Here is a 245,514-nt window from a genome sequence, read left to right as displayed (position 1 = left end):
GGGGATTTTGTCTCACTCTGTGGTTAGGGTAGTACACTGTATCTTGTTAAAAGAGTGACTCCGGCTTTAATTGTTCAGAGTAATTTGGGTCAAAATGGTTTTACTTGAAATTGGTGGTGAGTAAGCCTGTTTCAGGGAATGGTTTTTTAGAGTTGGGGATTAGGAAGTTTTACAATGGGACTTTATACTATTTTGGTGGACATGTTTTCAGGACAAAACTCTCGCTTCAATACCACTTAACATCCAAGTTGCCAGTCATTTAGAATTAGCTTATTGGGGCTTTATTGGAAAACTCACACAATTAAAATTAATAGGATGACAGACACCCAGAGCTGGCAAGGTGCAGTGCTAAATTACTATTGCCAATTGGATCGGAAAACTTCACACTTGAAACTATAACAGGGTTTTTAAATAAATGATTTACTACAGTACTGTCGACAGTCGCCACATTCTAGGCATTCTGTTTTGACTCTAACAAGTGAATCTATATCACTTTACATCTGAAAAGCACAATGATATCAGTCCTTTAAGACTAGAGATTGCCTCAAAATATACATCTACTACCTGTCTTCAATTGAAAGCATAGTACCTTCAGAGATGATGTGCCCTACACTCTTCGAAAAAATGTTGCTATTTAGAACCCAAAAGGGTTCCATAGGAGAACACTTTTTGATTCCAGGTAGAACCCTTTTGATTTCAGGTAGAACCCTTTTGGGTTCCATGTAGAACTCTTGGTTCTACACGTAACCCAAAAGGATTCTACCTGGAACCAAAAAGGGCTCTACCTGGAACCAAAAAGAGTTATCCTATGGGGACAGCCGAATAACCCTTTTGGAACCCTTTTTTTCTAAGTGTAGCATGGTCCCAGATCTGTTTGTGCTGTCTTTTCAACTCCTATAGGCTATATGGTCATTGTTTGGAGTCAGGCCAAACAATTACCATATATGAGTTGGCAAGACGGCACAAACAGATCTGGGACCAGGCTAGCTGTACCCCCCTTTTAGGTGCTACCGTGCTAAGCCTTAATGGAGTTCAATTTCAGCTGCCAAGGACCCCATTCTGCATGCCATAAGTCAGTATTGAAGTTCCATGGTACAGGACTAGTTTTATATAAGTCTATGGTATAGCTTTGCCATGCCTATATAAAGCACTCATTGGTTCTTGATATGTTCCATGGTTTTATTAAACCCCAACCACCCATGTATTAATTATTTATGATGGATTGCCTTGAACACAAAGTAATTACTTCCATGTGTGGGAGATCAGCTATAGTCAAAGATTCTGTCATTAATTAGGACATTTGTGAAGAGGACAAGACAAACTATGAATGTAACTAGTTGGTTTCCTAGACAGACAGACATACAGATGCACACACACACACACACACACAATCCAAACTTACACACAATATTTTTCTCAGCTAATCGCCAGCAATGAAATCCCATACTATCTATTCCGCGATAGTTTCCCATTCGTTGCCATGTGGACATATCTGTGCCTTGTTGTCATGCATGTGATATTGAATCCTCCCTCACTCTTTCCACTGGATGTGTGTGCCTGTGGCGTCTGTTTTCTTAGAATGGCCACACCACAGTACAGTCTGGTGACATACATACAGCACAGCATGCAAGCAGAACATCACGAACTGTCATTTTCTAACCGCAGACGTGACCAAACTGTATAAAAAAGTCTATAGGAATCTCCGAGTCAAGTCTATAGGACCTTTTCAAAAGTGCACTTGAAAATGACTTCACATGAACAGACAAAATAATGTTTTTTAAGTGATCAACTGTTTCCCAATCACCGCCCATTTTGCAGCCTACAGATGAGCTGGAGCATGGGGTGAGAAATCAACATAAAAGGAGGGAGCTGCTTTCTGTATGAACCCAAGTGCAGGGACTCAATGTCCTCAAGCCAAGAGAAGAGAGATACCTACCTGCCACTACCACTTCCGCCAAGTCTTGAGCTGCTGATGAGTGCTGAGGATGGATTAAGGTGTCATACAGACTGTCTGTGTGAACTGAACCTCCAAAACTCCTCTGCCTTCCTTCCTGCCTGTGTACCTCACCTCTCCCTGCTCCTGGAATAACAGCTACCAGGCCTGTCATCTTTTAAAGAGCTCTGTGTTCGCACACAGTGGAAGTATCTCAGACAAATTAAATGGTAACTGATACCTTTCTTGTGTGACTGAGTGAGTGTCAGTATTTGGTCATGTTAACTTGGGGTTTATTTTTTTGGGGCTTAGTCTAATTAAATGTGTAGAAATGCAAAAGCTATACCCCACAGCGGAATTGCTTTTGTTTCCCCACTCAAAAGAAAGAATGATAAAAGTGAATGTGTTTTATTTTCACAATGGGATTCCCTTTCTTCAAAGAGCGACTTCCCTCTTTGGCTCACTTTTACCCCACTGGCTTGATGCCTTGCAATGAATGACATCATTGTTACTGTCAGTGTGTGAGTGTCGGGTTGGTTTGAAGACACGCTGTGGTCTGACTGCAGGTAATCCACTCCCTGAGAATGTTAAGTGTACCTTCTCAGGCCTCTCGCTCGATGACAACATGCCATTTCACTGTGCTAAATGCTAAGCCATGGCTCCACACTCGGCTTTGAACCCATTGTTCAAGCCTAAGAGGAGACTAGAGGATAATACTCACAGACACATATAAGCTAAGATGATGATGAATCATATCTCGTAAAAAGGAGACACCTGTAGCTACACAAAGCATACACATGCATATGCTATAACCCAATCATTGTTCACGAGACTGTATCAGAGACGATAGTTGGGTACAGTTAATAATAATAATAATAATAATATGCCATTTAGCAGACGCTTTTATCCAAAGCGACTTACAGTCATGCGTGCATACATTTTTGTGTATGGGTGGTCCCGGGGATCGAACCCACTACCTTGGCGTTACAAGCGCCGTGCTCTACCAGTTGAGCTACAGAGGACCACCCAGTTACAGCTACACTGAGATTCTCAGATAGATAAAAACTGAACCTTTCATAGTTGCTATGATGATGAACACGTTGGACATACCCCTAGTCCCCTGGAGGCTGCTGGGACATAGAGTTGTGAGGCTGGGTGATAGAATACCTCTGAGGTGTGGGATGATGATGATGGTGTATACTACAAACAGACTCAGGTTACAGGGAGAGACAGGCCAGGGACAAGCCAGTCTGAGACTGTGATTGATCCTGAAAGCAGAGAGGCCTGTGGGAGAAGTGTAATTGAACCTGGAACAGATGTTAAACACCCCTGGAAGAATGTGGTTACGGAGAGGGCAGAGCCGGCAGACCCACACGACCCTTATTAACCGGCATCATGGACAACGGTTGAGCCACACAGCCCGAGCCAGTTACAGATAAGAGGATATATTTGACAGTGGATGTGAGAAACTGAGAAATGACGGACTGTAATCAAGTCAGACAGAATTTACACGAGCCTGAAAATCTGGAGTCCTTTCCTGGAAAGAGGCAAAATGAAAAAGGCTTGTTTGATCCTATGACAAGAAACATTCCAGTTGAGAGTTGTCGCAGGTTGAGAGGAATCATACAATTTTCACACTATCGTGCCGACCCGAACCAAGCTTTGCTGGCTCCGATATCAATATCAACTAGCCACTATGGTGGACACACAACCAGGCAAGCTAGGTACAGAAAAGCTCAGATAAGTTTGATTCGGTTTGGCTCAGTAATGTGAAAAGCCCTTTAGTCTGTTCCTCTTAAAAATATAGAGATTCAAGTGGAAATGGAGGGTGACAAGGAGATGCCTCAGGCCTGAAGTATGATACTCTGATCACTTCCAAAAAACACGGGTGTAATATACTGTCTCATAAAGCCAGTGGATGAAAAGACAGTCTCCTCTCCACTGTTATAACAGGAGAACTTGCAGCAGGTCCACAACGCAAGAGTCAAACCTCCCTAAACTCTCTCTCTCAATAAGTCACGTCTCAAACATCACTCATCTGTCACACTGTAGTGGAGACTCATTTCATCTATGAAATGTTTGAGATTATAAAAGGCATGCCAATATAAATTAACAGGCTGTAAATGTTTAATGTGACTATTTCTTCAGGCTAATTTGGCTTTGAAGAGGATTGGGCCTGTAAGAGAAAATCCCCTGCATTCTTTTCCTATTCCCAGTAGAGTAGACAGAGTACAAAAGGCCATGGGCAATGTTCCTCACAAACAAGAGAAAAAGACACATGCCCAAAGATCTTGAAGACGAACATTGTAATTATGATCACAGTGATGTGCTGTGACGGAGGCTGATATCTAGGGTTGTGGGTTTGATTCCCACGGGGGGCCAGTATGAAAATGTATGCACTCACTAACTGTAAATCGCTCTGGATAAGAGCGTCTGCTAAATGACTAAAATGTAAATGTCTAGAGCAGAACACAACAATAGGTCAGGATAAGGTTAAGATCAGCACCTGTGTCTGAAATCTACTGGACCAGAATTCAAGACTTCAAGTTTTGCATCGATCATATATTTCCCATTGTGAAATCAATACACGTTTTAGTGTAATAGACTACATTGTAATTCTGTAGGAGGACAGAATATGTATTCATCTTTAGAACAATCTCATGAATCTTTGAGTGAGCACTGCCCTCTGCTGGTTTCAGAACTACAACAATGTAGTTGATCAGTGTAGCCATACATTTACTGCATGGAATAGGCCTGCCTAATGATTCCGGTGTAATTCCATACATTTCTTCCAGCACTCTGCTCTGATTAAAAGCAAATTACAGAAATGTACAATAAAATACCGATTTTATTAGTGTCTGCTAATGATCTGTCAAAGTCTGCCAACTTTAAAAGTCATGCTGATAACATCATCTATTGCAGCATGTAGTTCATCGTGCACCTGCACAGCGGATACACCCTTGGGGGTCCCAGTGAGAATCAGATCCCCCTCTTCTAGGGTGATGATCTCACTGATGTAGCTGATGAGAAAGGGAATGGAGAATATCATCTGAGAGGTGCAGCCATTCTGGCGCATCTGGTCGTTCACTTTGAGCCAGATCTTCACGTTCCCCGGGTCGGGAATCCGCTCTTTGGGGATGAATTCACTGACTGGACAAGAGGTGTTGAACGCTTTGGCCAGAGTCCACGGAAGACCTTTAGACTTGCAGTCATCCTGGACGTCCCGAGCTGTCATGTCCAAGCACAGGGCGTAGCCTGCGACGTGTTCCATCGCGGAGGATTGGGGAATAGCGGTGCCCCCTTTCCCGATGACCACCCCCAACTCGATTTCATGGTGTAAATTGTTGGAGTATTTGGGAATGAGGATTGGTGAGCCCTCTGTCAGATATGCAGATGGCGTCTTTAGGAACAACACGGGCTCTGTTGGGACGGCGTTCTTCAGCTCCTTTGCATGGTCGGGGTAGTTCCTCCCGACACAGATTATTTTCTTTCCCCACTCCCAAAACCGAGATACATTTCGTGAAGTCATTGTAAAGATATCTTGTCAAGTCTACAGCTGCTCCGAAGCAGTTCTTACCATCAAAACGACCTTTGCCCGCGGCTGCTTCCTCGAACCAAAACGTACGGTATCCCAGAGTGGACAAAAAAGGTGACGTGTTGCATAATTAGTCATTCAGAAATATGAGATATTTCGATACGAAGGAAATGCATTATGTAAATATTACAATGAAGCTAAATCAGTGCATATATATTACAAACTGAATACAAATATGACGTCGTAAGGTTCCGTGGGTTCGCGTTCTCCAGCCTATCAGCTGATATTGACGTGCTACTCCCCCGCATTCGATTGGTGTATCTGTAGAGGTCAACGTTAAAAGAAGGCGGAACTCTTTAAACCAAACTTGTCTGGTTCCTGTACATGCGATTGCGATTTTAGCAAACAGCTACAGTGTTGCTATGTTGTTCAGGTCACTGGTAGCGAGTGCCTGCACTCTTGGCGTTCTTGGAGCCGCTGCAACGTATAAAATTGGTATGTTTCGCTCACATCCCGATCTTCCAGCTTCTTTCCACAGCTACAAAACAACCATGCAAGTTTATTAACGAACTGTCACTGATGACACTCTAATGTAATGTTAGCTAGCTTTCCTATTTGTAATTTGCACAGCATAGTCAAATGCTAGCTAGCTACTGTCAAAGCAGTCACAGATCTTTGAAGCAGCTGTCCCGAGCTAGCTATCTTGTGTTGATTAGCGCTTAGCAAGCCCCTGATGCTGTTACATCATCCATCCCCTTTTCTGGCATTGCCTCTATTAAAATTCTCTCACACACAGACTGAACTGAAGGCTTAGTTACTGATATGTATACAATGTTAATATGTATACAATGGCAGCATCGAAATATTTGCAAACCATTTGATTCCAGTTATTTATTATTCTGATCTTACTCCATAGTACTTTGGCTTTGTGCTTTCTTGTTTACTTTCATGTGAATGACGGCTTGAATAAATTGACAACAACATTCTCTCTCTGACATGGTTACAATGGCGAAACTTGACTTGGCTGTTGTCCAAGAACTACGTAGCCCCCAGTGTACATTGTAAGCACATGTTTACCCTGTATGAACTGTTTAAATATTTTCCCACGAAAATGGATTGGTGAATATTATGTCAACTATTTATATTTTACGATGACAAATTGGTTAGTGAGTTCTATCATGTCTAATGTGCTACTTTGTAAATATTGTGTAGCCCCTGTGCACGTCCAAGCAGCCCTTCTACACAAGGAAGCTCCCGATTTCCCGATAAGGAAGTCTTTACTGGTGGAGCAGAGCGACATGAAGATAGAACTGCTGCCAGCCCTCACTGACAACTATATGTACCTTCTCATTGATGAGGAGTCAAAGGAAGCTGCCATCATAGACCCAGTTGAACCAGTGAAGGTATGAAATTAAATATAGCCTGCTGTGTGTTAGTTAACATTAAAGTAATGTTTGAATGAATTTAGTTTTGATGGATCAACAATAGGAAATTATGTATATAAAATGTATAATTTGATTGTCTCTTCAGGTTGTAGAAGCTATCAGAAAGCACGGCGTGAGACTTACGACCGTTCTGACCACCCATCACCATTGGTAAATCAAGTTGTCACTCATTGTTTTGAATATCACTAAGTGCAAATGACTCAACGAAATTACTGTTGTGAGCAGTCCAATAACACTGAGATTAGATATACCGGCATTATAGGATTTCTATGTACCATGTGTTGTCTCTCTCTCCTCAGGGACCATGCGGGAGGCAATGAGAAGATGGTGAGGCTGGTGCCTGGTCTCACTGTGTACGGAGGAGATGACCGGGTGGATGCCCTCACTAAGAAAGTAAAACACTCCAACACATTCAAAGTAAGGCCTTATACCTGAGTAACTACCAGCAGAATAACCTATGTAATAACCATAACAGGCCTAAAACAGAACACCTGTCTATTTCATTGCCAGGTTGGCTCACTTACCGTCAAGTGTTTGTTTACGCCATGCCACACCACTGGCCACATCTGCTACCTTGTGACCAAAGACAACAGCACTGAGCCTCCAGCTGTCTTCACAGGTAAGCTGCCTGTATCTTTCCAATTTGCAGTGGTGGAAAAAATACCCATTTACATTTTAGTCATTTAGCAGACGCTCTTATCCAGAGCGACTTAGTTAGTGAGTGCATACATTATATATATTTTTCATACTGGCCCCCCGTGGGAATCGAACCCACAACCCTGGCATTGCAAATGCCATGCTCTACCAACTGAGCTACATCCCTGCCGGCCATTCCCTCCCCTACCCTGGACGACGCTGGGCCAATTGTGCGCCGCCCCATGGGTCTCCCGGTCGCGGCTGGCTACGACAGAGCCTGGATTCGAACCAGGATCTCTAGTGGCACAGCCTTAGACCACTGCGCCACTCAGGAGATTTGTCATACTTGAGTAAAAGTAAAGATACCTTAATAGAAAATGACCCAGTAAAATCCTACTTGTGTAAAAGTATTTGGTTTTAAATATACTTAAGTATTAAAAGTAAATGTAATTGATCAAATATACTTAAGTATCAAAAGTAAAAGTATAAATAATTTCAAATTCCTTATATTAAGCAAACCAGACAACACCGTTTTCTTAAATTTACGGATAGCCAGGGGCACGCTCCAACACTCAGACATCATTTACAAACGAAGCATGTGTTTAGTGAGTCTGCCAGATCAGAGGCAGTAGGGATGACCAGGGATGTTCTCTTGATAAGTGTGTAAATTAGACAATTTTCCTGTCCTGCTAACCATTTAAAATGTAACTAATACTTCTCGGTGCCAGGGAAAATGTATGGAGTAAAAAGTACATGCTTTTCTTTAGGAATGTAGTGAATTAGAAGTTGTCAAAAATATATAAATAGTAAAGTACAGACACCTAAAAAAAGTAGTACTTTCAAGTATTTTTACTTAAGTACTTTACACAACTGCCAATTTAGTAATCAAAACAAGCACAAAGGCTTCATAATTCATAAAGGTCATGGTAACTGACTGATATTCTCATAGAACAAAACATATACAGTGGGGGGAAAAAGTATTTAGTCAGCCACCAATTGTGCAAGTTCTCCCACTTAAAAAGATGAGAGAGGCCTGTAATTTTCATCATAGGTACACGTCAACTATGACAGACAAATTGAGAAAAAAAAATCCAGAAAATCACATTGTAGGATTTTTTATGAATTTATTTGCAAATTATGGTGGAAAATAAGTATTTGGTCACCTACAAACAAGCAAGCTTTCTGGCTCTCACAGACCTGTAACTTATTCTTTAAGAGGCTCCTCTGTCCTCCACTCGTTACCTGTATTAATGGCACCTGTTTGAACTTGTACAGTAGTTATCTATGTATTATTAAATCAGCAGATTTTCATGGATGACATTTGACCCTTGTTATCATCCTGTTTAGGGGACACGCTGTTTGTGGCTGGGTGTGGGAAGTTTTTTGAGGGTACAGCTGAACAGATGTACAGGGCATTGATAGACGTGCTGGGACGCCTGCCACCTGAAACAGTAAATATACCGCTATCACTTTGTGTTAAAAATGACCAACTTCAATATATGATAACTTTCTTTACATGTAATGACCGCTAATGGATTAACATTATTCAGTGTCTGTCTTATAGTTTAGAAAAGGTCCGTTATTATTATTACATTAAATGTGACCAAGCACGTGTGCTGATAAACTCTGTAGTGTTCAATATTAACACTAGAGTTTGTCAGCACACGTGCTTGGTCACGCAGCAGATGGGAACAATGGTGTGTTTGTGTTCCAGCGTGTTTACTGTGGTCATGAGTACACCGTCAACAATCTGAAGTTCGCTCGACATGTGGAGCCTGACAACGAGGTCATCAAGAAAAAACTAGCATGGGCAAAGGTATATCATCATACATTCTGTCTATTTCATTAAAGGCCCAGTGCAGTCAAACATTTTCCTGTGTTTCTATATATATTTTCACACTAGTAGGTTGGAATAATACTGTGAAATTGTAAAAATTATAATGCCCTTAGTGTAAGAGCTGTTTGAAAAGACTGTCTGAATTTTTTTGGGTAGGATGGAGTTTTGTCCTTCCATGGTGAAATCACCATGCGGTAAATTAGTTAGACCAATAAGAAAGAGTTCCAAACCTCTCTCCAATAACAGCAAATGTTCAGTTTTCCCCTCCCCACTCAGACCACTCCCAGACAGTCCTAGCTAAATTCTTGTCAGTCCTAGAAATTGCCCTTTTGTTTAGAAGCTATTTTTGTTTCTTTTTGACCATTTTTGTCAATTAAAATCACAGTAAGGTACTTAATTGTTACCAAGAAATTATATTGAAATTGAGATGCAAACGGCTGCATTGGACCTTTTTAATGTGTGTGAACGTTAACAATTTAAGATTAGCCATGGCAATCTTTTAATGGAATCAAGAAAGTTGATTATCTGCTTTTTATTAAATCTGTAGGAGAAGGTCAGTAATGGAGAACCCACCATCCCCTCCACTGTGGCTGAAGAATTCAAATTCAACCCCTTTATGAGAGTCAAGTAAGGACAACACAAATGAGTCAGCCATTTTTAAAAAGCATTCGCTCATGTGGACACAAGCAGCACTGATCTGTAATATGAGCATCAGACAATCCACAAGTGCCCTCTTGAGCTTTGTGTCATAGAGGAATGCAGGGAAGAAGAGGATTTTAGCATGGAAATGAAAGCGTCAATGCTCACTCGGTGTGTGGTGAAATCATTTTAAAGTCACATCTTCTTTCCTTTCTATTCCAGAGAGAAGTCGGTGCAAGAGCATGCTGGGCAGAATGACCCCGTTGAAACCATGAGGAGTCTCCGTAAGGAGAAAGATGGCTTCCGGGTCCCCAAGGAGTGACGGCAGAATGGAGTCTAGTGAAATCCGTTCCACTACATGTGTACCAGTGCACTGCGAGCTGTTACTAACAACTATGGCAAAATGTTTCGTACCTCTTTCATTCACTACATAAAATACTGTATTTAACTTCAACATTCTGTACATTAGCTTGTAGACCTAATGCAAGCATTAAGCAAAACTAAATTGTAGTCTCGTCGCGAGGAAGACTGGAGATTGAGTATAACTGGACTTGATACAGAATAAAATTAGATCTGTATTGCAAAAGATTGATTTAAGAATCTTGACTTGAATTAAGTTTTAATTGAGCTTTTAATCAGGGTTGATTAATGAAAAATGTACAGTTTGATGTAGAGTGAATACAGTATTGATATTCTGTAATGTGAAAAATATTTTCATAAACCCCAACCTACCAATTGCCATCTGCGGAAGAAAAACATAAATTAATATAAAAAGCAGGGAGAAGCTTGAAGAAGGGAATGTATGTCTTAATGTGCAATGTTTGTACATTTATTTACTTTTTTTTCTGTGTAAAGCTTTCTTATCAAGTGTTTTATTACTTTTAATATGGTATATTTTCAAGACAATATTTCAGGTTTGTGTATACTCCCTTTAGAGAAGCCAGGGCTACTTCAGTGTGAGACTGCTCTAATTTAGTGATTGTTGGACATATAAAAATTCAACACTAACATCTCATACTATAGAAAACAAGACAATTTTTGCTCTTTGTTAATCAAAAGCTCCATATACACGCATCAGGCTTTTTGAGTGCAGATGTCAACTTTGATGCATAGGTTTTATTAAAAGCTCCATTGTCTCTTCCACTGAAAAAGCAATAAAGCACATGTATTCTGTTATTGGCCTGACAATTCATTTCATAACCCTAATGACTGTTACCCGCTTGCAGATTTCTTGGGTTAAAACAGTGATGTTTGCTTGACATTCTGCATTAATTTTAAATTCACCACCCAATATAACAAAAGCTTCTAAACATTGTTTAATATATAAGCAATATATTTTTGACATATTGCTAATATTACTTAGTCCATTTTAATCAATGGTTTAACCTAGCTGCTTATGTGCCTCTTGTTCTCACCATGCCATACAAAGGAAGAAAACACAAATGTAAATATTTTAAGTATGCGCTTATTTTCTACCTCTGAAACAGTTATTTTGTATGTCAAGTAAAACATGTCAGTATGTATATCACTGATTGCTGGTATTTGGTGAATAACATGTACTTGAAAGTCACACTAATGTAGCATTTTAATATGCAAAATATGGTTCATCATATAGATTATTTTCATAAATAAGGCAGAGATTATATACATTTAAACTAGGTAAAATATTTCTTTAGAATTCCATCAGACAACATTTCAAGAGTACAACAAATACTTTTCAGTGCATACAACTGTAATAACAGAATTTGCTGCTGTATTCATAATTAGTGCAAACTTGACAACAGTAGTAAAGTCATAATTCTCCAACCACATTAAGGTCTGGTATGAATTAGCTTGTGCGTATAGAATCTATAGCCTGAATGTATACAGCCTTTATGTTGGTATAAATGAATGAATGATAGGCCGCCACAGTAATTAAACACTTGGCGATAATGCTCTATTTGACCTGACTGAGACAGTCCTTTAAGCACAGACAGAGAGGGATACATAGAAAGGAATGAATGGATAGACAGAGAAATCAAGAGATGAGGAGTCCTTAAAAGCAGAGAGAGAGACAGAGGTGGAGAGGGAAGACAGAGAGACGAGAGAGAAAGCGTGAAGGAAAGTGGTAAATTCAGTCGTTTGGACGGTTCTGCAGTCATCCAGTACAGATAGAACATAAACATTGATCCAAGATCAAGTTTTGTGATTTCACTCAATGGTTCAAATAATCCTAGAATAGGGATGCATCTCAATAGACTAAATAGATTTCCTCTCATGTCCTTTCCTTTATTTCTACCAGTGGAGGCTGGTGGGAGGAGCTATAGGAGGACGGGCTCATTGTAATGGCTGGAATGGAATAATTTTACATTTACATTTTACATTTTAGTCATTTAGCAGACACTCTTATCCAGAGCGACTTACAGGAGCAATTAGGGTTAAGTGCCTTGCTCAAGGGCACATCGACAGATTTTTCACCTAGTCGGCTCGTGGATTAGAACCAGCGACCTTTCGGTTACTGGCACAACGCTCTTAACCACTAAGCTACCTAATAATAAGCCGCCCCATAATGGAACGGTATCCAACGCATCAAAGATATGGAACCCACCTTTGACTCGGTTCCCTTTATTCCATTCCAGCCATTACAATGAGCCCTCCTATAGCTCCTCCCACCAAGCTCCACTGATTTCTACTGATATTAAAGAACTAGAAGTGACAGAAAATACCTGACAAGAATCCGCCATGCTGCTTTCACCTAACGTGTGTTAAGCTCAAAGGAGATGAAACAGAGGAGGCCACTATTGAGATGTACCCTGACAGTCTTACATTCACTTACAGAAGCCAGAAACCCCTCAACATCCTTTCACCCTCTTCTTCACCATTTCACAAGGAGTCCGTTGGTGGCCTTCTCCACTGCATGGTACTGTGTGTGCAGCAGCTCCCTGGCTCTCTCCTCTCCTACACTCTGTAGCCAGGACTGGTACAGCTCTGCCACGCGCTGGTCCTCCTCGGGCACTAGAGGACGCTCCTCCCTGTACAGATCCTCCACCTGCTGTAGTAACTCCTTGTTGTTCTGCTCTGGTAAGGGCTTCACCTGGCCTCCCCCATTCAGACAACCTGTATACACACACAGTGAGGAAACAACACACAACCAGGTTTTACAAATTCAGTTAGACTTGAACTAAAAAAATGCCTTTACAAAGAGGAACCTTTCCTCAGGGGAATTCATGCAGTGTGCTTTCTAATACTAGATTGCCTGTGGTAGCTTCTGTGCAGGTGTAGAATAAAGATTTCAACCATAGGAGTAAATAAATAAATGGACATGACATTATAATTCAATTCCACCCTCATGCATGCTTTTTTTCTTCATTCAATTGTATATAGTATCTTGTGTTTATATTAAACTAAAATGTAAACCAACAAACAAAGCCTCCCGTTTCCTCACCTGACGGACAGGCCATGACCTCTACAAAGTGGTAGGGTGACTTGCCCCTCTTGAGTTTCTGCACCAGGTTCTGGATGTTGCGGAAACCGTAGGTTGCGGCGAAACGCAGCACGACCACACCGTCCCTCTCCAGGGTCACCTCCTGGAAGTCCTTGTTCCTATAGGGGACAGGTTCATCAGGGTTGTGTTCAGTAGGCACCAAACGAAATAAATCAGACTGAAACAAGGACTTCTTGGACTTGTCCAATAACAAACGACTGTTTCTTCAACTTGCTCTAATTTCAAGGTTATTCTTCTCAACAAATCTATACTTCCCATGGCTGATAGGATGCAGAGGCAGACTTCCCTGCACATCTCATCGAAATGAAGAGAGACTGAGTATTTTGCCTGCACTATTTCACAGTTGACACAACTAAGTGAATGCTAACCAATTAGCTGAGGTGAGCTCCTAACAGGGCTTTAATACTGCAGGACTCGACTGACTTACTTGAGTGTTTTGTAAGTGAGCTCCTTCACCTCCTCTCCAAACAGCTGTCTGGCAGCGTGTGTGAACACGTGATGGAGGTATCCTCCTGAACCGCTCCCTGCATGACCCAGCAACTCATCACCACACACACTGCTGAACCTGCAGGGACACAAGTGCGCACACACACATCAGCAAGTGTGGAGTTCTCCTGACGCACGCGGCGCACGCACAAACACACACACACACCTTCTGGAGTTCTCCTGACATACAAGTATGTAGTCATTTACATGTAAAAGTCCCCTGTAGCTCAGTTGGTAGAGCATGGCGCTTGCAACGCCAGGGTTGTGGGTTCGTTTCCCATGGGGGGCCAGTATGAAAATGTATGCATTCACTAACTGTAAGTCGCTCTGGATAAGAGCATCTGCTAAATGACTAAAATGTAAAAGATGATGACGTTCAAACCCTTACATTGTATCCAATGGGGCTGGCTCCACGTCGCTGAGCAACACTTTCTCTTCCTCTAGCATCTTCAGAACTTCTCCTGTCATGAAATAAACAGAAACAGGCATCATAAAATGTACATTTAAAAATATGATTCAAAACAGAAAAACACACACACTTTGAATATTATCTGCCATAGTGGTTTAGTGTCCTCCCTACCTGAAGTGATGACACAGTCCACCTCTCTGGTCTCAGCCTCCTCCAGGTAGAAGTCAGGCCTGGAGGCCTCCAGTTTCTTATCATAGCAGGGCATCACAGTCACATGGTAGATCTGCTGAGGGCTCAGGCCCTGCAACAACAACACACCTGTCAGTCATATCCTTTAGAAGATCTCATCCTACTATACAGACATGATAGAATCATCATCGAAAATGAACACACATTCTTAATATCATCTATTAAACGTTACTCTACATATCTGCTCTCTATCACCTGACTCCATTTACTCTATTCCATAACTAACATCTAGATATTTAACCCTGCAGTCTGCATCCCTGATCCATTCTGAGTGTCAGACTCCTGCATCATCGGCTGGCGGGTGTAATTTTTTAAATATTTTTTTGCAGGTTGTCTTTCAGTTCAAAACAATTATATTGCGGGTCTGAAACTTTTTAAATCAAGATTTTAAAAAATTAATTAATTTACAAACTCAGGAGCTTGTTGTTTTGCATTGTTATGTGAATTCCATTCTGTGAGCCGTGAGGCAGTGAAAGTGTGGAGCAGGGAACTGTCCATTATTTGTGTGGTGCTGAAACATTTTAATTTGTCCACATGCAGAGCTTATGTTCCCTTCCCCCACGTGAGAATACATTGCCAAGTTTACTTTCCCTGGCTAGCCTATCTCATGCAAAAATGGCTAATGTAACAGGACAAAGAAAATAAAAGTTATGATCAGGGAATACACAATCATGGAAACAGGTGCTGCGCGGGTGAAATCCCCACTTTGGAAGGATTTTGGAGTCATTATGGACAAGGACAACAACCCGTTAGATGGATGCACTGCCTGCAAAAAGTGCAAGCAGGTATTTGTTTATGATAATTCAGTTAATTATTAGTGAATGATTATGTTAATTCAGGCTTTTGTACATTTAGACCCTATGCAGGCCATATGTTTAAACCAGTGGCGCTGGTAAAAGTGTAGCCTACTAAATAAATTATTCTGGGAGAGACATGCTCCGGTATTTTAGCGACTAGTAAGTATTTTTTTAAACCTGAGGCTTTGGGCTGGATGTCTCAATGTGTAGTTCATACATGCATAATCTATGAGCAGAATTACTGTCTTACCTCAATTAGCCACGAAATCCCTAGTTTGAAAGCGACTATTTTCTGGAAGCTGTGCTGCGGCATTTTCCCTAACTTTCCCCCACATGGGCCAGCCCCCTAGCAAATAGAGTTCCAGCCAATGAGATTCAGCCCATCGCCATTTGAGTGACAACTAGCAAGAATCACACACAGCAGTGCGAGAGAGAAAGCAATGACGTGGAGCACATATCTGCAAATATGTGATGTAGTACACCATTTTCGGGGACCACTTTTAGCTCGTGGACGCTACTTTCAGAACTACAGGCTAAAAAGTATACAAATGTACCGGAGAATTCCTTTAAGTTTCAATTAAACTATTTGATTATCTAAACAATACTGAATGTAAAGGTCTTGTTTTGTTATGTCGGCTATAGGCTTTCATTAGGTAAGAAGGCTAATTAGAAGGCTCCTTTTTACAAAGCGATTTGAGTTGTCAATGTGCCGCATAGCATTGTGAAGAAAACATATAAATAGTTCTTAATTCATGTTGAATAGACATGCAGACAAATTCATTCATGTAGGGAAGGGGAATATTAGCCTACTACTCAGGAGTCATAAACACTAAATAAATCAATGTTATTTGGCGGATAATGTATCAGCTCTCGGAACAATTTTATACGGATGGGTCGGGTTGCACAGAAAAATATGTCCTGATGTCTGGTATCGGGTGGAGATCAGAATTGATGTGGTTGGCGCGGGACGGGTGCGCCTCCAAAAAACAGACCCATGCAGGACACCATGGGTGTCAATGAGCCCCTACCAACCTGCTGGCCAGCGAAGAAGCCCTTCACCAGAGAGCCCATCATCTGCTGTGGGGAGCGGGTGGAGCTGACGTAGGGCAGGATGAACTCTCCATGGGTTTTCTCTGCATAGCAGATCCAACCTGAACACAACACAAGCCTGTATTATTACTGGACCTGGAAGAGACCAGGGCCTGTATTTATAAAGTGTCTCAGAGTAGGAGATTATCTATTCTCTTATTCCCTCTTCTGGCCGTGACCCCACTCTCCGAGGGTGTCTCAGGGGGAGTTGGGATATGCAAAAAAACACATTTCCAATTAATACACACTTGTACATGTGTGAAATAGGACAAATATAAGCACCCATCCACTTCTAATCTGAGGAACTTTGTGAAATTGGGCCCTGGTTTCTGAAGTTCTATTGAAAGGATTCTGGCCTAGAGATAATCAGGGACTAGTGAAGGGGTTGAGGTACAGCTGGTTACCTGGGCAGGCAGAGGCCAGCATGGGCAGGGCCTGCTTGTCCTGTCCCTTCCGATGGAACCGCTCCACAAACTCCCTCTGACTCTCCAACAGGCTGAAGGTCCGGCTGAAGCTGGTGTCAAACACGTGGTGAACCCCTGAAACACAACAGTCACATCAGTCAGTATATTTTATCCAAATATAATGTAGATCACTAATGTGTCAGATAAACTGATGTCCTATATTACACAAATGTTTATCTTTTAACCTTCCCACTCACCCAGACCCTTGAAGAAGGCGGTGAGCCTCCTGCCCGCCTCACTGCTGCTCAGGCCGTAGCGTGCTGCCAGGGAGGCTCTGGACTGTGGGGACACAGACACCACCACCACCTTCTGCTCTGGTACACCCACCTGCTGGGGAGAGGAAGGGAGACTAGTTACACACAGGGAAGAAATTATTGGCACAGATACAGACACCATCATCATCAGTGAACACTCCGGGTTGAGTATGACTGGTGGGTCCTGTTTGTGGATCTTCAGATGGCTGACAACACTCACACACACACCTTACTCTACCTTGTTGTTGCGTAGCACCCTGTAGATCTCTTCATGACTCTGCTGTGTGATAAGGACACTCTCAGCTGAGGTGATGCAGCCACTGCAGGCCAGGCAGTCATTCAGAGTGATCTTAGCTTTCTCCAGCTTCTGCTTTCCACCATCCTGGAGACACAAAGAACAAGATGGAGTAATATTGTACTGTAGGTAAACAGAGAGAAAGAAAATGTGTCTCAATAAGTAGCATCCTCTCCTCAAATTAATTTGATAAAGTAAAACAAATCCCATAAGGCAGCCATATTGCTTTCACCAATCCAAGTGCAGGTGAAGGAGAGATGAGAAGAGGAAGCAACATGGGAGTTTTGAGATTCACCCTCAGTGAAGCAGGCTCATGACAGTTGACATGTTAGTTAATGTGATATCATCCGCACCTGGTTAACCTGGAAATAGCTCCCATCATCTTCTATTTGAATTTTAGCCACAGATCTGCCTTGCTTCTTCTCCACCTTGACTGGTTTCACACATTCCTGGGAAAGGAAAGGAGAGCGAGTAGCAATCCGTTTAAGGGGGAAAGTACAATCACAAACAATACTAGCTAGCTTAGTCACATTCAGGTGCTTACAGTACAAGGACCAATGAAATTAAAGTGAAATGAACTAATGGTGTGTCTGACGACAGACAACTGTCACAGATAAAATTGGACATCTTTGGCTAAGTTCTTCAACCTAGGAAGTTAACTAGTTAGCTAGTCAAATTAGTCACGTGTCATTTCGATGACCTAGCTACTTAGCGAGAGAGCAAACCAAATACTAGTAGCGGAGGCTGGAAGGAAACAACGTATTTGACTCCATTCTATGATCCCATTCCAGACATTACAATAAGCCCGTCCCCCTATAGCTCCTCCCACCAGCCTGCGCTACTAGTTAGTTAGATTAAAACACGAAAACATGCGCTTTCAATTCAAAACCACCATTGCTTCAACCAATTTACACAGCAATGCCAATAAAGCAACATACGCCTTTGGAAGTTGGACAGATAATACTCTATTTGACAGCTAGACAGTACTTAAGAGGTTAGCAAACGTTAGCTAACTAGCTAGCTGGCTACCGTTAACTAGCTACTGCGAGTGGGGACCAGTCGGTCGTTACCATTAAAATAACCACATTAGACCTAAGCCAAAATGATGTAAACCGTGTTTAATAAGCTGATTTTTTTTATGGTTAAGTGTTATTTACCTGGGAGGGAGTGATAAAATCATCTAGATCTGTCAACTGCAAAACACCGCTAAATTGGGACGCCATGTTTAGTGCTGCAGTAAAGCAGTTTGTGTTTACTTTGAGTGTCGTAAACATACTTCGTTAGAGAATGTGCTTCTCTCATAATACCAACCAGTTTTGATGCTTGGTATTTTTAAACAGTACCCACGTTTGCCGAAGCGATTAAATAAAAATAAATAATGTGCGTATAAACCCCTTTTATTTCAGCTCTTAGTATTCACATACCTGAATCAAATCATATACATCTATGAATCAATGCACTCTTTTAATTGGTATTGTACACTGTCAGCATTGAGGTAGGCTATGATAAAGGAAACCCAAGGTGACCAAAACTTGATATAGGATACCATAACCTACACATCCAGGGAACTGTCAGTGCTCCTCATTAAATAAAAAATCCAGTATTAACAATAAAATAACAATAATCAAGTTAAAACCTTTTAATACATTTCAATCAAGAATAATCAACTAATATGTGCAAAATACACAATCTTCAATTTGTAATGACTGCACATTTAATTTGTAATGACTGCACATTTAATTTGTAATGACTGCACATTTGTAATGAGCAACCAGTGTTCAACAATGTTGTACAATGAGCCAGTGTTTTAACCTGAGACTGTGCAGCAGCACATCAATAGAACTTAAAGAGCTACATCCTGTAAGCTGTTGTAGTGTATTAAGATTATGACTTTCTTAATGGGTTTAAGTGGAACCTTTGAGGATGTTTATTTTAGTATCAAGAGGGAATGTTTTAGTGTAACGCCACATACAACAGACAGGAAGTGTGTGTTGTAGACAGGGGATTGGACAGTAGAGGGAGCCACCCCTATCTTGGGAAGATTATATATACTGGGTAAAAAGCGAAGAAGAGGTTAGAGCGGCCATTGCAATTCGGGGGATGCCGTTCTCCGGGTGATCTTGACACCTGTAACTCATGCTGAAAGCTTGTGATATGAATAAAACGTATGATCAAGGTTCAGTATGAGCGGACTCCTTTGTTTATCAGCAATAATTGCCAGCATTTACTCGATACTACACTGTAAAGGCACGTTAACGTCGCAGTATAATATAGACTGCATGAATCTTACAGTGCAATTTGGACATAACAGGATCAGTGTTCCTTTCTGTAGTGTTCATATTCAAGCATACACTTGTAATAAACATCTCTTTGCTCATAACCCATAGACCATCCGAGGCACTCATGCTAACATTCCAAGCAGTATAAAACATATTATGCCATGGTTACTGGCAAAACCCTTAGTTGCATCATTATGTGGCAACAGGGAGGAGCTAAAAAATACATATAGAAGGAAACTTGTAAAGATAATGCTATACAGACAGTGTTTTAACAGAATGTTGTTCTCATCAGAGCTCCCCACCACAAACAAACAAGAAAACAAAGAAACAGCTTCAGTGCAGATTCTGCTACCATATGCAAAGAGCATGATTTGCTATGCAAATATGAGCCATGTGACACGTCACTATTCAGTGCAATCAAACAGTTAATGCCTTGTAAAGCCAGATAGCCAAATTGTGGACCCTAGTTACAGGCTACAACTAGCACCAGTATAACTATGACCCAGAGTATTTCCTGGTCAAGTCACATGGTCAGGAAAAACTCCTTTAGACATACCAGCAACAGGTACTGTGTGCTAAGTTCCAACCCAACAGCATCAGGTCTGGAGATTGTACAAGACAAGTCCCTATAAGGTCTTCAGTGACTTTGGCTGTCCGTTCAGTTTTAGGATTCGCTCGGCATCCCGGGCATTCTCTCTCAGTAGATCCATGTTGGCGTTGACATTCTCCTCCATCCACTCCTCCACTGTGTCTGGGAAGTAGATGCCCTCCATCTCCATACGGAAGTTCTCCATGTATGTCTCCCACTTATCCAACAGTCTGGAAGAGGAGACAAAGGTTTAACTATTGAAGAAGCAGCACTTTTTTATTTGATTGTCCTCCAAGTGGCTGAATATCTCTCATACCATCTCTCATATGGTTTCCTTTTATTTTCCTATTGATAGCTTGGCTCTTTTTTTTCTGGTGGACCAGTGGTTGGTGTGCTTTATCCCTGGTCCAGATGTTACTACCTGTGTCTTTAGGGCAGCCATGGCCCAAATGTGTTTCTAGGCTGGTCCTTGTAGGTCGTACAGGCTATACTATTAGTAACCTTAGGACCACTATGCGAATATATTGTATTTTTGTGTGTGTGTGAGAGTGATTGGGTTGAGTGTGAATGTGAACAATAGTTACTTAAACACTTGAAGTACTCCCCTGCCACGAACTTGACATTCTCCAGGAACAAGTTCAAAGCAGCTCAGTTTGGCCTGAAGTAGTTTATATTTCTGAGAACATAGTTGTTTCTATCTAGGTAATATAGTGGACTGTGGACATATCTTGCACTTGGAGTATTTGATAAATGTAGTATTCGTAGTCCTAGCTTTTAGAGTTTGGAAAGAACATGTTCCTAACAGCACCAGAACTCTGAAGTGAAGCGTGTTAGTTTTTTCCCCTCTTGTGATCATATTTGCTGTTATTTTTGTATTATTTTGTTATTACTACAGCAGCACTACTGCATAATTTGTCTGAAAGAAGTGGGCCGTTCAATGTGGAGCAATCGAGTGCTACAGAATGTATGACTGCTAATCGTGCTTATAGTCATCTGTGTCTTGCATTTCCAGGCAATGTTTTATTGCCCCGTGTAGCTCAGTTGGTTGAGCATGGCGTTTGCAATGCCAGTGTTGTGGGTTCGATTCCCACGGGGGGCCAGTATGAAAAATGTAGGCACTCACTAACTGTAAGTCGCTCTGGATAAGAGCGTCTGCTAAATGACTAAAATGTAAATGTTGATGTAAATATCTCCAGATAATGTCTAATCTCTGTGGCGTTAATATCTCTCATACATCCAGATAATGTCTCATCTCTGTGGCGTTAATATCTCTCATACATCCAGATAATGTCTCATCTATGTGGCGTTAATATCTCTCATACATCCAGATAATGTCTCATCTCTGTGGCGTTAATATCTCTCATACATCCAGATAATGTCTCATCTCTGTGGCGTTAATCTCTCATACATCCAGATAATGTCTCATCTCTGTGGTGAAGAGAAAGGTGATGGCTAACCATCAAGAATTTAAAAAAGCATTACTTACTTCTTCAGCTGATCTTGAAAGAATTCTATGATTCTTGGATTTGCAAAATTGTATTTTCTGTGGTAGCGACTGAAACCCCCTTTGATGTGGCTGTATGAGATAAACATCAGATGAATAGACAATACATTGCCATCAGAAAAATATATTGTATTTTCTTTGCTTCTGAATGACTTATCTCATTGCTTATGTGGTCTTCTTCGCACTCTTGAATCACAAATAAAAACAAAAGCGATGGATGCTTACTAGTGTTTCATGAGGGCTTCCACCTCCTTCTGCAGGTTTGTGTGAATGTAAAGCACCATGTGGTAGATCTGAGAGCCTGAGAAGGCTCCACTCCCCTCACTAAAGAGGCAGAGGAAAAGGAGAGAAAGGTCAAGCACTTTACTAAACAACATATGTTTTGTTAAGTTCACAAAGCAAGGCATTTCAAGTAAACTATATGTGACATGGTACAGTTCAGGTTGACTGAAGAAAGGTCATCACATTTGATTAAATCGTACTGTTCAAAAACATTGAAATTGAGACTACTACACTCTTGCGCGTACAAAGCTCTCCCTCGCCCTCCATTTGGCAAATCTGACCATAATTCTATCCTCCTGCTTACAAGCAAAAACTAAAGCAGGAAGCACCAGTGACTCGGTCAATAAAAAAGTGGTCAGATGAAGCAGCTGCTAAGCTACAGGACTGTTTTGCTAGCACATACTGGAATATGTTCTGGGATTCTTCCGATGGCATTGAGGAGTACACCACATCAGTCACTGGCTTCATCAATAAGTGCATCGATGACGTCGTCCCAACAGTGACTGTACGTACATACCCCAACCAGAAGCGATGGATTACAGGCAACATCCGCACTGAGCTAAAGGGTAGAGCTAACGCTTTCAAAGAGTGTGACACGAGCCTACCAGACGAGCTAAATTACTTCTATGCTCGCTTCGAGGCAAGTAACACTGAAACATGCACGAGAGCATCAGCTGTTCCGGACGACTGTGTGATCATGCTCTCCGTAGCCGATGTGAGTAAGACCTTTAAACAGGTCAACATTCACAAGGCCGCAGGGCCAGACGGATTACCAGGACGTGTACTCCGAGCATGCGCTGACCAACTGGCAAGTGTCTTCACTGACATTTTCAACCTCTCCCTGTCTGAGTCTGTAATACCAACATGTTTCAAGCAGCCCACCATAGTCCCTGTGTCCAAGAACTCTAAGGTAACCTGCCTAAATGACTACCGACCCGTAGCACTCACGTCTGTAGCCATGAAGTGCTTTGAAAGGCTGGTCATGGCTCCCATCAACACCATTATCTCAGAAACCCTAGACCCACTCCAATTTGCATACCGCCCCAACAGATCCACAGATGATGCAATCTCTATAGTGCTCCACACTGCCCTTTCACACCTGGACAAAAGGAACACCTATGTGAGAATGCTATTCATTGACTACAGCTCAGCGTTCAACACCATAGTGCCCTCAAAGCTCATCACTAAACTAAGGACCCTTGGACTAAACACCTCCCTCTGCAACTGGATCCTGGACTTCCTGATGGGCCGCCCCCAGGTGGTAAGGGTAGGTAACAACACATCCGCCACGCTGAACCTCAACACGGGGGTCCCTCAGGGGTGCGTGCTCAGTCCCCTCCTGTACTCCCTGTTCACTCATGACTGCATGGCCAGGCAGGACTCCAACACCATCATTAAGTTTGCCAATGACACAACAGTGGTAGGCCTGATCAACAACAACGACGAGATAGCCTATAGGGAGGAGGTCAGAGACCTGGCCGTGTGGTGCCAGGACAACAAGACAAAGGAGATGATTGTGGACTACAGGAAAAATAAGAGGACCGAGCACGCCCCCATTCTTATTGACGGGGCTGTAGTGGAGCAGGTTGAGAGCTTCAAGTTCCTTGGTGTCCACATCACCAACAAACTAACATGGTCGAAGCACACCAAGACAGTCGTGAAGAGGGCACGACAAAACCTACTCCCCCTAAGGAGACTGAAATGATTTGGCATGGGTCCTCAGATACTCAAAAGGTTCTACAGCTGCACCATCGAGAGCATCCTGACTGGTTGCATCACTGCCTGGTATGGCAACTGCTCGGCCTCCGACCGCAAGGCACTACAGAGGGTAGTGCGTACAGCCCAGTACATCACTGGAGCCAAGCTTCCTGCCATCCAGGACCTCTATACCAGGCGGTGTCAGATGAAGGCCCTAAAAATTGTCAAAGACTCCAGATACCCTAGTCATAGACTGTTCTCTCTGCTACCGCACAGCAAGCGGTACCGGAGCGCCAAGTCTAGGTCCAAGAGGCTTCTAAACAGCTTCTACCCCCAAGCCGTAAGACTCCTGACCATCTAATCAAATGGCTACCCAGACTATTTGCACCCCCCCCCCCGTTTATTATCTATGCATAGTCACTTTAATAACTCTACCTACATGTACATATTACCTCGACTAACCAGTGCCCCCCGTACATTTACTCGGTACCGTACCCCCTGTATACAGCCCCGCTATTGTTATTTTTACTGCTGCTCTTTAATTATTTGTTACCTTTATTTCGTATTATTTTATATTGTATTTTTTTGTGATTTTTGGGGGTTTTCTTTCTTAAAACTGCATTGTTGGTTAAGGGCTTGTAAGTAAGCATTTCACTGTAAGGTCTACACCTGTTGTATTCGGCGCATGTGACAAATAACATTTGATTTGATTTAATTTACTACTAACCAGATATCTTTCTCCACCTTGATGTTGCAGCCCAGTATGTGGTGAGCCTCCATCTTTGCCTTTTCGTCAAATGCACCTGTCCAGCAGACGCATGCATAATGTTAGTTACAAGACCGGTATACTGTAATACTTTATTTGTGGACTATTTTGCCAAAATCTTTGCCATATATTCAATAATCCCCACTTTGTGTGCCCACCCACCCTATATTTCTGTTATTTCCTGTGGCGAAGGTGCGCTGTAGGCACGTAAATGTGCACTGACTCCCACCTATTTCGAGCACATTCATTTCTTAATTGTGTGAATTGTTTGCCAGTGTTTACCACAGGTGGCTGGTAGCACCTTAATTGGGTAGGATAGGCTCATTGTAATGGCTGGAACGGAATTAATGTAATGGTATCAAACACATCAAACACATGGTTTCCATATGTTTAATACCATTCCATTCACTCCATTCCATCCATTATTATGAGCTGTCCTCCCCTCACCAGCCTCCTGTGGTGTTTACCAATGCCCCCGCTAAATATGTAATCATCAGTGAAGTTACTGTTAATCCCCACCATTCGCACATTTAGAATGTCTGGTTACGGTAATTTACAGTATTAATACATTCATTCCGTTCTCATTAGCGTAGTGGACACGTTCTTTGGAGAGCTCACAAACTGCGCAAAACACACTGAGTAAGAAGCTTTGGTTTATTTAATTATATTCACCAGTTTTCTGTCGCTTGCTTTATTGTCTTTTGTTTGGAGCACAAGTCTGGTTTCTCAGCCTTGTAAATGTTGAATGCACCCACGCTCACATAGTGCCAGGATGGGTGTGGATTATGGTATTTAAAGGGAAAAAAATACACTCAACAACTATCTTTTGGTATGTTTTTCATTAGTCTACTGTTGATACAATCCCAAAGTTTTTTTTGTCAGCAGTGAAGTTTTCAAGATATAAGATTTTCAAAGAGCAAAGTGTCACTTGCCGTTGCTATAGATATTCACAGACTCGGAGCCGCCATGAGAAATGCGCATGCAGAGCGAGCTCCGCGCAAGGAGCGAGTGACAGACAGAGAGGAGCAGCTAATAGATTTACTAACAGAGGAAGTTATTTCTGATTTTGGGCTTCGGGCAGGACCGGGCCTTAAATTTGGCAGAAGCAATCAGGCCTGGTTAGGGTAGGGCCTTAACGTCACAGGCATGGGTAGGGCTTGGGCTTAAAATTCATGCCCGTGTGTCACGCCCTGGCTCTGGGGACTCTTAAATGTTGAGCCAGGGTGTGGACTTGTTATGTTTAGTTTTCTATGGGTTTTGTTCTAGATCGTTTATTTCTATGTTGGCCAGGGTGGTTCCCAATCAGAGACAGCTGTAGCTCGTTGTCTCTGATTGGGGACCATACTTAGGCAGCCTGTTTTCACCAGTTTATTGTGGGATCTTGTTCCGTTTAGGTTTTGTGTATAACCTAGGACTTCACGTATCGTTTGGTTTATTGTTTTGGTTCGTGTGTGTACTAATAAAGAATGTACGCTTATCACGCTGCGCCTTGGTCCGCATCTGTCGACGATCGTGACAGAAGATCCCACCATAAGAGGACCAAGCAGCGTGCCCAGGAGGAGAAGATGGCGATGTCCCAGGTGGGCGAATGGTGGTCTTGGGAGGAGATCTTCGCGGGCAAAGGGCCATGGGCAAAGGTAAATGCCCAGGCAGGAGAGGAGAAACGGCGCCAACCGTGCCGACGACGGACACGCGAGAGGCAACCCCAAGTTATTTTTTTTGGGGGGGGCACACGGCGTGGACGACGGGGCTGCTGGAGGCAGCTACAGGGCGAATCGGCGGACTAGGAGAGGAGGCCACCAGGTTTGGGGGGCTGGAAGGGTGGTTGGCGGAGCCTAGAGGTAGAGCAGAGCCAACTCCCCATACTCAGGCTAGGCAGCGTGAGACTGGGCAGGTTCCGTGTTATGCGGAGCCACGTACTGTGCCGCGAGTGTTCCGGCACAGTCCTGTACGTCCTGTGCTAGCACCACGCACGTGTCGTGCTAAGGTGGGCATGCAGCCAGGACGGAGTGTGCCGGCTCAACGCTCGTGGCCTCCAGTACCCCTCCTCGGTGCCGGATATCCTGCGCCAGTGCCACGTGCTGTAGTGCCAGTACGAGTGCACAGCCCTGTACGTCCTGTGCTGATACCTCACACAGAGTGTGTGGAAATAGGCATTCAGCCAGGACGGGTTGTGTCAGCTCTCCGCTCCAGACCTCCAGTCCGTCTCCACAGTCCAGCCCGGCCTGTTCCTGTTCCTCGCACCAAGCCTGTGGTGCGCGTCGCCAGCCCGGTCCGGCCGGTTCCTGCTCCCCGCACCAAGCCTGTGGTGCGCGTCGCCAGCCCGGTCCGGCCCGTTCCTGCTCCCCGCACCAAGCCAGTGGTGCGCGTCGCCAGCCCGGTCCGGCCCGTTCCTGCTCCCCGCACCAAGCCAGTGGTGCGCGTCGTCAGCCCGGTCCGGCCCATTCCTGCTCCCCGCACCAAGCCAGTGGTGCGCGTCGCCAGCCCGGTCCGGCCCGTTCCTGCTCCCCGCACCAAGCCAGTGGTGCGCGTCATCAGTCCGGCACGGTCCGTGCCTGTTCCACCGGTGCCTGGTCCGGCACCGGTCAGCTGCTCCACACCGGAGCCAGAGCAATCCGCTCCACCGGTGTCCAGTCCAGCTCCGGCCAGCGGGGCCAGACCAGACCAGGGGCGCTACGGGGGGGTAGAGAGAGCGTGGTGGTCACGCCCGGAGCCGGATCCGCCTCCGAGGCGGAATGCCCACCCGGCCCCTCCCCTGTTGTGTTTGGTTGGCGCGGTCGCAGTCCGCGCCTTTGGGGGGGGGGGGGGGGGGGTACTGTCATGCCCTGGCTCTGGGGACTCTTAAATGTTGAGCCAGGGTGTGGACTTGTTATGTTTAGTTTTCTATGGGTTTTGTTCTAGATCGTTTATTTCTATGTTGGCCAGGGTGGTTCCCAATCAGAGACAGCTGTAGCTCGTTGTCTCTGATTGGGGACCATACTTAGGCAGCCTGTTTTCACCAGTTTATTGTGGGATCTTGTTCCGTTTAGGTTTTGTGTATAACCTAGGACTTCATGTATCGTTTGGTTTATTGTTTTGGTTCGTGTGTGTACTAATAAAGAATGTACGCTTATCACGCTGCGCCTTGGTCCGCATCTGTTGACGATCGTGACACCGTGCAGGTCTCTACCACCTGTGCCTTTATGCTTAGGGCAGGTTTTTCCTGTTAGGAGGTTTTTTCTTTTTGAATACTGACATTTAGAAGTCTGACGTTTGTAAATATATCAACTTGTGCTGTGTAAATAAAAATAAAAAACACTCATTTGCACCTCTACCTGCCTGCCTCCTGCTGAATCTTTGTCCTTACGACTGCGAGAAGGTCCCTATTTTACATTTCCCCTGGCACTTACCATGCTTTAAGCTTTGTAGACACATAGCCAGGGAGGGAATGCCAACTGGGAGGAGTTCACACAACACCGTATGGTGCTCAAACCTGAAGGGTAAAATATTTCAAACACTGAGGTGCACCGTTTCATAACACAGACACACAGTAAAAGACAGGATCCTACAGTTGGTTTAGTTACCAAGTTTAATGGGCCAATGGAATGAGTTATGCCTTATACAGTATATCTTCTGCATGCTCTGGTTTAGTACACACACTTTGAACATTCCCAAGACGTTATCAGAGTCAATTGTGGTTGATTAGTGTCAGGGTTGCAAAATTCTGGTAATTTCCCCCAAATTGCCAGGTTTTCCAGAAATCCCTTTTCTGGAATCAGAAAGGAATAAGCATGGAAAAAAAACTCGGAATCCTCCAACCAGGATTTCTGGAAAACCTTGGAATTTTGGAAAAGTTACTGAATTGTTGCAACCCTAATCAATGTCTTACCTTTGCCATCCAGTTAGCAGGATGCCATGGAGGGTTATGGAGGGGTATTTGGTCATAGAGTTCATGACCTTTATCCAGGACAGATGGTTCTGTAGGTGATAGTCAAGAGGGGTCCATCGCTGGTCAATACCTGTGCCCCCTTTGAATGCACTGGCGAACCATACACCCTTGAAACCGGCCTCATGGTATCTAGATATCAATGTTCCTGTTCAAAATAGAAAACATTAAAATGGGGTATTGGTAAACACAATATTTTCCCTCTCTTATTCAAAAGGTGTAAACACTTTTACAATGGTCTAGACTCTAACGTGTCATCAGTAATCCCAATTACCCCACCAAAGACATTATTTAAAAAAGTATACTTGGTCATAACATACTTTATATGGGCAAATCAAATTCATAAAATAAAAAGGAAAGTTTTACATCTTCCTATGTCTGAGGGTGGTTTTAACCTTCCAGACTTGGAATTGTATCAACTCGCTACCCAGGGCTTTTACTTGTGACATATAGTTAAATACACTAAAGAGGAACAATGAGTACATATTGAAGATGCGCATGCTCATCCTTTACGTGTCTATTTTCAAAGGATAAAGCTAAGAACATTAACAACTTCATAGCTAAGAACACTAACAATATGGAAGAAAATGAAACGTATTCTACAAGAACCAATATCACTCCCTTAAAACACAACCCTATGGAACAATCCTTGGACAGCTTTTCAGAATTGACTGATAAATTGGTCCACATGGAAAACTAAAGGCATAGAAACCGTAAATGACTTGGTAACAGGAAATACATGTATTTCCATGACAGAATAAAACATTAATTTTGGACTGACTAATGTAGATATTTTCAAATACATGCAATTTAAAAGTAACATATCACGAAATTTCGATTTGAATCTTATTTGAGTCATAAAAGGATGTTCATAGGATAGGTAAAATATACAAAACCTTGCAGAGAGCATATCCAACTGACAATCTCTTAGAAAAATATATAAACTATTGGAACCAAGACTTAAAAGGAACTGATGTTGGCACAAGATGGAGGGGAGGTTGGAACATAACTAATGAAATTACAGTTAACAAAAATGTATGCTTAGTCCAGTTTAAACTAATGTATAGAATTTATTAAACTGTACAAGAGACAAAATTCACAAATTCTACAGCACAACGGCAGAGTCATGTCTTAAGTGTAAAATGAACAATGACTCAATAATCCGTGCTTTCTGGGAATGCTATAAAGTCCAAAAATTGTGGGCGGAGCTAGAAAGTTGGCTGTCAGAAGTATTATAATGTAAATGTACTTTTAATCCATCTGTCTGCATATTTCAAGACGTATGGCATATGGGGGTGTAGTGAGATACCCAATGGGCTGGACGATTCACTTCTCATCACTCATCTTGAAAATACGTATACTAAAAACTTGAAATCAATCAATCCGCCATCATTAACACAATGGAAAAATCTAATGATTTATTATTTAAATATTTAAATAGCATGGGTGACCGAGAAAAACTAATTGGTACAATTTAAGGCCATGTGTCAAAAAACAATGCAGGCACTAGGGATGGGGGTGTGAGCATGCAGGTCTAGGCAGATTAACTGTAGTCAATGTTTGTGTGCGTCTGTAAGTTCATATGTGTATGTTTGTATCTGGGGTGGAATTTTAGAATAAAAAAAATATGATTACAAAAGAAGTAATGATGTCTTAGCTGTTTTCAAAACTGAAAACATAAACATACCTATACCATCTGTATCCATTTTCTTCAAATAGTTCCATATTGTTGGGGAAGCAAGATCATGCAGGCCTGACTCTAGAGGTATGAATAGATGAACAATCAGTTATAGAGCAACTAGTCAGACACTTAGTGGGGTTTAACAATGTCCATTGTAAAGCACATGGCATAATTCATTGTAATAAACATGGTATAAAGTAAAAAAATATATATATAAGCTGATCTACCCCCCCCCACCAAAAAAATAAATAATATATATAACATACAAGCACTTGTCCTGAAGTCCTGAAGTCAGTCAGTTATAATTACAAAAACAAACATTCATTTAATCAATACACAGTACAGTAGGAGTGCTAGGTGATCTCATCATCACACCTTTGATAGTGGCAGGGCTGATCTTCCTCAACATGTCGTCCCACAGAATCACTCTGACCCCTGACCTCCTCTCTGTGATGAAACGGGCCAATGACACTGCATGGTTCAGGAACATTTTCCCAACATCCCCCTTGTTGCTATGTAACCAGTTTTTAGAGTCCTGGCTCTCTCCCAGACCCCTCACCTGAGGAACATGGACACACACACACACACACTGTATTATGAATGGGACTATAGAAACCAGGGGGTATGAATAATGTAGGCCTATCTCATGGCCTTGTAACTATCTACTTGCACTGTATTTGCATATCTCAATATCCTGTTGAACGCAAAGTCCTACAGACAGATACGATTACATACAGTAGTAGTGTTCTAGTTCATACACATACAAACACACGGCGTACATACACACACACACACACACACACACCTCATCAGCCCCCATGTGGAACCAGCGTGCGTCAGGATGACAGTCCATGACCTGGGAGACCATGTCCTTGACCAGAGCCACAGAGCCAGGATGGTGGGGGTTCAGACTGTTAGGGTAGGCCCTCACCTCCCTCAGGTGGAAATACCTCTCATGCTTCAACACAAACTATCCAGAGGAAGAAAGAGGAGGACAGATGAAAGAGGAGATTTCTGACATAGTTTTGACACAGGCAACAGTGGTTATATTTCATTACACAATACTATTGAATGGTCTCTCTCAGAGCCATATATTTATAGATAGATATCTAGCATGGCTCTGGTCTACTTAATGTGATCATGACTGAAAACGAGCATTCCAAGGAATGTATAGTTATTCTTGCTTTTCTGGTATGGTTACAATATGACACAAGTCATCTTCTCATTTTAGGTCATGATAGCCTCAGGAGAGACCGAGAAACCAATATGAATTTACTACATACAGACCAGTGGTGCAGTGTTTCAAGTTTCAAGTTTTATTAGTGGTATGTATGGGATACACAGGGTATACACCATCCAACGAAATGCTTCCTTGCAGGTTCCTTCACAACAATGCAACAACAATAAGACATAATAAAAGATAAGAATACGAAAATAAAGTAAATGGTTCAGTAGAATAGAATAAACATTTTAGCATAAGTATAATACAGGAAAGCATAATTTATAGTCCAATATTTACACATGTTTTGGGGAAGGGGGGTTGGGGGCAAGTGTTTAAATTGTGCAGTATTTAGTATTTAGTGGAGGGTAAACACACGTAAATGCTGTTTAAGCCCCTTTTTTATTTTGCATGGGCGTTTACCCACCTTTTGCGGGAAAAATGCATTGAAAGTATAGGGAGCATTACTTTACTCACCGTGAACGGTGATCAGCGTAACCACCCATTTTTTTAACCACTATATCACTGATATAGACAGTATCCCTGACTTACCTCGAGGTGTCCAAACACTTGCACTAAAGGAATCAGCTCCAGCTTGTTGAGTTTGGCTAGTCTCTTTATCTCCTCGATATCTTCCATACTGTTTAACAGAGAACACAGAGATAGACAGCACACTGCTAATCATTGTGACACATATTTAAATAGAACACTAAATAGAACAGTAATACATGTGTCTCTATGGATTGTACATCCTAGTTCTGACATAGTTTTATCATCAGGGCCAGGAGTTTCTCCTTTGCCATGCGATCTGAAGAGGAAAACTCCAGGCCCTAGTTTTTCCCTATCAATCATAAATTGACTGAGACATCACCGTTTGGTGCTCACCTGTAGGCATACGGTGACCTGAGAATCGTCAGGTTTCCATGATAGGGAAACATGTCCTCGTACTCTATCAGAACACCATCAGCACCCAGAGAGGAGAAGAGAGGGAAGATCTGGAATGGAAACCATCACAATGATTTTGGTTCAGGTGAATGAAGCTGTATACTACATTTGTTCAATTCAATTACACTACTAGTCAAAAGTTTGGACACACCTACTCATTCAAGGGTTTTTCTTTATTTTGACTATTTTCTACATTGTAGAATAATAATGAAGACATCTTAACTATGAAATAACACATATGGAATCATGTAGTAAACAAAAAAATGTTAAACAAATCAAAGTATATTTTATATTTGAGAATCTTCAAATAGCCACCCTTTGCCTTGATGACAGTTTTGCACAATCTTGGCATTCTCTCAAACAGCTTCACCTGGAATGCTTTTCCAACCGTCTTGAAGGAGATCCCACATATGCTTTTTGGCTGCTTTTCCTTCACTCTGCAGTCCGACTCATCCCAAACCATCTCAATTGGGTTGAGGTCGGGGGATTGTGGAGGCCAGGTCATCTGATGCAGCACTCCATCACTCTCCTTCTTGGTAAAATAGCCCTTACACAGCCTGGAGGTGTGTTGGGTCATTGTGATGTTGAAAAACAAATGATAGTCCCACTAAGCTCAAACCAGATGGGATGGCGTATTGCTGTAGAAGGCTGTGGTAGCCATGCTGGTTAAGTGTGCCTTGAATTCTAAATAAATCACAGACCGTGTCACCAGCAAAGCATCCCCACACCATAACACCTCCTCCTCCATGCTTAACGGTGGGAACTACACACGCGGAGATCATCCGTTCACCACACCGCGTCTCACAAAGACACGGAGGTTGGAACCCAAAATCTCAAATTTGGACTCCAGACCAAAGGACACATTTCCACCGGTCTAATGCTCGTGTTTCTTGGCCCAAGCTGGTCTCTTCTTCTTATTGGTGTCCTTTAGTAGAGGTTTCTTTGCAGCAATTCGACCATGAAGGCCTGATTCACACAGTCCCCTCTGAACAGTTGATGTTGAGATGTGTATGTTACTTGAACTCTGTGAAGCATTTATTTGGGCTGGTTGAGAGAATGCCAAAAGTGTGCAAAGCTGTCATCAAGGCAAAGGGTGGCTATTTGAAGAATCTCAAATATAAAATATATTTTGATTTGTTTAACACTTTTTTGGTTACTACATGACTCCATATGTGTTATTTCATAGTTCTGATGTCTTCACTATTATTCCACAATGTAGAAAATAGTAAAAATAAAGAAAACCCCTGGAAGGAGTAGGTGTGTCCAAACTTTTGACTGGTACTGTATATAGCTATACTACATAAATAAGACTACCAATATGCCAGTATCTCCATTAAAATATGAATCTTAAAATCTTTTACTGCAGTGGGCTAAATCAGGGTCACACAGGGTGTTCATTGGTAACCTTAAACAAATCTACTTTGAAACAAAAGTATACACCTCACACACATGGTTATGGGCTTTAAAAAAGTAGACACCTGTACCATGTCAGATATAGAGTTAAATTAATTATATTATATTAACAACATTCCACCCATCAGGCCACTACGTCATTTGACTGCAGAAAAGGGCTACACCTTATAAAGAATACATTTACATTTTACATTTTAGTCATTTAGCAGACGCTCTTATCCAGAGTGACTTACCATAAAGGCCCTGCAAATAATACTTTTTGGGGATCCACCTCAAGGAGAGAACAACTTTTCTCACCTGCTTCATGTATTTGACTTTGGGTGCAGCACCTTTCAGATCCAGGTGTACTATTCTTGCAGGGCCTTTGCTGGTTTCCAGAGGTGCTACTATTTTCCCTATGTCCGCCCCCTCTGGATTCTGTGGTGGGGAATCCTTTTCTACTGGAGGGTCTGGAACCTCTGGTTTCTGGGCCCGGTTCAAAAAAGAGTTTATAACCTCTGACTTGTGCACAGTAACAGCCTCCTTCACCTTTGGTCCCTTTTGCCAAAATGAGCCAGCATCCATGTTGGCCAACTTCTGATTCCTTTCAGTTCTGGAACAAGACAGATTTAAACATAAACTTTTTTTTTCTTCTGAAGACTAATGAAAGTCTTAATAAAATATACTTGGCACCCAGAACGAACGGCTGTCCCAAGAGGCTATGAAAAACACAATATTATATCATATGAGTCTACAAACACCTCAATGAATGAGGATTGTGCCTATGGTAGGATGTCTCACCTGGAATCCCAAAGCAGAAGTTTGACAGCAGCAACAAGCACCAGACAAAGTACAACAGCTCTGAGGGCCTGCCTTTTTGTTGCCATGGTGCTTCAGCTGACAGAGAGGAATAGAAAATAATATTTCAAGTTCTTCAAGTTACATTTTCAAGTTCAAGTTTTTAATAATACCCACACAGCAGTCAAATACACTGAAAAACATAACAATACACAAACAATAAATCATTCAAGTTCAAAGCAAAAGTTTTCCTATAGTTTATTCAGGTTTTCACTCTTAAAATCACACTTTTTTATATTGAGAAAATACTCAAATTGGATGTTCTACGTCCACAACAACATTTTTGAGGAAGGGTGTAGTTGTCCTTTAATTCAATTGTGCACTGAGCAAAATACCATTTGGCTAGCAGTGTTTCTGTACTCTAGAATGTAGGCCTGCAGTTTACATGCGATGGCTGAGTTTGCTAAACAAATGCCATCTCACTTGATACAAATCCTCATTATATAATTCTGCCAGGTAGGTAGGCCTAATTTGAGGTCAACCTTTAATTGGGAAGGGTTTTGGGAAAGCCTTTAGAGATGTTCATTCAAACAGCGCATGATGACTTAATTGCGCATTGTATTGATTCAACCAGACTTCGGACCAAACTTTTTCAATACCTGGTTTGTATACCCATTGTTGCCTTAGTTAGCATTTACTGGTAGATATCATAAATTCAAACCAGTGCTGTAAAGTACTTAAGTAAAAATATGACGTTGTTTTTTGGGAGGGTATCTGTACTTTACTTTACTATTTATACTTTACGCTGCGCGCTCTTGCTGCCTGAAAGCCAAGGTGAAAGTAAGGCGGTCCGGTACGGTGTCCAGGCAAAATAAATTGTGGGGGTATGCCGTTCCGGTTCCGGTAAAACATGAGCCTATCACAATAAATAAAACAAAATGTCAAGGAAACTGTAGGCTATTACACAACTTTTTATCATTACCGCATGTCAGAGGCATGAAAATGGGAGCAGCCTAAGCTCCAAAATACGTTGCTGTTCGACGAGCACACTGACATTTTGCCAAGGCAGAAGTGCCAAGGCAGAGATAAGTGGCCGACAACCCGGACAGCATTGGACGCATACATTCTTGCCTAATGACAATTGCCAAATGTTATTATTGGTGTTTTGTGTAACATATGTATCTTTCCATTCACCACTGTTTGTTTGTATGCTGGAAATATGTTGCGGGTGGAAATAGGAGGTCCCGTACCGGGAAGAAATTAATTGGACTTTCACCCCTGCCTGAAAGATTGTATTCCGTTGAAACTAGGCTATGTGTGCTGCGCCCATGTGAATATATTTCACGTCCTTTGCGATTGTGTAGTATACTTTGTGCATGATTTCTCTATTGTACTAGCCTACATAATTGATACGGTGTATACCTCCACTACACTAGGCTACTTTGATACGAATCTTTGGGTATTAAAAGTGGGTAGCCTATTTGCAATTCCCACTGGGAAAAAGTGGGTATACGGCGTATACCTGCGTATAGCCACCACTACAGCGCTGCCGTTTATATTATCAATATGAATGAATTGCATGAACAGTAGACTATCCAACTTCACAGGTGTCAATGCATCAACTCAATGACGATGTAGATTAAACGTAGATAACGGTAGGCTACTGTTGACACTTACCGGGTGAGGAGCGTGTTTGTAGTTTGTTGTCCTAATATGTTTCAACACTTACAATGCCCAGAAAAAAAAGAACTTGAACTTGAACACAGAATTTGGTGGAAGGTCTACTGTACACAAAATGCACAACAACTGTAAACTAACGAACTTCCGCGTTACACTAGTGGCATCTCTTCACACACACTACAAGCCATCGAAACGCGCATTTGCTGTGAGCGCGAGCAGCGAACTGTCAAACGAACTCACCCCAAAGCCGACCCAAGGCAGTTTTTGAGACTAATCCGCTATGTGAAATGCCTGAAACACAGGCACAACAGCTATTCAAAAGATTATGTGGACAGATCAGATAAAAGTCAACTTTCTAGCCTGGATTATTTATTTATGTGAGGATGAGTGCAGCTTCTCTCTACTCTAGTATATTCTGCTGCACAGAACAGAGCACCATCTTTTCGCAGTGCTTTAAAAAAAATATGCTGGGTGGCACTCTTGGTGGGTATCCATTCGAAAATCATATGAAAATAATACGGAAATCATGAGGGGTCACATCAATGTCATGCTGTGGACACGTTTGCCCCCTTGTGGCTAATATAGAGAATGACAGGGACATAGATTGTATGGAGAAACTCACACATTACAGAGCAAACATGTCATGTGAAATATTTCCAATGCTGGAATATTTTGCTAATTAAAATTCCCCACAGTCTTGGTTACATTTATATAAATGCTGTGCATGATAATTTCAGACATCAGAGTTGGCCATGTAATAGGTGGTAAAAAGGCAATTAATACCTACATCTGAGAAGAATCTCCCGAGTGGCGCAGTGGTCTAAGGCCACTAGAGATCCTGGTTCGAATCCAGACTGTTGTAGCCGGCCGCGACCGGGAGACCCATGGGGCGGCGTGCTATTGGCCCAGCGTCGTCCAGGGTAGGGAGGGCCGGCAGGGATGTAGCTCAGTTGATAGAGCATGGCGTTTGCAACGCCATGGTTGTGGGTTCGATTCCCACAGGGGTATGAAAAAAAAAAATGTAGGCACTAACTGTAAGTCGCTCTAGATAAGAGCGTCTGCTAAATGACTAAAATGTAAGAAAATAAATCCTTCCCTTGGCTTGCCCTTTTGTTGTTATGACTACGAGGTCGTAAATCCGCCATGTTTTCCCTCTAGTAGCGTTGCGACAGAGACGGAGAACTCAAACGACATGAATGTAGAAAATAATAATACGGCAGAAACAGTGAGCGAGCAAACGGATCACGGCAACAACATCGTCACAATTCAAACAACTCTCGGAGATGAAGGTAAAAACAGTTTACGTGCAAAAACAGTCATATATTTTTATTGGCATATGTAGGCCCACTCCTATTGATTTAACTTATTTAGCTGCTAGCTAGCTTGCTAGGTAGGTGACAAAATAAGGTCGGTGCACTTTAGCTGTAGCTTACACTGTACCGGGTCAGAGCTAGCCAGCCAGCTAGATAGCTAACTAATGTAGTTCGCGCTGGTCAGATTTAGTTAGCTAGCATCCTCGGATTGTAGTGTAACTTTGCACTTATCTGATTTAACCTTGCTAACGAGCTAGGCTTGCTAGCTGTGCTAACGTTAGCTAAGTTAGCCGGCGGCTCCACTTGCTACAGTAGCTAGCTAGCTAATTTAGCTATGTCACCAAATATGTTTTATCGTGATGTCACTGTCTAATCACTTGCATGTGTCAATTAATTAGCTAGGCAGTCAGTCATAAAAATGTAACTTTAACCATTTATTTTTAAGTGTGTTCTTGATTGTACGCATTTATTTCACTTGTAGATGAAGATGTCCACAAGTGCGGACGCTGTCAGTCCGAGTTTTGTACGCTGGAGGCATTCATCCAGCACAAGCTGCACCAGAACTGCACGCGGGCACAGGAACCACAGGTGCCCGTCAATAAACCCCGGGATGACAACCAAGAGGTAGGCTAGCCCGGGCAATTGCACACTCGGTACCTACTCAGTGTAGTTTGTAGAATTCATAAACGCAAGGGGGTGATATGTCAAAACGTTTGTGTTTGGTCAGGTTTCTGCCCCAGATGGAACCTCTGCTACCTTGGCAAGAATGGATGGAAGTGGACTGTCTTCAGATGAACCAGACAAGTCCAACAACAACGGTAAGTCAATGTTCATTGACCTGTTTGCACTCTGGCACCCTCCAGTATCATCTGGCCATAACTGATAAGACATTATTGGTTCATCTCATGGTGAAGTTTATATTCCCTCAGAAACCCAATTTCCTCCTGTTTTTACTTTCATGCCCTGTTGAAATGGGTTTGTCAAAAAAGAATCCTGGAGGGGACGGAATTAACCGCCCTTATATTCTCTCAGGTGATGTAGTAGTTGAAGGTCACTCCTCTCGAAGTCACAGGAAGAGAGGTGGAACAGGGAAGGCTACTGGTCACACAGAGGGGACTGAGGACCACAGCCCTGATGGTGCAGACAAATCAGTCTACAGGGTCAACAAAGATGGACGCTACATTTGCCAAACGTGTGAGAAGACATTCAAGACGGTGAGTGGTACTGTACCTGTGCTTCATGTTGATATAGATCTGAGAATGAACCCATACAGATTGTCACTACCTTGTCTAGTCTGGAATAAAGTTTGGAAAGCACAGCTATCAGCTGTTTTGTTCTTCCCTTGTTTATGCTCTATCAAACAAACCTACAGTACCAGTCAAACGTTTGGACACACCTACTCATTCAAGGGTTTTTCTTTACTTTTACAATTTTCTACATTGTAGAATAATAGTGAAGACATCAAAACTATGAAATAACACATGGAATCATGTAGTAACCAAAAAAGTGTTAAACAAATCAAGTATATTTTAGATTCTTCAAATAGCCACCCATTGCCTTGATGACAGCTTTGCACACACTTGGCATTCTCTCAACCAGCTTTACCTGGAATGCTTTTCCAACAGTCTTGAAGTTGTCACATATGCTGAGCACTTGTTGGCTGCTTTTCCTTCACCAGGTCATCTGATGCAGCACTCCATCACTCTCCTTCTTGGTAAAATAGCCCTTACACAGCCTGGAGGTGTGTTGTGTCATTTTCCTGTTGAAAAACAAATGATAGTCCCACTAAGCCCAAACCAGATGGGATGGCGTATCGCTGCAAAATGATGTGGTAGCCATGTTGGTTAAGTGTGCCTTGAATTCTAAATAAATCACAGACGGTGTCACCAGCAAAGCACCCCCACACCATAAAACCACCTCCTCCATGCTTTACGGTGGGAACTACACATGTGGAGATAATCCGTTCACCCACACCGCATCTCACAAAGAAATGGCGGTTGGAACCAAAAATCTCAAATTTGGACTCCAGACCAAAGGACACATTTCCACCGGTCTAATGTCCATTGCTCGTGTTTCTTGGCCCAAGCTGGTCTCTTCTTATTATTAGTGTCCTTTATTAGTGGTTTCTTTGCAGCAATTCGACAATGAAGGCCTGATTCATGCAGTCTCCTCTGAACAGTTGATGTTGAGATGTGTCTGTGACTTGAACTCTGTGAAGCATTTATTTGGGCTGCAATTTCTGAGGCTGGTAACTCTAATGAATTTATCCTCTGCAGCAGAGGTAACTCTGGGTCTTCCATTCCTGTGGCGGTCCTCATGAGAGCCAGTTTCATCATAGCGCTTGATGGTTTTTGCGACTGCATGTCTTAAAGTAATGATGGACTGTCGTTTCTCTTTGCTTATTTGAGCTGTTCTTGCCATAATATGGACTTGGTCTTTTACCAAATAGGGCTATCTTCTGTATACCCCCCCTACCTTGTCACAACACAACTGATTGGCTCAAACGCATTAAGAAGGAAAGAAATTCCACAAATGAACTTTATAAAGGGTGGCTATTTGAAGAATCTCAAATATAACATATTTTGATTTGTTTAACACTTTTTTGGTTACTACATGATTCCATATGTGTTATTTCATAGTTTGGATGTCTTCACTATTATTATACAATGTAAAAATAAAGAAAAACCCTTGAATAAGTAGGTGTGTCCAAACTTTTGACTGGGAGTGTATGTCTACTTTTTTTCTAGACAAATATCCTGAGAACCCATATGATCACCCACAGTGAGAATAAGAATTTCCCCTGCGAGCTCTGTGGGAGTGCCTTCCGCACTAAAGGCTCCCTGATTCGTCACAACCGCCGTCACACAGGTACAGTGGACTGGAAGGGGGCGGGCTCAGAATGAGATGTTTGCGCTTGTGGCATACGCAGCTTCATTTCCTATCTCTATCACCAGTCTCTCTCCCCCTCTTCCCGCAGACGAGCGGCCGTACCGCTGTAACCTGTGTGGGCTCTCCTTCAGGGAGTCAGGGGCTCTGACCAGACATCTCAAGTCCATCACCCCCTGCACTGAGAAGATCCGCTTCAACCAGTACAAGGAGATCCTTGTCAGCAAGGACGGACAGCAGAAAGGTAGCAGTCTGTCAAAAGATTGAGGGATTGAGGGAAGGATCATGCATGGATGGATGGATGGATGGATGGATGGATAGATACATACACTAAATGACCAAAAGTATGTGGACACCTGCTTGTCTCATTCCAAAATCATGGGTATTAATATGGAGTTGGTCCCCCCCCCATTTGCTACTATAACAGCCTCCAATCTTCTGGGAAGGCTTTCCACTAGATGTTGGAACATTGCTGCGGGGACTTGCTTCCATTCAGCTACGAGCGATTAGGCCTGGCTCGCAGTCAGCGTTCCAATTCATCCCAAAGGTGTTCGATGGGGTTGAGGTCAGGGTTCTGTCAAGTTCTTCCACATTGATCTTGAAAAACCATTTCTGTATAGACCTCGCTTTGTGCACGGGGGTATTGTGATGCTGAAATAGGAACGGGCCTTCCCCAAACTGTTGCCACAAAGTTGGAAGCACAGAATCGTCTAGAATGTCGTTGTATGCTGTAGTGTTAAGATTTCCCTTCACTGGAACGAAGGGGCCAAGCCCAAACCATGAAAAACAGTCCCAGACCATTATTCCTCCTCCACCAAACTTTACAGTTGTCACTATGCATTCGGGCAGGTGGTGTTCTCCTGACAATCCGCCAAACCCAGATTCTTCCATCGGACTGCCAGATGGTGAAGTGCGATTTATCACTCCAGAGAACGCGTTTCCACTGCTCCAGAATCCAATGGTTGCAAGCTTTACACCACTCCAGCCGAGGCTTGGCATTGCGCATGGTGATCTTAGGCTTGTGTGCGGCTGCTCGACCATGGAAACCCATTTCATGAAGCTCTCGACTAACAGTTCTTGTGCTGATATTGCTTCCAGAGGCAGTTTGGAACTCGGTAGTGAGTGTTGCAAGCACTCGACAGTCCCGTTCTGTGTGGCCTACCACTTCGCGTCTGGGCCGTTGTTGCTCCTAGACTTTTCCACTTCACAATAACAGCACTTACAGTTGACCGGGGCAGCTCTAGCAGGGCAGACATTTGACAAACTGACTTGTTGGAAAGGTGGCATCCTATGACGTTGCCACGTTGAAAGTCACTGAGCTCTTCAGTGAGGCTATTCTACTGCCAATGTTTGTCTATGGAGATTGCTTGGCTGTGTGCTCGATTTTATACACCTGTCAACAACGGGTGTGGCTGAAATACCCGTATCCACTAATTTGAAGGGGTGTCCACATACTTTTGTGGATCGATCGGTAGGTAAGGTATTGATGGTGTCATGTTTTTATTTCAGGAGTGGAGGCAGAGGCCGCCTCATTGGCTGCTCAGCAAGAAGTGGACCAGCAGGAGGAAGAGGAAGCGCAGGTGGCGGTGGTCAGCGTGGTGGAGGCTGACAGTGGAGGACAGGAAGTCATCCACGAGGTCCACTTCCACATGGAGGTGGAGGGAGAAGGGCAGGAACAGCAGGTGTGTGGAGATCTGGATGCAGTTCAGTACTGTAAACTGTCTTCCTCGTCTCCTCTCTCACCTTTTAATTTGTACTGATCTGAAAACACAGGATAGGTGAAGGCCATTTTGTGAATGCCTACAAAATGCCTGTCCATTTCTATCACGTTAGTGCAGATGAAAGGAAATAGAGAAACGCATGCATTTCCTTTGTATCCCAAATCCCTGTTGACGTTTATTACAACCTCTTTATCCCTGTTGACGTTTATTACAACCGCTTTGGATGTCACACATTTTTCCTAGAGCCATGTTTGACCCTCTGTTCTTGTCTGGTTGCCTGTCCCCAGCTTCTATTGGAGCAGTCTCAGGCAGAGGCCCTGGTGGCCGAGGGGGACAACCTCATCTGCCAGGCCATCATAAACTCTGGCATCGCCCTGGAGGCGGTCACTGAGACTGAGGAGGTGGAGTCAGTTGAGGAGCAGGCACTGGACAGGATGCCTAAAGAGGTCCTGCAGGTCAGGGACGTGGTGGGCAGGGTGACGGAGATCCAGGTGATGGAGGAGTGTGTGGAGATGGAGATGGAGGCTGAGGAGATGGTGGTGAGTTAGTCAATGGGGGAATTGATTTAACATTTTACCAACTGTGTATTTTACTATCTAAATGTGTTTTATCCTTGTATATTTTCCACTACCATGCTGGATAAATAAGTACTAAAGAAATGTAAAAAGCTTTTAGTTAGAAATCCGTCACCACACAGATGAGTGGCGCAGTGGTCTAAGGCACTGTGCTAACTGTGCCACTAGAGATCCTGGTTCGAATCCAGGCTCTGTCGCAGCCGGCCGCGACCGGGAGACTCATGGGCGGCGCACAATTGGCCCAGCGTCGTCCAGGGTAGGGGAGGGAATGGCCGGCAGGGATGTAGCTCAGTTGATAGAGCATGGCGTTTGCAACGCCAGGGTTGTGGGTTCGATTCCCATGGGGGGCCAATATAAAAAAATAATAAAAAATATTCACTAACTGTAAGTCGCTCTGGATAAGAGCGTCTGCTAAATGACTAAAATGTAAATGTAATGTAAATGTAATGATTTTATTTTCAATTTTCAGAGACACTAAAATGTCTTTCTCTGTTTCTTCCTTCTCTAATAGTGCATGTCTTCTAATACTCTCAGCTACAGCATGTGGTTGATAAACATGATGTATAGTCAGCTACAGCATGTGGTTGATAAACATGATGTATAGTCAGCTACAGCATGTGGTTGATAAACATGATGTATAGTCAGCTACAGCATGTGGTTGATAAACATGATGTATAGTCAGCTACAGCATGTGGTTGATAAACATGATGTATAGTCAGCTACAGCATGTGGTTGATAAACATGATGTATAGTCAGCTACAGCATGTGGTTGATAAACATGATGTATAGTCAGCTACAGCATGTGGTTGATAAACATGATGTATAGTCAGCTACAGCATGTGGTTGATAAACATGATGTATAGTCAGCTACAGCATGTGGTTGATAAACATGATGTATAGTCAGCTACAGCATGTGGTTGATAAACATGATGTATAGTCAGCTACAGCATGTGGTTGATAAACATGATGTATAGTCAGCTACAGCATGTGGTTGATAAACATGATGTATAGTCAGCTACAGCATGTGGTTGATAAACATGATGTATAGTCAGCTACAGCATGTGGTTGATAAACATGATGTATAGTCAGCTACAGCATGTGGTTGATAAACATGATGTATAGTCAGCTACAGCATGTGGTTGATAAACATGATGTATAGTCAGCTACAGCATGTGGTTGATAAACATGATGTATAGTCAGCTACAGCATGTGGTTGATAAACATGATGTATAGTCAGCTACAGCATGTGGTTGATAAACATGATGTATAGTCAGCTACAGCATGTGGTTGATAAACATGATGTATAGTCAGCTACAGCATGTGGTTGATAAACATGATGTATAGTCAGCTACAGCATGTGGTTGATAAACATGATGTATAGTCAGCTACAGCATGTGGTTGATAAACATGATGTATAGTCAGCTACAGCATGTGGTTGATAAACATGATGTATAGTCAGCTACAGCATGTGGTTGATAAACATGATGTATAGTCAGCTACAGCATGTGGTTGATAAACATGATGTATGTCCCTTTCCCTGCCCTGTAGGACATGTCTGACAAGCAGGAGGATCTGCCGCCGTCTAAAATGCACAAGTGTCCTCACTGTAGTCGCTCCTTTAAGGCGCTCAACTACCTCCGCTTCCATGTCAAAGGTCACCTCGGTAAGACCACTACTGTCTCCATGTCTTTTTAATGATTTCCTTTAATGCTAGACTCAGCATAACCCATTAGTCAACACACACACCATAGGTGATCCATTGATATCAAATGATGAATTGTGGTGATAAGAGGATTCAGCCAAGGTTTCAAAATCAGATGCATTTATATCACATATTCCCTGTGTCTTACATTGTTTTCTCAAATCTCCCCAGTGCCTCTATACCTGGGTTGTGTTCATTAGTCTCCAAGGAAACCGGTCTGACGGGGAGGGACTACCTGTTGCGTTCACTAATGAACACGACCTACAGCAGCTCATTATGCATGTTCTCATTTCTGCAGGCTACAAGCCCTTCAAGTGTGTGATGTGTCTGAAGGAGTTCCTGACAGGCTACCTGTTGAAGAAGCACATGGAGGTCCACCTGAGTGAGAGGAGGTACAAGTGTGGCGAGTGCGGCAAGCTCTACAAGACCATCGGACACGTCCGTGAACACATGAGGGCCCACTCAGAGGAACGGCCGTACAACTGCAACAGCTGTGACAAGGGATACAAGACCAAGGTTTGTCCATACTCCACTTTTATTTGAACCAAGGAAGCAACGAGCAGACAAAATATTCTCTCTGAAAGTTGTTGAATTCCTGGTTTTCGTAAGTTTTATTTCGTTTCTTAAATGGCAGGAGTCTGCTAATGTTAAGTCAAGTTTCGGAGCTTCTTCGATTGAGCGGTTATTTCAGTAATTTCTCTCGCATGTCAGACGTGAATTGGTTGACTAACAGATAGATGATGATGAATTCATTAACTACCATGTAAACCTTGGTTCCTAAACTTTTCCCCTCCCCTTTTGTCCCAGAATGCCTTGCAGGTGCACCAGCGGACGCACGCCCAGGAGAAGCCGTATGTGTGCCAGTTCTGCTCGCGGGGCTTCAGGGAGAAGGGCTCTCTGGTGCGCCACATCCGCCATCACACCGGAGAGAAGCCCTTCAAGTGTCACAAGTGTGGGCGGGGCTTCGCCGAGCATGGCACGCTCAACCGCCACTTACGTGCCAAAGGTCAGGATGATTAACACCTGTCTCCTGGGTCATGTATAGCATTAAGATGATTCATAAGATCAATTTCAGATACATCGGATCCTATCAGTGATATTACTGTTGTACTCCCGACTTGTACTACTTTGAATAGGCTGACACTGGCCCTGATTTTAATTGATGAAGTAATAGATTTTCTATATTAGCTTATACATGTTATCAATTCAACAATGGACACAAGCAAACAGTCAAATAGCACTACACAGGATTACATTGATTTGTTCTTTGTGCATCCTAGGGGGCTGTTATGCGGGCCAGAAGGAGGGGTCTGGGGAGGAAGGCGTGGTGGTCTCAGAGGAGCAGGCGTCTGCAGACAGCCTGGCCACAGCAGCCATCATGTCAGATGACCCCCACGCCGTGCTGGTGGAGTTCTCCTCTGTGGTGGCTGACACCCAGGAGTACATCATTAGGGTGAGACCATTATAGATGGGCGGGGGGGGGGGGGGGGGTTATTCTCCTAATGGATGTATTACCTATTTCACACTGCCGAAAATGTGAATGTAATATATCCAGGCTTTTTGCTGAATTCACTGAATGTTTCAACTTGACCTGGCATAGCTTTAGGCACAAACACAGACAAGGTGCTGCTGTAAACAGAATTGTTAATAGCATATTGATCTGTGTTTTTCTCTCACAAATGATGCTGTCAGTATGTATGGAAGGTTCTGTAGTTCACATGTCCTGTCTCTCTCCTCTCTTGCTCTCTTCTCCCCAGGCCCAAGGAGAGGAGGAGGAGGGGCAGGGTGAGGAGTTGACTCTCATCCAAGACAACCAGAATCAGGTCAGTGCTCTGCTCTCCTGTTTCTCCTGGAGCCAAGAAATTGTGTTTTAGTGGTTTTATGTCTTGATGGCTTAGACTAGCTGGCCTACCTCCAAACATACAACAGTCCCACCTTTTCAATGTTTGCTCATTCATAGCCGTATATTTAACATGCGACCAAAGCTAGATTTCCATCCAATTGGCGACAGGTTTTTATGCAAATATTCTAAAATCTGCTTAAAGAAAATTTGCACATTTTCCCACCATTGGTGTTTCCACCAAACTGACATCAGTGTCTGTTGACGTAGTGCACACAAAATGTACTTTTTCGCTTACGTTTTCATATACTGAATAAAAATCGAAAGTTCAATGTGTTTCCATCGCATTTTCAACTCTACCGAAAACTGTTAAATAGCATGTGCCTACTCTGGTCTTGGCACGTGCGCTCTAGCCAACAGCTTGCAGATACATTGCGGGTAGGCTAGTCTACATGATGAGATTATTATGGATAATATTTGTATTTGTCAATTGGCAGTCAAGCATCGATCATCATGTCTCCAGAATAAGACCCTTGATATTTATTGAAAAGGAGCATCAAGCTCATCACCATGCACTTTCACCACCCTGTGAAGCTCATCATAACACAAAAAGATGCAGCCATGTTGAATGAAAAAAATTCTGGCAGCATTTATAAAATTGTACCGAAACTTCCTGTTTCCATCACAGCTGTCATGATACATTTTTTTATATAGTATGACTTGCATAAAAACTGTGGATGGAGACATAAATGTCCACATAGATAAATCAACTATTAGGTAGACATTAAGAAGGCATCTCAATACTCATCCCCCGCTCTCTTACCCACCTTTCAGATGGGCAACCACATCATGAAGGTGGTGCAGCAGATCGTCAACCAATCGCGTGGCGGCGTCGGCGGCCACCAAATCATTGTGCGCAACGTCTCCATGGACGAGGGCACATCCATTTCCGACTGCGGCGACACCATCACCATAGCGACGCCCGAGAACCTGACCGCGCAGGTCGCCATGACGCTGGCCTCAGCCATCAGCGACGGAACCCTTCTGGCGGGAGGCGGCGCCCTGGAGACGCCCGATGGCACGGTCACCATGGTAACGACAACGGGGGGCGAGGATATGGTCGAGGTGATGGAGCACCAGGAGGAAGAGTTTGTTATTACGTCATCGGAGGAGGTGGAGATCCAGACAGTCATCATATGAGGACTTTGTGTGTTATGAGGACAGTGTGTTATGAAGTGTCTTATGAAAACTCAGGACTTTGGGTGAGTTATGAGGATGGTGTGTCTTATGAGGACAGAATGTCTTATGAAGAGTTTCTAATGAGAACTCAGGAATTTGAATGAGAACGTTGGTCTATGTTTGAGGAGTTACGTTGTATAATGTATTTTCTGTCTGCTTTTGAATGAGGACGAAGCACTTAAGTTTTTGTGAAGACCAAGGACAGTGTGCATGAAAGATTCTGTTTGTATAAAGTTAGACATTTTATTGGACAGTATTACAGTAGATTTCTATTGGGTAAGGATTGCAATCATTTATAGGAAGGGTATTGTCTTAAGTCACTGAAGTAAGGAGGACTGAAGTGTTAGTTTTACTTGGACAGGAGTGGAGCTGCCTTCATTTTGGTACATTTTCTTAAATGTAATGTCATTGCTTGTCAACACTGAGCAACCAATCACACGGTACAACAGTAGGCTTATAGCTAGGTCACAGGAGCTCAAGTACTTACATTTGCCTTGATTGTCTCAAAATCCCTATAATTGTCACTGTTTCTGTTACACTTAGATGTTACACTAGGAGATATCAACTTTAGAAAATGCCCCCCCCCCCCCTTCCTTAACAATTATACTACCTAAAGACTCGAGTTGTTTACCTTTGACAGATGAATGATAAAATATTATGTTATGCTTGACCATAGACCATAGAAATGCTTTAGTGATTGTTTGTGGGAGTCTGATGTGGGTTGTATTCATTAGGGCACACCATATTAAAACGTTTGGCAACGGAAAAACAAAATGAGCATTTCTTATTAGACAATGTCTACTCTTTGTTGCCTAGTGAATATGACCGTGATCTGATACTGTTGGACTGTACTGCTGAGGTGTGTCTCAATACAGGCCCAGTGCTATTCTGAGGAGGTCAATTACATACCACCCTTACAGCAGGACAACTAGGCCAACTAGGAGACGGACCGACAGACTGACACCTCATACTACTGCCAAATGCTGGGATCTATTACCTGACTGGCTCAGTTTGGGTGGAATGAATAAATGCTACTTTCAGTACAACTCTGTACTTCATCTTTGAGAATTGAGTTTCTGCAGAAGACTAAAATGAATTTATTTCAGTCTTGGGGATGTGTAAAATGTGCTTGTAAGAAGGAATGGATTAATGTTTGAATGATTCCTGTGTACAGTATACCTGACTGAAAATCTGATTTTAGTAGTGATCGGATGATTCAGTTATTGATAGATTGATTAAGTCTGGTGTTTACAGTTGCCATAGGCAACCAAGCAGCTCTCAGTGGGCCCCAGATGGAGGTGTGGATTCATCAGCCTGGCAGATTCAGGACAAAGCAGCCTTGCTGCTCACCTTGCCCGTGGTGGTTGTTCCCTTCGGTCTCCTCTTACTCTCACTCTTCTCACGTTACTACTTTTTTTATTTTCTTTCACTTTTTTTTTTTTACTCTCATGCCTGCTTTCTCTCTCATTCTCCTCAGGACTGTCAGAATGAAGATGTACCTTTTCACCCCCCCCCCCCCCCCTGTTTTTTTTGCACAGCTGTCCTTACTCTGATAGATTCCTCTGAAGTATCATAGATGCAATGGGATCAGGCTACTTGACATGAATAAAACAAAACTAATAATCATTATGTCTTTGGCTTTTTCCTTCGCAAGTGTCCCAAATCCCCCATAGTCTTCTACTGTAAGGTGAACAGGGCAGATGATGTAATGCCAATGGTGTATTGATGTATCATTTTCTGCAATTCTGATACCTTAAGTATTTTGTACAAACTATTTTTGTCTGTTGAATTAGGAAATATGAGCATAATTGTGTGTCCCATGGTGGATTCGTTATCATGTCTGTGGCTAGCACAGTAAATAAAGTAATTTATTAGACACCTAATGAGGATGTTCCCATCTCTACTAAACAAAGCATTGATTCTGCCCTGTTGTATTCTACATACTGGCATGGTGCTCCAGCCATTCATAACTAAACCCTACTTGGACATTGTCCAAACAAAGGCACACCTACTCAAACATCACAATCACTTTGTTTCCCTGATTAGTTTCCTCATACTGTAGGTTATTGAACATGATCATCTCTAGAGATTTATTTGGCGGAGTTTCACATGAGCCATGATCACTGTTAGAAAAGAGCTGCCTGCATCTCCCACTGTAAACACACTGATCACGAATCCATGGTGGTCAAGTCAGCCTCGGAGGGGTAAACACTCTTACCAATAGGAAATGGTTTCCTCAGGGCTCACACTGAGGGATACTGCCCAATTCCAAACTGACACCTCACCCCTACTCTTAGGTACTTTGTGTAGATCTGAAAGGTTATATGTGTAAGCAATGTGATGGCTGGTCCACGTAGCCTATTACAGTGCAAGGTGGAGCTATCACCATATTGCTATCATTTCAGATCTACAAGAGTAGTGTAAAGGTTGATTTGATATTGAACAGATGTCGCTCACTTTCTTTCAGGTAGCCAGTTTGGAGGAGGTGCAAGCTTGACGTCAGTATCTAACAGGGAACCAGGATTGCTCTTGTGCTGATCATCAGCCAAGGTTCTTGATGTTACCATCAGGTATAACAGACATTCACCAGCCTTGCTCTTTCTCCTCGCCTCAGGAATGTAAGGATGGTATGCTACCTGGAATGTAAAGATGGTATTATACTGTAAAGATGGTATGCTACCTGGAATGTAAAGATGGTATTATACTGTAAAGATGGTATACTACCTGGAATGTAAGGATGGTATGCTACCTGGAATGTAAGGATGGTATGCTACCTGGAATGTAAGGATGGTATGCTACCTGGAATGTAAGGATGGTAAGCTACCTGGAATGTAAGGATGGTATGCTACCTGGAATGTGTTACCTTTAACCTGTTCTCTCAATGAGCCTAACCTTGAGGAGCCATTGAGGAGGGAACTGTGTGCCTACTGCCTATAGACTACAGTGCCTCAATACTGAGGTTGACACACTCTAATCAGTGACAAGTGTCCCTGGCTGGTTCTCCTCACTGTTTCTGGGTCAGTCCTCAGCCCTTAGAGAGGGCCCCATCTGAAAGAGCCAGAGCGAGAGAGGGTAGGAGGAGAGTGAGTGAGAAAGATAGAGAGGCAGAGGTATTTATAGAAAAATGGGGCTTCGCACTACCTTTTTTTGCGAAATAATCATTAGAGGACAAAGTGTCCCAGTTCTTGTATGGGTGCTCCGCAATAGCAGCTAGCTAGGGCTGTGGGCCGGCAGATCCTACCTGCGATGGGGAGCCTGACTTACAGACCGTCTCCTCTCTCTCCCAGCCTCCTCCTCCTCCTTTGCTCCATACCTCTGGTTCTTTGATCCTGGAAAGGGAGACATCAGCCTACTTGTACACTGATGTGACCTCCTGAGAGGGCTTGGGTTTTAGGTCTTGGTGGGGGTGCTGGAGCTGGGTACGGGAGCCAGAGAGAGGGTAAGGGTGTGAGTGGGCACCAGAGACGGGGACTTTGGGCCGTTGGCTGGACGTGTCCTCGCGAACCTTGACCTCTCAGTGGACACCACCAGGGTCAAGATGAGGCGCTTTCTGAGCCGCAAGGGCCGCTTCTCACTGCGCCAGAGCAAGTCTGGACCTCGCGGTGCCTCCAAAGATTTCTGTAAGTCTTTACTTTAATTCCTTTTTATTATTCCTCTTATCTGCTTCATCCCTCTCTTCTGGAGAGAGGAGGAGAGACAGAAGATAACAAAAGGACTAAAGCTGTGTGTGTATCTAGGTCGCAGGCTTCACAACTATTTCAGATTTGGAGAAGGGAGAAGAAGGCTGTGGGAAGTTAAACTCGACGGTGGGGTTGTGTGTCCTGGTACATCAGAGAAAGAAATGTTTGATTTAACCAATGTACTTTCTCACAGGTCTAAGATGTCCCAATTTATTTTGACACGTTACTTTAGACTTTGTTGTTTTATGACACAATACATGGAGGCCTACAAAGTGAAAAATAGAACGACGTGTTCTCACTTGCTGTGTTCTGAACTTTTATCCGGATAATCCGGGGCTCGTACATTTTCATAACACCATCACTTTTTTATTTTCCCTGCAAAGGCAGTGTAGAAATATGTCATGATGCCACTGTAGCCAGAGTTTCTCTTTTGAATTGTCTCAAACTGATCTAACCCTGACCATCCATTTCTTGTTCAACATACCTATACACATTGGTGCTGAACGAGAGAGAGAAAGAGAGACAGAAAGAGAAACAGAAAGAGAGAGACAGAAAGAGAGAGAGAGAGCGACAGACAGAAAGAGAGAGAGAGTGTGTGTGTGTGTGTGTGTGTGTGTGTGTGTGTGTGTGTGTGTGTGTGTGTGTGTGTGTGTGTGTGTGTGTGTGTGTGTGTGTGTGTGTGTGTGTGTGTGTGTGTGTGTGTGCGCGCGCGCGCGCGTGTGTCTTCATGCACCCCTTGCTAATGAGTGAAAGATTGCCACTTAAGTCATTGACTTGTACTGAAATTGCATAAACTGCCTGCTGTAGTCATGGAACCCATTAATCTTTTCATTAAACATTAATCCTCATAGGATTACATTATCATATGGCCTATTAAAATGAATGAGGCTGCAGCTGTAGACTCCAGTGTTAGGAGGTTAACAGTCTGGTACAGGAGAGAAAGGAGAATGAATGGGTACATCTCAATACTCTAAAGACGTTTCCTCCTGTTGTATCCAGCTTTCCTTCAACTGCCCTGATCTGAAACAACTGGACAAGAGAAAGCAAGTAATTTTGATAGGCCTGTCTCTGCCACTTTGCCTTCAGCTATCGCGTCTGTTCAGATCAGTGCAGATGCGTGAGAGGAAACAAGGATAGGAAGCCATTTTAGAGTATTGAGTTGCACCCGTTGACTGCAGTATGAGAATGAGGCCAGTGACCAGGGGAGGGCCAGCAGTTCAGAACAGAAAGATATGACAGACAGGCTAAAACAGCATCCTTCCCTCATGTTCTGTTCCTCATGATCACTGGTCTTAAAGGAACTTGAAGGAACTTGATCGGTAAAAACAATATGGTGGAAACGTATTCAGTTTGACCTGTTCTTGATGGAGAGGACAGGTGGTGCTTATATTTGATCTCTCTAAACATTGACTATATTCACTCTTCAGAATAAAATTATATTTATTTGTTATTGATGAAGTTATTTCTTATTGATTGCTATTATATAATAAAGTCAAGTTTTTTCCTATAGTTGACGTTCCCCTCTCGAACCCTCCAAGCGGGGCGTTATACTATGGAGGTATGATAGTGTCTGTTAAAAACACACTGTGTTTGACCATTGTGGATGCCCCTTAAGAGCAGAAAACCTTCTCAACCCATTTCATTTTTGTGATGCTTCAGTCTCTGGTTCTCTCGCCCATTCAGATGATGCTTTCCGTCAACAAATGGGCTGTCCTCCAATGAATAATCCAATGAATATCAGTAAGACTTTTAAACTAGTTTCAAGTCCCAGATCTGGGTTCAAATACTATTTTAAATCTTTCAAATACTTTTACAGTTTGCTTTAGCCTGCCTGGGGTTCCAGATGGGTGGGATTTGTAGTTTTGCAACTATTCCATTGGTTCAGTTGTGCCGGGCAAGCTCAATCAAGCCCAGATAAAGTATTTACAATTATTTCAAATATTATTTGAACCCGGGTCAGTCAAGTACAGCTACAGTGTAGTAGTCTCTTCACTGCCGCTTGTCTCCGCCTCAGTGAGACAAGCAACTGTGAAAAGAGACTACAATGTAGTTAAAGGTAGACTCAGCGATACAAATGTACCGTTAGCAGATCGGGATGACTTCCAAAACATCAAAGAGCGCGAAGCAAGAGGCTAATCTCCTCCGCTGTTGTTGTCACGCAGCTATCACGTTGCAGGAGAGTGACGCAAACTCTCGTGAACATGTGCAGATGCTCTGTGGTGTGCATGCTCACAAGTGCAGCCTCTTGCATGGCACTCACTCTCCAGTAGCTTTGGTTCTTCACACAGCTGCTCATATCGCTGAGTCTCCATTTAAATGGTATCATAATGTGACATTGCATGACATTGTTATTAAAATAATCTACACTCTTATGCCCCAAATACATCAAGGTACCCTGGTTTTACCTGGGCTCTGTCTTCAGTGTGTTCAGGTCATCCCAGGTTATCAGACCCTGCTTTGGATCCCTGGTCCAGAGGCAGGTCTGACCCTGGTCTTACCTGGGTCTCCACCAGTGTATTTGGGGAAACCTGGATTATTATAGTTCCTGAATCTCGCCACGCCTCCTACTGGTGTAAAACAAATAAGTACCCATAATGTTTTACCATTCTACCACAGCAGGAGGCGTGCATGTGCCTGTGTCAATAATCTGCTATATTTGGGGATAGTATTTGAGAAAAGCATGGACTCTAGACCTTGGTAATAGCAGTGTTTGTGTTAGAAGTATCCTGGTCCCAGATCTGTTTGTGCTCTTGCCAACTACATTGCTGTCATTGCTAAGTCAAACATGTTCCATAAGGAGTTGTCAAGACAGCAGAAACAGACTGGCACCCAGGCTATGTATAACAGGCTTAAGTAACCAACCCAATCCTGACTACTCTCCAGACCTGACCCTCCCGGCGACCAATCAGAACTGGCCGGAGGAGTTTGGGTTCACTCTGGGGGGCGCGGGCCCCAGCTACATCCTGTCTGTGATTGAGGGCAGCAGTGCCTACCTGGCGGGCCTGCAGCCTGGGGACCAGGTGGTGGACATCGAGGGCCAGGAGGTGTCCTCTCTCAGCACCCAGGCCTTGGTGGCCCTGGCACAGACTCTGAAGACTGTACCCCCCAGCATCGGAGTGGTGTCACGCATAGAACAGGTCTGGAACAGATGGGAGATCATTTAGGCTTCAGTGATGCAGATAGTGGACATTTGACCTCGGTTTTTCATTAGATACATTTTTTAAAGGCAGATAGGAGTTGTTTGTGACAGTGTTGTTGCATGTTACATAAGCCCCAGTGTGATCACTACTACTGATCTGGAACTGGGAGCTGGGTAACACATAAGTCTAGGGCAAAATGACATGTACTTTTAAAACAACCTCCATTACTTTCCATGCAGATACTTATCAAATAGACAGTTAATTGACTTCACATCTAATTTTAATCTGACTGTTGGTTCCCCTTCCCTAGATGGACATCAACCCAGGCCCCGACGGCCGTTTCGGCTTCACTATCGTGGGAGACTGCCCCCTCCTGGTGGATGACTGCCTGCCCAACTCCCCGGCGGGCCGCAGTGGCCTCCGGGCCGGCGACTACGTCATGGAGGTCAACGGGATCCCCGTCAAGCATCACGAAACGGCAGCGGCCATGATCAAGGTGGCGCAGGGGCGCCCACTGCGTCTGGGCGTGCTCAGTATGAGACGGAGGATCAAGCGCCTCAGCCACAGTATGAGGGAGGTGTCACTGAGCGGCGATAGCGTCAGGCAGGACCGTGCACACAAGGCCTTGGAGTTTAACAAGAAGGTGTGTGGGTGGTAGGGGTGTGTGTGTGTAGGGTGAGTGTGTGTGTGTCTGCATTTTTGTCTGTCTCTGTGTCTGTCTCCATCTCCGACTCTGTCTCTGTCTCTGTCTCTGTGTCTGTGTCTGTCTCCATCTCCGTCTCTGTCTCTGCGTCTGTCTCTGTGTCTGTGTCTGTGTCTGTCTCCATCTCCGTCTCTGTGTCTGTGTCTGTGTCTGTGTCTGTCTCCATCTCCGTCTCTGTCTCTGCGTCTGTCTCTGTGTCTGTGTCTGTGTCCTACTCCATCTCCGTCTCTGTCTCTGTCTCTGTCTCTGTCTCTGTCTCTGTCTCTGTCTCTGTGTCTGTGTCTGTCTCCATCTCCGTCTCTGTCTCTGCGTCTGTCTCTGTCTCTGTCTCTGTCTCTGTGTCTGTCTCCGTCTCCGTCTCCATCTCTGTCTCTGTCTGTGTCTCCATCTGTGGAGGTCTCCACACACACAAGCCCACAGAGGTCAACAGGAAGTTGTGTTTATCTTCTTGCAGGTGGAGGAGGTGCTTGGTGATGAGCCAGATATAAAGGAACAGCTGTTTGGTGTTCTGAAGCAGTACGCAGCCGAGAGGAATGTGGAGAACCTAGCTGAAGCCCTCCCGGACATCTTAACCAATGAAGACCATCAGCAGCTGATTGACAGCGTCAGGTACCAATCAGCTGATTATAACACGCTGTCATGCCGCCTCTTTGTGGCATTACGTCATGGTCAGATTTTTATAATGAAGAGATGTTGAATAAGGGGTCAGACAAGAGCCCAGTTTCCCAATAGCGATGGATCTTAAGCTTACGAATGTTTTAACAATGCATCGTTCTTATAACGGCCAAAGTTGTCACATGCGTTTCCCAAAACACCACATAGAGAGAACGTTCACTAAGTGTGTCATTAGAAGGAGAATGATTCCACAATACTGACAACTGATCAGCTCCTAGAGAGATATTATCACCTATGGCTGCAAATATTGAGGCGACGTAGACTATTCTAATGCTTACCCTATAAGGGACAGTTCGAAATGTACTGGGGTGGGGGCTGGACCAACTCAAGGTGTCATAAAAAAAAGCAACCCCTCCCCAACAGTTGAAAATTATATGGCAAATAGAAATCAAAACTGGATGGTGTTCAGAGATAGATGAGAGGTGTTGAGGGGAGCTGAAGGGTGGGACTAAAAATAACAAAAAAACTAGATAACTAATGTAAAATATACTGTGTAAAATGTATATAGGTTCAGAACTTTTGTGAAACATCACAGCATAGTAGAAAAATATATGGCAAATAGAAATCAAAACTGGATGGTGTTCAGAGGTAGATGAGAGGTGTTGAGGGGAGCTGAAGGGTGGGATTAAAAACAAACAAAAGATAACTAATGTAAAATATACCTTGTCCCTAAAATGTATATAGTATGTATAAGCTGGAAGTGGAAGCCTAAGTGTTGTTGTCCATTAGTTTACTCCAATTAGGTGAGGGGTGGTAGGGTTAGGGGAAAATAATAAAGGAAAATACTGTATATACATAAAAAATATATACAGTGAGGGAAAAAAGTATTTGATCCCCTGCTGATTTTGTACGTTTGCCCACTGCCAAAGAAATGATCAGTCTATAATTTTAATGGTAGGTTTATTTGAACAGTAAGAGACAGAATAACAACAAAAAAATCCAGAAAAACGCATGTCAAAAATGTTATAAATTGATTTGCATGTTAATGAGGGAAATAAGTATTTGACCCCCTCTCAATCAGAAAGATTTCTGGCTCCCAGGTGTCTTTTATACAGGTAACGAGCTGAGATTAGGAGCATGCTCTTAAAGGGACTGCTCCTAATCTCAGTTTGTTACCTGTATAAAAGACACCTGTCCACAGAAGCAATCAATCAATCAGATTCCATACTCTCCACCATGGCCAAGACCAAAGAGCTCTCCAAGGATGTCAGGGACAAGATTGTAGACCTACACAAGGCTGGAATGGGCTACAAGACCATTGCCAAGCAGCTTGGTGAGAAGGTGACAACAGTTGGTGCGATTATTCGCAAATCGAAGAAACACAAAATAACTGTAAATCTCCCTCGGCCTGGGGCTCCATGCAAGATCTCACCTCGTGGAGTTGCAATGATCATGAGAACGGTGAGGAATCAGCCCAGAACTACACGGGAGGATCTTGTCAATGATCTCAAGGCAGCTGGGACCATAGTCACCAAGAAAACAATTGGTAACACACTACGCCGTGAAGGACTGAAATCCTGCAGCGCCGCAAGGTCCCCCTTCTCAAGAAAGCACATCTACATGCCCGTCTGAAGTTTGACAATGAACATCTGAATGATTCAGAGGAGAACTGGGTGAAAGTGTTGTGGTCAGATGAGACCAAAATGGAGCTCTTTGGCATCAACTCAACTCGCCGTGTTTGGAGGAGGAGGAATGCTGCCTATGACCCCAAGAACACCATCCCCACCGTCAAACATGGAGGTGGAAACATTATGCTTTGGGGGTGTTTTTCTGCTAAGGGGACAGGACAACTTCAACGCATCAAAGGGACGATGGACGGGGCCATGTACTGTCAAATCTTGGTTGAGAACCTCCTTCCCTCAGCCAGGGCATTGAAAATGGGTCGTGGATGGGTATTCCAGCATGACAATGACCCAAAAAACACGGCCAAGGCAACAAAGTAGTGGCTCAAGAAGAAGCACATTAAGGTCCTGGAGTGGCCTAGCCAGTCTCCAGACCTTAATCCCATAGAAAATCTGTGGAGGGAGCTGAAGGTTTGAGTTGCCAAACGTCAGCCTCGAAACCTTAATGACTTGGAGAAGATCTGCAAAGAGGAGTGGGACAAAATCCCTCCTGAGATGTGTGCAAACCTGGTGGCCAACTACAAGAAACGTCTGTCCTCTATGATTGCCAACAAGGGTTTTGCCACCAAGTACTAAGTCATGTTTTGCAGAGGGGTCAAATACTTATTTCCCTCATTAAAATGCAAATCAATTTATAACATTTTTGACATGCGTTTTTCTGGATTTTTTTGTTGTTATTCTGTCTCTCACTGTTCAAATAAACCTACCATTAAAATTATAGACTGATAATTTCTTTGTCAGTGGGCAAACGTACAAAATCAGCAGGGGATCAAATACTTTTTTCCCTCACTGTATATACAGCTGCGGAAAAAATTAAGAGACCACTGCAAAATTATCAATTTCTCTGGTTTTACTATTTATATGTATGTGTTTGGGTAAAAATAACATTTTTGTTTTATTCTATAAACTACTGACAACATTTCTCCCAAATTCCAAATAAAAATGTTGTCATTTAGAGCATTTATTTGCAGAAAATGACAACTGTTCAAAATAACAAAAAATATGCAGTTGTCACGATCGTCGTAAGCAACGGACCAAGGCGCAGCGTGATATGCGTACATCTTTTAATGAGTACTTATTAACAATAACAAAACAACAAAACGATACGTGAAGTCCTAAGGTTAACAAAACACAAACCTCTCCGGAACAAGATCCCACAAATGACAAGTGCAAAACAGGCTGCCTAAGTATGGTTCCCAATCAGAGACAACAAGCCACAGCTGCCTCTGATTGGGAACCACCCCGGCCAACATAGAACACATGAACTAGAACATGAACATAGAACACTAAACATAGAAACTAACACCCTGGCTCAACATATAAGAGTCCCCAGAGCCAGGGCGTGACAGTACCCCCCCCCCCCCCCCAAAGGCGCGGACTGCAACCGCGCCAACTAAACCCAACAGGGGAGGGGCCGGGTGGGCATTCCGCCTCGGAGGCGGATCTGGCTCCGGGCGTGACCACCACTCTCTAGCTACCCCCCCGTAGCGCCCCTGGTCTGGTCCCGCTGGCTGGAGCTGGACATCGGTGGAGCGGATTGCTTAGGCTCCGGTGTGGAGCAGCTGACCGGTACCTGACCAGGCACCGGTGGAACAGGCACGGGCTGTGCCGGACTGATGACGCGCACCACTGGCTTGGTGCGGGGAGCAGGAACCGGCCGGACCGGGCTGGCAACGCGCACCACTGCCTTGGTGCGGGGAGCAGGGACGGGCCGGACCGGGCTGACGACGCGCACCACTGGCTTGGTGCGGGGAGCAGGAACGGGCCGGACCGGGCTGACGACGCGCACCACTGGCTTGGTGCGAGGAGCAGGAACAGGCCGGACCGGGCTGACGACGCGCACCACAGGCTGTTCATGTTCATTTTCAAACAACACAATAGTAATGTTTTAACTTAGGAAGAGTTCAGAAATCAATATTTGTTGGAATAACCCTGATTTTCAATGACAGCTTTCATGCGTCTTGGCATGCTCTCCACCAGTCTTTCACATTGATGTTGGGTGACTTTATGCCACTCCTGGCGCAAAAATTCAAGCAGCTCGGCTTTGTTTGATGGCTTGTGACCATCCATCTTCCTCTTGATCACATTCCAGAAGTTTTCAATGGGGTTCAGGTCTGGAGATTGGGCTGGCCATGACAGGGTCTTGATCTGGTGGTCCTCCATCCACACCTTGATTGACCTGGCTGTGTGGCATGGCACATTGTCCTGCTGGAAAAACCAATCCTCAGAGTTGGGGAACAATGTCAGAGCAAAAGGAAGCAGGTTTTCTTCCAGGACAACCTTGTATGTGGCTTGATTCATGCGTCCTTCACAAATACAAATCTGCCCGAGTCCAGCCTTGCACCTCCAGATCATCACCGATCCTCCACCAAATTTCACAGTGGGTGCGAGACACTGTGGCTTGTAGGCCTCTCCAGGTCTCCGTCTAACCATTAGATGACCAGGTGTTGGGCAAAGCTGAAAATTGGACTCATCAGAGAAGATGACCTTACTCCAGTCCTCTACGGTCCAATCCTTATGGTCTTTTGCAAACCTCAGCCTGGCTCTTCTTTGCTTCTCATTGATGAAGGGCTTTTTTCTAGCTTTGCACGACTTCAGCCCTGCCCCTAGGAGCCTGTTTTGAAAAGTCCTCGCCATGCACTTCACCCCAGCTGCCGTTTGCCATTCTTTTTGTACGTCACTTGATGTCATCCTACGGTTGTTGAGTGACATTCGAATGAGTTGGCGGTCATCCCGGTCAGTAGAGAGTCGTTTTCGCCCTCTGCCGGTCTGTAGCTTTGTTGTCCCCAATGTCTGCTGCTTGACCTTGTTCTTATGAACCGCCGTCTTTGAAATTTTAAGGATGGAAGCAACCTGACGCTCACTGTATCCCTCTGCCAGTAAAGCCAGAATTGAACCCTTCTTTTCCTCACTCAAAACTTTCCTTTTCAACTCTTTTGGCATGGTCAATAGTTATTTTTTGATTAATATGACTTTTGAGGTACTATTAGCACTGTTTTTGCCATCCAGCTGGTCCTATTGCAAGAGGATAGTGATGACCACAGCAGTGGTTTTTATACTTTTCCTCGTTAAATAAGATTTGGTTCATGTGATCACCTAATCAGTACCTAATTCAGTAGAATGAGGTGTGCCTGTGTTGGAATTCAACAGACACTGGAATGGAATGGCTGTCATACATGTAGAGATGCTGATTTAAGAAAAAGTTGCAGTGGTCTCTTAATTTTTTCCAGAGCTGTATATACACTACCGTTCAAAAGTTTGGGGTCACTTAGAAATGTCCTTGTTTTCGAAAGAAAAGCAATTTTTTGGTCCATTAACATCAAATTGATCAGAAATACAGTGTAGACATTGTTAATGTTGTAAATGGCTATTGTAGCTGGAAACGGCTGATTTTTAATGGAATATCTACATAGGCGTACAGAGGACCATTATCAGCAACCATCAGTCCTGTGTTCCAATGGCACATTGTGTTTGCTATTCCAAGTTTATCATTTAAAAAGGCTAAATGATCATTAGAAAACCCTTTTGCAATTATGTTAGCACAGCTGAAAACTGTTGTGCTGATTAAAGAAGCAATAAAACTGGCCTTCTTGAGACTAGTTGAGTATCTGGAGCATCAGCAATTGTGGGTTCGATTACAGGCTCAAAATGGCCAGAAACAAATAACTTTCTTCTGAAACTCGTCAGCCTATTCTTGTTCTGAGAAATTAACGCTATTCCATGCGAGAAATTGCCAAGAAACTGAAGATCTCGTACAACGCTGTGTACTACTCCCTTCACAGAACAGCGCAAACTGGCTCTAACCAGAATTGAAAGAGGAGTGGGAGGCCCCGGTGCACAACTGAGCAAGAGGACAAATAGGAAGCATGGGGTGAAATCTCTTCACATTACCTCAACAAATTGACAACTAGAATGCCAAAGGTCTGCAAGGCTGTAATTGCTGCAAATGGAGGATTCTTTGACGAAAGCAAAGTTTGAAGGACACAATTATTATTTCAATTGAAAATCATTATTTCTAACCTTGTCAATGACTACATTTCCTATTCATTTTTGCTATATTTCCTATTCAAACTCATTTCATGTATGTGTTCATGGAAAACAAGGACATTTCTAATTGACCCCAAACTTTTGAACGGTAGTAAATATATATTTATAAAACAATATCAATGGGGGATTGGAAATGATGCAGACAATTACATTGATAGAAGCCACAATATATATGCAATATTAAAGCTGATCCACCCCCTAAAAAAAACAAATGCATGCACACACACACAATCTCTTTGAGAGTCATATAGTTCTCTGCGTCACATCCTGTCATAGTGACTAGTGACTCTTCTCCCTGATGGGTTTTTAAAGGAGCTGCCGAGCATCACAAAGCACAAACACCTTTGAGCACAACAGATTCAAACAGACTTCCTTAACACACTCACCCACCCATAGCAAAATATACAACAAAAGACTAACAGTGACAGTATCATTGGTACACACTCATACACAGTGGTGGACAGATATTCAGAGACAGCAGCCTTTAACCCAGCTGATATAATCAGGACAGCATATTCATATTTTAGAGTGAGTGAACAGCCTTGGTGCCAGGCCTGAGTTTGATGATGCAGAGTGTGTGTGTGTGTGTGTGTTTGTTTGTGTGCATGTGTGTGATATGATTAGTGCTTTGATATTGGATATGTTTCATCGAGGTTGCTTACAGGGATGGCTCAGACGTGAAATGCTATTGTCAGAACGCTGAGTGTGGATGTGGTGCAGGGAATCAAGCGCAGGAACAAGGGTGTTCGTCAACAGACTTTAGTCATCCAAAAATGAACTCCAAACAGGTGAATAGCCAACCCAACCGGGAGGCAAGAACAAATTACGCACACACACAACAGTGCGTAAAAACAAGAAAAGGCGCACGCAGTGCGGACTCTCGACAACAAACAATACGAGAGAGAAAACCCATCAACAGTAACAGCTGACATCAATCAATCAATCAATTTTATTTTATATAGCCCTTCGTACATCAGCTAATATCTCGAAGTGCTGTACAGAAACCCAGCCTAAAACCCCAAACAGCTAGTAATGCAGGTGTAGAAGCACGTAACAATCACACATAACACCTGACCCAACACACGATAACTAAATAGGAAACAAAATCAAACACTAACAAGGGACAGGTGTACAAACAGACAAAACCAAACAAACATGAAACATCGAACGGTGGCAGCTAGTACTCCGGGGACGACGACCGCCGAAGCCTGCCCGAACAAGGAGGAGGAGCAGCCTCGGCCGAAACCGTGACAGCTATGATGTCCATATACTGAACATATGTATATAATGTTTATTTTCAATGGCCAAATCTTAGTTTCATCACATGGTGTATTATTCCTAATTGCCCCCAAGGGGGCTAATACCATTGAATTGAATGGAACCTGATTGAGTTGCATGTTTGTATTTGTATGTTTTCATACTGATGTGAGAAAATATGGAGAAGTCTGCAAAAACTGAACCCTTTGAGCAATCCAAAATTGATCTCGTCCATTTAGATCGATCGATTCAGTTCAGCTCACCTGGATGACTTACTGTGCATTGAATCAGGACAATTGATTTTACCCACAGGGGGAGCTTTGAATGTTCATTGTAATTAATCATATCAAGTGGTCTACCAATACCCTTTGTGTTTTAGTGTTCTATTACACAGCAATGAGCTTGGGGAGAGTCTAGTAGACCTTAGTGTGTTTAATCGACCAGGACCGGTAAGTGTGCTGATCTAGGATTAGTTTTGCCTTTTAGATCATATTGAATAGAATTTTTATTTTTTTATTTTATTTCACCTTTATTTAACCAGGTAAACCAGTTGAGAACAAGTTCTCATTTACAAATGCGACCTGGCCAAGATAAAGCAAAGCAGTGCGATAAAAACAACAACACAGAGTTACATATGGGGTAAAAAAACATAAACAGTATGCAGTGTGTGCAAATGTAGCAAGTTATGGAGGTAAGGCAATAAATAGGCTATAGTGCAAAATAATTACAATTAGTATTAACACTGGAATGCTAGATGTGCAAGAGATTATGTGCAAATAGAGATACTGGGGTGCAAAAGAGCAAAATAAATAACAATATGGGATGAGGTAGTTGGGTGGGCTAATTTCAGATGGGCTGTGTACAGGTGCAGTGATCGGTAAGGTGCTCTGACAACTGATGCTTAAAGTTAGTGAGGGAGATAAGAGTCTCCAGCTTCAGAGATTTTTGCAATTCGTTCCAGTCATTGGCAGCAGAGAACTGGAAGGAATGGCGGCCAAAGGAGGTGTTGGCTTTGGGAATGACCAGTGAGATATACCTGCTGGAGCGCAGACTACGGGTGGGTGCTGCTATGGTGACCAATGAGCTAAGATAAGGCGGGGATTTGCCTAGCAGTGATTTATAGATGGCCTGGAGCCAGTGGGTTTGACGACGAACATATACAATGGGGAGAACAAGTATTTGATACACTGCCGATTTTGCAGGTTTTCCTACTTACAAAGCATGTAGAGGTCTGTAATTTTTATCATTGGTACACTTCAACTGTGAGAGACGGAATCTAAAACTAAAATCCAGAAAATCACATTGTATGATTTTTAAGTAATTAATTTGCATTTTATTGCATGACATAAGTATTTGATACATCAGAAAAGCAGAACTTAATATTTCGTACAGAAACCTTTGTTTGCAATTACAGAGATCATACGTTTCCTGTAGGTCTTGACCAGGTTTGCACACACTGCAGCAGGGATTTTGGCCCACTCCTCCATACAGACCTTCTCCAGATCCTTCAGGTTTCGGGGCTGTCGCTGGGCATTACGGACTTTCAGCTCCCTCCAAAGATTTTCTATTGGGTTCAGGTCTGGAGACTGGCTAGGCCACTCCAGGACCTTTAGATGCTTCTTACGGAGCCACTCCTTAGTTACCCTGGCTGTGTGTTTCGGGTCGTTGCCATGCTGGAAGACCCAGCCACGACCCATCTTCAAGCTCTTACTGAGGGAAGGAGGTTGTTGGCCAAGATCTCGCGATACATGGCCCCATCCATCGTCCCCTCAATACGGTGCAGTCGTCCTGTCCCCTTTGCAGAAAAGCATCCCCAAAGAATGATGTTTCCACCTCCATGCTTCACGGTTGGGATGGTGTTCTTGGGGTTGTCCTCATCCTTCTTCTTCCTCCAAACACGGCGAGTGGAGTTTAGACCAAAAAGCTATATTTTTGTCTCATCAGACCACATGACCTTCTCCCATTCCTCCTCTGGATCATCCAGATGGTCATTGGCAAACTTCAGACGGGCCTGGACATGCACTGGCTTGAGCAGGGGGACCTTGCGTGCGCTGCAGGATTTTAATCCATGACGGCCTAGTGTGTTACTAATGGTTTTCTTTGAGACTGTGGTCCCAGCTCTCTTCAGGTCATTGACCAGGTCCTGCCGTGTAGTTCTGGGCTGATCCCTCACCTTCATCATGATCATTGATGCCCCATGAGGTGAGATCTTGCATGGAGCCCCAGACCGAGGGTGATTGACCGTCATCTTGAACTTCTTCCATTTTCTAATAATTGCGCCAACAGCTGTTGCCTTCTCACCAAGCTGCTTGCCTATTGTCCTGTAGCCCATCCCAGCCTTGTGCAGGTCTACAATTTTATCCCTGATGTCCTTTCACAGCTCTCTGGTCTTGGCCATTGTGGAGAGGTTGGAGTCTGTTTGATTGAGTGTGTGGACAGGTGTCTTTTATACAGGTAACGAGTTCAAAAAGGTGCAGTTAATACAGGTAATGAGTGGAAAACAGGAGGGCTTCTTAAAGAAAAACTAACAGGTCTGTGAGAGCCAGAATTCTTACTGGTTGGTAGGTGATCAAATACTTATGTCATGCAATAAAATGCAAATTAATTACTTAAAAATCCTACAATGTGATATTCTGGATTTTTGTCTCTTTTTGTCTCTTTAGATTCCGTCTCTCACAGTTGAAGTGTACCTATGATAAAAATTACAGACCTCTACATGCTTTGTAAGTAGGAAAACCTGCAAAATCGGCAGTGTATCAAATACTTGTTCTCCCCACTGTATGTAGTGAGGACCAGCCAACAAGAGCGTACAGGTCACAGTGGTGGTGTCAGGGGTGCTGAAGGTGGGTGTGGTGCAGGAATCAAGCGCAGGACGCAGAAGCTAAGTCCAAAAGACTTTAGTGAATTATTCACGTAGTACACGAGCACAATAAGCCCGGAGGCGAAATAAAGGCGCACACAGGCGTCAAACAAAAGGCGCACTAACATGTGCGAAAACCTCTCCAAACAACGGAGGGAAGTACGTCGCTCAGAACACCAAACAGAAGAGCAATCACACACAACACCATACACACACAACGAGAACTAAATAGGACACTAATGAGGACTAACTAGACACAGGTGTACAACATCAAGACAAAACCAAACAAACATGAAACATAGATCGGTGGCAGCTAGTACTCCGGGGACGACGACCGCCGAAACCTGCCCGAACAAGGAGGAGGAGCAGCCTCGGCCGAAACCGTGACAGTACCGACCCCGGCCTCGGGGACGACCAGGAGGGCACGGAGCAGGGCGCGCGGGATGGTCCCGGTGGAACTCCGACAGGAGAGATGGGTCTAGGATGTCCCTCCGCGGCACCCAGCACCGCTCCTCCGGGCCGTACCCCTCCCACTCCACGAGATACTGGAGACCCCCCATCCAGCGTCTTGAGTCCAAGATGGACCGAACGGTGTACGCCGGAGCCCCCTCGATGTCCAGTGGGGGCGGAGGAGTCTCTCCTATCTCACTTTCCTGGAGTGGACCAGCTACCACCGGCCTGAGAAGAGACACATGGAACGAGGGGTTAATATTCTTATATTCAACAGGCAGATGTAACCTATAACACACCTCGTTCAATCTTCTCAGGACTTTAAAAGGCCCCATAAACCGCCGACCCAGCTTCCGGCAGGGCAGGCGGAGGGGTAGGTTTCTGGTAGAGAGCCAGACTTGATCTCCGGGTGCATACACCGGCCCCTCACTGCGGTGGAGATCGGCGCTCGCCTTGTGACGACGGATGGCCCGCTGCAGGTGGACGTGTGCAGTGTTCCACGTCTCCTCCGAGCGCTTCATCCAATCATCCACCGCGGGGGACTCGATCTGGCTCTGCTGCCAAGGTGCCAGAACCGGCTGGTAACCTAACACACATTGGAAGGGGGTTAGGTTGGTAGAGGAGTGGCGGAGAGAGTTCTGGGCCATCTCAGCCCAGGGAATGTACCGAGCCCACTCCTCAGGCCGGTCCTGGCAATACGACCTCAGAAACCTACCCACATCCTGGTTGACTCGTTCTACCTGCCCGTTACTCTCCGGGTGGTACCCTGAGGTAAGGCTCACCGAGACCCCCAAACGCTCCATGAACGCTCTCCATACTCGGGAGGTAAACTGGGGGCCTCGATCAGACACTATATCCTCGGGTACCCTGTAATGCGAAGACGTGGGTAAATAGTGCCTCTGCGGTTTGTAGGGCAGTAGGAAGACCCGACATAGGGAGAAGACGACAGGCCTTAGAGAACCGGTCCACAACGACCAGGATGGTGGTATTCCCCTGAGAGAGGGGAAGGTCTGTCACAAAATCCACCGAGAGGTGGGACCATGGTCGTTGTGGAACGGGCAGGGGTTGTAACTTACCCCTGGGCAGGTGTCTGGGCGCCTTACACTGGGCGCACACCGAGCAGGAGGAGACATAAACCCTCACATCCCTGGCTAACGTGGGCCACCAGTATTTAGTGCTAAGACAATGCACTGTCCGGCCAATACCCGGATGTCCAGAGGAGGGTGACGTGTGAGCCCAGTAAATGAGTCGATCCCGAATCTCGAGCGGAACGTACTTCCGACCCACAGGACACTGTGGAGGCCTGGGGTCGGTACGCAACGCTCGCTCGATTTCAGCATCGACCTCCCACACCACCGGTGCCACAAGACAAGACTCCGGTAGTATGGGAGTAGGCTCAACGGACCTCTCCTCCGTGTCATACCGCCGGGACAGCGCATCTGCCTTACCATTCTGGGACCCAGGGATGTACGTGATTTTAAATACGAACCTGGCGAGAAACATACTCCATCGAGCCTGGCGAGGGTTCAGTCTCCTCGCTGCCCGGATGTACTCCAGGTTCCGATGGTCAGTCAAAATGAGGAAAGGGTGTTGAGCCCCCTCAAGCCAATGCCTCCACACCTTAAGGGCCTGAACTACAGCAAACAGCTCCCTGTCCCCGACGTCATAATTTTGCTCCGCCGGGCTGAGCTTTTTAGAGTAAAAAGCACAGGGGCGGAGTTTAGGTGGCGTGCCGGACCGTTGAGAGAGTACGGCCCCTATACCGGCCTCAGACGCGTCTACCTCGACCTGAAAGGGTAATGCGGGGTCTGGATGCGCCAGCACCGGAGCCGACGTAAACAGGTCCTTCAGTCTCCTAAAGGCCCTGTCCGCATCAGCTGACCACTGCAGGCGCACCGGACCCCCTTTCAGCAGGGACGTGATGGGAGCTGCCACCTGTCCAAAACCCCGGATAAACCTCCGGTAGTAATTCGCAAAGCCCAAGAACTGCTGCACCTCTTTGACAGTGGTTGGGATTTGCCAATTACGCACAGCTGACAAACGATCCACCTCCATTCTCACCCCTGACGCGGACAACCGATAACCCAAAAAGGAGACAGACTCCTGGAAAAACAAACATTTCTCTGCCTTGACATATAGGTCGTGCTCCAACAGCCTCCTCAATACACGACGCACCAGGGCTATATGCTCGGCTCGGGTAGACGAGTACACTAGAATGTCATCAATGTACACGACCACCCCTTGCCCCTGCATATCCCGGAAAATCTCATCTACGAAGGATTGGAAGACTGATGGAGCATTCATCAACCCATATGGCATGACGAGATACTCGAAATGACCTGACGTGGTACTAAACGCTGTTTTCCATTCGTCGCCCTCCCTAATGCGCACCAAGTTATACGCGCTCCTGAGATCCAGTTTTGTGAAAAACCGCGCTCCATGCAATGACTCCGTCATGGTCGCAATCAGAGGGAGTGGATAACTGTATTTCACAGTAATCTGATTGAGACCACGGTAATCAATGCACGGGCGCAACCCTCCATCTTTTTTCTTCACAAAAAAGAAGCTCGAGGAGGCGGGAGAAGTGGAGGGCCGTATGTATCCCTGTCTCAAAGATTCGGCTATGTAAGTTTCCATAGCTTTTCTCTCCTCTTGAGACAAAGGATACACGTGGCTCCGTGGGAGCGCTGCTCTTGCCTGGAGATCAATCGCACAATCCCCCTGTCTATGAGGAGGCAACTGCGTCGCCCTAGCTTTACTAAACACGAGAGCTAAATCCCCATATTCAGGCGGAATGTGCAGTGCGGGCACTTGGTTTGGACTTTCCACCGAAGTCGCCCCTACGGAAACACCCAGACATCGCCCCTCACACTGAGCAGACCACCCATTGAGAGCCCTCTGTTGCCACGAAATAGCAGGGTTATGGGTGCTTAACCAGGGAATTCCCAGCACCACCGGATACGCAGGAGAGTCGATCAGATACAACTGTATAGTTTCCTCATGACCCCCCTGCGCACACATCTTAAGTAGCGCTGTGACGTCCCTAATCAACCCCGACCCCAACGGGCGGCTATCTAAAGCATGAACGGGAAAAGGCTTGTCAACAGGCAGGAGAGGGATCCCTAAATCTAAACAAAACTTCCGATCAACAAAATTCCCAGCTGCGCCTGAATCTACTAGCGCCTTATGCTGGGAATGAGGTGCAACCTGTGGAAAACAAACAGGTATACAAAAGTGCGCAACAGAGAGCTCTGGGTAAGTGGGGCGTCTACTCACCTGGGAAGGCTCCCCAGTGCGTGGCCTGTTGTCTCCTCCCTCGGGGAACCCTCCCCAGCACCTGGCCGCAGTGTGCCCTCCACGACCGCACTTGGTGCATGGGACAGGCCCCCTCGGGCTCCTCCTCCTCTTTTCTCTAGCGCCAGCACCCCCGAGCTCCATAGGGCTCGGCTCGGAGGTGCCGGAGGGTGGAATGGACGGACCCCACTCGGGACGTCCACGGGTGGCCAGCAGGGTGTCCAGACGGATGGACATATCGACCAACTGGTCGAAGGTGAAATTGGTGTCCCTGCAGGCCAACTCACGTTGAACGTCCTCCCGTAGGCTACATCGAAAATGGTCGATGAGGGCCCGTTCATTCCACCCTGCGTCTGCCGCTAGAGTCCGGAACTCCAGCGCGAACGCCTGTACGCTCCTCCTCCCCTGTCTCAGGTGGAATAGACGCTCCCCCGCCGCTTTGCCCTCAGGTGGATGGTCGAACACGGCCTTGAAGCGACGGGAGAACTCGGCGTAGGAGATGGTGGTGGCGTCCATCCTCCTCCACTCGGCGTTGGCCCATTCCAACGCCTTGCCCGTGAGACAGGAGATGAGGGCGGAAACGCTCTCGTGTCCCGAGGGCGCCGGGTGTACAGTGGCCAGGTAGAGCTCCACCTGCAGGAGGAACCCCTGACACCCGGCAGCTGTTCCGTCATACGCCCTCGGGAGCGAGAGCCGAATCCCACTGGGTTCCGGACCTGGGACTGGTGGACCGGCCGATGGGGGTGGCAGGGTAGGTGGAGGTGTGGGTACCCCTCTGGACTCCCATCGGTGCAGGGTGTTGATGACGTCCTGTAGAGCGGTCCCCAGTTGTCTGATCTGGTCATCCTGGCCGCGGACATGCTCCTCCAGCGACTCAGGCGTGACTGTTGCTCCTGCTGATTCCATTCTTAATGGTGTGTGATTCTGTCAGGGGTGCTGAAGGTGGGTGTGGTGCAGGAATCAAGCGCAGGACGCAGAAGCTAAGTCCAAAAGACTTTAGTGAATTATTCACGTAGTACACGAGCACAATAAGCCCAGAGGCGAAATAAAGGCGCACACAGGCGTCAAACACCATACACACACAACGAGAACTAAATAGGACACTAATGAGGACTAACTAGACACAGGTGTACAACATCAAGACAAAACCAAACGAACATGAAACATAGATCGGTGGCAGCTAGTACTCCGGGGACGACGACCGCCGAAACCTGCCCGAACAAGGAGGAGGAGCAGCCTCGGCCGAAACCGTGACAGGTGGGTAGTGTATGGGGCTTTGGAGACAAAACGGATGGCACTGTGATAGACTACATCCAATTTGCTGAGTAGAGTGTTGGAGGCTATTTTGTAAATGACATCGCCGAAGTCAAGGATCGGTAGGATAGTCAGTTTTACGAGGGCATGTTTGGCAGCATGAGTGAAGGAGGCTTTGTTGCGAAATAGGAAGCCGATTCTAGATTTAACTTTGGATTGGAGATTCTTAATGTGAGTCTGGAAGGAGAGTTTACAGTCTAACCAGACACCTAGGTATTTGTAGTTGTCCACATACTCTAGGTCAGACCCGTCGAGAGTGGTGATTCTAGTCGGGTGAGCGGGTGCCAGCAGCGTTCGATTGAAGAGCATGCATTTAGTTTTACTAGTGTTTAAGAGCAGTTGGAGGCTACTGAAGGAGGAATTATATGGACAGCGGGGGACCTGATCCTAGATCAGAACTCCTACTCTGAGATGCTTTATAAATACAGGCCCTGGCTGAGGTATTAATCGATATAGTAGTCTTGAACAACAATAGGTCTGCATTGGAGGAACAAGAGCAATTTAATTGCATAGCAATCAATATTTCATAGAAAAACTGCTTTCCTCATAATTCTTCCTCAGAAAGGTGGGAGGAACAGAATTAGTTATGTGACGAAGCTCAATGACTTTGATCAGATGTCACCAGTGGGCTGTCTCGTGGTGAGGACTGCCTGTTTGAAATCCTCCTCGGGCTGGAGATGTCAGTTTGGTTTGCATACTCAATGGATACGTCCCAAATGGCACCCTATTCTCTATATAGTGCACTACTTTTGACCAGGCTCTGGTCTAAACTAGTGCACTATGTAGGTAATAGAGTGACATTTGTGAAGCAGCCCATTTATCCCTCAGGTACAGAGGAAAACTGTCAAAGTCCCCAGGGAATATCACGTTTCTTTCTTCTTAGCATTGATAGCGAAATAGAAAACAAACACTTTTGTGTGCGCAGGCACTTTCTGTGTGTCTGAGAGACTTATACACACACACATTTTTTTCATCACATTGTTGATTATCATAATTTTTTCAGTCTCTTTATCCAGCTCTTAGCTTCTCTGCAGGCACTTTGCTGTTGGTGTTAGGGAGATGCACACACGCAGTCACTCTCACACTCACATCTGCTGCATCTGCACACTGCAGTGACAGGCTTTGGACACACACACACATGCACGCACACGCACCCACACACATACACCCACACACATACACAGTTCCTTCCTCTGGTTTGGATTTATAAACCCTGCAAAAAGCGATGCTGCTGATGATGACCTGCTTCAGGTGAGTACTGCTGCCTGGTGATCTGAGTGATGTTAGTACTGTGATTTGGGCAGGTGTTGTGTAATAGACAGTTATGCAGGTATTGTGTACTCCATAAGATACAGCATAGGGGCGGCAGGTAGCCTAGCGGTTGTAGCATTGGGCCAGTAACCAAAAGGTCGCTGGTTCGAAAACCTGAGCCGACAAGGTGAAAAATCTGTCTATGTGCCCTTGAGCAAGGCACTTTACGCTAATTTGATCCAGGGGCGCTGTACTACTATTAGTGACCCTGTAAAACACATTTCACTGCATCTGTCTGGTGTATGTGACAATAAAACATATATTTATTTTTATAGTATGGGGAGGATTTTGGTTTATTTGACTAAGCCTTTGGCCAGTTTGATCAGTTTTGTGTTCCTCTCATCTTCCTGTAATTGATAATGCCCTAAGGCCAGCTGATATATGTGAAATGTCAAAGAGTCTGGAGTTTAGAAAATTGCTGCTATTTGTCAACAACTGTACTAATGATGGTTGGTAGACAGGACTGTTTTGTCAGAACGCAATGGTACTAATACTTAGTTGATAGCTAGGCTACCAACGGTGGAGATTCTAGTTTACGTGTTATCAATTGTCAAAATAAATGTATGTCCTGGCTTCTCAATGGGCATTGTTTGTTGCTTTCTCCTTCTCATCAATGTTGTGCAGTGACGATGAGTTTCTCTCACCATCAAGGAATATTCCTAGCTTACATTTCCCCCCTCCCCCCCTCCAAAAACAGAAGGCTCATATTATTATTACATAACCAGTGTTGACTGGAGAGAGTTTAGTCTGCTCCCTCCCTCAGTGGGAGGGGAGGTAAGAGGTAATGTAACATAATGTGACAGATGTGATAATGGGAGAAGATAATGTAATTTGGGTCTCATTTGTATCTGTCACAGCAGAATCTTACTCCAAAAGACTTGTCTCTTCTCTGCTCTCATCAGGGGTGTTTTGTAGGATTTTAAGACATTCAGGGGTTAGCCCAAAGCCAGTAGGGGAGTCCAGGGGCATCCTCCCCCAGCAAAAAAAAAAGACGTAATTTCAACAGCTAAATGCATGAATTTGGTGCACATTGAGAGATTAGAACATTGAGAGATTAGATCTTTTTCAGGTAACTTGCACCTTCCCACCTCCCACAGCAGACATGCCAGTACTCAATTGCAGTTGCTACTGTGAGTCTCTCTACTCTGGAACAAATAAATGTACAATGTATTGCCAAAAACCTCCATACCACTCAACAACTTCAAACAGTCTCTGGTCTGTCCAATGAGCCAAACTGATTAAAGAATCCCACAGTACCCACCCACCCACCTCTCTCTCTCTCTCTCTCTCTCTCTCTCTCTCTCTCTCTCTCTCTCTCTCTCTCTCTCTCTCTCTCTCTCTCTCTCTCTCTCTCTCTCTCCCTCTCTCTCTCACACACACACACACACACATTGCAGTAATTAGAATCCATAGAGTAGCTTTAAGTGATACAGTCTACTGTGTGCTCACCCCTCCTCTGCCTCTCTCCATCGCTTTCTGTGTGTTGTCAGTTGCTGTCTCTTGTCTGCCATCTTCTGTTGCTGTATCTTAGTATTTTATGTTACTGTCTACCCTCCTCTATTTTCCTTTCCTGGTTGTAAAAAGTGTAAAAGTAAACAATTCTTTTAATAGTAATTTCACTGGCTTTTCACCTAACCTGCAAATTCTTTGTAAACCAAGTTTTACGTTTCATTGTCTGTATTTCACCTGTTATAATTTGTGCAAATAAATAAAACTAATTGGAATCTACACTTGAAGTGATGCAGTCTACTGTGTGCTCAACCCACCTCTGTTCTCGCTCCATCTGCACTCTTCTGTCACTTTCTCTGTCTTGTCTGTTGCTGTCTGTGTCTTGTCTGTTGCTGTCTCGGGTTCTTGTTTGTTACTGTCTCCTTTTTCTATTCTCTTCTGTTATGGCCTGTTGTGTTCTTCTGGTATCTCTCTCCATCCTATCCTATTATTCTGTTGCTGTCTCTGTGTCTTGTCTGGTGTCTTCTCCATCATCTACTGTTCTGTTGCTGTCTCTGTGTCTTGTCTGGTGTCTTCTCCAACATCTACTGTTCTGTTGCTGTCTCTGTGTCTTGTCTAGTGTCTTCTCCTTCATCTACTGTTCTGTTGCTGTCTCTGTGTCTTGTCTGGTGTCTTCTCCATCATCTACTGTTCTGTTGCTGTCTCTGTGTCTTGTCTGGTGTCTTCTCCATCATCTACTGTTCTGTTGCTATCTCTGTGTCTTGTCTGGTGTCTTCTCCATCATCTACTGTTCTGTTGCTGTCTCTGTGTCTTGTCTGGTGTGTCTCTTTAGTTTTGCAATCCAAAACGATCAAGGGGATAGTGGGGTAGCTTAACTTGTTTTGGACCTGTGTCTGGGTCACCTAAATCATCCTCTTCCCTACCAGTTGCCCCTGGCTGCTGCTGTTCTAAGTGCTCCATTGGCCTGCTGTTCTCATCTGTCCTCCTTGGCTCATCTGCAAGGTAGCAAGGTAGAGGTGCAATATGTCAGTAGTTCATTTTAAAGTTACTGTACACTGACACAACCAGGGCAACTCAGCTGTAGAGAAAAAGTCAAGTGTCCGCAAAACAGAGCAACAAAATTCCAAACATGACAGATAAGAAGCTACATAGCCCCTAGGCTATACGAATATAAAGAGACATGAGCCAAAAAAAGTAGCTACCGAAGTGGCTACCCAGCCAAACCCATCAAATACAGTTGAAGTCGGAAGTTTTTACATACACCTTAGCCAAATACATTTAAACTCAGTTTTTCACAATTCCTGACGTTTAATCCTAGTAAAAATTCCCTGTTTTAGGTCAGTTAGGATCACCACTTTATTTTAAGAATGTGAAATGTCAGAATAATAGTAGAGAGAATTATTTATTTTAGCTTTTATTACTTTCATCACATTCCCAGTAGGTCAGAAGTTTACATACACTAAATTAGTATTTGGTAGCATTGCCTTTAAATTGTTTAACTTGGGTCAAACGTTTCAGGTAGCCTTCCACAAGCTTCCCACAATAAGTTGGGTGAATGTTGGCCCATTCCTCCTGACAGAGCTGGTGTAACTGAGTCAGGTTTGTAGGCCTTCTTGCTCTCACACGCTTTTTCAGTTCTGCCCACACACGCTTTTTCAGTTCTGCCCACACATTTTCTATAGGATTGAGGTCAGGGCTTTGTGATGGCCACTCCAATAGGCGATATGCACAGGCGAGCATGACGTATTTCCGGTTAAATCTCAGGATGGATGTAAACTTCCGGTTATCGTAGAACGCTGTACTACCGTATGCTAGCATTGAATGCTTGTCGTCAAAAACATCCGAAACGGTTAATTTTCGTTGTTGTTGTTGTTTATCTTAATGTTTATGTTAATGTTTTTACTTGTAATACTTCGTCTTGACTTATAACATGATGACGTGTAAACGTACGAAAGTGTCCTTTCAAAAACGGGATGACAGCTCTTCCAGCCATCACTGCTGTGTGCCGCAATGTACAGTGTTTGCCAGATGCAATTCTTCTGTTTAGTTTTTTTACTTTTCCCAAAGACAGTGAATTACATAAACTGTGGGTGATTAACATTCGACGAGTCAACTTTCTTACAACAAACACACGAGTCTGCAGCCGACACTTTCTAAGTGAAGATTTGATAGAGCCTCCGACTCCAGCTGGGCGCAGACGTCTGAAGAAGGGAGCTGTTCCAGTGCTGTTTCAATGGAACAATTTCAGTCTTCCAGCCCCACGGCCCGGAGTTTGGGAAAGGACCGAGGGTCCCAACACAGAAACCATGAATGATCCGTCTGTGTAATTGGACTGTCCTCCTGACCATGACTACTGCAACAGTACTGAACCTGCTGCGCTGGATATGTCCCTTGACCACAATGAAGAACTTAGTGTAGAGATAGCAATGCTCCGAAATCAAATTGAGGCGATATCTATCAGCAGCAAGTTCTGCTTGGAGCGGTTTGCTGGATCTGATGATGACATAAGGTTTTTCACAAGGTAAATTAAAATGTCCAATGTGTTTAATACATAGGCCTATGTATTTGAGCTGTCAACAATGACTAGTATTATTATCTGTTTAAATGTTGCATGTGTGTTGTTGTAAGCAACTGGAAACCTTGAATTTCCCTCGGGATGAGTAAAGTGTCTATTTAAAACTATCTAGATCTAGGCTATCTACTAGCGCATTAATTGTATTTTAAAATACTGAGAAGAGCAGTAAGCAAAAGGACTGACGTGTGCGTGGTCCAGTTTCTGACCTTAGTGCCAAATGTTCTAAGATGTTGAATAACTGTCAATAAGGATGCTAACATGCTTGCAATTTAATGTTGTGTATGGACACTTAACATATAGAAATGTAACATGTCAGCATAGGTAGGTAGTGGGTTGAGGGTTGATGGGTCTGGTAGCTCACCGCTGTAGCCCTTGTAAAGTGTAGATCTGGAATAACAATATCAGGAAAAGTAAAGGGTTCATTAGGAAATACACCAGAATCTAACAGCGATTAATAACATTATTTCGCAACACATTGTAGTCTGCCTATTTAATTGGACTCTGCATACCTAATTCCGCTTGCCGGAGTAGCATCTGGTTTAGGCTTCACTACAACCATGGCATCCACAGGTCCTGGCTTCACTCCCTATTTATTTATGAGATGGTATTAGGAGAGATGCTAGTATGCATGTGACACAACTGTCTGGTATTGAAATTATACAAACCATTGTTTGTGGTTTATGCCACTTCTGCTCTGTTTCAGTGCACGAAAGTACAGGAGGGACGACAGACATGCCACATTCAGAGTAATGGGCAGTCTGATATAGTAATGCAACCAAATGATTGCATATCCCACACCCAGCCACACAGGAACAGTAGCTTTTAACAAGCACAACTGGCTGTGAATCACGCAATGTCATCTGAAATACACAGAAGCATAATTTAATGGGTTTTGAAAGACGAGGGTCTACAGCAGCAGGAGGAGGAGCAAAACTTGTTCTTTCTACTTTTTACTGGTGTAAGCAACTTATCTACTGTCTCGTGTCACTTTTGTGCTTTCTGCATCACATTCCTACTGTCTTGCACCACTTGGCTATACTGTCTCCCACCACTTACCTATTGTCTTGTGCCATTTACCTACCTTCGAACAGTATTGGCAGAGCAGTAGGTGAGTGGTGCAACATTGTAGCCTAGTACCAATAACAACAGTAGAGTGAAGGTTTTGCTCCTAATTCCTCTTGAAAAGTAGAAACATCAAGTACAAAAGCAAGGAAGTTGGGCCATATGTTTATAAAGAAAGAAGTAAAGATGACAGGACAGTTTTGAGTAGAACATCAGCAGTTTGAGGAATAGCTGAGTGGAATATGTTACTGTCATTGCAGTCATCAAGTCAGGAAAAAGTAGTAATCTCATTATTGTTTACATTTCAAACCAAACTCCAATTTGTTTACAACAGACCCAACAACAAAGCATGGCAATTCCCACTCAGCTACCCTGGTCTGTATTAGGCTACCACTGTTCAGCTATCGTGAAAACCACTAAAGTTCTAAAGTGTTCTCTTAGCAATGGCAATCAAAGCTGTGGTAACATTAAACGAGTAAAACGTGTTGAACGGAACCTTGAACAAGTTCAACAGAACTTTGAACGTGTCACTTAATCTAGTCCTACTCTCAACTGGTGTGTTGGCTTTAGTTTCTTCATTGAGCGGTAGCAGTGGGCTCTCACAGAGATCTCATTTGTAGCCCTGTTTTTACCTGATACTTTCATAAAAGTACAAACACATGAAGTGAGAGGTATATACACATGATTAAACTTTATTTAAAGCATGATTAACCTGAAGCAGGACGGAGTCATGACTTAAAACACCAAAGCAAGGCTTCTAGCTCAGGCTAGCTAGCGTTAGCATATTACCTTCAAAGTTGCAAAGAAAAGAAGAAACTTAAAATGTGAAGCCTTTATCCAGTTTGCTACGTGGTGTCGTACTGGATGTCCGGACGACCCTCCGTATATCATTAACAGATACTTTAGGCAACTCCAGCAAACACCTTGTAAACTTCATCTCTGCCATCATAACGGTCTACTGTCACTGTCTAATGTTTTTTTCCGGTAACCGGAAATGCCCAAGCATCCCTACGCCAATGCGGAAGTGATGCGTGCATAGAGCCTATACCTTGACTTTGTTGCCCTTAAGCCATTTTGCCACAACTTTGGAAGTATGCTTGGGGTCATTGTCCATTTGGAGACCCATTTGCGACCAAGCTTTAACTTCCTGACTGGTGTCTTGAGATGTTGCTTCAATATATCCACATAATTTTCCTTCCTCATGATGCCATCTATTTTGTGAAGTGCACCAGTCCCTCCTGCAGCTAAGCACCCCCACAGCATGATGCTTGCAAGCTCCTCCCCTTTTCCTCCAAACATAACGATGGTCATTATGGGCAAACAGTTCTATTTTTGTTTCATCAGACCAGAGGACATTTCTCCAAAAAGTTCGATCTTTGTCCCCATGTGCAGTTGCAAACTGTAGTCTGGCTTTTTTATGGCGGTTTTGGAGCAGTGGCTTCTTCCTTGCTGAGCGGCCTTTCAGGTTATGTCGATATAGGACTTGTTTTACTGTGGATATAGATACTTTTGTACCTGTTTCCTCCAGCATCTTCACAAGGTCCTTTGCTGTTGTTCTGGGATTGATTTGCACTTTTCGCACCAAAGTACGTTCATCTCTAGGAGACAGAACACGTCTCCTTCCTGAGTGGTATGACGGCTGCGTGGATCCCATGGTGTTTATACTTGCGTGCTATTTTTGTACTGATGAACGTAGTACCTTAAGGCATTTGGAAATTGCTCCCAAGGATGAACCAGACTTGTGGAGGTCTACCATTTTTTTCTGAGGTCTTGGCTGATTTCTTTTGATTTTCCCATGATGACAAGCAAAGAGGCACTGAGTTAGAAAGTAGGCCTTGAAATATATCCGCAGGTACACCCCCAGTTGTCTCAAATGATGTCAATTAGCCTTTCAGAAGCTTCTAAAGCCATAACATAATTTTCTGGAATTTTCCAAGCAGTTTAGTGGTGGAGTGGTTGAAAAACGAGTTTTAATGACTCCAACCTAAGTGTATGTAAACTTCCGACTTCAACTGTACACTGGAAATAAACACTTTTCCTAATATTATTACTTATATCAACATCCTTAGCTTGCCTATTCACTAAATATACTGTTAAATAACTCTGACTGACACCCAATAGCTTGAAGATGCTGAGCGCTAATGCTAGCTTACTAGCATTAGCCAACCCTTAAACTGAGGGAGACTAGCTAGTTAGCTACCACCAACCCTGCACAAACCTATGGCTAACTCAGCTGCTGCTGCTGTAAATTGACTTTCCTGATTGGTGTAAATGGTTGCTGATGAGGTTCAGTCTCTGGGATATAGTCTAAAACCTTGCAGCTCCTGCTGTTGCCACCTGGACTAATGTAGATTGTCCTGTGCTGCTTGCTGTACTTTACTGTTTTCATCCCTCTGACCTTTGATGGGCAGAGATGGGCTAGATTTCACTAACATATGCATCTCCACTAGCCTCGTACGAACCATCCTGATCTCGCGAGCTCACATTCCATGTAGTGAAACCGAATGTGAGCTCGCGAGATCAGGTTGGTTCGTACGAGGCTACATCTCCACTGCCTCCCTACATGTGAGAACAGCAGTGTGTGTGTCACACCTCCACCACTGTCTCAGTCCCTCTCATCAATATGAACTCTCAGTTAATATGACAGTGGCAATGTTTTAATATGGGCTCATAATAATATATTATTGTCAGTGTGATGCGGTAGGACGAAGTCAGGCGCAGGACACAGAGCTAATCGAAAACGTACTTTACTCGTAGGTAACGTAAATAACATAACCTCCACGCAGGGAGGAAACAAACCCGCTCACCAGACGACAACCAAACATGAACAAACACGCTCAAAATACAGTGGGAGCCAGAGGGTTAAATAGGGAAGTAATCAATACATAATGGGAACCAGGTGTGAACAATAAAGACAAGACAAGTAGAACACAGAAACATAGATCGGTAGCAGCTAGTACTCCGGCGACGACGAACGCTGAAGCCTGCCCGAGCAAGGAGGAGGAGCAGCCTCGGCTGAATCCGTGACAGTACCCCCCCCCCCCCCCCTTGACCCGTGCGCCGACACCGGCCTCGGGGACGGCCAGGAGGACACGGCGCAGGGCGAGTCGAATGACGACAGTGGAAATCCCTCAACATGGAGGGATCGAGGATGTCCCTCCTAGGGACCCAGCACCGTTCCTCCGGACGTACCCCTCCCACTCCACGAGATACTGCAGGCCCCCCACCCGACGTCTCGAATCCAGGATGGAACGGACCGAGTACGCTGGTGCCCCCTCTGTCCAGTGGGGACTGAGGAACCTCCCGTACCTCAGACTCCTGGAGTGGACCAGCTACCACCGGCCTGAGGAGAGACACATGGAACGAGGGGTTAATACGATACTCAGGAGGAAGCTGTAACCTATAACAAATCTCGTTCAATCTCCTCAGGACTTTAAATGGCCCCACAAACTGCCGACCCAGCTTCCGGCAGGGCAGGCGAAGGGGCAGGTTTCGAGTCGAGAGCCAGACCCGGTCCCCCGGTGCATACACCGGAGCCTCACAGCGGTGGCGGTCGGCGCTCGCCTTCTGTCGCCTGATGGCCCGTTGCAGGCGTACATGGGCAGCGTTCCAGGTCTCTTCCGAGCGCCGAAACCACTCCTCCACCGCAGGTGCTTCGATCTGGCTCTGATGCCAAGGTGCCAGGACCGGCTGATAACCTAACACACACTGAAATGGAGTAAGGTTAGTGGAGGAGTGGCAGAGTGAGTTTTGGGCCATCTCTGCCCAGGGTTAAAACCCGACCACTCCCCCGGCCGGTCCTGGCAATAGGACTGCAGAAACCTACCCACATCCTGGTTCACTCTCTCCACCTGCCCATTACTCTCGGGGTGAAAACCTGAGGTCAGGCTGACCGAGATCCCCAGACGTTCCATGAACGCCCTCCAGACCCTTGAGGTGAACTGGGGACCCCGATCAGATACAATATCCTCAGGTACCCCGTAGTGCCGGAAGACGTGTGTAAATAGGGCCTCCGCAGTCTGTAGGGCTGTAGGGAGACCGGGCATAGGAATGAGACGGCAGGACTTAGAAAACCGAACCACAACGACCAGGATCGTGGGGGTTCCCTTGTGACGGTGGAAGGTCCATAACGAAGTCCACCGATAGGTGGGACCACGGCTGTTGTGGAACGGGTAGGGGTTGTAATTTCCCTCTGGGCAGGTGTCTAGGTGCCTTACACTGAGCGCACACCGAGCAGGAGGAAACATAAACCTTCACGTCCTTGGCTAAAGTGGGCCACCAGTATTTCCCACTAAGACAGTGCACTGTCCGACCGATGCCAGGATGACCAGAGGAGGGTGACGTGTGAGCCCAATAGATCAATCGATCGCGGACCTCTAACGGCACGTACATACGACCCTCTAGACACTGGGGGGGGGAGTGGGCTCTGTACGTAACGCCCGCTCGATGTCCGCGTCAACCTCCCATACCACCGGTGCCACCAGACACGACGCCGGAAGTATGGGAGTGGGCTCAATGGACCTCTCCTCTGTGTCATACAGTCGGGACAGGGCGTCTGCCTTAGCGTTCTGGGAACCTGGTCTGTAAGAAAGTGTGAACACAAAACGAGTGAAAAACATGGCCCACCATGCCTGGCGAGGTTTCAATCTCCTCGCCGCCCGGATGTACTCCAGATTGAGGTGGTCAGTCAAAATGAGAAAAGGGTGTTTAGCCCCCTCAAGCCAATGCCTCCACACTTTCAGAGCTTTAACCACAGCTAACAGCTCCCGGTCCCCCACATCATAGTTGCGCTCCGCTGGGCTGAGCTTCTTCGAAAAGAAAGCACAGGGGCAGAGTTTTGGTGGCGTACCCAAGCGCTGAGACAGTACAGCTCCTATCCCAGCCTCGGATGCGTCCACCTCTACTGTGAATGCTAAGGAGGGATCCGGATGAGCCAGCATCGGAGCCGAGGTAAACAGGTCCTTCAGGTGACCAAACGCCCTGTCCGCCTCGGCTGACCACTGCAGGAGCACCGGTCCCCCCTTCAGCAAGGAGGTAATGGGAGCCGCTACCTGACCAAAGCCCCGAATAAACCTCCGGTAGTAGTTGGCAAACCCTAAAAATCGCTGCACCTCCTTAACCGTGGTTGGAGTTGGCCAATTACGCACGGCCAAAATGCGGTCAATCTCCATCTCCACCCCTGACGCGGACAGGCGGTGCCCTAGGAAGGAGACAGACTTTTGAAAGAACAGACATTTCTCCGCCTTGACGTACAGGTCATGTTCCAACAGTCGACCAAGCAGCTTGCGCACCAGGGACACATGCTCGGCTCGTGTAGCGGAGTATATGAGAATATCATCTATATACACCACTACACCCTGTCCGTGCAGGTCCCTGAAAATCTAATCTACAAAGGATTGGAAGACTGATGGAGCGTTCATCAACCCGTACGGCATGACGAGGTACTTATAGTGCCCAGATGTGGTACTAAATGCTGTCTTCCACTCATCTCCCTCCCGGATACGCACCAGGTTGTACGCGCTCCTGAGATCAAATTTTGTGAAGAAGCGCGCCCCGTGCAATGACTCCGTCATACTAGCAATGAGCGGTAGTGGATAACTGTACTTGACAGTGATCTGATTGAGACCCCGGTAGTCAATGCACAGGCGTAAACCTCCATCCTTCTTCTTCACAAAAAATAAACTTGAGGATACAGGTGAAGTGGATGGCCGAATCTATCCCTGCCCCAGAGATTCGGAGACATATGTCTCCATAGCTGCCGTCTCTTCCTGTGACAGGGGATACACGTGACTCCGGGGAAGTGCAGCGCCTACCTGGAGATTTATCGCACAATCCCCCTGTCGATGGGGTGGTAATTGAGTCACCTTCTTTTTACAGAAGGCGAGAGCCAAATCGGCATATTCGGGGGGAATGAGCATGGTGGAGACCTGGTTTGGACTTTCCACCGTAGTTGCCCCTATGGAAACACCTACACACCTCCCCGAGCACTGACTTGACCATCCCTTGAGAGCACTCTGTTGCCATGAAATCGTGGGGTCATGAGAAGTTAACCAGGGAAGCCCCAACACCACTGGAAACCCAGGAGAATCAATCAGATAGAGACTCCTTTTCTCCTCATGACCCTCCTGCTGTGACCTCCCTAATCAGGCCTGACCCTAAAGGGCGACTATCTAAGGCATGTACAGGGAAGGGCACATCAACAGGAACAATAGGAATCCCTAAACTACGGGAAAACTGACGATCAATAAAGTTCCCAGCTGCGCCTGAATCTACGAGCGCCTTATGCTGGGAATGAGGGGAAAACTCTGGAAATACAATATCAATACACATATGCGCAACATATGCGTCGGGGGCCTACTCACTTGAGACGGTCCACCAATGCTCTGCCTACCGCCTCGACTCCTAAAATACCCTCCCCAGTACCGACCAGCAGTGTGTCCTCCGCAGCCAGAGTTGGTGCAGGAGATGGCCCTTCTTCCGGTCTCCCTAAGTGCAGCACCTCCGAGCTCCATAGGGGTAGGGTCGGAGGTGCTGGGGGATGGAATGGACGGCCCCTGATCCGGACGTCCGCAGATTGCCAACAGGTTATCCAGCCTTATTTACATGTCCTCCAGTTGGTCCAGGTTAAGGGTGGTGTCCCTGCAGGCCAGTTCCTGACGAACATCCTCCCGTAGGCTGAATCGGTAGTGGTCGATCAGGGCCCTCTCATTCCATCCTGCGCTGGCAACCAGAGTCCTGAAGTCCAGTGCGAAGTCCTGTGCGCTCCTCTTCCCCTGTCTGAGGTGGAATAGACGTTCCCCCGCCGCTCTCCCCTCCGGTGGATGATCGAATACGGCGGGTGAAATCCTCATAGCGTACTGACGCTGCGTCTATTCCTCCCCACTCGGCGTTGGCCCACTCGAGCGCTTTTCCCGACAGACAGGAGATGAGGGCGGACACGCTCTCATATCCCGAGGGAGCCGGGTGGATGGTAGCCAGGTAGAGCTCTACCTGGAGCAGAAAACCCTGGCACCCGGCAACTGTACCATCGTATGCCCTCGGGAGCGAGAGCCGAATCCCACTGGACCCAGGTGACGAAGGAGTGGACAACGGTGTGGGTGGTTGTGTAGTTGGAGGAGGTGTAGGATAACCACCTCTCTCCCATCGCTCCATAGTGTTCAACACGCGCTCCATTGCGGTGCTGAGAGTCTGGATCATGGTCGCCTGCTGTTGGACACGTTCCTCCACTGATCCGGAAGGAATGAATGTACCTGCTGACTCCATGCGTGTTTCTGTCAGGGTGTCAGTGTGATGCGGTAGGACGAAGTCAGGCGCAGGACACAGAGCTAATCGAAAACGTACTTTACTCGTAGGTAACGTAAATAACAACCTCCACGCAGGGAGGAAACAAACCCGCTCACCAGACGACAACCAAACATGAACAAACACGCACAAAATACAGTGGGAGCCAGAGGGTTAAATAGGGAAGTAATCAATACATAATGGGAACCAGGTGTGAACAATAAAGACAAGACAAGTAGAACACAGAAACATAGATCGGTAGCAGCTAGTACTCCGGCGACAACGAACGCTGAAGCCTGCCTGAGCAAGGAGGAGGAGCAGCCTCGGCTGAATCCGTGACAATTATGGTGTTTATAATGGATGGACCCAGATGATCTGTCACTGGGTGTTTTCACAGACTTTATTATCTCTCTCTCTCTCTCTTTTTCATTATCTTTCATTAACTTTCCTCATCTCTCTTTGATTATCACTGCCTTGGTGTGCACGTGCCCTGTGGATTCAGAGGTGAAGTCACTGTCCTCTCCAGCTTCTTCTAAACTTGACCAGCCAGCTTGTGCCTCTGTCCCAGCCAATCTCCCCATCTCTCCCCACAGATGTGTTCTATTTTTAAGCAGCCTACTTCCTTTAATAAATTCTCCCTTAAATTTCTGAAGCAGTCGCCAGCAGAACTTCTTAAACTGCCGAACAACCCATGGGTTAGCAAGTGCTGGAACACTTTAAAGTTCTGCAAAACATATAGTATGATATGATACAGCTTTGGATAAGAGCGTACAGTGCAGTATGTCCTGAAATGTTATGGGTAGTTATTTGACATTATGTGGGCAAATAGTCAATTGAAAGTCTGAAAATATTGGAGCATTGTTTATATGTCTTGTTAACTGGAGAGTTACAGATACTTTTTATTGCTGTATGTCCTCGCTAATAGTTTGGGTAAAGTTGGTAAATAGTGTTTAAAGAGTCCCCTGTGAGTAGGTTTTCTGGGGGAGATTTCACCGCTGTGCTGTTGGCTACTGTTGTTGCAATTGATGTGTGATTATTTGCTTCATATAACAGACCTCAACTATTTTCTATCCATCCCATTACGTAATTTGCTCATCAGTGGATCTCACAGTCTGTGCTGACCTGCCTCTGTAATTCAGAAGGGACTCTCCTCTCCTCTCTCCCTCCTCACCCGTTCCTCCCTCCATCCTCAGAGAGACGAGACGATTAATCCTTAAGTCTCTTCCATTCTCACTTTGGGTGACACCTTGGACACACATGAGCATTTTGGAATCGAGTGGTTGCCATGACCACCCCTGGGTGACCCAGTAGTCAAGGAAAAGGAAGAGGAGGAGAGGAGGAGGAAGAGGAGCGAAACAAAGAGAGGCGTATCATCTGACGCTGTCCTCCTGAGGATGTTTTGGAGGTTTTTAGAATTTTGAGAGAGAGCGCCACACTTTTTACTCTTCTCTTACTGTTTCCATCTCTCTCTCTCATTGGGCGGCTGGCTTCCTTCCCTGCAGCAAGCTCACCTTCTTTCTCTCTTCCTGTTTCTCCTGGAGAGTTATTTTCTTTATTTAAACCACGAGGACTAATTAGTCTTGTTAAGACGGAGAGACGTCTACTTACCTTCTCATACAGAGCTCTTTCACAACTTCCTGGCACCCTGAAGAGCCATGGGGAGGGATAGGAGCATCTCCCGCCACTTTCGGTATGGTGGTATGTGTGCTTTCATCTTAGTTGTGTTCTTACCTTGTTTAGCGCTGAGTTGACATTAGGTTGGAGCATTTGTTGATGTTGTTATTACTAAAGCTTGGACATGAGAGTTTTAGTGATTTCTCTTTTGTCAAAACATATTGCCTTATTGTGAAAATAGCATCAACTGAGAATTTGTGCCCTTGGCTTACAATAGTGTTTCTATTGCTTGAAGTCCATATTAAAGTTTTATATTATTCCGTAAAATAAATACAATGTTTGCAATTATTGAAACACGTGTATGTGTAATAGTTAAATCTCCCTGTACCTTATAATGTTGACCATAGATGGACCTATTTTTCACTGTGTTATGCTAAAGGTATTACAAGACATAATACGGCACCCCATTACTTTGTCCATTTATAGTTGCTGTGTCTAAGCTCTCCTCTCTCTACCCTGGTAGGCTACAGTAACAGCCTACTACACATCGGCATGTGAATCTGATTTCTCATCTCTCCTAACTGGGTCTCAGGAGATAATTGACATGGTTTTTCCTTAATAAGTTTCCCATATTCTGGTTGTCATTGATCCCTGAGCGTGGCGCGTCCTTGATCCACCCCTCCTCCATCTCTAGTTATAGATAGACACAACCTGCTTTTAATTGAGGGCATAGCGAAGCCTTCATCACAGGGGCCTACATCACTACTCAACATGGAAGAATCATTTAAGTTTCCTTTAACTTTGGTTCAGAGCAGAAAGGTCTGATGCCGTGTTGTTTCACCTATCCTAAGTTTTCAGACCCTGTGCACAAGAGGTTGGGTCTAGGTAGGACAAAGTGCTTGGGAGTGGGACCGAAAGACAAGGGAACTGGGCCTGTAGTGTGGACTGGATATAGTTTTTCTAAGTTTCTCATCCTCCATTTTGTCTTGACTGCATGGTGAGTGACCTCTCAATAGAGGCTCAATGGCCTACATAGCCTAACCCTAGCCTTTTGAAGTATATTACATGACTACCTGGAACTACAGCAGGTAGGCCTAGCACTCCAAGGCCTATTAAAATAACCTCTTTCTCTCTCTTGCTCTTTCTCCCTTTCTCTCTGCCTCTATTTCTGTCTCTATGGTAGGCTTAGTCTGTTAACTTGTTACATTCAGGTGCATGGCTCTGAAGAGTTGTGGCAGGGAGGCAAAAAGAGCTAAGTACATTTGAGTTTGGTGCTATTCATAGGTTGTGGAAATAATTAGAATAAGAATAATTATATGAGGGAAACCTGCCACTCAAACAAGAATCATTGTGCTTATTACTGTGTTATGCAACCCAGAACTAAAATCTCGCTTAATTTGGTCAGATACTGTCCACAAGATTAATGATTTCTCTGTAATGCTCAGCCTCTTTTCATATTTCAGTTCTCCTGCTGCAGTGCCAGGGCTTTCCTCTGGGTGACAGTAGAGAGTGGTCTGTACCTGTGTTGCTGGTGCAACCAGGGATGGTGACTGATGACTCCATATTGTGGATAAATATGGAAATGTACAATGGCCTCAATTTAAAAACACCAACCTGCCGATTGTTTTAAATTTATCAACTGTGGTTTCTATGAAGACCACTACAAATAGGGCCCATTTTTTGAAGAATGTTTAGCAATCCAACCCCTAATGTAGCCTACTGTATTCTCCAGGGTGGAAGGTATGGAGGAGTATGACAGGGTCAGTTTTGGTGTTGATTGTGTTACCAATAGTCTTTGATTGTATCTGTGTATCTAAATGTGTTGATACTTAAGGAGTAGTTTGGGGCACACAAACACACACACACACACACACACACACACACACACCCCTGTCCTTAACCAGCCGCACATCTCCCAGTCACAGACAGTCTGCTATTATTTCAATACATTTCCAATTATCCTAATCAGGCTGCATTCGATGTCTGCTAAATGCCTGTGGTGCTCCACTAATGCTTTGCTCTTTTGGTGACTGGAGAGTTCTCCACAAAGGATAACATTCTGCTATAGCGAACTCGTCTGCCCCCTCGCTGGATAATCACTCTGGGACACACACGGAAACTCACACACACACACAAACAACAATGTGGAGAGGTCAAGAGGAAGGTGTTGGCTGACGGCAGTATGGCAGGGTGTGCGTAGGAGGCAAGGTGGCCAGGTCAGGACTAGCTGGCTGTCTGTCTGGATGGACGGATGGCTGCTGGCTGGGAAGCATTTAATTATAGTGTCTGTTTTGTCTGTCTGACTATTATTATTCACTAGTATTATGGTGTGATACAGTAGGTGACCATTTCTCCTTCTATAATTGACCTGCTCTAATGCTTATCAGACACCGTGTCAACCCTATTGTCTCAGCAATCAAGAAAAACTGAATACAGTATATGGTATATACAAAATACTAAAAACAGGACACGCAATAGCCAAGTCAAGCTATTCTAAATACAAGGCTCTGGCAATAAGTTTGGACTGTGTGAGTAGTTTTACTGCTATTCACTCCTGTATACTTGTGTACTGTCTACCTGTGTGAGTCATTGTCTCAGTTCAGAAATAGAGGAGTGACAGAGGGGCTCAACATTTAGAAATAGAGGATTGAAAGAGGAGCTCATTATCTAGAAATAGAGGAGTGACCGAGGGGCTCAACATTTAGAAATAGAGGAGTGACAGAGGGGCTCAACATTTAGAAATAGAGGAGTGACAGAGGGGCTCAACATTTAGAAATAGAGGAGTGACCGAGGGGCTCAACATTTAGAAATAGAGGAGTGACCGAGGGGCTCAACATTTAGAAATAGAGGAGTGACAGAGGGGCTCAACATTTAGAAATAGAGGAGTGACAGAGGGGCTCAACATTTAGAAATAGAGGAGCAACAGAGGGGCTCAACATTTAGAAATAGAGGAGTGACAGAGGGGCTCAACATTTAGAAATAGAGGAGTGACCGAGGGGCTCAACATTTAGAAATAGAGGAGTGACAGAGGGGCTCAACATTTAGAAATAGAGGAGTGACAGAGGGGCTCAACATTTAGAAATAGAGGAGTGACAGAGGGGCTCAACATTTAGAAATAGAGGAGCGACAGAGGGGCTCAACATTTAGAAATAGAGGAGTGACAGAGGGGCTCAACATTTAGAAATAGAGGAGTGACAGAGGGGCTCAACATTTAGAAATAGAGGAGTGACAGAGGGGCTCAACATTTAGAAATAGAGGAGCGACAGAGGGGCTCAACATTTAGAAATAGAGGAGTGACAGAGGGGCTCAACATTTAGAAATAGAGGAGTGACAGAGGGGCTCAACATTTAGAAATAGAGGAGTGACAGAGGGGCTCGACATTTCAACATCTTATATCGATCTTTAATTAAAACAGAATGTCACCATTCAATCTCCCTCCTCCACACTAGCTTCCTCCTAAGACTCTTCTCTGATTGATTCCAGAAGTAGGATTCCAAATATCTGTGTGTGTGTGTGTGTGTGTGTGTGTGCCTGTATTCATGAACGCTTGCTCATTCGCTTGTATTATATCATTTAACTTCCTGATCCATTGCTTAAGAACATTCATATGCCTTTCATTGGTTGGTCTTTTGTGCCTTGATTAGAAATCTGTCCCTGAGGATGAATGTTCTAGCGAACACCATCACTTCCTCCCCCTGGTGTTTCATCAAACATGGTATGGCAGCTGATTATTAAAGGATAGTGTGTAGGTGATAATATGCATATCCCAAAATGTCTATTCCAGTGCCAAAAAGATAGTGTATGCTGCTCCTGTGCTTTATTCCTGCACCCACATTGGCAATGTTTCGACTCCAACAGCTTTGGTCTTATAAAACAAACTCACTATAGGTTTACAGAGGAGCGGTCCTACTACATCTTTTCTTTGCGTCTTCATTAATGTGTTCGAAGACCATCTGCTGTATCATTTACATATTATGTAAACTGTAATATAACAGCTTGGAAACAAAGACAAAATCTTTCTTCCTCTGCTTGGTTGAATCACTTTATTCTCAACAGTGGGATGTGTGCTATAGAGGGAACTTTATACAGTTGTGTTTGACAGCTGTGTAGGCATCACTCTGCTAATGTATTGTAGCTCAATTTGACAGAAACAATTCAATACTTACGCGAGAGAAAGAGACAGAGACACAGAGAGAGAGAGAGAGAGAGAGTGCAGGGATGGAGTGGGAAATAGAGATATGGAGAGGGGGAGTTTTCTTTATAGAGGTGGTATACAGAGGGATTGTGTCTGCTCTCGTTCCCGTACAGTAGCTGTGTGCTGCTGTCACTTCTTCAGGGCGTTCACACCTGGAGCTGCTAGTGAGAGAGGCTCAGGGAAGGGTCTACGCTATCCTCATCTCCACCAACAGACACACACTCAGTAGAGCTACTGTTGACCTACCTCCTCTCTTCCCCTATCTGCTGTCTCACCTCGCTCAACTCTCTCCCAGGGGATTCTATGGATAGAGAGTTGCTGATGCTGCTGATTTCACATCAGTTATTTGGATACCAAGCTGCATACAGAACTCATCTCATCTGATAGCCTAACTGTTTCTATCTCCTTTATGCTGATTGGACTAAATGTGTTTTTAAAGATCATTATATGGGATTTATAAGCTTTTCACCATCAACTGAGATGCTTTTTCTCAACCTGGATGCTATTTGTGTTATATCAACGCCTGCTGTACTGGATGGTGTTTACTAGCTTTTGGAGGATTTGGATTGAAACCCTCTGTGTCTGTCTCTTGAGTCTGTGTTCACCAGCCTGTTAAAGTCTGTTGTGTTCTCCAAGGAGCGCTTCCTGAACCACCACAGGGTGCCTGGTTGGTAGCCTGTGGTTCCCCAAATATGTGACTTTAGAGTGGACTGGACCCTAGGGAAAGGAGCCACTGACAGCTCACAGGAATCCAAATAAAAGGAAATTAAGAACTCTTTCTCTCTCTCTCTCTCTCTCTCTCTCTCTCTCTCTCTCTCTCTCTCTCTCTCTCTCTCTCTGTCACTCACACTCTCTCTCTCTCTCTCTCTCTCTGTCACTCACACTCTTTCTCTCACTCTCTCTCTCACTCACTCACACTCTCTCTCTCTCTCTCTCTCTCACTCACACTTTTTATCTCTCTCTCTCTCTCTCTCTCTGTCTCGCTCTCTCTCTCTCTCTCTCTCTGTCTCTCTCGCTCTCTCTCTCTCTCTCTCTCTCTCTCTCTCTCTCTGTCACTCACACTCTTTCTCTCACTCTCTCTCTCACTCACTCACACTCTTTCTCTCCCTCCCTCCCTCCCTCTCTCTCTCTCTCTCTCTCTCTCACTCACACTTTTTCTCTCTCTCTCTCTCTGTCTCTCTCGCTCTCTCTCTCTCTCTGTCTCTCTGTCTCTCTGTCTCTCTCTGTCTCTCTCTCTCACACACTCTTTCTCTCTCTCTCTCTGTCTCACTCACACTCTTTCTCTCTGTCCCTTTCTCTCTCACTCACACTCTTTCACTCACTCTCTCACTCACACTCTCTCTCTCACTCACACTCTCTCTCTCTCCTCTGAAACAGTGCTGGTTCTTCTAAGTCTCTAGTAGCCTCTCTGACTGTGGGTCTGACCATTGCCAGTAACAGAATAGGGTTTCATGTTTACTATTCCATCCACCATGTTTGCCAGAATCTTCATTCCTAAGAAGCACCGGGAGCGCTTCGATGACGTCGTGTCCCAGAGCCTGATCGGCCGGCTCAAGGGGAGGAGCTTCAGCGACCCCAGCCGCAACCGCCTGCGCCGAAGCCGCAGCGAGGACCACCCGGAGCGCCTGCTGGTGTCCACCCGGGCCAGCTCCGTCCCCCGAACGCATGCCGAGGAGGGCGTGATGCCCCCCATCCGTGGCCTCAGGAAGACCACCTCACTCATCGCGGGGCACGCTGGAAACGCTGCAGCCCTTCGCAGGTAAGAGTCTTTAGCCTGATTCACACTTCAGGGAATATTGTATGGTTACATAAACTATGGTGGATGCGTAACCAGGCCAGTGCAGTAACAGCTTGGCTTGGCTTGGTATTGCCCTATAGTGTGAATTAGGCTCTAATTGGCCAGTCGGTCAATGATAGTACAGAGTTTTAGTTGACCACCCTGGCCTTAGCCAATGATAGTACAAAGTCTTAGTTGACTATGCTGATAAGCCCACGCTTGCTGATGATTGATATGTTGGATCAGGTATTATAGAATGAAGTCTGTCAGTTAGTCATCTGGAAAAGTGGCATAGACAAGACTCTCTGTGTTACAGTGAGGGAAAAAAGTATTTGATCCCCTGCTGATTTTGTATGTTTGCCCACTGACAAAGAAATGATCAGTCTATAATTTTAGTGGTAGGTTTATTTGAACAGTGAGAGACAGAATAACAACAAAGAAATCCAGAAAAAAGCATGTCAAAAGTGTTAAAAATTTATTTGCATTTTATTGAGGTAAATAAGTATTTGACCCCCTCTCAATCAGAAAGATTTCTGGCTCCCAGGTGTCTTTTATACAGGTAACGAGCTGAGATTAGTAGCACACTCTTAAAGGGAGTGCTCCTAATCTCAGCTTGTTACCTGTATAAAATACACCTGTCCACAGAAGCAATCAATCAATCAGATTCCAAACTCTCCACCATGGCCAAGACCAAAGAGCTCTCCAAGGATGTCAGGGACAAGATTGTAGACCTACACAAGGCTGGAATGGGCTACAAGACTATCGCCAAGCAGCTTGGTGAGAAGGTGACAACAGTTGGTGCGATTATTCGCAAATGGAAGAAACACAAAAGAACTGTAAATCTCCCTCGGCCTGGGGCTCCATGCAAGATCTCACCTCGTGGAGTTGCAATGATCATGAGAACGGTGAGGAATCAGCCCAGAACTACACGGGAGGATCTTGTCAATGATCTCAAGGCAGCTGGGACCATAGTCACCAAGAAAACAATTGGTAACACACTACGCCGTGAAGGACTGAAATCCTGCAGCGCCCGCAATGTCCCCCTGCTCAAGAAAGCACATATACAGGCCAGTCTGAAGTTGAACATCTGAATGATTCAGAGGAGAACTGGGTGAAAGTGTTGTGGTCAGATGAGACCAAAATGGAGCTCTTTGGCATCAACTCAACTCGCTGTGTTTGGAGGAGGAGGAATGCTGCCTATGACCCCAAGAACACCATCCCCACCGTCAAACATGGAGGTGGAAACATTATGCTTTGGGGGTGTTTTTCTGCTAAGGGGACAGGACAACTTCACCGCATCAAAGGGACGATGGACGGGGCCATGTACCGTCAAATCTTGGGTGAGAACCTCCTTCCCTCAGCCAGGGCATTGAAAATGGGTCGTAGATGGCTATTCCAGCATGACAATGACCCAAAACACACAGCCAAGGCAACAAAGGAGTGGCTCAAGAAGAAGCACATTAAGGTCCTGGAGTGGCCTAGCCAGTCTCCAGACCTTAATCCCATAGAAAATCTGTGGAGGGAGCTGAATGTTCGAGTTGCCAAACATCAGCCTCGAAACCTTAATGACTTGGAGAAGATCTGCAAAGAGGAGTGGGACAAAATCCCTCCTGAGATGTGTGCAAACCTGGTGGCCAACTACAAGAAACGTCTGACCTCTGTGATTGCCAACAAGGGTTTTGCCACCAAGTACTAAGTCATGTTTTGCAGAGGGGTCAAATACTTATTTCCCTCATTAAAATGCAAATCAATTTATAACATTTTTGACATGCGTTTTTCTGGATTTTGTTGTTGTTATTCTGTCTCTCACTGTTCAAATAAACCTACCATTAAAATTATAGACTGATCATGTCTTTGTCAGTGGGCAAACGTACAAAATCAGCAGGGGATCAAATACTTTTTTCCCTCACTGTATAATGTTTTAGCCTATATACTGGTGCTGTATGTTGATTCAATGTGTTTGAAGCAATACATCATATAAATGTTATCCTCAAGGCATGTCATTTATAGCCATTAATGAAACTGCCCATCATTCTCCTCTCCAGTCCTGTCAATTACTTCATTAGCTAACATTTACAGCTAAATGTATCACATTTGACAGAGATTACTATACTAGCATGGCCTGTGTGTAGGAGTGTGTTCAAATAGACACATCACTGTCAGTCTACAGAAAACAACACACTCTATGTCTATTTGAAGCCTTGTTTTGACTGTACCTGCCCTTACAGAAAAACCACATGATTTCACATGTGAAATTTCACATGAAATCATGTAGTAAAACAGTGTTGTATTAAAACGTGTTTTTGGAACACTTTACATGTTTTCACGTGTAGTTTCATGTTATCACGTTGCTTTACGTGTTATCACATGAAAACATGTGTTTTTGGAACACTTCACGTGTTCACGTGAAATTGATGTGGTTTGTCCCATAAGGGTGCATACTGTCACGATCGTCGTAGGAATGAGTAGACCAAGGCGCAGCGTGTGAAACAAACATGACTTTAATTAGTTAAAGTATACCAAACAAAACACGACTCGTGAAGTCCACGGTAAACAAATACCGACACGGAACAAAAACCCACAAACACAAAGTGAAACACAGACAGTTAAATATGGCTCCCAATCAGAGACAACCAGCCGACAGCTGACACTCGTTGCCTCTGATTGGGAGTCACACAGGCAAACATAGAAACAGACAACCTAGAACCCCCAACATAGACATATCACACATAGAATAAACACACCCTGGCTCAACAAATAGAGTCCCAGAGCCAGGGTGTGACAGTACCCCCCCCTAAAGGCGCGGACTGCGACCGCGCCTAAATACGAGCAAAACAGGGGAGGGCTGGGTGGGCATTCCTCCTCGGCGGCGGCTCCGGCTCCGGTCTTGCCCACCACCCTCCAACAAACCCCCCATAGCGCCCCTGGTCCGGTCTGGCCCCGCTGGCTGGAGCTGGACTGGACGTAGCAGGAGCGGTAGGCTTCAGCTCCTTAGTGGAGCAGTTGAGCGGTACCTGAATTGGCACCGATGACCCAGGCACGGGTTGTGCCGGACTGACGACTCGCACCCCTGGCTTGGTGCGAGTGGCAGGAACGGGCCGGGCCGGCGACGCGCACCATAGACTTGGTGCGAGTGGCAGGAACAGGCCGGACCGGGCTGGCGACGCGCACCGTAGACTTGGTGCGTGGAGCAGGGACAGGCCGGGCCGGGCTGGCGACGCACCCCGTAGGCTTGGTGCGTGGAGCAGGGACAGGCTGGGCTGGGCTGGCGACGCACACCGTAGGCTCGGTGCGTGGAGCAGGAACAGGCCGGGCTGGGCTGGCGACGCACACCGTAGGCTTGGTGCGTGGAGCAGCAACTGGCCGGACTGGGCTGGCGACGCACACCGTAGGCTTGGTGCGTGGAGCAGGGACAGGCCGGGCTGGGCTGGCGACGCACACCGTAGGCTTGGTGCGTGGAGCAGGGACAGGCCGGGCCGGGCTGGCGACGCACACCGTAGGCTTGGTGCGTGGAGCAAGGACAGGCCGGGCTGGGCTGTCGACGCACACCGTAGGCTTGGTGCGTGGAGCAGGGACAGGCCGGACTGGGCTGGCAACGCACACCGTAGGCTTGGTGCGTGGAGCAGGGACAGGCCGGACTGGGCTATGGAGACGGATAGGAGACCTGGAGTGAAGAGCTGCCACAACCCGTCCTGGCTGAATGCCTACCTTCACACACTCTGTGTGAGGCATCAGCACAGGACGTACAGGGCTGTGTACCCGTACTGGCATAACAGCACGTGACACTGGCGCAGGATATCCGGGACCGAGGAGAGGCACTGGAGGCCACGAGCGCTGAGCCGGCACACTCCGTCCTGGCTGCATGCCCACCTTCGCACAACACGTGCGGGGTGCTCGCACAGGACGTACCGGACTATGCCGGACCACTCGTGGCACAGTGCGCAGCTCCGCATACCGCGGAACCTGCCCAGTCTCATGCTGCCATGCCTGAGTACGGGGAGTTGGCTCTGCTCTCCATCCAGGCTCCGCCAACCTGTCTTCTGGCCCCCAAAACCCGGTGGCCTCCTCTCCTAATCTCCCAATTCGCCCTGTGGCAGCCTCCTGCTGCCCAGTCGCCCATGCCGTGTGCCCCCCCCCCTAAAAAATTATTGGGGGTGCCTCTCGCCTGTCCGACCACGGCCCGGTTGACGCCGCTTCTCCACTCCTGCCTGGATCTCCCCCTTCATCGCCTTCCGGTACCGGACGGCCTCCTCCTTCGTAATCTGCCCCCAGCCGAGGAGGACATCCACCAGCGTTACCTCCTGTGTGTGTTCCTGGACACGCTGCTTGGTCCTGGTTTGGTGGGTTTTTCTGTCACGATCGTCGTAGGAGTGAGTAGACCAAGGTGCAGCGTGTGAAACAAACATGACTTTAATTAGTTAAAGTATACCAAACAAAACACGACTCGTGAAGTCCACGGTAAACAAATACCGACACGGAACAAAAACCCACAAACACAAAGTGAAACACAGACAGTTAAATATGGCTCCCAATCAGAGACAACCAGCCGACAGCTGACACTCGTTGCCTCTGATTGGGAGTCACACAGGCAAACATAGAAACAGACAACCTAGAACCCCCAACATAGACATATCACACATAGAATAAACACACCCTGGCTCAACAAATAGAGTCCCAGAGCCAGGGTGTGACACATACATGATAGAAAGTTCAAGATAGTGTCACTGTTTTAGGAATAGAAAGCACCTTTATGATGATTCCTTGCAACTTGATGCTGGCTTCCTGCTCTGACAGTACAACACTGAATATTAATGCTCTAGAGTAGACTATAAATACTCAGAGAGAAAAACAGACTAAATAATCTAAATAATACCACAGAAGTGCAAAGAGAGAATCACAAGGAATGCCCACCTTTTTCTGTGGCCCTAACTTAGCCAAACAAATAATGAAGCAACATTGTCCCTCGGGGATGGAGTGTCTATGTTTAAGTGAATGCAGGGTGGGCTGTTCAGTCTGGCTGTGGATATAAAGTAACTTGTGTACAAGACTCTGAATGTGTACCAAATGGTACCCTATTCCCTATAAAGTGCACTACTTTTGAGTATAGCCATATGGACCCTGGTCAAAAGTAGTGTAATAAATAGGGGATAGGGTGCCATTTGGGACAGTCTCTCAAAGTGTTCCTCGTATATGAATCCAATCAGTGAAGTGATATATGTATTTCAGTACAGCAGGTAGAGTAGTTGTAACCTCATTATTACAGTACTTTCCAACTGCATGTTTTTATTTGTTTACACCTGAAATGGAGAGTGTATACTGCAGACCCTCCATAGACTCTAATAGGTTTTAAATGAGACAATTCTCAGTTGGTAGAGCATGGCGCTTGCAACGCCAGGGTTGTGGGTTCATTTCCCACGGGGGGCCAGTATGAAAAATGTATGCACACACTAACTGTAAGTCGCTCTGGATAAGAGCGTCTGCTAAATGACTAAAATGTAAATGTAAATTCAACATCATTTTTAGATTACACACTAATCCCAAGGATTACCCAGAGGAGATTATATGGTAACAAGCCATATATTGAGGCAGGGTGGGGGTGCAGTTTGGGGGGCACAATGAAACATGGCTACAGCTGTCCCTTTTGAATCACTTTCACATGTTCTGTTTCCATGTAATTTCACCAGTCTGTTCCCTAAAGCAGGAGCCACCTTACCAAGGGTTAGGGTGAGTGAGCCACCTTACCAAGGGTTAGGGTTAGTGAGCCACCTTACCAAGGCCATATCCATTCATGTGTGTTGTTTCTATCTGTACTGCAGGACGGTGAGAGTCTGCAAAGGGAACCTGAGTTTTGGATTCACCCTCAGGGGCCATGCACCTGTATGGATCGACTCAGTCATCCCAGGTAGGTTGCTTACAGCAGTGTGTGTGTGTGTGTGTTTGTGCAGACAGGCATGCACACATGCGCACAGACACAGACACATGGATACACACACACAACACACCATGTGGGCAAGTGTCAAATGCACAGACTGGTGCCAATCAAGGCATATTTATTGTCAACCTGTATGTCGTGTTGCCACAGTGTTCACACCAGCTATGTGCTGAGGCTTTCTGGAGGTCCATCTGTGAGCACAGACTCTGTAGCCTATATTATCTCTCTCTCTCTCTCTCTCTCTCTCTCTCTCTCTCTCTCTCTCTCTCTCTCTCTCTCTCTCTCTCTCTCTCTCTCTCTCTCTCCAGGGAGTCCAGCAGATAAGGCGGGGCTCAAACCTGGAGACCGTATCCTGTTCCTCAATGGACTTGACATGAGGTTAGACAGCATTCGAAATGAGGCTTAGTCGATTTATATAGAAACATATGATTTACTGGTTCATTGACGTTTGTTTGTATTTACATTTACATTTTTACATTTTAGTCATTTAGCAGACGCTCTTATCCAGAGCGACTTACAGTTAGCACATACATTATTTTTATCGAACCCACAACCCTGGCGTTGCAAACGCCATGCTCTACCAACTGAGCTACATCCCCTGCCGGCCATTCCCTCCCCTACCCTGGACGACGCTGGGCCAATTGTGCGCCGCCCCATGGGTCTCCCGGTCGCGGCCGGCTACGACAGAGCCTGGATTCGAACCAGGATCTCTAGTGGCACAGCTAGCACTGCGATGCAGTGCCTTAGACCACTGCGCCACTCGAGGAGGTTGTCAAGCCAACCTCCTCTTGTTGTATTTACTTCAGGCTACTGCTTTTGTTTCTTGACCTCAGGTAGCTAACTGTAAGCTTTGTATGGATTTGGAAACCAGTGTTCATATCTCACACTCTTGTAGTGACAGAATAATACAACTTTTTTTAAATAGATGAAAGAACAAGCATTACCTGACAGCTGTGTTGTATTGAATTGGTTAATTACTTAGAGTGTGGATAAACAGCAGAGTAGTTTCCTCTGCAGTGGTAGTTTGTGGTAGGGATCAGAGCCTTAGATACTGTAGTATAGAGACTTCAATATAAGGTTTTGGTTCCGGCCTTTTCAGTTGTTTCCATTAGAATGTGCTACTTTATGGGGTATTGGGCGGCGCATAATTGGCCCTGCGTCGTCCAGGGTAGGGGAGGGAATGGCCGGCAGGTATGTAGCTCAGTTGGTAGAGCATGGCGTTTGCAACGCCAGGGTTGTGGGTTCAATTCCGACGGGGGGCCAGTATGAAAAATAAAATAATGTATGCACTCACTAACTGTAAGTCGCTCTGGATAAGAGCATCTGCTAAATGACTAAAATATAAATATATGTATGGTTCCAAAAGGGTTATTTGGCTGTCCCCATAGGAGAACCCTTTTTGGTTCTAGGTAGAACTATTTTGGGTTCAATATAGAACCTCTGTTTAAAGGATTCTACATGGAACTCAAAAGGGTTCTACCTGGGACCAAAAAGGGTTATTCAAAGGGTTCTCCTATTGGGACAGCCGAATAACCATTTTAGGTTCTAGATAGCACCTTTTTTTTCTAAGAGTGTAGTGGTGATCATGGTAGAGAGTCTGTAGTATATTGACACTATCTCTGTATCTCAATATGTGTCTGAAGGAGTTGTTCCCATGAGAAGGTCGTCTCCATGCTGCAGGGCAGCGGTGCCATGCCCACCCTGGTCGTGGAGGAAGGCCCCCCCACCTTCACGCTGGCCGAGCCCGAGCAGCCAGGAGGGCCAGGGAGGGCGTCCCCGGGTGGAGGCGTCCCCCGCTCCCCAGTGCTCAACTCCCTGCAGTGGGTGGCTGAGATCCTGCCTTCCTCTATCAGGGTCCAGGGGCGCACCTTCGGACAGCAGCTGGAGCACCTGCTCACTATCCAGGAGAGATACACCATCTGCAAAGCCCTGGAGAACTTCTTCCAGCATAGGTGAGAGGGAGGGAGGGAGGGAAGGATAGGGAGGGAGGGAGAGGGGGAGGGAGAGACAGTGAGAGAAATCAGAGAAAGCTACAAAATATGTCGAGAGAGAGTGAAAGAGAGATTGAAAGAGAGAGTGAAAGAGTGAGTGGAAGAGAGATTGAAAGAGAGTGAAAGAGAGAGTGAAAGAGAGATTGAAAGAGTGAGTGAAAGAGAGATTGCAAGCGAGTTTGAAAGAGAGAGTGAAAGAGGGAGTGAAAGAGAGAGTGGGTGTGAAAGAAGAGATAACCTACTGGTTTGAGAGACCATGGTACAGAAACAGGACCTTCAGCCCTACAATTACAGTGGCTTGCGAAAGTATTCACCCCCCTTGGCATTTTTCCTATTTTGTTGCCTTATCCTGGAATTAAAATGGATTTTTTGGGGGGTTTGTATCATTTGATATACACAACATGCCTACCACTTTGAAGATGCAAAATAAAAAAAATGTGTGAAACAAACAAGAAATAAGACAAAAAAACAGAAAACTTGAGCGTGCATAACTATTCACCCCCCCAAAATCAATGCTTTGTAGAGCCACCTTTTGCAGCAATTACAGCTGCAAGTCTCTTGGGGTATGTCTCTATAAGCTTGGCACATCTAGCCACTGGGATTTTTGCCCATTCTTCAAGGCAAAACTGCTCCAGCTCCTTCAAGTTGGAAGGGTTTCTCTGGTGTACAGCAATCTTTAAGTCATACCAAATATTCTCAATTGGATTGAGGTCTGGGCTTTGACTAGGCCATTCCAAGACATTTAAATGTTTCCCCTTAAACCACTCAAGTGTTGCTTTAGCAGTATGCTTAGGGTCATTGTTCTGCTGGAAGGTGAACCTCCGTCCCAGTCTCAAATCTCTGGAAGACTGAAACAGGTTTCCCTCAAGAATTTCCTTGTATTTATCGCCATCCATCATTCCTTCAATTCTGACCAGTTTCCCAGTCCCTGCCGATGAAAAACATCCCCACAGCATGATGCTGCCACCACCATGCTTCACTGTGGGGATGGTGTTCTCGAGGTGATGAGAGTTGTTGGGTTTGCGCCAGACATAGCGTTTTCCTTGATGGCCAAAAAGCTAAATTTTAGTCTCATCTGACCAGAGTACTTTCTATGTTTGGGGAGTCTCCCACATGCCTTTTGGCAAACACCAAACTTGTTTGCTTATTTTATTCTTCAAGCAATGGCTTTTTTCTGGCCACTCTTCCGTAAAGCCCAGCTCAAAGTTTCTGATATTTTTTCATAACCCAACCCTGATCTGTAATTCTCCACAACTTTGTCCCTGACCTGTTTGGAGAGCTCCTTGGTCTTCATGGTGCCGCTTGCTTGGTGGTGCCCCGTGCTTAGTGGTGTTGCAGACTCTGGGGCCTTTCAGAACAGGTGTATATATACTGAGATCATGAGACAGATCATGTGACACTTAGATTGCACACAGGTGGACTTTATTTAACTAATTATGTGACTTCTGAAGGTAATTGGTTGCACCAGATCTTATTTAGGGACTTCATAGCAAAGGGGGTGAATATATATGCATGCGCCACTTTTCCGTTATTTATTTTTTAGAATTCTTTAAAACAAGGTATTTGTTTCATTTCACTTGACCAATTTGGACTATTTTGTGTATGTCCATTACATGAAATCCAAATAAAATGTGATTTAAATTATAGGTTGTAATGCAACAAAATAGGAAAAACGCCAAGGGGGATGAATACTTTTGCAAGACACTGTACACTGTCTAGAATATGTTACCATCATTTTCTCTTCATGCAAGGTTCTGTAAGACCACTGTATTAGCGTGACCAATGATTAGACAGCCAGATGACCCTAACCCCGCCAAGCCCCTCCCCCCTCCTCTCTGTTTCCATGGCGACAGGAATGTTGACACTCTGATCGTGGACGTTTTCCCGGTGTTGGACACGCCAGCCAAGCAGGTGATCTGGCGTTTTGTCTACCAGCTTCTGACCTACGAAGAGCAGGAGCACTGCCAGAGCAAGATATCACGTTTCCTCGGTTACAAGACTGCAGGTGGGTTCTGGGAGGTGTGTGTGTATGTGTTTGCTTATGCAAGTATATGTGATATCTGCGTGTACATTTGTGATTTTTGGGGGTGTATGTGTAGATATGAAAGAGAACGTCAATCTGTGATTGTGTCTGTGTGTGTGTGTGTGTACACTGACATACACACACTGTGTGTATTCTAGCGCCAGCCCCCCCACCTGAGCCAGAGCCCGCCCCCGAGCCCCATCGCCGTAGCAGCTCCATGAAAGTGACAGGAACCGCCTACAGGGCCAGCATGCGTGGGCGGAGCTCTGACGACCTCGTCATCGGCACTCACCTGGGGATGGGTACTTGCGTTTGTCTTTGTCCTTCATCTTCATCACCAGTAAAAGTAGCACCATCATTACTATCAGTGGCTATATCATCGTCATCATCATCATTATTATCACCATCATCATCAGTATTGTCATAAGTAGCATGAAATAAATATTTCTGACACTAGGTGGAGCTTTTGCTTACACCTACCCAGTCAAGTGAATGGGTATCAAGAAAGACGTATTTTTTGGAATGCCTTGAAACCTAATGCAGTATGTTTCCTGTAGGGATCCGTACTGATCCAGGGGAGATGGGGATGAGGCTGGCTCCAGGGGAGAGACAGTCAGGAGACGGGACGTCCCTCCCAGAGACCCCCAACAACCTCACCAACGTGGGTACCCAAGTGAGACTGAGAGAAGTGGTCCTGTGTGGCTCGGTCGGTAGAGCATGGCGCTTGCAACGCCAAGCGTCGTGGGTTCGATTCCCGCTGAGGCCACCCATATGTAAAATTAGTGCCCCCAGCCGACTTACGACTGTAAGTCGCTTTGGATAAAAATGTCTGCTAAATGGGATATATTAGAATAAGCATGACTAAAACAGTGGTCACCAACCCTAGTCATGGAGAGCTACCATGTCTGCAGCTTTTTGCTCCAGCCCTCACTATAAAACACACTGGATTAAATTACTCAAGGACCCAGTGAGTGGCTCATTAATTCAAGCAGGTGTGTCAGTGTTAGGCTGGAACAAAAGCCTGTACACTCATTGGCTCTTGGGAACTAGGACTAGTGACCACTGATTTAGATTGTTTCCTCTTTAGGGGCTTATCTTCTGGCTTTGATCTCTTCTATCTGAGTTGTTATGAAAGGGAATTTATTCTCTCTGTCTAGCTGTCTGCAGTGTATGCTGAGCTGGAGAACGTGTACTCAGGGAAGAGGTCCAAGTCTCTGAAGGCTCGCGCTCCTCCTCCTGCAGACAGTCTGGTAGAGCTGGAAGTCCTCGAACACGCAGGCTCTCCGTCCATGCACGCTAACATAGGTAGTTACTCCAACCGGTAACGCTTTACTTGAAGTGTTGTTCATCATGACGCGTCCAGGAAATCTGGTTAAAATAACTTAATTACAAGCAGGTTGAAATCTGAATTGTAGCTTGCCTGACATAGATGTATGTCTTCTAGTTTGAGTTGAGTCCACCTCTCTCTCTGTTAGTCAGTGGAGTGTGAATATGTTCACAAGCACAGGTAGCTACTGGGTATGAAAACATCTAACCAAATAGCTATAACAGCAGAAATTAATAGACCATGTATTGTGCATTGACATGATCTACAACCCTTGGTCAACATAATAGTTGATCAATGCAATGTTAGATGTTCTTCTCTATAGGAGCAGTGATGTCAATGTTCCTCTCCACAGGTAGCCGTAAGGGCCCCCCACCACCTCCCTCCGCCTGGCAGGAGCCCCTCCCTAGCCCCCCTGCCCCGGTCCAGTTCTACCCCCCAGGTCTCACCTCCCAGACCAGTGCCGAGTCCAACCCCTACATCAGCCTGGACAGCCCCCCTCCCTCGCCCCCCGACTACCCCGCCAGCCCACCCTCCCACGCCCGTCTCAATAAGAGGCGCTACACGTTCTCTCATCCGCCGCGCTCCTCCGATACAGACCGTTTCCTGGACGCGCTGAGCGAGCAGCTGGGTCAGAGGGTTGCCATCGTCGACGACTTCCTGTCACCCGAGAACGACTACGAGGAGGTAGGGTCGTAAAGATGCACATCTGTATAGAGCATTAGATGGTTGATTATGATATGTTTGACAAAGACAGTAAGCTGCTTGTCTTGCATGACTTTAGTGATTATTGTATATATATTCAGACCCCTTGACTTATTCCACATTGTGTGTAGATGAGGAAAACATTTATTTAATCAATTTTAGAATAAGGCTGTAACGTAACCAAATGTGGAAAAAGGGAAAGGGTCTGAATACTTTCCGAATGCACTGTATATATATTAAAAACAAAAAAACTATATTTTAAGTGAGAATTAGGCATTGGTCTGAAGCCGAAAAAGAAAGGAAATTCACAAGCACAGCAATGCCTACTCCACCCATGCTCTACCAAGGTTTTCCAGCACACAGCTTTGACCTACTAAAACAATGTGTATGCAGGTTGCTTAGGATTCAAACCTTCTCAAACAGCCTAATTCATACTCTTAGAGGAGGTGCTCCCACAATAATGTGATTTGTACTGCATACAGTATTGGATTCTTCACACACCACACTAATCCCACTCCACTACCTTTCCAAGGTCCAAAAGTATTGGGAGAGTGACACATTTTTTGTTGTTTTGGCACTTTGGATTTGAAATGATACAGTGACTGTGAGTTTAAAGTGCAGACTGTCAGCTCTATTGTGAGGGTATTTTCATACATATCGAACCGTTACAGCACTTTTTGTACATAGTCCCACCATTTTAGGGGCCTAAAAATATTAGGACAAATTCACTTATATTTGTATTAAAGTAGTCAAAAGTTAAGTATTTGGTCCCATATTCATAGCACACAATGAATACATTAAGCTTGTGACTCTACAAATTTGTTGGATACATTTGCTGTTTGTTCTGGTTGTGTTTCAGATTATTTTGTGCCCAATAGAAATGAATGGTAAATAATGTATTGTGTCATTTTGAAGTTACTTTTATTGTTAATAAGAATATAATATGTTTCTAAACACTTCTACATTAATGTGGATGCTACCATGATTATGGATAGTGCTAAATGAATCATGAATAATGATGAGTGAGAAAGACGCAGAAATATCATACCCCCAAGAATGCCAAGAGTGCAAAGCTGTCATCAAGGCAAAGGGTGGCTATTTGAAGAATCTCAAATATAAAATATATTTTGATTTGTTGAACACTTTTTTGGTTACTACATGATTCCATATGTGTTATTTCATAGTTTTGATGTCTTCACTATTATTCTACAATGTAAAAAATTGTAAAAATAAAGAAAAACCCTTGAATGAGTAGGTGTGTCCAAACTTTTGACTGGTAGTGTGTGTGTGTGTGTGTGTGTGTGTATGTATGTATATATATATATATATATATATATATATATATATATATATATATATATATATATATATAACTGGACAACAAATTATGTGAGACAAAACACATACATTTTTAAAACATAATTTGAAAGGCAAATTATATTTTTGAAAGACACCTTTTGAGTGTGGAAATTTTGTATAATTTTGTATAATCACCTTCTGGTGTAAAAACCATGGAAATAGACCAACATAGATACTGTAGTACAGGGTTCTTCAATTCCGGTCCTGGAGGGCCGAAACACCTCTGTTTTTCATCCTCTCCTTCTAATCAGGGGCTAATTCAGACCTGGGACACCAGGTGAGTGCAATTAACTACCAGGTAGAAATAAAAAACAGAAGTGTTTCGGCCCTCCAGGACCGGAATTGAAGAACCCTGCTGTAGTAGGTAAAAGCTGTGTGCTGGAAAACCTTGGTAGAGCATGGGTGGAGTAGGCATTGTGGTGCTCGTGCATTTCTTTTCTTTTTTCGGCTTCAGACCAATGCCTACTTCTCACATAAAACTTAGTTTTTTGTTTTTTATATATATATAATTTGTGTATTTCTATTAGGAAATTCTACCGTAAAGCACCTCAGACTATAAATTACACTGGAGCAATGGCCCGAGCCTTAATGAATCTATGTGATTGGTGGTAATGCCAGGATGTTGTCCAGATGAGCTTCCCAGATGAGGAGGATGAGGATGACGAGGAGGTGGGGGTGGATGATGAAGATGGAGACGGGGGTTTCATAATACCCCCTGAGCTGAGCAGCCCCAGCGAGTACCAGGGCAGCAGCGGAGAGGACGCCTCCTCCCTCACCTACTCCTCCTCCTCAGAACACATCCCTCCTCCCCCCATGACTCCCCCGCCACCTCCACCCATCCAATTCAATGATCCTCCTCTACCCCCAAGCTACACCGCCACCCCTGAACAGTCTCCCAGAATACAACTACCTTTCCGCCGCCACCCTGGGCCGCCTCCACCCCCTCCTCCTCGCTCCAACCCGCCGCCCAAACGCCAGTCCATTCATAAGGTGCTTCCTACCCGGGAGGACCTTCTAGCCCACGCTGCAATACAGGAACAAAAAGCGTACCAGGAGAAACAAGCATTACAGGAGCAACAAGCTTACCAGGACCAACAAGCGTTTCAGGAACAACAAGCTTACCAGGACCAACAAGCGTACCAAGAGCGACAAGTGTACCAGGAACAACAAGCAATCCAGGAGCAACGAGCATTCCAGAAGCAACAAGCATTTCAGGAACAAAAAGCTTACCAGGAGCAACAAGCACATCAAGCGCAACAGAAGCGACAAGCTTACCAGGAACAACAAGCATTCCAGGAGCAACAAGCTTACCAGGAGCAACAAGCTTACCAGGAGCAACAAGCACATCAAGAACAACAAGCATACCAGGAGCAACAAGCGTACCAGGAGCAACAAGCGTACCAGGAGCAACAAGCGTACCAGGAGCAAAATATTTACCAGGGGCACCAGTCACTGCCTGCCCAGTCCTCGCACAAAGCACACCCCCTGCAGCAGCTTCACCAGTCCCTGCCCCCCCTCCCCTCTCCAGAGGCAGCCCACACCCATCCAGACCATCCAAACCACCCAGACCCCTCACTCTACCAGATGCACCAAGCTCAACAACAGACTCGTCGTCAGAGCCGTCGTCAGACTCACTCAGCCACATCACCTCACAACCCCCCACGTTCCCCTGTCCATCCAGATCAACAGAGTCAGTACTCGGAGGCAATCTATCAGAGTCTTCATACACAGTCACATCACTCATCTATGGAGCTCCTTCACCAAGCTCATCAGATCCAGCAGCACCACTCCTCCATGGAGCTCCTTCATCAAGCTCATCAGGTCCAGCAGCACCACTCCTCCATGGAGCTCCTTCATCAAGCTCAGGAAGTCCAGCAGCACCACTCCTCCATGGAGCTCCTTCAACAAGCTCATCGGGTCCAGCAGCACCATTCATCCATGGAGCTTCTTCACCAACCTCACCACTCATCTACAGAGCTCCTTCACCAAGCTCATCAGATCCAGCAGCACCACTCATCCACGGAGCTCCTTCACCAAGCTCATCAGATCCACCAAGATCAGCCTGCTTCACTAACAGTACACCTGGATCAGGAGAGCCACCAGTCTCTTCAGAGTCATCAGAGCCATCAGACTCACCCATCTTCCCAGGCCAGCCACCAGGGTCAGCAGACTCATCAAACTCGTCAATCTCTCAAGTCTCATCGCACTCACCAGCCATCTCCCCAGCGTCCCCACTCCATCCAGCAGACTTACCACCACACTCCCCAGATCCAGCACATCCACCACCAGGTCCCTTCCCAGCCCACTCAGCCAGAGCTCCACCAGATCCACCTCATCCATCAGCCCACCCAGCAGCGCCACCACCCCCAGCCCACCCTGTCCACCTTCCAGCCCCTTCCACCCCACCAGCCCACCCTCTCCACCTTCCAGCCTCTGCCCCAACACCAACACCAACCCCACCAAACCCACAAGGTCCACCCCTCCAACCAGGGTCGTCCTCAGTCCCAGCCCTCTCAGCGGCTACTCAGTCAATCCCAGTCTCACCACCACTCCCACCTCCAACCCCAGGCCCAACCTCAGCCCAAGCAGCATTCCCAGTCCCAGAATAACTTGGACCAGTTGGGGAAACAGGAGCCTCCTCCTCCTCCGCCCCTGCCCCCTCCCGGAACCCCGCCTCCGCTGCCTCGCCCCGGCCTTCCAAGGATGGACTCCAACCATATGAGTGTAAAGAGGCTGCGCTGGGAACAGGTGGAGAACTCTGAGGGCACCATCTGGGGACAGGTGAGTTAGTCACAAATTGGATAGGTGAGTTAGTCAGCATTGAGACAGATGAGTTGGTCAGGATTGGGTCAGGTGAGTGTTTGGACAAGTGTGTTAGTCAGGGTTGGGAAAGGTTAGTCAGCCACAGTTTGGACGGGAGTAAGTCAGGATTTGGACAGGTGAGTTAGTCAGCATTGAGATAGGTGAGTTAGTCAGGGTTGCAACAGGTGAGTTAGTCAAGGTTGGGACAGGTGTCTTAGTCAAGGTTGTGAAAGGTTAACTTTGTTAGGTGAGGTTGGATGGGGACAGGTAAATTAGTCAGGATTGGGACATGTTGGTCAGCCACAGTTTGGACGGGAGTAAGTCAGGATTTGGACAGGTGAGTTAGTCAGGGTTGCAACAGGTGAGTTAGTCAAGGTTGGGACAGGGGTTTTAGTCAAGGTTGTGAAAGGTTAACTTTGTTAGGTGAGGTTGGATGGGGACAGGTAAATTAGTCAGGATTGGGACATGTTGGTCAGCCACAGTTTGGACGGGAGTAAGTCAGGATTTGGACAGGTGAGTTAGTCAGGGTTGCAACAGGTGAGTTAGTCAAGGTTGGGACAGGGGTTTTAGTCAAGGTTGTGAAAGGTTAACTTTGTTAGGTGAGGTTGGATGGGGACAGGTAAGTTAGTCAGGATTGGGACAGGTATGTCAGCCACAGTTTGGACAGGAGTTAGTCAGGGTTGGAACAGGTAGGTTAGTCAAGGTTGGGACAGGTGTATTAGTCAGGGTTGGGACAGGTGTACTCTGCAAGAAAATACAGGTGGGTTAGTCAGGGTTAGGGGCAGGTGAGCTAGCCAAGGTTGGAACAGGTGAGTTAGTCAGGGTTGGGTCAGGTTTTAGATTTACAACCGTTACATTTATTTTTTTATTTTTTACAGCAGTCAATTTCTGAAATGACAAGCATTAGCTTGAACTTAATGAGTAGGTGGTGCATAATGTACATAATGCCTGTTTTTAATCTGTGTGTTGCAGTTGGGAGAGGATTCTGATTATGACAAACTGAATGACATGGTGAAGTATCTGGATCTAGAACTGCACTTTGGGACACAAAAGAACCCCAGTGAGTATAATGTGCCCACGTGTGTATGTGCATGTGGGTGTTTGTGTGTATGCACGCATAATGCATATGTTAGTGTGCATACAGTATGTTTGCACATACTGTACATGTGTAAGTCTCTTCTACAAAACCATTCACACACCACCACCAATGAGTCAGTTCCTGCATAGTGTGTCTAATATGAATACTTCTTCATCTTGAGCAATGTGTGTGAATCCCACCATGGTTTTGAATTGCTTTTGATCAGTGGTCCCTCTGACGAATGACAGCAGCATTACCGCCATAGGCACTTCACTGACCCATTTAAGTCCGATACTTGAAATTATGTATTTAGAAATACATTGAAAATCCTGATATGGGCATTTTCTGCTCCTTAGCAGAGTCTCTTTCTCCTTTGATCTCTGTCTTCACAGTCTTCATTTCTGCCTCTCTTCTCATGTTTCTCTGTTTCCCTCTCTCCCTCCATCAGTAGACCATGTGCACTAACATGTTCTGTGTCAGTTTCTCTTCCAGACCCAACCCCTCAGTCGGAGACCTTCAAGAAGAAAGACATAGTGGAGATTCTGTCCCATAAGAAGGCCTACAACGCATGTAAGTATGAGCGTGGAGAACACAAGGAGGGTGCTACATTGTTCCAGGCTGTGTTACACTGCACTTCAGATCTTATGTTATTGTTCTAATCTAGTCTGTGTTGACTGAAACCATGAGACTGTGTCACACTTTTACTGTGGCATCTGACCTTTGACCCTTTAATCTCTTGACCCATGACCCCCAGCCATCTTGATCGCCCACCTGAAGCTGTCCCCAGGTGAACTGCGCCAGGTGCTGATGACCATGGCCACAGAGCGGCTGGAGCCGGCCCACATCAAGCAGCTGCTGCTATACGCCCCTGACGCGGAGGAGGTCAAGCAGTATGAACAGTACAGCGAGGACCCGGCCAAGCTCAGCGAGCCTGACCAGTTTGTACTACAGGTACTGGGCCTAGACTGCAGTGGAGATGCTCAGCAGGTTTAGGGGATCGTATTGGATGTATTTGTGTTGTTTTGTTGTGGTGTACTGTGGGTGAAAGTAGTAGTAGTAGTAGTAGAAATAGTAATAGTAGTAGAAATAGGAGTAGTAGTAGTAGCAGCAGTAGTAGTAATAGTAGTAGTAGAAATAGTAGTAATAGTAGTAGTTGCAGTAGTAGTAGAAATAGTAGTAGTAGTAGTAGTAGTAGTAGTAGTAGTAGTAGTAGTAGTAGTAGTAGTAATAGTAGTAGTAGCAGCAACAGTAGTAGTAGTCGTAGCAGCAGTAGTAGTAGTAGCAGCAGCAATAGTAGTAGTTGTAGTAGTAGTAGTAGTAGTAGAAATAGTAGTAGTAATATAAGCAGCAGTAGTAGTAGTTGTTGTAGTAGTAGTAGTAGTAGTTGTTGTAGTAGTAGCAGCAGCAGCAGTAGTAGTAGTAGTAGAAATAGTAGTAGTAGTAGTAATATAAGTAGAAGTAGTAGTAGTAGTAGTAGTAGTAGTAGCAGTAGTAGTAGTAGTAGTCGTAGCAGCAGTAGTAGTAGAACTAGTAGCAGTAGAGCTAGTAGTAGTAGTAGCAGCATTAGTAGTTGTAGAAGTAGTAGTAGTAGTTGTTGTAGTAACAGCAGTAGTAGTAGTAGTAGTAGAAATAGTTGTAGAAATAGTAGTAGTAGTAGTTGTTGTTATAGTAGCAGCAGTAGTAGTAGTAGTAGTAGAAGCATCAGCACGAGTAGTAGTAGTAGTAGTAGTAGCAGTAGGAGTAGTAGTAGTAGTATAGTTTAATGGTTGCTCACAGTCATAGACTGAGACTTTGGTTATGTGTAGGTGTTGTTTCTGTTTCCTCCTTTGTAATTGTGTGTGCATGCGTGTGTGTGCGTATGCATAATGTCATAGATGCTGTCAGTACCAGAGTACAAGACTCGTCTGAGAAGCCTCCACTTCAAAAGCACCCTGCAGGAGAAGACAGAGGAGATGAGGGGGGGCTATGACTGCATCTACAACGCCTCCATGGAGCTCAAGACCAGCAAGAAACTGGCCAAGATACTGGAGGTATACAATTCTGTACTCTGACATGCAGGGGCGCAACTTTGGTTTTAGAAGTGGGGGGGACATAACTTGGTGGGGGGTCTGCTGATCCTCCCATTTTTGGGGGCATCTAAAGCTCTTTTCCTGCATTTCTACAGTCTAATATGACCCATGGCCCTTCTAGCCATCTCTATTTAGAACAACATAAAGTAAGCAAAAATGCACAGTCATCAAGCTAGGTAAGAGATCATTATTAAATATGTTAAAGTGATTGATAAGACTGAACTAGATCAAAGATAATTCAATAATACATATTTTGTTGCACCTTTAACCAATAGCCTAACAAATGAACAACTCTTACAAATAAAATACAAAGACTTTTGATTGTCTTTATTAAGACATCCTCTATATCAAATTTCAGCCAGACCGCCAGCCAGCCCGAGCCGCCTGCACGCCCAACCCCCACCAGTCTAGTTAATAACTCAACTCTCTCCCCAACACAACTTCCTTCCTATCTTTTTTTTTTATGTCTCAAGGGAAAGGTTTGGAAAACAAAAGTTGAATGAAAACACATATACACCTGCACATTAAGACACAGAAACAGTACACCCTCCATATAATTAATACCATAGGCCTAATATGACTGTAGAGCTCTTTTTACTTGCATACAATATAGCTGGGTCACCCAGTCCTGTCCCTAGGGGTCTACGGCCCTGCAGCGCCCCAACCCAGCACACTCCACTCAGCTTTAGGATCTTAGTGAAACATTAATTATTGGTTTCAGGTGTGTTAGGCCAAGGCCAAAGTGTCAACCAACAGTACGGCAGACCCCCAGGGCCAGGACTGAGCAGCCCAGCAGCTAGGGATTGCCTAAATAGGTATCTCCCCTGAAAGTGGGCATGTTTTCAATACAGACTCCTTTTGTCGTACATATAAGGCATCCAGACCTTATGAAAGTTGCACAGTATACCCTTAATCTTGTAATACATCAAATACATAAAATCTAGTGATACATAACTTAACATTTCTTCCATCCATTGTGGGAGGATAACCAACCTTCCAATTAATGGCAATGCATTTCTTAGCCCCTTTAAATGCTAGGTTACACAGTTTCTTCTGATAATAGTCTCCAGTGTCAACATTTCCAAGCAAACAAAAACAGGGAGAAGGGAGAATCTGTAGACATGCTGAGATAAAAGAACGTACTCTTTGCCAGAATTCAGCCAGCCTTCACAAGACCATAACATATGCAAATATGTCCCCTTTTGTGTTTTACACCACCAGCAGAATAGTTACATTTGTGTGCATGATATTCCGTTTCACTGGCATATAGTACGTTCTATGGATGGTCTTAAACTGCAGTCATTTATGTCTTGGATTATATGAACATAACTGGGCATTCTAACATATCTGTCTCCATTATCATCAATAGTGTCTCCCAGGTCTTCCTCACATTTTTGTTTTACTTGTTGTGTCATCGGGAAAAGCCTCTATCAACCCTTGATACAGTTTGGAAAACAACTTTAGAGGTTTGTCGGACTGCCTTAAAATAATTTAAATCTTTAATTAAATCTTAAATCTTAATTGTATTGGTGTACATTTATACATTATATTATCTATGAATAGAATCAATGGTTCAACAATTGAAATAACCATTATTCCCAGATCCCAGACTGTAGCCTACCCATCAACTCAAGGTGGAACTTTGTATCCATTCACTGATTGTTATAATATACTGCAAAATTCAACTGAGCTCTGTAGACTGGCCTTCCCTGGCTGTCTGATCCTGCAGGGACACCTGTCACCATCTCATCCTGCTAAGACATGATGTAAATGTAAATACTGACTTGTGCACCATGACAGTGAAGCCTGTAGAGCTGTGTATTTATTTTATTTTTTTAACTAGGCAAGTCAGTTAAGAACAAATTCTTATTTACAATGACGGCATACACCGGCCAAACCTGGACGATGCTGGGTCAATTGTGCGCCGCCCTATGGGACTCCCAATCACGGCCGGTTGTGATACACCCTGGAATCGAACCAGGGGGTCTGTAGTGACGCCTCAAGCACTGAGATGCAGTGCCTTAGACAACTGCGCCACTCGGGAGTATACTGTGTCTGTGTGAAAAGTAGTGAATTAGCTAGGAAAACTGACAGATCAATAATGTAACATTGCTATACTGACTAATAAAAACTCACATTTCGCTGAAAAAACTTCCGAATATTTTTTAATTTTTTTATTTAACCTTTATTTAACCAGGTAAGCCAGTTGAGAACAAGTTCTCATTTACAACTGCGACCTGGCCAAGATAAAGCAAAGCAGTGCGATAAAAACAACAACACAGAGTTACATATGGGGTAAAAAAAACATAAAGTCAAAAAATACAACAGAAAATATATATACAGTGTGTGCAAATGTAGCAAGTTATGGAGGTAAGGCAATAAATAGGCTATAGTGCAAAATAATTACAATTAGTATTAACACTGGAATGCTAGATGTGCAAGAGATTATGTGCAAATAGAGATACTGGGGTGCAAAAGAGCAAAATAAATAACAATATAGGGATGAGGTAGTTGGGTGGGCTAATTTCAGATGGGCTGTGTACAGGTGCAGTGATCGGTAAGGTGCTCTGACAACTGATGCTTAAAGTTAGTGAGGGAGATAAGAGTCTCCAGCTTCAGAGATTTTTGCAATTCGTTCCAGTCATTGGCAGCAGAGAACTGGAAGGAATGGCGGCCAAAGGAGGTGTTGGCTTTGGGAATGACCAGTGAGATATACCTGCTGGAGCGCAGACTACGGGTGGGTGCTGCTATGGTGACCAATGAGCTAAGATAAGGCGGGGATTTGCCTAGCAGTGATTTATAGATGGCCTGGAGCCAGTGGGTTTGACGACGAACATGTAGTGAGGACCAGCCAACAAGAGCGTACAGGTCACAGTGGTGGGTAGTGTATGGGGCTTTGGAGACAAAACGGATGGCACTGTGATAGACTACATCCAATTTGCTGAGTAGAGTGTTGGAGGCTATTTTGTAAATGACATCGCCGAAGTCAAGGATCGGTAGGATAGTCAGTTTTACGAGGGCATGTTTGGCAGCATGAGTGAAGGAGGCGATGTCATTTACAATATTGGTCTTCAGTCGTTTGGCCGCTGGTTTCATCGTTTGATTCAGGTCAAGTGTGATTGAGGCAAAAATAATAGCTAAAGTTAGTTAGCTAGCTAGCTAACGTTAGCTAACTTTTGACTAGCTCTGCTAACTAATGGTACAATGATACATCATCAAATTACTACTGTTGAAACGGGACAAAACAAAGGCTACAAAACATTTCCATACACACAACAGCTGTGAGATACTGCCACCTGACAGATAGCTAGGGGCTAGCTAGAGCTAAACTGGCTGTGGTAGCTACTAGCTAGCTAACTAGCTGCTAGTAGGTCATTCACTTCAGTCGAGAGGGGATGAACATTAACTAACGGAACATGTCAGTTATACTACTAGCTCAGCACTGGGAGTAAATATGTATTTTTCTGTCAAACAGCAGTTACCTTGCCTGCTAGATCAGTCAACTAAAGAGTAGGCAGTTTCTGCTCTGCTTTCTTTTACAACTCTGAGAAAAAGCGTAGCACAGACAGCAGCTGCCTCTGTTCATCTCTCCCGTGCTGGTCCTATACGCCAGCCTTTTAGAAGCTTTGCCTTCATACAGCATGTCTGGATGCTCTGTGGTGTCTGTGCGGTCCTAAATCAAGCTGGCTGAAACCGGAAAACAGCCTACCTGACCGCTCTGAGGCGTCCGCATGGTCCTAAAGCACACCGGAGCCACGTTTTGTATCACAGAGCAATTATAAATCTGGGGGGGACAAAAATGCAATTTCAGAATGTGGGGGGGGGGGGGGGGGGTCATGTCCCCAGTGAAAGTTGCGCCCCTGCTGACATGTACAATCACCAGGAAGAGCTACGCAACTTCTTCAACTTGAACCTGTCACCCGCCAGCATGATTCCACAGAAAACACTGCTACTCCTACTGCTCTTTCCTCGTCAAACCATGTGTTCTCGCATACCCCGAGAGCATCTGGTCAGCGCGGCGGTGGCACAGGAATCCTCATCTCTCCAAAGTGGACATTCTCTCTTTTTCCCCTGACCCATCTGTCTATCTCCTCATTTGAATTCCATGCTGTCACAGTCACTAGCCCATTCAAGCTTAACATCCTTGTCATTTATCGCCTTCCAGGTTCCCTTGGAGAGTTCATCAATGAGCTTGACGCCTTGATAAGTTCCTTTCCTGAGGATGGCTCACCCCTCACAGTTCTGGGTGACTTTAACCTCCCTATGTCTGCCTTTGACTCATTTCTCTCTGCCTCCTTCTTTCCACTCCTTTCCTCTTTTGACCTCACCCTCTCACCGCCCCCCCCCCCCCTACTCACAAGGCAGGCAATACGCTTGACCTCATCTTTACTAGATGCTGTTCTTCTACTAATCTCACTGCAACACCCCTCCAAGTCGCCGACCACAACTTTGTATCCTTTTCTCTCTCGCTCTCCTCCAACACTACTCACTCTGCCCCTACTCAGATGGTAATGTGCCGTCGCAACCTTCGCTCTCTCTCTCCCGCTACTCTCTCCTCTTCCATCCTATCATCTCTTCCCTCTGCTAAATCCTTCCCCCTCCGATCTCCTGATTCTGCCTCCTCAACCTTCCTCTCCTCCCTTTCTGCATCTTTTGACTCTCTATGTCCCCTATCCTCCCGGCCGGCTCGGTCCTCCCCTCCTGCTCCGTGGCTTGACGACTCATTGCGAGCTCACAGAAGAGGGCTCCGGGCAGCCGATCGGAAATGGAGGAAAACTAGACTCTCTGCGGACCTGTCATCTTTTCACTCCCTCCTCTCTACATTCTCTTCCTCTGTTTCCGCTGCTAAAGCCACTTTCTACCACTCTACATTTCAAGCCTCTGCCTCTAACCCTAGGAAGCTCTTTGCCACCTTCTCCTCCCTGCTGAATCCTCCTCCTCCTCCCCCTCCCTCCTCCCTCTCTGTGGATGACTTCGTCAACCATTTTGAAAAGAAGGTTGACGACATCCGATCCTAATTTATTAAGTAAAATGACACCGCTGGTCCTGCTCACACTGCCCTACCCTATGCTTTGACTTCTTTCTCCCCTCTCTCTCCAGATGAAATCTTGCGACTTGTGACGGCCGGCCGCCCAACAACCTGCCCGCTTGACCCTATCCCCTCCTCTCTTCTCCAGACCATTTCCGGAGACCTTCTCCCTTACCTCACCTCGCTCATCAACTCATCCTTGACCGCTAGCCATGTCCCTTCCGTCTTCAAGAGAGTGAGAGTTGCACCCCTCCTCAAAAAACCTACACTCGATCCCTCCGATGTCAACAACTACAGACCAGTATCCCTTCTTTCTTTTCTCTCCAAAACTCTTGAGCGTGCCGTCTCTAGCCAAGTCTCCTGCTATCTCTCTCAGAATGACCTTCTTGATCCAAACCAGTCAGGTTTCAAGACTGGTCATTCAACTGAGACTGCTCTTCTCTGTGTCACGGAGGCTCTCTGCACTGCAAAGCTAACTCTCTCTCCTCTGCTCTTATCCTTCTAGACCTATCCGCTGCCTTTGATACTGTGAACCATCAGATCCTCTTCTCCACCCTCTCCGAGTTGGGCATCTCCGGCGCTGCTCACTCTTGGATTGCGTTCTACCTGACAGGTCGCTCCTACCTGGTAGCGTGGCGAGAATCTGTCTCCGCACCACGTGCTCTCACCACAGGTGTCCCCCAGGGCTCAGTTCTAGGCCCTCTCCTATTCTCTCTATACACCAAGTCACTTGACTCTGTCATATCCTCACATGGTCTCTCCTATCATTGCTACGCAGACGACACACAATTAATTTTCTCCTTTCCCCCTTCTGATAACCAGGTGGCGAATCGCATCTCTGCATGTCTGGCAGACATATCAGTGTGGATGTCGGATCACCACCTCAAGCTGAACCTCGGCAAGACGGAGCTGCTCTTCCTCCCTGGGAAGGACTGCCCGCTCCATGATCTCGCCATCACGGTTGACAACTCCATAGTGTCCTCCTCCCAGTGTGCAAAGAGCCTTGGCGTGACCCTGGACAACACCCTGTCGTTCTCTGCTAACATCAAAGCGGTGACCCGATCATGCAGGTTCATGCTCTACAACATTCGCAGAGTACGACCCTACCTTACACAGAAAGCGGCACAGGTCCTAATCCAGGCACTTGTCATCTCCCGTCTGGATTACTGCAACTCGCTGTTGGCTGGGCTCCCTGCCTGTGCCATTAAACCCCTACAACTTATCCAGAACGCCGCAGCCCGTCTGGCGTTCGACCTTCCCAAGTTCTCTCATGTCACCCCGCTCCTCCGCACACTCCACTGGCTTCCAGTTGAGGCTCGCATCTACTACAAGACCATGGTGCTTGCCTACAGAGCTGTGAGGGGAACGGCACCTCCTTACCTTCAGGCTCTGATCAGACCCTACACCCAAACGAGGGCACTACATTCATCCACCTCTGGCCTGCTAGCTCCCCTACCTCTACAGAAGCACAGTTCCCGCTCAGCCCAGTCAAAGCTATTTGCTGCTCTGGCACCCCAATGGTGGAACAAGCTCCCCCACGACGCCAGGACAGCGGAGTCACTGACCACCTTCCGGAGACACTTGGAAAAAAGTGGTTGTCCCACTTGCTATCATAAGTTGAATGCACCAATTTGTAAGTCACTCTGGATAAGAGCGTCTGCTAAATGATGTAAATGTAAAATTCTGATAAGATAAAACCAATAATAATAGTCTCATTCGGTGCTAAAAATGGAGAAGGTGGAAATGCGTTTGTTTGGTTTTACCAACCTTTTAGCTTGAGCCCCAGATACACCAGGAAGGTTAAGGATAGGCAGTAGCCCAAAGATGAAACACCTAAACAGCAATGAACAGGATGCTTTCATCTTCATCCATGAGCTGATTCACACCGTTTACCTAAGTGGAAAATAAAGATAGTGTTATTGTGGGTAACGTTTAGCCTTAAAGTGGTAATGTTGCTTTTTCAATCCTAAATTAAATACAAGCTATATGCTAACTGTGTCGGATGTTTCCTTAGTTTGTGCTGGCGATGGGAAACTATCTGAACAATGGTCAGCCTAAGACCGGCAACAAGACCACCGGGTTTAAGATCAACTTCCTCACTGAGGTAAGCTCCTCAGGGGTATTGGCCTGTATTCCTATTACATTTCTTTACTTCACTGTTGTTAACCAACAGACATTGTTACTAATGGACCACTGTTTCTTGTAGCTCAGCACCACAAAAACAGTGGATGGGAAATCTACGTTTCTGCACATCCTCGTCAAGTCACTGTGTCTTCACTTTCCCAACGTCCTGGATTTTGCCAAGGACCTCACCACGGTTCCCCTGGCAGCCAAAGGTAAACTGAGTAGCAGTTTTTTCATGTGCACATTTTATTTTGTGTGTCGGGTGTAGTGTTTCATGTATGTTGTGTTACATGTAATGTTTACCTATTGCGTGTCAATGAATAGATTAAATATGTAATCCAGTTTTTCCATAAGCACTCTTCCACCTTTGTTCTTCTTCCCCCCCCCCCCTCTCTCTCTCCCTCTCCCTCTCTCTCTCTCTCTCTACTATCTCACTCACTCACTCTCTGTAGTGAACCAGAGGACCATCACATCTGATCTGAATGACCTTCACACCACTATCCAGGACATCCGATCTGCCTGCCAGAAAATGCCTGCTACAGCAGATGACCGCTTCGCTGCAGTCATGAGTGTATCTTTCACAACAAACCTGAGAGAGAGAGAGAGAGAGAGAGAGAGAGAGAGAGAGAGAGAGAGAGAGAGAGAGAGAGAGAGAGAGAGAGAGAGAGAGAGAGAGAGAGAGAGAGAGAGAGAGAGAGATAGAGATAGAGATAGAGAGAGAGAGAGAGAGAGAGAGAGAGAGAGAGAGAGAGAGAGAGAATTATTTATTACAGGCTTCTATATTCACAGGTGTTAAAGTATGCATACTGTAAAATATTATACTTCGGTTCTCTTCATTCATACTTTCAATGTACAATGTGTGTGTTTGTAGGTTAAGTACATACAGTGTCCATGTTTGGATTGAATTTGCACTTTTCTCCTGAACACACATCCCTCTAGAATTGACCTATATTACTTGAATGCTTTGAACATCACTGACTCACTGTAGATATTCATAAGGTGCCTTTGACCAAGTCTCAAAGCCCTTTACATGGGGGTCTCTCACCCATCCACCACCAATGTGGACTGTAGCTCCTACCTCTGGCTGTTGTGTCCTTGACTTCACTCTGAGCAGGGCTTCCTGGAGAACATCCACCCAGCGCTACAGTCTCTGGAGTCCCTGCAGCAGAGGGCCATGGAGGAGTGGTCCAAGACAGCCTCCTTCTTCGGAGAGGACAGCCAGGCCACCAACACAGAGGCCTTCTTTGGGATATTTGCCGAGTTCCTCGCCAAGTTTGAGGTGAACCGCCTAGAGTTTGAAAGAGTCCTCTGAAATAGACAAGTATGTAGTGCTATCAAGAAGTGCTATCAAGATGGTAGTAGTAATGGTACTGCATGTGTTTGTCTTGTCTGACAATGTTTTGTTGTTGTTTTTCAGAGAGCTCTCAGTGAGAACCAGGCCAATGAGAACCCTCCTAGGAGTCCCAGGAGCCCAAGAATGGCCTCACCCCTGGCCTGGTGAACATAGAGACAGGCAGAAGGGTGGGCAGGCAGGCAGACAGGCACACACACACACTCTATCTCTCTCTCTCACACACACAGACAGGAGCGCATGCAAAAATCCACATACATACGCACGCACGCACACACACAAACACATGCACACAAACACACTCACAGTATTTCCATTTTTGTAATTCAAGATATTTATATTGTGGGGAATGAGGTTGTCTGCAGAGTTGAGGATACAGGGCTTTAATACATGACAGTGTAGTTTGGATGTCCAGCTAGTTTAACACCTCAAACTCTGTATGTTCCATGGCTATACAGTGTTCCTCTGGAACATACAAATTCAGCTATACTGGATCAATGGTTTTGCTTTTTATATACTTGTAAATAAAAATGTTATACCATTTATCTAAATGCAAAGATTAATGAAATGGAATAGGAAAGAGACTGACAACAGTTACTAGTTGAACCCAGCTGTCTGATATACTGTATATGAATGTTTGATACAATTATAGGCTAGAAAGATTAAGTCTACAGAACATGATCAGCAATGGTAAACAGAATACTGGATGGTTTACCTGTGGGATACCATGGTTTTGAGAGACATACAGATTTAATCAATTATTGCTAAAACATGTATTTGATACTTCAGCAGTTAAAAGAGATGACTGAATGTCTGTGTCAATGTGTATGATTTGAGAATTCAATGCTTATTATACATTGTACCATTTAAATATAACTGTAATGATGTAATACAGAAGATACATATTTAAGTAGTCAATTATCAAATGCTTTATAATAGTTTCATTTTTGAAATGATTTACCTGTTCCATATTTTTGTAAGCCACCCACCACACTGAATGTATTTACAAGTTATTTATTTTGTACCATATCCAGTGGACACTCATTGCACATCTACTAAAGAAAGGGAATGTTAAGAAAATGAAAAGAAAGATGGATGTACATTTATGCTGTTAAATATCTGTGCCTCTCTGTCTCTGATTGTGTTGATACTGATATGCGGTTAACGGGCAGTGTGCAATGTGCTATTATGAACAGTAGGAGGATTTGTTCATTTTTCTGGATAGTTTCTGCATACTGCACCTTCACTTTAATCTCTATAATTCAATGAGGGTACACACAACTTTCTTGAAGCACATTACTTAAAGGAATAGTTCACCCAAATTACAAAATGACATATTGGTTTCCTTACCCTGTAAGGAGTCTATGGACAAGGTAGGACAGCAATCCGTGCTTTGGTTTAGTTTCCCTGGCACTGTTTCCACATGCTAATGTTTTAGCATTTGTGGCACAAATCCCATTCAAATCATGGGACCGATATTAGCATTTTTTATTTATCATGTCCAAATAATCCCAAAGTATCTAAAATTGATTGTGAAGCTCAACAATGTCACTTATACAGTAGATGATTTGAACATGATGCGTGAAAATGATAATATCGGTCCCATTACTAGAATGGATTTGTGCCACAAATGCTAAAATGTTAGCAGTACCAGGGAAACTAAACCAAAGCATGGATTGCCATCGTAATTTGTCCATAGACTGCTTACAGGGTAAGAACACCAATATGTCATGTTGTAATTTGGGTGAACTATCCCTTAAACATGCAGTAACTCTATTGACTTTAATGACATAGGATATTAATACTTAACTTTATCAAACCATGTTTCAACATATCATTGTCATTTGATATGGACTGATTGTGTAACATGGATGTTTTCAACCCAAACATGGAGGACATTTTACATATTCAATTAGAGCAACACTGGCCTCCAGCTTTTCAGACATTCGTTACATGAGAGAAATAGGATAATTTTTGTGCATAATTTCAAATTAATAAAATAAGGCAAATGTAAGAAGACGTACTGATAATGTTATTAATTACATGTCGATAAGTTATTGCCATCATTTGTTTTCAAACGGCATGATCTTAATTTCTGACTTTGTCATCTGGATAGCTATACATATTCAGCAATGTGTTCTGGAAGTCGTTGCTCTCGGATAAGTCTATGTTTTGTATTGTAACAGCCAACGCTGACAAATATAAACATTAAGAACATTTTCCTGAATTACTGTCTTTTTCCTAAATACAGCTTTTTACAACCTGAGTTATGCAAGTGATTTAGTAGTGGAAATGTCTGTGTGATCATCAGTGAGTTTGTTGTCTCTATTGTAGTGATAAGAGTGCTATGAAACATTGATAAGAGTGCTATGAGGAATTGTGAGCCAAAAGCCTCCAGTTTAATCTGATTGTTGTGGATAGGTATTACAGTAAAACACTAGTACTGTAGAGTCTGAAGAGCTCTGGTCAGTGTAGTGACAGATCTAACTAATCTTATAATTTAGCAGAACGAAGAGTGTCTTATCTGCACATGTTTGTAAAATTATTGTTACAGAGTATGTTTACTAGTTCAGTAGACACACACACACACTCACACACACAATTGCTCTGGTTTACAACTCAACCAACAACTATCATTCTACTATTAACTCTGGGCAGATGTTGTGCAACGTCGCTGTTCACTGGTAATAAAACCCTTACAGTTTAACCATCTAGTGTTGTCATATATAAGTAGACGGTGGAGTTTGATCCTCTGGTCAGAAAGGAGACCTAGACTGGACTGGAATTTTCATTGAGATGAGAAGTGTTTGAGGCTGAATGTACAATATACACCATGTGAACTGCCATAGGACCGGCCAACTGGAATTAAACCCTGAGTCTGACTACCCGCTGACAGGTGAGTACTGTATGGTTCAGTACTCTTAAATGCAAGGTGACGATTGTCCTTGAGTTAGTGTTTGGTGTGAGGATATTGTATGAATGGTGTGTGGGAATTAAAACATGGACTGTAGAATAGTTGGTCTCTCTTGATAACACTTTACACTGTGGAGCTTCTCAGCATACACTGAGTATACAAAACATTAAGGAAACCTGCTCTTTCCATGACATAGACTTACCAGGTGAATCCAGGTGAAAGCTATGATCCCTTATTTATGTCACTTGTTAAATCCACATCAATCAGTGTAAATGAAGGGGAGGAGACAGGTTAAAGAAGGATTTTTAAGCCTTGTTGAGACAGTTGAGACATGGATTGTGTATGTGTGCCATTCAGAGGGTGAATGGGCAAGACAAAAGGTTTAAGTGCCTTTGAACAGGGTATAGTAACACCGGCTTGACAGTTTCTCGTGTGTATCAAGAATGGTCCACCACCCAAAGGACATCCAACCAACTTGGCACAACTGTGGGAAGCATTGGAGTCAACATGGGCCAGCATCCTTGTGGAACGCTTTCGACACCTGACAAATTGAGGCTATGAATGAGGATAATGTATAAACTCTGGTCAGGGTCCAGTGTGTATAGTGTAAAACCTGTATGTGTATGTATGTGTGTGTTTCGGAGGGGTTGGGTTAAAATGGGAAGTCACATTTTGGTTGGACCTTGTGTGCAATTGAGCAATAAAGTGAACTTAATCTAGTGAATGAAGTGTTTGGAGGTTCTATTGTGATTAGAATCAACAATGACTACATTTCCCACACCAGCAGGAGACGCAATCACTCCCTGAGAATTCCAGTGACCTTTGACCCTACAGTATGGCTACCACCCAGGGGACCAGCGTGCCCCCCTCCCAATCCCCAAGTGTAGGTGTACCCACCCTGGTCACCGTAGACATTGTGGTGCTCGTTGTCTACTTCCTCCTTGTGCTGGCTGTGGGCCTCTGGGTAAGTAAGAGAAAACTTGGGAAATGGCACCCTATTGCTATGTAGCTGGCCAAAAGTAGTGCACTATATAGGGAATAGGATTCAATTTGTAAATGATTTGAACCAGATGCTATTCAGTAGCTCTGGTGAGATTTACTGAAACATGTCACGTGTTCTATTGGGATAATTTTTTGTGTTGCTCCACAGTATATCCTTGCATCTGAATCTCAAAGTAGATTTGTTCTACTTCAGAACACTCCTTCAGCACACTAATTCAGCACACTCCTTCAGCACACTAATTCAGCACACTCCTTCAGCACACTAATTTTGCACACTCCTTCAGCACACGAATTGAACACACTAATTCAGCACACTACTTCAGCACACTCCTTCAGCACACTAATTCAGCACACTCCTTCAGCACACTAATTCAGCACACTCCTTCAGCACACTAATTCAGCACACTCCTTCAGCACACTAATTCAGCACACTACTTCAGCACACTCCTTCAGCACACATTGAAGTCTGAATAGAGAATTCGTCTAACAGCCAGTCCTTCCCTTCCAGTCCATGTGGAAAACCAAGCGGAGCACGGTGGATGGATACTTCCTGGCAGGAAAGAGCATGTCCTGGTGGCCAGTGAGTGAAAAGAAACAGAGATGTTGCTATGGAAACTACACACAAATTACATCCACTCAGTATGTTGAATGGATTCCAGATGTTTGATGCCAAGAGGAAACCATGTTGATTTATTCCAGGACCAAACCAGATGGTGAAACAAAGCAGCCCTTGTATTGTTATTGGGGTGAAACTGCGATTTTATATGGGGAGATATGAATACAATGGGGTTGGCTTAAAGTCAGACATTGTTGTATTGTCACTCACTCATTCTGTCTGTCTGTCTGTCTGTGTCTGTCATTCTCTCTCTCTTTATCTCTCTTACACTCTCTCTGCAGGTGGGCACCTCTCTGTTTGCCAGTAATGTGGGTAGCGGCCACTTCATGGGCCTGGCAGGCTCAGGAGCGGCAGCGGGCATCGGTGCTGTGGCATATGAGTGGAACGTAAGACCATGAAATTGGACATTATAATTCACTTTAAACTGGGCATAAAATGTGTGAATCTCTATTACAGATGTAGGATCTTAATTTGATCACCCTGTAGCAGGAGAACTTTCCTGCAATGCAGGCAATTTTGGTTTAAAAAGGCTTCTGAAGTTTGTAATTTCCACTTAGAAATTTCAGACTAGATTTTTCCCTCACAAAAAAAGTATCAACCCCTACAAAAATCTCCATTAATTATAATCCACATAATAATTCAAATTTCCTGTTGCTGCAGGATTAATTAAGACCCTACATCTGTACATTATTTTGATAGGAAATACAGTATGGTTTAATGCTAACTTAAAAATACTACTTTTTTATACTAAGTTTAGCTTAAATCACTTACAAGTATCAATGTCTCTGATTGGCAGGGGATGCTGATGGTGCTGCTCCTGGGTTGGCTTTTCCTGCCCATCTATATTGCTTCCGGGGTGAGAGGTCAACCAACACCTTTCTGTCAGTGTACTGTCTGTACTACTGAAATATCACACAACCCACGAGTAGGCCTACTGAAATTCTATGCAACATCAAAAAGCATTGTGCCTATTTTACTTAGTACACCAGATTAGTACCTCACTTTCCTCTCTGTGTACTGAGACACAACACATTCCTCTCTGTGTACTGAGAACCAACACTTTCCTATCTGTGTACTGAGAACCAACACTTTCCTATCTGTGTACTGAGAACCAACACTTTCCTCTCTGTGTACTGAGAACCAACACTTTCCTCTCTGTGTACTGAGACACAACACTTTCCTCTCTGTGTACTGAGATGCAACACTTTCCTCTCTGTGTACTGAGACACTTTCCTCTCTGTGTACTGAGACGCAACACTTTCCTCTCTGTGTACTGAGACACTTTCCTCTCTGTGTACTGAGAACCAACACTTTCCTCTCTGTGTACTGAGACACTTTCCTCTCTGTGTACTGAGAATCAACACTTTCCTCTCTGTGTACTGAGACACTTTCCTCTCTGTGTACTGAGATGCAACACTTTCCTCTCTGTGTACTAAGATGCAACACATTCCTCTCTGTGTACTGAGATGCAACACATTCCTCTCTGTGTACTGAGACGCAACACTTTCCTCTCTGTGTACTGAGATGCAACACTTTCCTCTCTGTGTACTGAGACGCAACACTTTCCTCTCTGTGTACTGAGACACTTTCCTCTCTGTGTACTAAGACACTTTCCTCACTGTGTACTAAGACACTTTCCTCTCTGTGTACTGAGACACAACACTTTCCTCTCTGTGTACTGAGACGCAACACTTTCCTCTCTGTGTACTGAGACGCAACACTTTCCTCTCTGTGTACTGAGAACCAACACTTTCCTATCTGTGTACTGAGAACCAACACTTTCCTCTCTGTGTACTGAGAACCAACGCTTTCCTCTCTGTGTACTGAGACACAACACTTTCCTCTCTGTGTACTGAGATGCAACACTTTCCTCTCTGTGTACTGAGACACTTTCCTCTCTGTGTACTGAGACGCAACACTTTCCTCTCTGTGTACTGAGACACTTTCCTCTCTGTGTACTGAGAACCAACACTTTCCTCTCTGTGTACTGAGACACTTTCCTCTCTGTGTACTGAGAATCAACACTTTCCTCTCTGTGTACTGAGACACTTTCCTCTCTGTGTACTGAGATGCAACACTTTCCTCTCTGTGTACTAAGATGCAACACATTCCTCTCTGTGTACTGAGATGCAACACATTCCTCTCTGTGTACTGAGAACCAACACTTTCCTCTCTGTGTACTGAGAACCAACACTTTCCTCTCTGTGTACTGAGACACAACACTTTCCTCTCTGTGTACTGAGACGCAACACTTTCCTCTCTGTGTACTGAGACACTTTCCTCTCTGTGTACTGAGAACCAACACTTTCCTCTCTGTGTACTGAGACACTTTCCTCTCTGTGTACTGAGAATCAACACTTTCCTCTCTGTGTACTGAGACACTTTCCTCTCTGTGTACTGAGATGCAACACTTTCCTCTCTGTGTACTAAGATGCAACACATTCCTCTCTGTGTACTGAGACGCAACACTTTCCTCTCTGTGTACTGAGATGCAACACTTTCCTCTCTGTGTACTGAGACGCAACACTTTCCTCTCTGTGTACTGAGACACTTTCCTCTCTGTGTACTAAGACACTTTCCTCACTGTGTACTAAGACACTTTCCTCTCTGTGTACTGAGACACAACACTTTCCTCTCTGTGTACTGAGACGCAACACTTTCCTCTCTGTGTACTGAGACACTTTCCTCTCTGTGTACTAAGACACTTTCCTCACTGTGTACTAAGACACTTTCCTCTCTGTGTACTGAGACACAACACTTTCCTCTCTGTGTACTGAGACGCAACACTTTCCTCTCTGTGTACTGAGACGCAACACTTTCCTCTCTGTGTACTGAGACGCAACACTTTCCTCTCTGTGTACTGAGACACTTTCCTCTCTGTGTACTGAGACACATTCCTCTCTGTGTACAGAGACACTTTAGATCACAGTAGTGCTAACTTTTTCAATCATTAATGTTCTGTTCTGTCTGTTCCCTTTATCATGCAGGTGACAACCATGCCTGAATACTTGCAGAAGCGATTCGGGGGGAAGAGAATACAATTATTTATAGCTATTTTGTATTTATTCATTTACATCTTCACAAAGATATCGGTAAGTAAAATCAAAACACTTCTTTGTATCTCATCAGCTATTTACTTTCTCAATACAACATTGGTTTTGATGTGAATTTATTGTATGAATTGAGATCGATTGCTCCGCTGCTGCAACCTGTGCGTGTACGTGCGTGCGTTGTGTGTGTGTGCCTTGTGTGTGTGTAGGTGGATATGTATGCTGGGGCAGTGTTCATTCAACAGGCCCTGCAGTGGAACATATATTTAGCTGTTGTGGTGCTTCTGCTCATCACTGCTCTCTACACTGTAGCAGGTACCCTTCTATACTCTCTCTCTCTCTCTCTCTCTCTCTCTCTCTCTCTCTCTCTCTCTCTCTCTCTCTCTCTCTCTCTCTCTCTCTCTCTCTCTCTCTCTCTCTCGCTTTCACTCTTTCACTCATTTTCTCTCTATATATCCCTTTCACTCATTTTCTCTCTATATATCCCTTTCTCTCTTTCACTCTCTTCCAAAACAATCCGATTTTGTTTCCTAAAGACTACCAGTTAAAGCATACAGCCAAATACAACAACCAAACAACCCTAATTGAAGTATCAAAGTATCAGGCCTATGGAAAACACTCAGTTTGTCTGTGACAGATGATGTATGTCCAGTACTGGTTCAGTGTTGTGTTGTGTTGTTTCAGGTGGTCTGGCAGCAGTCATCTACACAGACGCTGCCCAGACTGGCATCATGCTCATAGGAGCACTCACCCTCATGGGCTTCAGTAAGTCTCCTACTCTTACAATGGTCAATACTGGATCTGCTTTGGTGCTGTGTTGATTGGTGGCTACTGTATACACTGAGTATACCAAACATTAGGAACACCTTCCCAATATTGAGTTGCCCTCAGAATAGCCTCAATTCGTCAGGGCGTGGAGTCTAAAAGGTGTCAAAAGCGTTCCACAGGGATGCTGGCCCATGTTGACTCCAAAGCTTCCCACAGTTGTGTCAAGTTGACTGGATGTCCTTTGGGTGGTGGACCATTCTTGATACACACAGGAAACTGTTGAGCGAGAAAAACCCAGCAGCACTGCAGTTCTTGACACAAACCGGTGTGCCTGGCACCTACTACCATCTACACTGATTGAAGTGCCATCAATAAGGGATCATAGCTTTCACCTGTATTCACATGGTCAGTCTATGTCATGGAAAGAGCAGGTGTTCGTAATGTTTTGTATACTCAGTGTATGTATCAAATACTTTGTCTTTAATCAGAATAAATAGTTTTCAACTAGATTTTATTGTCAGTTATAGATTTTCATGTTTTTCACTCTCTTTATAGGTTAGACTCTGTACAGTACAGTACAGGGCAGTACAGTGCAGTACAGTTTGCCTAACTGTCTAACTCTGCCCTACTCCTGTGGAGGTTTCGCTGAGGTGGGGGGCTGGAACGCCCTCCTAGAGCGGTACGCTATGGCCATCCCCTCGGTCCGTGACCCCAACACCACTTGTGGCATCCCCCGGGATGACGCCTTCCACCTGTTCCGTGACCCCGTGACCTCTGACCTGCCCTGGCCGGGCATCCTCCTAGGCATGTCCATACCCTCCATGTGGTACTGGTGCTCAGACCAGGTAACAGTGACACTGCTCAGGGACAGTCACTAGTATTTACCTCTATACCAGGCAGTGTCAGAGGAAGGCCCTACAAATTGTCAAAGACTCCAGCCACCTTAGTCATAGACTGTTCTCTCTGCTACCACATGGCAAGTGGTACCGGAGTGTCAAGTCTAGGTCCAAAAGGCTTCTTATCAGCTTCTACCCCCAAGCCATAAGACTCCTGAACAGCTAATTAAATGGCTACCCGGACTATTTGCATCGTCCCCCCCATAGTCACTTTAACTCTACCCACATGTACATATTACCTCAATTACCTCGACTAACCTGTGCCCATGCACATTGACTCTGTACCGGTACCCCCTGTATATAGCCTTGCTACTGTTATTTTACTGCTGCTCTTAATCATCAATTTTTTTACTTAACACTTATTTCTCTTAAAACTGCATTGTTGGTTAAGGGCTTGTAAGTAAGCATTTCACTGTAAGGTCTACACCTGTTGTACTCGGCGCATGTGACAAATACGATTTGATTTGATTTGACTAGATGGCCAAGAGAACAAGATCTGAGGTATCAGAATTGATACACCTTAAAGGGGAATGGAAACACTAGGCTTTAGAACACCATCTAACTGTAAATCGCCATATTGCCATTGTTCCATCACTGGCAGGAGAGTTTTGATACACCTTAATAATAAAACAGATGGATTGTTTAAGTGCTCTATAGACTTGGGAGGCACATTCAGCTTCTCTGTCAAAAGTTCCAGTCACTGATCCTGTGTTGTGTTGTATCCAGGTGATAGTGCAGCGCTCCCTGTCTGCTAAGAACCTGCTCCATGCTAAAGGAGGCTCCCTGCTGGCTGCCTACCTCAAGATCCTGCCCTTCTTCATGATGGTCCTGCCTGGCATGATCAGCAGAATACTCTACCCAGGTACAATGTCCTAACTGCTACGCTTTGGTAGTACCTCTAGAGTGGATACTGTATCCAGGTAAAACCTGTTGATACCACCATCAAACAGAAAGGAGACAGTGTATGTACAGCAGTGTTGTTGTTGTTGCGTCTAGACGAGGTGGCGTGTGGTGACCCTGATGTGTGTACTGAGGTGTGTGGGAACCCAGTGGGCTGTTCAGACATCGCCTACGCCAAACTGGTTATGAAGCTACTGCCCTCAGGTGAGGAAGTCTTCTTCTCTCTGTAACATTGTGTATATCTGTCTTTCTCACTTCCTGTACACACAAACATCTGCTGTGCGTTTCTTTCACTCTCTAGCCCTGTTTATACCTGGTTATTTTTCTCCCCAATTTCGTCATATCCAATTACGATCTTGTCTCATCGCTGCAACTCCCCAACGGGCTCGGGAGAGGCGAAGGTCGAGTCATGCGTCCTCTTAACCCAGAAGCCAGCCGCACCAATGTGTCAGAGGAAACACTGTTCAACTGACGTCCGAAGTCAGCCTGCAGGCGCCCGGCCCGCCACAAGGAGTCGCTAGAGCGCGATGAGCCAAGTAAAGCCCCCCCCCCGGCCAAACCCTCCCCTAACCCGGACGACGCTGGCCAATTGTGTGCCGCCCTATGGGACTCCCAGTCACGGCCGGTTGTGACACAGCCTGGGATCGAACCAGAGTCTGTAGTGACGCCTGCGATGCAATGCCTTAGACCGCTGCGCCACTCGGGAGTAAACCTGGTTCTAACATGCAGCCTTTGTCCTGATCTTGTGCACATTCTGATTGTGCCCAAATTTTTTGTAAAGTGTAGACGATTAAAAGATGCATTGCGATCTGATTGTACTCAGATCTTATGAGTGTAAACGGACAATATCAGGACAAGATCAGGTTGAAGGCCGCATGTTAACGGCAGGTATAAACAGGGATTCTGTCTCTCTTTCAAATATACACATATACACTTCATGCAATGCGCACTGCAGAGAACACCGGAAGAAGAATTATCACTGTGAATTATTGTAATGCTTGTTTATGTGTCAATTAATCCCATAAGGGATGGGTTGCCAACTGCCGATTTGACACGAAAATAAAATGTCATTCAAATTTCATACACACATGCATGTGACCTTACACATTCTCCCTCTTTCACTCTCTCTTTCTCTCGCTCTCTGTCTTTCTCGCTCTCTCTGTGTACTCTCCATACTCCTGTGTCTCTCTCTTGCTCTCCAGGTCTGCGTGGTCTGATGATGGCGGTGATGATCGCTGCTCTCATGTCCTCCCTCACCTCCATCTTCAACAGCTCCAGCACCATCTTCACCATGGACCTGTGGAGGCACATCCGGCCCCGTGCCACCGAGTGGGAACTCATGCTTGTGGGAAGGTACACATACACATGCAAATGGACAAATGAATGAAATCACACACACATGCACACACACACCATCATCCCCCCCACCCCCACCCCCACCCACATACACACACACCATCATCCTGTGTCCTATCCTCCTCAGGATGTTTGTGCTGGTTCTGGTGGCGGTGTCAGTGCTGTGGATCCCTGTGGTCCAGGCCAGTCAGGGAGGACAGCTTTTCATCTATATCCAGTCCATCAGTACCTACTTCCAGCCTCCTGTTTCCATCGTCTTCCTGACTGGATGCTTCTGGAAGAGGACAAACGAGAAGGTGTGTGCGTGTGTGTGTTGGGGATTAAACCTGGCACCGACGAAGATGGCGACCTCGCAACTAGCTCTTAGGAAACTTTGAAGTATTTTGTTTTTTTATGTATTATTTTTTATATTATTAGCTCAGAAAGTGTTTTGTATCATTACATACAGCCGGGAAAAACTATTGGATATCAGAACGGCGGTAACTCACCAGCATTACGACCAGGAATACGACTTTCCCGATGAAGATCCTTTGTTTGCTTTCCCCAGGGCAATTGAACTGATTCTAGCGGCTGACCCAAAACATCGCCGGCGGAGGAGAGACACTCGGAGCGGCCTGCTGGTTCGACTTAGGAGGCGTGCTCACCACCCACCGCTTCTAAGTATACTACTCGCTAATGTTCAGTCTTTGGATAACAAAGTCGACGAGCTCAGGGCAAGGATTTATTTCCAGAGAGACATCAGGGCCTGTAACATACTTTGTTTCACAGAAACATGGCTCTCTGGGGATATTCTGTCGAAATCGGTCCAGCCAGATTCAGTTAATCGCGCAGACAGAAATAAATATCTCTCCGGGAAGCAGAAGGGTGGAGGTGTGTGTTTCATGATTAACGACTCATGGTGTAATTGTAGTAACATACAGGAACTCAAGTCCTTTTGTTCACCCGACCTAGAATACCTCACAATCAAATGCCGACCGTATTATCTCCCAAGAGAATTGTCTTCGGTTATTGTTACAGCCCTGTATATCCCCCCTCAAGCCGATACCACGACGGCCCTCAAAGAACTTCACTGGACTTTATGCAAACTGCAAACCACATATCCTGAGGCCGCATTTATTGTAGCCAGGGATTTTAACAAAGCAAATTTGAGGACTAGGCTGCCGAAGTTCTATCAACATATCGACTGTTGTACTCGGGCTGCTAAAATTCTCAAGCATTGCTATTCAAACTTCCGGGATGGAGGCTGCCGAAGTTCTATCAACATATCGACTATTGTACTCGGGTTGCTAAAATTCTCGAGCATTGCTATTCAAACTTCCGGGATGGTTATAATGCCCCCCCTCCCGCCCTCCTTTTGGCAAATCTGACCACGACTCCATTTCGCTCCTCCCTTCCTATAGGCAGAAATTCAAACAGGATGTACCCGTGCTAAGAACTATTCAACGCTGGTCTGACCAATCGGAATCCACGCTTCAAGATTGTTTTGATCACGCGGACTGGGATATGTTCCGGGTAGCTTGCGAAAATAATTTAGACGAATACACTGAAACGGTGACTGAGTTTATCAGGAGATGTTGTGCCCACTGTGACTATTAAAACCTACCCTAACCAGAAACCGTGGATAGATGGCAGCATTCGCGCAAAATTGAAAGCGCGAACCACCGCATTTAACCATGGCAAGGTGACTGGGAATATGGTAGAATACAAACAGTGTAGCTACTCACTCCGCAAGGCAATTAAACTGGCAAAACATCAGTATAGAGACAAAGTGGAGTCGCAATTCAATAGCTCAGACACAAGATGTATGTGGCAGGGTCTACAGACAATCACAGACTACAAAAGGAAAACCAGCCACGTCGCCGACACCGACGTCTCACTTCCAGACAAGCTAAACACCTTCTTCGCCCGCTTTGAGGATAACACAGTGCCACCGACGCGGCCCACTACCAAGGGCTCTCCTTCTCCGTAGCCGACGTGAGTAAGACATTTAAGCATGTTAACCCCCGCAAGGCTGCCGGCCCAGACAGCACCCCTAGCCGCGTCCTCAGAGCATGCACAGACCAGCTGGCTGGTGTGTTTACGGACATATTCAATCTCTCCCTATCCCAGTCTGCTGTCCCCACATGCTTCAAGATGGCCACCATTGTTCCTGTACCCAAGAAAGCAAAGGTAACTGAACTAAATGACTATCGCCCCGTAGCACTCACCTCTGTCATCATGAAGTGCTTTGAGAGACTAGTCAAGGATCATATCACCTCTACCTTACCTGTCACCCTAGACCCACTTCAATTTGCTTACCGCCCCAATAGATCCACAGACGATGCAATCGCCATCACACTGCACACTGCCCTATCCCATCTGGACAAGAGGAATACCTATGTAAGAATGCTGTTCATTGACTACAGCTCAGCATTCAACACCATAGTACCCTCCAAGCTCATCATTAAGCTTGAGGCCCTGGATCTGAACCCCGCCCTGTGCAACTGGGTCCTGGACTTCCTGACGGGCCGCCCCCAGGTGGTGAAGGTAGGAAACAACATCTCCACTTCACTGATTCTCAACACTGGGGCCCCACAAGGGTGCGTGCTCAGCCCCCTCCTGTACTCCCTGTTCACCCATGACTGCGTGGCCAAGCACGCCTCCAACTCAATCATCAAGTTTGCAGACGACACAACAGCAGTAGGCTTGATTACCAACAATGACGAGACAGCCTACAGGGAGGAGGTGAGGGTTCTGGGAGTGTGGTGCCAGGAAAATAACCTCTCACTCAACATCAACAAAACAAAGGAGATCTCCAGAGAGTGGTGCGGTCTGCCAAACGCATTACCGGGGGCAAACTACCCGCCCTCCAGGACGTCTACAGCACCCGATGTCACAGGAAGGCCAAAAAGATCATCAAGGACATCAACCACCTGAGCCACTGTCTGTTCATCCCACTATCATACAGAAGGTGAGGTCAGTACAGGTGCATCAAAGCTGGGACCGAGAGAATGAAAAACAGCTTCTATCTCAAGGCCACCAGACTGTTAAATAGCCATCACTAGTACATTAGAGGCTGCTGCTGCCTATTGAAATCACTGGCCACTTTAAGAAGTGGAACACTAGTCACTTTAATAATGTTTACATATCTTGCACTACTCATCTCATATTTATATACTGTATTCTATAATATTCTACTGTGTCTTAGTCCATGCCGCTCTGTCATTGCTTGTCCATATATGTAAATATTCTTAAATTCCATTCCTTACTAGATTTGTGTGTATTGGGTATATGTTGTGAAATTGTTAGATATTACTTGTTAGATATTACTGCACCGTCAGAGCTAGAAGCACAAGCATTTCGCTACACCCGCAATAACATCTGCTAAACACGTGTATGTGACAAATAAAAATTGATTTGATTTGAGAGAGAGAGAGATGGGGAGAGAGAGAGAGACGGGGGAGAGAGAGATAAAGAGAGAGAGACGGAACAGAGAGAGAGAGGTAGAAAGTGTAAGTACAGAATAGAGTATGTGAGGTTCTTGTTGTGTCTGTAGTGAAGGTTTGTAGTGAAGGTGTCTGTCGTGAAAGTGTCTGTAGTGAAGGTTTGTAGTGAAGGTGTCTGTAGTAAAGGTGTCTGTAGTGAAGGTTTGTAGTGAATATGTCTGTACTGAAGGTATGTAGTGAAAGTGTCTGTAGTGAAGATGTCTGTAGTGTAGTGAAGGTGCCTGTAGTGAAGGTGTCTGTAGTGAAGTTTGGAGTGAAAGTGTCAGTAGTGAAGTTGTCTGTAGTGAAATTTGTAGTGAAGTTGTCTGTAGTGTAGGTGTCTGTAGTGAAGGTGTGTGGTGAAAACATGTGTAGTGAAAACATGTGTAGTGAAAATATGTGTAGTGAAAGTGTGTAGTGAAGTGTGTGTGTAGTGAAGCTATGTGTAGTGAAGGCATGTGTAGTGAAGGTGTGTGTAGTGAAAATGTGTGTAGTGAAAATGTGTGTAGTGAAGTTGTGTTTAGTGAAGTTATGTGTAGTGAAGTTGTCTGTAGTGAAGTTGTGTGTAGTGAAGGTGTCTGTAGTGAAGGTGTATGTAGTGATTTGTAGTGACGGTGTGTTTAGTGATTTGTAGTGAAAATGTGTGTAGTGAAGTTGTGTGTAGTAAAGTTATGTGTAGTGAAGGTGTCTGTAGTGAAGTTATCTGTAGTGAAGGCATGTGTAGTGAAGGTGTATGTAGTGAAACTATGTGTAGTGAAGTTGTCTGTAATGAAAGTGTCTGTAGTGAAGTGGTGTGTAGTGAAAATAGGTGTTTACATCTGAAAATAGACTGTTCTTGGTTGTTCACCTACAGGAATGAAATGCTGCTCAATTTGCAATCAGATTGCAGTACCAATCAGATGTATTGAAAGATGATGTAGAGATGAAATGTCCCTCCTTTGTGTTCTGCAGGGGGCTTTCTGGGACCTGTTCCTGGGCCTGCTGGTGGGCGGTGTGAGGATGGCCCTAGACTTCATCTATCCCTCACCACTGTGTTACCAGGAGGACAGCAGGCCTGATGTGGTGAAACACGTCCACTACCTCTACTTCTCCACCATGCTGTCTCTGCTCACCCTGGTGGTGGTGGTGGGGGTCAGCCTGGCCACGGAGAAACCCAGCCCAGAGCAGGTGAGGTGAGGGGAGGGGAGGGGAGGCTGGGGAGTGCAGAGGGACCAGAACTACAAAACAGAACTCAAAGACAGTATCTTGATTGTGATTGTGAATTGTGTATTTGAACAAATCAACCTATTGATTTCAACGACACTGTGATAAATTAAGAATTTGCATCTACAGTACTGTATAAATCAAATATAAACTTGAGATAGAAGGGGACAGTGTTTTCTAACTGTGAGCACGATATGGCCTGTTACTGTAGGCCTATCACTAACCGTTGCTGTGTTTGTGTTGTTGTTGCTACGGAACAGATCAGCCGCCTCACCTGGTTCACCAGATTTGATAAGGTGGAGAAGAGCAGTGGAGCTCTGGAGACAGTAGATACTGTGACTAGTGCTACAGAGACCAAGGAGAGTGCAGAGCAGGAGATAGAAGACAGAGAGCAGGAGAAGACTAACGGCGAGGCACACCTTCAGAGGAAAGGTGGGTAGTGTTGTCCCTTGTTAGGTAGTAGTAGGCTAATACTGGTAAGTTGCTTCAACAATTCTAAGGACCATGTTTCATACAATACTCACAATCCCAGTGCTTGAAGTGGACTGAAATAGGTGCCAGCACTTATTTTGGGTGCCAGTACTGTTTATATTTAGGTAGAGGAATATTTTTAAGCCAGTAATATTCTATAAGAGATGCTGGTACTCAAAATTGAGGCGCAAGTACTGGTGTGTTCCAGCCCAAGTCAAACACTGCCCATACACATATACCCACACTTCTCTCTCCCCAGACTCTGTCTCCTCAGTAGCCAGTGTGAGGAGCCAGTCCAGGCTAAAGGCCGCCCTCTACTGGCTGTGTGGGATGGAGAGGCAGAAGGAGGGTGACAGCGCTCCCCAACCCCCTCCTCTTCTCGACCCCGCTAGCTCTCTGGAAGAGGACCCATGCCTTAGCCACATGGTCGACGCCAACCTCATCATCTGCCTCGCCATCGCCGTCTTTATCATTGGCTACTGGGCCTAGTGAGGAATTCTCAACAGCCAATGATATTGGCAGGGACAGGTGGAGCTTGGCCATTGCTGCAGCCAATCGGCAAGCATCATAGGAGTGTCGCTGAGGTGTCACAGCAAAGGCTGTTATTTATTATTGTATAATAGCAATGTATAGTTTTGATTGGCAGTGTTTAAATGGGTGTGATGCCTCTCAACATGCTACATTTATTATAGTTCTTATTAATTGTATACATTCCACAGTTGTGGAAAAAGTACCCAATTGTCATACTTGAGTAAAAGTATAGATACCTTAATAGAAAGTTACTCAAGTAAAAGTGAAAGTCAGCCAGTAAAATACTACTTGAGTAAAAATCAAAAATATTTGGTTTTAAATATACTTAAGTATCAAATGTAAAAGTATATAAATCATTTCAAATTCCTATTATTTAGCAAAGCAGACGGCACAATTGTCTTGTGTTTTAAAATGTCGAATAGCCAGGGGCACACTCCAACACTCAGACATTATTTACAAAAGATGCATTTGTGTTCAGTGAGTCCGCCAGATCAGAGGCAGTAGGGATGACCACGTGTTCTCTTGATAAGTGTGTGAATTTGACTATTTTCCTGTCCTGCTAAGTATTCAAAATGTAATGAGTACATTTGGTTGTCAGGGAAAATGTATGGAGTAAAAAGTACAATATTTTCTTTAGGAATGTAGTGAAGTAAAAGTAAAAGTTTTCAAAATATAAATAGTAAAGTAAAGTACAGATACCCCAAAAAACTACTTAAGTAGTACTTTAAAGTATTTTTACTTAAGTACTTTACACCACTGACATAACATTAGATTAGAATATACAGTACAAATTCAGTGTACATACCAGTATAAATTCAGTATTAAACTGACATGAATAAACATGGAATATTACTGTTTTAATTCATGTTTTGTTTTCTTTATTTGGAGTAATAATACCAAAAACTATTTTCCTTTAATATGAACAAACAGAGGAAGATCCATTCACTCATTATCGAAAATCTTTGTTCATCTTCAGGTTGAAAAGACACTCATGAGCAGAAATAAAGCGACGCAAATCACATTCAAAACGTACAATGTAATTTAAAAAAAGGCAATAATCAAAGGCATAGTGAGAAGCCAAGTTTCCCACTAAAGATTGTCAACATAATATCCTGAATTTGAATAATAATCATAAAATAAAACCTGGGCTATTGTTCTGTTGGGTTGTTGCTTGTCCATTTCCTGAGCTAAATTAATCAAAATGGATATCAAAACAAATCCAATAATTTCTCAAATAAAAGTTATATGTGGCAGGGAATGTCCAATCTATCCCTTTTCTTATATAACTTTTCTTTTAAAAAGGGGAATCTGTGATTGGTATACACATTTTTGGCGGGGGTGACCGTTTTGTTTGAATTCCAAATTGCCCCTTTAATGTCACAGCTCTGTTCAATAATTTATCACATGGTTTGATTGGGGTTGAATAAAACACAGTCCTATAGTATATTAAGGTGAGACAGGTTAAAAACAACATCAACAAATGAAACAGGGTGAATATTGGGAGTGGAGAAGGCACCATATGAAATGAATGCAGTTACTTAAATTGCACTCCTCACTGATATTTCTTTGGTCCTTGGCAACCATTTAATAAAACATTTATATAATAAACACAAAGCAGCACACTCACCAAATTTAATTATTAATCAACTGGCATCTTTGGTCCTTGAGAGCTCCCGTCAAATCAAGTATGGCAATTTGTAGGATTTATTTGGCTCACCATGTATATTGGCTCATCAATAGTCTTTAAGCACTTTCTGCATGACATTTTTATTATTTGGCCCATTAAAAACCATTTAAAAAAGTTCTCAACGAGGGAAAATTGCAGTTTTGTAGACAATCTTAGGTAATACATTGAGGACATGTATACAAATTAGCAATTTCCATTCAAAAAACATTCCTACAACCACCATACAATGCACCACAGGGAAGAATGTTGCATAATACAAAAATACTAGTTATCAGCTTTTAGGTTTACAAGCTTAGCCTCCCACCCCACCCCCATTCAATGTCAACATTCTACAATGGATCCAAAGATCAACAATGAAACAGTATATTCAGATTTGCATCGGATGCCTCCAGGTACTGGGTCATAACATTACAGCTTCGCCAGCATTGGAGTTCAGTGGTTATATATACAGTACCATTTCAAAAGTTTGGACACACCTACTCCTTCAAGGGTTTTCTTTATTTTTACTATTTTCTACATTGTAAAATAATAGTGAGGACATCAAAACTATGAAATAACACATATGGAATCATGTAGTAACCAAAAAAGTGTTAAACAAATCAGAATATACACTTAACCAGCATGGCTACCACAGCATTCTGCAGCGATATGCCATCTCATCTGGTTTGCGCTTAGTGGGACTATCATTTGTTTTTCAACTGGACATTGACCCAACACACCTCCAGGCCGTGTAAGGGCTATTTGACCAAGAAGGAGAGTGATGGAGTGCTGCATCAGATGACCTGGCCTCCACAATCACCCGACCTCAACCCAATTGAGATGGTTTGGGATGAGTTGGACCGCAGAGTGAAGGAAAAGCAGCCAACAAGTGCTCAGCATATGTGGGAACTCCTTCAAGACTGTTGGAAAAGCATTCCAGGTAAAGCTGGTTGAGAGAATGCCAAGAGTGTGCAAAGCTGTCATCAAGGCAAAGGGTGGCTACTTTGAATAATCTAGAATCTAAAATATATTTTGATTTGTTTAACACTTTTTTGGTCACTACATGATTCCATATGTGTTATTTCATAGTTTTGATGTGATGTGTTATTTCATAGTTCTGATGTCTTCACTATTATTCTACAATGTAGAAAATAGTCAAAATCAAGAAAAACCCTGGAATGAGTAGGTGTGTCCAAACTTTTGACTGGTACTGTATATATATTGTCCAGTCCCAGTACAGGCTTGGGTGATTCAATAGAAAGCTACAGTGGCATCTCTAGCTGCAGGCCAAGTTCCTATCATATTTAGCAGGTTGAAGGTTCAATGAACATGGGGTGATCCTGTGGTCCAGTTCCAGCACTGTTCAGGGTTGATGGTTTATGGATATGGATGGAAGGGCGTTAGTGTGGTCTAGTATTGAGGGTGGTGGGTGCTATCAGTGTTGCATTTGGATTATGTAGTATGAGAAGGTTGTCTAGTCCCTGTATTGCTGTAGAGAGTAATGTTGGCTAGGGGTTGTTTGTTCAAGACAGTATTGCTCACTGGATTGATGGTCCAGTCTGTTGAGGCTCAGAGCTGACTCTGACTACGGCAATTGGCTGAATGGCTAGCATATTGACCAATTGGGCAGAGGCAGAATGTTCTTTTGGTGATGTCAGTTGGAGTGATCCCTCCCGCTTTCACAGAATGGTGCTCTCTAATTGGATCTCAGGGTCCGAGGGTGGGGTTGGAGAGGGGGCGGGCTCGTGACCAGCAGAGCTCTCCCCTTGTATGTCCACCGTAATTTCAGGGATAAGGGCTCGGCCAATCCCCTTCAAGTTCAGGCTGGGATCTACAGAAGACATTTAGATTGACAGGTAAGTGATCAATCAGGCAAAACACAGCCTACTAGGGTTGGGATGAATTCCATTTGAATTCAGGCAATTCCAGTTCAAGAATTGAGAAGTGCTATTTATTAGCAAATTCAGGGTATAAATGAAAATTCCAGTTCAAAAAAGTGCCATTTATTGTTTTCAATTAGGATTTTTCAATTTCCGTTCACTTCCTGAGTTGATGGAATTGACCCTAACCCTGTAGTACACCACTATCAGTCTGCAGCAAGATGCTCTACAGAACAGACAGAGACACACATCCCCTAGTGTCACCGAACAGACCATATCCACATCAGACACCTAAGGAAAACACACAAACTCTGCGTACTGGAGAAAAGACACCAAGGATTTGTCACAATGTTAAAAAATAAATAATAATAATAATAATAATACAAAAGGACATTAATTTGACTATGACAGGGAAGTTGAATGCCACTTTCTAGTCACAGTTCGTACATTTTCCGATGTGGGAAATCTGATTTCAATAACAGAGTGGCTTGGAGAGTATCCCTGGTGTGTTACTCTGAAATGCTATAATTGCATCACCTGGGTTATAGAATGCTTCAAAGAAATGAAGCTAAATCCAGTAATTTAGAAGGTCTGGACATGAATGTTTAAATATATCATAACTCTTTGCTTTTATGCAGATTAATTCTAAACTTCATGTCCAGACCTTCTATTATTTGACCTAGAGATTAAATAGATGAGTAGATGAGTACCGACTGGACCATCAGTATCAGACTGGATCATCAGTATCAGACTGGACCATCAGTATCAGACTGAACCATCAGTATCAGACTGGACCATCTCTTGGACTATCCCAGGGGTGTTAAGAGTGGTTAGTTAACAAGGGTAGGTGTAAGTAGCCTGTAGCCATTCAACCACAGCCATGGCACAATGGGTTGGGAATCACATGTATGTTATTTACTATTGGCAGGCAGGGTTAATGCATTGGGCTCAACCATACTATATACACACACACACACACACACACACACACACGCATGTGCAGCATGCATGCATGCACACAAGCACATACGCAGGCAGACGCGCACACATGCAGACAAACACACAAGCACGTACGCACACACACGGAGAAGCAAGGGGCAGCAACTCAGAGCATCAGCCAATCATATCCTTACCATTACCTGCCTCTCAATCTCAGCTCACAGGCAGGGCGGCAGCTCACACATCTGCAATATTCCAATATTTACCCATCATGCATTTTATATTAAATCACCACAATTACAGTGTATGGTGTGCGTGAGGCAATACTAAAGGCAGTGAGACCAGAATCCAAGTGAACCCTTCATTGTTGCATTTCTCTCTCTGTGAAAGTCCTGATGAAATCACACAATGCTCGATTAGCTAGCATTGTCAGCAGCATATGATTTCATTGGCAGTTGGACAATAAACTGTGTCTGTTAATACAGTAGGAAGACTTCCTGTTGTGTTTGCTTTGTGTCACTGTATAATATCTAATACATTTGTGCTTAAACTTTTGATGTAGTGCTTTATGTGTAACTATGTCTGAAACAGACTTAGCCAGAGCTTGAAAAAAAGATTCTCAAAATGTCCTTCTGGGCCAAAGAAAGGATGCATACATTACATGCAGTATAATATAATATTAGTAGAACACATGTAATTGATAATCAACACATTGTCACCTTAGGGACTAAATGAACGCTGTTAGGACAGGCCCAGAGAAAGTATTGTACACAGAGACAAATTCCTGTCTACATTGTTGAATAGCAATAATGTTTTTTTCTGATTTGGACATATAATGGAATGTTTGGCAAACAAGAACATTTCCATTACTGCAGGATGTGTGTGTGTGTGTGGAAATAGGGCCAACAATACATCAGTATGTGCTACTGCAATACTGTGTGTGAGTCAGCCAGGGAGCCTCCTGCTCTGCTTGGAACCTTGAGAGAATTCCTACCAGGAAAACAAACTCCTCTGTTGAGTTGGGTTTCCAGCTCTGATTATTATGGGAAGCTAACGAAGGAGCTGATTGGTGAACAATACACTGAAACTCTATCCTTATTTTAGTCATCCTTCTGTCCTTCCTTTCTCTGGATGCATTTTCTTTTTCTCACAACTGCTTAGACTGTGTGTGTCATACCTTCCAGAGATGTCCTTTCTCACCAGAGAGAAAGGATATGGGCTATGACTCTATTAGCTATGACACACATACAGCACATATTGAGAGCTGGATTGAGTCCTCTGTTGTAAGGTATACTGGCCAACTAGCTTACCCAAGTAACACAAGTAAGTTTGTGTCATGACAGTTTAATATCCGGTATACAACTAAGTCATGAGTAGTTTGGATTGGGAAAGGATGGACGGTAACTTTACCGGTGATGACTTTGGAGGCGGAGCCGCAGGTCCCGTTGCTGTCGTCATTGGCGGGCGGCTGAGGGGGCGGGGGAACGTTAGGTCGGGGGCGTGGCTTCGGGGCCGGCCTGGTGGGGCGAGGGAGGGAGCCAGAGTGGAAGGAGGAGAGGGGGGTGAAGGGGGTGGAGGTTGGACCATCGTGAGGAGGGGTGCTAGGGGGTGTGGGAGTGTGGGGCGGAGAGGGGTCTGACTCCCCCTGAGACTGGGGGGCTTGTGGGGGCTGTGGGGGTGGGTGGCTGGGGGCGTGGATGGGGGTTTCTTTAACAGAGTGGTGTCGTGGGGTGATGAGGGGGTAGGGGTTGTTAGATGCAGGACTGTGGCCAGGGGTGTGGCCAGGGGTGGAGGCATTAGCTACAAAGGGGTTGGCCCGTTTGGGTGGGGCAGGGGCCTGCTTCTTAGTACCTGGGGAAGACACAGTAAAACCATGGATTTAAACTATGAAATCACACTGATCAAAGCACTGAAAAGTATGTGAGATATAAAGGTCTGAGCATTCTGTCTGATTTGATTGATGCTATTGTGGTCCTCTGTAGCTCAGTTGGTAGAGCATGGTGCTTGCAACGCAAGGATAGTGGGTTCGATTCCCGGCACCACCCATGTATGTATACATGACTAAGTTGTTATGGATAAAAGTGTCTACTAAATGGGATATACTATACTATTTGAAGTACATTGTGAGTTGTGTCAGTCTCTTCAGTGGAAACTTGTAGAGAGGTGTGGTTGAGTGGTCAGGGTGCGTTGTCTCACCTCTGCGCACAATGTGGGGGCTGGGACCCCTGCATCCTGCCTGGGAGTGGGGCGTCCCCATGGTGAGCTGGGAGCCCCCGTTCCTCAGAGGAGGGGGGGTGGGGCCAGGGCTGTAAAGATAGAGGACAGGACAAACCCACTGTCACGTTCACCCATCAGTCTACAAGCCAGGTCTCAACGCAAGTGATCACATGCAAAAACTGCATCACATGTCAGGGTTAGTCACTTCCTTGGCAATCATGTATAAGGACAGTTAGCCAGTTACATGAGTCAAATCATAACATGGAAAGATTAAAGACAATCACGTCTCTCAAATCACGGTGCGTTTCCAACTGACACAAAACACTACAGGAAGTTCATTCGAGTTCAGGAAGTTCATTCAAGGAAACTAATTACAGTTGCACATGCATTGAGGATAACCAGAGCAGGAGTACCAATCCTGCTTGGGATGATGCCAGCATGGTAAAGCCATAGGGCTGTGACTCAGAAGAATCAAGAGTTTGGGACGATCACATGAAACACCTAGGCAGGCTTGGGGGAGGGCTGACCAACAGACAAATATTCAGGAAGGCAGACACTTGAGGGAGCAGGACAATAGACAAGCTGCTTCCTGGATCACTAGGAGAGGCCTTTCAACAAACAGCTAAATCATTGGCTTTGGGACATCGGTTTGATTTACAGTGTACTTGATTACAACACATAGGCAGTATCAGCCTGCATAAAACATATATGGGACAACCAATGACAGAGTGAGTAGCTGTAGGTTGATCAATCAGGATCGACAGCAGGGTGGCGTGCAGCCTTCTGATTTCTGATTGGTGACAGGCGGGGAGGGACTCAGTCTCTACTTCCTCCTTACCTGCTCTCCTCAGCGCTGTGCTGGGTAAGAAGCAGAGGCTGTTGCCCTGGGGCCACCTGGGCCTCTGGTACCCCACCCTGACCTTGACCCCCAGCCAGGCCAGGTTGGCCAGCCTCTGTACTCCCACCCAGAGTTTGCTCCTGGGTCTGGGGCTCAGCCACAGGCTGGGTCTGGGGGACCCCTCCAGCCTCCGGCGGTGGTAGAGGGGGCTGGAAGGCGGGCGAAGAGGCATGATGGTGCTGTTTTCTATTTAGAGTGGCAGCTCTACGTGGGATGGGGGTGGGGTTGGGGGTATGGTCACCCAGTTTGTTAGGAGCGGGGCTATACAGGGGGGAGAGGGGAGAGAGTGAGGGGTGAGGACACACCAATGACAGCATCAGAGAGGGGAGAGACAGAGAGAGAGAGAGAGAGTATGAGAGACAGGGACTGATACAGAAACAGAAAAAGAAAGACAGTTAAAAGAGAGACCACTCCACAGAGAGAGAGAAGAATGAGGTATTAACCAAAGGCCTTTACTGAAACGGAGTATCACATGATTCTAGTTCAAGTGACCTTCGAACTAGTGAACTTTGAGCTCCTGCCGTTTCTTACAGCGAGAGTATAGATAGATGCCATGACAACAGAATAGAGTGACACAAAACATACAACCAGTAACCTAAAACCTAGGCTTTAATAGAGAGTGGCATATAGGATGTTCAAAGTGTTAAACATTGTTTTGTGACACAGCTTGATAAAAGTGTGATTCAAGACAAGTGAGAGTTAATCCTTATATCTCCTGAAACATGTGTTAATTTAAGAACAATTCTTAGTGAGAAAGTGTGGTTATTCATCACGTTCACCACTGTCCTCGGTTTAAACACATTTTATTGGTTCCTTTCTACAATCATCTTACATATCGGCAATACTGTAGTGTCAAAACACACACAAACACATTGGAATTGGAATGGACTTTCAGAAACTGGGATTCTGGATTCACAAACTGTCTCCTAGTGTATAGGTTGGACTTCGTTAAGAAGGCAGTGGCATCGGCTGTTCCTGCTCCCCAGCGGGCGTTTCTTTGACCGTGATGGACTCGTCAGCCACTACATAGAGGGCTGAGACGGCTGCTGCCCCCCTGGACTCCTGCCTGGTCAGTGTCCGGGGATGGGGGATGAGACCTGGGCTGGGACGGGGGTTGCTACGGGGGTAGGACAGGTACCTGTCTTTGCGGGGACTGTCCCCGTCCACCAGGCTGCTGGGGTGTCGCCTCTCGAAAGGTCCCGGGTCAGGTTCAGGGGTCATGGCCACGAACATGCCCGACACGTTGAAGTCCACGTCTGATGAGAAGTGAAACACAGAGAGGTCAGCAAGCAAGACAAAGGGCATTTCCTGTTCTATGTCACGTGAGGAGTAACTTAGGAGTAACATAGTCACTTAGATAAAGACTTTCTGTAACACAATCCCTTCCCAGGTACAAGTAGAGGTCGCTTACCATCTGGGAAGAACCAGTCAGCGTGCTGGATGATGGGTTCTATGATGGCCACCACATGGACAGAGGTAGCAGCAGCCATCTCTGCCAGAGTCCTGAGGATACAGGGAGAGAGAGAGAGAGATCAATGAAACATCAAGCAAAATCTGTTGTTAGGAAATTAACTACTGTATCTATGTACTGTACAACACTATTCATGCTAATTATTGAACTCAAATGCAAGGGATGGATTTGTAGAAATAAATAAGGCAGGAAGCGTTGCTAAGGTACACAATAGTAGGTTTCTGTAGACAGAAGGTAGTCTTTGGTAAAAGGGGTAAATGGGTCATCACAAAGAAAGGAGGACCAAGGCTCTCTTCATATAATTAATTAAAATGCCTTTATTGGTATGGCATGTTCAATGGAAACAAAGATTTGAAATGTGTTATCTTTGTTTCCATTGAACATGCCATACAAATAAAGGAATTTCTATTAATTCAATGAAGAGTGCCTTGGTCTTTTCTTTTTGATGCATGGGATGGATGTTGTATATCCTCCTCAGTGTACTGCTCACCCCTCAGTCTTGGACCAGAGCAGGTTGGGTCCCAGCACTATGGCGATGTTACTGGGAGTCATCTTATTCACCTCACTGTCCTGGGCCAGCTTGGCTAGGAACTTTACCAGATACCTGCAAACAAAATCCCAAAAGGGGAATGAACCATTGACCTTCTGCGCATCTCATAAATAAATCACTTCTGGGAGCATATCATTGGAGTGGTGGACGTTTAAATGTTTCCAGCATGACACTCACCTGAAGTTGGCCTTGTGGTTCTTTGGCAAACCGTCACACGCCACCCACAAAGCTTGAAGCCTCCTGTCTGTGTCAGACACACTGTACAACACAACATTACATACACAAATAAGATGGTACAATGTTTCACAGTCTCTATAATAAACACCTGTTGGGTTTGGGTCGTATTCATTAGGGCACACCATAGCAAAACGCTTTGCAACAGAAAACCAAAATGAGCATTTCTTATTGGCCAATTCAGGTAGTACCTCCACGTTTCGATCTGTTTTCTTCCGTTTTGTGCCTATTGAATACGACCATGACAGTGAATGAATGTGTACACAGGTGAATATGTGGTATTATTACTTGGAGGCTTGTGTCCACTCGTCATACAGTGCGAAGGTCATAAGGGGTTCAGGCAGCTCTCTGAGGTAAGACTTCAGAGCTCCTGGACAGAGACAGGGACAACACAACCACAAACATGGTGCATTATAGTACATGAACTGAATGGGGTTCAATTGTGCTTTTCGAAGTAGTGGGACTGTCCACCTAAAATACATGATAATTTTCAACTGAAATATACACCATTCCCACTGGACTGAATACGCTCTCAAATCCAAAGACTGCAGTTTGTATTGTCTTCCCCTCCGCACCTCCAAATTCAACCCCTGCATAGACTATTGAGAGTCAAGGGGAACGAAAACAACTTTACTGAGTGATGTAAGGGAAATGGGTCATACCAGCTACAGCATGGGGGTCAGAGTAAAACTCCTCTAACTGGGAGGTGGAACAGTCCAGCGCTGCCTTCAGCTTCTTTAGTTTGGAGGCCCCAGCAGCGATTCGGAACAGACCCTGAGAAGAGAGAGATACATTATTAAAGTTTGTAAATGGTTTTGTCTTCATAGCAAATGAGAACTGGTTCTCAACAAACTAACCATGGTTAGATACAAATATAAATGATAAAAAATGCCCATTTGAATTGAACTGAGAAGCTCTTTGAGGGGGAAATGGATGTCTGCTTTCTGTTCTAATATTAGAGAAGGCCGTCTGGTCTGGTATGACTGAGACAAGGAGAAGGAAGGAGGGAGAAAATAGATACCATCATTTCACATCTATAGAGATACGATTCTTTGAGGTTGAGGTTGTCTGTAAAAAATAAAAAATAAAGTGTTACAGTTGAAAGCTTCCCTCCAAGGCACGAGGCTGGCTAACCAACCAAAGAACCAGACCACAGATGTCATCAGTACTAGACTGCAGGCTCTTACTCAGCATGTCTGTGAAATGGCAATTGTCTAGTCTTCTGTCTGTAACAGTAACATGTTGGTAGTTTGCTACATATTAGATATGGATAGGGTGACTTACCCTCAATAACTAGTAGTGCATTGAGACCTAGTGAGAAGCACTATAAAAACGCTAGCCCAGGGTTCCCCAACTGGCGGCCGGTGGGCCAAATTATTTTAATTGTCCCCCCAAGTTTTTTGTTGGACATAAAAGACTGTAAAAACACCAGGAAATCAGCTCCAAGTGCTTTTAATTTTGGAAGTCTGTTCCAAAGTATTCCCACGCATAATAGAGAGCTATACTGTATTTGATCATATACAAATGTAAGGAAGGTTTGAAATTATTATGTTTTAGTCAAATATTATATCTATTTGGGCTTATTGCGGTCAATTTGAAGTGTACAAATTATTTGTAATTATGTTCTGGCCCCCTGAACATCCACTCAAGAAAAACTCTAGTTGATGATCCCTGCGCTAGTCCATTCTTTTCACCATCATCATCATGGTGATGGTTACCTCCTCCTTCATGCCAGTCTCCAGCAGCATCATGACACAGGCCTCTAAGGGCAGGGCGATCTCACGGTTACTCCTCTTCAGGTGCTCTTCCAGAGCCGTGCCGTACGCAGGCTTCTCCACCCACGAGTCTGTACACAGGGCACAAAATGGCCGCCGGCGTAGGTCAGTTTCATTATCATGAACAGTATGTGAGGAAACAGAGATTCTGTTCTGACTCTGCTAGGTTATTCCTGTCATTTTAGAGTACGATTAACAGATTAACCGATTGCTCACTAATAACCAACTTCATCTTAGCAAATGTAATTAATTTATCTGAGTGACACCAGGGCCTCTATTCAAAAAGCGCTCAGAATAGGACTGCTGATCAAGGATCTGTTTAGACTTTTAGTTCATAATGAATCAGCTTTATATGGACAGGGGAGTTACGGGTCCAGATGTGACTGTAGATGTTTTTAAGACAATAGAGCCGTTTTCACTCAAATCAAATTGAACCTGATTCAATCCAATTCCTATTTCATTAAGTCCGAGAAAGACTGCTCATTAGCACCGCTTTGTTTTACTGCTAAGGCAATGAAGTGCCAAGACTTAACAAACTGACGTCAGTTATGTCACTTGAGATTTTCTATTTTTATAACAAACCTTTACCAGACTCCGTTTCCTACTTAACATTACATGAATAGTTGGCTGTGCTTTGTGAATACTGGCTTTGAAATGAAAGAGACTGTTGATTAGAGGTAAAATATATCTGACCAAGGTGATGCAGTCAAAACATTCATTGCATGCAGTGAGAAAGCATTATGAATCAACATTCAGTTTAATTTATTATTATTACTTGATTTTTTACCTTAGTCTCTTGAGCATATTAATCCAAATGTGCATTATTTTATCAAGAAAATTGTGTTAACAGGTTTTGATTCATTAAGGTTTCCTTTACCTTTCTGTGCCTGTATGGTCGGCAGGACTCCTTCCAGAGCAGCCAGAGACCTCCTGTGGTAGTCGGCCTGGGCCTCTACCAACTGAAACACATTCACATGGTATCACACACATTCACATGGTATCACACACATTCACATGGTATCACACACATTCACATGGCATCACACACATTCATATGGCATCACACACATTCACATTGTATCACACACATTCACATGGTATCACACACATTCACATGGCATCACACACATTCACATTGTATCACACACATTCACATGGTATCACACACATTCACATGGTATCACACACATTCACATGGTATCACACACATTCACATGGTATCACACACATTCACATGGCATCACACACATTCACATGGTATCACACACATTCACATGGCATCACACACATTCATATGGCATCACACACATTCACATTGTATCACACACATTCACATGGTATCACACTCATTCACATGGTATCACACACATTCACATGGCATCACACACATTCATATGGCATCACACACATTCACATTGTATCACACACATTCACATGGTATCACACACATTCACATGGCATCACACACATTCACATTGTATCACACACATTCACATGGTATCACACACATTCACATGGTATCACACACATTTACATGGTATCACACACATTTACATGGTATCACACACATTCACATGGCATCACACACATTCAATTGGCATCACACACATTTACATGGTATCACACACATTTACATGGTATCACACACATTCACATGGTATCACACACATTCACATGGCATCACACACATTCACATGGCATCACATATTGTGCCTTCAATTTATTCCAAATGCCACACCTTAAATTCCCTGTGGGACAAGAACGTTATTCAATCCAATACTACCCCACTCTTAACATAACATTTCAATTCATGAGATATTGTGGGTCAAATGTGATCTGAATGAAATGATGATGATGATGATGAGCTTGTGATATAGTCAGGATGAAGAATACTCACAATGACATAGTAGCGGGCGTAGTTTCCCTCCTTGGAGGAGAAGTTATACATGTCAGCAGACAGCTGGTCCTTAGGAAGGAAGACGTGAACATTAGCATTTTGTCCCTCCAAATGTGGTGTAGACTTCAATTTTCAACCCGCTTTTTACCCAATCACCCAGTGAAATATGCATTAATAATATTGTTGCATATGGACTTGAGCCCATTTTAATATAATTGTAAAATGAGCCTAGCAGTAGTAATTATTGTGTCATGGGTTAGATGGAATAATCTATGTCCATTGTATTTGGGCAGAGGGAAAGTACAAAGGGGGCCTGTCTCTGAGGGCAAGAATGCTTCCATAAGGGTTGAATAGGAGACAGTTGTCTGGAGTTAGAGCTGGTAGATCGTAATTACTGTTCTATAACACTGTCTAATATCTTCACTGTTTTATACCACTATATCCTTTTAATATGAGGATACAGCACATATACAGTGAGGGAAAAAAAGTATTTGATCCCCTGCTGATTTTGTACGTTTGCCCACTGACAAAGAAATGATCAGTCTATAATTTTAATGGTAGGTTTATTTGAACAGTGAGAGACAGAATAACAACAACAAAATCCAGAAAAACGCATGTCAAAAATGTTATAAATTGATTTGCATTTTAATGAGGGAAATAAGTATTTGACCCCCTCTCAATCAGAAAGATTTCTGGCTCCCAGGTGTCTTTTATACAGGTAATGAGCTGAGATTAGGAGCACACTCTTAAAGGGAGTGCTCCTAATCTCAGTTTGTTACCTGTATAAAAGACACCTGTCCACAGAAGCAATCAATCAATCAGATTCCAAACTCTCCACCATGGCCAAGACCAAAGAGCTCTCCAAGGATGTCAGGGACAAGATTGTACACCTACACAAGGCTGGAATGGGCTACAAGACCATCGCCAAGCAGCTTGGTGAGAAGGTGACAACAGTTGGTGTGATTATTTGCAAATGGAAGAAACACAAAATAACTGTCAATCTCCCTCGGCCTGGGGCTCCATGCAAGATCTCACCTCGTGGAGTTGCAATGATCATGAGAACGGTGAGGAATCAGCCCAGAACTATACGGGAGGATCTTGTCAATGATCTCAAGGCAGCTGGGACCATAGTCACCAAGAAAACAATTGGTAACACACTACGCCGTGAAGGACTGAAATCCTGCAGCGCCCGCAAGGTCCCCCTGCTCAAGAAAGCACATATACAGGCCCGTCTGAAGTTTGCCAATGAACATCTGAATGATTCAGAGGAGAACTGGGTGAAAGTGTTGTGGTCAGATGAGACCAAAATGGAGCTCTTTGGCATCAACTCAACTCGCCGTGTTTGGAGGAGGAGGAATGCTGCCTATGACCCCAAGAACACCATCCCCACCGTCAAACATGGAGGTGGAAACATTATGCTTTGGGGGTGTTTTTCTGCTAAGGGGACAGGACAACTTCACCGCATCAAAAGGACGATGGACGGCACCATGTACCGTCAAATCTTGGGTGAGAACCTCCTTCCCTCAGCCAGGACATTGAAAATGGGTCGTGGATGGGTATTCCAGCATGACAATGACCCAAAACACACGGCCAAGGCAACAAAGGAGTGGCTCAAGAAGAAGAACATTAAGGTCCTGGAGTGGCCTAGCCAGTCTCCAGACCTTAATCCCATAGAAAATCTGTGGAAGGAGCTGAAGGTTCGAGTTGCCAAACGTCAGCCTCGAAACATTAATGACTTGGAGAAGATCTGCAAAGAGGAGTGGGACAAAATCCCTCCTGAGATGTGTGCAAACCTGGTGGCCAACTACAAGAAACTTCTGACTTCTGTGATTGCCAACAAGGGTTTTGCCACCAAGTACTAAGTCATGTTTTGCAGAGGGGTCAAATACCTATTTCCCTCATTAAAATGCAAATCAATTTATAAAATTTTTGACATGTGTTTTTCTGGATTTTTGTGTTGTTATTCTGTCTCTCACTGTTCAAATAAACTTACCATTAAAATTATAGACTGATCATATCTTTGTCAGTGGGCAAATGTACAAAATCAGCAGGGGATCAAATACTTTTTTCCCTCACTGTATATATATAAAAGTAGTGTTAGGTTTAAGCTGTTTGTGTATGAGAAGAGTAATTATCTAGTGGACCGTGGTAGACTGCAAGAATGTGCACTCCCTATAACTGAAGGCTTCTCCTGACTGATAAGAAGTCCTGTGAGAGGCGTGGAGGAGTACCGGACTCAAGCTGGGTCGATAACACCACCTGCCCAGCCCGGGGGGGGGGGGGGTTCTGTTTGGGAAGGGGGGCCTAGTCGGAGGTTATAGATATATGTGCTTGTGAAGTTGTATCTTGTCTTGAAGCTGCAACACCCAGTGTGGTTAATAAATCTAGCCTGAGCTTTCTTTGGTATCTGTCTGGATTATTGAACCAGAACATAGAACCTAACAATAGGTAACTGACAGCACAGTCACAACCCTTTAATAACATAGCCCTAATAACATGTATGTCAGGCTCTGTCACAATAACCCTCTGTTCAGCCAGGTCATCAGATATGATCCTGTCATGATTAAGAAGCCTTAGCTGGAATGTGCCGCCATCTTTTCAACTTTACCTCCAGTCATTAGAGCAGGAAGGTATTCCCAACTTCCCAAGGTCATCTAGGAATAGTGGGAATACCAGGTGTGTGCTCTCATGCTGCCCTGTACTGTCCCTAGACTTCCCTTTTTACTGAGAGTTTTTTCATAGTGCTGGAAACCTGCAAAATGCCCTGGAAACCTGTTTCTACCACTTTGCCCACCAATTACATCCTCTGTTGTATGTGCACATTTGGTGCCAATATATATATATCATTCTCCCTTAAATGATAAATAATATAAGTTCAATACGCTATAAAATTTAACATTTTAGCGGAGACACTTGATATGGCGAATCAATCTGTAAAAACCACTACCTACCTTGCACATCTCCACTTTGTTCAGGGCCTCGTCCATCTCGTCTTTGAGAGTCTCTGCCTTGGCGGCCGTGGCCTGGTTGTTGGTGGAAAAGTGAATAGACTTGCTTGCCTGCAACCACCTGGAGCAAAAAATATATATTATGGAGATTTGGAACTTTGTCTCATCTACATGTACACATAGAGTCAAATCTTTACTTGAGAAATGCACATACAACTTGTATTTGGCATAGCCTTATGATTGGGGTTCTAGTCCAGTACCTGGCTCTGGGGTTCTAGTCCAGTACCTGGCTCTGGGGTTCTAGTCCAGTACCTGGCTCTGGGGTTCTAGTCCAGTACCTGGCTCTGGGGTTCTAGTCCAGTACCTGGCTCTGGGGTTCTAATCCAGTACATTGCTCTGGGGTTCTAGTCCAGTACCTGGCTCTGGGGTTCTAGTCCAGTACCTGGCTCTGGGGTTCTAGTCCAGTACCTGGTTCTGGGGTTCTAGTTCAGTACCTGGCTCTGGGGTTCTAGTACAGTACCTGGCTCTGGGGTTCTAGTCCAGTACCTGGCTCTGGGGTTCTAGTCCAGTACCTGGCTCTGGGGTTCTAGTCCAGTACCTGGCTCTGGGGTTCTAATCCAGTACATTGCTCTGGGGTTCTAGTCCAGTACCTGGCTCTGGGGTTCTAGTCCAGTACCTGGCTCTGGGGTTCTAGTCCAGTACCTGGTTCTGGGGTTCTAGTCCAGTACCTGGCTCTGGGGTTCTAGTAGAGTACCTGGCTCTGGGGTTCTAGTACAGTACCTGGCTCTGGGGTTCTAGTCCAGTACCTGGCTCTGGGGTTCTAGTCCAGTACCTGGTTCTGGGGTTCTAGTCCAGTACCTGGTTCTGGGGTTCTAGTCCAGTACCTGGCTCTGGGGTTCTAGTACAGTACCTGGCTCTGGGGTTCTAGTCCAGTACCTGGCTCTGGGGTTCTAGTCCAGTACCTGGCTCTGAGGTTCTAGTCCAGTACCTGGCTCTGGGGTTCTAGTACAGTACCTGGCTCTGGGGTTCTAGTTCAGTACCTGGCTCTGGGGTTCTAATCCAGTACATTGCTCTGGGGTTCTAGTCCAGTACCTGGCTCTGGGGTTCTAGTCCAGTACCTGGCTCTGGGGTTCTAGTCCAGTACCTGGTTCTGGGGTTCTAGTCCAGTACCTGGTTCTGGGGTTCTAGTCCAGTACCTGGCTCTGGGGTTCTAGTACAGTACCTGGCTCTGGGGTTCTAGTACAGTACCTGGCTCTGGGGTTCTAGTCCAGTACCTGGCTCTGGGGTTCTAGTCCAGTACCTGGCTCTGAGGTTCTAGTCCAGTACCTGGCTCTGGGGTTCTAGTCCAGTACCTGGCTCTGGGGTTCTAATCCAGTACATTGCTCTGGGGTTCTAGTCCAGTACCTGGCTCTGGGGTTCTAGTCCAGTACCTGGCTCTGGGGTTCTAGTCCAGTACCTGGCTCTGGGGTTCTAGTCCAGTACCTGGCTCTGGGGTTCTAGTACAGTACCTGGCTCTGGGGTTCTAGTCCAGTACCTGGCTCTGGGATTCTAGTCCAGTACCTGGCACTGGGGTTCTAGTCCAGTACCTGGCTCTGGGGTTCTAGTCCAGTACCTGGCTCTGCGGTTCTAGTCCAGTACCTGGCTCTGGGATTCTAGTCCAGTACCTGGCTCTGGGGTTCTAGTCCAGTACCTGGCTCTGGGGTTCTAGTACAGTACCTGGCTCTGGCTGAGTCATAGTCTAGGACTAGCTTAGCCAGCTGTTTCCTCTGTTTCAGGATGTTGGGAATGTCCACCTGGGTAGGTATGGGAGTAACACGTTTTATTGTAGTGAAAACATGTATTATGTAGTAAAACAGTAATGTGTTAAAACAGAAGCAAGGTGAAATGACCTTGGGATCTGTATTACTTGATCACCATTGACATGCTCAGTGTTATCAATGCCAGGGTAAGATATGGAGAGTGTTGGTGGTCACCTCTGCTAGCTGGTTGAGAGGTTCCAGTATCTCTCTCTCTAGCTGAACCTCGTGTTGCATCAGCTCAGACGCTAGTCTGCTCTCTGCCTCCCCACACACATCCATCATCTTACTGCCAACACACACACACACACATACACACACAGAGAGATATTGAGAAAGACACATAGACACACACAGAGACATGCATGCATGCACACAAGCACACGTAAACACACACATATACACAGATAAACAGAGAGAAAGAGGACAGAGAGAGAGAGAGAGACACCGTTATCACTGCATTATCATTCCTAAAGCTGAGAGTAATAGGTACTGTAGGAATACCACAAACACATTAAAGGCCTTTTAAGCATCCATATCCATCACTGTATAACTCTCACTAGCTTAGTCCTGGGATCTGTTCATATTCTGTGCTTATGGACTAACTTTCTCAACGGAATATTTCTGAATCTGCATGTTCAACATGTCCAAACAATAGATATCATTGGCTGGTTTCCCAAATACAGATGTAGCCTAGTCTTGGACTAAGAAGCATGGAGGATCTCCATTGTACCTGGGAAACCGGCCCCATATACGTCTGCCGTCATTGCTCCACACTCACCCAATCAGTGACTCCTCCCCCAGCTGGCTTCCTCCATCCTGCATGGCCTGGGACAGCGCTGTCAGAGGGAGCTTTTTCTGTGGCAGGAAACACAAGGCATCATGGGATTTGTAGTTCAATTGCTCAACACAAGACATGTTACTGTATCATCTTTCATCTTGGACAACTAGAACAAAAATCTTGTGTAATGCGTCAGATGCTCTATTAACTTCTGTAGGGATACATGTTAGTACTAATGAGACTAGTGAAGTGTCCACGCCTCTAAACGGAAACTCTCAGCCGTACCTTTCCATGAGATATTTTATCATCTTAGGTCTTCTGAAGAACCATGAGTAGCTGTCTTTCTCAAGTCAAAGCAAAAATGTTGGACGACAAAAAAATAATGTTTCGAACACGAGATAAGAGGACAATTCTGGAGTGAAAGTAATGACAGTGAATTGACAGTCATATCAGTAATGTTGCATCACTGGGGCGGGTCTGGCTAACAGTAGATTGGAAAGATAGTGGAGGGTTTGGAGAGAGGCCAACTTCACATGTCTGTCCACATCACTCATTGCGATGATGGCTAACTTGTCTCAGTCTCCTTTCTCTAGTGCTCCAAACCTAACTTGAAATAACTCAAATTACAGTAATTGCACATCTTTCATTGACATTAGTATGTGGTTAACGTGGATGTCTGAGTTAGAGGTAAGAGCTGTTCACAACACATCTCCCTGAGAAGAAGAGAGGTAGAGAAGGAGAGATAGAAGAGGAGAGGTAGAGAAGGAGAGATAGAAGAGGAGAGGTAGAGTAGGAGTGATAGAAGAGGAGAGGGTGAGAAGGAGAGATAGGAGAGGTAGAGAAGGAGTGATAGAAGAGGAGAGGGTGAGAAGGAGTGATAGAAGAGGAGAGGGTGAGAAGGAGTGATAGAAGAGGAGAGGGTGAGAAGGAGTGATAGAAGACGAGAGGGTGAGTAGGAGTGATAGAAGAGGAGAGGGTGAGTAGGAGTGATAGAAGAGGAGAGGGTGAGAAGGAGAGATAGAAGAGGAGAGGGTGAGAAGGAGAGATAGAAGAGGAGAGGGTGAGAAGGAGAGATAGGAGAGATAGAGAAGGAGTGATAGAAGAGGAGAGGGTGAGAAGGAGTGATAGAAGAGGAGAGGGTGAGTAGGAGTGATAGAAGAGGAGAGGGTGAGTAGGAGTGATAGAAGAGGAGAGGGTGAGAAGGAGTGATAGAAGAGGAGAGGGTGAGTAGGAGTGATAGAAGAGGAGAGGGTGAGAAGGAGAGATAGGAGAGGTAGAGAAGGAGTGATAGAAGAGGAGAGGGTGAGAAGGAGTGATAGAAGAGGAGAGGGTGAGTATGAGTGATAGAAGAGGAGAGGGTGAGTAGGAGTGATAGAAGAGGAGAGGGTGAGTAGGAGTGATAGAAGAGGAGAGGGTGAGAAGGAGAGATAGAAGAGGAGAGGGTGAGTAGAAGTGATAGAAGAGGAGAGGGTGAGTAGGAGTGATAGAAGAGGGTGAGTAGGAGTGATAGAAGAGGAGAGGGTGAGTAGGAGTGATAGAAGAGGAGAGGGTGAGAAGGAGTGATAGAAGAGGGTGAGTAGGAGTGATAGAAGAGGGTGAGTAGGAGTGATAGAAGAGGAGAGGGTGAGTAGGAGTGATAGAAGAGGAGAGGGTGAGTAGGAGTGATAGAAGAGGAGAGGGTGAGAAGGAGTGATAGAAGAGGGTGAGTAGGAGTGATAGAAGAGGAGAGGGTGAGTAGGAGTGATAGAAGAGGAGAGGGTGAGTAGGAGTGATAGAAGAGGAGAGGGTGAGAAGGAGAGATAGAAGAGGAGAGGTAGAGAAGGAGTGATAGAAGAGGAGATGGTGAGAAGGAGAGATAGAAGAGGAGAGGGTGAGTAGGAGTGATAGAAGAGGAGAGGGTGAGTAGGAGTTATAGAAGAGGAGAGGGTGAGAAGGAGAGATAGAAGAGGAAAGGGTGAGAAGGAGAGATAGAAGAGGAGAGGTAGAGAAGGAGTGATAGAAGAGGAGAGGGTGAGAAGGAGTGATAGAAGAGGAGAGGGTGAGTAGGAGTGATAGAAGAGGAGAGGGTGAGAAGGAGAGATAGAAGAGGAGAGGGTGAGAAGGAGAGATAGAAGAGGAGAGGGTGAGTAGGAGGGATAAAAAAAGGAGAGGGTGAGTAGGAGTGATAAAAAAGGAGAGGGTGAGTAGGAGTGATAGAAGAGGAGAGGGTGAGAAGGAGAGATATAAGAGGAGAGGGTGAGAAGGAGAGATAGAAGAGGAGAGGGTGAGAAAGAGAGATAGAAGAGGAGAGGTAGAGAAGGAGTGATAGAAGAGGAGAGGGTGAGAAGGAGTGATAGAAGAGGAGAGGGTGAGAAGGAGTGATAGAAGAGGGTGAGTAGGAGTGATAGAAGAGGAGAGGGTGAGTAGGAGTGATAGAAGAGGAGAGGGTGAGTAGGAGTGATAGAAGAGGAGAGGGTGAGAAGGAGTGATAGAAGAGGGTGAGTAGGAGTGATAGAAGAGGAGAGGGTGAGTAGGAGTGATAGAAGAGGAGAGGGTGAGTAGGAGTGATAGAAGAGGAGAGGGTGAGTAAGAGTGATAAAAAAGGAGAGGGTGAGTAGGAGTGATAGAAGAGGAGAGGGTGAGTAGGAGTGATAGAAGAGGAGAGGGTGAGAAGGAGAGATAGAAAAGGAGAGGGTGAGAAGGAGAGATAGAAGAGGAGAGGGTGAGAAGGAGATATAGAAGAGGAGAGGGTGAGAAGGAGAGATAGAAGAGGAGAGGGTGAGAAGGAGAGATAGAAGAGGAGAGGGTGAGTAGGAGTGATAGAAGAGGAGAGGGTGAGTAGGAGTGATAGAAGAGGAGAGGGTGAGTAGGAGTGATAGAAGAGGGTGAGTAGGAGTGATAGAAGAGGAGAGGGTGAGTAGGAGTGATAGAAGAGGAGAGGGTGAGTAGGAGTGATAGAAGAGGGTGAGTAGGAGTGATAGAAGAGGGTGAGTAGGAGTGATAGAATAGGAGAGGGTGAGTAGGAGTGATAGAAGAGGAGAGGGTGAGTAGGAGTGATAGAAGAGGAGAGGGTGAGACGGAGAGATAGAAGAGGAGAGGGTGAGTAGGAGTGATAGAAGAGGAGAGGGTGAGAAGGAATGATAGAAGAGGAGAGGGTGAGAAGGAGAGATAGAAGAGGAGAGGGTGAGTAGGAGTGATAGAAGAGGAGAGGGTGAGTAGGAGTGATAGAAGAGGAGAGGGTGAGTAGGAGTGATAGAAGAGGAGAGGGTGAGTAGGAGAGATAGAAGAGGAGAGGTAGAGAATGAGTGATAGAAGAGGAGAGGGTGAGTAGGAGAGATAGAAGAGGAGGGTAGAGAAGGAGTGATAGAAGAGGGGAGGGTGAGTAGGAGTGGTAGAAGAGGAGAGGGTGAGAAGGAGAGATAGAAGAGGAGAGGGTGAGTAGGAGTGATAGAAGAGGAGAGGGTGAGTAGGAGTGATAGAAGAGGAGAGGGTGAGAAGGAGTGATAGAAGAGGAGAGGGTGAGTAGGAGGGATAGAAGAGGAGAGGGTGAGTAGGAGTGATAGTAGAGGAGAGGGTGAGAAGGAGAGATAGAAGAGGAGAGGGTGAGTAGGAGTGATAGAAGAGGAGAGGGTGAGTAGGAGTGATAGAAGAGGAGAGGGTGAGAAGGAAGGATAGAAGAGGAGAGGTAGAGAAGGAGTGATAGAAGAGGAGAGGGTGAGAAGGGGTGATAGAAGAGGAGAGGGTGAGAAGGAGTGATAGAAGAGGAGAGGGTGAGTAGGAGGGATAGAAGAGGAGAGGGTGAGTAGGAGTGATAGTAGAGGAGAGGGTGAGAAGGAGAGATAGAAGAGGAGAGGGTGAGTAGGAGTGATAGAAGAGGAGAGGGTGAGTAGGAGTGATAGAAGAGGAGAGGGTGAGAAGGAGAGATAGAAGAGGAGAGGGTGAGAAGGAGAGATAGAAGAGGAGAGGTAGAGAAGGAGTGATAGAAGAGGAGAGGGTGAGAAGTGGTGGTAGAAGAGGAGAGGGTGAGTAGGAGTGATAAAAAATGAGAGGGTGAGTAGGAGTGATAGAAGAGGAGAGGGTGAGAAGGAGAGATAGAAGAGGAGAGGGTGAGTAGGAGTGATAGAATAGAAGAGGGTGAGTAGGAGTGATAGAATAGGAGAGGGTGAGTAGGAGTGATAGAAGAGGAGAGGGTGAGTAGGAGTGATAGAAGAGGAGAGGGTGAGAAGGAATGATAGAAGAGGAGAGGGTGAGTAGGAGTGATAGAAGAGGAGAGGGTGAGTAGGAGTGATAGAAGAGGAGGGGGTGAGTAGGAGAGATAGAAGAGGAGAGGTAGAGAATGAGTGATAGAAGAGGAGAGGGTGAGTAGGAGAGATAGAAGAGGTGGGGTAGAGAAGGAGTGATAGAAGAGGAGAGGGTGAGTAGGAGTGATAGAAGAGGGGAGGGTGAGTAGGAGTGATAGAAGAGGAGAGGGTGAGAAGGAGAGATAGAAGAGGAGAGGGTGAGTAGGAGTGATATAAGAAGAGAATGTGAGAAAGAGAGATAGAAGAGGAGAGGGTGAGTAGGAGTGATAGAAGAGGAGAGGGTGAGTAGGAGTGATAGAAGAGGAGAGGGTGAGAAGTAGAGATAGAAGAGGAGAGGGTGAGAAGGAGAGATAGAAGAGAGGTAGAGAAGGAGTGATAGAAGAAGAGAGGGTGAGGAGGAGTGATAGAAGAGGAGAGGGTGAGAAGGAGTGATAGATGAGGGTGAGTAGGAGTGATAGAAGAGGAGAGGGTGAGTAGGAGTGATAGAAGAGGAGAGGGTGAGTAGGAATGATAGAAGAGGAGAGGGTGAGAAGGAGTGATAGAAGAGGAGAGGGTGAGAAGGAGTGATAGAAGAGGGTGAGTAGGAGTGATAGAAGAGGAGAGGGTGAGTAGGAGTGATAGAAGAGGAGAGGGTGAGTAGGAGTGATAGAAGAGGAGAGGGTGAGTAGGAGTGATAAAAAAGGAGAGGGTGAGTAGGAGTGATAGAAGAGGAGAGGGTGAGTAGGAGTGATAGAAGAGGAGGAGAGGGTGAGAAGGATAGATAGAAGAGGAGAGTGTGAGTAGGAGTGATAGAAGAGGAGAGGGTGAGTAGGAGTGATAGAAGAGGAGAGGGTGAGAAGGAGTGCTAGAAGAGGAGAGGGTGAGAAGGAGTGATAGAAGAAGGTGAGTAGGAGTGATAGAAGAGGAGAGGGTGAGTAGGAGTGATAAAAAAGGAGAGGGTGAGTAGGAGTGATAGAAGAGGAGAGGGTGAGTAGGAGTGATGGAGGAGGAGAGGGTGAGAAGGAGAGATAGAAGAGGAGAGGGTGAGTAGGAGTGATAGAAGAGGAGAGGGTGAGTAGGAGTGATAGAAGAGGGGAGGGTGAGAAGGAGTGATAGAAGAGGAGAGGGTGAGAAGGAGTGATAGAAGAGGAGAGTGTGAGTAGGAGTGATAGAAGAGGAGAGGGTGAGTAGGAGTGATAGAAGAGGAGAGGGTGAGAAGGAGTGCTAGAAGAGGAGAGGGTGAGAAGGAGTGATAGAAGAAGGTGAGTAGGAGTGATAGAAGAGGAGAGGGTGAGTAGGAGTGATAAAAAGGAGAGGGTGAGTAGGAGAGATAGAAAAGGTGAGGGTGAGAAGGAGTGATAGAAGAGGGTGAGTAGGAGTGATAGAAGAGGAGAGGGTGAGTAGGAGTGATAGAAGAGGGGAGGGTGAGCAGGAGTGATAGAAGAGGTGAGGGTGAGAAGGCGTGATATAAGAGGGTGAGTAGGAGTGATAGAAGAGGAGAGGGTGAGTAGGAGTTATAGAAGAGAAGAGGGTGAGTAGGAGTGATAGAAGAGGAGAGGGTGAGTAGGAGTTATAGAAGAGAAGAGGGTGAGTAGGAGTGATAAAAAAGGAGAGGGTGAGTAGGAGTGATAGAAGAGGAGAGGGTGAGTGGGAGTGATAGAAGAGGAGAGGGTGAGAAGGAGAGATAGAAGAGGAGAGGGTGAGAAGGAGAGATAGAAGAGGAGAGGGTGAGAAGGAGAGATAGAAGAGGAGAGGGTGAGAAGGAGAGATAGAAGAGGAGAGGGTGAGAAGGAGATAGAAGAGGAGAGGGTGAGTAGGAGTGATAGAAGAGGACAGGGTGAGTAGGAGTGATAGAAGAGGAGAGGGTGAGAAGGAGTGATAGAAGAGGAGAGGGTGAGAAGGAGTGATAGAAGAGGGTTAGTAGGAGTGATAGAAGAGGAGAGGGTGAGAAGGAGAGATAGAAGAGGAGAGTTAGAGAAGGAGTGATAGAAGAGGAGAGGGTGAGAAGGAGAGAAAGAAGAGGAGAGGGTGAGAATGAGTGATAGAAGAGGAGAGGGTGAGTAGGAGTGATAGAAGAGGAGAGGGTGAGTAGGAGTGATAGAAGAGGGTGAGTAGGAGTGATAGAATAGGAGAGGGTGAGTAGGAGTGATAGAATAGGAGGGGGTGAGTAGGAGTGATAGAAGAGGAGAGGGTGAGTAGGAGTGATAGAAGAGGAGAGGGTAAGAAGGAGAGATAGAAGAGGAGAGGGTGAGTAGGAGTGATAGAAGAGGAGAGGGTGAGAAGGAATGATAGAAGAGGAGAGGGTGAGAAGGAGAGATAGAAGAGGAGAGGGTGAGTAGGAGTGATAGAAGAGGAGAGGGTGAGTAGGAGTGATAGAAGAGGAGAGGGTGAGTAGGAGTGATAGAAGAGGAGAGGGTGAGTAGGAGAGATAGAAGAGGAGAGGTAGAGAATGAGTGATAGAAGAGGAGAGGGTGAGTAGGAGAGATAGAAGAGGAGAGGGTGAGTAGGAGTGATAGAAGAGGGGAGGGTGAATAGGAGTGATAGAAGAGGGGAGGGTGAGTAGGAGTGATAGAAGAGGAGAGGGTGAGAAGGAGAGATAGAAGAGGAGAGGGTGAGTAGGAGTGATAGAAGAAGAGAGGGGTGAAAAGGAGAGATAGAAGAGGAGAGGGTGAGTAGGAGTGATAGAAGAGGAGAGGGTGAGTAGGAGTGATAGAAGAGGAGAGGGTGAGAAGGAGAGATAGAAGAGGAGAGGGTGAGAAGGAGAGATAGAAGAGGAGAGGTAGAGAAGGAGTGATAGAAGAGGAGAGGGTGAGAAGGGGTGGTAGAAGAGAAGAGGGTGAGAAGGAGAGATAGAAGAGGAGAGGGTGAGTAGGAGTGATAGAAGAGGAGAGGGTGAGTAGGAGTGATAGAAGAGGAGAGGGTGAGAAGGAGAGATAGAAGAGGAGAGGGTGAGTAGGAGTGATAGAAGAGGAGAGGGTGAGTAGGAGTGATAGAAGAGGAGAGGGTGAGAAGTAGAGATAGAAGAGGAGAGGGTGAGAAGGAGAGATAGAAGAGGAGAGGTAGAGAAGGAGTGATAGAAGAGGAGAGGGTGAGAAGGAGTGATAGAAGAGGAGAGGGTGAGAAGGAGTGATAGAAGAGGGTGAGTAGGAGTGATAGAAGAGGAGAGGGTGAGTAGGAGTGATAGAAGAGGAGAGGGTGAGTAGGAGTGATAGAAGAGGAGAGGGTGAGAAGGAGTGATAGAAGAGGGTGAGTAGGAGTGATAGAAGAGGAGAGGGTGAGTAGGAGTGATAGAAGAGGAGAGGGTGAGTAGGAGTGATAGAAGAGGAGAGGGTGAGTAGGAGTGATAAAAAAGGAGAGGGTGAGTAGGAGTGATAGAAGAGGAGAGGGTGAGTAGGAGTGATAGAAGAGGAGAGGGTGAGAAGGAGTGATAGAAGAGGAGAGGGTGAGGAGTGATAGAAGAGGGTGAGTAGGAGTGATAGAAGAGGAGAGGGTGAGTAGGAGTGATAGAAGAGGAGAGGGTGAGTAGGAGTGATAAAAAAGGAGAGGGTGAGTAGGAGTGATAGAAGAGGAGAGGGTGAGTAGGAGTGATAGAATAGGAGAGGGTGAGAAGGAGAGATAGAAGAGGAGAGGGTGAGAAGGAGAGATGGAAGAGGAGAGGGTGAGTAGGAGTGATAGAAGAGGAGAGGGTGAGAAGGAGAGATAGAAGAGGAGAGGGTGAGTAGGAGTGATAGAAGAAGAGAGGGTGAGAAGGAGAGATAGAAGAGGAGAGGGTGAGTAGGAGTGTTAGAAGAGGAGAGGGTGAGTAGGAGTGATAGAAGAGGAGAGGGTGAGAAGGAGAGATAGAAGAGGAGAGGGTGAGAAGGAGAGATAGAAGAGGAGAGGTAGAGAAGGAGTGATAGAAGAGGAGAGGGTGATAAGGGGTGGTAGAAGAGAAGAGGGTGAGAAGGAGAGATAGAAGAGGAGAGGGTGAGTAGGAGTGATAGAAGAGGAGAGGTAGAGAAGGAGTGATAGAAGAGGAGAGGGTGAGAAGGAGAGATAGAAGAGGAGAGGGTGAGAATGAGTGATAGAAGAGGAGAGGGTGAGTAGGAGTGATAGAAGAGGAGAGGGTGAGTAGGAGTGATAGAAGAGGGTGAGTAGGAGTGATAGAAGAGGAGAGGGTGAGAAGGAGAGATATAAGAGGAGAGGGTGAGAATGAGTGATAGAAGAGGAGAGGGTGAGTAGGAGTGATAGAAGAGGAGAGGGTGAGAAGGAGTGATAGAAGAGGGTGAGTAGGAGTGATAGAATAGGAGAGGGTGAGTAGGAGTGATAGAAGAGGAGAGGGTGAGAAGGAGAGATAGAAGAGGAGAGGGTGAGTAGGAGTGATAGAAGAGGAGAGGGTGAGAAGGAATGATAGAAGAGGAGAGGGTGAGAAGGAGAGATAGAAGAGGAGAGGGTGAGTAGGAGTGATAGAAGAGGAGAGGGTGAGTAGGAGTGATAGAAGAGGAGAGGGTGAGTAGGAGAGATAGAAGAGGAGAGGTAGAGAATGAGTGATAGAAGAGGAGAGGGTGAGTAGGAGAGATAGAAGAGGAGAGGTAGAGAAGGAGTGATAGAAGAGGGGAGGGTGAGTAGGAGTGATAGAAGAGGGGAGGGTGAGTAGGAGTGATAGAAGAGGAGAGGGTGGAAGGAGAGATAGAAGAGGAGAGGGTGAGTAGGAGTGATAGAAGAGGAGAGGGTGAGTAGGAGTGATAGAAGAGGAGAGGGTGAGAAGTAGAGATAGAAGAGGAGAGGGTGAGAAGGAGAGATAGAAGAGGAGAGGTAGAGAAGGAGTGATAGAAGAGGAGAGGGTGAGAAGGGGTGGTAGAAGAGAAGAGGATGAGAAGGAGTGATAGAAGAGGAGAGGGTGAGTAGGAGTGATAGAAGAGGAGAGGGTGAGAAGTAGAGATAGAAGAGGAGAGGGTGAGAAGGAGAGATAGAAGAGGAGAGGTAGAGAAGGAGTGATAGAAGAGGAGAGGGTGAGAAGGAGTGATAGAAGAGGGTGAGTAGGAGTGATAGAAGAGGAGAGGGTGAGTAGGAGTGATAGAAGAGGAGAGGGTGAGTAGGAGTGATAGAAGAGGAGAGGGTGAGAAGGAGTGATAGAAAAGGGTGAGTAGGAGTGATAGAAGAGGAGAGGGTGAGTAGGAGTGATAGAAGAGGAGAGGGTGAGTAGGAGTGATAGAAGAGGAGAGGGTGAGTAGGAGTGATAAAAAAGGAGAGGGTGAGTAGGAGTGATAGAAGAGGAGAGGGTGAGTAGGAGTGATAGAAGAGGAGAGGGTGAGAAGTAGAGATAGAAGAGGAGAGGTAGAGAAGGAGTGATAGAAGAGGAGAGGGTGAGAAGGGGTGGTAGAAGAGAAGAGGATGAGAAGGAGAGATAGAAGAGGAGAGGGTGAGTAGGAGTGATAGAAGAGGAGAGGGTGAGTAGGAGTGATAGAAGAGGAGAGGGTGAGAAGGAGAGATAGAAGAGGAGAGGTAGAGAAGGAGTGATAGAAGAGGAGAGGGTGAGAAGGAGTGATAGAAGAGGGTGAGTAGGAGTGATAGAAGAGGAGAGGGTGAGTAGGAGTGATAGAAGAGGAGAGCGTGAGTAGGAGTGATAGAAGAGGAGAGGGTGAGAAGGAGTGATAGAAGAGGAGAGGGTGAGTAGGAGTGATAGAAGAGGAGAGGGTGAGTAGGAGTGATAGAAGAGGAGAGGGTGAGTAGGAGTGATAAAAAAGGAGAGGGTGAGTAGGAGTGATAGAAGAGGAGAGGGTGAGTAGGAGTGATAGAAGAGGAGAGGGTGAGAAGGAGTGATAGAAGAGAAGAGGGTGAGTAGGAGTGATAGAAGAGGAGAGGGTGAGTAGGAGTGATAGAAAAGGAGAGGGTGAGTAGGAGTGATAAAAAAGGAGAGGGTGAGTAGGAGTGATAGAAGAGGAGAGGGTGAGTAGGAGTGATAGAAGAGGAGAGGGTGAGAAGGAGAGATAGAAGAGGAGAGGGTGAGAAGGAGAGATGGAAGAGGAGAGGGTGAGAAGGAGAGATAGAAGAGGAGAGGGTGAGTAGGGGTGATAGAAGAGGAGAGGGTGAGTAGGAGAGATAGAAGAGGAGAGGGTGAGAAGGAGTGATAGAAGAGGGTGAGTAGGAGTGATAGAAGAGGAGAGGGTGAGTAGGAGTGATAGAAGAGGAGAGGGTGAGTAGGAGAGATAGAAGAGGAGAGGGTGAGAAGGAGTGATAGAAGAGGAGAGGGTGAGTAGGAGTGATAAAAGAGGAGAGGGTGAGTAGGAGAGATAGAAGAGGAGAGGGTGAGTAGGAGTGATAGAAGAGGAGAGGGTGAGAAGGAGAGATAGAAGAGGAGAGGTAGAGGAGTGATAGAAGAGGAGAGGGTGAGAAGGAGAGATAGAAGAGGAGAGGGTGAGAAGGAGTGATAGAAGTGGAGAGGGTGAGTAGGAGTGATAAAAAAGGAGAGGGTGAGTAGGAGTGATAAAAAAGGAGAGGTGAGTAGGAGTGATAGAAGAGGAGAGGGTGAGAAGGAGAGATAGAAGAGGAGAGGGTGAGTAGGATTTATAGAAGAGGAGAGGGTGAGTAGGAGTGATAGAAGAGAAGAGGGTGAGAAGGAGAGATAGAAGAGGAGAGGGTGAGAAGGAGAGATAGAAGAGGAGAGGGTGAGTAGGAGTGATAGAAGAGGAGAGGGTGAGTAGGAGTGATAGAAGAGGAGAGGGTGAGTAGGAGTGATAGAAGAGGAGAGGGTGAGTAGGAGTGATAGAAGAGGAGAGGGTGAGAAGGAGAGATAGAAGAGGAGAGGTAGAGGAGTGATAGAAGAGGAGAGGGTGAGAAGGAGAGATAGAAGAGGAGAGGGTGAGAAGGAGTGATAGAAGAGGGTGAGTAGGAGTGATAGAAGAGGAGAGGGTGAGTAGGAGTGATAGAAGAGGAGAGGGTGAGAAGGAGAGATAGAAGAGGAGAGTTAGAGAAGGAGTGATAGAAGAGGAGAGGGTGAGAAGGAGAGATAGAAGAGGAGAGGGTGAGAATGAGTGATAGAAGAGGAGAGGGTGAGTAGGAGTGATAGAAGAGGAGAGGGTGAGTAGGAGTGATAGAAGAGGGTGAGTAGGAGTGATAGAAGAGGGTGAGTAGGAGTGATAGAATAGGAGAGGGTGAGTATGAGTGATAGAAGAGGAGAGGGTGAGTAGGAGTGATAGAAGAGGGTGAGTAGGAGTGATAGAAGAGGAGAGGGTGAGTAGGAGTGATAGAAGAGGAGAGGGTGAGTAGGAGTGATAGAAGAGGAGAGGGTGAGAAGGAGAGATAGAAGAGGAGAGGGTGAGAAGGAGTGATAGAAGTGGAGAGGGTGAGTAGGAGTGATACAAAAGGAGAGGGTGAGTAGGAGTGATAAAAAAGGAGAGGTGAGTAGGAGTGATAGAAGAGGAGAGGGTGAGAAGGAGAGATAGAAGAGGAGAGGGTGAGAAGGAGTGATAGAAGAGGAGAGGGTGAGTAGGAGTGATAGAAGAGGAGAGGGTGAGTAGGAGTGATAGAAAAGGAGAGGGTGAGTAGGAGTGATAAAAAAGGAGAGGGTGAGTAGGAGTGATAGAAGAGGAGAGGGTGAGTAGGAGTGATAGAAGAGGAGAGGGTGAGAAGGAGAGATAGAAGAGGAGAGGGTGAGAAGGAGAGATGGAAGAGGAGAGGGTGAGAAGGAGAGATAGAAGAGGAGAGGGTGAGTAGGGGTGATAGAAGAGGAGAGGGTGAGTAGGAGTGATAGAAGAGGAGAGGTTGAGAAGGAGTGATAGAAGAGGGTGAGTAGGAGTGATAGAAGAGGAGAGGGTGAGTAGGAGTGATAGAAGAGGAGAGGGTGAGTAGGAGAGATAGAAGAGGAGAGGGTGAGAAGGAGTGATAGAAGAGGAGAGGGTGAGTAGGAGTGATAAAAGAGGAGAGGGTGAGTAGGAGAGATAGAAGAGGAGAGGGTGAGTAGGAGTGATAAAAAAGGAGAGGGTGAGTAGGAGTGATAAAAAAGGAGAGGTGAGTAGGAGTGATAGAAGAGGAGAGGGTGAGAAGGAGAGATAGAAGAGGAGAGGGTGAGTAGGATTTATAGAAGAGGAGAGGGTGAGTAGGAGTGATAGAAGAGAAGAGGGTGAGAAGGAGAGATAGAAGAGGAGAGGGTGAGAAGGAGAGATAGAAGAGGAGAGGGTGAGTAGGAGTGATAGAAGAGGAGAGGGTGAGTAGGAGTGATAGAAGAGGAGAGGGTGAGTAGGAGTGATAGAAGAGGAGAGGGTGAGTAGGAGTGATAGAAGAGGAGAGGGTGAGAAGGAGAGATAGAAGAGGAGAGGTAGAGGAGTGATAGAAGAGGAGAGGGTGAGAAGGAGAGATAGAAGAGGAGAGGGTGAGAAGGAGTGATAGAAGAGGGTGAGTAGGAGTGATAGAAGAGGAGAGGGTGAGTAGGAGTGATAGAAGAGGAGAGGGTGAGAAGGAGAGATAGAAGAGGAGAGTTAGAGAAGGAGTGATAGAAGAGGAGAGGGTGAGAAGGAGAGATAGAAGAGGAGAGAGTGAGAATGAGTGATAGAAGAGGAGAGGGTGAGTAGGAGTGATAGAAGAGGAGAGGGTGAGTAGGAGTGATAGAAGAGGGTGAGTAGGAGTGATAGAAGAGGGTGAGTAGGAGTGATAGAATAGGAGAGGGTGAGTATGAGTGATAGAAGAGGAGAGGGTGAGTAGGAGTGATAGAAGAGGGTGAGTAGGAGTGATAGAAGAGGAGAGGGTGAGTAGGAGTGATAGAAGAGGAGAGGGTGAGTAGGAGTGATAGAAGAGGAGAGGGTGAGAAGGAGAGATAGAAGAGGAGAGGGTGAGAAGGAGTGATAGAAGTGGAGAGGGTGAGTAGGAGTGATACAAAAGGAGAGGGTGAGTAGGAGTGATAAAAAAGGAGAGGTGAGTAGGAGTGATAGAAGAGGAGAGGGTGAGAAGGAGAGATAGAAGAGGAGAGGGTGAGAAGGAGTGATAGAAGAGGAGAGGGTGAGTAGGAGTGATAGAAGAGGAGAGGGTGAGTAGGAGTGATAGAAAAGGAGAGGGTGAGTAGGAGTGATAAAAAAGGAGAGGGTGAGTAGGAGTGATAGAAGAGGAGAGGGTGAGTAGGAGTGATAGAAGAGGAGAGGGTGAGAAGGAGAGATAGAAGAGGAGAGGGTGAGAAGGAGAGATGGAAGAGGAGAGGGTGAGAAGGAGAGATAGAAGAGGAGAGGGTGAGTAGGGGTGATAGAAGAGGAGAGGGTGAGTAGGAGTGATAGAAGAGGAGAGGGTGAGAAGGAGTGATAGAAGAGGGTGAGTAGGAGTGATAGAAGAGGAGAGGGTGAGTAGGAGTGATAGAAGAGGAGAGGGTGAGTAGGAGAGATAGAAGAGGAGAGGGTGAGAAGGAGTGATAGAAGAGGAGAGGGTGAGTAGGAGTGATAAAAGAGGAGAGGGTGAGTAGGAGAGATAGAAGAGGAGAGGGTGAGTAGGAGTGATAGAAGAGGAGAGGGTGAGAAGGAGAGATAGAAGAGGAGAGGTAGAGGAGTGATAGAAGAGGAGAGTGTGAGAAGGAGAGATAGAAGAGGAGAGGGTGAGAAGGAGTGATAGAAGTGGAGAGGGTGAGTAGGAGTGATAAAAAAGGAGAGGGTGAGTAGGAGTGATAAAAAAGGAGAGGTGAGTAGGAGTGATAGAAGAGGAGAGGGTGAGAAGGAGAGATAGAAGAGGAGAGGGTGAGTAGGATTTATAGAAGAGGAGAGGGTGAGTAGGAGTGATAGAAGAGAAGAGGGTGAGAAGGAGAGATAGAAGAGGAGAGGGTGAGAAGGAGAGATAGAAGAGGAGAGGGTGAGTAGGAGTGATAGAAGAGGAGAGGGTGAGTAGGAGTGATAGAAGAGGAGAGGGTGAGTAGGAGTGATAGAAGAGGAGAGGGTGAGTAGGAGTGATAGAAGAGGAGAGGGTGAGAAGGAGAGATAGAAGAGGAGAGGTAGAGGAGTGATAGAAGAGGAGAGGGTGAGAAGGAGAGATAGAAGAGGAGAGGGTGAGAAGGAGTGATAGAAGAGGGTGAGTAGGAGTGATAGAAGAGGAGAGGGTGAGTAGGAGTGATAGAAGAGGAGAGGGTGAGAAGGAGAGATAGAAGAGGAGAGTTAGAGAAGGAGTGATAGAAGAGGAGAGGGTGAGAAGGAGAGATAGAAGAGGAGAGAGTGAGAATGAGTGATAGAAGAGGAGAGGGTGAGTAGGAGTGATAGAAGAGGAGAGGGTGAGTAGGAGTGATAGAAGAGGGTGAGTAGGAGTGATAGAAGAGGGTGAGTAGGAGTGATAGAATAGGAGAGGGTGAGTATGAGTGATAGAAGAGGAGAGGGTGAGTAGGAGTGATAGAAGAGGGTGAGTAGGAGTGATAGAAGAGGAGAGGGTGAGTAGGAGTGATAGAAGAGGAGAGGGTGAGTAGGAGTGATAGAAGAGGAGAGGGTGAGAAGGAGAGATAGAAGAGGAGAGGGTGAGAAGGAGTGATAGAAGTGGAGAGGGTGAGTAGGAGTGATAAAAAAGGAGAGGGTGAGTAGGAGTGATAAAAAAGGAGAGGTGAGTAGGAGTGATAGAAGAGGAGAGGGTGAGAAGGAGAGATAGAAGAGGAGAGGGTGAGAAGGAGTGATAGAAGAGGAGAGGGTGAGTAGGAGTGATAAAAAAGGACAGGGTGAGTAGGAGTGATAGAAGTGGAGAGGGTGAGAAGGTGAGATAGAAGAGGAGAGGGTGAGTAGGAGTGATAGAAGAGGAGAGGGTGAGTAGGAGTGATAGAAGAGGAGAGGGTGAGAAGGAGAGATAGAAGAGGAGAGGGTGAGTAGGAGTGATAAAAGAGGATGAGGAGGAGGTAGAGAAGGAGATTGTCTTTACATGTCTCTTTTCTGCGTCTGTTCCGATGTGACCCTGTAGACAGGTGACAAGTCTCTTGTGTGCGTTGTGGGACACCAGACGGACCAGCTCCATGCGCCTCTCAATCTGCAATCACACATACACACTCATGATGGTGGGCAGGTCAGAAGAAACACAATTGAACATAAGTAAAAACACACTCACACTCCATCACAAAACACATAATAGAATGGTACCACAATATAGTCTTTCTCTATATCAGTGCTCTCCAACCCTGTTCCTGGAGAGCTACCCTCCTGTAGGTTTTAACTCCAACCCTGTTCCTGGAGAGTTACCCTCCTGTATATTTTAACTCCAAACCTGTTCCTGAAAAGCTACCTTCCTGTAGGTTTTAACTCTAACCCTATTCCTGGAGAGCTACCCTCCTGTAGGTTTTAACTCCAACCCTGTTCCTGGAGAGCCACCCTCCTGTAGATTTTAACTCCAAACCTGTTCCTGAAAAGTTACCATCCTGTAGGTTTTAACTCCAACCCTATTCTTGGAGAGCTACCCTCCTGACACCCCTGATCAATACGGTTGTTGTACCAATGTTTTTGCATTTCTGTTTCATTCAAATAGATACAGTGGGGGGGAAAAGTATTTAGTCAGCCACCAATTGTGCAAGTTCTCCCACTTAAAAAGATGAGAGAGGCCTGTAATTTTCATCATAGGTACACGTCAACTATGACAGACAAATTGAGAGAAGAAAATCCAGAAAATCACATTGTAGGATTTTTAATGAATTTATTTGCAAATTATGGTGGAAAATAAGTATTTGGTCACCTACAAACAAGCAAGATTTCTGGCTCTCACAGACCTGTAACTTCTTCTTTAAGAGGCTCCTCTGTCCTCCACTCGTTACCTGTATTAATGGCACCTGTTTGAACTTGTTATCAGTATAAAAGACACCTGTCCACAACCTCAAACAGTCACACTCCAAACTCCACTATGGCCAAGACCAAAGAGCTGTCAAAGGACACCAGAAACAAAATTGTAGACCTGCACCAGGCTGGGAAGACTGAATCTGCAATAGGTAAGCAGCTTGGTTTGAAGAAATCAACTGTGGGAGCAATTATTAGGAAATGGAAGACATACAAGACCACTGATAATCTCCCTCGATCTGGGGCTCCACGCAAGATCTCACCCCGTGGGGTCAAAATGATCACAAGAACGGTGAGCAAAAATCCCAGAACCACACGGGGGACCTAGTGAATGACCTGCAGAGAGCTGGGACCAAAGTAACAAAGCCTACCATCAGTAACACACTACGCCGCCAGGGACTCAAATCCTGCAGTGCGAGATGTGTCCCCCTGTTTAAGCCAGTACATGTCCAGGCCCGTCTGAAGTTTGCATTTGGATGATCCAGAAGAGGATTGGGAGAATGTCATATGGTCAGATGAAACCAAAATAGAACTTTTTGGTAAAAACTCAACTCGTCGTGTTTGGAGGACAAAGAATGCTGAGTTGCATCCAAAGAACACCATACCTACTGTGAAGCATGGGGGTGGAAACATCATGCTTTGGGGCTGTTTTTCTGCAAAGGGACCAGGACGACTGATCCGTGTAAAGGAAAGAATGAATGGGGCCATGTATCGTGAGATTTTGAGTGAAAACCTCCTTCCATCAGCAAGGGCATTGAAGATGAAACGTGGCTGGGTCTTTCAGCATGACAATGATCCCAAACACACCGCCCGGGCAACGAAGGAGTGGCTTCGTAAGAAGCATTTCAAGGTCCTGGAGTGGCCTAGCCAGTCTCCAGATCTCAACCCCATAGAAAATCTTTGGTGGGAGTTGAAAGTCTGTGTTGCCCAGCGACAGCCCCAAAACATCACTGCTCTAGAGGAGATCTGCATGGAGGAATGGGCCAAAATACCAGCAACAGTGTGTGAAAACCTTGTGAAGACTTACAGAAAACGTTTGACCTGTGTCATTGCCAACAAAGGGTATATAACAAAGTATTGAGAAACTTTTGTTATTGACCAAATACTTATTTTCCACCATAATTTGCAAATAAATTCATTAAAAATCTTACAATGTGATTTTTTTTCTCGCATTCTGTCTGTCATAGTTGACGTGTACCTATGATGAAAATTACAGGCCTCTCTCATCTTTTTAAGTGGGAGAACTTGCACAATTGGTGGCTGACTAAATACTTTTTCCCCCCACTGTATCTATTTGAATGAAACAGAAATGGACCTAGTTATGTGAAATGATTGAGTGGAAGAAGCTGGTTTGATTGACTGGCTCCTCCTGGTTACCATCTGGTCACGGTTATTCACAGCCCTACATGATGTGTCTTAACTGTCAGCTCTGACAGACAGATAGAGGGCTGTTGAGGGAGAACCAGCAGGATTGATACATATAGTCCTCTCTGCAGGGAGCAGAGCTAGGCTACATTATATTATCTTAATATTTATGCAAGTCAGGTTAGAGAGATATGGGTTTGAAGAACAGATGAATCTATGGGAATTTGAGAAGGGATATATTGCTCTCTATGGGAGTTATGATCAGTGAACAGTTAGTACCAGGACCCTATCAATGCAAAGCAGAAGACTGATGTATTATTTCAATAGCATACTATCACCTTCAATATCACACTATCACCTTCACTAGCACACTATCCCCTTCACTAGCACACTATCCCCTTCAATATCACACTATCACCTTCAATATCACACTAAGCCCTTCACTAGCACACTATCACCTTCAATAGCACACTATCACCTTCAATAGCACACCCACCCCTTCACTAGCACACTATCACCTTCACTAGCACACTATCCCCTTCAATATCACACTATCCCCTTAACTAGCACACTAAGCCCTTCACTAGCACACTATCACCTTCAATAGCACACTATCACCTTCAATAGCACACCCACCCCTTCACTAGCACACTATCACCTTCACTAGCACACTAAGCCCTTCACTAGCACACTATCACCTTCAATATCACACTAGCCCCTTCAATAGCACACTATCACCTTCAATATCACACTATCCCCTTCAATATCACACTAGCCCCTTCACTAGCACACTAGCCCCTTCACTAGCACACTAGCCCCTTCACTAGCACACTATCCCCTTCACTAGCACACTAGCCCCTTCACTAGCACACTATACCCTTCACTAGCACACTATCCCCTTCACTAGCACACTAGCCCCTTCACTAGCACACTAGCCCCTTCACTAGCACACTAGCCCCTTCACTAGCACACTAGCCCCTTCACTAGCACACTAGCCCCTTCACTAGCACACTATCACCTTCAGTAGCACACTATCCCCTTCACTAGCACACTATCCCCTTCACTAGCACACTATCCCCTTCACTAGCACACTATCCCCTTCACTAGCACACTATATCCTTCACTAGCACACTAGCCCCTTCACTAGCACACTATCCCCTTCACTAGCACACTATCCTCTTCACTAGCACACTAGCCCCTTCACTAGCACACTAGCCCCTTCACTAGCACACTAGCCCCTTCACTAGCACAATTCCCCTTCACTAGCACACTATCACCTTCAGTAGCACACTATCACCTTCACTAGCACACTACCCCCTTCACTAGCACACTAACCCCTTCACTAGCACACTATCCCTTTCAATAGCACACTATCACCTTCAGTAGCACACCATCACCTTCACTAGCACACTATCACCTTCAGTAGCACACTATCCCCTTCACTAGCACTCTATCCCCTTCAGTAGCACACTATCATGGGTGGAGTACACCACAGGAGTACACCACATCAGTCACTGGCTTCATCAATAAGTGCATCGATGATGTCGTCCCCACAGTGACCGTACGTACATACCCCAACCAGAAGCCATGGATTACAGGAAACATCCGCACTGAGCTAAAGGGTAGAGCTGCCGCTTTCAAGGAACGGGACTCTAACCCGGACGCTTATAAGAAATCCCGCTATGCCCTCCGACGAACCATCAAACAGGCAAAGAGTCAATACAGGACTAAGATTGAATCGTACTACACTGGCTCTGACGCTCGTCGGATGTGGCAAGGCTTGAAAACTATTACAGACTACAAAGGGAAGCACAGCCGTGAGCTGCCCAGTGACACAAGCCTACCAGACGAGCTAAACCACTTCTATGCTCGCTTCGAGGCAAGCAACACTGAAGCATGCATGAGAGCACCAGCTGTTCCGGATGACTATGTGATCACGCTCTCCGTAGCCGATGTGAGTAAGACTTTTAAGCAGGTCAACATTCACAAGGCCAGATGGATTACCAAGACGTGTACTCCGAGCATGTGCTGACCAACTGGCAAGTGTCTTCACTGACATTTTCAACATGTCCCTGACTGAGTCTGTAATACCAACATGTTTCAAGCAGACCACCATAGTCCCCGTGCCCAAGGACTCTAAGATAACCTGCCTAAATGACTACCGACCCGTAGCACTGACGTCTGTAGCCATGAAGTGCTTTGAAAGGCTGGTCATGGCTCACATCAACAGCATTATCCCAGAAACCATAGACCCACTCCAATTTGCATACCGCCCCAACAGATCCACAGATGATGCAATCTCTATTGCACTCCACACTGCCCTTTCCCACCTGGACAAGAGGAACACCTACGTGAGAATGCTATTCATTGACTACAGCTCAGCATTCAACACCATAGTGCCCTCTAAGCTCATCACTAAGCTAAGGATCCTGGGACTAAACACCTCCCTCTGCAACTGGATCCTGGACTTCCTGACGGGCCGCCCCCAGGTGGTAAGGGTAGGTAACAACACATCTGCCACACTGATCCTCAACACGGGGGCCCCTCAGGGGTGCGTGCTCAGTCCCCTCCTGTACTCTCTGTTCACCCATGATGGCCAGGCACGACTCCAACACCATCATTAAGTTTGCCGACGACACAACAGTGGTAGGCCTGATCACCGACAACGATGAGACAGCCTATAGGGAGGAGGTCAGAGACCTGGCCGTGTGGTGCCAGGACAACAACCTCTCCCTCAACGTGACCAAGACAAAGGAGATGATTGTGGACTACAGGAAAAAAAAGAGGACTGAGCACGCCCCCATTCTCATCGACGGGGCTGTAGTGGAACAGGTTGAGAGCTTCAAGTTCCTTGGTGTCCACATCACCAACGAACTATTATGGTCCAAACACACCAAGACAGTCGTGAAGAGGGCACGACAAAGCCTATTCCCCCTCAGGAGACTGAAAAGATTTGGCATGGGTCCTCAGATCCTCAAAAAATTATACAGCTGCACCATCGAGAGCATCCTGACTGGTTGCATCACCGCCTGGTATGGCAACTGCTTGGCCTCCGACCGCAAGGCACTACAGAGGGTAGTGCGTACGGCCCAGTACATCACTGGGGCCAAGCTTCCTGCCATCCAGGACCTCTATACCAGGCGGTGTCAGAGGAAGGCCCTCAAAATTGTAAAAGACTCCAGCCACCCTAGTCATAGACTGTTCTCTCTGCTACCGCACGGCAAGCGGTACCGGAGTGCCAAGTCTAGGTCCAAAAGACTTCTCAACAGCTTCTACCCCCAAGCCATAAGACTCCTGAACAGCTAATCATGGCTACCCGGACTATTTGCACTGCCCCCCCACCCCATCCTTTTTACGCTGCTGCTACTCTGTTAATTATTTATGCATAGTCACTTTAACTCTACCCACATGTACATATTACCTCAACTAGCCGGTGCCCCCGCACATTGACTCTGCAACAGTACCCCCCTGTATATATAGCCTCCCTACTGTTATTTTATTTTACTTCTGCTCTTTTTTTTCTCAACACTTTTTTTGTTGTTGTTTTATTTTTACTTTTTTGTTAAAAATAAATGCACTGTTGGTTAAGGGCTGTAAGTAAGCATTTCACTGTGATGTCTGCACCTGTTGTATTCGGCGCATGTGACCAATAAAATTTGATTTGATTTGATTTGATCACCTTCAGTAGCACACTATCACCTTCAGTAGCACACTATCCCCTTCACTAGCATACTATCCCCTTCACTAGCACACTATCCCTTTCAATAGCACACTATCACCTTCACTAGCACACCATCACCTTCACTAGCACACTATCACCTTCAGTAGCACACTACCCCCTTCACTAGCACTCTATCCCCTTCAGTAGCACACTATCACCTTCACTAGCACACCCACCCCTTCACTAGCACACCCACCCCTTCACTAGCACACTATCACCTTCAATAGCACACTATCACCTTCACTAGCACAATAACCCCTTCACTAGCACCCTATCACCTTCAATAGCACACTATCACCTTCACTAGCACACTATCCCCTTCACTAGCACACTATCCCCTTCACTAGCACACTATCCCCTTCACTAGCACACTATCACCTTCAGTAGCACACTATCGCCTTCACTAGCACACTATCACCTTCAGTAGCACACTATCACCTTCAGTAGCACACTATCCCCTTCACTAGCACACTATCCCCTTCACTAGCACACTATCACCTTCACTAGCACATTAGTCCCTTCACTAGCACACTATCACCTTCAATAGCACACTATCACATTCACTAGCACACTATCACACCCACAGCACACTAAAAAGGGGAGGTGATCCAATTATGGTCTTGTTGATGGGAAGAATGGAGATATGTATATGGGGTCCACACTAGGGCTGTGGCGGTCACGAAATTTCGTCAGCCGGTGATTGTCCAGCAAATAACTGTTGGCCTCATGGTAATTGACCGGTAATTAACATAAACACATTTATGCATCTCCTGGCTTCCACACATAGCCTACAAGCCACTGATGCGGACCTTTGGAACATCTACATTTTAAAACATGATATGAAGAAAATATAGTCTATTTCAGAAGAGCAGAATAAAATACTCTGAGTTGTCCTTATGTTAGGTCCTGATCTGGCTATGCCATATGGCTGTGACCTACACTAGTTCATTTAGCAGACAAGATTTGCTTAGAATTCCGTGGCATTATTTTATATTATTTTATAGTATGAAACAAAGCTGAATAAAATAGAAAGGATATTTTCTCCAAACGATTTGAGGGAGTGCTCACATGCGGCTATTCTGTGTTGAGCGGTTAACAAAGAAATAGGTACTCCTATATGCTTTATTTAGAGTTTTAATGTAACTTTAATTGTTCTACAAACGTTGGGCTATATGTTTTGATTTTTAATACATTGTAAGGCTGCATGATGCAACTCTAATGATGATTTGAAAAAAGTTGCTTGAAAGGCATGAGCTCTGCTTTGTTTTTTGCGCAGGCTGAACACACTTCATCAGTCTCTCATTCACAATTTGACATGCACTTGATAATGCCTCGAATTTCTCGGCGGCATCCCCTTTGTGTGGCCATAATGCACCCTAAAAAAATCCATGCCTTTTGCAGCCCTTCTCCCTGAGTGCTGCCTGCTCCGAAGCACCTCTCATCTCACTCACACGGCTCTCCATCACGTGATCGGTTCTTTCTCACAGGCTACAAGTGAAGACAGACACATCGGGGACGCAACTGCGCGCGTCCTTATCCAATTCCGAAGGGATATTGAAGATATTGGAACAACTGTCCACATTTACTTTTCGTCAGCCAACAAGATGAGTAGCCCTAACGAACAGCAAAAGCACTAGCCTATGTCAATCTACTATCCCCCATAGTACAACAGTTTACCTATTCTATTCTGTGCGAGAAATAAATATTCCAAACATAGTTCTGGGACAATTGTGGGATGCGATAGATCCCAAATTAGTACAACCACTAGCATCAAAAAAACGTTTTTACGTAATGTGGCTGACGCAACAGATCAGAACGTTTAGTTACAATGTTGATAAACTATTCGGCTATTTCTTCACATTATAAGCGCAGCAATTTGCACATGGCAGTAGGCTTTAAGCACGAATGTTCCATTAGCGGGAAAACAGCATTATCAAAAGTGACCACAAATGCGATTATTCATGTAATGCTTTTATTATAAAGGTGCATTTTTATGGTGAAGATTATCTTCCTCAAAATTGAAACTCACACGCTGCATACCAGTTAGGCTCTACACCAGTTGTAAAGCAGATTAATGTGCTTCATTTTAAGAAGTTATTTGGCCACTTTAGTTGTGATACAAACCTTATCAAAACATTTATGCCTATGGGCTAGGCTACATGAGGTGTGCGACTATGATTAGAAAAAGTCACACAAAAAAGGCATTGTTTCTTGCCTCATGCTGGGAATCATTCACAAGGGATAATATATAATTCACAAGTGATAGGCTAATATTGTCACCCATTAGACTATACTTGATTTAATCTTGTCTTTACATATACTAAATAATATATGTGTGAAATTTGTTTTGATTTAGAATGGACCATTTTCATGCACCTGTCTCGAAACAGGGGCAGGGGAAAAAATACGTCATCTCTACACTTAAATAGCGAATGGAGGACGCTTTTCCTGTGGTCCATTTTCATGCCAGCCAGGTAGGCTATACTCCTGTTGTAAAGATAAGCAATGTGCTTAATATTTGCTTAATATTAGGAAAGTTGTGAAATAAATAGAGTAGGCCTAGCCTATAGAAAGCTGATCGGATCCTCCTCTTTTTAATAGAGGCCATCACTCTGTTTTCTCCCGCAATTGCATTGCTTATAGAAATGTTGCGCAACATGAGCTCATGGGCTCTCATGAAGTGTTTGATTAGATTTTCGATTACATTTGCATTGATGTCAGATTGATTAGGTGACAATAGAGTACTGAGTACCAGGCAGTTAGCAAGTTTGGTAGGCTACTAATGACCATCAGCAGCATCAGAGCTTGGAGAAGCCTAATTACCGTGACTAAACGGTCACCTGGAATTTGACTGCCTTCATGACTCATGACCGCCAGTGTGGCGGTAATACAGTCACCGCAACAGCTCTAGTCCACACCCACACTCCACTGTGCTCTATTTCAGTATACTTTTGGTATGGGGCTTTGATCAAATGATCATATTTATCAAACTGTTACAGTCCACAACCTTGAAAAATGAAGTGGAAATGCAATGAGGGATGTGTTAATGATTCGGAGGGGATCTAAGTATAGGCTAAATATGTGCCTTTGTGGTCCATACCCTATATCAGGGGTATTCAACTCTTACCCTACGAGGCCCGGGGCCTGCTGGTTTTCTGTTCTACCTGATAATTAATTCCACCCACCTGGTGTCCCAGGTCTAAATCAGTCCCTGGTTAGAGGGGAACAATTAAAAAATGCAGTGGAACTGGCTTCGAGGTCCAGAGTTGAGTTTGAATGCCCTAAATTATGTCGTTTTAGTATGAGCCTGTAAAGAAATCATCATATTCAACAAACTATTATAGTCCACAAACTAAACGACTGTATAAAAAGGAAGTGAAAATGCAGTGATGCTTGTCTTGGTGAAGCAGGGGGTTTTAACTATAAATATATGCTTATGAGGTCCACACACAGTGGCCTTCTTAGTGTAGTTCCTGTATGGGACTATGAGCAAAAGTATTACAGTCAGCAAACTATCATATTCCAAGCAAATGAAAACGCAACGACATATGTGTAACTAAAGGAGGGGGCTCTGTAGGATAGTGATTTGCCTATGCAGTCCACAGTATACTGATGAACTATCAGTATGAGTGTGTTGTTGTCTGGTGCTAAGTGTTTACTTCCTCTTCCTGTTTCACTGTAACCACCCAGCTGGCTCTGCCTCTTCAGCCACGTCATTGGCTGAGAGCCCCCTCTCTCTGACTGTATCTCCAACCTTTATTGTACCTCTCTCACACACCCTCCCTCTCTCCCCACTCTCTCAATCCCATGCATTTCCCTCCAGCTGCTTCTCCATGCCAGCTGTCCTGAAGATCTCTCTCTCTGTCTGGATCCAATTGATTCACTGTAACAGTGATCCTGGGCTGTGATTCATGCCTGCTAGTAATAACTGTAATGTATGACAGCTCTATTGGATCCAGACCCTCATCACTGGGTGCCAGGGTGCCGGAGTAGGGCTGCGTCCCAAATGGCAAACCCTTTACCAGTATAGTGTACTACTTTGTCCAAGGCCCATAGGGTTGTGGTCAAAATTAATACACTATACAGAGAATATGGTGCCATTTGGGATGCAGGCTTGAGTTATGGCAGAGTGTGGTGGTGGATACATTCAGTCTCAGTGGTCATACTACCTTTGTTGATGGAAGTCTTTAGGACATTATTTATGAGTCTGTATATTTAATATAAAGACGCTGTGCAGCACAAAGTGTGAATGGAACTAATGGGGATGTGGAAACAGGAGAGAGGGTGACAGAGAGAGTTTGACAAAGAGATTGTTAGCAATAGAAAAACTGATAGAATCAGAGGGTGAGCAGTCAGTGAGTAGACAGTGAAAGAAAGACAGTAAAATAGAGACTGAGAAGGAGAAATAGACAAAAAATGAAAGGTCAAAAGAGAAAGAGCTCAATAACAGCAATGGAGAACTGACTTCTGAAAACAAGCACTGGTCTCATTCAGCACTTGTACTGACAGGAAGAGACAGACAGACAGACAGACAGACGGACGGATAGATGGATGGATGGGATAGATAGATACCCAGACTAACCCTACACAACACAACCACCAGTGGTGGAAAAAGTACCCAATTGTCATACTTGAGTAAAAGTGAAGATACCTTAAAAGAAAATGACTCAAGTAAAAGTGAAAGTCACCCAGTAAAATCCTACTTGAGTAAAAGTCTAAAAGTATTTGGTTTTAAATATACTTAAGTATCAAAAGTAAATGTAATCGCTAAAATATACTGAAGTATCGAAAGTAAAAGTAAAAGTATAAATCATTTCAAATTCCTTATATTAAGCAAACCAGACGGCACAATTATTATTATTATTTTATTTACGGATAGTCAGGGGCACACTTTAACACTCAGACATAATTTACAAACAAAGCATTTGTGTTTAGTGAGTCAGCCAGATCAGAGGCAGTAGGGATAACCAGGTATGTTCTCTTGAAAAGTGTGTGAATTGGAAAAATGTTCTGTCCTGCTAAGCATTCAAAATGTAACGAGTAGTTTTGGGTGTCAGGGAAAATGTATGGAGTAAAAAGTACATCATTTTCTTTAGGAATGTAGTGGCGTAAAAGTAAAAGTTGTCAAAAATATAAATAGTAAAGTATAGTACAAATACCCAAAAAAATTACTTAAGTAGTACTTGAAAGTATTTTTACTTAAGTACTTTACACCACTGAAGATACCTTAATAGAAAATGACTCAAGTAAAAGAGAAAGTCACCCAGTAAAATCCTACTTGAGTAAAAGTCTAAAAGTATTTGGTTTTAAAGATAGTTAAGTATCAAAAGTAAACGTAATTGCTCAAATATACTTAAGTATCAAAAAGTAAAGGCATAAATCATTTAAAATTCCTTCTATTAAGAAAACCAGACAGCACCATTTTCTTGTTTTTTATATGTACGGATAGCTAGGGGCACACTCCAACACTACAAATGAAGTATGTGTTTTGTGAGTCCACCAGATCAGAGGCAGTAGGGTTGACCAGGGATGTTCTCTTGATAAGTGTGTGAATTAGACCATTTTCGAGTACTTTTGGGTGTCAGGGAAAATGTATGGAGTAAAAGGTACATCATTTCCTTTAGGAATGTAGTGAAGTAAAAGTAAAAGTTGTCAAAAATATAAACAGTAAAGTACAGATACCCCAAAAAACGACTTAAGTAGTACTTTCAAGTATTTTTACTTAAGTACTTTACACCACTGACAACCACCCCCAGGTCTGACAGTGACACCCTCCACCTCATTCAGAATAATATATAGTATTACAGCCTGCCCTGGAGACTGGCCTGAAGGCTGGAAAGGGATGAAATAAGGAGTAAATGTGCACATGCACGCACACAGACCCCACCCTCACCCCCACCTTCCTCTCTCCATTATGTGCAATGATGTTCAAAGGTTTACAGGCATATTATTGTGGCCTTCTTTTTCCAGCAGACGGCCCAGAGCAGTAGCCAGTAAAAACAGTTAGTGGACTGAGCAGCCAGTTGACCCCTGACCCTGGCTCAAAGGGAATATGGAACATCCAGAGCAGTGAGTCAGAGCGGGGCTTTGTCGTCTAAGAGAGACAGCTTTCCTTTCTCTCTCTCTCTCTCTCTCTCTCTCCCCCCCCCCCCCCCCCCATCTCTCTCCTCTCCCTCACCCATCTTTCTCTCGCTCCCTTTCTCTCTCAGCATCTTTTTCCCAAGTGTCAGTCCAGTCCAACAGATACAGGCCAGTCTGACAGGGCTAGCTACTCTCCTGTTACTGACACAAACATATGCAAACAAGATTAGGACTGAGGCATTTAAATAGACAGAGGTCCTGCAAAACTAAAGTGTCACATTTCAACAGGCTAAACTGAACTAACATTCGGCTCATGTTTAGGAAAGTTGGTGATGTATCATGTTATTGAATGTGATCTGCACAATCACTTCAAGCCCAGCTAATATCTACCCCTTGGAGACAAGAAAAAAGTGGATTAAATTGAATTGAGCTCTGCCTTGTTAGACCATAATAGTACAAGGAAAATGTGACTTTATCTATAGAGTAAACCCTGTGGTGTAGGTAGGGCTATCCTTTTTGGAGTTGGGTAATAAAACCCATTGCAAGCAGGCACAACTGTAACTGGTTACCTGCCAGATGGATAAGGCTAACATTATCAATGAATCATCTGTAGTAAACTAGACGTTTACAAGATATGTCTGCATTCCATTTCATAGTAACTGGTCTCTCTTGACATATTGAGCTATCCACCCACAGACATTGCGCCTTGAAATGCAAACAGCAAACTGTGGGTTATATATGTTTATTATAATGTATCTGTTGAAATTAATTGAATGTGTTTGCCATCTGTCTCGGTTTGTCTGTTTGTTTATGGTATACTTGTTTATGTGTATGCCTGTGTTTGTATTGCAGGCATGTGTGTATAGACATGCCTGTGTGCACTGAGTGTACAAAACAATATTAATACCTGCTCTTTCCATGACATACACTGACCAGGTGAAAGCTATGATCCCTTATTGATGTCACCTGTTAAGTCCACTTCAATCAGTGTAGATGAAGGGGAGGAGACAGGTTAAAGAAGGATTTTTAAGCCTTGAGACAATTGAGACATGGATTGTGTATGTGTGCCATTCACAGGGTGAATGGGCAAGACAAGAGATTGAAGTGCATTTGAACGGGGTATGGTAGTAGGTGCCAGGCGCACTGGTTTGAGTGTCAACAGTTTCTTGTGTGTATCAAGAATGGTCCACCACCCAAAGGACAGCCAACTTGACAACTGTGGGAAGCATTGGAGTCAACATGGGCCAGCATCCCTGTGAAACACTTTCGACACCTTGTAGCGTCCATGCCTCAATGAAATTTAAAAAAAAAAAATAATAATATTTCACCTTTATTTAACCAGGTAAGCCAGTTGAGAACAAGTTCTCATTTACAACTGCGACCTGGCCAAGATAAAGCAAAGCAGTGCGATAAAAACAACAACACAGAGTTACATATGGGGTAAAAAAAACATAAAGTCAAAAATACAACAGAAAATATATATACAGTGTGTGCAAATGTAGCAAGTTATGGAGGTAAGGCAATAAATAGGCTTTTGTGGCTAACTAAATTGAGGCTGTTCTGAGGGCAAAAGTGGGGGGTGCAACTCAATTTTAGGAAGGTGCTTGTGTGTGTGTGTGTGTGTGTGTGTGTGTGTTTGTGTGTGTGTCCATGAGGACAAAGGCTATTTTAGGTTTAGGGGTTAGGAGTTAGGTTTAGGGGTAGCGTTACGGGTTAGGGTTAAGGTTATGGTAAGGGTTAGGGAAAATAGGATTTTGAATGGAAATAAAATGTTACGCCCCCACGAGGATAGAAGAACATAACGTGTGTGTGTGTGTGTGCGTACATGTATGCATACCTGCGTGTGTATCTAAATGTGTATGTGTATGCTAATATGTTTGTATATGCAGGCAATACCCTTCAAGGGTGTAAAATGCCTGTATAAATCCCACCAGGCCCCAGAAAGGAACACTAAATGCTGGAACTAGACTGTGTCATCCATGTGATATGAACCATAGGCCTGACTTGGACTGCCCTCACACTCAGAGACATTAGCATTCAACTAGTGAAGCACACTCCAGTGGGGATAGATAGTAGGAATGTCTTGGGCAGCACATTGCACTTCTGCAGGAGCAAAGTTTAGCTGAAAGACAACTTGTGGGGAAGGAATCCCTATCTCCTGAATTCTTTCCAGGGGAGAGTCTTGAGGCAGTTATTGGCTGTGTCTCAATACTTGTAAACAGCTTCTTACTGCATTCTCACCAAGGAAGAGTCAGTCAGCATAGCAGAGACTTAGGACGTGTTTCAATATTTGTAATCAGTTTACTCACCCTCAATTTACAGTATCTCCTTCAAGTCATTCATAAGTGAAATATTGGATTTCACTTTCCTTTCCATATCACTTTACCTGTTATGTTATTTCAGTTGGTGATTATGGGGAGAGGAGTGGAGGAAAGGAAGCCATTCCAGACTATTGACAGGCAGTCTCTTATTTAGAGTAAATGCCTTTCAACTCAGACTATGAAGTCAGTCTCAGATCCCATAGTGCATTGTGACAATATCCAGTAAGTACAGATTCTATACATTGTCCACTGCCTTGTAACTCTATGTAGTTTCAGCATCCCTATCCATTCCTGTTCTGTTTGTCTATTCAGCCCTATAAACTGTCACTTTGTTAACCAGGTGCTTAAACTGTGTGTATGTTAAGTCAAGCCTGGGTTCATAGTTCACTAAGGCAGTTCCTAAAAGTGTGACTCAGTTGTTTTTTATGAAGAGCTGAGAGAGAGGTGTGTAGAGTTGACTGGCACTCACACTCCCTCTTTCACTTCCTCTGTTCCACTTTTAACACACTCCTTCCCTCTCTTAAAGACCATATCTATTCAATAGAGCATGGAGACTGACTTTCTTTCACGCTCTCTCGCTCCCCTCCTCTCAGTTAACATACACTCTCTCTCCTTTCCTCCGAAGACCACTTCATCCATCAGTCACACTACAGAGTCCAGTCACTTCATTCAGCTGCCATGTTGTTCTCCCTGGCACAGCATGGACACAGTATGTGTTCCAGAGTAAAACAAGTTGCCAAGGTCTGTTCTGATTGGAAAAACATGGTAACCTGCTTTCCCACACATCGCACCTGGCATCACATCACTGAAACCAGACCCAACAACAAACCCTTGCCAACAGCCTTGCTTCAAGACCAGAGTCAAGATTTTGTGTGTGTACTTTGACAAAATCCCTCAACACTAAATGACTCGTGTTGCGTCTCACTCTTCTAGGAGGGGTTATGACGATGGAGGTAGACTGTGAATGTGATAACACGACTTGAAACAAACGGTTCTGCTTTAGCCAACTTGTCTTGCCAAGGCAATGTAGTATTGAATTAAGAAACAATCCCAGGTTCACTAAATGAAATTACTTCCAGGGTTTCAACACCATGGTCTTCTTTTGTGCAGCATCGGACCTTTTCCCCATGACATCACATGTTCCATCCAGTCAACACAAGTCATCACATGTTCCATCCAGTCAACACAAGTCATCACATGTTCCATCCAGTCAACACAAGTCATCACATGTTCCATCCAGTCAACACAAGTCATCACATGTTCCATCCAGTCAACACAAGTCATCACATGTTCCATCCAGTCAACGCAAGTCATCACATGTTCCAACCAGTCAACACAAGTCATCACATGTTCCATCCAGTCAACACAAGTCATCACATGTTCCATCCAGTCAACACAAGTCATCACATGTTCCATCCAGCACCTTCATACTGTATGTTAATGGTTACATTTGACTTGACAGTGTCTATGGCTGCTGTGACTGAGTATAAAGTGGAAGCAGGAGACAGAATAATAATATTCACCTGTAGAAGGTCATCACTCAGTACCTCAGTCTTCTCAGCTCTGTGGAGGGAAACACATAAGAGGTCAAAGGTCAGATAGGCAGACAAAATAGGGCTTATTCATTACAGAGAGTTCCAATAGAAGTGTAGTGTGTAGAACAGAAACAATGGTAAGTGCAGCGTTCAGTCTGGTTCAACCAGGCTACAGAAACGCTTCTCTGTTGTATAGAATAGAGAATGGTGTCAGTTCTATACTTTGCATTTCTACCTGCAACATGGTGGTATTTAAGATATCATATCGTATGGAAAGCCCAACTGAGCCCAACTGTAGCGCAGGGCCTGTGTCAGAGTTGTGCCAGATCACACTCAATCATAGTTTATAAGACTTCTCTACTGATTTACACCAATGCAATTCCAGGACTGACTGAAAGAGTTAACGTGAGCTATTGTGGTACTATAGTGGTGCTGTAAGCCTGCAACTCCACTGCACTTCATTTCAACTTAGTAAGAGTAAAGTTGCAGTGAAAAGAGAACGAACTGAGAGATTGGCAGAGTAAAGAGTATCTCTCTACTTCTCCATCTCTGAGCAAATACTATGACAGGTAATGAAGACTAACCTATCTTACTGATTAGGGGCAAGTCATAGGTAACTTCATAGCTAAGGTTGCAATTTATTTCTCTCGACAACGCAGCCGGTAGCCCTATAGCAACAAAATAGATTCTGCTATACTATGAGTGGTCTGGGCCTGGGTCGACGAGAGAAATAAAGTGTTGAGGAAACTCACCCTAGACTACCCTGCACAACAAACATCACAAGCAGACCTAACTCACTCACACACACTGACACTCCACACCTCTGCCTGTGGCTGTTTCCAGAGAGAGGGCCTGTTAGATCCTCCCCCTGTTAGAACACACACTTCCTGTTCCCTGAATTCCAGCCTTTGTTATGGCAACAGCAGGAGGTGAGAGGTCTGTTGATGTCTCAAACATGTAATACCCACTAGTCAGCTTGTATGTTGGAGGAGAGAGAGGAGTAGAGTGGAGATAGTTTACTGACATCATCCCAAAACCAAAATGCACTATCCCATACACCTGTGGTTTCAAAGGTTTTCTTGGCACTGTGACAGACTTAAAGCCATTCAAATGTTCTTGAGACCCACTCAATAAGCAAAAACTGTTGACATTTTAGTCATTTTAGCAGACACTCTTATCCAGAGCGACTTAAAGTTAGTGAGTGCATACATTTTTCATACTGGCCCCCCGTGGGAATCGAACCCACAACCCTGGCGTTGCAAACGCCATGCTCTACCAACTGAGCTACACAGGGCCTGTTTCTCGACGCAATCTAACATTCAGCCACAACGAATCAGGAACAAGTGAAACCCATATTGATCTTCCTGATCCACCTTTTGGGAAACACAGCCTACCAATCTTAACACCATCATTCACTGTGGAAAAGAAGAACAGACAATATTCTCCATAGACCTACCCCTACATCTGTAATAACACAACTCTCTCTCCCCTTTAATCCAGTGGAGTGGTGGTCCCAGCAGTATATTTTCCCAGCACTTAACAAAAGCCAGACTTAAAGTGTGCTGGGAAGTGAAATGATCATTAGCTCACCATTTAGAGGGTTCTGATAGCTAAGTGATAATTAGCTCACCATTTACAGGGTTCTGATTGTGAAGTGATCATTAGCTCACCATTTAGAGGGTTCTGATAGTGAAGTGATCATTAGCTCACCATTTAGAGGGTTCTGATAGTGAAGTGATCATTAGCTCACCATTTAGAGGGTTCTAATAGTGAAGTGATCATTAGCTCACCATTTAGAGGGTTCTGATAGTGAAGTGATCATTAGCTCACCATTTAGAGGGTTCTGATAGTGAAGTGATCATTAGCTCACCATTTAGAGGGTTCTGATAGTGACGTGATCATTAGCTCACCATTTAGAGGGTTCTGATACTGCTGAGCCAGCAGGATTGCTATAGAGACTTAGGTCATCCCCACTCACATGTGTGCACGTACAGGCACAAACACACCATCTTCCCCAGAGGGTGCTCTCCTCTTACTGGAGTCTGGGCCAACAACATACAGTAATGCTCATTGGGATCAATTAACCCCCTCACACACAAGAGCTGTTACCTAATACTGCTATAACCCACTGAAATAATACCTTACTAAACCCTATACTGCACATTGCTGTACCTAGACCCTGCTTTACTGTAAATGGTACCACTGGTATACAGTACACCATATAGAAACTGTGTCTATGATCTATCCCATTGAAAGTAGCAGAATTGTATAAAAGGGATAGTTCAGCGATTCTACGTATTTACATATTTGCTCCCTTACCTTGAAAGCAGTCTATGGACAAGGAGGGACTAAAATCCACACTTTGGTTTTGTTAAATCGCTGCTGTCCCTTTAATTGGTGAAGTACATTTATAATCTACCAGAGAGACTTGGGATGGATATATTTTAATCCGTATAGGCCACATAAATCAAGCCCTGATATAATCTAGGCCAGACCAATGGCAGCCCAAACCAGAATATCCACACAGACCATGCAGTAAAGTATCTCGTTACAGAGAAGAGATGGTTGTTGGTTGGCCTGGGGAGGTAGGAGACTAAGAGCTGAGCAAAAATATATAATGCATTAGCATTGATTTGAGCTGGAATAGCTGCATTAGGCTAGCAGGCATTATTCTAAGAATAGGCATCTTGACTCCAATGCTACAGTCAGGACCCTGGGAGAAGAGAGAGTATAACACAGAATAAGAAATGAAACATATGTAATAATAATAAGCCATTTAGCAGACGCTTTTATCCAAAGCGACTTACAGTCATGCGTGCATACATTTTTTTTTTTTTTTGTGTATGGGTGGTCCCGGGGATCGAACCCACTACCTTGGCGTTACAAGCGCCGTGCTCTACCAGCTGAGCTACAGAGGACCACATGTAGGAAGATGATCAGACCAATCTACTCATCAGAGTCACAACACAACCCCATACATCCACTTCTCAGGTTATTCATGTCATCTTACCATCTTAATATGTGCAGTAATGGTTACATATAGACTAAGGTTAGATAGACATCTCTATCTCTTTATATATCTCATCCACTTATTGAGCCCCACGGCTTTGTTACAGAGACTCTCTGTCAAGCTTCTTAACAGGAAACCCCTGCTCTCTGTCTATCAGGTTGGTTAACTATCCACCCAGCCGCTGGAACATGTTAGCCAGTGTCTGCTGAAGACTGTTCTGGGGGTAGGTTTCAATGCCTCAGGGCTACATTGTTATGGATAAAGTGAAGGGCTGTGGGTTTGGTGGTACAGCATTCATGCACCAAATCAAGCCTATTCATCTCATAGAGATACATAGCGTCCTATTTATCTTTTGTAGTTCAACAACTCTTTACACTGTGGTCTACATATTTGGTGATGCAGTACTGTCTCTCAAAGCTGCTATATCCTCAGAGCTAATACAAAGCAACAGTGTTATTATTGCAGTGTACTACACATACTTTAAGCATGGTAACAGAAATTAAGATATGGGGGAAAGGAATTCAAAACAGACTGACCACATTAGCCAGCAACATACTGCTGCAGGAAATAACCACTATGCTAATCTGTAACCCAAATAGCTCAAGACATACACAGATACATATAAACAGACGTGTACTCAAATATACACACACACAACACACACACACAACACACACACACGAGTACACACGCCCCCCTTCCACACACACACAAATATATATTAAATATAAACACATACCAAAGTGTACTCAAATACACACACAAAACCACACACGTAGGCTACACACAAGCATACACAACACCCCCCCTCCACACACACACACACACACAGTGATCTCTCATTGACTCAGGTCTGCAGATTACATTACAGTCTTTGATTTACTGTATCACAGACATGATGAGTATTCCAGCAGTCTTTCACCAGACCACAGGTACACTTAGGGAGGCATTCTACAGCTTTACCACACAAAAGTCTTTGTTGAGTGTTATGTGAACATATCTATAGTAAAACTAATTAAGCCTAAATGAATACTGGTATACTGGTACATAAAGGTGAGGGAAACACCTTTTAGAGATAATGTATTTTTCTGCTACAGCATGGGTAGGCAACTAGATTCAGCCACGGGCTGATTTTTTAAACAATAATTTCATACCTTGAATTACATTACATAAGTCTTTTAGGAACATATTTCCTAATTTAAACACATTTTAAGCTGAATTCCTTTTTTGACCCAAAACTAAAATTAAATTAAATGAATCACTCGCAGGCCGGTTTTGGCCCGCGAGCCGCCTGTTGCCGACCCATGCTACAGCAATGGACTATGGGAATGTCTAGTTTTAAACCTATCCTCCAACCCCCCCCAGTCTGGCCTCTCAATAAACACCTGTAGCCTAGTAGTACCATACCTGTACTGTATGAATATGACTAGCTTTATAACTACAGTACCAGAATAGAACAGAATGACTAGCTTTATAACTACAGTACCAGAACAGAATGACTAGCTTTATAACTACAGTACCAGAACAGAACAGAATGACTAGCTTTATAACTACAGTACCAGAACAGAATGACTAGCTTTATAACTACAGTACCAGAACAGAACAGAATGACTAGCTTTATAACTACAGTACCAGAACAGAATGACTAGCTTTAGAACTATAGTACCAGAACAGAATGACTAGCTTTATAACTACAGTACCAGAACAGAACAGAATGACTAGCTTTATAACTACAGTACCAGAACAGAATGACTAGCTTTATAACTACAGTACCAGAACAGAACAGAATGACTAGCTTTAAAACTACAGTACCAGAACAGAATGACTAGCTTTATAACTACAGTACCAGAACAGAACAGAATGACTAGCTTTATAACTACAGTACCAGAACAGTATGACTAGCTTTATAACTACAGTACCAGAACAGTATGACTAGCTTTATAACTACAGTACCAGAACAGTATGACTAGCTTTATAACTACAGTACCAGAACAGTATGACTAGCTTTATAACTACAGTACCAGAACAGTATGACTAGCTTTATAACTACAGTACCAGAACAGAATGACTAGCTTTATAACTACAGTACCAGAACAGAATGACTAGCTTTATAACTACAGTACCAGAACAGAACAGAATGACTAGCTTTATAACTACAGTACCAGAACAGTATGACTAGCTTTATAACTACAGTACCAGAACAGAATGACTAGCTTTATAACTACAGTACCAGAACAGAACAGAATGACTAGCTTAATAACTACAGTACCAGAACAGAATGACTAGCTTTATAACTACAGTACCAGAACAGAACAGTATGACTAGCTTTAAAACGACAGTACCAGAACAGAATGACTAGCTTTATAACTACAGTACCAGAACAGAATGACTAGCTTTATAACTACAGTACCAGAACAGAACAGTATGACTAGCTTTATAACTAAAGTACCAGAACAGAATGACTAGCTTTATAACTACAGTACCAGAACAGAATGACTAGCTTTATAACTACAGTACCAGAACAGAATGACTAGCTTTATAACTACAGTACCAGAACAGAATGACTAGCTTTTTAAGTACAGTACCATAACAGAACAGAATGACTAGCTTTATAACTACAGTACCAGAACAGAATGACTAGCTTTATAACTATAGTACCAGAACAGAATGACTAGCTTTTTAACTACAGTACCAGAACAGAACATAATGACTAGCTTTATAACTACAGTACCAGAACAGTATGACTAGCTTTATAACTACAGTACCAGAACAGAATGACTAGCTTTATAACTACAGTACCAGAACAGAATGACTAGCTTTATAACTACAGTACCAGAACAGAATGACTAGCTTTATAACTACAGTACCAGAACAGAACAGAATGACTAGCTTTATAACTACAGTACCAGAACAGTATGACTAGCTTTATAACTACAGTACCAGAACAGAATGACTAGCTTTATAACTACAGTACCAGAACAGAATGACTAGCTTTATAACTACAGTACCAGAACAGAACAGAATGACTAGCTTTATAACTACAGTACCAGAACAGAATGACTAGCCAGAATGACATTATACAAAGGGTGGGTCTAATCCTGGATGCTGATTGGTTAAAACTGCATTCCAGCAGGTGTCTATTCCACTGTCTCATCAACCCAGCCAGGCAATGTATAAACTTGATCTCCACTATAAAAAGCATCTAGACATTATCTCCCATTTCTTTTAGACTAACATTTAGTTTTCAACACCGGAGATTTGTATAAACCTTGCCGTCTGTCTCTCCGACATTTGCAACATTGATTCAATATTGAAATTCAATCTCCAGTTGTCCCACAGTAAAGAACGTGTCGGGAGTCGGGATGAGATAGACAGGCAGCGTTTCTCAGCCGGTCGAAATCAAGAATCAGCTGGCATAATTTTTATGGATATATACAAAGAAATATCAATAGAAAACAGGTAAAACTAAACGAAATGCAGCTAGTTTGCAGTCTTTCCAGCTTCAGTTTGAAGTGATTGTGTTAGCTGTGTTGTTGGCTAGCTCCTCTGAACAACAGTGTCCTGACAAGAGAGCACATGTTCTATGCCAGGCGAAATCGTGCATCATTAGCTCATTGTTATTGATGTATCCAAATAAATGTCACTAGAAAACAGCTTAAATAAACGCAAATGGAGTTACTTTGCTGTTATTCTGGCTGTACTGTTTGACGTGACTGTAAGTTAGCCGTAGTTGGCAAGCTAGCAAGCAAGGGATAAGAACGTTACCAGCCAGTATGGCAATGGAACATTTAGAATGAATGACTGGGTCCATAGATACAGAACAAAAAGATTTAACGACTGGGTCGCGTCTCTGGCAACCGAACCGATTGAACGAATGACCAGCCGGATTGGGTAGCAACCTTAGATTTGTGTCGGGACTATATCTTATGGAAGGATGAAATAGTATGAATAAATTCATCAAAATAATGTTTTTTTTATTAAACTATGTCAATCATCATTTTAATATGTTGGTAACACGTTGTAATAAAAGGATATACAGTGGGGAAAAAAAGTATTTAGTCAGCCACCAATTGTGCAAGTTCTCCCACTTAAAAAGATGAGAGAGGCCAGTAATTTTCATCATAGGTACACGTCAACTATGACAGACAAAATGAGAAAAAATAATCCAGAAAATCACATTGTAGGATTTTTAATGAATTTATTTGCAAATTATGGTGGAAAATAAGTATTTGGTCAATAACAAAAGTTTCTCAATACTTTGTTATATACCCTTTGTTGGCAATGACACAGGTCAAACGTTTTCTGTAAGTCTTCACAAGGTTTTCACACACTGTTGATGGTATTTTGGCCCATTCCTCCATGCAGATCTCCTCTAGAGCAGTGATGTTTTGGGACTGTCGCTGGGCAACACGGACTTTCAACTCCCTCCAAAGATTTTCTATGGGGTTGAGATCTGGAGAATGGCTAGGCCACTCCAGGACCTTGAAATGCTTCTTACGAAGCCACTCCTTCGTTGCCCGGGCGGTGTGTTTGGGATCATTGTCATGCTGAAAGACCCAGCCACGTTTCATCTTCAATGCCCTTGCTGATGGAAGGAGGTTTTCACTCAAAATCTCACGATACATGGCCCCATTCATTCTTTCCTTTACACGGATCAGTCGTTCTGGTCCCTTTGCAGAAAAACAGCCCCAAAGCATGATGTTTCCACCCCCATGCTTCACAGTAGGTATGGTGTTCTTTGGATGCAACTCAGCATTCTTTGTCCTCCAAACACGACGAGTTGAGTTTTTACCAAAAAGTTATATTTTGGTTTCATCTGACCATATGACATTCTCCCAATTCTCTTCTGGATCATCCAAATGCACTCTAGCAAACTTCAGACAGGCCTGGACATGTACTGGCTTAAGCAGGGGGACACGTCTCGCACTGCAGGATTTGAGTCCCTGGCGGCGTAGTGTGTTACTGATGGTAGGCTTTGTTACTTTGGTCCCAGCTCTCTGCAGGTCATTCACTAGGTCCCCCCGTGTGGTTCTGGGATTTTTGCTCACCGTTCTTGTGATCATTTTGACCCCACGGGGTGAGATCTTGCGTGGAGCCCCAGATCGAGGGAGATTATCAGTGGAATTGTATGTCTTCCATTTCCTAATAATTGCTCCCACAGTTGATTTCTTCAAACCAAGCTGCTTACCTATTGCAGATTCAGTCTTCCCAGCCTGGTGCAGGTCTACAATTGTGTTTCTGGTGTCCTTTGACAGCTCTTTGGTCTTGGCCATAGTGGAGTTTGGAGTGTGACTGTTTGAGGTTGTGGACAGGTGTCTTTTATACTGATAACAAGTTCAAACAGGTGCCATTAATACAGGTAACGAGTGGAGGACAGAGGAGCCTCTTAAAGAAGAAGTTACAGGTCTGCGAGAGCCAGAAATCTTGCTTGTTTGTAGGTGACCAAATACTTATTTTCCACCATAATTTGCAAATAAATTCATTAAAAATCCTACAATGTGATTTTCAGGATTTTTTTTCCTCAATTTGTCTGTTATAGTTGACGTGTACCTATGATGAAAATTACAGGCCTCTCTCATCTTTTTAAGTGGGAGAACTTGCACAATTGGTGGCTGACTAAATACTTTTTTTCCCCACTGTATGGCACAGTTTGCCGGCCCTACCCGTGCCAATATATCCTCCAAACCGTGCCAATATATCCTCCAAATGATTACTTAAATAAACACTCTACTACACTAGCTTTGACTACCAATACAGTATTACTGGTACAGACTTTAGCCCACCTGTCCTTTCCGGAAACAGACAGAGAGGCCCTCATCACCAGGGTGGTGACATACAGTGGGGAGATTTATATGAATCAGTACACCATCAGTACACCACCCTCCACATAGTCACCATCAAATCCTGAAAAAATTATTTGTATTTTCTGCAAAAAGTTAGGGTTAAATGTATTAGTATTACTTTGAGTTTTGTTTCCCTAGTCACTATATTACCTGTAGGTATGTGTTCATGCGTAATACATACTTTTCTGCATTGATCAAACTGTTTCTCTTTATCATTCTCATCAAAACTACTTTTAGTTTGAGATGTTCATTCATATTAGTTTGTGATACTCATAGATACTCAGAGTTCACAACAAACTCCTGCATAAATTACTCCTCATGCAACTCCTGTGTTGAGCCAACTGTTTTTGTGAAAAGCCTTTTGTTTGGTAGGCCTACCAGGCAGTCCCATAGGAATTTGAGTGTGTAGAGTAGTTCTGCCTAAAGCGGGTGGCGGCATGCACATGTCTGTCTACACTGTGTCCCCCAAATGGCAGCCTATTCACTGTATGTATATATGTATGTATGTATGTATGTGTGTGTGCGTGTATGTATGTATGTATGTATATACAGTATGTGTGAATGTATATACCTGTGTATGTACAGTGGGGAGAACAAGTATTTGATACACTGCCGATTTTGCAGGTTTTCCTACTTACAAAGCATGTAGAGGTCTGTAATTTTTATCATAGGTACACTTCAACTGTGAGAGACGGAATCTAAAACAAAAATCCAGAAAATCACATTGTATGATTTTTAAGTAATTAATTTGCATTTTATTGCATGACATAAGTAAGTATTTGATCACCTACCAACCAGTAAGAATTCCGGCTCTCACTGACCTGTTAGTTTTTCTTTAAGAAGCCCTCCTGTTCTCCACTCATTACCTGTATTAACTGCACCTGTTTGAACTTGTTACCTGTATAAAAGACACCTGTCCACACACTCAATCAAACAGACTCCAACCTCTCCACAATGGCCAAGACCAGAGAGCTGTGTAAGGACATCAGGGATAAAATTGTAGACCTGCACAAGGCTGGGATGGGCTACAGGACAATAGGCAATCAGCTTGGTGAGAAGGCAACAAGAGAAGCTTGGTGAGAAGGCGCAATTATTAGAAAATGGAAGAAGTTCAAGATGACGGTCAATCACCCTCGGTCTGGGGCTCCATGCAAGATCTCACCTCGTGGGGCATCAATGAACATGAGGAAGGTGAGCGATCAGCCCAGAACTACACGGCAGGACCTGGTCAATGACCTGAAGAGAGCTGGGACCACAGTCTCAAAGAAAACCATTAGTAACACACTACGCCGTCATGGATTAAAATCCTGCAGCGCACGCAAGGTCCCCCTGCTCAAGCCAGCGCATGTCCAGGCCCATCTGAAGTTTGCCAATGACCATCTGGATGATCCAGAGGAGGAATGGGAGAAGGTCATGTGGTCTGATGAGACAAAAATAGAGCTTTTTGGTCTAAACTCCACTCGCCGTGTTTGGAGGAAGAAGAAGGATGAGTACAACCCCAAGAACACCATCCCAACCGTGAAGCATGGAGGTGGAAACATCATTCTTTGGGGATGCTTTTCTGCAAAGGGGACAGGACGACTGCACCGTATTGAGGGGAGGATGGATGGGGCCATGTATTGCGAGATCTTGGCCAACAACCTCCTTCCCTCAGTAAGAGCATTGAAGATGGGTCGTGGCTGGGTTTTCCAGCATGACAACGACCCAAAACACACAGCCAGGGCAACTAAGGTGTGGCTCCGTAAGAAGCATCTCAAGGTCCTGGAGTGGCCTAGCCAGTCTCCAGACCTGAACCCAATAGAAAATCTTTGGAGGGAGCTGAATGTCCGTATTGCCCAGCGACAGCCCCTAAACCTGAAGGATCTGGAGAAGGTCTGTATGGAGGAGTGGGCCAAAATCCCTGCTGCAGTGTGTGCAAACCTGGTCAAGACCTACAGGAAACGTATGATCTCTGTAATTGCAAACAAAGGTTTCTGTACCAAATATTAAGTTCTGCTTTTCTGATATATAAAATACTTATGTCATGCAATAAAATGCAAATTAATTACTTAAAAATCATACAATGTGATTTTCTGGATTTTTGTTTTAGATTCCGTCTCTCACAGTTGAAGTGTACCTATGATAAAAATTACAGACCTCTACATGCTTTGTAAGTAGGAAAACCTGCAGAATCGGCAGTGTATCAAATACTTGTTCTCCCCACTGTATGTGTCTCTTTTGGAGGGGTTGGGTTAAAGGCGGAAGTCAAGTTTCGGTTGGACCGTGTGTATAATTGACCAATAAAGTAATCTTATAGTACACTACTTTTGATCAGAGCCATATGGGGCCGTTCTATAAATGGAATAGGGTGCCATTTGGGATGCAACCTCTCTAGCTGTCAGCCTGCCCAGCTGTGTTTACAGCTATGTCCAATTGAATGGAAAAGACTGGATAGGCAATCAAGGCCTCCAACTTAAACTGTAATGACTATTACAGACAGGGGAAAGTTATTCTATTGCTAATGATAATAATAGGCTTAATGATAATGGATTGTATTTATATAACACTTTACATTATGAGGGGCAATGTAACCCCCATCATCCACTATAGCAGGGGTTGTCAAACTCATTCCAAAGAGGGCCTAGTGTCTGCTGGTTTTTGTTTTTTCCTTTCAATTAAGACCTAGACAACCAGCTGAGGGGAGTTCCTTACTAATCAGGGACCTTAATTCATCAATCAAGTACAAGGGAAGAGTGAAAACCTGCAGCCCTTCGTGGAATGAGTTTTACACATGTGCACTATAAGCTACCACTGTGAAGCACTCATCCATTAGAGCTTTAATAGTTATTCCAGAGGATATACTACTGGAGTATATAGTGTGCAGTACTTATGGTCAATAGACAATCCTAATGTGATAATACTGTAGCTCAGAGGACATCTGCTTAGACTGAGGGACAACAGTGGTGTTAGCTCAGTGGACATCAACAGAGGCTGAGGGACAACAGTGGTGTTAGCTCAGTGGACATCTGCTTAGACTGAGGGACAACAGTGGTGTTAGCTCAGTGGACATCAACAGAGGCTGAGGGACATCAGTGATGTTAGCTCAGTGGACATCAGCAGAGACTGAGGGACAACAGTGGTGTTAGCTCAGTGGACATCAGCAGAGACTGAGGGACATCAGTGATGTTAGCTCAGTGGACATCAGCAGAGACTGAGGGACAACAGTGATGTTAGCTCAGTGGACATCAGCAGCGACTGAGGGACAACAGTGATGTTAGCTCAGTGGACATCAACAGAGACTGAGGGACAACAGTGATGTTAGCTCAGTGGACATCAACAGAGACTGAGGAACAACAGTGATGTTAGCTCAGTGGACATCAGCAGAGACTGAGGGACAACAGTGATGTTAGCTCAGTGGACATCAGCAGAGACTGAGGGAAAACAGTGGTGTTAGCTCAGTGGACATCAGCAGCGACTGAGGGACAACAGTGATGTTAGCTCAGTGGACATCAACAGAGACTGAGGGACAACAGTGATGTTAGCTCAGTGGACATCAGCAGAGACTGAGGGACAACAGTGATGTTAGCTCAGTGGACATCAGCAGAGACTGAGGGACAACAGTGATGTTGAGCACCTGAGGGCAACCCCTGTAGGGTCAGAGGTCAGTGAGGAGGCAGTCTGGGATGGGGGCTGCACAGTGCCTGGTTGGATGGATGGATGGATGGATTGGGATTCCCCTTTACATGGGAATTGGCTATAAACATATAGCAGTCAGTGTTTTTCCATCTTAGCACTCTAGCTATATACAAGGCAGGTTGTCCACAATACAGGAATTACATCATGGTTACTGGTGAACTAGTTAGACCACAATTTTTACTTTCTTCCCACACCACATTGTTGCTTCACCACTCATATAGCATAACACAATAATGTAGGCCAATCTATGCATGATGCATGTAGTCTACCTGTAAGAAGTTAACATTTGTCAGGCAAACCATTCAGACATTATATCCCCATCAGGTTGTGACTATAACCTTTTTTGATGACATGTTCATGCATTCACTACAAAAGTTATTCATTATAAAAGTTATTATGTTAGGCATGTCTTTCTTATATTATCACATTTAATTGTTATCAACACATTCTTGAGCACTCATGTGGTACAACACTTATGACAAAGCCCACTGAGATGAGATAAAAATCACAAAGGCTGGCTATGGTCAGGAAACGATTTGTGATGGGGAGATATGTATCATAACATGGTTAGTGACAGTTTGGTCATGCCACGACAATTACAGCTGCCAACCCCGTCTCAGCGGCTACACTGTAACTACAAAGCTACAATGTAACTACAATGTAGCCTAACTACAATGTAACACTACCGACTAAATAAATGACAGAAACGACTACAACACAGCAAAAGGAAATGCAGACTTGAGCCCACTAAATAATAGTAGGCTACACTTTTATTTATCCAAAATACTTCGCCTACCTTCCAACTGTTTGGTTGGCGAGCTGTTTCATGCGATTAAACTGTTTCTTCATGTTTGCGTCCTTGTTCCACCGTAACCAACAAGTTTCAAGAAGTTGCAAGGCCCCCCCTAGGATCCTTTTAGAAAGCAAGTCCAAAAGTTGATCTACGTCGCTGCCATTGTATTGCTGAAAATGTTACGATTACTCTGCTGCTCGCTACTGCATAGGTGTTGTTGGAGCGTTCTAATAAGAATCGATTGTCATTCCCCGCAATGTTTTTTCCTCTGACAAAGTGAATAGGCAATTACAGGACACAACCCCGTTCAGTTTTCGCTCTTTCCATTTTCACTTTGTGGGCTACTCCTATAATCCAAATACTGTGTTGAACAGTGGCGTGTAAAAGGAGGAAGTGCAATTCACTTCTCTACTGTAGGCTAGCCTACATTGCCTACTAGTGAGTGGCATGTGATACCTTGGTAAAACAACCCTTTCGAAGTGACACACTTATAATGGACTATTATGAGTATGAAAAAAATGACAAAAGAGTGTGTAAAGCAGATTGTTTGAGATGCATTAATGGCTTTCTACCTATCACACAACTGTTTACTATAGGTTTAAAGGGGCTTATCCACCTATTTGATTCAACAGCAGCACATAATAGGCTTACAATACAGTAGCTAGCAGTCAGTGAAACTATTTCTCTCTGTACATTTTTGCTTTTTGAAAATGGTATTGCCATTATGGCAACCCAGGGATGTTCTCAACATGATGAAAACAGTGTTGTTTCTAATGAGTGACTAGGCAGTCAGGCTTACAAAATCATACTCTCAATTCATTAAATAAAGAGCGCTATGGCCATGCAATATGTTATTACAATGTTATGATAATGATTTTACAATGTTATGTTACAACAAATTGATTATTACAGTGCAGTGATATGAATGCCACATGGTGACTGAACTTTAATTACTGTTAATAGTAGGTATGTATAAGTCTAACAAATTCCTTGATGTGAACAACTTCCTTGATTTCCACCGGTCATTGATCAGTTGTATGGATTGAGGTAGGTAGAGTGAGCTGATACTAGACCTGTGCTTGGGGGTAATACCTGGAGCCTTCAATGTCTGCTGTCATTTCCAGTGTTCTGCTGCCACCTTGTGGCCATTTGCATGACATGCAGAACATGCTTTCTCACAGAATGAGAGTGTGGAATGTGCACATGTCTTCATTGACTTTGACAAGAAACATAGCATGCCCATATGCATACGTTTGTATTTTAAAAGCACTGCAATATACAGAAAATGATATGAATCATGTATTTCCACATTGTGGGGGACTTAGCCCCTTAGGACACTGTCACTAACCGACTACCACCAGGTACTCAACATTTTTTACATTTACATTTTAGTCATTTAGCAGACGCTCTTATCCAGAGCGACTTACAGTTAGTGAATACATTTTTTTTTTATATATATATACTGGCCCCCCGTGGGAATCAAACCCACAACCCTGGCGTTGCAAACGCCATGCTCTATCAACTGAGCTACATCCCTGCCGGCCATTCCCTCCCCTACCCTGGACGACGCTGGGCCAATTGTGCGCCGCCCATGAGTCTCCCGGTCGCGGCCGGCTGCGACAGAGCCTGGATTCGAACCAGGATCTCTAGTGGCACAGTTAGCACTGCGATGCAGTGCCTTAGACCACTGCACCTTAGAGACTGCTGCACTATACTCATAGAGTCATTGAACACTGGTCCCTTTAATAATGTTTATATACTGTTTTGCCCCTTTATTCATATACTGTATTCTAGTCAAGGCTCATCCTATATAACTACTGCTGTACACACCTTTCTTATTCATATACTGTCCATACTGTCTATTCACACCATATATTTTTATTCCGGACTCTGACATTGCTCGCTCTGATATTTCTGATGTCTTGTTTTTCCCCTTGTTTTTCCTTTTTGGATTATATTTGTATTGTTATTTATTGTTATTTTATTTTATTTTATTTTATTTTATTATACATCAATTTTTTTAATTGTTAGTTATTACTGCACTGCTGGAGCTAGGAACAGAAGCATTTCGCTGCACCCACGATAACATCTTCAAATCTGTGTATGGGACCAATAAACTTTGATTTGATTTAATGTTATTTATTATAACTGACCCTATGTAGTCCTCCCCCCACTCCTCTCTTCATGATGTGGTATGGGTGTGTGGCGTATCTCATCCACAATCTTATCTAGTAAAAAGATTTACAGATTGAAACCGCTAGCAAGGATAATCCACTGACAGTCCATAATCTCTTTGATTTGCACTCCCTTTCAAGATTGTTTGAACAAAATCAGGTGTGTAATTGTCTGGTTTAGTCTGACACATGATTGCTATTTTTGCCTCAGCTCTATAATTAGATGGTCATTGATGTGGTAGGCCTACTTGGCTGACGAAACCAGTTTAAAAAACATAAATAGTAGTTTAGGTTGATTCATAAAAAGCAATGAACAGTTCAGTAAGTGAAGAGGGTGGTTCGCACACAAGACAAACTCAGGAATATGATGTGGTACTTGTCTCTATTAAAGAGGGTATAGCCTACTAAAATGTCTAGTCTAGGACTATAAAATAGAGCTCCACCTTTTGGTGGTGTTGAATGACAGCTAGTGGCACAGTTGACTTCTGGGTCTTGTAAGCAACCTGTGGGTCTACTTCAGATTGAAGAAAAATACCTAGAAATGTCCAAAGAAATACAACGCATCACTCTTCTTTACTGTTTGGATATGAGTTTTCATTCAATCAATTAAGTGATAACTCCATAATAACAGAGCTAGACTATTAATTTCCATTGGAGCCCAAAGTGCCAGTTAACTATTAACGTTCCCCTATCAGACAGGCTCCTGGTATTTCTGAGCAGGGGTCATGTTCAAGCGGTGGGGCTCTTCAGCCTTATAGTAGCCAATAAGTACTGTTACTATACAAGAGGCAAACTCCACAGGTGCTGGTCAGGTAAAGGTATATCCGTCAATTTACCTGTTAAATTAAAGATTAATTGTCAGATAAATCAATGAATACTGGTAATTTAAGTATGAATCAGGAAGTTTGTAGTTATTTCAGGTATTTATTTATTTGTAATAGAATTTAATGTCTTCCTTCAATAGGATAGTTTATTTTAAAGGGATAGTTCTGCCATTTTACATATTATGATATTTGTTTACATACTTTGAAAGCAGTCTAGTGACAAAAAAATGCTGAATGCTATGGTGAAAACATTCTAAAAATTATGTTTTATTCTCATGGACTTCTATTCCTTTGCTACTACTGGTATGTAATTGGCAATTGGTGCTAGTTGCAGGCATTGTCTTACGTCAAATGGTGTCACTCCCACACGATGTTCGGCACTCAACCGATCAGTTCTGACGTAAGACACTGAGTTGCAGGTGGAAATGTTACATATTGGCTTAATGTTAAATGGTCTAATCGTTCAACATTGATATTAACCTCATTATTTGTTGGTCTTCTGATACTTGTTTGTATTTCTGTCTTGGTGGGGGAGTTGTCAATTTGTAAGTCGCTCTGGATAAGAGCGTCTGCTAAATGACGTAAATGTAAATGTAAATGTAGTGTATTGAGTGTGATGATGAAATATGTAATCTTAGGCACAAACATTTCACTACCTAGGAGGGTGAATTTCAAGTTATAGGATGAAAGTTTCTACATATAGTTCCTTTTAAAACATGCTAAACGGGGGAGATGGGAAATTGATCCCAAAATGCTAAGGTTGGTAATTATTTGAACTGGCTCCTTGTCCATATACTGCTTTCAAGGAAAGGAAAGAAATATCTAAATATGTCAAATTGCTGAACTATCCCTTTAAGTTTGACTGCTATGTTAGAATATCTTGAATGAATTCATTTATTTTTTGAGTTGTTGAAATGGTTTTTTGAAGACGTACCCACAGTTTCATAGAAATATGTTTGAAACATTTGACTTTTAAATGATTTCATTTTTATCAAAGCTGTTTCCATTCTTACAGTCTAATTGAAGGACAAAATGCACTTCATGAATGAAAAGACTCCTCAGACTCAAGTCACATTCTTGATGTGTGGTGGAAAATGTTCATCCTATCACTTTAAATTCACCTTCCTAGGTAGTGAAATATTTGTGCCTAAGATTACATATTTCGTCATTACATTCAATACAGTACAAGACGGAAAGACAAACAAGTATCGGAAAGATCAACAAGTTATGAGGTTAATATCAATGTCAAATGATTAGACCATTTAACATTGAGCCAACACTATATCCATTGTTTTGGTCCTTGCTGTTTCCCAGAAAATGGTGTTTCTTACCTGACTTTTATTTAGGGCATAATATTATAATGTATGGTATGTGGTGGTGTACTGTAGAGGTTTATATTTTCTGACCTTGTATTCAAAAGTAGGATGAACATTAGTTGATGGCAAATGAATAGGGCCAGGAGTTTTTACTAACCCGGTGACATGACCAGGAAAACCTCCAGATGTATAAGATTGTCATCGTAATATGTTATTCTGATTATTATGTAGATATATTTAAAATGTCCCACATAGCCTACATACTGTACATATATTGTATTTTAGGCAGAAGCATGGTTTCTGTCCCTGTATTCTAACTGCATACCGTATATTGAAATGTAAGCTATTCATTTCACAACTAGTATTCATAATACTATTCATAATAACAGTCATGGGGAAATCTTTTTTTATTGATTTCTTGCATTTCTTTCTCGATACAAAGTGCTGACAAGTATGTTTGAAGTTAAACCAAAAGTCAATATGCGGTATTATATTAAACGGTAATCATGTAAGCGAACCATATCTGAACATTTCTTTTATTTTGTCCCATCGTTTGATGATCTGTGAGCATTTCACTGACTAGCTATCTGGACCATTCCAAGAAAATAACTTATCAACTCCACTTGTCTGCAAGAGATCAAAACAATCCCTCCTTGTCTTCACCCCACCTCCGCCCCTCACCTCCACCCCCCTCTGCTATCTTCACCCCACCTCCGCCCCTCACCTCCACCCCCCTCTGCTATCTTCACCCCACCTCCCCCCTCACCTCCACCCCCCTCTGCTATCTTCACCCTCCTCCTTCACTTCACTTCACCCCACCTCCGCCCTTCACCTCCACCCCCCTCTGCTATCTTCACCCTCCTCCTTCACTTCACTTCACCCCACCTCCGCCCCTCACCTCCACCCCGCTCTGCTATCTTCACCCTCCTCCTCTTTCACTTCACCCCACCTCCGCCCCTCACCTCCACCCCCTCTGCTATCTTCACCCCACCTCCGCCCCTCACCTCCACCCCCCTCTGCTACCTTCACCCCACCTCCGCCCCTCACCTCCACCCCCCTCTGCTATCTTCACCCCACCTCTGCCCCTCACCTCCACCCCCCTCTGCTATCTTCACCCCACCTCCGCCCCTCACCTCCACCCCCCTCTGCTATCTTCACCCCACCTCCGCCCCTCACCTCCACCCCGCTCTGCTATCTTCACCCTCCTCCTCTTTCACTTCACCCCACCTCCGCCTCTCACCTCCACCCCCTCTGCTATCTTCACCCTCCTCTTTCACTTCACCCCACCTCCACCCCTCACCTCCACCCCCCTCTGCTATCTTCACCCTCCTCTTTCACTTCACTTCACCCCACCTCCGCCCCTCACCTCCACCCCCCTCTGCTATATTTACCCTCCTCATTCACTTCACTTCACTTCACCCCACCTCCGCCCCTCACCTCCACCCCTTTCTGCTATCTTCACCCTCCTCCTCTTTCACTTCACCCCACCTCCGCCCCTCACCTCAACCCCCCTCTGCTATATTTACCCTCCTCATTCACTTTACTTCACTTCACCCCACCTCCGCCCCTCACCTCCACCCCCTCTGCTATCTTTACCCTGCTCCTCCTTCACTTCACCCCACCTCCGCCCCTCACCTCCACCCCCTCTGCTATCTTCACCCTCCTCCTCCTTCACTTCACCCGACCGCTGCCTCTCACCTCCACCTCCCTCCTTGTCTTCGGCCCCCCACTTCCTCCTCCCCTCCTCCACCTCACCCCTCCTCCTCCCTTCTTATTCCTTATCAGCACTCTTACATAAGCCCTAGACTTAAGAGCGCTAACAACCCACTGGCTGTTTCCAGTCTTACTCATTCTAACCCAACACCATGGCTCTATCAGAGTCTAAGACTGAGCTCTGGGACCTGGATATCAGTGTGATCCAGCCAGAGGGGAAAGGTCCAGGTCCAGCCACAGATGGAACCAGCGGTATCAAGCCGTTCAGGGGTGCGTTCGAACGTTATGTCCAGCCCTGTCTGGCAGAGCTGCTGGGTTCATCTCTGTTTATCTTTGTGGGGTGTCTGTCTGTGATCGAGAACACGGAGGGCACCGGGAGGCTGCAGCCGGCCCTGGCACATGGCCTGGCCCTGGGCATCGTCATCGCCGTTCTGGGGGAGATCAGGTACGGCTGGGGGACCCCCTGGAGGTTGGTGGTGAGAGGCTGGAAGGTGATAGCCTGGTTCTAGATCTGTTTGTGTTGTATAGCCAAGTTCTCTGGCAGTGACATGGTATAGGTTTTGGGACTAGGCTGGGAAGTTGATGCTCAGGAGTTCAAACGTTAGCAGAGTAAGAGAAGAGTCTGTACCTTTCAACATGTAGTATGTTGGTGTGTAAGAATAAAAAATGTTGCAAAAACTAAGAATTGTAATGGATCTGTTGATCAGCATTGACTAGAGGTTTTATGATTGTGCTTTCAAAGTAGCCTACAAGAGATCATTAAAATGCACAACAGAATGTTATTATCACACTTGCATCATTTTGATGAGGCAATTTACATTAGCATTTTTTCTTACTTAGGTATTATGGTTTAATTGTTGCTACATGCCTCTATATTTAAAATTGTTTGTCTTGTTTTCTAAATGATGTGCCTCATCTAAAAAAAAACTATTGGGAACTATTTCAAATAAAATAACTTAATTAAAATGTATTACGGTAATTCATTTATTCAATGTCTCTCTCTGCAGTGGGGGGCACTTCAACCCAGCAGTGTCTGTGTCTGTGTTTCTGATCGGGGGTCTCAACATCATACTGCTGGTCCCCTACATACTGGCTCAGATGTGTGGAGGGATGATAGGGGCGGGACTAGCCAAGGTGGGTACCCCTCTGTAGCCTACTAAAATGTGAGTTGCACTGTTTCTACTAGTACTAACTTGGTATTTAATAGGATTTGAATTAAAATGTTTTTCTTTCTTATTATTGAAATTGAAACTTAAATGTATACATACAGTGGGGAAAAAAAGTATTTAGTCAGCCAGCAATTGTGCAAGTTCTCCCACTTAAAAAGATGAGAGAGGCCTGTAATTTTCATCATAGGTACACGTCAACTATGACAGACAAAATGAGAAAAAAAAATCCAGAAAATCACATTGTAGGATTTTTAATGAATTTATTTGCAAATTATGGTGGAAAATAAGTATTTGGTCACCTACAAACAAGCAAGATTTCTGGCTCTCACAGACCTGTAACTTCTTCTTTAAGAGGCTCCTCTGTCCTCCACTCGTTACCTGTATTAATGGCACCTGTTTGAACTTGTTATCAGTATAAAAGACACCTGTCCACAACCTCAAACAGTCACACTCCAAACTCCACTATGGCCAAGACCAAAGAGCTGTCAAAGGTCACCAGAAACAAAATTGTAGACCTGCACCAGGCTGGGAAGACTGAATCTGCAATAGGTAAGCAGCTTGGTTTGAAGAAATCAACTGTGGGAGCAATTATTAGGAAATGGAAGACAAACAAGACCACTGATAATCTCCCTCGATCTGGGCCTCCACACAAGATCAAACCCTGTGGGGTCAAAATGATCACAAGAACGGTGAGCAAAAATCCCAGAACCACACAGGGGGACCTAGTGAATGACCTGCAGAGAGCTGGGACCAAAGTAACAAAGCCTACCATCAGTAACACACTACGCCGCCATGGACTCAAATCCTGCAGTGCCAGACGTGTCCCCCTGCTTAAGCCAGTACATGTCCAGGCCCGTCTGAAGTTTGCTAGAGTGCATCCAGAAGAGGATTGGGAGAATGTCATATGGTCAGATGAAACCAAAATATAACTTTTTGGTAAAAACTCAACTCGTCGTGTTTGGAGGACAAAGAATGCTGAGTTGCATCCAAAGAACACCATACCTACTGTGAAGCATGGGGGTGGAAACATCATGCTTTGGGGCTGTTTTTCAGCAAAGGTACCAGGACAACTGATCCGTGTAAAGGAAAGAATGAATGGGGCCATGTATCATGAGATTTTGAGTGAAAACCTCCTTCCATCAGCAAGGGCATTGAAGATGAAACGTGGCTGGGTCTTTCAGCATGACAATGATCCCAAACACACCGCCCTGGCAACGAAGGAGTGGCTTCGTAAGAATCATTTCAAGGTCCTAGAGTGGCCTAGCCAGTCTCCAGATCTCAACCCCATAGAAAATCTTTGGAGGGAGTTGAAAGTCTGTGTTGCCCAGCGACAGCCCCAAAACATCACTGCTCTAGAGGAGATCTGCATGGAGGAATGGGCCAAAATACCAGCAACAGTGTGTGAAAACCTTGTGAAGACTTACAGAAAACGTTTGACCTGTGTCATTGCCAACAAAGGGTATATAACAAAGTATTGAGAAACTTTTGTTATTGACCAAATACTTATTTTCCACCATAATTTGCAAATAAATTCATTAAAAATCCTACAATGTGATTTTCTGGATTTTTTTTCCTCATTTTGTCTGTCATAGTTGACGTGTATCTATGATGAAAATTACAGGCCTCTCTCATATTTTTAAGTGGGAGAACTTGCACAATTGGTGGCTGACTAAATACTTTTTTTCCCCACTGTATACATTTATTTCACTTTAATATGAAATTATTTGGTAACGATGTGTACTTTCTAGTACTAACGTCCAATAATTCAATATAAAGTATTTGGTAACTACCTGGTAGGCCTACTGTCATAAAGACTATGTAAACATAAGGAAAATATTCTCTAGATATTTCACACTTTCAGCAGTTTGATCATCCCATAATACACAACACTTCTACGTTCCACACTTATCCTAACAGTATGATCATCCTCATCCTGTCAACACTTCAGATATGGATCATGACAATAATCGCTTTCTACACCTACACTGCTCTTCTCCTGGCTGCTATCAGGACAGTAAAATGATAAAGCAATTGATGTCCATGAGGGTTGAGTGACCAGGCAGTCACCCACTCTACTCTATTGGCAGTCATTTACATGTACAGTATCTGTAGAGCTGAACAAGGTGAGTTGAGTCTGTGTTTCACCACCTTGTAAAGTCAAGAGCTTGGTGGTCATTACCCAGCTAGCACATTAGGTTCCTTGGAAGTTGTGGGAACATACATTTTTTGTTTCCCATTGGTTCTGGGAATGAAGCCATATGTTTCCTTACCGGTAAAATTTAACGTTTTTTAAACGTTCTGAGAACAGAAGTGAAAATGTTGCCTGTTCTGGGAATGTTCATTTTTAGGTTGCAGGGAGGTTCTCAGAATGTTTTATTATGGTTCCCTGAAAGTTTTCCTGGGAAGGTTTATTAATGAAATTATAGGTTATTTGAAGGTAATTAAATAACATTCTGAGAACATGTTTCAATAAGACTTTTAATAACACTGCTAGCTTAGCTGTTTTGAACTCCAAGCACAGAAAGGACACATGGAAAGTCATTTGCGTAGGCATTAATCATGCAAACACATTTATGTTTTATTGTGGCACAGTGTAAATGAGATTCAAACGTACGATCTTCTGTTACTCTATCAATGGAATTAGTCCACTGCGCCACCAGGATGGAGCTAGCATACAAAGCTGTTCATTTCAGTTTATTCAAACATACCCCATTTCAAAGGAAACAAACACTCATTAAGATCATGTCTGGCCAATTAGTGGGTGCGGCCAACACACCTGAACACTCTTAACAAGATAGATGATAGAGAGAGTTTTGTTGATGATGAGAACGGAATGTATACTTTTAAATAACATTCTTAGAATGTTCTCTGAACATTACTAAAGTTTTATTTTGGTTTTTATGGAAAATGTCTTAACACTCTCGGAACAATTTGAGAACATGGCTTTAAATAGAACCATGGAGGAAACCTGTAAGAAACATTATGCAGAAGGACTGAAATTCCCCCAAAATAGCATTGTTTCTTAACGTTCTCTGAACTATTTGAGAACATTCCTAATGTCAAACCAGTTGGAGAACGTTCCTATAACATTACCAACATTTTAATTAAATGTAACCATGTTTGAACTTTAAGGAAACGTTTTGTTAAAGTAATGAAATACCAAGAAATGTAAAGTTCCTTAAATGTGCTGAGAATGTTCCAAAGCAAAGCAACCATCCTGCATCATTCCCAGAAAGTTGTGGGAAAGTTGTATGCAAAATAACCATAGGACAACCACGCTCTCACCAAGCTCTAAGAAAGATATGGTTTCTCAGAACGTTATGTGCTAGCTAGGTATGCATCACCTGACCAACACATGATAGTATCTCATTGAGAGTGGAAGAAATGGACTGCAAGATGTCTAGAAAATAACACAGATATACACTTTACCTATCTATTGCTGTGTTGTGTCTCAATATATATATATATATATATATATATATATATATATATATATATATATATAATAAATAAAAAATTATCATACTTGAAAAAGACAAACTCTGAACAGAGGTAGAATATGAGCAGTGGAAAGTAGCAGTCAATAAGCAAATGTTAAATAATGTTCTTCTGTATCTGGATCTGTACTTTTCTCCCTACAGGTCCAATATTAATATCAGTAATATCTCCTTCTCCAGGTGATTTCCCCAGCCATGAACTATGCTAAAGTTTCAGGGGCAGCGTTCAACACAGTGCAGGCAGACACCCAGATAGTGCCGGCCACGGTGGCAGAGGTGATCATGACTCTGTTCCTGACGATGGTGGTGTGTATGGGGGCCGTGAATGGACGCACCCGCAGCCTGCTGGCCCCTCTCTGCATCGGGCTGACCGTGACCGCAGACATCCTGGCTGGGTGAGGACCCATGGGATAGAAGGTGTGGGGTGAGGTGGGTGGGGTGGTCGTGCAGTGGAGTGGATTGATGTAAGGTGTGCGGGTAAGGGATAGGATGGGAGGAGGGATGGAAAGGTTTGAGAAATTAGCCTGGAGAAATACTGTACTGTACATTCTACAGAACAACTTTTCAGGAACAAACATACAGACGTTTGATGTAATGGCCTACCTTTGTACAGTATAGTTAACTTCTACTGAGATAAATTTACATTTACGTCATTTAGAAAGGGAGGAGAGGAGAGTTGAGGAGGCAGAATCAGGAGATCGGAGTGGGAAGGATTTAGCAGAGGGAAGAGATGATAGGATGGAAGAGGAGAGAGTAGCGGGAGAGAGAGAGCGAAGTTTGCGACGGCACATTACCATCTGAGTAGGGGCAGAGTGAGTAGTGTTGGAGGAGAGCGAGAGAGAAAAGGATACAAAGTAGTGGTCGGCGACTTGGAGGGGAGTTGCAGTGAGATTAGTAGAAGAACAGCATCTAGTAAAGATGAGGTCAAGCGTATTGCCTGCCTTGTGAGTAGGGGGGGGCGGTGAGAGGGTGAGGTCAAAAGAGGAAAGGAGTGGAAAGAAGGAGGCAGAGAGAAATGAATCAAAGGCAGACATAGGGAGGTTAAAGTCACCCAGAACTGTGAGGGGTGAGCCATCCTCAGGAAAGGAACTTATCAAGGCGTCAAGCTCATTGATGAACTCCTTCCAAGGGAACCTGGAGGGCGATAAATGACAAGGATGTTAAGCTTGAATGGGCTAGTGACTGTGACAACATGGAATTCAAATGAGGAGATAGACAGATGGGTCAGGGGAAAAAGAGAGAATGTCCACTTGGGAGAGATGAGGATTCCTGTGCCACCACCCCGCTGACCAGATGCTCTCGGGGTATGCGAGAGAACACATGGTCAGACGAGGAGAGAGCAGTAGGAGTAGCAGTGTTTTCAGTGGTAATCCATGTTTCCGTCAGCGCCAAGAAGTCGAGGGACTGGAGGGTAGCATAGGCTGAGATGAACTCTGCCTTGTTGGCAGCAGAACGGCAGTTCCAGAGGCTGCCTGAGACTTGGAACTCCACGTGGGTGGTGGGTGCAGGGACCACCAGGTTAGAGAGGCAGCAGCCACGCGGTGTGAGGCGTTTGTATAGCCTGTACGGAGAGGAGAGAACAGGGATAGACAGAGGCATAGTTGACAGGCTACAGAAAATGGCTACAATAATGCAAAGGAGATCGGAATGAAATGAACTAAACATCTGGGAAAGGAGAGAGCGGGGCCTCCCTCACTTACGTTTCACTGAATCACCCAAATATAACTCTCCCAACTTCCACCTCAGAAACTATAATTGTTGTAAACTACAGCGGTTCAATGTTTTCTAGGAATAGACTAACTTAGTTTATTCAGCTAGCTAACTTGGTACAGTATTCTTCCGTGAAAATCGTACAGGGCACCTAGTCATATGACGCCACAGCCAACTAGCATGCCGGACTCCAACAACACGGTTTAGCACCAATACTCGGCCACAACAAACCACCAGTGTGTCAACACACCAAGCAGATCATTTGTGTCCGTGTCTAACGTTGTGGGTTAGTCCCGACAGCTTGAGCGAGTCCGTCGTCAACTTATTCAGCCAGTTAGTTAGCTAGAATAGTTGTATACTACCAATAAAACACACAGTACACTACAATACACCCCCAACTGTGTACCGTAAGTCACCACACACTCTATCATTCATTCATGGAACACTTTTATATCACGTCCTCTACAGGGGAGCGGTGTCTGGGGCATGTATGAACCCAGCTCGTGCCTTTGGACCAGCCGTGGTGGCCAACTACTGGAGCTACCACTGGATCTACTGGGTGGGACCCATGTCTGGAGCCCTGCTAACCGCCAGCTTCATACGGTACTGTACAGCTCTGGTCTTCTGGGGCCTGGATACCTGGCTGTTTACATCATTGTCCTGTTTGGTTTTAAACAGAAACAGACTGGATCCCAGGCTACTATTGAAACACTTTGTTGGGGAAATCAGCCTTAATCTTTGTTCTTGAAATGACCATTAATAGAAAAATAATTATCCAACTGGAGCTCCATAGATTAGAATGGAATATATTTACTATTGAATGGAAGTTTCCTACACAAGGTGCAAGTGTGGGGATTAGAAGCCTTGTCTGACATAAATTCTTGCAAATCCATAAGAGAATCCACCACCACCATACCGGGATATGTTGTCTTGTGCGATAAAGCACTGTATCGTAACATGGCTGTTAGACAGGGCTGTTTGTCCTCAACTTGATGAACATTAAGTTGAATAAAGGTTAAATAAATAAAAAATAGAAACTAACTGTCCCTCTAAAATCAATGGCTAAAGATGTGATGGAAAGTTACTCTTACATTGGGTGCTTATATACAATACTTCAGTCTAGAGTCGTTAACTTAGTTTTAACAATGTGTGGATTTGACACCTTTTTATCTTGATATTACTTGTTAAAGTATTGTGTTGTCTAAGACATATTTTTAGGAATTATTTACATTTATGGTAAAAAAATTAATATTAAAAAAACAATGTGTGGAACCAACAATGTGTCGAGTGATGTTACATTCAACAATTCTGTATTATTTTGATGTTTTTTTTTTTTCTATTTTCAGATTACTGCTTGGGGATGAGAAAACCCGAGTTCTCTTGAGGTGATACAGATGTAGGTTTCTAGTTCAAGTCCATTCAAACGTCAATTTCCAAAATCCACATAAATTCGAACAGTATTTTTGTATTGCTATTTCCATGTGTCTTAGTTTAAAATAATTGTACCAATTCAACTTTATTGTATACCGGTATGATGATCATCTATTGTCCATAAATGTAATGTATTTTATTCAATTCCATTTGTATAAATTAATTTCTGTACATTAAATATTGCATTGCATATTTATTTCTATGAATGATGCCTTTTGACACAGTAAAAGTGACTTCTGGCCAATATTCTGTGTTTTATATTGCCACCTTTTGGTGATGTGCTGAACTACAGCCTTGCATTGGTCTGACTCTCACTTGTTCTGCGATACAACCTTCCATATGCATCATGCCTTTTCACTGATTATCTGCACACAGACATCCAGATACTAGCCACATTAGATAACATTGAATTTGACACTGTAATTGCTATTTTGACTGAAAGTCTAGCAGCATCTGTCATGATATGAGTGTCTCAGCCATAGAAATATAATTACTAGAAAGGACATAGCCCATCAGACTACCGGTCCTCCCATTATGGCCTCGTTGACTTAAATGGGGACCACTCTTCTAGTAATGATATTTCTATGGCAGACACTCATTTGAGACAGTAGTATGTGAACATTCAAAAATGTTGCAGTGAAGATTCAAGAAATGAAGTATAAACGTGTACAACACAGCAGAGGCGTCGACGTCATGTCCATTTATTGATTTGTACTTTGGAAATATAGAAGATACTGTTTCTTTCATGCGCAATTAATACAAATTAATTATTCAATTAATTCATTAATTCCATTAGTGCCCCCTCAAGAATAAGTACATACATGATGCCTGTAAGCGCAGTAACAGTCTGATTTTGCCACATTCTACACATTTACAATGTCAATTTAGCACCTGTTATTTGCTGATGGGTGGGTCTACCATTTAGGACAAATAAGATATTATGCTAAAGTGTAAAAAGCCTATTTCATTGGATTGTCTTTCACTCCCTTCAGAGAATAACAGCAGCAGACTTTGCACAGGTGCAGACCCTTGGTAAAACTGTCTAGTTTTAATGCTTAATCTTATCTAGTGGGGACTGGCTAACATCAATGATCTATGTATGATTAATACAAGCAGGTTAACCAAGATTAAACTTTTTGCTTGGCCTGGAAATCTAGAACGTTCTGTCTAGTAGTAGGCTGCTGTATTAACAAAGTAACAAAATTGGTTCTTTATTTAAATTGTTAAAACATGTCATAATGATATTGTGGTCCTCTGTAGCTCAGCTGGTAGAGCACGGCGCTTGTAACGCCAAGGTAGTGGGTTCGATCCCCGGGACCACCCATACACAAAAAAAATGTATGCACGCATGACTGTAAGTCGCTTTGGATAAAAGCGTCTGCTAAATGGCATATTATTTATATTTTTATTATTATTATATTGACATATGCTCTATGCTGAAAATATTGTTTTCAAATCAGTGCCAACAAAGCATCTGTCTGCTTGACGATTACTGGGGCATGACAACCAGACAACGAGTTTACTATTTATACTGTAAACTCGTTGTCTGGTTGTCTGTTGTACTGTGTTCACTAGAGTAAACTGCCTTGGATTAATCATAAAATGGATATCAGTGTCAAAGAGTCCATCATTGGTCAATGGAGCAATTCAATTTTATGCTCTCTCTCTCTCTCTCTCTCTCTCTCTCTCTCTCTCTCTCTCTCTCTCTCTCTCTCTCTCTCTCTCTCTCTCTCTCTCTCTCTCTCTCTCTCTCTCTCTCTCTCTCTCTCTCTCTCTCTCTCTCTCTATATATATACATATCTTTATCTCGCCCTTTCGTTCTTTGAACTTACCAAAGTTCAAGTGATTTGCAACGCAAAAAGGTAGATATTTTGACACACACCTGCGGACATTATCGCCAGTGCTGCACTGTAACTCTAGATACAAAGACTCCTCTCTCTCATCTATTCCCTCTCCAAACTCCTCCATTTGCTCTCTCTCTCTCTCCTCTATTCTCTCTCATCTATTCCCTCTCCAAACTCCTCCATTTGCTCTCTCTCTCTCTCCTCTATTCTCTCTCTCTCTCTCCTCTATTTTCTCTCTATCTCTCCAAACTCCTCTCCACTATGACAGAAGAGACGATGGAACTGGGTGACGTTGGGACATCCCTGATGGCATCAGACTCTAAGAAAGCACCGGTCAAGCCTCCCAACAAGTTTGAGCGCCTGGTCCAGCCGTGTCTGGCTGAGCTGGTGGGGACCATGTTCTTTGTGTTCATCGGCTGTGTGTCGGTCATAGAGAACGTGGAGGCAGCAGGGAGGCTGCAGCCAGCTCTTGCCCATGGTCTGGCTGTGGCGGTCATGGTGGCTTGCATGGCAGAGATCAGGTGAGGAGATGGGTCTGTGTGTTTATATACAGTGTATTGACACACTGTCTCACTGTACTGTAAGCTGTTTTGGATAAAAGTGTCTGCAAAGTGTCACATATTACATTACAGTGTTGTACTTTGGTCTCCTTTTGAGATGAACGTTAATAATTTGTTTTCAATAGAGCATTTATATTTCTCTAGTATTTTGTGTGCTATATATGAGTGTAATGAATGTATTTGAGTGCAATGCATGCTCGTTATTCCATCATATTGGCAATGTTCTATATTGTTTCAATATTCGGGTCAAAATACTGAAAACATACACGGTGTGGAAAACCCATAAGTCCCATATTATTTTTTGTGGTGATTATGTGTTTTGTTCGTCGTGTGCAGAGTTAAAAAACAAGGTTGTAAAACCATTCTCATTCCAGCGAGTGCCATTCAACTCATAAACAGTGGGCATTATGGTGTAATGTGTTACGATTTCACAGATGCACCTGACACATATCCCAAGTTTATAAAGAAACTGTGACTCCATTCATATTGTTATTCCTAATAATTGAGTGAACATATTAACGATGTCTAATCAATATCTAAAGCCAATCTCCTTGAACTGATACAAAGGTGAAAGTCTGAAGTTGTGGGTGTGTAATGTAAAACTGTGTAAAACCCAACCCTCCTGGGCTATCTGACCTTTCTTCTGCTATTTCTCTCTGACCTCCACAGCGGCTCCCATTTTAACCCCCCGTTTACCATGGCGATCTACCTGTGTGGAGGCATGAAGCTGAATATGGTGGTGCCCTACCTCATCAGTCAGCTCATAGGGGGTGTGCTAGGTGCTTCTATGTCAAAGGTTGGGGTTAAACCTGATATTAGTGGTCATTCATTGCATATCTAGGCCTAACAGTATCTGTGGAGGTGTCACGACTTCCGCCGAGGCTGCCTCCCCTCCATGTTCGGGCAGGTTTCGGCGTTCGTCGTCACCGGCTTACTAGCTACTGCCGATCCCGTTCTCATCACTCCACTTGTCATGTCTTGTCAAACACACACACCTGGTTCTCATTCCCCTAATTAGTATGTGTATAAGTGTTCCCCTTGTCTTTGTGAGTGATTGTTTCATTGTGAGAGCGAGTAGCTCGGTTGAGCTACTCTTCCATTTGTTATTGCCAAGGTGGAATATTTCCCTTGTGATAGTTTCGTTTTGACGCTGGGTGCGTTTTATTTATGTAAACGGAATAAACTCTGGACTTTGGTGATTTACCTCCTGCGCCTGACTCCTTCATTCACACCTCGTCACAGGAGGTATAATTTTGTCTTGCACCTTGAAATAATTTGAAATGCAGAAAAAAAAATCAGTTGGATTGAATAAAATCAAAACTGATGCAAAAAATATATATATATTCACAGCTACAGTGATTAGATATGCAGACAACAGACATGACCCCAGTTTAGCTCATCAGACAATGAATTGGGTTTTTGTAGTAGTATAATGACACCACTGCCAGTAAATGAACCTGAATCCATTGTTCCTCAGCTGATGACCACAACAGAGAACTACTCCAAGGCCCAGGGGGCAGCGTTTGCCCTGCTGCAGTCACAAGATCAGCTGTGGGGGGCTCTGTTTGGGGAGATGGCCATGACCTGCCTGGTCACCATGGTGGTGCTGCTGGGGGCGGTCAACGCCAAGAGTAGCAGCCCCATGGTGCCCTTCATGGTGGGCTGCACTGTCATCATCAACATCCTGGCTGGGTGAGTTACTGAAAGGGCCAAGAGTGGAGTTTGTCCATTGTAAGATGGAAATGTCTTTATTGTAACTAAGCACAGAGTTTTTCCTGGCTACATGACCTGGTCAGGTCTTGCTATAGGGTTACTAGGGCCTGGAGGTTTTCCTGGGCCTGGTACAAGTAATTCCTAAAAAACAGTTTGTTCTCTTAATAATCAACCTGGATAGATAATGTTTGGAAAAAGTTGATTTGAAGGTTTGATTATTAACTATTTATAAACCACTATTATATCATTTGTTACCTATTATATAGAGTTTGTTATAAATAATTTACATGGACTTAACTTCCATTATCATACACTGTTTATAAATACATAAACAAATGATATACTGATTTATAAAATGTTAACCAATGATGAACAAAGAAATAATGAATGATAAACATTCCAGTAAAATCTACTCTACTAGACATTATTCTAACAAATACCCCCCATAAATACACAGCCAGTGGGGTTTTTTCAAATGATATCAGTGACCACTGCTCTATTGCTTGTATTAGAGATACCAGGCTGAAACACTCTGATCCCTGTATAATCTCTAAGATAAATTATAAACATTTCTCACAGCAAGCTTTTATTCTTGACTTATATCACTCTGAGCTTTTATCCACTTGCTGCTTTCTGGACCCGGTTTTAGCCCTTGCATTTTTCTCTTCATTGTTACCTCTATGTCTGATAAACATGCCCCGCTTAAGAATCACAGAGTAAGAAACCGAACCAGTTCTTGGTTCTCTCCTGAATTGTCAGGTCTTCTTCTGCAAAAGAATCGGGCCTGGGCCTTGGCGAGGAAAACAGGTACTCCAGCTGATTGGCTGTTTTTTAGGCAATTGAGAAATAAATGTACTGCAGCTGTCAAAAAGGCAAAATCAAGTTACTTCCTTAATGCTATGACAGATTCTGCAGGAGATCTCCAAACTCCACTATGGCCAAGACCAAAGAGCTGTCAAAGGACACCAGAAACAAAATTGTAGACCTGCACCAGGCTGGGAAGACTGAATCTGCAATAGGTAAGCAGCTTGGTTTGAAGAAATCAACTGTGGGAGCAATTATTAGGAAATGGAAGACATACAAGACCACTAATCTCCCTCGATCTGGGGCTCCACGCAAGATCTCACCCCGTGGGGTCAAAATGATCACAAGAACGGTGAGCAAAAATCCCAGAATCACACAGGGGGACCTAGTGAATGACCTGCAGAGAGCTGGGACCAAAGTAACAAAGCCTACCATCAGTAACACACTACGCCGCCAGGGATTCAAATCCTGCAGTGCCAGACGTGTCCCCCTGCTTAAGCCAGTACATGTCCAGGCCCGTCTGAAGTTTGCTAGAGTGCATTTGGATGATCCAGAAGAGGATTGGGAGAATGTCAGATGAAACCAAAATATAACTTTTTGGTAAAAACTCAACTCGTCGTGTTTGGAGGACAAAGAATGCTGAGTTGCATCCAAAGAACACCATACCTACTGTGAAGCATGGGGTGGAAACATCATGCTTTGGGGCTGTTTTTCTGCAAAGGGACCAGGACGACTGATCCGTGTAAAGGAAAGAATGAATGGGGCCATGTATCGTGAGATTTTGAGTGAAAACCTCCTTCAGCAAGGGCATTGAAGATGAAACGTGGCTGGGTCTTTCAGCATGACAATGATCCCAAACACACCGCCCGGGCAACGAAGGAGTGGCTTCGTAAGAAGCATTTCAAGGTCCTGGAGTTGCATAGCCAGTCTCCAGATCTCAACCCCATAGAAAATCTTTGGGAGTTGAAAGTCTGTGTTGCCCAGCGACAGCCCCAAAACATCACTGCTCTAGAGGAGATCTGCATGGAGGAATGGGCCAAAATACCAGCAACAATGTGTGAAAACCTTGTGAAGACTTACAGAAAACGTTTGACCTGTATCATTGCCAACAAAGGGTATATAACAAAGTATTGAGAAACTTTTGTTATTGACCAAATACTTATTTTCCACCATAATTTGCAAATAAATTCATTAAAAATCCTACAATGTGATTTTCTGGATTTTTCTTTTTCATTTTGTCTGTCATAGTTGACGTGTACCTATGATGAAAATTACAAGTGGGAGAACTAAGTGGGAGAACTTGCACAATTGGTGGCTGACTAAATACTTTTTTTCCCCACTGTAAATACTTAGGGGTATGGTTAGATGATAGGCTCAAATTCAAGAAAAAAAAAAAAGCTCAAATTCAAGATAGGGTTCCTTTACAGAAACAGGGCTTGTCTGTCCTCCGTAAATAGAAAACAAATTGTGCAGGCTACTTTTATGTCCGATTTAGATTATGGTGATATTATCTATATGCATGCATCGGCAAACACATTAAAACCACTGGATGCTATTTACCTTTGTGCACTCAGGTTTATCACGGGTGATAGTTACAAAACTCATCACTGTATCCTATATCAACATGTGGGTTGGGCCACTCTATCTGTGAGGCGAGAGCAACATGCTCTCTTGTTTATTTATAAAGCACTTCTTTTAAAACTACCTCCATATATATCATCATTAATTTCCACTAGATATACTAATTTTAAAACCAGATCACAGATGTGGATTACATTAGAGACTCCTGTGGTCTCCACAGAGTTGGGTAGGACTGCCTTCAGTTCCTTTGCACCTTATTTATGGAACAAACTGCAGATCCAACTTAAGTTAGACTCTCTGGTGTCCCTTGCCCATTTAATTTTTTTTATGGAGGATCAATATGATGTTGTTTGTGATTGTTTCTGTTGAATTGTGTTTTTGTTTTGTATGTTTGAAATGTTCTTGTCTGTATGTCTAAAACTGTACATGTCAACATGTTTACACAGGGCACAGCCGTAAAAGAGATCCAGGTCTCAGTCAGTTTTTCCCTGTTAAAATAAAGATTTTAAAAAATAAAAATAAAATGTTTACATCCACAACTGTAGATATGGAACAGCCACTGCTAAAATGTGCCTTCTTGTGACATACAGATTAGATCGTCATTTTAGATATGTAGTTCAGATAACAAGTTCATTACATTGCTATTATGGCCTTCTGGGCATTTCTAAGTAATGTATTTACTGTTCCCACACTACACCATGAGATTATAACAAAACATGAAATACTTGTTATCTCAACCTTTAGTTTCATAGGATCATGGGTAGAGATACAGCACATGGTTGTTTTGATGGACATGATTCTGCTGCATACCTGGAGATAATAACGCTTTCTACTATCATGGTTCTAATACTCTTTGCTGTTATTATTTCTTCAGTGGAGATGTGTCTGGAACCTGTCTGAACCCGGCCAGAGCCCTGGGTCCTGCTATAGTGGCCAACTACTGGACCTACCACTGGGTTTACTGGGTAGGACCTATTACTGGTGGACTGGTGGCTGCTGCACTGGTCAGGTGAGGATAGGCTACACAGAGATCCTACTAAATTACTTCTAAGATGTCATTCTATGAGGCTACGTCCCAGACAGAATAGTCTGGTTCAGCAGCTATACTGTAAGAATGCGTATGAGACTGTGCAGGATGATGCATGGAGAAACTGAAGTATGTGCCCACCATTTCACTTCACTGTGTTTTCTCATGTGCCTCAATGTGTAGTCTTATTATTACTGATGTGAAAGCGAGCATACTGAATTATGATCTATAATAATAATACATCATCTTTATAACCTCTTATGTTATCTGTTTATTTTTCAGACTACTGCTTGGAGACAGGAAGACACGTATTCTCATGAAGTAATACCATATGTCGAGTTGATAGGTCTGAGATTACCACTGTTGTTACATATATTATCACCATTATTGCTATATTATCACCATTATTGTTATATTATCACCATTGTTGTTGCATATATTATCACCATAATTATCCTAATTAAAATAATTCAATTCAAAACTAATAAAATTTCCCAGTATATTTTGGGGAAACTATTTTCCTGTGACTGTTTGAGATTAAAAGCTTTTTATAAAAAAGTGACAAGCTATTGTCAACCATGTATTTTTAACATACACTTAGTGTACAAAACATTAAGGACACCTGCTCTTTCCATGACAGACTGACCAGGTGAAAGCTATGATCCCTTATTGATGTCACTTGTTAAATCCACTTCAGTCAGTGTAGATGAAGGGGAGGAGACAGGTTAAAGAAGGATTTTTAAGCCTTGAGACAATTGAGACATAGATTGTATGTGTGCCATTCACAGGGTGAATGGGCAAGACAAAATATTTAAGAAAGTGATCTTAATGTTTTGTACACTCGGTGTATATCAGTCAAGTTATTCTCAGCATGGAACAGTTTGTGTCAAGGACTGACTTTTGCAAACACCCAGATACTTTGGAAATATTAGAAATGTGGTTATCACTCTCTGTCGGATACTGAGACTCAATTTCAGCATTCCATTTTAGAAGACCAACAAAAGAATGGCCGAATGCAGAACATTTTGTAGAAAAGAACGTGGAAAAGCAAACTGAATTTCCAACCAGGTGTGTTGTGCATGGAGGGCTTCACCACTTTGTAAAACGTTGGTCCAACTCTCCATCTCATTACCTTATGAATCAGCTGGGGTATAAAAACAACAAAAACAACAAAACCAAATCACTTTCCCCATAAGTCAATTACCAAAAAACGCAGCTCAAACGCAAACAACAGACGACAAAATAATGAAGGACCTTTTCAAAACCACAGGGTGCATCTCTGGCATGTCCATGCGTTAGCTTTGTGCTCCCATGCTCCTGGTCCTATAGCCTGTAAAGGAGACCAAGTCTGGTCTGGAGGGTCTCATGCTGTTTCCACATTGTACCCCGGGCCTCCCCACAGCAGTGGCCCACATGGGAAAGCTGGCCAGGCGGTGGGATAAACCAATTACCCCCCAGATGGAAGGGACTCCTGCCGGCACACCATCCGAGGGGCTCCCAGCCTCCCGCTTCCAGGCGCTCCTGGAAAACCCTGGGACGTCGTTCCCTCAGAGCCCGGTTGGAGAATTCCCAAAGATGGGAATTGTGTGGCCTCAAAAGACCGGAGAGTAGACAATATTCAGCTCGGAAATTTGATATGGTACCCCCCTCAGGAGGACAATGGTGACTTGGTGAGGTAGGTCTGGGTTTGAAAATATACTTTTTTTGAGACTTTAGGAGGTATGAGTTGGAGGTGAGTGGGGTTCATAATTTTTTCAAACCACAATTTTGCATTTAAAGTTTTCAAATAGTATTTATGATTTTGGTTAAAAACACAATGCCATTTAGGGTTTTGTCAACATTTTCAAGGGTAGAGAGAAAGAAAGAAGAGAGAAAGAGAAGAGAGAAAGAAAGAAAGAAAGAAAGAAAGAAAGAAAGAAAGAAAGAAAGAAAGAAAGAAAGAAAGAAAGAAAGAAAGAAAGAAAGAGAGATAGAAAGAAAGAAAGAAAGAAAGAAAGAGAAGAGAGATAGAAAGAAAGAAAGAGAAGAGAGACAGAAAGAAAGAAAGAGAAGAGAGACAGAAAGAAAGAAAGAGAAGAGAGACAGAAAGAAAGAAAGAGAAGAGAGACAGAAAGAAAGAAAGAGAAGAGAGATAGAAAGAAAGAAAGAGAAGAGAGACAGAAAGAAAGAAAGAGAAGAGAGACAGAAAGAAAGAAAGAGAAGAGAGATAGAAAGAGAAGAGAGATAGAAAGAGAAGAGAGATAGAGAAGAGATAGAAAGAAGAGAGAGATAGAGAAGAGCGATAGAAAGAAAGAGAAGAGCGATAGAAAGAAAGAGAAGAGCGATAGAAAGAAAGAGAAGAGCGATAGAAAGAAAGAGAAGAGCGATAGAAAGAAAGAAAAGAGCGATAGAAAGAGAAGAGAAAAAGAGAAAGGGTCAGAAGATAGAGGAGATGGAGTTGATCTTGGTGGATAAAGTCTGCTGGCTTGAAATTTCCCCCTTGGATTCATGAGGCCTAGTGGTTCCTGGCCAACAGCGTCTGTGACAATGATAATTATGTCTGCCGGGGCCTTGTCACCGTGGGCCCATTGTGTGGGCCCCATTCAGCCCACAGTCATTTACACTTTCATTGGCAGCTATTTAGTCCCAATAAAACGTTCAACACAGCAATTTGTGCATCCTGCTCAGCCAAGTAGAAGTGTGGAATACGCATGAAAAGGAGTCGCTTTAAAAGTCAATGAATTGTTCGTCTTTTCGTGGGAGGGGCATTGGGAGGGGCCCTTAGATTTTTGGGCCCCAGAAAAGTCCCCCCCCCCCCCCACCTCTGCTCACTCTGTTTCCCAGGCTGTGATCGGGGAGCAACAGCCCCCAAAAGAATAGACAGATTCAGCCTCCTCATTATCTGTCCCCATCTTAGACATTTGTATATAATTTTACGCTGAGTTATTGCATTAACATTGCTTATAATTAGGACGGTGTAGGATGCAGAGGAAAAGGGCCAAAGTAGAAACTTGTTGGACAGTTGGCTCTAAACCCCCATTCCCCTATAAAACAGAGATTATACCTGCGTTGCATATGGATGGGGCTATAACATCCATTTAAACCTATTCCATACCAGATATATCAAAAGACACAAAGGCCTTGTGCTTTTAGATGCTGGTCTTTTGGAGAGGCTCATGTCTCTGGACTTTATTGTTCATGAGCTCATTTCTGTTGTGAAACACTCTATAGACCACAGCTAGATGGACTGGATACTCAATATAAATCTATATTAAGAATTTGTGTTCAGACGCAGGTTGTAATACTTGTAAAATCTCATTATTGGTTAGAGCAACCATTCCACCTGTGAGCAATGAGATTTTAACTGGATCGTTTTCAATCATTAGGGTTATTTGAGGCCATATTAATAATCTCCTTGCACATTGGCCATTAACTATTTATTAAGTATTTATTAACTCTTATCTAAAATACAACATTATCAACACTGCTGTGATTGCTGAGAGAAAGAGCCCAAACGATCTAGCTCTGCAGTCTAATAAAGGCTCCCACATTCATCACCTCAGCTTTCTCAAGTGATCTCTCTGTCTGGTCCACAGTTTGCTGAGCTAGCAAGACTGGCAATACTAATGTGATACAATATTTTATAGTGCCTTTAGTTTTGGCTTCAGCCTCTTCTGAGATGTGAGTTTAAAGCCCACTGCTGCCATCGAAAGCACAGGTCTGTTGAATGTGGCTGATAAAGGTGGCGAATCGCATCTCTGCATGTCTGGCAGACATATCAGTATGGATGATGGATCACCACCTCAAGCTGAACCTTGGCAAGACGGAGCTGCTCTTCCTCACGGGGAAGGACTGCCCGTTCCATGATCTCGCCATCACGGTTGACAACTCCGTTGTGTCCTCCTCCCAGAGTGCGAAGAGCCTTGGCGTGACCCTGGACAACACCCTGTCGTTCTCCGCTAACATCAAGGCGGTAACCCGATCCTGTAGGTTCATGCTCTACAACATTCGGAGAGTACGACCCTGCCTTACACGGGAAGCGGCACAGGTCCTAATCCAGGCACTTGTCATCTCCCGTCTGGATTACTTCAACTCGCTGTTGGCTGGGCTCCCTGCCTGTGCCATTAAACCCCTACATCTCATCCAGAATGCCGCAGCCCGTCTGGTGTTCAACCTTCCCAAGTTCTCTCACGTCACCCCGCTCCTCCGCACACTACACTGGCTTCCAGTTGAAGCTCGCATCTGCTACAAGACCATGGTGCTTGCCTACGGAGCTGTGAGGGGAACGGCACCTCCGTACCTTCAGGCTCTGATCAGTCCCTACACCCAAACGAGGGCATTGCGTTCATCCACCTCTGGCCTGCTGGCTCCCCTACCTCTGCTGAAGCACAGTTCCCGCTAAGCCCAGTCAAAACTGTTCGCTGCTCTGGCACCCCAATGGTGGAACAAGCTCCCTCACGACGCCAGGACAGCGGAGTCACTCACCACCTTCCGGAGACATTTGAAACCCCACCTCTTTAAGGAACACCTGGGATAGGATAAAGTAATCCTTCTAACCCCCCCCTTACCCCACCCCACCCCACCCCAATTTGTAAAGTGGTTATCCCACTGGCTATAAGGTGAATGGACCAATTTGTAAGTCGCTCTGGATAAGAGCGTCTGCTAAATGACGTAAATGTAAATGTAATAAAGGACAGAGGACCTGACACATAGCTAATCAATCATAAAGCTGAAGAAAAATTGTCTTCTTCATTCACTATCCCAGCAGCTCTGTAAAACCCCACTCTGTCTGCGTCACTCAGTCCACTGACTATCCACAATACAGCAGGAGGGGCTGCCACGCCCAGGCTAAAACCTCTTCCAGAGGTGAGGGGGTTTGGAGTTGACACACTCATCTTCCAAGCGCTCCCTCTAATGCTTAGGGTTGTCTAACGCTTAATGCCAAAAGCTCAATGACTGAAATAAAAAATACATCTGTAATTATTTTAATAGAGAATAGATACAATAGTGCAATATATATTTTTGTCATTTAAATGTGTTGCAGCAAATTGTAATGCAAATGTTCTCATCATTCATGATCATTATTTCCTACAGGAGGAGCTATTTTCAACAAATATTTCCCCATAATGCTCAAGAACCACAATAAAGAATGTTATGAAGACCAAATCTCTTCTTCCAAAAGTATAAATAATTGCTTGAAAGTGCATTTCAAGTCAATCAAAAAAGTACACAAGAAATCCCCACAAACGTTGCTTATATATTTGGCAATAAATGGTAATCAAACTGAAGGTTTGCACCTACACTGTAGCATCATCAATACCCTGTAATAAAACCAAAATGATACAATCAATCTGTAAATAAGAAAATCCTAGTGAATTTACAAAACATTTCATTTACATTACAACAAAATATTTCAAAACCTATCATACAAAGGAATAAACAAGACCACATAAAAGCTCCAGCAACAATCACACATTAAATTCATATGATTTCCTGCCACAGTAGTTCAGAGGACACCTCTCATGCAGAGACCCTAAAGTCAGCAGCAGTTGGTGTGGGGAGAGACAAAGAGAGAAGCAGCAGTCAAACCATCTTTAGTCTCTGGGAGCTGTGGGCGGTGAGAAGAGAGACAGACAAAGGGCCAGGCTCTCTAAGCCTTTCCCCGCTGGGGCCGACAGGGGCAGGGGAGGCCCCTCTAGTGCTGCCTGGATGGGTCCCCTGTGGGCCCCTGCCCTGGGCCTTGTACTCCCTGTGCTCCACAAGTGCTCCCACAGATTTGTCCCTGCTGGTGTCGTGAGCGGTATAGAATAAGGAGGAGTAGAACGGATGTCTCTCAAACCGCTGTGGTCGTGAGGAACCCATCTCGCTTGTTTGCTGCCACGGCGACAATCTCTACTACGCCACCACGGCAACCGGGTTAGAAAGAAGAGACTCAATGTGTTCCATTTAAGAAAGTAAAACCCTACGTGGGATCCCTACCTATAGGTCAAATGGCTCATGGACCACTAGGAAATGGGACGCACCTTCAGTCCAGCGGGAACTCACAGGGGTTCTGACGAGCCACCCAAGCTGATTGGTAGAGGGACAGGAAGTCTTTGTAGCGGGGGGCACAGCCCAGCCAGGCCTCCCCAAAGTGTTCTGTCCCTGTGAAGAGAAACTCTCCGCCCCCAGGCTTTACATGACACTGTAACAGTGTGTGGATGTGACCGTGCCAGGAGGAACTGGAACCGGGAACCCCTATGGTGCCGGTTTGGCGCTCGAACACCCCGCTACGCTGCCGGTACACCCTCCCCTCTGAGACCTCCACCAACGATGTCTGACGCTCAGCATTGTGGGATACGTTCCTGATGGATCCGCGAACCACTGGAGGGGCAGAGGAGGGGACTAACATTAGAGACTGTTTTCAGTTAGCCTAATAATTTATGGATATGTTAATAAACCTTACGTTTTATTGTAATGAAAACCAATTAATATAAACAGAAAGATGAGAAATGTATCAATTAAACTGCCACCAATACAGTATGATTCTACTGATCTAAATTGTTGTGTGCATTTCAATAACGTGTTTTTTTAAAGTGGCAAAGAGGGAAATTATAAAGTGAACAGGATCTTGCTGTGTGAGTATGAGTGGAAAAGGGATTCAAATCTTCCCTCCAAAAACTCCTCTCTGTCTCCACATCCCCCACTCCAGTCCTTTATTATCACTGCACAGAAATCCCTCCATTCCCTCCTTTCACTCTCCGTGGCCATTTACACTTTCATTAGCCAGCTATTTTCTCTCATCAAAAAGTCAATGATGGTGATTTGTGAGATCAGAGCACGGGAGTCAGCCTATAAATGGAGTGGACTCAATGGTACTATTGCTTCTGCTCTGTTGCAGCCTTAAGCCAACGTGTCTCCCATTGTGCAGCCTCAGCACCCACATCTGTCAGGCCCCTCTGCCCAGCTATGAAAGCTGCTTTCTGGGAACAGATCAGGCCCACTAGCCCCCCCCCCCAACCCCAACCCCTACCCCTACCCCTACCCCAACCCCAACCCCAACCCATCCCTCCGCACAGACCCAAAATCTCCTTTCCAACACCCACTCACTCACTCCACCCCAGGCCTTTGTAGCATAAATTAGTGGTGATACCCAGCAGATGAGGGGACAGATTGGGCTACATGGATCTATGGAGAACTAAGGAGTTAGGACACAAGGAGTCAAAAGCTATAGCTGTTTACCGTTTTTATAAATGTTTCATACGTGTTTGATATAGAGTCTAGATTTGTAAATAAGAACAATTATTCAGTATTTATGTTCTATTGATACATACCAAAGTCACTGCTGCAGATGGCCAGGAGGAGCTCTGTGTCATTGCAGGGACGGCAGCTAGCTGTGGGAGGAGAGAGAGAGAAGTTTAGAGAAAGAGTGTGGGTCTATGCAGAGGAAAGGGGCACACATCACCCTGTGGAGCACCAATGCACATCCTTTCACTTCACTTGTCTTCTCACCACTCTCTCTCTTTCTCTCCAATTATTCTCTCTCTCTCTCTCTCTCTCTCCCCCCACAACCAATGCCCTACTGTGAGGGTGTACTTTGAACACTTCAGACCACACCAAAGAACCCCTTTTAATGGATCCTCAAATAACCTTTTGAATAATATTTTGGGGTGAATTGTTTTACTCCCCCCCCCCCCCCCCCTATTATTAATAATAATTATTATTATTATTATAATAATACGCATAACAATAACACAATATTTTAGTTCTCAGTGTTTATTATGATTTTAGTGGCATAGCAGAATAAAAAAATCAAAATATGAGGTAAACTCCCAGCAGAGCCCCAAGTCCAATGGGTATATCCTCTGGCATGTTGATGTTAATGTGTTGATGTTCTCCGTATCCATAGCCAGAATGATTTTGCAGTGCATGGTGATTGAACAGGTTTCCTGTTATATTCATCAGAGGTGTAGGGAGGGTGAAGTCTGTGAATCCAAAATGTTTTAATTATACAGATCATTAACAAAACATGCACAAGACAGTATTCATTCCTTGGTTTTTGTGGTGAATGTGAATGAAGAAAACTGTTTTGATAATGGTTTTCATACACGTACCTTATCCATAATGTAGAGGCCTATGGGATATTCATTGAAGAGGTATAGGTGGAGGATGGTGGAGGATGGTAAATGTGATCTGCATTACATACCAATACCAATTGACATACCTTTGTATGCCTCCTTATCTGTATACCTGCAGACACAGACACAAAAGTGAGCAGTTCAGTCATCTGCACCCAATACAGCTAGCTTTCAACATATTCTTATAGCCTACATATTCTTACCTCTTTGTTGATTGGAGACTGAAAAGATTTGGCATGGGTCCTCAGATCCTCAAAATATTATACAGCTGCACCATCGAGAGCATCCTGACTGGTTGCATCACCGCCTGGTATGGCAACTGCTTGGCCTCCGACCGCAAGGCACTATAGAGGGTAGTGCGTACGGCCCAGTACATCACTGGGGCCAAGCTTCCTGCCATCCAGGACCTCTATACCAGGCGGTGTCAGAGGAAGGCCCTCAAAATTGTCAAAGACTCCAGCCACCCTATTCATAGACTGTTCTCTCTGCTACCGCACGGCAAGCGGGACCGGAGTGCCAAGTCTAGGTACAAAAGACTTCTCAACAGCTTCTACCCCCAAACCATAAGACACCTGAACAGCTAATCATGGCTACCCGGACTATTTGCACTGCCCCCCCCCCCCCCCCCCCCCCCCATCTTTTTACGCTGCTGCTACTCTGTTAATTATTTATGCATAGTCACTTTAACTCTACCCACATGTACATATTACTTCAACTACCTCAACTAGCCGGTGCCCCCGCACATTGACTCTGCACCGGTACCCCCCTGTATATATAGCCTCCCTACTGTTATTTTATTTTACTTCTGCTCTTTTTTTCTCAACACTTTTTTGTTGTTTTATTCTACTTTTTTATTTAAAATAAATGCACTGTTGGTTAAGGGCTGTAAGTAAGCATTTCACTGTAATGTCTGCACCCGTTGTATTCGGCGCATCTGGCCAATAAAATTTGATTTGATTTGATTGATATCCATTGAATTGTGTCCATTTTCTGTTTTAGAAAGATTTGCACAAATATGAAAGATAGATGGTATCATCATAAAACAATATCAACTTAGATCATACAAGGGACAAACCTTACCTTAAATTGAGGAGATCTTTAAATTTTTCAGTTAAGTGCCTGCACCTGCTGTCCTTTCAAATCCAAATGTTTCAGTTGGGCAGTTAGGTTCCTGCAAGTTCCTCAATGAACCCCACCTCCAATGGGGTTCTTGGAAGAAACATTCGGGGGCCATTTTCAGTGCCAAGAACCCTAAGGTTCTTCTAAGAACTTTGAGGATCTTAGAAGAACCCTTGATGAACCCACTTTGAACACTTCAGACCACACCCAACGCCCTAGTTGATGGCTGGGTTTGAGACAACTGATTGATGGATGAGGATTATAGACAGCTTCCCACTCCATTGACACACACATACCAGCAGCTCCATCCATCCATCCATCCCTCCATTCCTCCATTCCTCCTCAGTTCATCCAGACAACAAGCCAAGGGGTCAGATGGAGGAATGTCTGGCATGTGACTCTCTACTCCATTCACATCTCCTCCACCATACTAGCACTACCCACACAGATCAAAAGCATTGATGAGTCTCGACCTCCATATTTGACTTCTATTGTATAGCGGTCTAATTGAATGACCCCAGACTGGTGACCCCAGTCACTGGTATTCTCCACTGAACCCCTCCACTCTTGTCAATATTAGGAGAGAAAGACCCAGACAGACATCACCCCATTGAGACAGGCCCACACACAGAGAGAGAGAGAGAGAGAGAGAGAGAGAGAGAGAGAGAGAGAGAGAGAGAGAGAGAGAGAGAGAGAGAGAGAGAGAGAGAGAGAGAGAGAGAGAGAGAGATGAGGCATCTGCAGAATCCGACAAGTATTTTGTCTCTCCATTGAGATACCCGGGGGCCAATGGCCCTCAGCCAACCTGGTTCCTGCTTCCTGGTTTTGTCCCTCCGGTGGACATGATACCACCAGACAAAACAACAGAGCGGCCAGCAGGTGCTTCCTAGAACAGGCAAGATTGGGTTTGGTCTTTAATTGGATAATTGACTGATTTATTTGTGCCCCAAACTGTCCCTCAGTCTCCCCAGCACACCCTTCCACCCACACAGTGAATGAGCTCATGTCTTGTGCCATGTGCTGTGATGCTAGGAGTTTATTGTCTTCTATGATTAAGTTAGAATGTATCAGTGTTTTATTATTGATGCACTTGCTTGGAAATGGTTAAATGATGGCCAAGAAGAATATGGGTCTAAAGTAAAAACCACTTAAAAATAACTGAAGGTATGATGATCAGCATTAAGGATACTTGTTGATCACTTTCATTCTGGACTCCAATGTTATTTTTTGACACCAATACAACTGACAAAACATACATTATTTTTTCATATCAATAAATTATTAGGTCTATTTACAATTGGGATTGCAACTTCAACAATAGTGTCAAATAAATATCTTATTACCATGGCATACAAATAGAGAACTCTTATTATCTCCAAATGCCAGTGGTGTAAAGTACTTAAGTAGAAATACTTTAAAGTAGCCTACTACTTAAGTAGTTTTTTTGTGGTATCTGTACTTTATTTTACTATTGATATTTTTGACAACTTTTAATTCGCTACTTTCCTAAATAAAATAATGTACTTTTAACTCCATACATTTTCCCTGACACCCCAAAGTACTCGTTACATTTTGAATGTTAAGCAGGACAGTAAAATGGTCCAATTCACGCACTTATCCATGGTCATGCCTACTGCCTCTGATCTGGCAGACTCACTAAACACAAATGCTTCGTTTGTAAATCATATCTGCGTGTTGTAGTGTGCCCCTGGCTAGCGATAAATAAAAAATATAAATACAATTGTGCCGTCTGGTTTGCTTATTGCAATTTGAAATGATTTTTACTTTTAGTTTACTTTTGATACTTAAGTATAAGTATATTTTTGCAATTACATTTACTTTTGATACTTATGTATATTTAAAACCAAATACTTGTACATTTTTACTCAAGTAATATTTTACTGGATGACTTTCACTTTTACTTGGGTCATTTTCTATTAAGGAATATTTACTTTTATTAAACTATGACAATTGGGTAATTCTTCCAACACTGCCAAATACTCACACTGCAACACACTTTGGCCGAGGTTGGGCGCAGTGGTCCGAATGCCCAGCAGCTCATATCTGAAGCCTACTGCCCGTCGGCTGATATCACTCTGCGGGTTCGCCAGGAGGAAGATGGCTGGCTTCTGAGGTCCGTCCACCGGGAAACAGAACACCTGCTCTGGCCGCCCTCCGTCCGTCATTAACAGGTCCAGTTCCCCAGCCCGCTCAATGTAGACGCTGGCGCCGTGGAAGCTGCGGAACGGTTTGATACAGACCGTTGTGTGGCGCGCAGAGGACAGGTTGGGTTCCAGGACGACCCGAAGCGCCTGGCCCGGGTAGACCCACTCCACCGAACCCTCGGTGCAACGCAGCCGCACCTGCTGCACAGTCCGCGAGTTCGCCTCAGCCTCACGCGCCAAGCCACTGCAATCCAAGAAAAATGGAGAAGGGTTCAAATGGGCACACTCACTCAGAAACCAATGCAGGTCAGAAAATAATGTAAGACGAGAGAGATCAGCCTATACTCACAGAGAATAGGTATATTATTTTCCCCTACTCAATCCAAGTGTTAAAAATAGCGTAATTGTATTTTATTATTTTGACAAAGCCCATTTTGATAGAAAACAATTAGGATATTGGTATAAACAGATAATAATTATAAATATTTAGACAACAACGTTTTTAGAAAGGCTAAACGCGATCCCAAAGTCAAATACCGGTTTGAAGTTCTGACTACAAAAAAAAGCATTATTAATTAACAATGAAATAAAACGAAAATATCTATAATCCACAGAAATAAATACAATTCCTCACCTTCCACTCCAGTTGCATAGATCTGCGGCGCAGGGAGACAAACAGCAGAGGAACAGTAAATACATTAAAATCATCCTTAGAGTTGGCGAAATTGCAACCGCCAACTATAGGAATGAAAATAGAATCCAAAATCAACTTGGTGAGAAAACATCACAAATGTTCCGCTCCAATCCTTCTGCAAGCTCACTGAGATGCTCTCTTAGCAACATCTGTGGACGCCTGTGACTGACGCTATGACTGCATTGTATGAATAGTAATGTGCACCGTAGCCCCCTTACAGCGTTGGTAGAGAATGGTTATCCTCACTGTGTGTCTGTGTGAACGTGTGTGTGTGCGTGTGTGTGTGCGTGTGTGTGTGTGTGTTGATGATGGTGTAATTACCAAGCCCAAAGATTTGTAAGACGAAACCGTTTTCAAAGGCGGTAATTTTGCATTTGTCGTTACATAATTTCATGCTTGAAGTTGTGTAAGATGGATAAAACAACATTTAGGCTATATTGTAGGTATAGGCTATCAATCGGAATAGCCTGTGGGTCCAAAAATCGAAAAAGCTTGACCAAAACATAATTTTTAAAAAATTCACCGCTTTAATTAAGCATATGTTTCCCACACGACTGAATACTTAATACGCGTTCGATCTCTTTTCCCTTTTGTTTTGGGCTAGTTCAGTGAAAAGAGGATCCGTAGCACAGGCTCTAGCCATCTGTTACCTTGGATCCTTCAGGAAACTTTGGGAAATAAATGCCAATTACTTCTTATTTAGAAGCCTTTTCTTTATGTAGGCTAGTATTGATGCGTATTTTCCGAACACTTTATATTTGCACATTGAACCCCTAAACATTGGCTTATATAAGTAAATAACTTATAAAATAAATGTATAACAAAATAATACGATAACAATTGTATTTTAAATAAATAATTGAAATCGCATTTTGTAATGATAGGCTTACGATTCGTTTTATATTACCAAGCCTAACGGCCACAGATAGTGTAATTTGGGTGGAGAGTGGGGGTGAATAACGGTAATGGTGACGAAATCCATTCCCGCTTGTAGCCAACTAGGAACAGGCCCAGGCCAAGAACTGAAAAAGGCACAACGTATTTTTGGTACTTGGGCTCTATCTAGTGGTCGTGTACATGTAACGCACATCTGGAAAATTCAGAGCATGCGCGTCTCGGTTTAACGTTGATCAGGGTTAAAACCTGTGAACAAAATAGCAATCCTTCCGGGCCCAAGCAACAACAGGTGCAAGTCAAGTCCATGGCGACATCTTGCGGGGGTATCAAGCACCCACATGTGTATAATAGTGTTGGTTGGTCACAGGACTTGGTTGGCCCCCTCCGGTGGTGCGAGATCAAAGGCTTATGCGTTTTGATGGGAATGTGGTTGGGTAAATTGCACTCATATGGAGAATTTAGCCAGATGTTTTCTCAGCTGCGGGGAAAGTCCTCTGCTAGGGTATAGGCTTACGAAAAGATGTGTGTCCTTTCCTCAACCAGGTGGAAATTTAACAGACATGGGCCTACTGTGTAGTAATAACATAAACAGCCTATAGCCTAGATTTTTTTTAAACTGCTAAGGGCTAAAAAAGGGCACGTTTTATTAATTTTAAACACTAATAATGTATGCATTTCTTAACCTACACTATTTTAATTTAGTCTATAAAAAGTATTCAAAACTATACTCAGGAATAGCTATTATTTTCAACTGTCTATCTTCTCTGGTCAGTGCAATCAGAATTCAGCTGTAGGGGAAGGCCTTCTGAATGGCCATGCCAGTTGAGTGGCTCGCGCTGTTGTCACAGCCAGGTTCATTTTCACACGCGCTCTCAGGTTGGTCTGTTTGCGTCACGTGTTCGGAGGCCAGAGCCCAGATCCCTGGGGAGAGCAACATGAATGGACACTTTGTTACTCCACCAAAAGAGAGAGAATAACCCTCTAGTGGCATTCAGCTCCCGGACTGACTGAATTCTACAGAAGGCTGGTGGTTCAGTGTCCCATTGGGGCAGACTAGCCATCTGGCATTTCAGGCAAATGCCAGATGGGCTGGTCCATTTTTTAGCCTCAAGCAATAAAATGGGTTCGTTTGGGGGCCTCAATTAAAATAATGGGCCAGTGTGTTGGAAATGCCAGAGATGATTTCTGGTCACAGTCGGCCTCTAGCTCAGCTCCAGCACTGTAACATTTCTGTCTCCCTGCAGGCATGTCATTTACATTTTGTTACATCATCTGTCCATAAAACGCATTAAGCTAAAAGGCCGTAGTATTATTTTTCTTTAATGTGAACCCCTTTAAAATGTTACTAATTCATGTAAAATGTAATCTAGCAGCGGTATTAGAATACCTATTGAATAATATCTATTCAAATCGTGAACAATAAAAGAAAAGCCCATAGGTTTATGGTAACATAGAGTTGAGTCTGTGACACTTCACCCAGTCTTGAGCGTTACTGGCGTACTGGCAAAGGTAAGCACCCCATCCCATATCGATGCACGACCACATCATATGAAAAGAGTCAAATATGCCACACAGATGGCCCATCATCACACACATCCAGCAGCATCCGCGTGTCACCAGCGCTTCTTCTCTGCACTTTTGAACTCGCATGGCCCTCCTGCCCAGGACCAACCCATGGCTGGCTAAAACGGTCCCCGACGGCAACCACCTGTAATGAGACTCCCGTGCCCTCCGGTCCATGCATTGTAACATTGTCTACCTCACGGCCTTGCGTCTGGCACCTGTCCAGTGTCTAGACAGGACCCTATTCTCCGTTTATACATTGCTTGACGCAAAAGACATAGGCCTAGGCCTAAAACAATTTGGAGTCATCACGTTGCACATACACATGGGTTGGCCTATATTCCCGGGCGTGCGAGAGAAATTGATTACAGTATAGGATTTATAAATGGTGTGTAGCATACTGTATTAATATAGCTCAGTTTATAAAAGGAGGCGTGGGTCATCAGGGTGTGTGACGATGAGTCATATTTCGTATTTTCCAAAAGATAGAAACGTCAACAGTTAGGCTGACATTAATGTAAAACCTGTATTTATGTTAGGCTATAGATAACGAAGTAAATCTACAATGCAGAAGCCATTAGATATTGGCAATATCAAAACTAGGAATATTTGCTGATGCAGTTGGACATTCATATATATATATATATATATATATATATATATATATATATATATATATATATACTTTTTTTTCCGTTTATGAGCGTTCGACTAATTTCATGAAAAGGTTGGGGCCCAATTCAAGATCCAAATGATAAAGCAGTCTGTGACCCCATGTGTGCCATTTCTTTCGGCAGTCTGTCAATACCTACGAATAATAAGTAAAGTGATAAAATATTGACTACATACATGCACGTCCTTGTCTGCTAATCAAGACCCCATGCGAATATCCCTATAGATTGTGAACAAATAATTATAAAAGGACAAAATTGGTCTAACGAGCAATAGATCATCAAAACTCCTTACCTCGCAACTCCTTACCTTCAGAGCAATAACGGTAATTAATTAATTAAATGTTATGTACCCTAATTGAAGTAAACCTACCATTTCGATCCTGTCAAAAAGTTAAACTCTGACAAGTCCTGTCCTTAAACTGTAGGTTAAAGATAAATCCCGAGTTATCTTGACACTAATTGTTTGTTTGAAGAAAACTTCCCAAAATCTCGGTTAAATCATCTTGTTCGACGGTTTCTTCAACCAAACAATTAGTTGTGTCAAGAAAAATCCCTTGACTGGTTATTTTGAATACTGCGCAAAACAATTCCCAAATGGCTATTTGAATAAACCAACAAAATAAATGTTACAAATTATTACCTCAAATCCAAAAACAAATTAACTCAGCATCGGAAACTGATGTATTTTGCTCGTGCATTTTTCTAAAGCAGATTAGCGGAAGCCTAAAATAACGCTAGTCCCAGTCCCAGCTGTGCTGAACTGATTTGACACACATCAGGGAGTCCAGGGAACAATTAAACCGCCGAGCTCCAATTACACTGGTTGCTGCACCGGAGCACAGAACTGCTTACATTTTAGTCATTTAGCAGACGCGCTTATCTAGAGCAACTTACAGTTAGTGAGTGCATACATTTTTCAGTTAGGGTAACATTTAACTCTAGGTCAAGATCGTCCATTGAACCTTATCTGACATACATTTTCACACGAATACTCTCGATTTATTGCATAGAATAGGCTATTGATAATGGAAGGTTTTTCCCAAATATTTTTTAACATTAGGCCTACTTTACATAAAAAATAAAGTTTTCACCATTTACAGAAAATTAGGGAAAGTTTGTATTGCTATATTAAATAACAGCTAATACATGTGCCTGACCTAGGCCTATACCTCTATAGCCTACCACATTTAAACCAGCCTTAACTGATAGCCTCATTGGAAGGTGAGGAAATGTAGCACTTTGTGAATGTATTTAAAACGTTTAAATGAAAATAGAAAACACGAAATAGTTAACCAAAAAATTATATTCAAATAGGCTATATAGACATGTTTAATTTGGTCATTATTACATTAAATACTATGACATAATACATATTAAAACATACAACTCTGGATATAGAAAATGTATCACAAATGATAATGATTAAGCGATTACCAACGTCTTACAAATAGCTGTTGCATTGTTAGTCATGTTATGTGAAGCAGATATTGAAATGAAGTCAGCTTTTATCTTTGAAAAAACCTTTGTCTGTGCTGCTCTCTTTGATGGTGACTGTCAAAAAGTTCGTTGTCACATCTGTGACCACCACCTTCTCAACGTTATCCAGACGAGGCCTCCAAGACTCCGCTGACTGCTCCCCAGAACTCCTCGATGCATGCGATTTGGCGACGACAATGGGCCTAGACTGTTGCATGGATGAAGAAGAGTCACTAGCTCCGCAGAAATGGTTTTTGGACACATGCTTCAGTTTGGGGTGTGGGATAGACATGCCCCCGACGCATTCTAAAGTCCTGCGGCTCTGGTGATCGAGTCTAGCCTTATGGACAAGTCTACCATCGTGGCTATGGGTGCCAGGATGGGACACAGTCCCCACCAGTCTTTGCGCATCGTTTGATTTTGGCACAATGCTCGTTCCCTCTTGAAACCTGCGAGTCAACTGGATGACACTTCTCTCAGACATTTCGCCTTTATGATGACAATGTCTGGACATTTTAGACAGACCGCATGGGGCCTGTTGCTCCTCTAACCGACTCCTCTTCGCGGGCTCCTCTGTTGGACAGCTGTCTGGCTCTATGTTGAATCGTAAACGTAACTTGGGTTTAGGTCCCCGTTTTTCAGGGATGTTGACAAATTCCTCAGCCATGAATGAGGGCGGAGGCGCAGGTCGCGGCCTTCTCTCTGGCTCTGGTGGTCTGACCCTCACGCTCTCTCCTCGGTTGACCGTGCTAGGGGGGAAGATTGTGGGCACGACAGCCCTTAGTCCCTCTCGAGCTCTCGGTGTAATCATAGGCTCCGGAACGGGGTATGAAACACGAATCCCCCTTGGCATTTCTCTTCTGCATTCATAAGTCTTTGCTGTGGCTTTCGCTTTGGCCTGTATAAAGGAGGTCAAGTTAGATAAGTATGGGGTTTCAAAAACATGTACTTGGAAGGCTAAATCGTCTTATTTATAGGCCGTATCATTGCAGATATTTTAAAACGATGAAATATGTCCAATCCGATATTGTTCATCCACATGCCATTTCACTACACCAAAATAATTGTTACAATGATGCCAATTTTGGAAGAAACAAACATTATTACAAGTGTTGTAATGAAAATGTTGGCTATCAAGCAGAAAGTAAGCCCCATGCATTCACTCTTTTGCGATACATTTATTTCCCACTGTAACTTGGAAACGTCTGTTACTTTGTTAAACTTGGAGTTAGAACAATAGCATCAAAACAACGGAAATTAAAGCTGAGGTAAAACATTTTTAAAAAGAGCAAAATAAGAGACAATGTTCCACTTTCATTTATTTATTAGCTGAATGTCAGACATTTTGTAGCCTGTCATTCTATCAGACCACGCGATTCATGATTCAATTCTCGGAAAACATAGGTGATGAGTAAGAAAAGACATGACTGAAATATGGACTAACTGTCACAGTTTAATTCCCCCACCTTCAGCAGAAATGTCTCCGGCTTCGGTCCCCTCTTCTTAGGCCCAAATAACTCCCTTTCACACTCCCTGTGAAATAAATACATACAATTTTCGTATGAAACGTAACTCGATCGACAGAATATAGTCTTATTTGAGTTATGTTAAATGCGTGTCGTCTGTTGGGGATAGCCCAAGATGCCATATTCGCACTATGCCTGAAGAGGCCTGCTGTGCTGTCAAAACCTTACCTCTCTTCGAATGCAGCGAAGAGGCGCGCATCTAGAATGTTTTCCTCCGGTTCCCAGGTGCTATATCTATCCAAAAGAACGATACGGTAGCGTAAGAAGAGTGTCACATTTGTGGCGAAAGCGTTCACCAAATGAAACACAATGTCGGCTGAGAATCTCGTTGCTTTCATTCTGGCATTGCCTAGCGGACAGCGACGTATGTGGAGTTAGCAATCTGCTAATGTTAGCAACACTCTTGTCCTGTGCTTGTGCGTTAAAATAGCCTAAGCAAAATACGCAAACGTTACCAAAACCATGCCCGTTAACAAGCCTCGGTTACATAGCCCAAACATGTCATTAACACACGTTGATGCACATAAAAACAAGCATTCGAGAGATAAAACGACACGCTGGAAGCTCTGCTGCCTGATTCCAAACCAGTGTGTAGCCTACTCACTTTTTAGACCAGCCCTTCCATTTCACAAGGTATTCCATTCGACCCTGCAAGTATAACAACAAATTAGGCCTACTTATTGACGATAGAATGCCATTGCGATGGTGCACAAACACACGATTAGCATACATTATTGTTTGAAACGCGGAGGTGTAACGAAAATAAACTGCATACTCTTCTTATGCGTCGTTTGATGATGGACTCGGCCGCGAAGACTCGCTCTCCAACAGCGGATAGCTCCATGTTTACTTCAACCTCGTTTATAGGCTATATATTTTTTCTTCTTTCTACTGCCCTCTCTGTTTAATTCCACACATCCCATAATACGCACAGTGAGGAAGACGTCATCACGTTTTTTACGGGTTGCCAGGCACCGCAGTCGGTGGGACCGTATCTGGTAGAGCGCATTGGCTCAGCTGTTGCTACGTGCTCTGGGTTGCTAAGTGAAGGGGAGGAGTTAATTCTTCTTGAGTCTAAGGAAGTGACGCTGATTTGGCGGTAGTCTGGTTTGTGCGCAGGAATGTCTTTGGCAAAGGCGAATAAATAACCCAGTCTGACTATGGCACACCAAAATATTATTCATTCGAAAATAATTTGTTAATTTATATTCATTGTATAGTCTACCCAACCTCTTACCTTGCATTGTGACTATTTTCTTGAGCAGATCTTTAAATAGCCACTCGTCGGCATTTAGAAATATAAAAAAGTGCATTAATTTATTTGATATGAATATATCAAAGTGAGAATCAATAAGAACATGACCTAGAGGCTCGATTGTATTTCCACCAAATCTAACTGATAGGCTAGTTGCCAGGAATCCCATGCACCAACCTTGTGTAAAATGTCCAACCTAAATACAAATGCATAGGATAGCTATGTCTCAAAATGCATATGTCATTTGTAATCTAGAGATGGGAAAGTATGTTATTTTACAATCTTGCGCTATTGTTCATTAATGTCCAACTACGTGAGGCTAAACTCTACAAAGGTCAATTAAAATTGACCTTTCAAGTTGTATCATTTTCAGGAAGATATTGTTTGTTTTTCAAAGGTAATTTACCTTATTGTGGGGTGACGAATCGCGGGTCTGTTTGGTCGTCCGATAGCTTTTTAAAAAACAAATTCGGTTGAAGATTTATGAATTTATGAAAACAATTAAAAGTCACATTAAGAAGAGTTGAATGTTAAGTTTTACTGTCTGAAGATGAATAGGTAAACACAACTGAAAATTACAAAATATTTCAAACACAATTTAGCCATAGAAATATGAACATATGATAACATATACATAACAAGAATAAACAGGTCTCTGGAAGAAAAACAAGACACGATAATGACATATAACTCAAACAATAGTCAAGCACAATGTAATAATAATCATATTAATACTTACTAATAATAATGATAACAATATTACTACATTGCTAAATAACCAAATTAGGTCAAATAAATTATGTTGGTTTGTTAAAAATTGATACCAGTTTTTGTATTTACTATAACGAATGTTTATTATTATTATTATTATTATTATTATCAAGACTATTCGGTTGCTTTAATTGTCTAATTAACTTATATATTTTGTAATAATTAGGCTTACTTACAAAAGTGTTTAGGCTTTGTGTTTTTCATAAAGAATTTGTTTTTATAAGGATTTTTTATACAAGAGAAAATAATAATATGATGTAGAGATCAACTCTGAGATCTGAAACATATCCTACAGAAACCGACATTCATTTGAAACCTATAGTATTTGAAAAAATGTGGCTAACAGTCCTCTTTAGGTAACTCATTAAACTAATTAATAAAAATATAAACCCCTTGAGTTCCGTCTCTTGATCCATGCAAACTACAGCCTTTCTTTGCAAACTACAGCCTTTCTTTGATAACCCGCGTTGGTTATCTTCTGAATGTATGTTAGAGTAGGCCTAAATCATTGGAGTACAGTGGTATTCAAGTGCACATCAAAGGTTTAAGTTGTTCAGAAAGGGAAATTGGGAAAATTCAAGTAGTCAACTGTAGCCTACACATTTTTGTACACAACTAAACACGTTGTACAAGTAAGAACATAATCTATAGAAAAATGGCAGAGTTATCAAAAGGAATCATATGAGATATGAAAATATAATGAGACAGAGAGATATGTATGAATTTGATTTAGATAGATAGAGAGAGAGAGAGAGAGAGAGAGAGAGAGAGCGAGGGGAGAGAGAGAGAGAGAGAGAGAGAGAGAGAGAGAGAGAGACTTGCATATCATACTAAACATTACATTATAGGTATTTTACAATTTTGTATGATAACGAAATGATGGAAGGTTTATGTCAACAATGTGAATTGATATATAACTAAATTACTCAGGCGTTTCCACAATATCAATAGAAACAGGGAAAGCCTGCTGTTACACCATTACAGTTTATTACTGAATAGCATATATAGCATGAATAGGGTGCACAATGTGTGTTAATATAGTGTTTATAACGCCATAGCGATTCATCAAACCGACAATATGCTTCCGAGGGTTTGGAAAGAAAACGCCCGTGCGTTGGCGGAATGGCTCTAGCCTATGCGAAGGGTAGAGCAGAATGGACATCGAATTTGTTCCATATTTGACCTGCAGATGCCAGATTATTTCGCCCTACACTGTTACCCAACAACACATGTTCAACATAACACGTAGATGTGGCCACTGTAGACTTATTACAGACGAAGAGACAAAGGAGGGCGGACCAAAGATGCATTGGTTGTCGTCGAAATCATATGGCACCACCATTTTGATACGCTCAAACCATGAGACCGACATTTCAACGCAATGTCGGGACATTTCAACGCAATGTGGTTATTGAAACGACAACATTGTAAGGGAACGCGCTAAGTCTAGAAGAGTTAACGCATAACTGTAGGACTCCATATTTGGTGGTGTCGATGATTGGTCTCAGCTTTACTGCAGTGCAGCAATGGCGACAGCCATACATGGATACACAGTGCGAGTTGATAAAATATTATTGGCTCGCTCGTTTCTGGGCAACCGCCGTTACACAGCTCACTGCTCGAAAGCGCTGCTCGCTGTCCTACTTTCATGGAGGACATTATCTGTTGTGCAAAACGCGTAGCCTGAGTAAGAGGAAACCACAGACACATAAAAGACATGTATGTTTTCAGCTCGAGAAGAAGAACCACAGCCTCGAAGCAAACTGAATTTACTGTGCCTCTTTCTCTCTCTCTCGCTCTCTCTCTCTCTCTCTCTCTCTCTCTCTCTCTCGTGTTTATGCAACAACGATGCTGCAAATAAGTCTTGGCGGATTGTATTAGTGTTTGTGCATGATATAACACAAAATGAATATCATCTTCACAAATTGCATTTAATTGACTTATTTATGAATACTTTATCATTCCAATGGCATAAAGGCGTATGCTACAGGCCCCCATCAGAATTGTTCATCAAAATAATTTCATAGAAAATACACAAAAACAGTAATTCGAATTTATTGGTGTTAGTAGTTGTTGTTTGCCATAGGCTACATGGCAAATACGCCTTGCAGTAGGCTACGTCTGTAAATGTAAGATGATACAGCAATGGCAGGCTGCATTGGAAGGTTGTGGTGTGGTGAAAAAGGGGGAATGTGAAACATCGCACTTGTTCTATTTATATGCTCCAACGTGTACAAGGAGGTTTCTGTTTGACTACAGAAAGCTGAGTCATCTCAGTGTCATGCGTGTCAGTCATATCTCAGGTTCATGCAATCTCCTGTGCAATCTTGAGGTTGGCTATTTCTATAATGTCCTTCACTTTTAAAGATAGACCTATGTGTGTTTTCTTGTTCCATTTCTGTGGCCCGTATTCTAGCCTAATTATATATTCTTCAAATTGACCACCAAGTGCCTCACCTTACATGACTGTATGTTTGAGTGGCAAACATGTCCTACCTTGAATCATAAAGGGTTATTCGGCTCTCCCAATAATATAACCCTTTTTAGTTACAGAACATGTTCACCAAAAGGGTTCTTAAAGGATTCGTTGCTGGTTCCTTTGTTGGGTGAAAGGGTTCTACCTGGAACTAAAATGGGTTATCCTTTAGAGACAGCAGAAGAACCCTTTATGGGCCAATTTCTATAAGAGTATGTATGTCCGACTCTCCATATATTTATACCTCTTCTCCGATATTTATCATGTGTGCCTTTGGCAATTTGCTATCCACACCTAACACCTTGATTGAAAATAGACTTGTTGATGAATTTCGATGAAGCATTTCTGCTGTTTACTGTCCAAGTGCATATGTCCAAAACTAAGGTTGTTCGTTCCCCTTACTAGTGATTCTGTCTTTCATTAAAATCAAATACCATTTCTCGAAATTTGCCTACGTTTGCGTTGCATTTGCCTATGTTACACTGTGTAATAAACTAAAATGGCGTGCTTCTTCGGTCAGTAAGCAAATTCAGAATGGGATCCTGTATTGAAACTGACATGGAACGCCCATTGCACTACTCAAATCTGTAGTGTATTAGGCTACACCTCCAACTCTCAGCGCGTTATGCCGAGCGACCATTTCATACACCGCAAAGCCCCTGCGAACATTCGATCCGCTGCTTGAAGCTGGTATAGACGAGAGAAGATGGCTGTCTCATTTTCAGCAAGTTACACACGCATTGTATGAATAATGGAAAGTTTGACCATAGGGCTAAGATATTTTCCGAAAAAGGGAAGACTTATAAACGTAGATGCAATATAGCTAACCTCTAACCCTTGCGGGTTCAAGTGCAAACCAAATGAAGACTGATACAAGCTGGCTATGAGCCGAATTGTTTCATGATAAACATTAGTTAAGTTACTTCAGCTGTAAACATCTAAAACATTTAAAGCTGAAAACGGAAAACAATCACCTAGGCTACTTGGGGGACAGTTGGAAAGTAGATGCCTCAACAAACGAAATGTAGCCTCTAGCTTCATTCACCTCGATAAAGTCATCATTCCTCAAATGCATGATGAAAACACGCAAATCAATTAATTGAAACTTCACCAAACAAAGAATCATTAGCCTATGATAAAATAGACACATTCTCCAAGGAACTTAGCCTAATGATATCCGATAAAGAACC

At 44.1% G+C, this 245,514-nt stretch overlaps 12 protein-coding genes across 20 annotated transcripts; 6 read left to right on the top strand and 6 right to left on the bottom strand.

The window, feature by feature from the left end:
• Positions 1-4,648: 4,648 nt before the first annotated feature.
• LOC311104823 (oxaloacetate tautomerase FAHD1, mitochondrial-like) lies at positions 4,649-5,462 on the bottom strand (the record flags this gene model as incomplete). The annotated part of the gene is made up of 1 exon (XM_084146750.1): positions 4,649-5,462. The coding sequence occupies one exon, from the start codon at positions 5,460-5,462 to the stop codon at positions 4,806-4,808; it is 657 nt and encodes a 218-aa protein (XP_084002876.1). The 3' UTR covers positions 4,649-4,805.
• Positions 5,463-5,498: 36 nt separating this feature from the next.
• Positions 5,499-11,201, top strand: LOC311104802 (hydroxyacylglutathione hydrolase, mitochondrial). 3 transcript variants are annotated; one of them, XM_084146726.1, is made up of 9 exons: positions 5,499-5,582; positions 6,681-6,871; positions 6,999-7,063; positions 7,213-7,330; positions 7,424-7,532; positions 8,897-9,000; positions 9,264-9,365; positions 9,934-10,013; positions 10,248-11,201. In XM_084146726.1, the coding sequence occupies exons 2-9, from the start codon at positions 6,767-6,769 to the stop codon at positions 10,345-10,347; spliced, it is 783 nt and encodes a 260-aa protein (XP_084002852.1). In that variant the 5' UTR covers positions 5,499-5,582; positions 6,681-6,766; the 3' UTR covers positions 10,348-11,201. The 3 variants fall into 3 exon arrangements, with proteins under 3 accessions (XP_084002852.1, XP_084002850.1, XP_084002851.1); XM_084146724.1 differs by lacking the exon at positions 5,499-5,582 and adding an exon at positions 5,605-5,963; XM_084146725.1 differs by lacking the exon at positions 5,499-5,582 and adding an exon at positions 5,880-6,529.
• A 391-nt stretch (positions 11,202-11,592) lies between these two features.
• LOC311104789 (cytosolic Fe-S cluster assembly factor narfl-like) lies at positions 11,593-18,796 on the bottom strand. Of its 2 annotated transcripts, none has more exons than XM_084146704.1 (11): positions 18,710-18,796; positions 17,906-18,001; positions 17,496-17,639; positions 17,201-17,333; positions 16,944-17,078; positions 16,483-16,601; positions 14,576-14,705; positions 14,384-14,456; positions 13,937-14,074; positions 13,450-13,607; positions 11,593-13,121 (listed from the first exon to the last, which is right to left on the bottom strand). In XM_084146704.1, exons 1-11 carry the CDS (start codon positions 18,773-18,775, stop codon positions 12,880-12,882), a joined length of 1,434 nt encoding a protein of 477 aa, XP_084002830.1. In that variant the 5' UTR covers positions 18,776-18,796; the 3' UTR covers positions 11,593-12,879. The 2 variants fall into 2 exon arrangements, with proteins under 2 accessions (XP_084002830.1, XP_084002831.1); XM_084146705.1 differs by having other exon boundaries at positions 17,201-17,330; positions 18,710-18,788.
• Positions 18,797-19,176: 380 nt separating this feature from the next.
• Positions 19,177-37,463, bottom strand: LOC311100846 (hexosaminidase D-like). 5 transcript variants are annotated; one of them, XM_084141826.1, is made up of 15 exons: positions 36,308-36,466; positions 35,416-35,546; positions 34,634-34,729; positions 34,151-34,445; positions 32,381-32,490; positions 32,048-32,135; positions 31,082-31,246; positions 30,652-30,835; positions 30,283-30,354; positions 28,539-28,743; positions 28,060-28,142; positions 24,632-24,707; positions 22,150-22,248; positions 21,907-21,996; positions 19,177-20,650 (listed from the first exon to the last, which is right to left on the bottom strand). In XM_084141826.1, exons 3-15 carry the CDS (start codon positions 34,717-34,719, stop codon positions 20,458-20,460), a joined length of 1,746 nt encoding a protein of 581 aa, XP_083997952.1. In that variant the 5' UTR covers positions 34,720-34,729; positions 35,416-35,546; positions 36,308-36,466; the 3' UTR covers positions 19,177-20,457. The 5 variants fall into 5 exon arrangements, with proteins under 5 accessions (XP_083997952.1, XP_083997953.1, XP_083997951.1 ...); XM_084141827.1 differs by having other exon boundaries at positions 35,421-35,546; positions 36,308-36,463; XM_084141825.1 differs by lacking the exons at positions 35,416-35,546; positions 36,308-36,466 and adding an exon at positions 37,098-37,463.
• Positions 37,460-49,205, top strand: LOC311100837 (transcription factor E4F1-like). Its single transcript, XM_084141812.1, has 14 exons — positions 37,460-37,599; positions 38,105-38,247; positions 38,351-38,441; positions 38,656-38,837; positions 40,371-40,491; positions 40,601-40,753; positions 42,019-42,191; positions 42,518-42,769; positions 44,354-44,468; positions 44,806-45,023; positions 45,315-45,513; positions 45,788-45,960; positions 46,265-46,330; positions 47,182-49,205. Exons 1-14 carry the CDS (start codon positions 37,503-37,505, stop codon positions 47,545-47,547), a joined length of 2,349 nt encoding a protein of 782 aa, XP_083997938.1. The 5' UTR covers positions 37,460-37,502; the 3' UTR covers positions 47,548-49,205.
• A 1,919-nt stretch (positions 49,206-51,124) lies between these two features.
• On the top strand, positions 51,125-119,829 carry LOC311103823 (delphilin-like; the record flags this gene model as incomplete). Its single annotated transcript, XM_084145462.1, has 23 exons — positions 51,125-51,206; positions 54,150-54,403; positions 54,717-55,049; positions 55,564-55,718; positions 91,599-91,874; positions 97,709-97,794; positions 98,133-98,202; positions 99,468-99,776; positions 101,669-101,820; positions 101,997-102,140; positions 102,396-102,499; positions 102,996-103,143; positions 103,518-103,849; positions 105,845-108,007; positions 109,001-109,088; positions 109,587-109,676; positions 109,861-110,057; positions 110,981-111,136; positions 118,219-118,308; positions 118,411-118,540; positions 118,781-118,899; positions 119,443-119,607; positions 119,746-119,829. 23 exons carry the CDS (start codon positions 51,125-51,127, stop codon positions 119,827-119,829), a joined length of 5,727 nt encoding a protein of 1,908 aa, XP_084001588.1.
• Positions 119,830-124,145: 4,316 nt separating this feature from the next.
• On the top strand, positions 124,146-136,808 carry LOC311147417 (sodium/myo-inositol cotransporter 2-like; the record flags this gene model as incomplete). Its single annotated transcript, XM_084184119.1, has 14 exons — positions 124,146-124,175; positions 124,493-124,597; positions 125,008-125,067; positions 127,199-127,303; positions 127,471-127,576; positions 127,946-128,026; positions 128,669-128,874; positions 129,652-129,787; positions 129,922-130,029; positions 131,028-131,178; positions 131,309-131,477; positions 135,597-135,812; positions 136,109-136,280; positions 136,579-136,808. The coding sequence occupies exons 1-14, from the start codon at positions 124,161-124,163 to the stop codon at positions 136,806-136,808; spliced, it is 1,860 nt and encodes a 619-aa protein (XP_084040245.1). The 5' UTR covers positions 124,146-124,160.
• Positions 136,809-137,300: 492 nt separating this feature from the next.
• Positions 137,301-200,612, bottom strand: LOC311150144 (rho GTPase-activating protein 17-like). The gene is made up of 20 exons (XM_084187440.1): positions 200,253-200,612; positions 186,917-186,956; positions 171,007-171,111; positions 155,903-155,979; positions 155,299-155,410; positions 155,042-155,118; positions 153,329-153,446; positions 150,378-150,446; positions 149,358-149,439; positions 148,424-148,551; positions 147,368-147,479; positions 146,994-147,075; positions 146,649-146,729; positions 146,412-146,525; positions 145,862-145,953; positions 145,589-145,706; positions 144,391-144,711; positions 143,532-143,641; positions 142,746-143,186; positions 137,301-140,347 (listed from the first exon to the last, which is right to left on the bottom strand). The coding sequence occupies exons 1-20, from the start codon at positions 200,303-200,305 to the stop codon at positions 140,196-140,198; spliced, it is 2,484 nt and encodes an 827-aa protein (XP_084043566.1). The 5' UTR covers positions 200,306-200,612; the 3' UTR covers positions 137,301-140,195.
• A 5,816-nt stretch (positions 200,613-206,428) lies between these two features.
• On the top strand, positions 206,429-214,041 carry LOC311139733 (aquaporin-8-like; the record flags this gene model as incomplete). Its single annotated transcript, XM_084174663.1, has 5 exons — positions 206,429-206,721; positions 207,284-207,410; positions 211,123-211,337; positions 213,121-213,255; positions 213,999-214,041. 5 exons carry the CDS (start codon positions 206,429-206,431, stop codon positions 214,039-214,041), a joined length of 813 nt encoding a protein of 270 aa, XP_084030789.1.
• Positions 214,042-216,188: 2,147 nt separating this feature from the next.
• LOC311142966 (aquaporin-8-like) lies at positions 216,189-221,978 on the top strand (the record flags this gene model as incomplete). The annotated part of the gene is made up of 5 exons (XM_084178740.1): positions 216,189-216,448; positions 217,157-217,283; positions 217,965-218,179; positions 221,460-221,594; positions 221,895-221,978. The coding sequence occupies 5 exons, from the start codon at positions 216,189-216,191 to the stop codon at positions 221,935-221,937; spliced, it is 780 nt and encodes a 259-aa protein (XP_084034866.1). The 3' UTR covers positions 221,938-221,978.
• Positions 221,979-227,520: 5,542 nt separating this feature from the next.
• Positions 227,521-234,668, bottom strand: LOC311139725 (meteorin-like protein; the record flags this gene model as incomplete). The annotated part of the gene is made up of 5 exons (XM_084174651.1): positions 227,521-227,954; positions 228,905-228,964; positions 232,833-233,236; positions 233,627-233,730; positions 234,594-234,668. 5 exons carry the CDS (start codon positions 234,666-234,668, stop codon positions 227,617-227,619), a joined length of 981 nt encoding a protein of 326 aa, XP_084030777.1. The 3' UTR covers positions 227,521-227,616.
• Positions 234,669-237,801: 3,133 nt separating this feature from the next.
• Positions 237,802-240,752, bottom strand: LOC311101823 (chromobox protein homolog 8-like). Of its 2 annotated transcripts, none has more exons than XM_084143028.1 (5): positions 240,598-240,741; positions 240,427-240,470; positions 239,991-240,056; positions 239,763-239,829; positions 237,802-239,194 (listed from the first exon to the last, which is right to left on the bottom strand). In XM_084143028.1, the coding sequence occupies exons 1-5, from the start codon at positions 240,664-240,666 to the stop codon at positions 238,319-238,321; spliced, it is 1,122 nt and encodes a 373-aa protein (XP_083999154.1). In that variant the 5' UTR covers positions 240,667-240,741; the 3' UTR covers positions 237,802-238,318. The 2 variants fall into 2 exon arrangements, with proteins under 2 accessions (XP_083999154.1, XP_083999155.1); XM_084143029.1 differs by having other exon boundaries at positions 238,114-239,194; positions 240,553-240,752.
• Positions 240,753-245,514: the final 4,762 nt, after the last annotated feature.

This window comes from Coregonus lavaretus (assembly GCF_964263955.1).
Source record: "Coregonus lavaretus genome assembly, chromosome: 2".
Classification (NCBI taxonomy): domain Eukaryota; kingdom Metazoa; phylum Chordata; class Actinopteri; order Salmoniformes; family Salmonidae; genus Coregonus; species Coregonus lavaretus.
This window is presented reverse-complemented; position numbering and strand designations above follow the sequence as displayed.

What these genes read in the sequence shown, in the direction of transcription:
- LOC311104802 (XM_084146724.1), top strand. Translation starts at nt 5,891, where the DNA reads ATGTTGTTCAGGTCACTGGTAGCGAGTGCCTGCACTCTTGGCGTTCTT. An exon ending in CGCTGCAACGTATAAAATTG is followed by an intron (nt 5,964 to 6,680) that starts GTATGTTTCGCT and finishes AATATTGTGTAG; the next exon opens with CCCCTGTGCACGTCCAAGCA. An exon ending in AACACTCCAACACATTCAAA is followed by an intron (nt 7,331 to 7,423) that starts GTAAGGCCTTAT and finishes TTTCATTGCCAG; the next exon opens with GTTGGCTCACTTACCGTCAA.
- LOC311104789 (XM_084146704.1), bottom strand. Translation starts at nt 18,775, where the DNA reads ATGGCGTCCCAATTTAGCGGTGTTTTGCAGTTGACAGATCTAGATGAT. An exon ending in GGGTGCTACGCAACAACAAG is followed by an intron (nt 17,334 to 17,495) that starts GTAGAGTAAGGT and finishes TCCTCTCCCCAG; the next exon opens with CAGGTGGGTGTACCAGAGCA. An exon ending in GCTGGCCTCTGCCTGCCCAG is followed by an intron (nt 16,602 to 16,943) that starts GTAACCAGCTGT and finishes TGTTGTGTTCAG; the next exon opens with GTTGGATCTGCTATGCAGAG.
- LOC311100837 (XM_084141812.1), top strand. Translation starts at nt 37,503, where the DNA reads ATGAATGTAGAAAATAATAATACGGCAGAAACAGTGAGCGAGCAAACG. An exon ending in AGACAAGTCCAACAACAACG is followed by an intron (nt 38,442 to 38,655) that starts GTAAGTCAATGT and finishes ATATTCTCTCAG; the next exon opens with GTGATGTAGTAGTTGAAGGT. An exon ending in ACAAGGGATACAAGACCAAG is followed by an intron (nt 45,024 to 45,314) that starts GTTTGTCCATAC and finishes CTTTTGTCCCAG; the next exon opens with AATGCCTTGCAGGTGCACCA.
- LOC311101823 (XM_084143029.1), bottom strand. Translation starts at nt 240,666, where the DNA reads ATGGAGCTATCCGCTGTTGGAGAGCGAGTCTTCGCGGCCGAGTCCATC. An exon ending in TGGAAGGGCTGGTCTAAAAA is followed by an intron (nt 240,057 to 240,426) that starts GTGAGTAGGCTA and finishes TCTTTTGGATAG; the next exon opens with ATATAGCACCTGGGAACCGG. An exon ending in TTCGCTGCATTCGAAGAGAG is followed by an intron (nt 239,830 to 239,990) that starts GTAAGGTTTTGA and finishes TTTATTTCACAG; the next exon opens with GGAGTGTGAAAGGGAGTTAT.
- LOC311150144 (XM_084187440.1), bottom strand. Translation starts at nt 200,305, where the DNA reads ATGAAGAAACAGTTTAATCGCATGAAACAGCTCGCCAACCAAACAGTT. An exon ending in GACCATACAGGCACAGAAAG is followed by an intron (nt 148,552 to 149,357) that starts GTAAAGGAAACC and finishes CCCTGTGTACAG; the next exon opens with ACTCGTGGGTGGAGAAGCCT. An exon ending in TGACTGGTTCTTCCCAGATG is followed by an intron (nt 145,707 to 145,861) that starts GTAAGCGACCTC and finishes ACTTCTCATCAG; the next exon opens with ACGTGGACTTCAACGTGTCG.
- LOC311100846 (XM_084141825.1), bottom strand. Translation starts at nt 34,719, where the DNA reads ATGGCAACAAAAAGGCAGGCCCTCAGAGCTGTTGTACTTTGTCTGGTG. An exon ending in AAGTGTTTGGACACCTCGAG is followed by an intron (nt 31,247 to 32,047) that starts GTAAGTCAGGGA and finishes TCCTCTGGATAG; the next exon opens with TTTGTGTTGAAGCATGAGAG. An exon ending in AATGGATACAGATGGTATAG is followed by an intron (nt 28,744 to 30,282) that starts GTATGTTTATGT and finishes TATTTTGAACAG; the next exon opens with GAACATTGATATCTAGATAC.